This window comes from Cryptomeria japonica, chromosome 2 (genome assembly GCF_030272615.1).
Source record: "Cryptomeria japonica chromosome 2, Sugi_1.0, whole genome shotgun sequence".
NCBI lineage: Eukaryota > Viridiplantae > Streptophyta > Pinopsida > Cupressales > Cupressaceae > Cryptomeria > Cryptomeria japonica.
Genome location: NC_081406.1, coordinates 630,905,149 through 631,193,506, shown reverse-complemented (window position 1 = coordinate 631,193,506; position 288,358 = coordinate 630,905,149). Strand labels below are relative to the sequence as shown.

The 288,358-nt window shown below is 37.2% G+C and overlaps 1 protein-coding gene across 1 annotated transcript; it reads left to right on the top strand.

Annotated features, from left to right (window-relative positions):
* Positions 1-63,229: 63,229 nt before the first annotated feature.
* Positions 63,230-177,805, top strand: LOC131033959 (probable inactive shikimate kinase like 2, chloroplastic). Its single transcript, XM_057965284.2, has 8 exons — positions 63,230-63,680; positions 65,499-65,689; positions 65,866-66,060; positions 84,587-84,648; positions 119,626-119,692; positions 119,796-119,914; positions 177,144-177,320; positions 177,479-177,805. The coding sequence occupies exons 1-8, from the start codon at positions 63,408-63,410 to the stop codon at positions 177,595-177,597; spliced, it is 1,203 nt and encodes a 400-aa protein (XP_057821267.1). The 5' UTR covers positions 63,230-63,407; the 3' UTR covers positions 177,598-177,805.
* Positions 177,806-288,358: the final 110,553 nt, after the last annotated feature.

The following is a 288,358-nucleotide window of genomic DNA, read 5'->3' as shown; positions in this document are numbered from 1 at the left end:
ATGTATGAAATGCTAATATGTAGTAATGCAGGTAAAAACTACATAAAATGCAGATTTTTGGTGTGTCATTATACTCAGTCATGTGATAGCAGGTTACACGGACTCAAGAAAGATGATGGAGGTCAATCAAGAAAGGGGGGAGGAAGATAGAAGATATCGAAGTGAAAGAGATTCTTGTGCTATTATCATCATTGAGCTTTATTATGGCAAATAGGTTATGACAATCCAGATATATGTTCGACCCAGAAAGTCATTGTACCCGTTTGCATGGAGATCAGATAGTTTCAAACAAGGAATGCCCCAGTTCACACTAGAATCTCAGTGTTCTCATATCCTTGGACAAGTCATAGCATTACTAAGAGACAATCCACTGACAGCAAAGAAAAATAGGTGATGATACCCCATCCTCGCCTTTCTAGTCAAAGACATCCTGGAGATAGAATCTCTAGTCAGAGACATCCTAGAAAAGCTAAAAGACATGTCACCAAAAGATAAAATCAAAAGAAAACCAAGACTCGACACCAACATCCACTGTAGTCCTCAAGTTTAGTGTCTCTTGTCACTTGTATAACTCTATTTGATTGTGGTCACAAATGTTTTCATTCACAAAAGGATAGATAGCACTGAACCATAATGTTGTCTAATTCTGTTGAAATATTTGATTTGTTGAAGCCCATTGTTGTTGTGTCTCATCTGAAACTGACTAAATCCATGAAATTGATACTTTATTGCGGAGAAGATGGAACTTTATTGTGGATCCGTGATGGAAGTGTTGCTTTATTATGGATTGTGCATGGATAGAGTGAAGAAAACTAGAAGAAACTGTACTCCTCGGAACGTGTGATGCTCTTATTTCCACACTCATCACTAGACTTAGGATTTGTCTTAGCCACATATAGGAGCTGATTTATTATGGATGGAAAGGGGTGAAAAGGAAGGATTATTATGAATGGCTAACCAATCTTCGGAAGATCAATAACAAGCCATGATGGGAATCGGTAAGTTTATTATGGATGGATAGGTTGTGAGTGTGTGCAAAGTGAAGGGATGAGATCGAATCCTGAAGGAGGGAGGAGAAATGTCTCTACACATGGCGCCAGTGACCTGGTTTTCACCATGGTACTTGCCCAGGGCACCACCAAAGTGGTTTTCACCGTTGGATGAATTTATTTCTCTTTACTTTTTTTTTCTTTTTTTTATTTTTTTGTGTCACAAGGCGCCTGTTTGCCACGTTTTCACCAAGTAACGATTTTTGATTTTTTATGATTTTTTTGTATTTTTGATATTTTTTAATTGTTTTAATTTTTTTGTATTTTTGAATTAGGATATTCTAAAGAGCTATGTGTAAAACCTGTGAAGGTGCATGTTGTTGATTGGATCTTCCAAAGGCTCTCCATCTGATGTTGAGAGCTGATATGCACTTGACCCATAGATTGTTGTGATGACATAAGGACCAAGCTAATTTGGTTTGAATTTACCCTTCTTTTCTCGATCTTGCTAATTTTTAGGATTTTCCTTGAGAACTAAGTCACCTACCTCAAATGTATGAGGCTTAACCTTATGATTGTAATTGCATTATTCCTTGACTGAATGATGTGTAGCTCAAGTGACTGTCTTCCTTGATAAAGGAACTGAGATAGAATTACTAGTGTGTGGACTACACAGGCTTGTATGCGTGTCACCTCGTTAGTCTACTCCTTTAAATTTTCCGCATCCAAAGAAAGTTTTTGTTTTGTGGTCTTTCTTGAACTTGAACCTTTAAACCTTTCAAAAAGTGGTTCAAAGTTCAAAGTTCAAAGTCGATTTATAAGGCAATGGCTTTGTGTTCAATAGGGCGTCAATAGACTTTGTAATAGTTGTTGTTGAACTTGAATCTTTGAACCTTTTAAAAGGTGGTTCAAGGTTCAAGGTTCAGACATGTTGTATTAAGTCCTTTGTGAGTCATGTTCGTAAAGTGTGAGTCCTTGTTTGACCAAATGTTTTGTTCTCTAGTGCAATCTTGAACTTGAACCTCCAAACTACCTTTTATGGTTCAAGATTCAAGGTTCGAAGATAGATAATTTTGAAGACAAAGTAATGAAGTATCGACATATAAAAGAATATTCCAAATTTGAATGATGAACCTCAGTTAATATGAATGATAACGTCATTTGTACTAGAGATAATCATGTTGAGAAAAGATATGAAAGGAGAAGGTATGCGGGAATTAATAAGTTGTCAGGATCAAATCCTTTCAGCACGATTGGCATGGATAATCATACAGGCGAGAATCATAAAGAGTCATGCAGCCGACATTTCAGGTTATGTTATAAGTCTAATTCTTTGAAAATAAGTTATTGGCCTCTATTGTTTGTTCAAATCAGTCAGTAGGGTAGTAGCGGCGGCGGTAGTTTCTTTTCTCAACTTTGTGTGAATTTTCGGTTCTGCATGAAAGGTGAGCTCGAAGTTCTTCTTTCTTCCCTGTTAAATTGCATAAATTGAAAAGTGTTGTTTAGTATTTCAGTTAGTTCAGTCAATTCTTCTTGTTGTACACTTTTCCTGGTTATTGAGTAAAGATGACACCAAAACTACCTCAGCCAGACCTAAAATCTGGCTTAGTCTGTTCCCTGCCTGACATAGGAGACACCTTCTTGCTGTCAGTAAATTTAGAGGAATTTTGTGAAAGAACATGTAATTCTGCCAATACCCCTTTAATGCAGAAAATTCTAGACAGTGGGTTAATTGAAGCTACAGCATTTCCCCCCGCCGTATCATGTCCAGAATTAGTTTTAGAATGTATGAGCAGATATGACCCTGTCGAGAGGTGTATTAGGGATGTAAAGGGGGAAAGTTTTCTGGTAATTAGTTGGCAGACCATTGCCACAGTAATGAGAATTCCTGAGAAAGAACAATACAAGGACTGGACGGTTTGCAAGTCACAAGGGCTTTTCTCATAAAAGAAGGCCTATTACCGAAGTGTTATTGCCAGGAATTGGCTGTTGAAATTCCAAAAAGGGGGTTCTAGGTTGCCAAGCCCATTAACCCGTGATCAAATGATTCAAGAAGTAAGGGATATAATCATTCTCTTACATAGGATGCGAGGAAATGAAATTGCCTATTACTGGGAAGATTGGATGTATTTCTTTGTTCAGGTTATTTTTGGTGAGAAGATATATAGACTGGACCAAGTTAATTGCAGAGAGAATGCATGAGGGCTTAAGCTACTCTGGAAACAAGAATTTTTATATGTCTTCCTATCTTATGTATTGCTTATCTTGTATACGCCAATGGACAGGTTTATTCCATGAAGTTTGGCAGAATGATATGAGAATTTATGAGTACTATCCACATTTACAGCAACACAGGGTAGCAAAAAATTATTATAAAGTTCAAAAAAAATTTCTAGGCAGGATAGTATTTGAATTAAGAGGAGACATGAATAAAAGATTGACCGAGGAAGCTATGCAATTTATAAGTACCTATGGCAGTTTCTACATTCAGTTTTCTAGGTTCACTTATCTGAGGGTTGGTGGCTTTGAAGGAGAACCCTATAAATTATCGAGGTATGTCTTTGATAGACAGGTGCTAATGGAAGTAAGTAGGCAGCTTGCCTATATAGAAAAGAAATACAGAGAAAAGCATCAAACAAGGGTATCTTTCCCTATTGAACTAACATATTACACTTGCAATAGTGTTTCATATGCCTTGAACCTTGAACTAGAGTTCAAACAATTCAATTTCATACTATATGTTCCTCGCACTAACTTTGATATTAAAGGCTTTGCAATGGCTCATCTTATAATTAGGGAACATTTTCAGCATATGTCGAATCTAGACGACTTCTGGGTGGACTGTGAGGATGAGTATGAGGTCTGGAAAAGAGCCCACCTAAGATTCACTGTGCAACAAGTAAGACAGTATGGCCTGGAAATGGACACCGCTCATATTGTGGATAATGGAAAAGATTTAATTGATTCACAGTTTGTTGAAGATAGGCAGCCAGAGGTAATCCCAGAGATAAATTGGGAGAAAAATGAGGAGGAAGATATTCAGACTAGAACTCTCATGGTCATACGAAAAATGGAGAAATGGCTTAAACAACACAGGTTGAGGGAAAGTCGATAGAGGGGTTCAACGTCATCCTCTAAGAGCCTGGTTTCTAATACATTTATTCAATCTTGTGATGCAGGTCATTCTCACAAGAAGGAAAGAGGTGAGCAGAAAAGCAAGGCATTACAAAGCAAAGGGCAATTGATTCCTGTTAGAGTTACCCGCTCTAAAGCCAGGAATAAAAGAAAACCCTCGTCTCCAAACACAATAGTGGTTGATCTTGAAATGGATGCCATTCAAGATAATCCAGGCTCAGAGCAACAAAATCTAGAGGATGAGGATATCAGCCAACAAGAACCGGAAACCTTTCAGGTGGACTCTACCATAATAATAAGAAATGAAAAAGATGTAGGAACTGCTTTTGAAAAGATTCCAGCTTCCACAGGCCCAGTCTGGTTAGATAATATGCTTGGCAGCAAGAAGAGAAATATAGTCCCTACCTCCATTTCGATAGAGGATATGGTGAGTAAGTGCTTGGGAAAGACTCCCAAAGCCAACAAATCAAAGACTATGTCAAAAAGTGATTTTGACGTTGACAATGGAAATTGGGTGGCAGAAATTGCACATCCATTGACGGATGCTAAGATAGAAAATCCTACAATTCAGGATTTTGCCATTGAAAAGGTGAACATAGGGACTGCTACTCGTGCCACGGACGTCCTTCATCTCAAAGATTCAACTAAAAAGATTATCACAAGGACTTGGAAGGATGAAAGGGACAAACATCGAATGAAGGAGATGTTGCACAAAATGGCAGAGTACATTGAGGCAATAAATAGTCTGAATCCTCAACCCTTGTCACAACTGCCTACGTCATTTGATCCAAAGTCCCTAGTTAATCAAAAAACCTTGGAATAGATACAGAAATGTAGACTGATAACAGAGACCATAATGGAGTGGTTGGAGCAGATGCGGAAATATGGAGCTCAGTATTTTGTGAACCTGAGTAAAGTCCATAATGGGGCAATACAAGTAATGAAAGAATTGGAGGCAGAAATAATTAATTGGAAAAATGAAGAGGTGGAATGGGCAACAAGGGCTGCATAGATGCGAGAAGTACAGACTTATGGAGTTATGAAATTCCTGGTTGAGAAACCAGTGCCAGGACAAGATGATAGCATCTTGTATGTCTGCCAAAAGAACATTGAATGGAGGAATTCTCTGATAAAACAGGCATATGAAGAATTCACAAAATTGGCAGACCAACTTGCAGAGTTAACCACCTCCATGTGAAATGAGCTCCTATGCATTGGAATTAAGTGCTTAAGAAGAGACGGGACACTAGAAACGGTTGAAGCAATAACAAAATCCTTTGAGAAAAAGATTAACTATGTGAAGGAGGCTAAAGGCTTGGTCTCAGATGACCTAACTATTATCACTAAAATTGAGTCACTTCTCTTCCTATGCATTGGACATATGGATAGCCACTCCGATAGGGTTGTGCAAGTTCACAAGGAAAAGGAGGTGTGGAAACAACATATAGCACACGTGGGGCTTCCACATAACCCTGTTATCTAGCACTTCATTACGATGTATTCTGATTGGAAGAAAGAATCTATTTCTTAAAACTATTTCATGTTTTCTAGATAATAGGCTCTGTTTTCTGGTAATTTGAAAAGACAGTTTCATTTGGTAATTTTGTCGAACTTCACGGGGCGGAAAGTTAGTTTTTCTGTGTTTCCCACTTTTAGTGTAAGCCCTGCTATGGCTATATAAGGGATGAAAAAGACTCTGATAGGGTCCGAAAGATTTTTTTTGGGGGGGGGAAAGGAATGCAATAGATAAAATCTATTTTTCATGATATTTTGGGAAAGAAAAGAACAGTGTTTATGAATAAAATTGTTACAGATTCTGTAGTATTAAATCTGTGAGTTTAATAGATTTGGATGGTAATCTCTGTGTGGATTTAGTTTGAATCAAGAATTTTTTACTTTTCTTCTCATTATATGTGAATGCACATTGAATGCATTTTTCTCTGAAAAATAAATGATTGAAGTCTGTGAACTTCATAACAGAATTCATGCTATTAATTAAGAGTATATTCATTGTGTGCTGACAAATGAATATTGATCTACCTTTTAGTACTCTCGGGTAAAAAGTATGCAAACAAAATTGTTGTAAATTAAGAGTTGATTGAAAATCATTTTTCATTGGGGAGTTGTACCTGTATGCAGAGGATAATTATTCCTAGAACTATCCATCTGTTAGTTGCTTTATCTTTTAATTAATGCGCATACAGAGATTTAAAGAATACAATGTATAAAAGACAAATCTGTTAAATAACAGATTTTTGGCGACTCTGCTGGGGAGTCAAATAAGAGATCAAAAATAAAATCATTAGTTGTATAGGGTTATCTTGTGATTAGCTTTAGAATTAACTCTGATGAAACATTAGAGATATATTTTGTAAACAGGCTGGAGTCCAAAAGGTATACGAGGTCCCAGAGGTGTGAAGGAGTTATTGATTCAGTTTTTCAAGAATTGTAGAATTTGAGTTTTTCCTCTTCCTTTACGCAACAAAGAAGAGCGAGGAGTAGACCCCCTAGTGCTTTTTCTCATATACCCGTAACTTCTACTTGTCATGCCTTGATGTTGCATGGTGTTTCCCTTCGTATGGTTTTCAACCCTATGCTTTTAAACATTATCTTACTAATGGTTGTGAATAATCCCTGGGGACCAACTGTAGGACCACTCACTTTAGGAGCTAATTTAAATCCTCTACCAAAAGGCTCGCAAGATCACCTGCCTAAATTTAGTGGAGATGGAAAAGTCACAACTAGTGAGCATTTGAATGCTTTTCATGCGGCATGTGGTGTATTAGCAATTCAGCATGAGGATGTAGCTGTCAAACTTTTTGTTCAAACATTAACTGATGCAGCTACAGAATTGTTCTATCATTTACCGAATGGTGATATTACGAACTGGCAAGATATTAAGACAAAATTTGAAGCCAGGTTCAAGTTACCTGAGGATGAGCATTTTCTTTTGGCTCAATTAGCACATCTTAAAAAGAGAATCCTGAAACTATGAGAGATTTTGTGGCTAGATTTAACAAGATAGTCCATAAAATCCTTGTTAATCAAAGGCCCTCTGGTGATAATTTGAAGTGTTTCTTTATCAACTCAATGCCCTCAGAAATAAGTTTCTTGATCCATAGGCAGAGAGTACAAAACCTAGAAGCTGCTAAGACCTTAACAATTGAATTAGAGGATGATTTAATTATAGCAGGGAAATGGAAAAGAGAGGTTCAAACCTCTACTGCACAAGCCTCAACATCAACTACTACATTAGATCTTGTGATTCCAAGGTTGATGAATGATATCATAACACTTAAGAGACAATTGCCTAAGTCTAATATGACATATCCTCAGCCCTATCAAGATGTTCCTATAAGATTTCCAAATCAATCAACTGGAGTTGGGGTAAGAGCACCACAATTACCTCTTGTACAGCAGAGGTTAGCCATTTAGGAACCTCCACCAAAAGCTAATATGTGTATCTTTCATCTCACTGATGATCATGATGGAAACTCTTGTCCTGAAATGGTATGCTATACACAATTGATGGGTTCAAAAGAGACACTAAGGGAAGTAAGCGAAGAAGAATCTTTAGGGTATCTTGGCGACTATAAAATACACTTCATAGAGTATGAATCAGATTCAGAAAGAGGAGGCGACATTTTGGTTACCTTAGAAGATCCTTCATGTGCAGTATTAACTAGAAATCAGCACCATATTAAGTCTCAAGGGGCTTCTTCATCCCTAGCTGGAAGTTTCAAAGGTAAAGAAATCTTCTCTCGTTCTCACAACAATGATTTACAGGTACAAGAAATTCCATTGTTAAAGCCTGTAGACATAGTCGGTCCTTTTGATATAATAGAATTTTGTAAATCCTCTAAAATTCAAATCTCACCAGCAGAATATCTGAAATTGAATCCTAAAGAACTTGATAGGCTTGTTAAATTTGTTAAAGGGAACAATGTTTCTGCGCAAGTCACGACAACTCAGCAGTCAGTTAATCTTGCCTCAATGCCACAATATCAAGAGTCAACAAGTCTAGTCAGTCCTGAAACTTCGTCTGATATTGTTGGTAATCAAACTGATGAAATGATACCTGTTTTTGAACCTAGGCCTGATCCTTTTTATCTGTCTTTCTTCATAAATGAGCATAGATTGAATAACTGTATTATTGATTCTGGTGCCTCAGATAATATTATTCCATCCATTGTAGCTAAGGCCTTAGGGTTATCTTTAACAAAAACCTTTGGTAGATGCTATTCCATGGATTCCAAACAAATTCCTCTTGTAGGACAGATTAAAGATGCACAAGTGGCTCTTGTTGTACACCCTGATAAACGTGTTAAGTTGACTATTTTAGTAGTTGATATTCCAACAAGTTATGGCATGCTAATTAGTTGGACCTTTTGCAAAGACCTAAGTGGTGAAATTAAGATGGATTGGTTCCAAGCCACCATTCCTATTGGGAAAAGACAAGTTATTTTGCAACCAGCACCAAAGTCTAAATTTACTGTTTTCCCAACGGATGATCCTAAAGCACGAATTTTGTATCAAGAATGTGATTTTGGCAACTATATGATTTTGTCTGACAATGAGGTCATAGCTTCAGCTCATCGGTCACAAAGAACCAATGAACTTTGGGGTATGGAGTTTGATGGCAGTTGTTTAGCATTCGGTTCAGGGGTAGGGGTTGTTTTAATTCCTCCTACTGGAAAGCTCATTCCTTTTTCCTTTAAGTTACAATTTATGAATACAAATAATACAGCCAAGTATGAAGCTTTGTTGTTAGGACTGTCTGAAGCAAAGAAATTGGGAATAGGGTTGTTGCGAGTTAAAGAGGATGCAGAGTTGATTGTGAAGCAACTCAAGGGGTTATTTAGTGTCAAGAATGAGAGATTAAGGCATTACGGGAATAGAGTATGGGATGAAATTGAAGGGTTTGATGTATTCTTTATTGAAGCTATTCCTGGAGAGCAAAATTCTAAAGCTGATTCTTTAGCAGTATCGGCTTCCCTTCTGGTTCCACATCCAGAATTTACAGATGATACTTATCAAGTAGAACTAATTTATCGACCAAGTGTGCCTAATAACTCAGCATTTTGGCAGGTGTTTGAAAATGATCAGCAGATCAAGAATTTCTTGCAATGTGTAGAGATGTTTATAGCTACTTTCTTTGAAGGTTCAACCTCAGAATGCAAAGAGTTCTCTCCAGATTTAAAACAAGAGGCAAATGAAGGGATAGTGCAGTTAAAGGGAAATAGGATTCCTAAAGGTTTGGTTTCTTTGGAGCGTCTTTTTTATCATAATGATGCTTTAAGGCAGAGGAAGGATGAGCAAATTCCTATAGCTTAGGATACAGGAGAATATGAAAGAATCAACATTGGAACAGAGGAAGATCCTAAGTATGTTAACTTAGGAAGATGTTGTACGTCTAAGGAAAAGCAGAGATTCATAAGTCTCTTAATGGAGTTTTGTGATGTGTTTGCCTGGTGCTATGATGATATGAAAAACTTTAGGGATGGACATTTTCAACATCATATTCCTTTAAAGCTTGAAGCAAGTCCTTTTAGACAGAAGCTAAGGGGTTTCAACCCTAAAGTTGCGGAGGCTATTTTTAGAGAGGTAGATAAGATGCTGAAAGCAAGGATTATTTATCCTATTCATCATTCTACTTGGATTGCAAACATAGTTCCTGTTCGTAAGAAAAATGGGGAAATAAGGATATGTGTAGATTTCAAAAATTTGAATCAGGCCAGTTTGAAGGATAATTATCCTTTACCCTCAATGGACCATATTTTGCAGACAGTCTCAAGCTCAGAAATGATGTCCATGCTAGATGGATTTTCTAGTTATCATCAGATCAGTGTTCAAGAATAGGATCAGCATAAAACATCCTTTATTACTCCCTGGGGTACCTTTGCATACAACAGAATGCCTTTTGGTCTGATTAATGCTGGAGCGACCTTTCAGAGAGCCATGGACCTGTCTTTTGGTCATTTGAAGGATAAAATAATAGTTGTATATCTTGATGATTTAACGGTATTTTCAAAAAGGAGACAACAACACTTAAGAGACTTAAGACAGGTACTACAAAGGTGTCGGAAGCATGGAGTGTCTTTAAACCCTAAGAAATCAGTGTTTGGTGTCACCGAAGGTAAATTATTAGGTCATATTGTCTCAAAGGAAGGTGTCAAAGTGGATCCTGAAAGGGTAAGGGCAATTCAACAACCGAGCTTGCCATCTAACAGGAATGGAGTCAGATCTTTCTTCAGGTAGGTAAAATTTTTAAGGAGGTTTATTCCAGATTTTGTAGAAACCACCTGATATATTATGAACTTAATGAGTGAGAAATTAGTATTTAAGTGGAATGAAGAGGGAAAGAAAGCCTTTGAAACAATTAAGAAAGCTATAGCACATGCTCTTACCCTTGTTAATCCTGATTTTAAGAAAGATTTTATTATTTATTGTTATGCTTCAGAACATACTATGTCGGGAATGTTGCTCCAAAAAAATGAAGAAGCTGAAGAAGTCCCCATAGCATTCATGAGTGTGCCATTGAAAAGGCATGAATTAAAATATTCACTGAAGGAAAAGCAGGAATTTGCTGTTGTGAAATCTGTAAAGTAGTTTAGGTATTATATTCTCCATTCCCATGCAGTAGTATATGTGCCTCATTCTGCTGTTAAAAGCATTCTAACATAGCAGGATATTGGAATGAATAATAGAGCCTCATGGGTTTCTAAGATTCGGGAATTTAACTTAGATATAAAGCCGACCAAATTGGTGAGAGGACAAGGTCTATGTAAGTTACTTGCAGAAAATGAACTTGAGAATAATAAGGAATTGCCCTTGGTTCTATTTGTTGGACTTCAAGACACTTGGTTTGCAAATGTTGCCTATTATCTGACTTATGGAGATTGTCTGACGCATCTATCTCCGAGAGAAAGGCGAAACCTAAGATTGAAGGTTGTCAAGTATGTCATTTTTAATGATGTGCTATACAAAAAAGGGTTGGATGGAACTCTCTTATGTTGTGTAGATAAACCACTCCAAGAATCATTGTTGAGAACTTTTCATGATGAAGCCTGTGGTGGTCATTTTTCATCAGCAGTAACTGCTTATAAAATCTTGAGGAATTGTTATTATTGGCCAGGTATGTTCAAAGATGCTTATGCTTGGGTAGCCAACTGTGAAAAATGTAAAATGTTTACCGTAAAGCCTCAACTTGCAGCATTGCCTCTCAGACCTATAATTATTGATGAACCATTTAGACAGTGGGATTTAGATTTCATAGGGCCATTGTTGCCTACATCAAGTGTAGGACACACTCATATTCTGACTACTACCGACTACTTCACAAAATGGGTTGAAGCTATTCCAGTAAGAAAGACTACATCAGAGGTTGTCTGTAAATTTTCTAAAGGAAAATATTTTGGTTCATTTCGGAGTTCCTCACAAACTCGTGGTTGATAATGCAACTAATTTTTCCTCCACTAAAATTTCTCTGTTTTGCTATGATTATGGGATTTCGCTTGCTCATTCCTCATATTATTACCCACAGGGTAAGGGCCAAGTGGAGTCAAGATTATCACAAGGACTTGGAAGGATGAAAGGGACAAACATCGATTGAAGGAGATGTTGCGCAGAATGGCAGAGTATATTGAGGCAATAAATAGTTCGAATCCTCAACCCTTGTCACAACTGCCTATGTCATTTGATCCAAAGTCCTCGGTCAATCAGAAAACCTTGGAATAGATATAGAAATGTAGACTGATAACAGAGACCGTAATGGAGTGGTTGGAGCAGATGCAAAAATCTAGAGCTCAGTATTTTGTGAACCTGAGTAAATTCCATAATGGGGCAATACAGGTAATGAAAGAATTGGAGATAGAAATAAGTAATTGGAAAAATGAAGAGGTGGAATGGGCAACAAGGGCTACACAGATGCGAGAAGTACAGACTTATGGAGTTATGAAATTCCTAGTTGAGAAACCAGTGCCAGGACAAGATGATAGCATCTTGTATGTCTGCCAAAAGAACATTGAATGGAAGAATTCTCTAATAAAACAGGCATATGAAGAATTCACGAAATTGGCAGACCAACTTGCAGAGTTAACCACCTCCATGTGAAATGAGCTCCTATGCATTGGAATTAAGTGCCTAAGAAGTGATGGGACACTAGAAACGGTTGAAGCAATAACAAAATCCTTTGAGAAAAAGATTAACTATGTGAAGGAGGCTAAAGGCTTGGTCTCAGATGACCTAACTGTTATCGCTAAAATTGAGTCGCTTCTCTTCCTATGCATTGGACATCTGGATAGCCACTCCGATAGGGTTGCGCAATTTCAGAAGGAAAAGGAGGTGTGGAAATAGCGTATAGCACACATGGGGCTTCCACATAACCCTATTATCCAGCACTTCATTACGGTGTATTCTGATTGGAAGAAATAATCTATTTCTTAAAACTATTTCATGTTTTCTAGATAATAGGCTCTGTTTTCTGGTGATTTGAAAAGACAGTTTCATTTGGTAATTTTGTCAAACTTCACGGGGCAGAAAGTTAGTTTTTCCGTGTTTCCCGCTTTTATTGTAAGCCCTGTTGTGGCTATATAAGGGATGAAAAAGACTCTGATAGGGTCCGAAAGATTTTTTTTGGGGGGGGGAAAGGAATGCAATAGATAAAATCTATTTTCATGATATTTTGGGAAAGAAAAGAACAGTTTTTATGAATAAAATTGTTACAGATTCTGTAGTATTAAATCTGTGAGTTTAATAGATTTGGATGGTAATCTCTGTGTGGATTTAGTTTGAATCAGGAATTTGTTACTTTTCTTCTCATTATATGTGAATGCACATTGAATGCGTTTTTCTCTGAAAAATAAATGATTGAAGTCTATGAACTTCATAACAGAATTCATGCTATTAATTAAGAGTATATTCATTGTGTGTTGACAAATGAATATTGATTTGCCTTTTAGTACTTTCGGGTAAAAACTATGCAAACAAAATTGTTGTAAATTAAGAATTGATTGAAAATCATTCTTCATTGGGGAGTTGTACCCATATGCAAAGGATAATTATTCCTAGAATTATCTAATTGTTAGTTGCTTTGTCTTTTAATTAATGGGCATACAGAGATTTAAAGAATACAATGTATAAAAGACAAATCTATTAACTAACACACCTAAAGAAGTTTGGGCATCCCTGATAACAAAGTCCTTCGAGGAAGCTCCATTAAAGGTCCATTGATGTGATGTATCGCCAAAAGGGAATAGATGTGTGGAACAAATGGATGAGTGATGAAGGCTTATAATTGCAAAAAGAAGTGAGAGTAGGATAGCATGATGGAGACTTAGGATCAACAAGTATGCTTTTTGACTTAAAATATTAGAACTTTTTCCCCCAGTTATTTTGATATTAGGGGAGATCATCTTGTGCTCTTTTTTCTTCATAGGAGTTTTATCTTTGACATTGATTTTTGCAGAGTCCAATAGCTTTTGATTTTTATTTGAACTAAAGGACTTTTCTTTATTTTTTACTTTTAGATTTTTCTTTTCAAAACTTGATTTTGTATCCCCAATGAGTAAGGGCTTTTTTTATTCTTGGTTATCTAAGTCTAGGAGAGGAGTGAAAATGGAATGAGTAGGTGAAATGGTAAGGCTGTGTGAGTTCTCAAGAGGGTTGGCAATATATTCAACAAATTCTTTGTTGGAACCACTCTTAGGACTATTGATTATTAGAGGAGATTTGCACCACTAGAGGAGATTTGCATTCAGACTTAGTAGCCACAAAACTAGGTCGTTCACACCCAATTCCTTGCAAATTATTTATAGATTGTTCCTGTCGATTGAATACCTTAGGAGATAGTGGGAGTTGATCAACATGAAATATATACACACCACATCCCATATCTTTAATCTTGAAATTTTCTTTGATCTCTGCTTGTTTTGACGTAGAAGCTATCAAGGATTTTGGATCAACATATGCTGAAGATGGAACAACTTCTCGATTGACTGGGATTGTTATTTTTGATCTAGGTCGTAGATTGTTGTAATATATGAATGGATTTGGATTAGCTTTGATAGTCACTTCAACTCTATTGTGTGGGAACTTGATACATCAATGATATGTTGAGGGAACAACTCTCATTTCATGGATCCATGGACATCTTAGCAATATGTTGTATGTGAGATCTAGAACAAGGACTTGGCATACCACATGCTTCGTAACTGGCCCAACTCTAAGAGGTAAGGTGACTGTGCCTTTGGATGAACGCTCTTCATCATCATATGCTTTTATGGTGATTGCATGTGTAGAATTCACAACCTTTTCAGAATATCCCAATTGCTTAAGAGTATTCAATGTACAAATGTTTAGACCTGCTCCTCCATCTATCAGGACTTGTTTTATTCGGTGTTTGTGTAGGAAGGCTTCAATGTGTAAAGGTGCATTATGTGGTTGGCTTACAAAGGTGTTGTCAGCTTCGGTGAATGTAAGGGAAAATGGAATAAAAAGGTATCCCACCATGGCTTGAAACTGGTCCACGTTCAGATCAGTGGGGATAGAAGTGTCTCTCAAATTTTTGTCAAGAATGGCTTTATGTGCGGGGGATATGCGTAAAAGCTCAAGGATGGAGATAAGTGTGGGCGTCCTCCCCAACTATTCTACTAGGTTGTACTCAGGTTTGATTGTTGAGGAAGCAGTGGTTTTAGCTGGAGCACCTTGCAGGGTGACTTTACCTTGACGAGTTGTGATATTATATTCAGAGGTAGATTCAAAAGAAGGTCCAATTCCTTTTAGGACAACTTTGGGTCTTTGGGTAGAATTTTCAGGCATTTTGTCCTTTATGATAATGGTAGATACATAATTATCCATTGAAATGTGATTAATAGTTGAATCATAGTTATAGGATGCTCTGGTATAGTTGGTCTTCTCATTTGTGGCTTTGGATTTTCCCTTGTCATGTTTAGGGAATGGTTCCTTAAACATCTCATGTTCTTGATTGGATGAATGTCCTTCAATCTCAATGTCACCTCTATCAATAAGATCTTGTATGATGTTCTTCAGTCGATGACAATTTCTTGTTTTATGTCCCTTTCTCTTGTGATACTCACAATACTCATCATCATTCCACCAATTTGGTTCGACCTTTGGCTCATATGGAGGATTATCTGGAATTATTATTATCTTGTTTGCCACTAGCTTCTTAAAAGACGATTCAAGTGGTTCTCCCACTGGGGTGTATTTCCTTCATGGTTTTGAAGTTGTTTGAGTATTCACTTGGTTGTTTGTAGAACTTGATCCAGAAAGAATGATTTTGGGTCTCACTGTGTTAACATCGACAACACCATCATTTACTGTGTTCTTGTTCTTGTTCCAAAATCATGGCTTGTCTTTTCCTTTAAAGTCCTCTTTGTTTTCTTTGAATATCTTAATGACTCCTTGCTCAGTTAAGACCTTCTATGTCGCTAAGCCTTTCTCAATGATGTCCTTGAAAGTGGACAAACAAGCTTTTCTCAAGTCATAACCAATGTCTTTGTTGACATTCTGGGTGAACATCTCTACCATTTGTTTTTGTAGAATTTCACAAGAGCATATGTTGGCTACATTCCTCCATCTTTGTAAGAATGATTAAAATGACTCCCCATCCTTTTTCTTGGTGTTGCACAGAGTGGTGACTGATATGTCTGCCTCTATGTTTTACTAGAAATGTTGGATAAAATCTTCTACTAGATCACCCCAAGACTTAATTCTAGGTGGAATTTGGGAGAACCATTCCATAGCTTGATCACCTAAGCTTTGTGGGAACAATCTCATCAAGTATGTTTCTTCTACTGCTACCTCAATGAAAGCTATGAAAAATTGTCTTATATGTGCCTTAGGGGCTCCCTTGCCTCTATACTTATTAAACTTAGGGGTTACAGAGTGTGTAGGAAAATGAGGCATTGGAATGCTTTTGTCAAATGGATAGGGACATATATCTCTCATTGTGTAAGTTGGCTTTGGTGTATTTATGTCCTCCATTTTCTTTTGTAAGTCCAATATTTGCTGTTCCAAATCGTTCTTAGGTGGAGACTGACTTCTTAGACCATATCCCATGCCTGAGCCACTAGGTGGAGGAAGAGGATACTGTATATATGGATGTTATTGATCATAAACATGTTCATAAGGAGGGGGTCTATAATGATATTGCATATGATAACCACCTAGCAGAGAGTCATAATGAGGAATGGAATATCTACTTTGTCCATGTATATCGTATTCTACAAGCATGTCATGAGTTTGTTCTTGTGTAGTGCCCCTAAATTTGACATAGGGTTTTCTTGTGTCCAAATTTTGAGCATGCCTCTGGATATCCAATTATTTTGGAGGTTGGTCCTTAGCATTGGTATGCAATTGAGTGTATTTATCTGCATAAGACTTCCATAATGGTCTGCGTAAGCGGAGTTGTTCATGAGATGCTCTTTCATGAGTATCATAAGCTTGACCATGTGTATTTGGGATCTCAGGTTTTTGTAACAAAGAAGATGGTGACTCGGGCACGAAACGTGGTCCTCTAGTATCTCCACTATTAGGTCTCCTTTGATCCATGTTGAGTTGAGTTTCTTGCGTAGGTCGATTCTCCACTATTTGAGACATGTCAAAATCATGAGGTATCTTAGCTCCACTTTGTGCCATCACTTGTAGGAAATATTGTCTATCTCTTCTTATGATTTCTTCAACCGATCTATTAAAATGGGGATCCATAATAGAGTCTATGTACTGAAATGTTGTCCAAATTGTCATTGTATGTATTATTGTTGTTTGTGTTATCCATGTTCTCGACATTGTGAATGTTTATATAAGTGTCCATGTCAGGTAATGCGGTATGATCAGAATTGAAAAAGATATCGTTGTCATACTCATAGCCACTTATGTTTGCAGACTCTTGAGCCTCTTTAGCTTCTCTCCTAGATTTTTGGGAACGGGTTTCAATCATGAATGAGGTCTTGTCCAAGATGTGTGAGACTAGATGAAAATGGAAAGAGTATGGAAGACCAAGAGTTGGATGGAATGTAAATGAATTTGAGGTGTACTTGCAATGTCGAAAGTGTAAGACCAAGTATGTATGTAGTAGAGTAGGTGTGAATTCCAAAGAGATGATAGATCTCTTGATGAGGTAAGCTGACCTTGACTCTAAGTAAGACCAAATGAGACCCAAAGGTGATAGACCTTGATGAGGGACCACTTAGAAAAATGTTGTTGTATGTATTGTGTTGACAAAGCAAGATGAGGACAAGAAAGTGACCTTTTGACTCAAGTTTGGATAAATGTGAATGTAATGCAAGGTGTAAAGCAATGATGAACTTTGTGAGACCCAAAAATAGGTTGAATGCTAGATGAAAACTCGAAGAAATAACCTAGGAAGCTCAAGAATTTTGAAACTGATTGCTCTTGTTTGTTGGACTGTAAGCTTTTTTCAATACTGAACACAGATGTGCCTGTATACCTCACAGACGCAGTTAAATGACACAGACGTGTTTGAACACTACACAAACGCATTTTTTAGATTTTGTGAATGCAATTTTTCTTGTGATAACACAGACGCATTTATGTCCTACATAGATGCAATTAAATGACACGGACGTGTTTCTGTCAAACACAGACACGTTTCCAGAAACTGAGTACAATTTTTCTAATTTGTAAAGTTGTTGTGACCAAATTTGAATTTTTGACTATTTTTCCGTGACAAGAGGATACAATGTTGATGAGGACTCAATGTTTGCAAGTGTTTAGACTCAAAATGACTCAAAAGAAAGTGTGTTGTTTGATGTAAAAATATTTTGCATACACTTGAAGACACAAAAGACACAATGTTTTGATGTTTGATCTTGAATGTTTGAATGTTTAAAAGAATACAAGCACAATTTTTATGGTTGGACAGGACAATAGTTGTTGATCCCACATGGGGTTTCACCCGAGGCTATGCTATTCAAAGTGGATACTTAGATGCTTGACCCCACTGGCTCCACCCTCGGCACTCACTTCTCCAGGGCAGCCAAACACTAGTTCCCACGAAAACTCCTCGTGGCAAACTTTGCATCTCTACTAAGAACCGTATGTGTGTGGGCCGCTCCAGAGGTCCGACCTCCTGCCCCAACAACTAGAAGTATTTTGGCTTTCTAAAACAAAAAGGTGCTAGTAAGGGCATCTGCTCGTGTGGCCATACATGCAGCACTTTAAGCTATGTAAATATAGAAGGCTCCCATTCGATAGGGGTTAAGCCCTGCTATTGATCAAATAAATTTGATCAAACAAGTTTATGAGGAGACATAGTGGCGGTATGAACTAATCAACACACATTACCCATGGCTTTCACCATGGATACAACTATTTATAGTGGTTCGAAAGAGGTGGGTTTTCCTCGCTACCACTTGGGTTGTTCTCTCCTCACTAGTAGTCCTAATGACCACACGGGGAGATAGGCCCTCTAGAGATTAAACAAAAAGAGCTTATTGCTCAATAGACAAAAGACATTGGTTCAATTTTAGTGCACCAATTGAAGTGTTTGGTAATCTATGAAAACAAGGCACATAATAAAGATCAAAAACCCTTGCCAAAATTCTGCAACAAAGATTTGTTAGTAGTTTTGCAATAATACCCCTCCTGCAAGCACATAAGTTAGGTAAATTTTAGATCCAAAAGACTATGAAAATGAGGCCTTCGACAAGACGATTTTCTTCAAGGAAAAGCTGCACCAATTTGTTAGCTAGATCACAAGATGTTAGCTCGAATAAACCAGATCTGAAATCAAAATGATGAAATAAAGCCCTAAAAACTGGAGCAAAAACAAAAAATTGCAAAATAAAAAACACAGATGCAACTAAATCTCATGCAGACGCGGTTACAGGACACAGACACGCCTTCAACCCTCACAGACGCATTTCGGCAACACAAACGCAGATCTGCAACACAGAAAAGGTTAAAAGATGTAGAAACACGATTCGGGAACATAGATGTGGATCTGCAATTTGAAAAATGTAAAATGATGTCGAAGACGCAGACAAGATTCCAGAGGTCACAGATGCGACAGAAAAAAAAATGTGGTTCCAATATGCGCAGATGCGAAAATGTCAAAATGTTGTCGGAAATGTCAGATCTGCAACTTCAAAAGCATAATATTTGCAACCAAGGTGTTAAGTGCAAAAAAGGGCAAGAGTCCCACCGGACATGCCAAAATGTTTATGGTAAAAATAGAAATAACAATATTGAAAGACTTAATAGATTCAACCACAAAACCCTAGCCTAACAACAACAAAGATCCACCATAACATATGAAGATTGTCTAAGACAATGTAAATCAACAAAATCACAAAGATTATACCATCACATGTCCAATAGGGTTTGAATCTCCATTCTTCCTATCTCCATTGATCTTGCTTGATATATTTGCTCTCAGATTTTATGTGTGCACAAGAGCTCAACAAAGAATGGAAATATGGTTGTAAGTAGGCTTGATCGTATATGAAAGTTCGAATGCTAGTTGAGGAGTGATTAGGAGTTGATAATGAAGGAAGCATCTCCTTATATAGAATACACTATAAGAAATGGAGGGATAAGATTAAGAGGTGTAAAAGATAAATGGTCGGCTAGGATTAGAGGGTAGGTAGAGAAAATAAGAAAATAATAAGAGGGTAGGTAGTGTAGGAATTAAGAGATGAATGACATGTATCATGGGTAGAAAAGGCTAATGAATTAATTAAATAAATAAATATTTAATTAAATAATAGAAGAAGTGAGATCAATTAAATAAATAAAATATTTATTTAATTTAGGAAATGACAATTTAAATAAATAAATGTATTTATTTAAATGAGAAATAAGGTCAGAAGAGGGTAAATGAATTAATTAAATAAATAAAGATTTATTCAATTAATAGAAGAATTAGGCTTAAATAATTAAATAAATAAAACAAGACAATTTTAGGTGTTTGCACACACACACACACACACACATATATACATATAAATGTGTGTGTGTGTATATGCATATATGTATATACATGCATGCATGTATATGCATGCATGTATATACATGCATGCATGCATACATATATGTATATTGATGCTCTGCAAAAAGAGCAAGTGTTAGATCAAAACCTGTGGTAGTATAACACACAAACAACAAGAAACAAGTATTAAGGTTAGTGTTATTCAACCAAAGATCAACCTAAGCAGACATATCAAAAGAGGAACCAAGAACAAAGTAAAACATTTAACTACGAATGTAAATGCAAGAAGACATCTCCAAATGCCTTCTACCATACTCTTGGCTCCTTCTCCTTTGTTCCTCTCCTCTCCAAGTTCCAAACTAGTGTAGCTCTCAGCAACTTTTTGCGCTATGGATGCTTATGGAGGTTTGAGATTGAAGCATTTGCTCTAAATGTGAATAAAAAACTAATACTATGCTATTGATACTAAAATGATTTATTTTAACCAAAATGACAAGATATTAGTAGTTTATGCTAAATGCTCTCTAGAATTCACTATAGCTTAAATGCATACAAGTTTTCAAGATCTGGATTATGAAGAAATGGGCTTTATTTATAGGAAAAAATGGAGCAATGGATGGTTGAGATTGAGTAATCTCAACAAAGGTCGGGATTGAATGATTTGAGATCCATGTGAGGGCTTTCAACCCAATCCCAGGATGACAAGTGTCAATGTGAGATAGGTTGAGAGGAGAGGGATAAACATTAAATGTTTGACATGACCTTGGGAGTTAACTTGGGAGTTAAGGTCAAGGTCAATTGAATGAATAAATTCTTTACTCAAATAATAAAGCTTTTATCCAATGGATAAACTCTTGTGCAAAGGCAAAAGGAATAACCATGGTCAAAGCAATAAATGCTTGAGGAGACACATGAATGCAAGTTGAAATAACCATAAATGGTTATGTAAGAGCCATTAATGGTCATGTAAGAGCCATTAGTGGTTTTGGAAGACTTTGGAGGTTAAATTGTTGAACACACAAAGCATTAAATGTTTTTCAAAGACTTCATGACTCCATGTTGCTTAGGAATGTAACAATAATTAGGGGATGGATTAGGTTAATTAGGAAGGGGTTAGAAGAATCTAGAAGGGGATTAGATTTGCAAGTGGGTTTGATGGGTGAGGGAAAATAGGATTTTATTAAAATAAAAATTCATTTATTTCAATAAATGTGTGCAAGTTGCATTTGTAGGAAAATGCAAGTGGGGGGGATTTATGATTTAAATAAATATTTTATTTAATTTATTTAAAAGAGGAATAGGGGATTTAAATGAAATAAATATGATTTATTCATTTAATTGATTTGAATTTGGTTTGATGAATTAATTAAAATAAATTGAATAATTTATTTAATTAATAGAAGAATGTTTGGAGAAGAATTAATATAACTAATGGCTAGTGGATTTTTAATTAAATAAATAGCAAATATTCATTTAATTAGAATGGACAGATTTATGTAACTACATATATATATATATATATATATATATATATATATGTATGTATGTATGTATGTATGTATGCACACACACACACACACACACACACACACACACACACACACACACACACACACACATAATATACGTGTTAGCCCTATTTCTAAACTAGTCAAAATTTGAACTTTTGAATTAAATTTATCATTTGGCTAGTTAAATACCTATGTTTCTTAAGAATATTCAAGATTAGGTGGCTTAGGTGGTCGGGTCCAGCGGAGAGGGAGAGGCGGATTGCCACTGCGGATATCACAGGGGCCATTGGTGCCGGGAGGAGTCAGATTAGGTGGCCGCGGTATGGAGAGGGAGATCCCGATGGACAAAGGGGAGGGAGCGACTGGAGAGGCACCTATGGAGACAGGGGAGGGAGCGACAGGGGGTGGTGATCCTCGGGAGCATATGCTAGCACATTTGCATACTCGACTGACAGAAGCTGAGACACGAGTGGAGGATTTGGAGGCAGAATTTGCGGCAAGAGATGTGCAACTATTTGCACGAGAGTCGAAGCTAACTCTAGTGCTGCAGAAGAGAGATCAGGTTGTTGACAGGGTGGTCCAGTTGCAGGAGAGAGTGAGGGTTTTGGAGGGAGTACAGGGACAGGGGCCATCTGTAAAGTCATTGGCAAGGGAGGTACAGAGAGTAGGTGGAGAGGTTGATTATTGGCGGGGCCTATATGAGCAGGTGGTACTATCCAGTTAGCAAGCACTGAGCTATTCACAGATGCGACAGGCTAGATCAGAGCGACCCCAGAGGATGTAGAGCAATGGGGGTGTGATGGGTCCTCTACAGAGAGATAGGTCAGGGGGTGCAAGAGCTAGTGGGGGTTTGATGGGGCCTCCATGGAGAGATAGATTGGATGGTGCGAGGACTAGTGGGGGAGCAGGTGGTGATGGTGGTGCAGCATTTGGTCAGAGTGGCATCTAAGAGAGCATTTTGCATATATATATTTGTATTGTTATTTTGGACTATGTCTTGGATGGCTCTTGGTAGCCGATTTTGTAGACTTTATTGTACTCTGATACATGAGATGATATATATGAGGAGATCCCATATTTTGATTATATGCATATTGTGATGTATGGATGCTATGCAGGATGGTGTTTTTATGAGTTTATTGCTTAGATGGATACATGTATATGTATGCATTTATGAGATGATTCCTATATGCATGTTTTTATGATGATTTATGATGTTGGATACTGACATATGAATGCAACTTTATACATGTGTGCATGTTTTATTTGATGTAATGCTTTATGTATGTAATGTCATGATGATGATGTATGTTCATGATGATTTATGAATAGGATTTTGGTGTTTCCTGTTTGATATATTCGAAATGATGCATGCAATATTTTGAATGAATGGTTAGATAATGATATGTAATGATGTTAATGTAAAGTTTTGAATGAATGATTCTATGTATGTAGATGCATCTAGATGTTTTTAGATGAATGTAATATGGATAAACAAAATGTAAAGTACAAATGTTTATATGATGATGTCTAAATGAATGCATATGTATAATGGATATATAAAATGGTATGAACCAATGTTTGGAGACAAATGGTTTTATGATTTTAAATGCCTAAATGTGATTAAGTAAAAAATGATAATGTGATGATAATGCAACTTATGGTTTAATAACTGCGCCTTAATGTAATTAAAAAAGGATAATGAATGCAATGTAAATGAATCCTAAAATGAGCATAACAAGACACTTAATAATGGATGAATGAATGCACCTTTTAACTAATGAATAGATAAAGGAATGGATGCAACGATAAATTATAAAGGATAATAAAGGATGATAAAATGATAATTGATAACTGACACTAGATGAATGCATAGTAAATGGTTAATACAATCAAGGACAATTTGATCATATGAATGAATCTAATCATCATGATTATGCAATGATGCAAATGATATAAGAAGACTAATGTCAATAAATTAAATGAACTATATGCAATTTAATTAAAAATGACATGAATGTACTTGATGCAAAATGCAACTAAATGTAATGATGATATGACCATGATGAATGCAAGGTTTTTGAGACTTTGCATGATGCACTGATGATGTATCAGAGTACTCGGTCGTGATTGTATCCAAGACCAGCTCAATTCTTACATAACTGTTCATATTAACCTTGTTTATATTTGCATACAAATCATACGTATGAATGAGTGAATGGATGGGTGATATGCAACAAAATTCAATATATAAACAGATGAGATGAAATGACGATCCATCGTGCTCTATTTTCATCATTGATCTTTAAAATGTTGTAAGAAAATAGAAGCATCTTGACATAATGATTCAAGATGACCAGGGTAGTTGTTACGTGGATTTTGATATAGCAAGTTAATACAAACAACTTGATATAATGCGTCAAGTTGACTAGAGTATTGCTTGCAGAACAGACAAGGATCATCTATGTTTATGCATGACTTGGATCGTCCTCCTTGATCTTGGGTTGATCATATCCTGAGACAAGTTCATACCTTAATAAGAGACAAAAACCTTTATCCAAATTGGATGAGGAGGAACCAAAGAAGGAGCATTGTTCTTGTAAGCAAACAATATGTACATAAAGAAAAAAGAAATATGGATCCTTGGTAATGGTTCATGCTCATATGGTCGAGGTATACGTTGTAGTCAGCAAGTCATAGTGATCTATGACTGCATTTTGCATAAGATCATGTAGCTTAGTGAACTTCCCACGTAGACACCATTAGTACATGCCCCAGAACTTCATTGGAATAATGCGCAGACGATACATAAACAATGCGGTAGGAACCTGATACAGATAAATGAATGACTATACTCATAAATCAACCAAGTATTTGATAGCTTGACACAATTTTCTTGTCAAAGAAAATGTCATTTTTGTCTTTGTTTTGGTAAGGAAGGATGCATCCTTGTTGAAGACAGTTTTTGAGTGTTGATGTTGATTGTTTGGTCGATTGGAGAAGTGATCATCGTGTGAGAATTGTTCAATGTTTGTTTTGTATTTGCTCGGATGAGCATGCTCAATGTGTTGCCATGTTTTTGTTTGATTTTTGTTGTTTTTTGATGTTTTTGGATTTTGTGATGATTGTTTTGAATGAATAACCCAACGAATCATAAGTAATTCATAATCCACTTCCATCAAATAGGTTAAGGACATTGCCCCCAGTTTAGACATGGCTATGAAAAGGTGGGATGCAAGACGCATGAAGCACTATTTTGATTGCAGATTAATAACAAGTCATGGTGTGGATCGATGGATATGGATGCAGTGAATGTGATTACAACAAGTCTGAAAGACAATGGAGTGATAGCCTTTATGAGTGGTGCCTGTTTGCCAGGTTTTCACCATCGCACTTACCCAAGGTACCACTAGAGTGGTTGTTCACCGTTTGGATGCATGATTTTTCTTTACTCTTTTTGGTGTTTTTGTATTTTCTTCAGGTCATTTTATCTGGATGTTTTTGGTATTTTTGCCAGTATATATGGGAGCCTGATGCTCTGTACAACTTTTAGGTATAAAACCGTTTGAGATGCATGTTGTTGATCGGATCTGCTAGCGGTTCTCCTTCTGACGTAGCCAACTGATATGCCCTGGACCCAAATACAGTAGTGACAACATATGGACCCAGCCAATTTGATTCAAACTTTCCTTGATGTTCTCGGTTGGGTTGGTTACGAGGATTTTCTCGAAGAACAAGATCACCTACCTCGAATGTACGAGGTCTAACTCGATGATTATAGCTTCTACTCATGCGCTGTTGATAGGCTTTGAGGTGATTGTATGCAGCTTGTTGCTTCTCATCAAGTAGCTCTAAGTCCTGAAGACGGGATACTTTGTATGCTTCATCATCAATGAGATTGTGCAAGGAAACCCATAGTGATGGTATCTCAACTTCAATAGGTAAAATAGCTTCTGCACCATAGACCAATGAGTATGGAGTTGCGCCTGTAGGGGTTCGAATGCTAGTTTGATATGCCCATAGTGCTGGATTCAATTGAACATGCCAATCATGACCAACATCATTGACTGTCTTCTTTAGGGTCCTCAGTATGTTTTTATTCGATGCTTCGGCCTGACCATTGCCTTGTGGGTAACAGGGAGTGGAAAAGCGGTGTTGGATGTGAAATTTCTCACAAAGTTCATGGACATCTTGATTCTTGAAAGGAAGCCCGTTATCTGTGATGATGGACATGGGTACACCATATCGACAGATGATGTAATTAAGGATGAATGAGGCGATTTTCTTTCCGGTGACTTGGGTAAGTGGAACAGCTTCAATCCACTTTGTGAAGTATTCGGTGGTGATAATAATGAATTTGTGACCATTGGATGAAGATGGATGGATTTTACCCACAAGGTCAAGGCCCCATTGACAAAAAGGCCACGGTGTCGTGATTGGTTGCAATTCTTGTGTCGGTGCATATATTAGGTCTCCATGAATTTGGCATTTTTTGCACTTCCTAACAAAGTAGTAGGAGTCTTTTTCCATAGATGGCCAATAGTATCCATTTCGCAGGAGTTTCTTGGCTAGTGACGGACCGCTTGCATGAGTTCCACAAATTCCTTCATGTACCTCTTCCAAGGCCTTTGTTATCTCATCCTATTCCAGACATCAAAGGAGAGTACCATCAAGACTGCGTCGGTATAGGGTTTCGACAATAATGGTATATCGAGCAGTTTGGCGAATGAAGGTTTTACGTTGGTTATTTGATTGGTTAGGAGGAAGGGTGTGATCGCGGAGATAGGTGTAGAACTCACCGTACCATGGGGATTTGGAACCGACAAGGCGACATATTATCTTGGATTCGGGGATATCATAAGCAGGGATCCAAAGTTGTTCTACCAAGAACTCGTAGCATGTTGAATTCTGCGGAAGATCTAGGAGAGATGTGATGGTAGCCATAGCGTCAGTAGCTCGATTGTGATCTCTTGGTATCTACTCAAAGGTGATAGTAGTAAATGATGCCTTTAATTTGTCCACTATTTGCTTGTAAGGCATGAGTTTATCATCCTTGGTCTGATATTCATCTGTTGCTTGTCGAATGACAAGTTGGGAGTCGCCATAGACTTGTAGTTCTTGTAACTTCCATTGTATGGCTAGCCTGAGTCCTGTGATCAAGGCCTCATACTCTGCTATGTTATTTGTGCATGGAAATGTGAGCCTATAAGACTTCGGGATGCTGTCACCTTGAGGTGTGATAAACAAAATGCCTGCCCTCGAGCCATGCCTATTGTACGAACCATCAAAGTATAGTTTCCATGGTTGTGTTGTTGTGATCATGAATATCTCTTCATCTAAAAAATTGGAAATGAGGGGATGATCGCCTATGACGGGTGCATCGGCCAACTGATCTGCAATGACTTGTCCTTTGATAGCTTTACGGTCTACATACTCGATGACAAATTCACTTAGAATCATCACCCATTTGGCCAAGCGGCCTGTCAATGCTGCTTTACTAAGTATGTATTTGAGTGGATCAATCTTTGCAATGAGTTGTACCTTGTGTGTTAACAGATAATGCCTCAGTTTAGTTGTTGCCAAGATTACTGCTAGGCAAGCTCGCTCAATAGGTGTGTAATTGAGTTCATAGCCCACTAGTGTACGAGAGATGTAGTAAACAGCGCACTCTTTCCCTTCTACATTATGTTGTGCCAATAGTACACCCAATGATGTACTTGTTGCTGATATATAGAATAACAGAGGTCTACTTGGATCTGGTGGGATCAACAATGGCGTACTCATGAGATAATCTTTAAGCATCTGGAATGCTTGCTGACATCTTGCATCCCATTGAAAGCGGATGTTTTTGTGTAGCTGATGTGTAAAGGGGTGACACTTATCTGCTAGTTGTGCAATGAATCTGCGGATGGATTGTAGCCGTCCTTGTAATGCCCTTAGCTGACTGATGTTCTTTGGAGGTGGCATGTCCATGATTTCTTTTACCTTTGCTGGGTTGACGTCGATGCCTTTGCTTGAGACAATGTATCCTATAATCTTCCCGGAGGTTACTCCAAACACACATTTCTTTGGGTTGAGTCGAACGTGGTATTGTTCCAGTCTATTAAAGATTTTATCTAATATGTTGAGATGCCCTTCTCTGGTGAGTGATTTTTCTAGTAAGTCATCTACATAATCTTCCATCATAGTATGCATCATGTCATGGAAGATGGTGGTCATTGCTCATTGATAGGTTGCTCCTGCATTCTTTAGACCGAAAGGCATTACATTCTAGCAGTATGTGCCCCATGGACATGTGAAGGTTGTCTTATGTTGATCCTCTGGTGCGATTTTTATCTGATTGTATCCTGAAAAGCCATCCATGAGTGAAAGCATGGCATGCCCTGCTGTTAGGTCTACTATGATGTCGATGTTTGGTAGGGGGAATTCATCCTGAGGACATGCCTTATTCAGATCTCTGAAGTCAGTACAAATATGAATGCCCCCATTTGGTTTGTCGACCGACACAATATTGGATATCCAATATGCATAATCAATTGGTCTAATGAAACCAACATCCAGAAGTTTCTTGAGTTATGCTTTGACTAGTACTACAATCTAAGGATTCATCTTACGAAGCTTCTACTTGACAGGTTTGGCTCCTTCCGCTATGGTGAGGTGATGCATGACTAAATCAGGATCAAGTCCAGGCATGTCTGCATATGACCATGCGAATTTAATCTGGCACTTTTGAAAGAACCCTATGAATTTAGGTTGTTCCTCTAGAGTTAAAAGAGATGCCAGATGTATGAGGTGAGGAGTTTCAAGAGTCCCCACATTGTATTCTTTGGTTTCCTCGATGAGAATCGTTGATCGTTCCTGTTGTGTGCTGCAGGGAAGGATGTCAAACCTTTCATCCTCGGGCGCCTCATAGAGGTTTTCACTATTGGATACACTCTTTTTACTTTTTTTGAATCAAACAGTGCCACGGTGTGGTTTTCACTGGAAGATCCATGTTTTATTGTTATATTTTTGCAGTTGAAAGGTTTGGCATCCGCCCTGAAATATGTTGCGCTATTAATTTCAATGGCGAATCCAGATTTGTGATCCCCACTTGGTATGTTATCCCGTATTTCCAAAAATTCAATGATCGCCTCATCGTTTTGGAAAAGGTCAAGACATGGGGGATTTGGTTGGTTCCATTCGATGAGTTCAGGATGGATAATGGGTATTACTTCATCGATTAGGTTAAGTTCGTTAGATGTGTCAGTGAGGGTTAAGATGGTGTGGTGAAGGTCGTTGATGGTACTCTCCCTATCAGAATCAAGCGTAGGATGTGACGTAGGGTTTGTGGAAGAAGTTTCCAGCTCAGGAACCCAAGAGGTCTGTATCTATGCTTCTCCGTAAATAGGGATGTCTTTGTGAGGTGGAGGTATTGATGTGCCTTCCTCGTCTGAAGTATTAAGCTAAATGGAATCAAATTCCCATTCATGTGAGTCTGTCTCTAAATCACTTTCCAGGATCCGATTACTATACCATACTAGGATGTCCTTTGTGTTAAACACTGCAGGTGTGATCGGTTGATGTACCTTTGTAAATGAAATGATTGGTGCTGTAGGAAGGACGATGGGGATCAAAGAATCTGATATAGGGAGTATCAATAGTGTTGACTCAGTTGCTTCTGCTGGAACTGCTGGTGTTGTAGATGCTACTGCGGGTTTTGATATAGTTGTTGTTGCTAATGGTGCTATTGATGTTGTTGTTGTTGTTGATGGGATTACTGGTTTGATTGGTGAGATGATTGGCATTGTAGATGGTTGTGTTGGGATTTTGAGCCTCAATGGGGTAGTTGCGATGGTGTTTGATGCTGCTTTGATAATGAAAGGTGTCCTCTTTGCAATAGGTCGATATAGTGGTTTGCTGGGTTTTCCTTTGAATCTGAGCTTAGGAAAGATCTCCTTTTGAAAGCTTAGGCTTGCATTATTCTTGGGCTTTAATTCCAGCAGCAATGGTTCATGTATTCCTTGTTTGCAAGGTCCCAAAGCACTCTGACCATCATAACCCATTCTTTGCATAATGAGGAGGCCTTTGCCATACTGATCCATGGGAAGTGTAGCTTGCGGCATATTAGTGGTGATGGGATCTTTATAGATCCATTCCGCTAAGTCCTCATCTTTGGTTTCTTCTTCTTGACTCTTCCCAAGGATGAAAGGCATCAAAGCACATGCTGGCATGATCAGTGGTTGCGGAAGTAACTGTTGCGGTTTGCCATGTGTTCTAGGAGAAGTGGGCATTTGTCCCACACAAAAGAGTTGGCTCAAATTGTATTCCCTAGGACCTTCCTCTGCTACTTTCATCTTGAGATTTTCTTGCTTAGGTATAGTGGTGTTTGAACTGGCAAGAGAGGCTGGACTTATATATGATGTGGAGGAAATGGCTTCTCTATTGTTAGCAACAGTAATCTTTGGTTGATGATTGATATTATGACAATATGCAAAGGGATTTGCATCGCCCAGGATTGTGATCTCTACACCATTATGTGGGAATTTGATACATTGATGGTAGGTAGATGGAACGGCTTGCATGACATGTATCCAAGGTCTTCCTAACAATAGATTGTATGGTAGAGGAAGGTCCAGAACCTGATAGATGATGTGTTTCACCACAGGGCCCACTCGGATTGGTAGTACCACAGCTCCTTTGGATGAACGCTCTGCATCGTCATAGGCTTTGATTGTGATCTTCTTACGGGGATCCACTGATTCTACTGCATATCCCAAAGCAGTGACCAACTGCAGTGTACAAATATTTAAGCCTGCTCCATTGTCGATCAAGACTCACTTGATCCTATGTTGGTTGACAAAGCCTTCAATGTGTAGTGAAGCGTTATGAGGTTGCTGGAAGGAAGAGTTGTCACTTTCGGAAAAAGTGAGACAAGGTGATGACTTTAGACTTCCAACCATGGCTTGGAATTGATCTGTATTTAGGTTTGTAGGGATTGACGCCTCTTGGAGAGCTTGATCCAAGATTGTTTTATGAGATGGAGATAGGCGCAATAGCTCTAAAATGGATATAAGCACAGTCGTTTTGTCTAATTGTTCCATAAGATTGTACTGCTTTGGTATGGAGGTGGTGCCTTGTGGAGCTACCTTTATGGTAACCTTGTCGTGACGTGTAACAACATTGCAATTGGAGCTGGGATTTTTTATGGTTATAGTTGCAAATTGTTCATTGGCATCATATAGGTGATTTACAGTATAATTATACGTAGCCTACGTATAATCAGTGGTATCAGTGCCTCTCCTGGAAGTGGAAGGACCCCTTTGATCTTGTGATGGAAGTGGATTTTTGAACATCAGATGATCATTGTTTGTTGTTTTTGGGTCATGCCCTTCGATTTTGATTTCACCTTGGTCAATAAGATCCTGAATAAGATCTTTAAATCAGTGACAATTACTTGTCTTATGTCCTCTCCCTTGATGGAAATCACAATGTTCAGTATCCCTCCACCATGCAGGTTTGACTTGAGGTTCATAGTTTGATGTTTTAGGTAGAGTTACCAAATTTTAAGAAACCAGTTGTCACAACACTGTTTCGATGGGTTCCCCTAAGGGAGTGTATGTTCGCTTTTCTTTTTGTTGATGAGGTTTAGGTTCATCGTGAGATGTGATGCGGCCTTGATTTGAAGGAACAACTGTGTTAGTCTGAGGTGGGGGATTTTGTCCTACAAATCGAACTACAGGTTGTGCACTTTTGATAGTTCTGGCATCCACAACCCCATCGTTGACGATATATATTTTTTTGTTCCAGAAGCTTGGTTTGTCACTATTGAAGCGTGGGTGAGGACCATCCTTTGGTTCATTATAGATTTTGATAAGTCCTTTCTTGATGAGAGCTTGCTCACATTTTAAGCCCTTGGTGATCATGTCATTAAAAGAGTCTGTGTCTTTGACATCCAGGTGAAACTCCATTTCTTCGTTTAAGTTGGAAATAAATATTTCCACTAGTTCTTGTTCAGGTAACTGAAGAGAACGCCTGCTAGACATTTGACACCATCATTGGAGGAATACTGAGAATAGTTCACCTAGTTTTTGTTTAGTGTTACACAGATCAGCCATGGTGATATCACATTCAATGTTATGAGAGTAATGTGCCAAGAACTTCTGAACTAGCTCTTCAAAGGTCCTAATGCCACCTGGTAGTCGGGAAAACCATGATGTGGTTGTTCCTCCCAAGCTTTGGGGAAAAAGTCGCATTAGGTATATGTCCTCATATGCAACTTCGAGGCAAGCTGAATGAAATTCTCTGACATGATCGCGAGGATCTCCCTTTCCTCTATATTTTTCGAATTTGGGTGTTTCGAATCCTCGTGGAAAAGGTGGCATATAAAGATTCCTATCAAAGGGATAGGGACAGATGTCATTGAGTGAGAATTGATTAGTTTTCACACCACTATGAAGTTGTAGGGCAAGATTTTCAACTTGTTGCCGCAACATCTCTATTTCATTTGGAGGAGGAGGTGGTGGGTTACCTCGAGGAATGTTATATCTAATGGGATCTCTAACTATTTCTTCTTCATGGCGAATTTGTCATTCTGATGCTTGTCTTAATTGGGCAAGATCAAAGTCAGAGGGGAGCTTGGCTCCTTCTTGAGCGAGCTTTAAAAAGTGAGCATCTGCATTGCTCCTGAGTTTTTCGTCAAAAAGTCTGTTAAAGAGAGGGTTATGTTGGGCCCGTTCTATTGTTGTAGGAGTAGGAGTACTTGGGTTTTCGTCATTCGCATTTCCTCCAAGTGCTTCTTGAAATTCATTGATATTTTCCTCCTCTTCTTCTTCAATTTCCATTTCTCGTTGCCTTGACTGTAATCGGGTTTGAGCCATTTTGCTTATGAGTCTTTGTTGAAGTTGGGTGAAAATGATGATGAGTTGTTGACGAAATGAAAGATTGATGGTTGATGAATTGTGTTGCATGTGGATCTCTAGCACTTAAAGGTAGATGTGACCGAAATTCTTTCTTTGAATTGCTTGTTTGTTTTTTATAAGGTTTAGAGAAATCTGAGATGTGTTACAAACTTAACTACCTAGTAATGAGAGGATTCACTCATGAACTAGTTTTAACCTGCGTAGATATGTCTCTTAGGATGAGCTTATCCTAGATGTAGAAACAATCTAAAAAGTGATTTGATGTGTTTGATTCAAGCAATATCAAAAGAGAACTTTAGGACAAGAACCTCTTAATGCTTTGAGAGTTGAAACGAATTGATGACGAAGTGATGATGTATGAATGAGATAATGGATGAAATGTTTTAACTTCAATAAAAGCTTTGTGTCACAAATGGAACAAATTCTACCTCTTCCCTTTCGGGCATTGGTGGCATTTCTCGAGCTATGTTGTATGTGATATAAACGTTTGGGAAGAAGTTGGGATTAATCTTGCCTCCTTGGTTTTTGTGATAACTCAAAGCTCTATATTGCATAAAAGCTCTGCGGTTTAATGATTCTGAATCAAATTCGTTTGTTTTGCCTTGAAGGTAGAGACGCATGTGACGTAGAAAAACTCTTTGAGAGACAAAGATTTGTCTATTTAGATAGAAGAATTTCCTCCTTTTGATCAAAGCCTTTGAACTCAATGGTCTTCTTTTCAAGTTGATGTTTTGATGGAGATTCTTCTTTCTCAAGATGTGAAGAATGGTCATAAAGTTTGATACTTTTCTCTTTGTTTTTTATTTTTTGGTTGTTTTTTAAAGATGTTTGGTTGGATGAATACTTGTTTTGGAATTGATTTTTGATTCTTCTTTGACAAGAAAACAAAGCAAGCACACAAACACAAGAATGTTGCCTCAAAAGGCACAAATGAGTATGGGTCTAGATCAACCCAATCCTTGGACTTTTTATGACCCTTTCCTTTAAGTGTATTTTAGGTGCTTTTCTTTCCAAAGCCTGAAGTCAACTCAATTTGTACTTGGTTTTTGACTCAAAATGAAAACACTTCAAACACTTTGTATCCCTAAGGTCAAATGGCCAGTTGTGATAAATTCAGCCCACGTCTTGATATTTCTTCAACTATGGTACTACATACCTTATGAATCCCGTCGTGGTAGCTAAGGATGTGATATACTAAGTCTTGCACGAGTATAACAAATAGATGATCCCTATGATGGGGGAGTCACCACTTTTATCAAGCCATAAGTGACTTTTCAAAAAGCTATGTTTCTACTCAAAGAAATATGTATGGTGAGTATCTTGGGAGCAAAACCATCTATGCTCTTGCACTGAATTGTATCTCAAATATTCTCAATCAATAGAACGGGTGGGCTACTACTTAAAGGTGTTTAGTAATGTTTGATGTTTTTTGACATAAGTTCATTCTGCAATGACTCACTTAAGAGCCTTGTAACTTGTGGTGGGGCCCATTTATCCTTTCGACAAGTTACACTGTAGAAACAGCTATACCCAAGGCTACAACTTTCGCTCTCACCTGATTTCTATAGTGGCTCGAAGGATTTACCACGCGAGGTCATTCCCAAGAGTGATGTGTCTCTTGGCAGGGCTCTCTTAAAAATATAAACTTTGAGTGTTACTAACACTTTTCTCTTGCACCTAGGACCACGAAAGCCAAGGGAGAGGATAGTGTGTGTTAGAAGTAGGACCACTCGACCAACTCTTTTGCATAAGTGTGCCGAACACGAAATGCACTTGTTCTTTTTAACTTGCCATCGCAATATGTTTTAACTATTTGGAGATGTTGCTCCAACAATCATGGTGTTCTTTTTAACTTCAAATGCAAGGTTTTGAGTAAACTAGAACTTTGAAAATCCTGGTCAACTTAATTTGAAGCACGTATGCATGAAGGAAAATCACTTTACAAAAAAAATGAAACAAGTTGATTGTGAGTTTTATTTGCACCAAAAGGGAAGTGTGGATTGTGAATTCTTAGTTTGATGCAAGAAAGAAATTTTTTTTGTCTTGTTTTAAGCACCAAATAAAGTGACCCTAACTTGCAAGGAAATGAAAGTTGTTTTTGTTCAATTTTAGAGCACTAAAAATGCATGATCCTAACTTGCAAGGAAATGAAAGTTGTTTTTGTCCAATTTTAAAGCACCAAAAACAAAAAAATTTAGATTTTTAGGTAAGTTAGCTTTAGACCTGCACAAAAAGCGAACAATTAGTAAAAACCGAACTTATGGTGGGCTTCTACAAGCCTAAGAAATTTTACTTTTTTGATTACAGGGTCTTTTTTACAACGTTCTGTTACAATAGCGCTACTCTGTGTTTAAACAAAAGTGCTATTTAACACAAACGTGCTAATATAAATATAACAATGCTAAAAGGAAAAAAATGAAAGCAACTGCAAAAGCGCCAAAATAATTTCAAAAGCGTGAAAACAAGTTCAAAAGTGTTGAAACAATGTCAATAGCGCCAGACTTGGTACAATAGCGCTATTGTAAGAATAATAACGCAAGAATAACATGTTGCAATAGTGCTACAACGTGATCAAAAGCACTAAAGCGTGACCTGTGTGTCAATTTCAACATTCAAACATGTTAGTTGGTTTTTATTTAAAAAATTTGAGTGTTTGGATTCACGTCGGGTTCACCAAATGATGCTCTGCAAAAAGGGCAAGTGTTAGATCAAAACCTATGGTAGTATAACACACAAACAACAAGAAACAAGTATTAAGGTTAGTGTTATTCAACCAAAGATCAACCTAAGTAGGCATATCAAAAGAGACACCAAGAACAAAGTAAAACATTTAACTACGAATGTAAATGCAAGAAGACATCTCCAAATGCCTTCTACCATACTCTTGGCTCCTTCTCCTTTGTTCCTCTCCTCTCCAAGTTCCAAAATAGTGTAGCTCTCAACAACTTTTTGCACTATGGATGCTTATGGAGGTTTGAGATTGAAGTATTTGCTCTAAATGTGAATAAAAAACTAATACTATGCTATTGATACTAAAATGATTTATTTTAACCAAAATGACAAGATATTAATAGTTTATGTTAAATGCTCTCTAAAATTCACTATAGCTTAAATGCATACAAGTTTTCAGGATTTGAATTATGAAGAAATGGGCTCTATTTATAGGAAAAAATGGAGCAATGGATGGTTGAGATTGAGTAATCTCAACAAGGGTCAGGATTGAATGATTTGAGATCCATGTGAGGGCTTTCAACCCAATCCCAGGATGACAAGTGTCAATGTGAAATAGGTTGAGAGGAGAGAGAATAAGCATTAAATGCTTGACATGACCTTGGGAGTTAACTTGGGAGTTAAGGTCAAGGTTAGTTGAATGAATAAACTATTTATTCAAAGAATAAAACTTTTATCCTATGGATAAATTCTTGTGCAAAGGCAAAAGGGATAACCATGGTCAAAGCAATAAATGCTTGAGGAGACACGAGTGCAAGTTGAAATAACCATTAATGGTCATGTAAGAGCCATTAATGGTTTTGGAAGACTTTGGAGGTTAAATTGTTAAACACACAAAGCATTAAATGCTTTTCAAATATTTTGAAGTCTTTGAGAAGTGACTCCATGTTGCTTAGGAATGTGACAATAATTAGGGGATGGATTAGGTTAATTAGGAAGGGGTTAGAAGAATCTAGAAGGGGATTAGATTTGCAAGTGGGTTTGATGGGTGAGGGAAAATAGGATTTTATTAAAATAAAAATTCATTTATTTCAATAAATGTGTGCAAGTTGCATTTGTAGGAAAATGCAAGTGGGGGGATTTATGATTTAAATAAATATTTTATTTATTTTATTTAAAAGAGGAATAGGGGATTTAAATGAAATAAATATGATTTATTCATTTAATTGATTTGAATTTAGTTTGATGAATTAATTAAAATAAATTCAATAATTTATTTAATTAATAGGAGAATGTTTGGAGATTAATTAATTAAATATTAATTTAATTAACTGATGGCTAGTGGATTTTTAATTAAATAAATAACAAATATTCATTTAATTAGAATGGACAAATTTATGTGACTACACACACACACACACATTATATGTGTTAGCCCTTTTTCTAAACTAGTCAAAATTTGAACTTTTGAATTAAATTTATCATTTGGCTAGTCAAATACCTATGTTTCTTAAGCATATTCAAGATTGGTTGTCATAATGGTTTCATTCAAAAATAATTCATTCAGTCAAAGTTGACGGTCGTTACCTTTCCATAAGTTTGTATAAGTTCACAAGTTAAATCACCAAATGGAAGAGCCAACTATTATAATTTATATATTGACAAGTTGGCCAAGTTTTTAAAGAGGCCAATATATTCAATTTCCTAGCATTTTTGGTAAGCTGGGTCAGTTTACATAGAGATCGACAAGAATGTAGACCGGCCGAAAAGATTAAGTTAGAAACTTCTTACACTAACCCAAGTTGGTGGTGAATGAACACAAATGGTTACAAAATCAATGCCTTATTCTTCAAAGTTGCCATAACATGATCAATTGGTGAGTTATGTTAGTTTCCAAGGTGACCAAAATGATCAACTTATAACTCAATGCGAAGCTATTTTAGTTTATAAAGAGCTCTATGTATCAACTCATCATCAGTAAGTTATGAAAGGCGTCAAAGTTACCAAAATGCTACATCAATTAACATCATCAGCTAGTTGTGGCTTTTGGCCAAGCCACATAAGGAGTTTGAATGTTTATTTTCGGCAACTTGTGGCACTTTTACAAGTCACCAATGGGACGATAATGTAAAAGAAAAGTGGAGTTATAATGGGCCATTTTGGTGAGTTGTTCAACTGATACGAAAAGCCGAAAACTATATGGGCGAGGTAGTTATTATAACTACCTGTATATACAACATAAAAGTATAAAAAATGGCATGTTTTATTCAACATGATGATCTTCTCTCATGACACATAGTTGGCCTTCATGTTCATGTTTGTTATTAGCAGAACAAGGCACATGAACTTTTTGACAGAGTACCTTCAAAATGATGTAACTTTGTGTTGTGGTAAGGTCTTAGAATTTTCAAGAAGATGCAATCGGCGGGAACAAAGACAAAGTCCACAACCGTTGTCCGCATCCTACTTGCTTTTGCAAAACTAGGAGTTTTGGAACTTTGTATGGACGTGCATCCAAAGTAAAATGCAGGGAATGTGAAAGTCTTGACAACATGCCTCAAGAAGATGGCACCATAAAGAATACGATTACTGCAAGATATGCCCAAAATGAAAAACTTAAAACTAGAAATCAAATGCCACCAGCAAGCCAAAGCCAAATTCCACTAGCTTTCTCTGCAATTAGCAAGTCCAAAGCACAAAGGATAAAGGACTTTCCTTAGGTGTCAGAGTTGCTATTAAACCGTGGAGTCAAAGAGAAGACAAGAGAATTGTTTGTCAAAATGCATATAAGGGATTTGGTTCCAATGTAGAAGTTTTGAAATGTAGTATGGACGTTCATTAAAACATGATAAAAGTCGAGATTTGTGTCAGATATTATGTTTGGAATGCCCGTGGTAAACATGCATATTGAATTGTTGGAGCATAGACAAAGCCTGTGGCTTGCACAAAAAAGTGTCAAGAATTATGATCTCACAAATGTATGATTGCAGCTTACACATGACAGATTTGGTGAAATAGGTTTGGAAACCTTTTGTTTGCCAGTATTCTTCATGTGAGTGTCAAGTTCTTGAAGATACTATCAAAAGGTTTGTTTGGACTTGTGGCAGTTGTATGGACATAATCTTCTATTATTCCCAACAATAGTATAATTTCAAGATTATTTGCTCATAGAGTTGATGGTGAGACAGTTATAGAGACAAATGGATCAGATGGAGATAAAAAAACTTTTGCAACAATGTCAATGATTTGGTCCTTCTTCAAAGTCAAAAGTTGTTAGTTACACTTTTGAAAAAGTGAGCCTTTTGAATTTAGGTTTGTAAAAGTTAGGTAAATCCTAACTTATCTTCAAAAAGGTAGTTATTCTAAGCTTTGGTTTAGGTAGTTATCCCAAGTGATTAAGTTAGGTAGTTATTTTAAGTGATTTTCCTAGGTGGTTTTCCTAAGTGGCTATTTAGGAAGTTATTCTATGTAGTTACACAAAGTGGTTAGATTAAGTGGTTACCAAAATTGGTTATGAGTTGGCTATCAAGGTAGTTATTGCAGGATGCCTATAAATATAAGGCGAAATTCATTTGTAAAGGGACTCTTACAGAAGGGGAGATGCTGGAGAATTTTTGGATTTTATATTTTGTACTCAAAGCTTTTGAACTTGTATACTTTCACAAGAATAATCAAGGATGCATTTAATTCGTGTGTCTTGAATGTACTTCTCAATTATTGTTATCAATTTCTCATATGTTAAATTGATAATTTGTTTATGTAATTGTGCAATCTATTGATCTACATTTCAAATGATATATGTATATGATGAAACATAGTCATACCTTGGTATCTTGGTTTGAATGTGATAAGATAACATGTTTCCTTGTAGGTTGAGATTTGTTATCCTTCTTTTGTCTTTACATATCAAACATATTTTATGCTCAAACCCCCTTGTAATAGTTATCAATTGTGGAATCTCAGTGTGTATTCGTATGTCTGCCATTGGGGTTTATGTTATCTACTTTCATTGGTTTTGTGTTCTCCTTCCTTTATGTACTTTCAGGTAAAAAGTACACAAAAAATCCAAAAATACCCCCATCATAGGAGGGAGTTTCCCCTCTCAAATGCAGAGGAAGATTGTGGCCTCACCACAATCTCTCCAACTATTGGGATGATCGTCACTACTCTTCGGGAGAACAAGGTGAAGTTTGAAGGAGAATTGACAGTGACAAATCTATTTACCAACAAATTTTTGGCAAGTCTACTGGGGATGAAAATACCAGTGTGTTTTGTTCCTTAGAAATTTCAAGGTACCTTCTTCATAATGAAGGTTGGCGACTCTATCTGAAAGATCGAATTCAAAACAATGGTTTGGTATAAAAAAAAGTTGGAAAGTGACAGTGAAAGTGATGATGAAGACTATTTATATCAAAAGAAGCAAGTTCCCGAGGAGCCCATGCAAGTTGAACTCTTTAAGAGATTTTATGGTGGCATGTTGTTTACTCCTGATAAGATTCATCCCTCTTTATGTCAAGTGTTGCAAGATATTGAAGAAAAACATGGAAAAGAGATTGGTTTTCTTGCTTGTGATCATTTACCTAAATCAACAACAATCAAGAAAGATGAAGACAAAAGTGATCTTTCTGCTGTACCAGTTGCTCAGCAGAATCAAAGTCTTGATGATCCTGAACAAGTCAACTTCTTGAAGAGTTTCTACAGTGGAAAGAAACTTGATCCTCATAAAATTAATCCTTCTCTACTCCAGACTTTGTAAAAGACTGAGGAAAAAGAGGGAAGAGAGAACCAAATTCTTGCTCATGATTGTATTCTTGAATCAACAATGAATAATAATGATGATGTTCATTCTCCTCCACCTATTTCTCAACAAAATTATATTCTCAATGATTCACATATCAAGTTTTTGAAAAGCTTATATGGAAGCAGAGAAGTTGATCATGACAAAGTACATCCTTCTCTGCTTCAAACATTGCAAGAGATTGAACAAAAAGATGAGGGAAATAATTATTTTCTTGATGATGAACATATTCCAAATTAAATGTTTTGTGATCCAAGTTTTGAAAATGACCCACCACAATATGCATGTGTCAAGGAAGATGAAGCTATATTAGCTCATAAGGATACATGTTAAAAGAGAGTTCAAGATGAAGTGAGCGAGGAAGAAAAAGAAGATTGCGTCCATGGATGCCATGAGAATTATGAAGATTATCGTAACAAAGAAGAAGTCTTTCATCAATATGAAAACAAGGAGCTTGAAGAAAAGGTATCAAATGCTTTCCAGGCATCATGCAGCCCAAGAATGAAGAGAATGGTGAAGAAGATATGCATAAAGATGAGAATCAAGTAGTCTTTATTCCCAGTTGGTTTCTCAATGCTTCGGATGATGAATTTCTTTATGGAGAAGAAATTCCTATTATTTCATCACCAATTAATGGAGATGACATTAGTATTGATGACGTCAAAGTTTCAGTAAAATTTGAGCAACTTTGTACTACCTTAACCAGTGGAGAGATAACCATAAATGAAACTTTGCAGATATCTTCTTTTCCTTCAAAATTGGAGACCTTTCCTTTCGAAGATATTGATGATCTTTCAGATCAGCCCTAAGTGAAAGAAGATGAACCATCAAGCATTCACTCTTTATCATACGTGCCACCTGAGTATGAAGTTTTTTGAATTTCATGAAGGGTGTGATGAAGAGGAATCATTGGAACAAAATAAAATAAAAAGTTATGCAAATATCTATGAACAAATTGAAGATGAAAACTATGAGGATATTTCAACAAATGTCCCTATCTTGATGGAACAAAAATCTGGAAGTGCGGTGTCTTCTTCAATTTTGCATTCCATGGAAAAATAACTCTTTGAAGTCCTCCTGATAGAAGAAAAATAAAATGTTATCACACAAGACAATCCTATGCTCCTGGAAGTTGATTTTCAAAAGTCAAATTCAGTATTTGCATTGACAAAAGTTTCTTTGTGTCACAAACTATATGAAGGTTGTCCAATTTGTGGGTTAATGTCTTCCAATCCAAATCATCAAAAGGATTTTCAGATGGAGAAAGTTGATATGCTTAACATGATGCCATAACACATAATCAATATCGTAGAAAGTGGCACCCAAATCTTTCAAGAAAGCTCAATGATTTATGATGAGATATGATCACTCGACTTCTTGTTCAAAATTCTTATGCATCTCACATTTGTCAATGTTGCCAACCTACTGATCTTACAGGTGTTACATGGATGCACACCACTTTTCCACAAAAGTGCCTATTTCTCTCAGCATGTGAATGGTTTTGTAAGACCATCCTGGAGAAATTTGAGGTAGGCTTTGTCTACCATGTACATATTTAGTTAGAAGTTTTGTTTGTGTTTATCCCATTTTTAGTGTGATTTTGGTCTCTCCAGTTAGTCCCTTTTGTAGTCCCCTCTTTTCGTGACTCCATTGCCCAATGGATAAGGCATTAATCATCTACAAAACCTTTGGGTTCATCCTACTCTCTTACGTTCCTTATCCCCATTCAGAGCCAGTTGTTAGCCCTATTTCTAAACTAGTCGAATTTTGAACTTTTGAATTAAATTTATCATTTGGCTAGTCAAATACCTATATTTCTTAAGAATATTCAAGATTGGTTGTCATAATGGTTTCATTCAAAAAGACTTCATTGAGTCAAAGTTGACGGTCATTACCTGCCGATAATTTTGTATAAGTTCACAAGTTCAATCACCAAATGGAAGAGCCAACTATTATAATTTATATATTGACAAGTTGGCCAAGTTTTTAAAGAGGCCAATATATTCAATTTCCTAGCATTTTTGGTAAGCTGGGTCAGTTTACAAAGAGATCGACAAGAATGTAGACCGGCCGAAAAGATTAAGTTAGAAACTTCTTACACTAACCCAAGTTGGTGGTGAATGAACACAAATGGTTACAAAATCAATGCCTTATTCTTCAAAGTTGCCATAACATGATCGATTGGTGAGTTATGTTAGTTTCCAAGGTGACCAAAATGATCAACTTATAACTCAATGCAAAGCTATTTTAGTTTATAAAGAGCTCTATGCATCAACTCATCATCAGTAAATTATGAAAGGCATCAAAGTAACCGAAATGCTACATCAATTAACATCATCAGCTATTTGTGGCTTTTGGCCAAGCCACATAAGGAGTTTGAATGTTTATTTTTCAGCAACTTGTGGCACTTTTACAAGTCACTGATGGGATGATATTTGTAAAGCGGAAAATCGCGATCGAACCCTAGTTGCTCTCCCCTCTTCCAACTCCGAGGAGAGAGAAGGGAGATTCACTAGGGTTGATGGTTTTCACTTAGGGGAGAGACTTTACATTCAAAAGAGGGGTTGAAACCCACAAGATCCAATCCCACGCAATGCAAGATTGGATGCTAAATGAGTTTCAAGGGTTATGACAGCAAGGCTACCCTCTTTTGTAAAGAATGTGCATAGAAGAATTAAGCTAGGAATGAATAGAAAGTGACAAAGATTCGCTTATAAACTGAGATAGGAATACAATATGAAGCTGCAGACCTGGAATTAGCAGTAAAATGTCGATACGGCGCTGTCCTGCAAATTTGAGCAAAATTTGTCGGGACGATGGCGCCCGGCGCCACGGTCCTCCGAAAAATCCGCGAAACGAAGGGGGATCTGTTCGTCTTTGCACAAGGATTCCAGATCTTCAATTTCAGCCGCGTACCTGCAACCTACACACAGAAAAGCGAAGACAATTGGGGGGTTAGGGATTAGGGGTTTGCCTTTAGGTCAAACCCCGGTTTTGGAATTAACCAAGAAATGAGCAAGTGTTGTAAATGTAAATGACTGTAAAACAAGTACTAATACCTTGTTCTAAGGATGTTTGTATCCTTATGTGCGAAGGTTTAGATGTTGTATGTTTGTTGTAGTATGTTGTATGTGATCTCCTCTTCAATGGTTGAATCCTTGTCTTGAATGCAACACTTAGCCTTGAATGGAGACTTAGAAGGAATGCTTGAATGCTTGAATGCTTGAATGCTTGAATGCTTCGATGCTTGAATGCTTGAGTATAGTTTCCACGCTTTGTACACATATCCTCCTCATGCCAAATGAGAGAGAGAAATGTAGTTTATATACTTGTCATTTAGGGCTGATAGACTGATTTTCCCGACCTTAGGCCGACCAGGGAAAGTTAATTTCCAAATTGCAAACATAAAGACCCGAAGTCCAAAAGAGACCGGGCCCAAAATAGGACCCAGGGCGCTGGGCGCCATGGTCCTGGGGGACCAGGGCGCTGGGCGCTCTGGTCCCACCTCCCGGGACAGCAAGGTGCAAGGAGGTTCAGGCCAGGGTGCAAGAAAATGCAGTTTTCAGTGTCATAATCAGGTTTCGGGGTCTCCATTCAGGTTGCGTGTTGCGTCGCCATCGTGAAGACCGAAATGCAGTCGAAATTGCAAGTGTCGCAATTTTAGGACGCTACATTTAGCCCCCACTTTAGCGGGAGTATGTATGCTCATACTTCCGGTAAAGTACAAGGAAACAACATTGAAAGACTTTCACCACGTCAAGGAGGCAAGATACACCAAGCCCCCAGTGGACTAAGGATCTTACGACTTCGATTGACAACGTAAAAGGGAAGATCACGAGGGAGAACCATGACTGTTAGTAGTAAGGTTCCCTCACTATGAGTCATGCAAGAGAAATACTGAAAATTTTCAAGGCAAAGCTAAATTTGTCAAGAAATTTTCAAGTATCTTGAAAAGATATGAACGGGATGTATGCCCCCCTACGTTAAAGCGATCGCACACGCCTCACCGGGGGTGATTGCTTTAAGGTAGTGATACATATAAGAAACGAGAAAGGAGCACGTTATCACAAGGATTTAGCCCCCAAGTGTGAAATAAGCCCAAGGATAATAGACACAAAACACAAAGCACAAGGTGACTTCGCTTTCCTTGGGGTCAGTATGCTGTATGATAATTCATGTATATATATCATATGTATGTATGCATAATTGTTCTTCATTCCCCAATCAAGGAAGGTCACCTAGAAGAAGGGAACACATGTGTCTTTTGAGTCAACATGAGAGAGACCAAAAGAGATCTCAATGCTTTGCATCGTCCTCAAGTAGACAACACTAAGGACAACAAAATAGAAGAATGAGAATAACATATAGAAGAAGTAACACAAGAGAGGAGGAGAGAATCTGCTATGCTAATGTATCTAGTCTAGCACGTCATCTACCCCCCGATCTTGCTGATCAATGTTTCGGGAAGGTAGGGAACACGCTAGAGGAGGAACATCCAACACAGCAGATGGAGCTATCATGAGATCCAAACAAGGGCTATGTTCATGTTCCAAGCCACGTTGTTCTTGTCTAGGAGCTAGGATAAGTGCTTTAGAAAATTCGTTAGATAAATGGTTATCAATATCAACAAGTTCATATTCACTATCAGAAGCAAGAGAAGTAACATTTTCATCATGAATAACATTTTCATCTATATCATCATCAAGATTTATAAAAATAGGATCTTTAACTCGCACAGGATCAAGACCATCATGCATCTTATGTTTAGGAGATTTTGGCGAAAATGGAATAATGCTTGTTGAAGGTGTTTTTGGAGATTGCAAAGTTTGAGAAGCAGTTGCTTGAGTTCTAAGACGACGCTTTCGTCGGCGTTCACGTGCAGAACGATTTCGTCTAGTCTTAGTAGGAAGTGAAGAAGATTGAGGAGGAGGAATGTTCTCATCCTTATCACTTGGGTGTTTAGGTCGTGGTCTCTTAGGTTGAACAATAGGAGAAGAAGAAGGTCTCTTCTCTCTATAAAAAGAAGGAGGAGGGACTGCTCCATACAAGGGACAAATATTTGGTTTAGGAAGGAGACCGAGTCCATCATGACGAGGAGGTATAGGTCTACTTTTAGGAAGTTTATTAGATATAGACATAGTCACATCCATAGGGATGGGTTGGGAATCTTCTTGAGGAAAGACATTAGTTTTATCTTTCAAAGGAAGAACTTCCTTCTCAAGAATGATAGGAATGTCAAGTTTGGGTGTTCTAGGTTCACTTAGAGATAGGATCATATCTGTTTTCCACTTTTGATAAGATTTGAAAAGATGATCACTTCGCGGAGGAAGAGATTGGAATTGTTTAGGCCAAAAGTAATCAATAGGAACGCTAGAAGTTCTTTCAGCTGGTTTAAAGAGACTATGATTGACAGTAACAACTTCACCATTATGGGGAAATTTCAAACACTTATGAATAGGAGAAGCAATAGCTTTCATGGAAGATAGCCAAGGATAGCCAAGCTTCACACGAAATTGTTCGGAAGATGGAATAATAGCAAAGTTCACATCAAGGGATTTGTTATGGACCTCAATAGGCAATGTAATAGAACCAATTGCAGGAGAAGAAAATGCATCAAATAGTTTCACAATCACATCTGTTTTGTCATATATCACTTGATTCAATTGCAAAGTAAAAAGAAATTCTTCAGTAATAACATTAACCATGCACGAAGGATCAATAAGCACTCCACGGCAAGGTGTATTCTTGACTTTTGCAACTATGTATAGAGGACCATCAGGTGCCCTAATGGTTTCACTGGAATCAAATGTGATGGAAGGTTCTTTAGGGATTTCTTGCTGCTCTACAAAGTTAATCACATTCGGAGCCATAGACACAAGACCATCAGATGAAAAAGAGGAATCATTAGTCTCAATCGCATTAGAGGTATGAGAAGGTAATGGATCAGTGAAAATCTGAAGATTTTGGTTAGGAGGAGCTACAGATGTATTGCCTTTATCATTCACTCCAGAAACAGAAATAATATTATTATCAATCAAATCTTGAATTTTACCCTTTAAAGAAAAACATTTTTCAGTATCATGCCCAGGCTGACGATGAAATTGACAAAAGGCTTTGTTATCAAAATAAGGTGAAGTAATCTTTGCAGGATCAATTTGTCTTATAGGAGGAAGAGTAAGCACATTTTGTTCCAATAACTTATTCATAATACTATGCAATGATTCATCCAAAGGAGTATACTTTCTTTCTTTCTTGAAAAATTTAGAAATAGGAGGCACACCTGATGTTGCATTCACATTGTTGTTGATGATGTTTTCATTGAATTTGATGGAATCTCTGTTTGGTTTAAACTTCCCAAATGGTTGTTGACTGCTATCACCCTTATCACTCGGAGCCATAGGATGTGATTGTTCCATTTGACTCACAGTCAGTTGATAATTGCGAAGAGTTGCACGCAACTGTTGGAAAGAAGTAAACTCAGAAAATAGAAGTTTGTCTCGAATATATTTTTGTAAATTAGAAATAAAGATTCTTTGAATATCATTGTCAGGCACTGGAAAAGAAATTTGAGCATACAAATGCTTATATCTACCAATGAAATCAGTCACTTTTTCTTTAACACCTTGTTTACAATGCATTAAATCAATCAAAGTAACTTTAGGACTTATATTGTTTTGAAATTGTTGAATGAAAGCATTTGCAAGTTGTTTGAAAGAAGTAATAGAATAAGAAGGCAACGAGCAATACCATTGTAGGGCTTTGTCTCTTAATGTTCTAGTAAATAGTTTTGCAAGCAACCTTGGGTCATAAGCAAAATCAGTACAAATTGTTTGAAAAGTCTTAACATGTGTTAGAGGATCACCCTTACCATTATAAAGCTCCAAATGCGGAATTTCAACATGTTTAGGGGGAATAGCTCGAACAATGTCAAGAGAAAGTGGGCTCGCAACATCAAATGTGGGCACACTAAACTTAGATTGATTCATAGAGGCAATTTGTTGCTGTAAAGAAGAGACAGTTTGTGCAAGAATGTTAATGGTCGCTTCAGTCGAAGAATTCATATTAGATGTGTTAGATTGAGATGGAGGTGTTATGTTATTGAAAGAAGGCAAAGAGTAAGGTGGTGGGACTCTATGATAATTAGTCATAGGAGATGATTGGACAGGAGGAACACTACAAGGAGGAATGGAATGATTAAACGAGTTGCCCCCTTGCATCATGTTCATTTGTGGTGATATAATAGGAACACTCATTGAAGGAGTGAATGAAGAAATCAGATTGAATGAAGGAAGAGGGTTAATTGAAGAAGAGGGAGGATTGCCCCCATGACTGGTGATCATAGGAGGAATATCTTGTGTAGAAGTAGCCATTATGTTTGATGTAAAGGTAGGTATGCTAGCAATAGAAGTCATCAAAGGAATAGAATGATTGACTTGAGTAGGAGGTTGTGTATAACCCAAATTTTCAGCACAACTCTTCATAGGCATCGCATTCGAATCCACAATGTGTGCAATACCACGCAAAATATCAATTCCATTCTTATCACTTTGAAGCATACGTTTTAGACCCTCAATTAAAGGAAGAGATTGACTATCGGGGTATTCTTGAGACATCCATTGTCGAAAATCGTCAAATTGGTTATCCAATTTCGAAATTTGTTCTTCAGAAACCTCATGGAGAGCTTCTTCATCATTAGGAGGATTAGAGGAATTACCCATGTCCTCGTTAAAAAGGCTATTCAAATTAGGTTCCATCTCCTCGGTAATTAAACCTCGGAAAGACTTAATTCTACGGCTTCATCTAACGGGAATAGTGTAAGTAGGGCTTATTGTTGTAAAACTCATGCACTAGAGAGGGAGAGAAAATTTTGATTTTAGAGGTAGCAATTTTCAGTAAAATCAGCCAATCTTCTGGATTTAAGCTGTTAAATGCAATCACGACAGTCTCCCGAAATTTCGGAAAAAATGTCCAGGACCGTGGCGCTCGGAGTGCAACACGGTCCTTGCAACTTTTTTTGAAATTTGCAGGGATGAAACGTATGATGATTTTAAAGCTAATCTGAAAAAATTGAGTGATTTTACGATCTGTAGATAGGCCAAATTAAAGTTGCAATCTCAAAATTGAACCCTACCAAGATTGTCGAAAAATGCAAAATTTGAATTTTGAAAAAGAGAGGGAAACTGAATTTTTGAATTTTATGATTTTAGAGGGAATGTCAAGAGCAATGCAAATTTTGAAATTCAAAAATTGACTCAATTTCACGCAAAATTCAATTTTGAAAGCGGAAATTAAAGTTGTTGTAATTAAGCACTTAATTTCAAAAGTCACAAATTGTAAGAATCTGAATAAAGCACTAAAAATTTTAATGAATGCAAACACACTTTTCAGATTTAGGACAGTAAGAACACAATTTTGACATAAAATTTCAGTTTCAATGATTTTTGAATGTTTAAAAGCCTTAATCCAAGAAATCACAAGACCAACTTTGACTGTAATTTTGAAAGTGTTATAATTGATAAAATCAGCCAAAATTCTGGATTTTAGCAGGAAAATACAGTAAGATCTCGCTCCCGAAATTTCGGAAAAAATGTCGGGGACGATGGCGCTCGGAGTGCACACGGTCCTCACAACTTTTTTCCAAATTTTCAGGGATGAAAGATATTGTGATTTTATTGCGGAATCCAAAGTTACAGCTGATTTGGAGATGTTTTGATCGGTCAAATTGTCGGACAAAGGTTGAATCAAGAGGGTTTCAAAAATTAGGGTTTTGACACTTAACCACTTAATTTTCAAAATTAAAGCATAGATATGAATTGATAATTTGTAATAGAAGGGCAGATCTGAAACAAGCATTAACAATTAAACATTTCACAAGCTTAATTACTAAAAAGAAATTTTAGGGTTTTTATGCAATCACCTCTAAAATTTTGCAAAAGATCAAACATGGAAATGTAATCAATTTTTTCAGATCTAAGCATGAAAAATCAGAAAGGATGTTCACGTCGGGTTCACCAAAATGTAAAGCGGAAAATCGCGATCGAACCCTAGTTGCTCTCCCCTCTTCCAACTCCGAGGAGAGAGAAGGGAGATTCACTAGGGTTGATGGTTTTCACTTAGGGGAGAGACTTTACATTCAAAAGAGGGGTTGAAACCCATAAGATCCAATCCCACGCAATGTAAGATTGGATGCTAAATGAGTTTCAAGGGTTATGACAGCAAGGCTACCCTCTTTTGTAAAGAATGTGCATAGAAGAATTAAGCTAGGAATGCATAGAAAGTGACAAAGATTCGCTTATAAACTGAGATAGGAATACAGTATGAAGCTGCGGACCTGGACTTAGCAGTAAATTGTCGATACGGTGCTGTCCTACAAATTTGAGCAAAAGTTGTCAGGACGATGGCGCTCGGCGCCACGGTCCTCCGAAAAATCCGCGAAACGAAGGGGGATTTGTTCGTCTCTGCACAAGGATTCTAGATCTTCAATTTCAGCCGCGTACCTGCAACCTACACACAGAAAAGTGAAGACGATTGGGGGGTTAGGGATTAGGGTTTTGCCTTTAGGTCAAACCCCGGTTTTGGAATTAACCAAGAAATGAGCAAGTGCTATAAATGTAAATGACTGTAAAACAAGTACTAATACCTTGTTCTAAGGATGTTTGTATCCTTATGTGCGAAGGTTTAGATGTTGTATGTTTGTTGTAGTATGTTGTATGTGATCTCCTCTTCAATGGTTGAATCCTTGTCTTGAATGCAACACTTAGCCTTGAATGGAGACTTAGAAGGAATGCTTGAATGCTTGAATGCTTGAGTATAGTTTCCATGCTTTGTACACATATCCTCCTCATGCCAAATGAGAGAGAGAAATGTAGTTTATATACTTGTCATTTAGGGCTGATAGACTGATTTTCCCGACCTTAGGCCGACCAAGGAAAGTTAATTTCCAAATTGCAAACATAAAGACCCGAAGTCCAAAAGAGACCGGGCCCAAAATAGGACCCAGGGCGCTAGGCGCCATGGTCCTGTGGGACCAGGGCGCTGGGCACCCTGGTCCTGAAGGACCAGGGCGCTGGGCGCGCTGGTCCCACCTCCCGGGACAGCAGGGTGCAAGGAGGTTCAGGCCAGGGTGCAAGAAAATGCAGTTTTCAGTGTCATAATCAGGTTTCGGGGTCTCCATTCAGGTTGCATGTTGCGTCGCCATCGTGAAGATCGAAATGCAGTCGAAATTGCAAGTGTCGCAATTTTAGGACGCTACAATATTTTAAAATAAAGTGGAGTTATAATGGGCCATTTTGGTGAGTTGCCCGAGTGATACAAAAAGCCGAAAACTATATGGGTGAGGTAGTTATTATAACTACCTGTATATACAACACAAAAGCATAAAAAATGGCATGTTTTATTCAACATGATGATCTTCTCTCACGACACATAGTTGGCCTTCATTTTCATGTTTGTTATCAACATAACAAGGCACATGAACTTTTTGACAAAGTACCTTCAAAATGATGTAACTTTGTGTTGTGGTACGGTCTTAGAAATTTTCAAGAAGATGCAATCAATGGGAACAAAGCCAAAGTCCATAACCATTGCCCGCATCCTACTTGCCTATGAAAAACTAGGAGTTTTGGAACTCGGTATGGACGTGCATCCAAAGTAAAATGCAGGGTATGTGAAAGTCTTGACAACACGCCTCAAGAAGATGGCACCTCAAAGAATATGACGACTGCAAGATATGCAGAAAATGAAAACTTGAAACTAGAAATCAAATGCAATCGACAGGCCGAAGCCAAATTCCACCACCTTTCTCTACAATTAGCAAGTCCAAAGCACAAAGGATAAATGACTTTCCTCAAGTGTCCGAGTTGCAATTAAACTGTGGAGTCAAAGAGAAGACAAGCAAATTGTTTGTCAAAATGCCTACAAGAGATGTGGTTCCAATGAAGAAGCTTTGAAATGTAGTATGGACGCCCGCTAAAACATGATAAAAGTCCAGATTTGTGTCAGATATTATGTTTGGAATGCCCGCAGTAAACATGCATACTGAACTGTTGGAGCATAGACAAAGCCCGTGGCCTGCACAAAAAATGTCAAGAATTATGATCTCACAAATGTACGATTGCAACTTACACATGACAGATTTGGTGAAATAGGTTTGGAAACCTTTTGTTTGCTAGCATTCTTCATGCGAGTGTCAAGTTCTTGAAGATACTATCAGAACGTTTGTTTGGACTTGTGGCAGTTGTATGGACATAATCTTCTATTATTCCCAACAACAGTATAATTTCAAGATTATTTGCTCATGGAGTTGATGGTGAGATGGTACAAAGACAAATGGAGCAGATGGAGATCAAAAACTTCCTCGACAATGACAATGATTTGGTCCTTCTTCAAAGTCAAAAGTTGTTAGTTACATTTTTGAAAAAGTGACTTATGTCACTTATTGTAATCAAAGTTAGCCTTTTGAATTTAGCTTTGTAAAAGTTAGGTAAATCCTAAATCTTCTAAAAGGTAGTTATTCTAAGCATTGGCTTAGGTAGTTATACCAAGTGATTAAGTTAGGTAGTTATTTTAAGTGATTCTCCTAGGTGGTTTTCCTAAGTGGCTATTTAGGAAGTTATTCTAAGTAGTTACACAAAGTGGTTAGATTAAGTGGTTACCAAAAGTGGTTATGAGTTGGCTATCAAGGTAGTTATTGCAAGATGCCTATAAATATAAGGCCAATTCATTTGTAAAGGGACTCTTATAGAAGGGGAGATGCTGAAGGAACTTTTGGATTTTACATTTTGTACTCAAAGCTTTTGAACTTGTAGACTTTCAAAAGAATAATCAAGAACACATTTAATTTGTGTGTCTTGAATGTACATATTAATTATTGTTATCAATTTCTCATATGTTAAATTGATAATTCGTTTATGTACTTGTGCAATCTATTGATCTATAGTTCAAAAGATATATGTATATGATGAAACATAGTCATACCTTGGTATCTTGGTTTGAATGTGATAAGATAACCTGTTTCCTTGTAGGTTGAGATTTGTTATCCTTCTGTTGTCTTTAGATATCAAACATATTTTGTGCTCAAACCCCCTTGTAATAGTTATCAATTGTGGAATCTTAGTGTGTATTCGTATGTCTGCCATTTTGGTTTCTATTATCTATTTTCATTAGTTTTGTGTTTTCCATCCTTTATGTACTTTCAGGTAAAAAGTACACAAAAATCAAAAAAATCCCCCATCACATGAGGGAGTTGTCCCTCTCAAACGCAGAGGAAGATTGTGGGCTTACCATGATCTCTCCAATCGTTGGTACGATTGTCCTTGCTCTTCGGGCGAATAGGGTGAAGTTTGAAGGAGAATTCATAGTGACAAATCTGTTTACCAACAATATGTATATGTTGGCAAATGCACACTCTAATGAGACATTGTAGGTGATTGAAGGTTTTGTCATTGATGGCAACCTTACAATCCTATGACACCAGAAAGGCAACCCACCGGCACCATCAAAGTCGGATTCTACACCGGCACACAGACCACCGACACCGGCAATGAAAGGAAGCATACCTGACATAGAAGCCGATAGGAATTTTGTTTGTAATTTATTTTGTTTATTATTGTAAAATCATTGTAAGCCGACTTGGCAAATTGTAAAATGACTCATATATATAAGAGATCATTGTAGAACAAATATGTAAGTATGAAGGAATGTAATTAGGCGAAATAAGGTAGACCTATTATGCGAATTATAGGTTAAGGGTTTATGTATGAAGCAGAGCTATAAACCAGTACTGGATCTGGCATAGTAGATGCTATTTTGAAGCAGTACAAGACATTGGATTTATATAATCCATTTTGTAAGTTAGTGAGACTTCCCATTTTGTAATTGAGCAGTGAGCTCTAGGCACTTGGCCTTCCTGCATGTGTGGGCCCCTCTTGTAGCAGTAATATTCTTTGATTGGTCAGTAAGTGAATATTGTGGGTCACAAATCCCACTGAGGTTTTTCCCACATCGGGTTTCCTCGTTAAACTACTGTGTTATGGTGTGTTTCTCATGTGGTTGATGTTATCTTTGCTTACTACATTATTTCTTGTTTACTGGTATACAATATTAATATGCTTTACATATTTTAAGTCAAGAAAATATTATAACTGGTTAGATACTAATTCACTCCCCCTCTCAGTATCTGTGGAAATCCTAACAATTGGTATCAGAGCTTGGTCCTCTATTTTCATAAGTCTAATAGCTTGAGGAAGATCTTGACACCAGTAGAGATGGAAAACTTGATGAAGCAATTAGAAGGAGCTCTCTTAGACTATGATGCAGAAAATTTGAAAAATATAAAACTTGAAGATAATCTAAAAGCTGCACAGGATATTATTCAAGAACTTCAAGAAAATCTTACCATTTCAAGAAACAAGAGAAGAAAACTTTGTGAAAAGATGCAAAATGAGAATGATGAAAAGGAAACTCTTAGTGATCTGATGAATAAGTTGAAACAAGAAAACACGACAACAAAGAATGAGATGCAGGATATGACTATGAGATTTTGTAAAGAAATTGAAGATAGAAAGAATAATGAAGAAGACTTGACTAGAAGACTGAATGATGCTGCAAATGAAAACACGAGACTTAGTTATGAAAATGATATGTTGAAGATAGATCTGATGCATGCACATAATGACTCAAATGAACTCATGAGACAAAAAGGTATCTTGGAAGGAGAACTAGCTGCTGCAAATCAACATAAAGAAAAATTCAAGAAAAACTCAAAAGAACTTGGTGACTTGTTGAAAAATCAGAAACCTAATGGTGACACTAATGGTCTTGGCTTTGAAGTGGTGAAAGCTCTGGTACTGCAAACACACAGGATCATGGCAAACCGGTAAGACAACCTACTGCTTATAAATTTAATGGCAAATGCTTTAACTGTAACAAGTATGGTCATAGAGCAAATCAATGTAGATCTAGAAATTATTAGAATACCAATACACCCACCAGTCAATGTTCAAAATGCAACAAAATTGGTCATAATTCTGAAAATTGTAGAATGAATGTGAGATGTTATGTTTGTGGAAGATTTGGACACTTATCTAATCAATGCAGAACACAAACCAGCATAGGTTATGGGAAAGCTATTCAGAAAAATAACGTGACTTGTTATGCCTGTAACAAAATTGGACATATTGCTAAATTTTGTAGAAGCAAGTCCTCACCGGTAAACAACAATGGTGCTAGTTTGAAAGGTAAAGAAAAGGTTGAAAAACTAAAGTAGGAATTCTCAAAACAATGGATTAGGAAATCATAACTAAATGTTGATAGGAATACTCCTCCACCGGCAGGAGAGTCTTCATCTAACTGAAGAGAATTTCTTTGAGGATTTGGAAATCAAATGTGAAACATGCTATTATTCCCTCGGTTGATGGTGAGAAGTTGAAATTACTTCTATACCGACAGATAAGTTAAGTGGTTACTTAACTGATAAGCATTAAACGAGGTGGTTGGCAAAATTAACATTATAAATCAGTGTTTTGGCTCCATTCTACTTCATCGAGCATTCAAACATTCGAAGAGTGCAAAAAATCCGAGCAAAGACATTTCGAGCAAAGTAGCAAAGCAATTCAACAATCAATTATTCCTAAGGCAGAGAAAGGTATTTATAATCATGGCATCTTCTTCTGTACCTGAATTCATAGCAAATCCTACTGTAGTCGAAGTAATCAAACACCCTAGGCCCGTATTTTAGTTAGTTCCTGAAATAGCTAAGAAGGATGATAATGTTGGTGCATTTTCTCAAATTCCCAAAGGAGTAATTTTTGCAGAAGACCCTAGAATGTACATTCATTGTCACATAGAAGAATTAGGTGATGAGGAAATTAAGAACATGTATAAGACTGTAATTTGTGATGATTTTGGTAATGTGAAACCTGAACACAAAATAGTCGAAACCCTAGGATTCACTGAAATCCTCAGTATTCTGGAATTCCCTAAGGATGTTATAAGGATAGTTTTAAGCAGGGTTCATGGTGAATTTTTTTGGTTAGACTCAGTTCACAAAATAACTAAAGAGGCAGTAAAGGCTGTGACAGGGTTACCCTCCACCGGTAACAGACCTGATAAGACAAAGAAGGTCTCAAATGACCTAGTGACTAACCTAATAGGTGCAACATCTGACAAGAGATCTTTAAGAGTGAATGATGTAACCGACATCAATGTCAAATTCATTAGCATGATTTTAGGGTATAAAACAACACATGCAAACATGTTAAACTCAGTTTCTAGTTTATGCATAAAGAGTGCTCATGATATGATCAAGGATAATGCAAAAATAGATGTGTGTGAAGGGTTGAAGGATGAACTGATTGATAATCTTGGAAAAATCAAGAAAGACAAAAAGGGGACATTTAAATTTGGTAACCTACTTGTCTATTTAATACTGCACATAACAAAATAGGTTCCCAGTATTGGCAACAAAAATCTAGGTTTTGACATATCGGTAGGCAAACAACTGTTTGATTTACTACACAACATGGGTGAAAATAGAGAAAAGAATATAAATGAGTACTTTCAGGCATTAAAGGCCCGGATGAATACTAGAGTCAGACTTTCACAAGCAATTGTAGATAAGTATAAGGATGAACTATGCTTTGTTATAAAGAAGGATGAGATTTGGATGGAGGCAGTTGTCCCAAGAACCATTTGGGTTACTGAAATGGGTCATGAGACTGATAACAACATAATTGAAACATATGCAAAAGCCCTTCTGGAAGCACCTAAGGAACCAAAAGAAGAGGTATTTGGTAGTGTTGAGACTATTGAGAATCAAATTCAATCAAAGAAAAGAGTAAAGAAGGTAGAAGCAACAGTAAGAAGAGGATCTAGGCAAGCAAAGACTATCAAAGAAGATGTACTTAAACAAACCGATATCACTGAAGATGAGTTACAAGCACAACAGCCAGAAACTCACCTTTCACCGGTAGCAACTTCTTCGGAAAGTGACATGCCAGCTGCATTTAAAAGAGTTGTGAGGAAAAGAGAACCTTCACCGGTATCCACACCTTCGCCTAGAAGAACTAGACAAAAACAACAGGCAGTAAGGCCCCCGGCTAAGAAGTCAACTCCAAAGAAGAAAAAGTTAACACCAAAGAAAAAGGCTCAACAAAACATTGCTCCAATTGACAAACTACTAAATGAAATAACAGAGGATGGACAGCTGAAAAACATCAACAAATTATATGATACATTATCAGTTGATGACAGTGAGAAAGTTGAAAATAGTGTAATTCTACACTTGGATATCTATAAGAAATTTCTAATGCAAGTTGTAGATGAATTTCCGGTAGAACTATTTAAGAGACTTGAAGCTAGAAGGCAAGCTGTTGTAGAGCTTGACAAGAAAATAAAAATTGAGAAACTACTTGTTGTTTATCATGTTAACTCAACAAAGGAGATAGATGATATGATCTCAGAGGCTAACCAGATAGTATTCTCAACTGCACACCGGCATGTAGCACTTATGGTTGGTAGAGTAAATGAGGTTGCAGAGGAAACTGCTAATGCACGAGACATATTCCTTGTTGAGAAAGAAAAGCAGGAAGAGTATAAAAATCCTAAACCTATCAAAGTATATCAGAAAGATAAGGATAAGGGTAAAGGCAAGGTTGGTGGACCTTCGAGCATAAAAATAAAAGACAACTTATCCCCATCGCCTCTGAATACTCCACTGGTAGTTACAACTGAAAGTCAACCGGCTAATGAGAGTATGGAGATACCACGAGAGGACACTAATCCAAACTCCGAGGTGTTATACATAGTTGACATTGATACTCATAAAGTTAACATTGTGGTAGATAAGGACACAACTGGAAAGACAGATATGGCTAGTGAGGCACCGGTAACAGATGACACGGAAGGTAAATCGACAGATGGTAACACAGAACAACAAGTAGAGCAACATGCTCCATCACAACAATAGGTTCACACAGAGTCAGTACCACCAGCATCAGCTGAGCAAGACAAACCTTTGCTTAAGGAAATGGAAACACAAACTGACCTACCAGAGGTCACCATAAGCAAGGATATTGCTCCCACCGGCGGGATACAAAGTGTTGGCACTTCAACTGCAGGATTGAAATCAACTAATGTAACAGAAGTTATTTTGGACTCCTTAAAGAAAATAATAGATTGTAGCTCACAAGCATACAAGGTTATAGATGATACGATTCCAATTCTGAAGATGATAGCTCCAAAATGTAATGTAGATAATAAAGATTCTTTGAATCAACTTGACACTTTGTCTAAGTATATTATTGAAAACACTGTGACAGTTGAACAAATAAAAGAGGAAGCATTCAAGGAGAGATTAGAGAAGGAAAAACACAAATTCCTTGAGGAAGAAATAAAGAAGTGTACAAGGCAGTTTGACACACTTCTACCAGAATTATGTAGCACATTAAAGGAATTCAAAACTTTGTACAGAGATGCTTGTAAGACTAACTTTTTGACAGTTGATATAGACAAGAAGATCAACAAGATACAAGAGGAAATAAATCAACTAGCTGACAATTTCATTAACTCATCTGATTCATTATCAGTTTTTGAGCAGAAGATAACAGGTTTTGAGGAAGAACTAGTTAAGCTGGAAAGAGAAAAGGAAAGAATAAAAGGTAAGGCTAAGGATCTTAAATGGAGACTAAGTCCACAACTGGACTACCTCGCCACCTTAAGGAAAGAAATATCTAATGCCCTGGTTCAAGGACAAAAAACACCAGCAGAGCAAATGCAACACCTCACCGGTACAGTTCAGAGGACAGAGGCCGCAATAAAAGATAGCAAAAAGTTCATTGAGAGCTTGAATCTGGTTTTGATAGATCTTTTTTAGATTGTAACCAACTGGTTACAAGGATGAAGCTAGAAACCACACTCAATTGACACTTTGACAACCTTTGTCATTGATGCCAAAGGGGGAGTAGTGGTATGAGAAAACTCAAATAACTTAAGGATCATCTGCTCAAGGGGAGCACACATTTTTGGTAACAATTTTTGGACTTCAATTTTTAGATACACTTCTGATTTTTTCTCATGAGTGTTGCCATCAATGCGAAAGGGGGAGATTGTTGGCAAACACACACTCCAATGAGACATTGTAGGCGATTGAAGGTTTTGTCATTGATGGAAACCTTACAATCCTATGACACCAGCAAGGCAACCCACCAACACCATCAAAGTCAGATTCTACATCGACACACAGACCACCGACACCGGCAGTGAAAGGAAGCATACCGACACAAAAGCCGACATGAATTTTGTTTGTAATTTATTTTGTTTATTATTGTAAAATCATTGTAAGACGACTTGGCAAATTGTAAAATGACTCATACATATAAAAGATCATTGTAGAACAAATATGTAAGTATGAAGGAATGTAATTAGGCGAAATAAGGTAGACCTATTATGTGAATTATAGGTTAAGGGTTTATATATGAAGCAAAGCTATAAACCGGTACTGGATCTGGCATAGTAGATGCTATTTTGAAGCAGTACAAGACATTGGATTTATATAATCCATTAAGTAAGTCAGTGAGACTTCCCATTTTGTAATTGAGCAGTGAGCTCTAGGCACTTGGCCTTCCTGCATGTGCAGGCCCCTCTTGTAGCAGTAATATTCTCTTATTGGCCAGTAAGTGAATATTGTGGGTCACAAATCCCACCGAGGTTTTTCCCACACCGGGTTTCCTCGTTAAACTACTGTGTTATGGTGTGTTTCTCATGTGGTTGTTGTTATCTTTGCTTATTGCATTATTTCTTATTTACTGGTATACAATATTAATATGCTTTACATGTTTTAAGTCAAGAAAATATTATAACTGGTTAGATACTGATTCACCCCCCCCTCAGTATCTGTGGGAATCCTAACAGTATATATATATATATATATATATATATATATATATATATATATATACACACATATACATACATACATACATACATATACATGTATATATATGTATGTATATATACATACATATATATATATACACACACATGTGTATATACATGTATATATAATATACATATATATTATATATACATGTATATGTATACATATACATGTATATATATGTATATTATATATACATGTATATGTATATATAATATATAATAGACATATATATTATATATATATACATGTATATATAATAGACACACACACACACACACACACACACACACACACACACACACACACACACACATATATATATATATACATGTATATATATATACATGTATATGTATATGTATATATGTATATGTTGTACATATATGTGTCTATATATGTACATGTATGTATACATATATATGTGTATGTATACATGTATATATATATACATGTATATGTATATACATATATACATATATGTATATATACATATGTATAATATATATACATATACATATACGTATACATATACATATACATATATATGAATATATACATATACATGTATATATATATTAATATATACATATACATATATACATATGTATACATATATGTATGTATATATACATATGTATATACATGTATATGTATATACATATATGTATGTATATATGTATATATATGTATATATATGTATATATATACATACATATATACATATATACATATATAGACACACATATACATATATATGTGTACATGTACATGTGTATATATACACACACACACATATATATATCTATATATGTATGTACATATGTATATATATATTATATATATGTACATATACATATGTACATATATATATGTGTGTGTGTGTACATATGTATATGTAATTATATGTATATATGTACATATATATATATATATGTATCTATACATATACACAAATATATATGTGTATATATGTAGATATATATGTATATATATACACATATATGTGTGTCTGTGTGTATGTATACACATATGTGTGTCTGTGTGTGTATGTATACACACACACGCATATATATATATACATATACATATACATATGTGTGTATATATATGTATACATGTATGTATATATGTGTATATATATGTATACATATACATATGTGTGTACACACACACACACATATTCTTACCTAGATCTCCCTCTCACCACTTAAGATCAACCAAGGTAGTAAGATTCTTAGATATTGTGGTACATATTATAGCTAGGGCCACAATAGTAGCATCTCTTTCTCATCTCCCCATGTTCATGATGGATTGGTATCTCAAAATAAGAGATTGGCAATGGTGATAGATGTGCTTAGGTGTCAAGTCTTTGGAGTGGTATATCATCATCCTCTCTTTCCTATGCTCTCTTCCCTCTATCCTTCATGATTAATGGATCCTTGTCTTGAGTATAGTACTCATCATTCTTCTAGTTCTCATCTTGACCTAGATCATCACCTCCATCTCCATCTCTCTCTCCACCTTCCTTGTCCTCCTCCACATTATGCCCTAGATTGGCTTGTTGCCTCAAATCTCTAGTAGGGTGATCCTTAAGGAATATGGGGGCATGATAAGTAATAATCCATCTCATGTAGGATCATGATGCACCTGCCATATCATCATTAGAGATTGGACATGCATCTTGGTCCTCATCCTTTGGATCATTAAGGGCAACGTTGAGTGTTGTCGGCTAGGTTGAGCTTTGGGTCTCACAAAAGAGTCAACAACATGTAGATTGGTAGTGGGGTGGGAACTCCTTGTATCTATCCAAATTGGCATGTCACTGGATTGTAATAGAAAGGCATGATGATGTAGTCATGGTGACCCATAAAAATTTGGTCCCATTGCATCCTTGCTAGCTACTCTAGCCATCTTGCCAATGCCCTCAAAGTCCAATACAACCTCCATTTGATTTTTGTAGGATCTAATTTGTCAAATGCCACTCTATAGTACAACAAATCTCTTCTTTTCCATGGTTGCCAATGTGGATAGGTGTGTTCTTATGGGTAAGTAAATGGAACCTCAATGGGAAAACCCATTGGCCTTATGCATGTAAAGTGCTCGAAAGACCACACCAAGGGTAATGTGCATGTCATAAGGTTGTACATAGTGTACATAGCTATCTAGGTCATAATAGAGGTGTGCTAACATGCTCTTTCCCCATGCATAGATGGTTTTGTGTTCCTCCATCCCTCAAATAGTATAAATGAGGCCCCCAGCCAAGTGTGTGCCTCATCCACTAGGGTCTACAACCAAAGAGATCATAACAATATGTATCCTTCGTGGATAGGATGGGAACATCTATGATAGCCTAGAACATCGATTGTATGAGGATGTGTCCTCTCATGTCTCTAGATGTGGCCCATCCTATATAGTATATCTGATCATCCTTGATGACCATAGGAGTACATGGCTCCCCCTATCTCATGTAATGCCTTGTACTAGAACAAACAAAATCCGATACACATCCTCTAGTGTGACTAATATATCTCCAATTAGAAGATTAAAGGTAGATGTGTTTGTGTCCCATCGCTCCGTCATTGCCATGAGCATTACATTGTTGTACCTCATGGTAGGGATACAGTAGACCCACCATAGTCCCACGTCTCATAGATGTATATGTACATCAAATGGTACATGTCTTGGTTGATTATGCAAATATGTGTAAACGTGTCCGCCCGTACATGCTCTTGCATCTCTAGAGGGGCCTACAAACACACCAATGAGATTTCATCAATATATTTTTATTGTTTTCTACCATAAACACTTTCTTATATACATTTATTCTACTCACCTCTTCATACATACCACATTTACTACACCTATCTTGGTCATACATCCATTCTTTGCATAGAGTCCAATATTCCATCATCCTAAGTTATTTCTATGGGTGTAGGGTTGACCCTACATTTATAAATTCAACTCAAGAATTCTCAAAATTTAAATTCAAATTTGGTTGACTCGGCCATTTTACTAGTCATTATGAATTGACCAGACACACATTGATGTAATTTAATGCCATGTGCTTGTATTTAAACACATTCATTTGCATCCATTTCACATCATATCACATTCAATCAACTTCTCACATCCTAGAAGCATTTAAGGAGCAATCAATAATATAACACTTCAATTTGGTGCACAAAAATGAATTTGCATATTTGCTATAAGACATTGATTGGTGTCTATTAATCTCTTACACACTTTTCTAGGGTTTGATCTAAGAGTACATGACCCCTTATAATATACCAACAATCTTCTAAAGGTATTTTAAAATAGCTCTAATCTTTATAGTGGAGTAGACTGTAGAGTAGAAAATAGTAAACCAGGCAAGCCAAAGAGTAGAGCTACACACATGAGATGATGAATCCACAAACATGAAAAAGGCCAAGAGGTGTAAACTTGACTCAAGATACAACACATGTCTTGCATAAGATTCAAAATGTTACGTTGACCAAGATATATCATTTCTTAGACTAGGAACATTCAAATTCAAAATTTTCATCAAGGTCAAATAACTTCAATAATCAATTCGAGTACCCCTATTCACTTAACATTTACTTTTCTATAATTAAATTTTATTCATAATTACACATTCTATTGAATTAACCTAGATTAATAATTGGGGAAAATCTCCAATTGTTTGTTTGCATTTTATGGGCTAGCAAGTTTAGTAGACTTGATCATGGAGAAAACTCTCTAATTATGCATGTTTATAATACCGAGTCGGTGACTTTTCATAAAATCGTGATACTTCACTCCTATGAACATCACCTACGTATAATGAATGCTAAATATATTATTTATTCTCATAAAAGATTAATCCCTCTAAACATCATTATACAATAAATTTTCTAAAAACTAGACAAATAGTCAAATAGGGGAGAGGACCCAGTAGTTGAGTACCCTAGATTTGTGCTTCTCAAAATCTTATATGAAAATTTCAAATCACTCTCAATTTTTTACAACAACTTATTTGGCAAGTCCCCTACTTATCACTAAGATTTCAAGATTACATCATCAAATATGATGCCACATCAGCATGCTTTTTGCCAAGATGTCCAAAACAATCCCAAAAAAGGAGAGACCAATAGTTGTGCATAAAGGCCTCCCTCTTGTGTAGTCAATGTAGCATCACATGATTGGTTGCTTTTTACAACTAAGAGTACATTTCATTCAATTATGAACATTAAAGTCACAATTATTAGAACAATGTTATCAAAACAATCGAACATTAAATCAACAAATATAGATATTAAATCAACAACTCCTATCACAACAAATGTGCCTTAGAAAAATTACAGACGTCGAGGAGGAAAAACTAAAAGGATATTTTGGTTTGACATTATGAGAATAGTTTGCTCTCCATAAATTAGATATCAGCTGCAAATCTTTTAAAGGGCAAGAATGTGGAGATAAGATTTGACATATCGGAGGAGGAAAAAGAGCAGGCTATGTCTATGGCTTTCACAGCTCGCCTCAACAATTGCTTCAATCTCGCTTCGTTCGATTGCGCTCTCAAATATCGAAAGCAATGCTCTCTATCAACTTATTCTGCGCATATTTCATCAACACTCACTTCAATTCACAGACATACTTTAAGCAGAAAGCACAGAGTACCCTGGAATTCCACAAGCCTACAATGCAATACTCGCACACCCACTAAAATACAATGTACCGCCAGTCAAGACCCGTTGGTTTCTGGAACTGGCTTACATAATTACGAGGTACCCAACACAGCGCTTTGCCTAAAATTTTTCTTTTCCTTAGTTCCCTGCAATGTATTCAGTTGTAAATAAACTTTTGGAATTATGTATGCCCTGCTACCGAAACGAGATGATATTTGCTGGCATTTCTATTCTATGGAGATATTTATTCTCTAGAAAAGGACTCAAAACAATCTATTTATATTATTTTATTATCATTTTGTGCTGGCATTGCATTTGCTTTTGACTTCTGGAGCTAGCTTCAGGCTATGCTCTTTCTCCATGATGCCGGGCATAAGTTTTTGATATTTTGATAGTCATGGGAAATTTGCTAGAGTCAATGCAACAAAATGTTGATGCAAAACTTGTGTATTTATAGGTCTATGCTTCTAATTGTTTTTTGAAGAGGTGACAACGCGGTGGACTTCGAAATTTCTCACCAGAATCATGAGCAGAAGGTCGAACCCGAATAAACAAACGAGAATTCTCGCATTCTGATTCTTTTAACATTACAAATATTTTTGTATAATCCTGCTAGGAACCCTAGCTCTGGGGTCCCGTAGATATTATAGTCACGTAATTGAAACTATAATGAATTTAAATTTAAGCCATTACTAACCAAGAAAAGAGGCTCACAGAGTAGGATGCGACCAAGTTGCTAAAGTGACAATTACTCTTATAGTACATCCTAACAACTGATTTCCATACCCGAGACAGATAAGGATGATAAATACGTATATGGTACCTTGAATTCAAGCTTACTTAAGCACAATTGGTATGTCACCAAAGAAATGGATCACTGCTCTTAAAGAGACACTGTTCCAAGTCACATTCTTTCCACCAAGTTTTGCGAATTGTCGTTTTTCTGTGTCAGTATGAATCAAATCGATTTGGTGGACGCCTTTTTAGCATGTTTGGCCTTTATTTTCTGCTATGGTGATGGGTCGATCATGCAAGCCCAAAACACATTTGGCTCGAATCAAGCAAGTTATTTCTGTAATGACAATTTTTGTCTAAAGGAAGGCATTTGCTAAAGTGTTTCTGGATATCCTGCATAGAATGTTCCAGCTTTTCCTGTGAGTTAGGTAGGACAAAAACTTCTATGCGGGCTATCCATAAGGGCTTTGGCAAAAGTTATTTCTATTTTCAGGCATTTGGTTCAAATCCCAGTAAAATATTTCCAGTTGTGTTCTGGGGACAGCTTCAAACCTGAAGTAGATTTTACTCAAACATTGGCAGATGCACGTTAGAGATAGTGAAGTGCATAATTTGCATTGTCGTTTTGGCTTTGGAAATACTACATTTTAATTTTTATTGTGCTTTCAATATTTATTTTAGGTTATGTTTTGAAGCCTGCCACAGGGGATGGCGAGGTTTCCTTTTTGCAATTGTGAGACAGCCACACATCTTTGATTATAGGGCTTTCAAGGAAACCCGCTGTTACTGGATATTAACTTTTAACCAGTGCTATAGCCGAAGACAGGGCATATATTTGAAACCAATTTTGCCTAAAAAGCAGAGCTGCAACATTTATGGTGTGCACTACAAGTTTGCAACTAGCCCAACGATAGTTAATGTTACGGAGGTTTTTGTAGATTGACATATCAATCTTGAATAAATATTTGATTGAAATTTTATTATTTTGGCAATTATATGGCTACATCATTATTGCATTGGTCATGCAGCTTGCTTTCTGAAGCCTTAATGTGATACATCTTTTGGAGTAAAATTTGGTTTTGCAAGTGTATGGCTAATAATCTAATTATTTATTTTTCTATTATATTTTCATATGTTAAAGTGGTAAAATGACTCATATTTGTCACTTAAGCCACTGGACAGTTTACTGATGATGCTGCAGAGGTGGAATTGCGAATCCCGTTGCCAGGAGAAACTAATCTGGCCACTGAAGATGTGTTTGTGAATGTTCAAGACACTTCTCTTGTTATTACAGTTCAGGTCGTCAATGAAGTCAAAGTTTTGTTGTCAATTGACCGTCTATATAGCAGGATAAACCCTCCAGAAACTATCTGGTTTGTCCCATTCCTCTGAAAAATCATCAATGTGCTTTTCATGTTCATCTTGTCTATTTTGAGCCATAAAGTTTTGTGATCAAATCATTATTTGAGAATCCATAACACTTAATTTTTTGCATGGAGTGAAACTTTTAGAAGAGCATTTCATTGTATTAATTCTTGTGACTTCACAGGTATATTGATGAAAATGATCTTGTGGTAAGCCTGAAAAAGAGTGATGTAGATGTGAAATGGCCTGATATTATGGAGGCCTGGCATTCACTTGGTACTGGAGTTTCAGCACTTTTGAAAGGAACATCAGTGTACCTTGTTGGAGATTCTTCAGAAATCAATTGGGCAGTGGCTAGAGAACTAGCAGTCAGTTTAGAGTATTGTGTCTCTCTTTCTCTCGATTCATACTTTTTTTGGTTTACAATGAGCAAGAAGATTCACAATAATTAAAAATGAATATAGATGACAAACCATTTCATCAAAGACTAAAATATCTTGATGTCAAATCATTTTATCAAAGACTAAAATAGCTTGACAAGAAATGACTGAGGATTTCTTGATGTAAGTAAGAAGCATCCTTTACCTTATGTTTCAGTAGTTATACCGTTGAAGTGTTCTTTTTTAATCGTTCTCTTAATTTGTAGCTTATTCTCTATATTTGCTTTTTGAAAATATACAACTTATACTACAATTTAGAACTTGAGGACTCTACGTCCCTTTCTAAAAAAGTGAGAAAAGATAACTTGTGAGCCTGTACCTAAAGTAGCAATTGCTCAAAATCCTTGTTAAAAAATCTCAGACCTGATATTGAAAAGAAGAGCTACCTCTTGCTTGACTATATTAACTGCCATAATCTAAGCAGAAGACTGTTCTGCCTAAAAGCTTTCCTATATATTGTTCTCAATAAAAAACCATTCACACTACTTTACAGCTGTCTCCAATCATCCAATTGTCTACCAAGAGCGCCTTTTTCGAAGAAAATGAGTCAACAAATAAATAATTGCATTCAGCATGAAACCACTTACAAATGGACTTGGAAGTAGTATAACTCCGGATCGCATGGGTGATTGATTCCTCTCTCCCACAAACACTGCATAAAGAAACTGTGGCACTACCCTCACGAAGTCTTCATTAAATGGCCAAACCTTCTTCCAGCACTAGCCATCCCTAGATCTTATGTTCAAAGAAGGCTCTCGAATTTCAAATAAATTGACAGCATCTTATCCCCCTTGCTTCAAAAATCTGAAATTTCCACTGCCTTGCAACTGTGATGGGGTCTTCCTGTATTTGCAAATATACAAAAAGACTTTACTCCCCCTTGAAACCTAGAGGAGGTATGGTTTATTCTTGGTCAGCATATAGAAAAGTGGGTCAATAGCAACAGCTAATTGTATAATTTCTTGAATGGAATGCCATTGGGTTACAACATTTTGCTGTCTGTGCTAGGTGCTGTAGAAAATCTATCACATGATACTGTTATGCAAGTTTTGCACATCAAAACTATTGGATACACATGTGGTAATAAACTTTGATGTTAGCAAGGACGATAGGGTATTTGATGAAGGGCCCATATATTTCATTGTGCGTAGAATTAACAAATTTTGGATGGTAAAGTGGGCCAAAAACATATGATAAATATGGTGAACTAGAAGATTGTTTCCTGAAGAGAAAAAGCTATGCAAAATGGTAACAAGAATTCCTCCGTTGTACTATGATTGGGCATTTAATACAAGGTAAATTGTTGAAGTAGAGGGTTCCAGACTTTTCTCAGCCATGAGCCATTTGGATGGTCCAGTCAGTGCTTGTTGATCAGAATCATAGAAAGTTCATTAAAGAGAAACCTATTGTATGGTAAATTTTAGAAAGTTATAAGTACATTAGAAATAGTAATACCTCCTTGGATGCGTGGGTTTCTTGAATGATTCATGGAATCTTGCCATATCACATGTTCTGCAATTGAGATATGTATAAAAATAATTGTTAAACCCCTAATCAACTCATATGTAATGAATAATAACTTTCAAAGTTCAAAACAACAAATGAAATTGCTTAAAGACACTAGTGAAGTTTGATATAAGATTATAAGACCAAATTGATAAAATAGGGTGTCTATTGAGTAAAACACTGCTTAACTGGTTTGAATTCTATGCTTTTAGACAGTACAGGTAGAGAATCTTTTGTAGTATGTGATATATGGATATCTAGAGTTTGGGAAGGAGATTAGGGATAAAAAGTGAAGTAATGGCCCCTGAGGGATTATGAGTTTCTGTGATGTCAATAATCTGGACAATTTTAAAATGCTGCCTTGTACGGGTTACTTGGGAACCTTAATTGCAAAGTTTTAAAACAAGAAAAGGAAATCCTCAATGGCGTTGATGGATCCAATTGATGGAGTCACTTAAAGAAATATTATTCTGTCAACCTTAGAACTCACCAAGGCACAAAAAATGAAAAGCATTTTGCTCAGAACTAAGAGGAGACAGAAGCCAAGATCAAGTGCTAAAAATAGTTCTTACTAAAAATAGCCATATGCTAAAAATAGAAGCCCTGCTGGAACACATTGAAATCACTTGTTAGAGCTCTCTGTTGATTTCTGTAGCTCGAGAGGTGTTTGCATGCAAGGGGAAGTTCAAACTTCAGTTTACTAAATATAGAAGTTGTAGTTTTCTAGTAAGTTTAATTATAGAACTGCTGTCTAGATATAGAACTGTGTTGTCAGGAAATATGTATATCTTATGTTTTGGGAGTAATGTTATTTGTTAGTAGTTAGTTAGCCGACGGGTAGGTAGTTGGAGTCGCGACGGTTGTGTCGCACCCCTTCGGCTGTTATATATTGTACTACCTGTGGGTATTGAAGGGTGTGATGTTTTACGAGAGATAACACTATGAACATTGAGTGCATTCTAAGTCATTAATGGAAAGCTTATTCTCATATTCATCTTGTACTTGCATTGTTCATTTCTGCATTACTTCTGTACTCTTTCTGTTTACCCAGTGAGGCAAACAAACTGCTATCTATAGAACTGTTGTCCAAACATAGAACTGCTGTCTAAATATAGGAGTTGAATGCTAAGACACAATTGCAATGAGCACGAGTTGAAGATTCAGTGAGATCGATTATGAGTTAAGGCTAAGACACAATTGTGGTGAGCACGAGTTGAAGATTCAGTGAGATTGATTATCTGGGCAAAGAAAGAGGATTGTGAGGCTGAAATGATCTCTATGTAATTGCTGTGGCAATCTTGTAATCTGCTTTATGAATTCTTGCTCCTGAAGCTAAATAAACGTGTGTTTGCAGTTAATGTGTGTTACTTTGTTATTGGTTTTGTGTGAATTTGCTTCTGCTGTTTAGTGTTGTTAAATAACCCACAGTATTGACTGTTACAAATTAGATAGATTAAAATTGTTTTCTATCATGTGAATTTTGTTGAGCAGTTAATCTGTAACTGGGTTATAAAATTAACATGGTATCAGAGCTCTAAACTATGAATACGAATGCAAGGATATTTGACACAGGTTTTAGGATACAAAAAAAAAAACAAATTTCAGTTTCAATCTCTTCAAGGGTTTTATTCTACAATGGTAACCAATGTTCAATATGAGGATAGGCTAGAGGGTGCCTCCAACTACTTGCAGTGGAAGGTTCGAATTACATTAGATCTCAAGGAGAGTAGGTTGTGGGCCTATGCTAGTACAAAAGTGACTCCCCCCACGAATGATCCCATTTTCCTAGATGCACATGAACTCAAGGAGGCCAAGGCACAGATGATTATCCTTGATGGGGTAAAAGATCACTTGATTCCCCATCTGTTAGGGAAAGACATTACCAAGGAGATGTGGGATACAGTCACGAAACTATATTAGAGCGATTATCAGAGTTGTAAAATGATGCTAAAGGACAAATTGCACAATACCAAGATGTCCAAGGGCGAGAGTGTAACATCTCACCTGTCTAGGCTGACATAGGTTATGGATGAGTTAGCTGCTATTGGAGAGACGATTGATGATGATGAGCTGGTGCGTATAACCTTGAATGTTTTTTTGAAGCACTGGGTAGTGTTTGTCTAGTGTGTAGTCGGTCGAGATCACCTACCTGACGGGGCAAGGCTTTGGGATGATTTCGTCCAAGAGGAGATCCGAGAAAGTCCTCATCGAGGAAATCAATCAAAGAAGGTTGAAGATGAAGAAAACCTTGCTCTTGCAAGCAAGGGTAAGCAAAAAGCCAAGAAAGGGCCAAGTGATGAGTCTTCTTCCAAGAGTGGGAAGAAGAAAGATTTGAGTAAAGCGAAGTGTTTTTGATGCCATTAGTTGGGACACTATGCTAGTTAGTTCTCGAATAAGAAAAACAAGGGCAAGCAGAAGAAGCAGGTTGTGGCTACTACAGGGGTGGACAAGTTTGCAACATGGTTTGAGAATGAGTTTTCACCTCATTGCATGTCTTGAGTTTAGTTGCCAACAATGTGTAGTATATTGATAGTGGGGCTTCTCAACACATGACGGGAGTTAGAGAGTGTTTCACCAAGTTGGAGGAGAAGAAGCTGGACTTTAATATTGAGCTTGGCAACAATGCCAAGTATCATGCAGTTGGTGTTGGCACGATCAAGTTTCAAAGGGAGTCCTACAAACCTCTATTGGTGGAGGACGTGTTGTATGTCCTAGGCATGACAGAATTTGATATCCGTTTCTACTTTGGAGGACAAGGGTTACATTGTGACCTTTGAGGGGGGAAAAGTCTATACTCGTCCCAAGGATTCCTTGGTAGCAAAAGTGACTGGAGTCAGGAACGATAGCTTGTTTTGACTACAGTTTGAACCAACACATGCATTGGTGAGCGATAGTAGAGGGCTAGGAGAACTGTGGCATAGGAGATGGCCCATCTTCACCATGGAGAACTTAATGTGCTCAAGGAAATAGTTACGGGGCTGCCTAATATGAAGGTTGAGAAGCATGAGGTATGCAAGGGCTGCGCTTTGGGCAAATATGCCAAGACCAGTTTTCCGAGCAGTGACACTAGGTCAAAGGGGATATTGGATCTAGTACACTGAGATGTGTGTGGCCCATGTCAACAGTTTCCTTGAATGGGTATGAGTATTATGTTACCTTCATTGATGATGTCTTGAGGAAGACGTGGATATATTTTTTGAAAAGTAAAGATGAGGTCTTCAGTAGGTTCAAAGAGTTTAAGGCTCTCGTGGAGAATCAAACAGGGAGGAAGATCAAGACGCTAAGGTCGGATAATGGAGGCGAGTATACCTCGAATGCCTTTAAGGATTTTTGTGCTCAGGAAGGTATCAAGAAAGAGTTGATGGTTCCATACAACCCTCAACAGAATGGGTTTGCTGAATGGAAAAACATGGCTATAGTTGGAGCGGCCAAGGCCATGCTCCATGATCAGGATCTACCTTGGTTTTTATGGGTAGAGGCTTGCAATATGGCTACATGCTTGTAGAATAGGAGCCTACACAAGTTGTTGGGCAAGTTGACACTAAAGGAGACGTTCATCGGGAAGAAATTGGATTTGGAGCATATTCGCATCTTTGGATGCCTTCTGTATTGTCATATTCCTGTGGGGAAGAGAACTAAGTTGAAACCAATTGCAGAGAATAGTATCCTTGTTGGGTACAGTGAAACTTCCAAGGCCTATCGGGTTTACATTCTTGCCCTAAAAAAACAGTTTTTCACAAAGATGTGAAATTTGAGGAAGAGAGGGCTCTTCAGAAGTTTGGTAGCTTGATGAAGGTTCAGGAGGAGGAGTAGGCACCCAAAGTGGAGGCAGTGTAGATTCTGCAGAATTCAGTCACACAAGTTGGAGAGCAGAGAAAATAGGTTGAGTGGGTTGGTCAGATGGAGAAACAAATAATTCCTCAACCTTAGATTCCCATTACAGAGAAGAGGAGAAACAGGGCAGCTGAGTAGACACAGAGAGAGACCTAGGAGTATGTTGGTAATCCTCAAGATTCAGTCAGACAGAGAAAGGTTCCCAAACGTTATTCTGGGTATGTGGCACTTATGAGTGAATTGATTGAGGTGGATCCTTCTAGCTTTCAAGAGGTGTGCAAGCATCAGGTATGGAGGGATGCCATGGTGGAAGAGTATTCTTCCATCATGAAGAATAGTGTGTGGGAGTTAGTGCCACAACTAGAAGGTAAGTCTGTGGTGGGCTCGAGCTGGTTGTATAAGATCAAGCATGCTGCAGATGGTAGTGTGGAAAAGTTCAAAGCCCGATTTGTGGCTAAGGGTTTTTCTCAGAAGGAAGGGATTATGACGAGACCTTCGCTCCAGTAGCTAGGTACTCATTCATCAGGGCTATCATTTCTATAGCAACACAGATAGGTTGGAGGATCCATTAGATGGATGTGAAGATGACCTTCCTCAATGGAGTGCTTGAGGAAGAGATCTACATAGAGTAGCCAGAGGGTTTTGAAGTGCATGGGAGGGATTGCCATGTATGCAGGTTGAGGAGAGCATGTATTAACAGTTATTTGCAGAGCGTGGGCTTCACCAAGAGTGAGGCAGATTCAAACCTGTACTATGTTCAGGTGAAGGGTGAACCTCTCATATTGGCATTGTATGTTGATGACTTGTTTCTTATAGGGTTAGAAGAGCTCATAGTACATTGCAGGCGGGATCTTGTAGGAGAGTTTGAGATGAAGGACTTGAGGCTGATGCACTACTTTTTGGGATTGGAATTGTGGTAGAAAGAGGGAGAGATCTTTCTTGGACAAGGGAAGTACATAATTGAGATCTTAAAACGATTTAGAATGGAGGATTGTAAGCCCATGTCCACACCACTTGTGACCAATTGGAAAAAGATCGATGCTTCTAAATCAGAAGTAGTGGACCCAACTTTATACAGACAATTGATTGGCTCTCTTATGTATCCGGTCAACACTAGGCTAGATATTTGTTTCACAGTGAACTCACTTAGTTTATGGTAGAGCCTAAGCGAGTGCACTGGGTAGCTGCGAAGCATGTTTTGAGGTATCTTCATGGCACATTTGATTATGGGCTGAGGTATATTCAACAGGATGGAGTGAAGCTCAAAGAATTCATCAATGTGGATTGGGCAGGCAATACAGTTGATAGGAAAAGCACTTCAGGGTGCAGTTTCAGTTTGGGATCAGGAGCAGTCTCTTGGTACAATGAGAAACAAAAGGCAGTTGCACTGAGTTCTACAGAGGCCAAGTATATGGCAGCCCGTATGGCTGCATGTGATGCTATCTGGCTTTGAAAACTTCTAGTTGGGCTTTTTGATCAAGAGCTAGATCCGACAGTCATTTACTGTGATAATCAGAGTTGTATCAAACTTTGAGAATCTAGTGTTTCATGACAAGTCAAAGCACATTGAGATCAAGTACCACTTCATTAGAGATTGTGTACGTAAGGGGACAGTGAAGTTGTAGTACATTCCTATAGACGGGTAGGTAGTAGATATCTTGACCAAACCCTTGATGAAGGGCAAGTTTGTATACTTCAAGGATAAGTTGGGTGTTGTGTAAAACACCTTCCTCGCTAAGAGGGAGTGTTGATTTCTGTAGCTCGAGAGGTGTTTGCATTCATGAGGAAGTTCAAACTTCAGTTTACTAAATATAGAAGTTGTAGTTTTGTAGTAAGTTTAATTATAGAACTGCTGTCTAGATATAGAACTGCTATCTATAGAACTGTTGTCCAAACATAGAATTGGTGTCTAAATATAGCAGTTGAATGCTACGGTGTGTCTTGGATTAACATCTATAAATTGAGCCTATGAGTTGAGGCTAAGACACAAATGTGGTGAGCACGAGTTGAAGATTCAGTGAGAGCGATTATCTGGGCAGAGAAAGAGGATTGTGAGGCTGAAATTATCTTTGTGTAATTGCTGTGGCAATCTTGTAATCTGCTTTATGAATTCTTGCTCCTGAAGCTGAATAAATGTGTTTTACTTTGTTATTGATTTTGTCTGAATTTGCTTCTTTTGTTTAGTTGTTGTTAAATAACCCAGAGTATTGACTGTTACAAATCAGATAGATTAAAATTGTTTTCTATTCTGTGAATTTTGTTGAGCAGTTAATCTGTAACTGGGTTATAAAATTAACACTCTCACAGCCCATTGATTCCCCTAACCAAATCTACTTAGCCTATGGGAACTTGGGAATAGGCTAATGGAAACTCCAAACTATCTAGGTGCAAGAAGGGGACATTACAAACTTTTAATTAGAATGATAAAAAAATTCTGCTCCTTCCCAAGTAGCATCCTCAATCAATAAATTCTTCCATTTAACCAAATATTCTAAAATGACCTTATTTCTTAATTTCTTTTCTCTTATATCAATGATGGCCTTGGGTTCCAAAATTAATTTTCCCTTGTCATCTAGTGGGGGTAACTCTAGACATGGTGTAACATGTTGACCTAGAACCTTCTCAAGGTGAGATATGTGGAAGACATTATGAATCCGACTGTTGGCCAGTAACAACAATTCATAAGCAACCTCACCGATCCTTTTTATAATCTAATAAGGTCCATAGAATCATGGATTAAGTTTCTCAGCACCACTTCCCTTGATAGAAGATTGTTTATAAGGCTGCAATCTTAGAAAAAACTAAGTCACCAATTGCTAATTTTCTTTCAGATCTACGTTGATCAGCATACATCTTTTGTTGATTTTAAACATGTTGCAAGTTTTCCTTGAGGGTTTTTAAAATATCCATACTTTGTTGTACCAAGTCTCTTGCTCTAGGGGCTTTGCTATTTGTTAGAATCAAATCTTCAAATGATATGGCCTCATATCCATATGGTGCCTTAAAAGGACTCATTCCTATTTTTTTTTTTTTCGGTAAAGGTGGCGAACCACCATAATATATTAATATTGAAAGGACTCATTCCTATTGACATATGGATAATTAGAGTTGCAACAATTTTCTTCGAGATGTAGTTATTTAACCCATGCTCTTTGTTGCCTTGTGACATAATTTCGTAAATATCCTTCAAGCCACTTATTTACAAATTTGGTTCGCCATCTGTTTGTGGGTGGTAGCTAGTGCTTGAGGTAAGTTCTGTTTTAGGGAACTTAAAGAGTTCTTGCCAAAATAAACTAAGGAATTTACTATCTTTGTCACTAATGATGTTTTTGTTCCTAGCTTTCCATATTGGCATCAAATCACATGAAGAGGGGTAGCGTCACATTTGAGAATTGAAGGCGTTTATTTTGGGTGAAGAATTTGGAAGTTAGCCACAGTCCACAATTATTATCAGTCTATCTTCAATGCAACTGTAGGGGCGATTTAAGTGACAAGTCCGATTTGGCAGTTTGGAAGCTTATAATTTAAGATATTGCTTGCTTCTTCATTTATCCAGCTGGGCGATTCCAAATCAGGTTCATTTGTGTAATGTCCCCTAATTAGTTATACCTTTAAATTAAGCCAAATTTACCCAAATCTAAAATATGTAAATTAAGTTTATGGGAGTACCTTTGTATACTGTTTTCCTGCAATAAAAAATCAAAGAACTTATATGAAATAATATTTATAAACTGAAACATATACTAATGAAATTATATTAAATGATATATGAAATTATATTTATAAACTGAATACCATATCCCCCTTGGCTCCATATGGCAGGTGTTAGGCATCCATCATGGAGTGGTGTACCCAACGAGGTGTTCTATCGCCGTTCCCCCTCATCACAACCACCTTCTCTCTTAAGCTCAAGAGCAGATGCTTCACCCCTCTTGGCTCCATGTGGCAGGTGTCAGGCATCCACTATGGAGTGGCGTACTTAAGGAGAGAGTCCCTCATTTACAATGAATCATTTATTATATTTATTCAATTCATCACATTATGATAATCAATTATATTTGACATAATTATCACATTTCATTATATTACATTAGCGCCTTGTAATGTGTTATCATCAATGTTTTCTGTTACTATGTTTGTATCAGTATTAACCATTAATTGCCATTATTCCATTATAATCAATTTATTATTCCTTATATTATTCGCATCATATGAAGTTACAGCATTACAATAATTTGTACAACCTGAATTTAATTGTATTATGTATTCCTGAATTAATGTGCAGATATATATATTTATACGTCATGTCTAACACTATTATCAGTTTAATGTTGTGTATCTAATTTTGCCTCCCAAATTAATATCATATTAATACCCTCCATTTGATTGATATTATACACAACAGTTACAATTAGTGAAATTTAAATAAGATTTAATATAATTATAATTTGCTGACTGCTATATTTTAATATTCTAACAAAAATTAGTCTTCTACATACCTGTTGCTGCGGGCTCCTATTTATCTGTTCTGGCAGACCTGAAGATTCTTTCTGTGCTCCTTTCTTACCCTTACTGGCAGTCTGAGGCAGATACTCTCGTGCTTATTCCTTGTTTGTTTTCTATCCCTGCTGGCAGTCTCTATATTTTCCTATATTCAGCACATCCCCATGCATACCACCAAGAACAAAGATGCTACTGCCTGTAACTTAATAACAGTTCCGATCTGATCCAATCCATGGTGATGTTGCTGGATGCTTTGATTCCTTTCCTTTATATCTCTCAATGTGAGGGAGAGGTCACACCTCTTCATCATGCACGCCCTTTGGCAAGAGACACACCCTTTCACCATTAGCACCTTTTGAAAGAGTGCAACTCTTCATTATTTCTGCCCTTTGAAATGGACATAACCTTTCATAATCAGGTCTGCACTTCTTATTTAAATCAGATGTGCACTTCCCATTTCCAAATTATCCCCCTCTCAAATGAGGTTATCTTTACCCTTTTATATCTCATTGTTGAGGGAGTCACAACTTTTCCTTCCATGTCTTTTGACCATTCATTAACTTAATTAAATTTAATCAATTATATTTAATTATATTCTTTTATATTTTAATTTAATTTTTAATATTTACATTTTATTATTATTATTTATTATTAAATTCTATTTTAAAGTGGAGATATTACAAATTGTCCATCATTTTATGTCCTTCTTTCAGACAGTTGAATGTTCATGGCTGCCCTTTGTTCTCAGAAATTCTGAGTACTGAATGAGTCTTGGTTATTAATTGTATGAACCTATTGGATTACTATCTTTTGAAATAAAGAGGAAATAAGGGTGAAATCTCAGTTGAATGTTGTTTAAGGATTTATGACAATTGTTCGATGAAATGTCAATATGTATGCCTATGTATCCAAATGAATGCCATGACATCTTGCATTAATGCATAATCATCCTAGGTGATCTTTCTGTCAATTTGAAGTTATTAATAGACATTATTTGGTGCATATGTATGGTTTATATCTTTTGAATAAGTCTGTAAACTCTGAGACAGCAGAACAGCATAACACGCAAGTTATACTGCAGTTTAGAATCCGCATAACACGCAGGTTATACAGACTAAGATTCGGAACAGCATGTGGCCCGCTTAATGTTAGACGATATCCCTTGTATTTTTGGTCCTATAACTGCAGGGGATATTTCAGGAGGAGTTAGGCGGAAATTATAATCAGAACAACCCACGTCCAGATTGCATATCACGTAGTCTGTACACGTAGTGGCAGTAAAGAAACGAGAGGACACATTCACAACAGTCAGTCAAGGTCTGAATATATTATTGTTGTCTACATAGAGGGGGGGTATATGTATGTTAGCATAAACCAAACTGAAGTAAATACTGGAAGCATCCAAAAAGTAAGAAGTTTTCACAGAGATTAAATTGGATCATATAGAAAGACAACCAGTCCAGATCGGGGTACAGTCCCTATACTCAGCAAGGGAAATCTCCTAAAAATCTTCAAAGGTTCATACCTGCTAGGACGAAAGGGACCATTTAGACCATTCTTAGTGAATGGTTAATCAGAACAAGAGCATTCTCGGTGAACGCTGATATTGGATCAGAGCATTATTAGTGAGTGACGGATCTGCATTCGAATGTCCTTAGTGAATGTTGGATTGCTGCAGGAACATCCTTAGTGGGTGTTATAATCACATTCTTAGTGAATGTTGTAATCATTTCCAGAAACATTCTTAGTGGATGTTACATTACCTCTTAGTGAATAGCAATCTCAGTGAATGTTAATAATCACAGAATAAGTGTGTTAGAAATCTGATCTTTTCTCTTAGGATTGCCCATCCAAAGGGACAGTCCAGACAGTGGAACATTACACCATCTCAAGTAACTTCTTAATTGTTCTCTCAATTTCTTCCTTATATCTCTTTGGGTGGCGATAGGGTGTGGGAATGACAAGTTTCACTCCTAGTTTAATGGTATACTCAAAACTCCTCTTAGGAGGCAGTCCAAATTAAATATCAACATGTGTAGACTTTCCTCCTTTGGAGAAAGATCTATCAAGGATTATATATTGTGCTGTCCACTCTACTTGCCCATGTCTAAAATCTCTTTCCATCCTTTTTGATGAAACCACCTTGGAGATCCATTTGATATGCCTTGAAGATTTACTTCTTGGCCATTGTGTTGGAAACATAGTTCCATCTTGTTGACTGTCATGTCTCCTCCTTGATCATCTTATATATATATATATTATTGTTATTAATTAATATAATTATTACCAAATAATGACTATTTGAAATTTATTTATTTATTTAATTAATATTTATGAATGTTTATTACTAGTAATATCTTTGAAATATTCAAATAAAAATAAATTAATATTATATTATAAACATAATTTGATGGAAAAATTGACATTGATGACAAAGAAGATTGCATGCTCACTATGTTCCGAGGATGCCTTACACATACATCTGCAGTAATATATATGCGGTGATAAAATCAGTATACTGTATAGTGATAACAGCAAACAGTGGTCAAACTAAGTGATAAATATAGGTGACAAAAACAAATAATGATATATTTCATAATATTTAAAAGATATTCATATAAATAAGATTCCTCTTCACTTTCTACGGTGGATGCAAAGACTGTCAAAACTGGCATGGAAACAGTGGAAAGCCACGTCTTAAGAGTCTTAACATGGTCAAAGTTGGTTGAAGATCGGTGGTAACCAAAAACCAAAGTCTAAGATCTTTGATAAAAACAAAGGAAATATACTTATCGTGGTCAAAACATAAATCGCATAAGATTGAATTTGCTTTTCTCCTGTGCGCTGATAATTACAAATCATTCTATGAATCGTTTTTTTAACTAATAGTTATGAATAGCAGCGATGCATTTATAAAAAGAAAAGTTAGAAGGGACTTGTCTCTTCGTGAAAAGGTAAGGAAGAGTATATGTATATATTCAAATTTAAGTTAGAAGGGATTTGACTCTTCGTGAAAAGGTAAGGAAGAGTATATGTATATATTCAGATTTCGGTCCCAAGGGAGGGAGGATATAGAGAATAAAACAATTCTGAAAAAATATAATTTAGATGGGAATAAATAAATCGAACAGCAGAATAGAAAGACAAAAGAACTATACAGATCAGATCAGAACTATTATTAATTACAGACAGTAACATCCTTGTTCTTGGTGGTATGCATGGGGTGTGCTTAATATGTTTGCTTAATATATGAAGTCCGATAATATTCTTATGCAGAATTTAATAATAACATAAATGTAGATAGTAATACAATAGTTATATATATAGATATTACTATAATAATTATAATTATTATAATATTTTTTAGAAATTAATCTGCAGTAATGCATAATAATTTATACAATTAGTAATTAATAAATATATAAATGATTTATAATGAATCAAAATAAAATTAATTATTTAGTATGATAGAGTTAATTATCCTTTGGGGTAGATGAACAATTTACTTAGTAGCTAGTTGATCGATTGAACTATGGAATATCACCGATTTGAATCACGTTAAAATAGACATGTCTCCTAATCAACCTAGTTTAAGTCATAAGCATATTGAAATAGCTTAATTATGGTTAAAACAAGCCTAAACCTAGTAGGGGACATTACATTGATGTGTTTTTTTGACAGCGTCAAACACAGAATAAAGTCACCAACGGTCACCTTACCCTCTCTTGATCAAAATTAGTCCATATGCTAAGATTGCATAAAGTTCAAACGGCTAATTCCAAGGTTCCTTCAGTGCGTGGATGTGACTCAGTTGTTTGATGGGTTTACTGTTAACTCAAGGGGCCTTACGTGCGTTCAATTGAAGAAGATGATAAACTCATGCAAGCTCAAGGATTTCTATATGGATGATTTACAATGAAAGCCTTAGTTTTAGAATTTTTTTTTTTTTTGAATTATGCAGAAAGTAAATGAGAGTAGGGTAGAGAGAACTATGCTAAAGCTAATCTAATCCTAAGAACAGGAGATGGGATCACTCATGCAAAATCAAACCACGCTTCGCTTCGCTAGCAAAGCACAACTACGCGAAAGCGGTGCAATCTTCAAAGGGTGTGTAGAGGTTTTTCAGATCGCCAATATGGACCATCGGATCGAACAATCTTCATTGATGATCGAAGTTAAGCATACACACATAACAAAAGGCTCCGACTAACTTTGCACAATATACAACAATCAGCTGCACACCAAAAGTATGAGCTCGGATTCTGCAACAAGTACTCCTATCAAATCCGGTTCTCCTAACAACATGTAAGCAAATCTAATCTAATTGAAGAGAGCAAGACCATGCAGATTGCTAAAATAGAACAATAATACACCATCAAAATCAAACAATGTATTAAGTTGGCTACTTCAACAATCTTGATGCAACAATCTCAGATAATAATCTCTCCTCCCTTACAAATGAGGGTGGTCACCCCTTTATATAGGCCTTAGGCCATGCAAACCCTAATTAGGGTTTCACCCTAGAAGATTCTCCACTCAAGATGCAACAAGGTGGGAATCGGCAATAAATACCCCATAAAGCCTATATACAATTATTCCATGAGCCTAAAGTAGCACCCACTAGTGCATTAAATGCACCCCACTATACCGATCATGCCCAAAATATAATAAACATCTCCATGCAATGAATAAATGCCCATCATTCTTCATGCGACGGCGACATGCACGGAGAATCTGTCATAGAATCATAAATAAGGCCGCTGCATGCAAGAAGATTCCTCATGTGACGACGACATGCATTGATCGGACCAACACTTAGTCAAAATACCCCCAAGAGTAAATACGCCACCACTATTCAACTAAAAGATGGTCGTCCAAGAATGGACGACCATTATCCTGTTCATTTATGGCGTATGCAATGAATTTGTTGACGACTGCTTCTGAAGGAATTTTCATGCCCTTTTCAACATCCCCTATTTTTTAGGGATCCCCCTAAAATTTAGGAGTCAGGTTCATTGGATAGAGAAATTCACCATGATTCCGAATCTATAAAATTTTCCACATTCTGATAAGATTCGGTGTCTTAAAATAGAAAATTCAAAAATTTGCCCGAGGGGATTTTTACTTTTGATTCCTCCTTGACCCTTTGACTTTCATGCCTTAGACAAATTTTCAATTTTCAAGCTTAAGCATGGAATTCACCATGTCTTGGAATTTGATCATTCTCCATGTCTTAATCATTTAGAAGCTTATCTCTATGCATGGGCGTGGATTCCACTTGGAAAGGAGAATTCATGCTTTTCACATTTTCCATGACTACCTTGGCCTGGCACCTTCCTCATACCTTAGGCACAATTCTACCGAAGGCAAGGAATTCACAATTTCTTCAATTCTCCTTGCACACTTCATTTTGGCGCCCTCCTTCTCCTTTGGGCGCTATTTCACCCTTTGTTTGGAATTTTGGATTTTCAACACTCTTGTTGGTATGTTCATTTTAGCGCTCTTCCTAGGCTTGGGGTGGAATTTTGCACTGTAGGAGGAATTCATCAAATTGTGAATCCTCCATGAGACTTCTACTTTGGCGCCTAGTTGAGGGTTTGGGGGGAATTTCTTTGTGGAGGAGGAATTTTGTCAAATGCTGAATCCTCCATGACCCCCCCATTTTGGCGCCCAACTGAGTGTTTGGGCAGTATTTTGCACTGCAGGAGGAATTCATCAATTTGTGAATCCTCCATGAGACTTTTATTTTGGCGCCCAACTAAGTGTTTGGGCAGTATTTCTCATTGCAGGAGGAATTCATCAATTTGTGAATCCTCCATGAAACTTCTATTTTGGCGCCCAACCGAGTGTTTGGGGCGGAATTTTGCCTTAGAGGAGGAATTTCAACATTTCATGCCTCTTCTGAACTTGGATGGAGAGTTAATTTACTGAAGGATCTTCAATGTTGCTTTCCAGACTTGGATGATTTTTTGAGCATTCCACTTCAAGATTTGTTGCCAACACTTAGCCATTTTTGATTGATCTTGTTTGCTTTTGACTTTCCGGAATTGGAAATATTCGTGAATGCCTGATCTTCATAGTTTGCCTGAATGGTCATGTCAAAACCAACTTTCCAAAAATAGAAAGCTTTTCAAAATGTCAGCGTTAGACCCCTAGACAAGACCCAAGAATGACTTACTATAAATAGAAACTTACTAAAATAGAAATTACTAAAAATAGTAAGTTTGATTTTTGGCAAAATGACAACATTTCGGGACTCAGTAAAATCCCTAAAAAATAGGAACTTTTTAAAAATAGAAAGTTACTCCGTTTTGGCTCAAATTTTACAGGGAGGTTCCTTGAAGGGTCTTGATTCCAGTCGTATGTTTAGTTTCTTCAAAACTCTAACATAAACCCCTAGAATCTAGGACAAAAAGGCAGAAACCCTAGAAAAAGACAAAACATTCCCTAGACTTCACCAAACTCGCTCAAACGAAAAGCAGATTAAATCAAAATGACCCTCGAACACCTGCAAAGCGGAGAGACTGACGAGATTGCCACCAAAACCCACAAAAAACCAAGACCAAACGACCAAAAGGGCCTAAAAGCTAGGGGGTCCCTATCTAGGATGGGGTGATGTGTGATTAGGTCACAACACGTCTTTTGAAAATCTAGATAATATCTAGCCAAGGATATAACCATTGAATGCCCAAAATCACATCCGTATTGCCCATGTTTACTACATAGAAATCTTCACTTATTTGGCGTCTTCCCAAGGTAATGGTTCGTTGCTGAATTCGTTGTGTGCAAGCTTGTGAATCGATCCGCCATGACTACCATGAAACCTTCAAAAGTTTCAGCTTTTAATTTCACTCTCATTACTGATAGTCACTTTTTTTGTCCTTGTAAAGCACTATGAATTCTAAAAGGGTGATACTTGGGTGCTCTTGAAAGTGTGGCCAATGTACCACTTGCAAACTCATCATCATCTTGTTTCCTCTTCTTCTATTTAGGTTCAAATTCTCTCTCCTCAGAGTCAATAAAGCATAGCACAACACCCAAAGTTGATCAAATCCTGAATTCTCCGGAAATACGTTGCAAATTTGCTGAATTAGAGGGTTTTGTCCCTAGCACAACAGTGACAATACCAAGGATTCCGTCCCTAGCTTCTCAAGAACATGAAAGTATTTCCATCCTTCCAACCCCTAGCCGACCTTGGAGGGTTTTCATCCTCCTTGACCAAGATTTGGATCCAAACATAGGAAAAGAATGAAATGGTTTTCGTCTTTGCAATTCTAGTGAGCCTAGAAGGGATATTGTCCTTCCGATTTGCAAATACTACCTAGAATTCAAAACTGATAATTAGATGTATTCGCTAGACTATTGCTGATTAATATTTCTTGATGGATTGACAAGCCAATCTTTGAATAATACTTGAATGCCTAATAAATGATTGCTGCTTGAACTAATTTTCTGAATTATATATTTTGCTGAGTGTATTTCTGAATCGCTCTGAATTGACATTCTGAATTGATGTCCTTTACAAATGAATCGTACTCCCCTTTATATCTCCTAATGTGAGGGGGTCACACCTTTTCTTTTGCAAGGGATACATCCTTCCATAAATCAAGTACTACCTTGAAACCTTGCTTTATTGCTAATTATATGCTTTATGGAATTGCCGCCTGTGATATTCTTTTTGTCTAATATTAATTGACCTCTCTTGTTAACTTTAATTCCATTGCCTAGGATATAGATTATAGGCTGCGATCTAATTTTTTAAATCAAGACTGTGATCCTTAGTTTGACAGGGGCATATGACAGAGCTTCTGGTTTTCAATTGAGTTACAAGACTCTTTCTAATCAAGTTTTAAGTTGATAAGCCTATTACTAAACTAACAGATAAGCTTTTTTTTTGGGTGTAAAATAACTACTTGGAAGGATTACTAACTAGACGTTCTCATTTGTATTTGTCGGTTATGTCAAGTAGACTTTCTCTCCATATGGCAACGTATGAGATCTTTGTTTCTATTTTTTATGTTATTTTAGTTAAAATCATTTACATTTAATGGTTTTATGCGTTCAAAAATTTGGTACACTGCCTGCATCTTTACTTCTCATGTGGGGTAAACAAACTAAGAAGAATATGAAGATTTTTAATAATAAATATAGAAAAAAATAATTACAAGGATTGCACGTTTTTTGAGAAGGTGATCATAAGGCTGGCTTGTTAGTCTAGGAATTATGGCCACAATATGTAATGTCTTGTTTATTGGCTAAAAGAGAAATCAGCAAGCTTCCATATATGGGGGTGAACGTGGAAGTGTTCAATTTATCAATCATATTGGAGCCTATGTCATATGGATTCCTCCCCCATTAGGACATATCTTTAAGTCACTTAACAATGCACTATTATGAGTGGACAAAGTGAATTGCCATATTTATATTATTTAAATCGAAAGGTTAAACAAATTCCTTAAGGATATATTGTTAAGTATTGCACATCAAGAATGATAACATGCTTAAGCCATTGTACATGTATCAGATTTTCTAATTTGTTTTTGAGTATAAATACACACATGGAATATGCTTTTGGAAGTGATGTTTGATATTTCTTACCATACTTATCTTTTTCTTGTGTAGGTATACTCCACTTCAAACAGGCCTATTGTTAGAACAAGCGACTGAAAAATCTATTGATAATTGTAAGTACTATTTGGTCAAAATTTGTTGTCCTGCCTAATCTAGATGTCTGAAAAATTATTGGTGTGCTACTATGATGAGAGAGATTCTATAATGTTAATGCCAAGTAATGAATTGGAAACTGTACACTGATTTTTTTCTGCTCATGTATTTGGTTAATATTATAGAAAGTATTTCATGCATACAAGTAAAACAATTATTAAAGCCAAATAATATATTAGAAACTTGATATTATGATTTTGTTATATTCATATATATTGTCATTAACCTATATACATATAGAAGTTCAAAAATCATAGAATAGATGGTAAAATGGTAAAGAAAAGTGGTTAGATAATTGTCATAATACCCAAAATCACAATATCCATGGTCTTCTGATAGATTATAGCTGAAATCAATTGTGTTCTAACCACTTTTCTTTACCATTTTACCATCTATTCTATGATTTTTAAACTCTCCGTTTGTTACATTACATATATCGTAAAGAGCATGTGTTACAACTTGAATGAGGGAAGAAAATTGTAATGTCCCCATTTTTTCTTGTCTTTTATGAAGACTTAGCCTTTTGGCTAAGTGGAGGAATAAGGAGAAATTAATTAAATTAATTTCTTATAAAGTCATTAAAATAAATTAAAAAATTTAAAGTGACTTTATATTTAATTAATTTAATTAAATAGTGACTAAACTATAAAATTAAATTATAAAGTCACTTAAATAATAATAATAATAATAATAAATAATAAAGTGTACCTACCCTCTTCTAGAAGGAATCTCACGATGGGTTATGACAAGGATAAATAGAAGAGGGTGATGGATGATCAAGCAGATTGGAGATTTGGATATGATGAAATGACTGATGCGTGGCATTGGTGGAATCTCTGAGGATGTAAACCTTCAGCAGATTTGTTAGAAGGGCTGGACGAAACCCTAGTTCTTCATTTGGGAGTGGGAGATATTTAGTTTTCCACATTGTGCATAACAGGTTATGGTGATTGGGAAGGACAATTAGTCCTTTCACTTGAGCTTAAGGAGATTTTTCATAGTAGATTGTGGTAATTGCTTTAGACTTTCAGATTTGTGAGTTGGTTTTGTGTGTTGGTGAATGCATTCCTTGAGCATTACTAGATAGCGATTTCACTAGGGCATCTAGGCGATACCTATTGTTATTTGTGGAGGCCAATCGAAGATATATGGTACTGTCATTATCATAGTTGCAGAACTAGGTCCCCACGATTTTGTTATGCCATCTTCTATGTGCATCGATTTTGACTTGTAATGATTCTAAAATTCAAAGGAGGGAGAGGCGATGTCATTGGGACAGTTTGCAAGGCATTTTGGTGACCATTTGAATTATATTGAGAATCTAATTTGAGGCAGGTCGTGGGCTCTATGACCTTCGATTTGAGCCATTAGTGCATGTGATAGCTTGGTAATCCCTTGATGAGTAAGGCGCTTTCTTTTTGAGGAGGGTCCGATCAGTTTGGAGGAGTATTAAGATACTAGACTGCAGATTGCACTTGGTTCTCAGACCTTTGGCAGCAGCAGGGACGGCACATAGTTGGTTTCGATATTGCATATTTGGAGCCATCTTAATTGAGGATTTTGCTTGCATCTTCAACGCAACAACTGGGCGAAGTTATACCAGGTTCCTAGCATCTCATTTCTTGTTTTCAGTTGTAAATGTGTGGGTGTTTATCAGTCCTTAGTCCTCAGAAAATCTGAGACTTAGTCTTTGTAATTCAGTCCATACATTGGTTCTTGACAGCCTATTGTAATGGTCCTTATGAGGAGTGAATTAGTTTTAGGACTGCATCTTATTTGGACAGTAGTCTGAGGTTGTATGCCAACTATTTGATAAAATGACAGCAAGTAGATGTGTCTGATAATAAGTCCCATTTCCCCTAATACATTGTGGTTATTGTTCCAAATCATTCCTATGATATTGTACTTTGTTATGACTCATCTTACATGAAGAATTTGCCTTAGAATGTCCTTGAAGTAAACTGAAGCTAAGATCAGCAAGATTAAACTATGACAGCCAAGTGTTTGATGAAATGTCTAAGTGGAAAGTATTAGGATTTTATGTCAGAATTTAGCAGGGACATTACAAAAATTAATGTTGTTTTGTATATAGGATGACCTAAAACTTGTACTCTTTGTTTCTTGCTAGTGGTAATTGCACTCACACTAATTATAAAGTCCTCTTTGTTTCTTGCATTAAAATCAAGTTCTCTTTGTTTCTTGCTAGTGGCAATTGTACTCACTATAATCATAAAGTGCCAAATTATTTTTGTTGAGGGGTTCTTTGGTTGAGTTACGAAGGGGTTGTAATGTCCCAATTTGGAAGCTCAAACAAAACGCAATTCTGTAATATTGTTTTGATGAATAACTGAAAGTAAAATATATATATATTACTGAAGGAATTAAAAGAAACTAAATTTAAATACTAAACCTAGGCTAGCCATAAGAATCCTATGCGGAACTTGCAATCATTTAGGTCTAAAACTAGATGACAATGAACTTAGCACAGCAAGCCCAAAACTGATATGTTATCAAATAAAATCGTACTCATTATGTAGACAGGAAATTGACAGCATTATATCAAATCGAATTTATAAAATTGCAGAAATTTGATAATGAATAAGATCTGGATCAGATCGCCAAACAATTATTCCTGATATCCAACCTAGAGGTTGAATGCTGAAGCATATAAATATCTTTCAGAAATTAATGCAGTGATCAGGTGACAGCAACAACAAAATAGATCTCATATATTAATTCACTAGATCACAATGTCTAATGACAGTTAGCAATAGATAGAATGCAATGCAAAAGGAATAGGATTATTCTGCTCAATAAATTTTTTGAAAGTTTGCAACAATTAAAATGATCACAATTTGTCAATAATAAATTATAATCAGTACTAAACATGAGTGGTTAACAACAGTAACCAGTGATGTAACTTAGTAACCAGCAGTACATATATTGCAAACAGAAAAGCAGAAATAAAGTGCTAAATTATAAAGTGCAATGTAGATTTCTGATCATGCAGCTGCAGCTGGGAGGTAATTAACCCTCAATAAACTTAGTGCAGCCAACAATAAACTCAAGTTTACCCCATAATGTTGATTTTGTTTGGCATAGCAGCTAATGACAACACAAATTTGCCAAAATCACTCACACAATTTGCAACGAGCAGATCAAGAAGAATTGAGGGTTCTCATCCCCAATTCAAAAGATTCCAAGAGGATTTTTGTAATATTCTTAAATTTTTTTTTTGATTTTCCAGTAAGAATACAATGCAAACACAATAACCCGTTAAAGTTAGAGAAATAAGCTAAAACAACTGAAAGGGAACCCTTCCACCTTTTGTTCATCGAGAGCCCAGTCTAGGGGGGTTCCGTGGATCGTTAGCACCATAAACTGAACTGAAATTACACTGCACGGGCGGCAAGCCAACCCCTTTTGCTTATCCGGCAGAATAGAAACTAAACCACTTGGCGGTGAACCAGCCAAGGAAACAACAAGGAATTTCAACTTAATCACTCTACCGCATATTTCAGTGGGAGGACAATACGTAACAACTATCACTCTACCACACTTACTCAGTGGGAGGACAAGAATTACAAATATCAAAAGTAGGCGGCAAGCCAGCCTCTTCCACTTTTCAGCGGGTATGCTTTACAATCTAGAAGTGGCTGATAGTACTACTATTCAACCTTACAAAAAGAGAGGAAAGATAGAATTGAAGAGCAATGCTGATCACAAAAGATAACTACCACCAAAACCAGCTCAAACTACACTCACTCGCAAGAACTTAGCCAAACATCAACTTTCGAAAATCTGATATAAATAACAGCAGGCTGGAAATGCATAACCAACAACCCCAAACCACACCAAAATGCTCCCAACTCGCTCCAAACTCACCCAAAACACCCCACGACACACCCAAACTAACACTAGGCATAAAGCGACTAATAACAAACTGGAAATGAGCTCCAATATGCCCCCAAACACACAAAACACATCCCAATGCACCCACAAAAAATATGTCTATGCTGGAAAAGTACGATTTGCATTATAAAATTAAAGACTCCAAACTAGGGGCTAAAAACTTACAAATCTTATTGCCAAATGCACAAAAATATTTCGAGCCAATACCCAGAATGATAGGTCGCACAGGCAGGGAGGTAGGATCGAATCTTTGCTTCAGCTACACCAAAAACCAGCAACACTGAAATCACAGCAGCAAACTCGACACTCCAAAAACCACACTGAAACTGAAAATGCACACTGAAAACTTCACCACAATCCAACACTCAGCTAGGTACTATGTTTCAAGTACGAAACTGGCTAAACTAGGGAGCCACAACTATGAAGCTCAAGTTCACTCACCATTCTGACAGCATAACAATATGATTTCTTCAAGATATCCAAAATGAGAGCCCAAGGCTCTTATTTATAACTTTTGTCCAACCAAATTCAAATGCAAATGCTCACCAAATACGCCTAAATCACATGTCATTTCATTTCACCCCAAAGGCGCGCAAACCCATTTGAATTTCATTTCATTTGTCCCTTCAAAATGGTGTCCCCTTCCATCTAGGCAAGTTTGAACTTTGCCTTGGAAATAACTTGCAAATATAAATATAATAAGCTCATGAAATAAGCTTTATTTCTCTTATGCCACTGACTTAGGGAAAATTAATAAAATCATTTAAATAAAATAAGCTTCTATTTCCCAAAGTCGTCCAAATAATAATAATTAAATATTAACCTTAGAATGCAGTGTTAATATTTAATAAATCATTCTGCAAGCCAATTATTGCTCAATACCAAATGAATTGAGGACTGAAGTGCTGGACCAACAACTGGACTGAACTGGAGCTCTAAACTGCCCTGCTAAAAATAGAACTACTTGAACTGATACTTACTAAAAATAGTAAGTCATGCAATCATCTCCAAAAGACATGCTCATCGAACCCAGTGAGAGCTCAAAAAACCCAGAAAACCCTCAAAATCTGGTCACCTGCTACCAACTTAATAAAAATAGTAAGTCCAAAAATCCTCTTAGAACTGAATGCATGTCATATCACTGAGTAGCTCTCTGAAAACCTAGAAAAACTTCCCTAACAGAAGTTCCAAACTCCAACTGCTTCCCACTCAAAATCCACCTGGAAGTTGGAAACCCTAATTCTGCCAAAAATAGCCTACGGGCCTCTTGAATAGGCTATTCCCCACAAGGAATGATCACTGGCTAGAAGGGGACATTATAGTTTTTGCCCTTTAGAAAGCGCCAACAATCAAGAGTTTTTATCATTGAGAGATTGAATTTGAAATTTCTTAGAAAATAATGAAATAATGGATGCCAAAGGAGGGTGCTAGCTTTGGTCTTTATAGGTATTATAATTTGGGCCCTTAATTTGATTTTCCCTCCAAAAACAAAAAACAAATAAAATGTACTTTTTTTAATAGTTCAATACATAAGCCCAAAGGGATCTCAATAAGATAGCTTTATAAAATATCATTAAAATTGTGTGAAGCATGGGTCCCCAAAAGTGACCAAGGTCGTCATCCCTGATAAGGGGACGTGATAAGGGTGGTGTTCTTGTATTATATTCTTTTTTATACTTGCTTTCTGCATCATGGATGAAAGTTTGGTTCCTCTTCTTACACCATACAACTACAAGTGGAAATCCAAAATGTGACACATCTAGGAAAAATAGTATTGCATAAAATCAGGGACAATCGTTCTAGTCTCACCATTGGGAATATTTTCTTTACTTTACAAATTAAGGAGTAATGCAGTAGAAGAATGCATTGATTTTCACTATCACAGTGGCCAATAAAGAATGTTTATTATCTTCAAGTTCAGTGGTTGATCTTCATAAGGTCATTGTCATTACCATTCATGGTCAAATGATGCAAGCTGATGTTCTTGGACAAATACCTTCACTGATCTTGAATACTTCAAGTGCCAACATCTTGTAGCAACATGAAGACCTCTTAGATAGAGGATGATGCAAGTAGAGTTGTGTCTTGGACGCTTAGATTAGTTTCAATTATGCATTTGTAATTTCCCTTTGACAAATTACATGTAATGCCAAAAATTGTAATTGCAAGTAGTCACATTACTTGCATTCTTGTAACTTGTAATTACATGTAAACAAATTACAAGTTGAAAGACAATAGGACTTTAATTTGGAATTAGTCATAGTTAGTTGTGGAATAAGTCTTAGTTAGTTCGACTTCTCTTACTTTTTGCTCTTAGCCCCTCTCCTATATATACTGGAGGGTGCTCTTTGTAATTTTATCTTTTTAGCAAGCAAGAAAACTTTGCAGAAATATACAGTCATAAAGACTTTGTGTTTTATACTCGTAAATTGATTTCTCAAGCAATATCAAGAAGGCATTTTGAGTTTCAGACTTTGTGTTGAAACCTTGTTCTTATATCCATTGTATTCTTATGTCATAGTGGTATATTTTTCTGCATGTACTTGAGTTTCTGGTGCGATTGTTAAAAGGAGCTTTGATCTAACTTTTTGTAGACTTTGTGCTACAAATATTGAGGATTAAAATAGCTAAGTGTTCGTAATAGAGAGAAATTATAGGACTTTGTGCTTGTAATTACTCCTAATTATAGTAGTTTAGAGGTGCACCATATCAACAGACTTTGAGTTGTTGTAAGTTGCACATTGTTATCATATTAATCATTTTGGAAGATAGATAGGATAATTGGAAAGTAAAGACTTAGAGCTTTTGTTTCTACATTCCTGTCTTGGAGAAGTGACGGAAGACTTTGGGCTTTCACGAAAACTTCACTTCCTTTTTTGTATAAGTGTCTTTGTAATAGTTAAAGTTTCTTAGGTTGCCGTATTTGTTTTCTTAATTGCAATTTCTTTTCTGAAAAGAGAAAAAAAAAATCATCTTTTCCGAAGAAAGAGAAAAGGATGTCCCACCCAAGTTAGATTAGTGTTTATATATCATAGTTAATTTGTAATAGTATAAAAGGGGGAGCCTTCCCTTAAAATTATGAGAGTTTTTAACTCAAACGTGCCTGAAACCACAATTTTGCGTGCCTCCCTAGGTGTACAAAATTTTCAACCAACAGTTTTTTGGCGACTCTCCTGGGGATACGATACACATCCAAAGGCCTCATGTTTCTGGATGAAGTATACCCATATCCTATTCATTGTAATTTCTTTTCTTGTAATTTCTCAAGCTTTCACCAAGGACATGTAAAATGTGTAATGTCCCCTTCACATTAGTTCGCAGATATTCTCGGGATTGGCCTATCACTTGACCCTCGTAGGCCAAGAGGATTGATTAGGGGGTCGATTTGTAGTGATTTACGGCTTCACATTTCATGTCTACTTGATTTTATGGCGAAGTAAGGAGATTACACGTATTGTGAGACGTGTACACTTTAATTATATAATAATATTTTAAAAAGTGCAATTAAATTAATGTGTAATAAAATAATAGAGTAAAAACAGGATAAGAAGAGAATCTTCTAGAAGGAATCACATGATTGGATATGAAAAGAATAAATAGAGGAAGGTGGTTCATTGTTGATCATGAGTTATTGTGAATATCTCTTTTTGTGTAGACCCGTGGAGCCGAGGGTTTCTACAGACAATCATTTGGGAACGAAAACTCTCGATGGTGAGCATAACTGAGGAGGTGAGAGATCTTTCGAGGGGTTGCAGATTAGAGAGGGAGATAAATCAGTCTTCCTAAGTGTGCTTATCGAGTTGCTATATTTCCATGGTGGATGGGTTTCATGGTATTATTAGATTGGAGGCCCATTGTATATCGATTTTTGATTTGAAAAGGAAGCCAATCTTATTGGAGGAGCATCGGGGGTTTGCTGATCATATCTTAGGTTTGAGACAAAATCGTGCTCCTACCCTCAAACTCACGATTTTATTCATTCTTCATCATTGAAGCATCAAATCCCATATGTGAGGCCAACGATATTTTTGGAGGAGTAAGGCAATTCTTCTTGAGACAATTTGAGGGAGATATTGTGGAAGAATCAGTGATATATCAGTCTGAATCAAAATCATACCATTCAGCCTCCATCCTTCGATTTTGCTCATATCTCATCCATTTGGCATCCAAACTCATCAATAAAGACAGCGCTACACTTGTGAAGGAAGGGCGATCATTTTGGAAGAAGTTTGAAGGACTTGCAGCTGTCAATCACTAATGTATCAGACTTCCATTTAGCAGCAACAGGGGCGATTTGATAAGGAGGACGTATTGACTCATTGGAGGCTCCCTAGTCCGTGATATTGCTTGCTTCTTCAAGGCGCTATACTCTAGGTTCATTTGGACTGGTTAATTTGTTGTAATCTCAGTATGAATGTATAAGTCCATAGCTGTCACTAGTCTTCAAAAAACCTGGAAGTAGTAATTGTTTAAGGTCAATGTGTTTGATCATATTGCTACCAATGTAATGTCCAAATTGAGCATCATATGAAATAAGAAAGGAAGGAGTATTTGGTTGCATCTTCATTCATGATTTTCTGAGGTTGTATGTCAACTGTTTGTCATAATGTCAGCTAACTGTAACTTCATGTTTGTGGACCTAATCTGATATGATATATCATAAGATAGTAGTATATGCATCCCTAGTAAACATTCAATCAATAATAGTCATTAGTAGCTGTTAAATCATGAGAAATGCATGTGGGATAACCTTCATATCAGACTGAAAATTTCTGAGACACTTTGTCAGCATAGCATGCAAATCTCAAAACAGCATAACACGCAGTTTGGACAGTTAAATATTCCTTGTTTTCAATCATTTCAGTACAAGGGATATTTCAAAATGGCTGCTCAAGGTCCTTGGGGGAATGCTTTTGGTCCGTTGAATCTGACTCCGCCTTTACATGCTCTCCTGATGGTTCAAGGAAGAACTTTTCCAAGTTCGTTGGAGATGGAAGACAACATCCAAACGAGCACATTGCTGCCTTCTATATTGCATGTGGTGCGCTTGGTGTGGAACATGAGGATGTTTCAGTGAAACTTTTCATTGAAACTCTACAAGCTGTGGCTGCAGATTGGTTGTAATATCCCCTGCTGTTATATGGCTGAAATGTGTAGGGAATATTGACGAACAGTTGTCTTATAACCTTCAATCTACTGTTCTAGTTTCAGACTGAATAACTTGCGTGTTATGCAGTTTTGGACAGTTAGTATAATTCTGCGTGTTATGCAGTTTTCCTTTGGTTTGCTTGTAGGAATATATGAATGCAATGAACTGAAATAATTTACTGTTAAAGAAAGCATACCATCATCCTATTCAACTAATTGACATTTTGTCAAACAATTGTCATGCATCCTCAGATTGGTAACGAGACTTTATGACAGCATATATAAAGTTCAGAAATGCCTCCTTTATTAGAGGTAAAACACCAATACAATCAATCAAGCTTGAATGATGCACACACCTCTTAATTCAGACAATGATATATTGCTGCCTATGACAGTTATAACAGTAACTATATTGGCAATACAATCAGCTACAAATAATAAAGATGATCTTGTTTGGTGGTTCGCTCAATGCTGATAAGAAGCGAGCAATATCTAAAAAATGTAGTTCCTCTTGAACCCCCTTGTTTTCTGATTGCTTTAGACTGTAATGAATGATCAACCGCAGCTAAGACTCCTCCTTAGATCCAAAATCCATTGATATCACCTCAGGAAGTGAGTGCTCCAGTTAACATGAGGAATCGATGCTACAATAGGCCACAATGATCAAAATTGAGGTGTCTCTCCAGCTGCCGTCCCTGTGTTGATTGTTGCATATCATAAACAATTGTATATCAGTTTATACGCCCCCCTCCCATGTATCAAAAGCATTGTCGGTCTCTCCTAAAATGGGTGCTTCATTCTCATAGTGAAATCAATGCACCAAAAAGGAGTTATGAGCAAATCGTGGCAACACTCCAACTGGTAGGTAGTCTGAAAACTTACTGAGATAAGAACTCAGAAAAATGTAATCACAATCAGCATTCAAGATAGCAAAAATCGCTGTAAACACCAATGCCGAATGCTTCCAATGTTGTCCAATCAAACCCAAGCACAAATTTGGCCTTTGGCCACCAATGAAGCCCAAGTGAAAGGATTGATTTGTCCTTCCCAACCTGCAACCCTTCAGTGGGTCTTTCACCACCTCAGTTATGCTATCAATGGGAGTTTCCGTTCCCAAAGACAATAGATCAACCGCAGAAACTTTCGGCTCCACAAGTTAGTCACAAAGAAGAGATGTCAAATAACCGATGATTAAACCATGAGGCTCCTCCCCTATTTGTTCTTTTACATACATGAATCGGCCTCCCTTCTAGAAGATTCCTTTATAATAAAATAATATTTAATTGCTCCCCTTTTTAATAATTAATATTTGCACTTTAGGAAATATTAAAATATTATCATAATATAAAGTGCACACGTGACATCATACGTGAGAACACATTATCTCACCATAAAACCATGTAAAATAATATGTGAAGCCACAAGTAACTGCCAAACGACCCTCTCATCAACTCCTTGGCCTACGAGGGTCAAATAATAGGCCAAACTCTGCGGATGTCTGAATACTAGGGAGAAGGGAACATTACTTTGGTTCTACCACCTCGTGCCGCAGACCATCACAAACTGGGCTACTCTTAGAACAAAGTTTGAGGAAAGACTCAAGCCTGCATAAGATTCTCATGCATTGTTAGCTCAATTGACTCAAATGAAAGAGCCACACGAACCCATGCGAGAGTTTGTGGCTAAATTCAACAAGTTGTCTAACAGAATTCCAACGGTGGCTCAACCCACTGTTGAAAAGTTGAAGTGCTTCTTCATCAACGCTCAGTTGCTTGAGGCAATTTTCTTGTTATGAAGGGCAGTTTTGAGAGACCTTGCAGCTGCACAAACCTTAGCAATTGACATTGAAGATGATATTATCCTTGTGGGTAAGATAAAGATAGAGCCAAAGGGATCCGGAGAAAATTCTCCGTTGGAATCATTGTCTACCAAAAGAATAGATCCATTGGTGCAGAGGTTGGTTAATGAGATGCTTTCCCTAAAAAACCAAATAGCTCAAGGTGTATTCTCTTCCCCTTACGAAGACATTCCAAGGAGGTCATATACAAATATTGCTCCTAGTTACGTAGCTAGAAATCAGGTCGAGCTTCCTTCACCATCAAAAAAGCTTGAACTTGAGGCATCACCGACAAATGCAGCAGTGGGGAATTCTGCATCTAAACAAAGTGATCTTGCTAATCTCTTCCAAGAGGAGGAAGCAGACATAGCTGGCGACTCTCATATCTGGTCAGTGCGTTATCAAGGAGTTGTTGAGCAAGATACCATGGGGAATAAACAACAAGAGGTTGAAGGTCACTTTTCCAAGGTGCTGGTAAAGGAGGACAATCATATCATGAGATGTGAAAAGATGAATATGCATGAAGGTACCAGTCAAGTTTGAACAAAATAAAAAGACTGCATCTATATTTCAAGGTCATGAACTTGAACATATTATGCATGAAGATAACAAGGAACTTGATGAAGACCTTTTCGCAAACATAATAGAGGAATTTTGTTCAATTCTTGATGACAATTCAAATTTTCCTAAATCTGAAGTTTGTGAACACCATGTTGAGGTAAGCAATGCAAACATGTTTTCACTTGGATCACATGAGGAAACTCATTCTATTTAGCATGAGGTTATGGTTGAGGGAGCAGTTGATAAAGGTGTAATCAACAAAAGGAGTTCTGATTTTGTCCTTTCAAGGGGATGTCCTATAAGACATCTAGCTTAGTTGGAAGCCGACAAGATGTCAAAAGTCACTCTTGCTCCTAAGCATGAAGGGATAGAGGATGCATCTATTGTTGAGCACGGGCAGCCCACATTCATTGATCCACTTTGGAGCAGCAGTATGTGTGATTTATTTGAGGAGGCAGGTGAATTTGTTCATCTTTTTCAAGGAGCGGTGCATCAAGCTATGGTACAATTGTTCGTGCTTCAATTGGTTGCGGCTACTTATGATAATGCAAGGCATTGCAAGCTGCTGAGGAAAGGCAACTACTTTGGTGAGCGTGTGAATGGTTTCATTTAGGAGGGTTTCCATGGTCAGTTAGTTTAGGTTAGGTTAGTTTCCCTTTCCAATAAGTGTGGTTGCACAAGTCTGTGTCTTGTTTTCAGTTGGTTTGCTTTGCGTTAGTCATATCCTCCTCCTTGTCATCTGTGTCTTTGTTGCTAGACTCTATAGCCCAAGGGATGATAAAGGCACTTAGAGTTCTGGATTCTTCCCCCTTCAATCATTTCGGTGATCGAAGGAAGTCCCCAGTCAAAGTCAACTGTTGTCTCAATTTTTTAACTTTCATAGCTGGCGACTCTCATATCTGGTTAGTGCGTTATCAAGGAGCTGGTGCCATGGTTATTAGCAGCCAATGGAGTATTTGGAAGCAACTTGTAATGTCTCGTTTTAGACAATTTGCTATTAAGAGACAATTACTTAATTTCTCAAAATTATTATTTCTGATCTACTTGTAATAACAAGGAGTTTGTTGATCTTCATATCACTCAATGGTGATATGTTGCCTTTCCTAATGATGACTTTATGCACTTGCAACTTAAATGGTGTTGTCTCTGATTTGTGATTGTTTTCCTTAAGCACCTGATACTGTGCCTACAGCATTTGCTCACTGAGAGGGATCCAAACTGGATGATAAATAAAGATACAAAACTCCACGATGTCTAAGAATGAGTAGGGGTTCCATATTGAATACCTCCTAATCCTAATCGGTTGCATCTCTTCAAATTGATAAGACACATCTCTTTCTCTCATTTCTCCTCATAACATGGATATATTAGTTTATAATATTGATCATGTCTCTTCATGCGTTAATGTCGATTTGTCCTTATTTTCTAATTGCTGTCATTAAATCATACATGTTTAACACGATTGCTGATTAGTATTTGTCTCTAAATCATGATCTAATTAGTCTATCTTCATAACCAATTCGGTTTTGGCATACCAAATTCCTTGTTCAAATAATCATTTTCAATGGCATGACTAATCATTAGATTTCCTTTGATTATCACTTGATACTTTAACAAGATGCTTTCTTGACTCATTGATGTCATTACTCTCCTTCAATGCATATGCCCAAGTCAACTGATTACCAACCCCAACCTGTATTTCAGTTGATATTATATTGGCTTGATATCTTGAGTTTATTACATGCTGCCTTCCCTTGGGGATATCGAAGAGGACTCGCTCTCATCAGCAACAGACATATATTACTCCTTATTCAAGTGGCTATCTTCTCCCTTGATCAATGCTTAAGAGGATTGCTTAATTGTTTATTGGACAGTATAAAGATAATCGTTTTCACCTTCTCTTTAACGCTTTATAATTAATCGATAGTTAATATCAATATCTTCGATTTCCAGTCTTCAATTGGGATTGATCTTTTTATTCAGTGACAGTCTGTTGATACATTGATGCCATGTTATTCTTAATCGATGTCTACCCCTTTGACTAGAAACTGTCCCTACTAGGAGGCTGCCAATCCCTGTAACTTAATAACAGTTCTTATCTGATCTGATCAATGGTTCTGTCACTGGATGCTTTTGATTCCTTTCCTTTATATCTCCTAATTTGAGGGAGAGGTCACACCTCTTCATTATGGATGCCCTTTGGCAAGAGACACACCCTTTCACCATTAGCACCCTTTGAAAGAGTGCAACTCTTCATTACTTCTGCCCTTTGAGAGGGACACAACCTTTCACAATCAGATCTGCACTTTTTATTTTAAATCAGATCTTCACTTCTCATTCCCCAAATTATCTCCCTCCCAAATGAGGTTCTCTTCTCCCTTTTATATCTCATGTGTGAGGGAGTCACAACTTTTCATTCCATGCCTTTTGACCATTCATTAACTCAATTAAATTTTAATTATATTTAATTTATATTTTAATTTGAATGTTATTTTTAATCTTTTGTATTTTAATATTATTATTATATATTATTAAATCCCATTTCAAAGTGGGGACATTACACAACTAAATTCAAAGAGATCCCAAAAGGTCAAATAATTGATCCTGGATGATGATCGGTTAGCTTGTGTGGACTATGTCATGAGTTTCACCGAGCCTATCATGAGTATAATCAATTTTGTTGATAAAGATCGACCATGTTTTGGGGAAATCTATGATGGCATTGGCTCCATGATAGGAAAAATAAAGGTAATAATAGCACAAAAAGAGAATGACCCTGAAGAAACATTTTTTTGAAGTGTGGAAAAACTCATTCATCATTGTTGGAACAAGATTAACACACCTTTGCATCTCCTTGCATATGCATTATCTCCCAAATATTATAGCGCATAGATACTTGCTATGCCAGGGACAACTATACCATATAAAGATAGTGAAGTTGCTAATGGGAACACGTTGGAATCCTAACAACTCTTCTCAAATCTAGAAGTGATGGATTGTAATGTCCCTCTTTGAGATTTTCCCTAATTCAGTCCTGAGACAACAATTTCAACTTACAGTGAGAATTATAATATATTTATAAATTAAATATTATCAAATCTGAGGACATTTCACTATAATATTTAACTTAATTTCTATAAGTAATTCAGAAGGTAGAACTTAAAAGAGGGTAGAACTTATCTTGATAGCTTTCTCCATTTATATACTTGAGAGTGGTGCTCCTATATCATAAACTTATGCTCCACTAGAGAGATTCAAATCTGAAAACAAGAAATAAAAGTCTTCAAGTGTCTTTCTCCAATTTCCCCTACTTATCCTTTTATGTATTTTTCTCCCTCTTCTTAAATTAATGAATGTACTTGATATGTCTCCCTTATGTATACCATGCCATAATCTTCCTATAACTCTCTCTAAATCATGTGTTGACACTTCAATTGATCATGATTACTACAGCTTTTATTTGATTGGTATCTCACAAGTAGTGGAGAATGGGTAAAAAACACAAGTAATTTTCCCAAACAAACATGTTGTTGACTCCTCTTAGACATTCATTGACCCTTTGGTAATAACCTAGAAATTCCTTGTGAAAGCTTAAGTGGGGTTGAAGTAAAAACACAACCAATTTTTTCAAAGTATTACAAGTGGGTCCCATTCCATTTAGTGGAGCTGCTGGTAAAAACACAAAAAAATGTGAAACCTTCAAAACCTCTTCTAATTGCTGCAAATGCTGTTTGGAGATTCTTTTATTATAATTATTGTGTGGGGCCAACAAAGCACTTTGGCAAGTGTATTCAAATACTAATAAATCTGAATTTCTATTGAAGTCCCTTTTAATTCTGATATCTGTCAGATCAAAGACCCCCCTCCCACATGGAATTCCTTCCTTTGTAAATGATTTTGAATTAACATATGTTTCCGAGTGCTGCTTGAGTTAAATAGAATAATTAAATCTGATGATGTGTATGACTACTGATACGTATGGCTGGAAATATACGTCTAAGAGAAACACGGCTGTATCCTCAAAGGATGAAGTAAGAAAATAAGATATCCCATGATGTCCTTTGAGAATGGGATCGATCCACATGATATATCTTGCAAGATCAAAGGGTTGCATCTTTTGAGTGTTTGAGAGTTACGTCTTTTCAATGGAATGGCTTCCTCTAACAGCCACGTCCTCTATTTAATATTATTAATTTATTTACTTAACATCTTTAATATTGTCACTGCTATTTATCGATCATTGTTTACGATCAATAAACCACTTCAATGATACTCGATGCTTATCATAACCTTGTCGTTCTTTGTCATTATCATTGAATTAGCTTGCTGCACATAGATTTTAATTATTACCTTAATAGATTGAGCTTTATTTGATGACCTGTCTTATAACCGCTCGTTCTTCTTTGTTGATATCAATTTGGCATTATCTTTACTCGTATGCACTCACCGGGTATTTATTTATATTACTTATATTATTATTTAATATTAAGCAATATAAATTTTATATTAAATTTTATTTGTTATTAATAAATAATGATCATATATAACATAAATAATAATCATAACAAATAATAAACATTAATAATTATATATTAGAGGAAAATCGTGAAGTCTCATAAATGAGACGATTTTCCAATATTATTAAATGTTAATTAATAAATGTTTTAATTATCGTATTTATTTAATCGCAATAATCCAATGTCCAAAAGGGGTTATGACATGGATAATGTTAGGAAAGTGTTTTGGCAAGTTCATCTCAGGATGAGATCATAGTATTTTTGCTCTTCTAGACCAATACAAAGAAGATGCTCGTACATGGTGGTACCTCCATGGGCAAGATTATTTGTTCCTCTAGCCTCTTGCAATCAAGATTCTATCACAAGTTTTTTTATTTTTTAACATTTTTACTGTAGACTTTAGTACTTACCATTCTTTAATTTGTTGTACATTTTCTATTTTTAAGTTGTGTTGGTTTTCTCTCCAATTTCAATAGGTTGCGAGTTCTTCTTTGGCTGAACAGAATTGGAGTACATGCTCCTTTATCCACTTAGTGAAGTGTAAGCAGTTGGCTGAAAAAAAACAGAAGACCTGATTAATGTCCTTACCAACTTGCGTCTTCTATCACATAAGCAAGATCACTATAAGGAAGGGGCAAAGAAGCGTTGTGTCATAGCCCCTGATTGTACCAACTTGGATGCATCTATTGCAGAGCTTGCTAGAGTCAATATAGATGACGATGGTGAGACTCTTTCACATGATGCACCTTGTGGGAGTGGCACTCCATTTACCTGTGGTTCAAATGATGTTGAACCAAACGATGAGTTTGATCTAGATCCTTTTGATGATTAATGAAGATTGAAGACAGTTGTTCAAATTTTTAATTGTATTTTTTTCAGTTTTCAAATTTTGCAATTGTAATGATTTTGATTTGAATCATCCTAGACATATATGATATATGACATAATATTGAAATTTTGAACTATCAATTGGCATTTATCTTTATTGCTATCATTGATCAATGACGAAGTATCATGCTATCAAATGTATTTACAATTTTGTATAGTTTTATAAATTTTTTTAATGGTTGGTCTTTCAATCATGAAGGTTGAGTATATGACAGCTATTCACATTTGTAAAGAGGTGCTATGGCTTCAAAGGTTGTGTTTTGATGTTGGATTGAGATCAGATATAGTATAAATTGACTATGATTATCAAGGTGTCATTTGTTTGGTCAAAAACCCTATTTTTCATGCATGGACAAAACACATTGATGTGCACTATCATTTTATTTGTGGTATCATGTAGGATTAGAGGGCGATGATCGAAAAGATGGACTTTCGAGGTTGTTGTATGTTCATTGACTAAGCTTGTGACCATAGAGAAATATGTATGGTGCAAATTGGCTATGGGCCTTGCCCCTAGTTGTTAGATTCTTTTATTTGTTCTCTATACTTTTGAAATGTAAATAACACATGGGAAAATGTTAGAATATTAGGTTAGGTGTGTTGTACTGTAATGTCCCCTTATGTTACTCTTTATAAACTAGGGAACAATTCATTTTTAATCAGTTGTGAAAGACTTCTTTCCTTATGGAAACTTAAGGAATCACTTGCAAGAGTTCTCTTTCCTTCAAATCTCTATTGTTATCGCAAATAATGATTAACGATACCACCTACGAGTGTACAAACTCTTTTACTGTCGATAGCAATGCTGATATCAAGTGCCGCGTCTGACATCAATCCTTTAATTCATGCAATCAATTTCCCTTTATTGCTGGTAATAATATTTGTTGTAGCTGATATGTTGATATATTTAAGTAATGTTTAATACGCTAATATAACTGATGGTGATACGTTACTTCCTCTGATCTGAAGAATTATACTTGCAACGATGAGTAATGGGGCTGACTCAGATATGACTACGTATGCATACAATTTGACGTGTCAAAGGCAATGATCAATGAAGAGTAGTCCCGTCTGATATATTAACATAAATGTGTAATATGCTTTCTGTTATTCTTGCGATGCCTGGCAATGTCCTTTACACGTATGTCATACTGATTCCAAATATCGTGTGGAATGATATGATGGTTTATCGTTCCTTATATGTCTTTACACAAGGTATACACTAGTGTCACTTATAGTGACATATTATGTCCGTGCTCTGAAGATCTATGTTGGCGATAATGATTAACGATGTTGTCTCTAATATTGTCAATCTGCACTGGTCACATTGTTGTTGCCTCTAACTTTCACTAGATATATGTAAATATTGGCACAGGGTCAATTGCTCCACTTCTGTGCTCCAGTAAAGATCCCAATCAGATCAGTGAGACCTCCACGTGACTAATAGCGATTGTGCTTCCGGAATGGATGCTTCTCCGGCTTATCTGGTGTACCCTTGGTAATTCCCCAAGGGTCAATGCTTACGTCAAAGATCCAATAAGGAAATGTATATGTTGTAATTCCCTGCATGTAATCTTTTCGAAGTGAGACTGATTTCTTATTATTTCCATTGTTAAAGACATTAAAAACTTATATTCCAAAAATGAATTCCTCCTCCCCTTACGTTCCTTTCTATTAATGCAATTATATATTTGCTCCATCAGGTGGATGTGTCCCTTGGAATTATGAGACATGTTCCTTTGTTAACCTAATCGCATCTCTCTTAAATATCACCTGTTTATCATGTTTAATACCTTATTTTAGTCACTCCCTCAGTTACTTTCTATTAATGTGATCGCACCAAATTAGATTAGACGGTAATTGTAGTTCTGAGTCTCATCTTATCATCATTCCTTATCCATGGATATTCATTACCATTTTCACAAAGGTAATTGTTGATGTGTCACATAATCTAGTTCCCTTTCACTGACTTCCACTTGTGTAATCACTATAGTTAGCCATCGTAATTGGGGACATCGACCTCAAGCACTTTCGACAAAGAGTATATGATGTATAGTCATCTTTATGAAGTGTTTATCCCCTTGTGTGGCTATGGTATTTGACAACTTCAAAGGTTGGCAGTGCACTTATGATGTTAACACATAATATTTGTGATAAACTCCATATGTAGTCTTGTAATAGCTTATCCATGTAGTCTATCATTTATAAAGATAATACAAGGAGCTTTCTTAATGTTAACAATACTGGATGGAGTCTCTTTGAGGACATGACATTTACACCTTGCAAACCTTGTAAATATTTTTATGTTCTAAAATGTTGTAATTTTCGTCCCTTATAAAATGGGATGCCACGCTTTGGAATCTATGAGATTCCTTTTATGATGTAACTTACTACTTGTAATGTTAGGTATGGCATTGTAAGTTACTTATGTGAGAGAATCTATGAAAAAGGAGTTACATGTAAAGTTGGAATAATTCTTGGAAGCAAAGAATCATGACTTGAACCCCTCATTGGGTGTTGACAAGTAGATATTCCATCTTGAAGCTCTTTACTCTATATATTGAGTGTTGGCATTGGGAAAATAGAGAAGAATATTTTGTGTAGGGGGATGTTGCTAGATTGCAGTTGGAACTCCTTGAAGATTTGGGTGTAGAGCACATGAGGTGCACGAGAAAGTCTCAACACGTTTGTAATCTCTTTATTTAGTTAATATAATGAGAGGTATGGATTTGAAGCTAGGTTTCTAGGAGATTGGTACTAGTACTAGTACAAGAGACTAGTACCAACATTGGTATGTCTTTTTTGTTAAAATAGGAGACGGGGGTACTTGGGGATGACATTTTTTTCATATAATTTAATAATTTATAGAAAGTATCATGACGTTGAACTTTCAACATTGCAATTTTTTTGGCAAGATTATGCCCAAATACTAAATAGGCAATGGAAAACATTAAGGAGAGAAAGTATCAAACACCCAACAACAATCCATATCTATCTATAAGATAAAAGAAGCAAAGAGTTCATCTAGAACCAAAATATCCATCAAAAGCAAAGGAAATTTCATAGGAATCAATAAAATTTGATAGTGTATAAAAAAATTGAAGGCAAGGGCTCAAACCAACAAGTTAAACCTTTCAACTTTTGCTATTTTGTGTGATTATATATATGAGAATGTGAATATAGACATACTCACAAGAATGAAGTAAGAAAATGTATTATCACAACCAAATTCTCAATTTCAAAGGATCTAGTAGAATTCATCCCCATTGTTTATACTGCAAAGTTTGCATAAAGGAATTAAAAGAACAACAACAAGAATATAGAAAATATGAAAATCTTTTGAGTTTTGCATCGAACTACAAATAGACAAATGGCAAATGCTTCTGGTCTTGTCAGCTCGCATTGGCTCTTGCCCTACATCAGCTTTTATTTTCCCTTCTATGGCGTGTTTATTTTCCAACTTCCCAACTCATTTAAGTTTTAAGTTTTAGGTTTTTTTTTTTTAATTTGTGTGGGAGATAGTGGGAGACTTTGGGAGCCACGACTGAGAGTCTCTTGTGAGTAGAGATGTCTTCGACAGGTTTCTAGTATTGGAGACACATCTCGGTCTTCGAGATGCATCCCAAGGGGTTGGAGACGCATCTCTTGGAAACACATATTTGAAGGTTGGGGTTTTTTACCTAAAAGGGTTTTCCTAGGATAAAAATCTGAGTTGTGTTTTCATGCTATTATTTTTTGTTTATTGTTAATCTTCATTGAGTTTTGTTGTCATTTGCATTCTTTGATATAAATTTCCATTGATTATGAATTTTATTTTGGCCAAGGGTTTTTGCATTGGAATATTGAATGCCCAAAATTCCCATACGTTTTTATTTTTTAAATTTGCCATATAAATTGTGCATGAATTCAGAGATCATTATTAGTGCTTATTATTTTCATTTAACTAGTGTTGTGCGTAGCACACATCCCCATCTTCTTTGACAGGGACCCACTTTGCTATAGCCTGCTCGCATGAGAAAGAGGAATGAGGAGTTATGTGTTCTAACCGAAAATTATACTGAGAGAGAACATTCAAAAGATCAAACAAAAATGAGATCATGCTTTTCGAAATGTCCAAGGCAGATAAATTCGATTCTCCCAACCCTTATTATCGTCGAAATTAATCCTGAGAGCAAACGTTGAGTATGGTACTTTGCGTTTTGAAAGAGCCAAACCAAAACATAGCGAAGTTCGGCAAATCGTTCTTTTTATTTCCCTCATCATTCATGGTAAGAGCACCGAAAATAATCTCATGGAAACCACCAAGAACATCTCTTAAGGTCAAAAAAATAAATATATTCGAACTTTTTCGTGGAAAGAGCGAAATTGTTTTGTCCCTATTACGAACAGTAATTGGGTGAAAAACTTAATGAATTATTTACAAAGATCAAAAAGATCTTATAGAGTTACAAAGACGATGTTTCTAAATAAGAAACAATCATAAAATTTAAAGAATCTAATATTACAATATATTTACATAATTGACCATTAATTAATAATAAACAATATTATTCTAACACCCTCCCATAATGGTCAATTTGTCAACAACACCAAGCTGCCCCCTGATTTTAGCAAACTTATTTGGGCTGAGAGACTCGGTGAGAATGTCTACAGTGAGAATGTCTACAGTTGGAACATACTGCAACTGAACTGAGCCATCTTCAACAAGCTTCCGAATACAATGACAATGAGTTTCCACATGCTTGGTTCTTTCATGGAAGACGAGATTCTTGGCAAGTTTGAGAACTCCCTAATTATCACAGAACAAGGGAGTCGGACCTGCTTGAGATATTTGCATATCTGCAAGCATTCGACAAAGCCAAACTGCCTCACAAGCTATCTTAACTGCTCCTCGATACTCTACTTCTGTCGAGGAGAGAGCCACTGCCTGCTGCTTTTTACTAGTCCATGTGACTGCACCAGATCCCAAACTGAACACGTACCTAGATGTTGATTTCCTGTCATCAATCAAACCTGCCCAATCTAAATCTGTGAAACCACTGAGTCTAGGATCGTGAGTCCTAGTGTAAAGAAGTCCATAATCAAAAGTGCCCTTCACATAACGCAGCACACGCTTCACTACTACCCAATTATCAGGCTTGGGGGCTGTCATGAAGCATGAAATGTAGCTCATTGCAAAACTGAGATGAGGTCTAGTGGTAGTGAGATAGATGAGACTGCCCACTAGTTGCCTAAATGTTGTTTCATCTACAGGAGGAGAATCAAACTTGGCTGACAACTTCAGTCTTGTCTCCATAGGCATGGAAGCAGGTTTACAGTCCTGCATTCAAAACCTGTCAAGCAAGTTCTTGGCATACTTAGATTGAGAAATAAAAATGCTACCATTAGTTTGCCAAACCTCAACACCTAAACAATAATGGAGAAGCTCCAAATCTGTCATGTCAAAAGCCTTGCACAAGTCTTGTTTGATTTCTGCAATCAAATGTGTTGAACTGCGAGTAATGATCAAATCATCAACATAGACAACAAGAAAGAGAACATCATCACCAGAGTGTTTGATATACAAATTACTGTCAGAAGGACTCCTCTAGAAACCTTGATCTGTGAGGTACTTATCAATTTTCATGTACCAGGCCATAGAGTGCTTTAACCAGTTTGAGTACCTAGTGTTCTTTTCTGACAACCTTGAATCTAGGAAGTTGCGTCATGTAGACCTCTTCTTGTAACTCACCATTCAGGAAGGCACTCTTGACGTCCATTTGATGGACCTTCCAACCACACTGAGCTGCCATGGCTAGGACTAATCTGATGGTGCTCATCTTTGCTGTCAGAGCAAAGGTCTCCTCATAATCAATTCCTTTACGTTGAGTGAAGCCTTTGGCAACAAGACGAGCCTTGTACTTATCCAAAGTACCATCAATGTTGTATTTGACCTTATAAACCCATTTGCATCGAATGGGTTCTTCCCTAGAAGAAGATCTGACAGAACCCAAGTGTTATTTTTTAGCAAGCTTTGGTGCTTAGTTGCCATAGCTTGTTCCCACTCAGGTATCCCTTTCGCCTCTGTGTATGATTGAGGTTCATACACATTGTGAATGTTGGCCATGAGAGCAAAATTGACATAGTCAGGATGTTTGCTTGTCTTCCGAGCAATTCTACCCTTAATGAGCGCATCATCATGAAGATCTGCAATTGTCCTAGCCCACCATTTAGGTCGGAGAGTAGAAGTGCCAACATCAGATGCAGGAGGTGCAACAGGATCAGGTTCATCAAATAGAAGATTGGAGGAATCCTGAGGAAAGTTAGGTGGTGCAGTTGCGTGTCGAGGTGATCCTACAGGAGAAGGAACCGATGTAGGTGCAAGAACTGGAACAGCTGGAGCCCTCCCATCAGGTGGACCTAATGGAAGACGGACACCCAAGCCTGAAGCCTTCAAAGGTTGATCCTTTGAATCCACAATTGGAGGAGAGAGTTGAAATGGTCCTTGTTCCTCATCAAAAACCACATCACGACTGAAAATGATACGATCTGTCTCGATGTCAACCAGTCAGTAGGCCTTGTGAGTATCATTGTAGCCGGTGAGCATGAGTTTTTGGCTCTTGGCATCTAACTTGGTGCGTTTCGCATCAGGGATCCAAACAAAAGCAGTGGAGCCAAAAACTTTTAGGTGACTGTAGTGTTAACTGCTTCAGCCCCAAATTTCTTCGAAACACTCTTGTGTTCAAGCATAGACTGGACCAATTTCGGTAATCGTGCGGTTTCTTTGCTCAACTACACAGTTTTGTTGAGGAGTGTAAGGTGTAGTGAGTTGACGCTTGATGCCATGTTGCTCACAGAAATGGGATAAGGCTTGTGGCCTGACCAGGCCTCTTCTGGAGTCTTTTTCTTCATAGCCACAGTAGGAGACTGATTCAGATTATAGACTGTAGTGTTAACTGTTCAGCCCAAAACTTCTTCGGAACACTCTTGTGTTCAAGCATAGATTGGGCCATTTCGGTAATCGTGCGGTTTCTTTACTCAACGACACCATTTTGCTGAGGAGTGTAAGGTGTAGCGAGTTGGCGCTTGATGCCATGTTGTTCACAGAAATGGGAGAAGGCAGAAGAACAAAATTCGCCCCTATTATCAAACTGAAGAGTAACAATATGTTGACCAGACTCATTTTCTACTAATGCTTTGGACTTTTGAAAGCAAACAATTACCTTTGATTTCTAATGAAGAAAATCCACCCACATTTTTCTACTAAAATCAACAACAAAAAGTAGAAAATACCTGGACCTAGTAATAGAAGGAGTAGCCATAGGTCCACAGATATCAACATGAACTAGTTGTAGTACCTTAGAATCTCTCCAAGAGTCGCCATCCGAAAATGGAGTCTGATGCTGCTTGCCAGCCTGACATGCTCCGCAAACTCCGAGGTTCTGGGTCTGTATCTCAGGTAGTATGATGACAAGATCTTCCCGAACAAGCTGAGAAAGATAGTGCATGTTCAAGTGCCCATACTGCTGATGCCAGAGTGTACTAACAGAGGAACGCTTGGCTGCCATGGCAAGCTCCTGAGAACCACCAGAATCAACTAGTCTGAATAGACCATGATCCTCAAGACCCACAACAACAGTTGTCTGAGTCTCCCGATCAATGATACTGCATTGATGTGAATTGAAGGTCACGTCAAGCCGAGGAGAATGTCTCAGAATTTGACTGATTGAGAGAAGGTTGAGTTCCATTCCTGGAACATAGTACACGTTGAGGAAAATCAATTTCCTCCCTCTAGACTATATTTTGCTTTTTGCTCTTGTTTCTAGACGATCAGTGTCTACATCAATCAAAAACTTGTGTGCACACATAAAAAATCCTGGTGCCGTTTTTTTTTGATAGAGCCGCTGACGCGAAATAAAAAAATGTTGGGAATGAAAAACGCAACACTGAAATCGCGAAACAGGCGCACAAAAGTGTCGCGCGAGGGTTAGTTGCAAAAAGATGCGCAAAATTAAGCATGTAGATGAAGATCCGACACAGTGAAATGAAGTTCTGTCGCCAAAAACAAAACTATTGCAGCCGGAAGAGACCCACGAGATGCGATTTTAAAAAATCGTGAGTAAAACACAACCCTGCAAGCAACTCTATTTTCAGAAATAAAAATCTGCCACGAAGCAACGAACAATTGTTTTTCAAATTTCAGAAAAATCCCTTTCGAAATTTTTATTGAAAAACAAAATAACCCGCTCTGATACCATATTACGAACAGTAATTGGGTAAAAAACTTAATGAATTATTTACAAAGATCAAAAGGATCTTATAGAGTTACAAAGATGATGTTTCTAAATAAGAAAGAATCGTAAAATAGAAAGAATCTAATATTACAATATATTTACATAATTGACCATTAATTAATAATAAACAATATTATTCTAACAGTCCCCGCTCTCTTGTTTGACCGAACAAAACATTGAAACGGCTAAAGGTTAAAATCAAAACGAAAAATAACAAAGTTTGGGCATTATTTTAAAAGGAATTGTATTTATTATTTTGACCTCCTTAGCCCTGTGAAAACACCGAACAAAGAGAAATATCGGGCTTAAATTAAAATGATAACAAAATGAAGATGGGTTGCTCTTATTATTGCACCTTAAAAGGCCGAATTAAACACCGCAAAATCCCAACACAATCATAAGGAATTGAAACAAGTAAAACATTGGGCTCATTTCTTTTAATGGTTTCTTCCAAGGCGAGCTAAATACTGAAAAAAGTGTTAAAAAAGTCGAGGCCAAGGAAAAGAAGTTCACACATTTGCCTATAAAAAAACTGCAGACACCTTCTTGCTATCAAGCCTTTTGAACCTAATGAAAATACCAAAAAGAGGCATTCTGAAGACTCAAAACTGTTTAAAAGGCAGCCAAAGTCGTTTTTTTAACAATGGCAAAGCAAAGTTCAGCTCTAATAATAGTAAGGTGGGAATCAATTAAGCATGCCGATAAATTGAAAAGCGTGATCATGGCAAGAGATGTGGTTTGTTTTATTTTATTCTTGATCTGTTGCATTTTCTTCTTAGATTTAGATTCAAGCATAAGAGGGAGATGTTAATGCAAAGAGGAAGTCACACATCAAGATGCGATTGTGTGGCGTTGGATTCAAAGGGTAGTCTGAGGCACCAATCGGAGATGCGACTGTGACAAGTCCTAAGGGTGTTGGCAAGAAAGGACCCTTACTACTGTTGGTGTTGGAAATAAGCCACACCTAGACCAACGATGGACTGGTCCAAGATTTTAATGCATGGTAGCTTATGCAAGATAAGATCTTCCTAAACCTTCCTTGTTCTGTTATTTACATGCTTCATGTCAGATTTATATTGCATATGATTATCGGATTGTACAAACATCACTTATCATTATGCTATCGGGGTATTAACCCGATAGCATATTAAATGCTATAAGTCATCGGGTTATTAGCCGATACATACTTGCTATCGGGTGCATAACCATTGGCACCGGTTCACATCTGTTATCAGGCGTAATTATATAGGGCATATTTGTTATCGGGTTTAATGAATACACCGCTTCATTTGGAATTAACATTAGTTAACAACTGCACCGGTTGGATTACATACATCGTGCACTTTGAATCATCGGTGTTTATATGAACCGATTCATTACCTTGATCAGTCATTATATTATGATATTACAATATGCTATCGGGTGTTTTGAATCGATAATCAGCATTGTGTTAATGGTATAATTAAAAAGGCACCGATCAATGGGTGCATTGATCGGTCATGCCTAAAAGGCATGACCGGTCAATACACCAATTGACCGGTTGCCTAAATGATATATATGCCAATTGAATTCATTTGGAGTAGACATAGAAAATATTAAATGATCTCTCTCCTTCAGACCTGCAGATAAAATCAGAATTATCAGATATTGACATAATTCCTCATATCCATTTATAGCATACATAGTTCATAACTTGTTCTTTAATTAAAAATTGAAATAACTTTACATGGTATCAGAGCCAAGGTAATCGAACCTTAGGCTATTCAATTTTAATAAAATTCAAGGACTAAGTTACAAACTACATCACATTTCCATAATGGCCAATGCTATCAGATTCGAAGATAGACTCGGAGGTAGCGAAGATTTTTCAGCTTGGAAGTTTAGAATCAAAATGATTTTAAGAGAAAACAAAGTTGATTCATATGTCCAAACTGAAAGTGCACAACCAAAAGATGAAACCGAGAAATCCACATGGATCGAGGGAAATGATAAGGCCATTAAAATAATAGTGGATGGGGTAAGAAATAATATAATGCCCATCATTAGAAAGCAGGAGACGGCTTATAAAATGTTCAAGGCACTTGAAAAGACATTTGAGATATCAAATGCAAGTCGTACTCTAGCACTAAAACGAGAAATAAATCATATCACCATGAACAAAGGGGAGACAATCAACGCCTACTTCATGCGGATATCGGTTCTAAAAGATGAACTTGCAACTCTGGACTACGAGATCCGAGGCAAAGAACTAACACTCATTGCTTTAGATGGGTTGCCTAGTGGATGGAGCACATTCGTCCAAGGCATCAGTGCAAGGTCTAAATATCCTAAGTTTGAGAGACTAAGAGATGACTGTCTACAAGAAGAATCCCGATTGAACAAGGTAGGAATAAAACAGAAGAATATAGATGAAGACTTGCAAGTCCTAAATACAAACATCAATAAAAAATACAAAAAGAAGCAATTCAGGAAAAGAAAAGCTAAACAAGGGAAGAACACTTCTAAGAAAGACCTATCACATGTTCAATGTTATAGGTGTGACAAATTCGGACACTATGTTGCAAACTGTCCGGAGAAAGGGAAGCAAGCCACATTTGCAAAAGTGAAGAAATCTAGAAAAGAAAATGACTCCGAGAACTATGTCCTCTACTCAGCACTTACAAGCCATACTTCAAACAAATCTAACTCATGGGTGATCGACAGTGGTTCATCCAGACACATCACCGGCTTTAGAGAAATACTAGACTCCATGATAGAGAAAGATGATGAGGAAGTAACCATCGGAGACGATTCTTCACATCTAGTCAGAGGAATTGGAACCTGCACCATCAAACTGAAGTCAGGCATGTCACTACAACTTGAAGAAGTACTATATGTTCTAGGCATCAAAAGAAATCTAATCTCCATATCAGCACTAGAAGATCAAGGATACAAAGTGACCTTCATGGAAAACAAGGTGTTGGCTTGGCCAAAGAGATCCTCCATCAAAGACGCTAAGGTCATTGGTCGAAGACAAGGTTATTTGTATGAGCTATGTATAGAGCCCAATCTAGCATTGATCCATGAAGCAACTAATGCAAATGAAGTATGGCACAGGAGATTAGGTCATCTGAATTATAGAGCTTTGTCAACCATGGAAAACCTTGTCACAGGTCTACCTAAGTTGAAGCAATATCATTCAGAGGCATGCAAAGGGTGTGCCTTAGGTAAAAATACCAAAAATGCATTTCAGAATAGTATTAGGAAAACTAGCAAAGTTTTGGAGTTAATTCATTCTGATGTATGTGGACCTATGTCCGTACCCTCGCTAGGGGGATTTTTGTACTATGTAATTTTTGTTGACGACTACTCTAGGAAGACGTGGATCTACTTTCTGAAATGTAAAGAATCAGAAGAGATCCTAAGTAGGTTCAAAGAGTTTAAAACATTAACAGAAAATCTCTCTGAAAACAAAATTAGAACCTTAAGAACTGACAATGGGGGGGAATACACATCAGAACTATTTAAAGACTTTTGTAAAAATTCTGGGATTAAGACGGAGTTGACAATACCTTATAATCCACAACAAAATGGAGTAGCTGAAAGGAAAAATAGGACCATAGTAGAAGCTGCCAAAGCCATGATACTAGATCAAAATCTAAACTTGAACCTTTGGGCAGAAGCAACTAACACTGCTGTGTACATACAAAATAGATGTCCTCATTCACACCTTGAAGATAAAACTCCTGAGGAAGTCTTTACCAAGACAAAACCAGATATCAGCCATCTTAGGATATTTGGGTGTCCGGTCTATATTCATGTACCTAAAGAGAAAAGACTAAAACTAGAAGCCTCTGGAAAAAGGGGAATACTTGTAGGATACAGTGAAACTTCTAAAGCCTACAAAATCTATGGACAAGGACAGAGAAATATTGAACTCAGTAGGGATGTAATCTTCGAAGAAGATTTAGCCTTCAAAAGGGCCCAAAATACAATAGAACCTGAAATTCATAATCCTACCCCTAACCTAGAAGAAGAACTTACTCCTGAGCTGCAGAGGGAGTATCTTGAGGAAACTATAAGTGAAACACAAGACTCACCTAATAGATCAATGCAAGAAAGATCTATCCACAAAATTTGATATGAAAGACTTGGGGCTTCTTCATTACTTCCTAGGATTGGAAGTATGGCAGAATTCTGATAATATTGTACTGAACCAAGGGAAGTACACCTTGGACATATTGACAAGAATTAGAATGCTAAACTGCAGACCCATGACCTCTCCTATGGAAACCAACTTCCATAAACTTAAAGATGCAGCAGCAGAATCAAGACCTACTGACCCCACTCAATACAGGCAGATGATCGGGTCCCTGATGTATCTAGTAAATACAAGGCCAGATATCTGCTATGCTGTTAATGCCTTAAGTCAGTTCATGTGTGAACCTAAGGAGATACACCTGGTTGCAGTAAAGCATATAATGAGATATCTACAAGGTACCCTAAAGCTTGGTCTTAAATATGAAAAGGTTGACATAGATCTACATGGATTTACAGATTCAGATTGGGCTGGCAGTGTGACTGACAGAAAGAGCACTTCAGGGTGCTGCTTCAGTTTAGGGTTAGCCATGATATCCTGGATCAGCAGAAAACAATCTTCAGTAGCTCAGAGTTCCACAGAGGCTGAATATATTGCAGCTTCAATGGCTGCCTGAGAAGCAGTATGGCTAAGGAAATTGCTCGTGGGATTATTTGGAGAACCTATGAAACCTACAGTCATTCAGTGTGATAATCAAAGCTGTATAAAACTTTCTATAAATCCAGTATTTCATGACAGGTCCAAACATATTGAGATCCCATATCACTATGTACGAGATATGGTTGATAGGAATGTGATAAAGTTAGAATATGTGTGTACAGGAGATCAGACTGCAGATATTCTAACCAAACCACTTTCCAGAGTGAAGGTTGATCACTTCAGAAAGGGTTTAGGTATGATAGAAAGGTAATCTGCTTTGTAATCTATACTTACATATATTTAAGATGTTTAATGTGTAAACTTCTTTGTCATGTCTGGACTATCTCTTGGCTTCTTGGCACCTGTGTTCATATCTAAGAGGTGACGATCTCTTAGACACTGAACACTTGTATATAGACATCATAAGGTGACGATCTTATGATAGTCAAACCAGTAATCATGTTGGATCACTGGTAAGTCATGGATGTGTCATGACTATGTTGTGATACAAGATTTGTACAAATGTTATTGCATTATCACAATTTGGATATAATGAGAACTTAAACACTTCTCATATGGTTATCCTTGTATTGCGTGTTAAGCAATACTGATATCACGTGTAGGTGATATCTCAACCATTGATCATGATTGGATCTCTGGTAAGTCATGGATGTGCCATGACTATGTTGTGATAAACATTTATAAATGTTATTGCACTTATCACAACTTGGATATGATGAGAAACTAACCTTTCTCATAGACTTATCCTTAAGTATTGCGTGTTAGGCAGTACTAATGTCACATGTTAGGTGATATCTTGATGAATCTTACAGATCACATGTTTTGATGATTTCTCACATGATCAGGTGATGATTCTCTTACTTTTATCACATGTTAAAATAATACTTTATGTCACATGCTCAGGTGATGTTCTTCTATTTTGTATCATATGTCTTGATGGTACTTCTCATGTATAAATGATTTTTTGCTGACTGACATTATCTTAGTTATGAAAAGGAAATGTGATACAGGTTGCCTTATCTAAATTCCAAAGCTAAGAGGGAGTGTTAATGCATGGTAGCTTATGCAAGATAAGATCTTCCTAAACCTTCCTTGTTCTGTTATTTACATGCTTCATGTCAGATTTATATTGCATATGATTATCGGATTGTACAAACATCACTTATCATTATGCTATCGGGGTATTAACCCAATAGCATATTAAATGCTATAAGTCATCGGGTTATTAGCCGATACATACTTGCTATCGGGTGCATAACCATTGGCACCGGTTCACATCTGTTATCAGGCGTAATTATATCGGGCATATTTGTTATAGGGTTTAATGAATACACCGCTTCATTTGGAATTAACATTAGTTAACAACTGCACCGGTTGGATTACATACATCGTGCACTTTGAATCATCGGTGTTTATATGAACCGATTCATTACATTGATCAGTCATTATATTATGATATTACAATATGCTATCGGGTGTTTTGAATCGATAATCAGCATTGTGTTAATGGTATAATTACAAAGGCACCGATCAATGGGTGCATTGATCGGTCATGCCTAAAAGGCATGACCGGTCAATACACCAATTGACCGGTTGCCTAAATGATATATATGCCAATTGAATTCATTTGGAGTAGACATAGAAAATATTAAATGATCTCTCTCCTTCAGACCTGCAGATAAAATCAGAATTATCAGATATTGACATAATTCCTCATATCCATTTATAGCATACATAGTTCATAACTTGTTCTTTAATTAAAAATTGAAATAACTTTACACAAGAGGGGCCAGTAGCTCAGTGGTAGAGCACTCCAGCAGCGTATGGAAGGTCCTAGGTTCGAGTCCTAGCTGGTCCATGTCTCAACAACTACCACCACCGGCAACTAGTCGAAAGCTAGTGTAAGGGATTGAAGGAAGAGTCACAATGCAGAGTGGCCAAAGTGATGCTGTTTCAAGTCTTTGGAAGGCAGTGGCAAACACAAAATGCTACAGGAAAGGCTGAATCAGAAATACACATGGAAATAACAAAAAAAATCATTTTGTTTGTAAAACAAAATTGCCTTATTGTAAAATGATTACTTGTGGGCCCCATTAATGTAATTCAAAACAAAAGGGGGACATAGGTTAGTTATTTCTCAGCTACTTGATTCACCTCGAGCCTAGTGAAGTCTTGTCTTCTAGCAAAATTGATTGAGAACAGTTGCAGGCAGCTGAAGAAGTGGTTGAAAAAGGGCAGTTGGGAAGTTATGAAAATTACTAGGTATGGATTAAAGCTGGTAGAGCTTCTAGAAGACAGATCACAGCCATTGGATGGATTAAATCCTAGCCTTTGATTCAAAATGTAAAATCTATAAAAGGCCAGTGCTTCTCTCTTTGTAAAGGGTTAGATAGTTAGATTTTTTTAGAAGTTAGAAGGTTAGAAGTAGTTGTAATCTAAGTCACAAGGTTCGAAGTCGAATTCGAATTCGACTGCCATGAAATTCGGATGAAATTCGACAAGGGAAAAATTGGGAAAAAAAAATCGGATAAAATTCACCGTATATAATTTTGTTTATTTTTAAATATATGTATACTTCTTATAAACCATCAAAATAGCTTAGCATTGCTAAATAGATTTGAAGTCATTAGAAAAAGATGGCACATTTATAAAATATAAACCATAAGAAACATGTGAAATCATTAAACAAAACATTATATTGTCATTATATAATTGCTTAACACTACAAATACATTAAACAAAACATTATATTGTCATTATGTAATTGCTTAACATTGCTTAACATTATATAATTTCTTAACATTGCTTAACATTATAGATTTGAAGTCATTATATTGTCGGGCAATACTGAATACAGATTATATGAATACTGAATATGGATTATATGAATACCAAAACATTAAACATTAAAAATTGGGGCAAACCAAAACATTATATGAATATTGAATACAGATTATATGAATACCGTCGGGCAAACCAAAACATTAATAATTGAAGAAGCTTTCCTGAACACGGTTGTTGGCAACGATGGAGGAGGTATGCACGGCAACAATGGAGGAGGTATGCATGACAGTGACAATAAACAAAAAGATAACTTGCCACAAACACAAAGAACCCATCGTAGACACAGAGAACCCACCGCACACACAGAGAACCCGTCGTAGACTCATAAATCATTGCCGCAGACCCGCTGTAGACTCAGAAACCCTAAAAAAATGCTTTTCAGATTTTTCCTTAAGTAAAAAAAATAATGTCCTTGTCTGTACGAATTAACGGTCGAATTTAAATGATTTTTTTATAGATGTTTGAAATTCGATGAAATTCGAACCTCATCCATGAAAATCGCCGTATTCTGTGACTTAGGTTGTAATTAGGAGTAGAAGTAGAATAGGATTGCTGGAAAGAAATTGTTGTAATGGTAGTTAGAACAAATGAATGGAACATTGAAGCATGGTGTTTTGTTGTTTGTCTTGATTTGTTTGCATGGTTTCTCTTCATTTGGTTAATTAGAGTTTAGTGATTTTAATGGTGAAGTGTGAGGGTATCTGATTTGATTTCAAGTTCGTACCATTGGGGGCTTGCTGATTGTAGGTTTCCATGTATGGTTAGCCTGAACCTAATGATTGTTCTTAGTTCAATTGTGGGTATATGTCTCAGGCTGCGCTAGAATTGAGTGCCTAAAGGAATATCCATAGTCTGAAAATCTAAGTTACCGATTCGGGTACGGTTACTGGTATAGACACGGGTAGGGATTCGGCAATATTTTTTTTCTTGGGTACAGGTATGGGTACATCCATACACACACATATATATATACATATATTATATATATGTGCAAACATCAAAATTATATATATGTTTTGATGCATTTCATGCATCATAAATTAGGGTTTAGATGTTAAAAATATTAAAAAGGTGTTTTTTTATTGTTTTTCTTTTTTTATGACCAGTAGGCCTCGTTTTTGGGAACCCACAGGCCTTGTTCTCCCAGGTCCGCCTGGGATCTCCTTGGGTTCCACCCGGGTCTAGCCCAGGTGGCTGGGTTCTTTGTGGGTCGTGCTAGTCACCTGGGTAGGACCTGGGTGGAACTCGCAGGACCCATAGAGAACCTAGCCACCTGGGCAGGACCTAGGTGGAACCCAGGGAGAACCCGGGGAGAACCAGGACCGGGCAAGAACCAGGACCTGGACCCAACCCATTTTGCCAAGAATCGGTATCTTAGCTGAAAATCTTTTATTTCCTAGGAGCTTGCACTATTCCTATGGAGTTGTGAGTGTATCTCTAGCTAAGAAGGAATTAGTTTATGTGAAATCTATCTACCCGCAACACCAATTGTTACCATCATTGTCCTTATGATTCCTAAACCATATCCTTTTGCTTTTTATTTCCCCAGTTTGAGAATCAAAGCATCGTCATACACAAACTAGCTAGTTGCAATATTCATCAGTTCCCTCGTGTTTCCCAGCAAAACACATTACCGCTGAGTTATCTTGAGCAGTCAAGACCTGACAGCTGGAACCTTGAGGTTGTTCCCTTTGATCGTTCAGAACAGCATTAGGGATTTCCTTATCCAAGAGAGAATAGGATACTTAGCATTCTATTTTGCGTTGATCAAAAGAGAAGTGTATTTTTCCTATGTTAACAACTAGCAAGGGAGTTGCGTTAACCTTTAATACTGTTACTAAATTTTTGAGTATGATGAGCCCTTGTGCTGCCATTGACTCGGGCTACTTGGCAGTGAATGAATAGATTTAATCAGCCACTCTCAAATGTCCGATCTCCCTTCTCCCTGTTTTATTTCCTGCCACTCAAACTATGTGTGTTTGTATTATGGAAGAGCATTGTGTATTTTCATGGCCCACGACTCAAATCATTCTGCCAGCTATGCTCATCAAATAGGAATGCAGTGACTAGTTAAGATCTTCCTTATAGCTTCAATGGACTGATTAAATGTTTAAACTAACAACTTTATCTGGATCGTCTACTAGTTGAATGAGTGAATATCAAATCTGGGTGCATTTTATGGATCATCAACTAGCAAACTGACTTGTTTCTTTTTATAGTATTGATTGATGAGGGAGAAGATTCTGTGGCTGAAGCTGAGGCTGCAATATTAGAAAGCATTAACATGTATGGAACACCTATCTTTAAGTTTGATTTTCATAGTTTTTTTGGATTTTGTGGTTATATAATTCATAATTATCAATTTTTTTCTATACCCTGTTATTTTCAGACATGTACGATTGGCTGTGGCGACGTTAGGAGGAATTCAGGGAGCAACCTCAAGACCTGAGAAATGGAAAAAACTTCATGCTGGATTCACGATTTGGCTATCTCAAAGTGAAGCTAAAGGTAAGGCTATAATTTATCATGTGCCCCACCTGTGCTAAAATTCTTATATTAGCAAATTTTATGCAGATAATTCTCTGTGGTCAATTTGAATCTCCTAAAGTACAACTATGTATTTTTATTTTTATCTTATCCTTGTGCCACTTCAAAAAACACCACAACAGTAAACTTCATATTTCACATTGTGTTTAGACAATGGTATACCTGTCAACAGTAGGTTTAGATCACAAACTAGAGGTACAAGTTTAGCCTGATACAACAGAAGGATCTTTCGACCATGCACATGATCAATGCAATGTGCACTTTAACTTTATGTTCCTATATGTTCTCTTTCATCAGTCTTAAATGGACTACCAAGGAGCTCTACATTATGGAACTATGCCGTTTCTTGGAATTGAGACACTGCACTTTTCATGATCACATTTCATTGATTACCAAAGCAGTTGTTCCATTGTAGCTTTTAGATACCTGTATTGTTTTGGATGTCTCTTGTTGTGCTAAGGATAGATTATGAGCACAAAGGTATATCATATTTGGCATTCACATAGTATGTCCTATGTGTTTTTTAATTGTAAAATCCATAGATGTATGATCTCGCTTTCTCATTTTGTAATAAACAGTTTAACAGTGTCTCGTAAGCAAGTAAACTTGGAGTTTCATTATTTTGGAATAGTTCTTTAATCTATACCAGTTTATAATAAAGCAGATCAGTGCAGTACACTGTGTGCAATTGTTAAAGCATAATGTAATATGGCTATAGTTTGTAGGACTCAGTTGTCTGCATACAATTCAGTGACAATGTTCAGAAAATAAAATACCTTTGCTAAGGTACAAAGCCATCAGCATGGATAACTTATGTGGTGTCTTTTACAATTACATGTATTTAGGCAAACTATGTAACATGGATTGGTGAATTTCCCCAAAGTTTTGGTTTTTAACAAGTTTTTGTTTGGCCAACAAATACACACTAAACTTGATGCTTTTCTCTTCACAGATCCAGCATTATCCTGATTAAAAAAACCCTAACAATCAAGCTCTCAATAAAGATATAAGATATTTTCTTCTAGTTAGAGAGATTTAAAATCTTCTACAGAGACCGAAGGGCATAGCTATCACATCAAGAGATTTCATAATGCTTTATTTTGCTCATGAATGTGGCGTTGCCATGAGCATGAAGATCATCTGATATTTGTATCTGTCTGACACTATTCAAAGGGATTACTTAACAGTGCTATGACCTATTATGCTGGGTTTTTCCACCTATTGGAGATTGTCATTGTTTACTTGGCTTTCTAAAATTTTAGTTTATGCTGAAGCATATATAGATTTATGTCATTTATTTAATTAAAAATATAATTCAACCTGTTTTTCCTTTGAAACTAAAAGTGTGCATCATATGCTTATAATGCTATAGTTTAAAAGTTGGTGATTTGATATATCTAAGGGTTATCTTTAAATTTTGAATCTACTATTAAACTTAACATATAAGCCTACTTGTATGTTTATTATATTTCACTTTTTCATTTAATTAATATTGATTATCAGCTATATATAATTTTTGATGTGTAAACATGGGATTAATGGCTTCACAACCATTGGGGCACAAGTGGAGGCCCAATTGTTGGGCACACATCACATGTGCTCTCTCCACCATTTTTGCAGAACATGCAGGAGATACTCCAGTGGTTCCCAAGGGATTTGAACTTGGGTCATTTTTGTGGTAACTACAATTCAGAAACTTGCAACTCAATAAAACTCAACATACCTAATTTTGACTCAAACTTGATGACTAGGGAAAATTGAACAACAAAAAGTACTTAAATTCCTTGAAAATATAAATTTCATGCAAGATATGGTTACAGAAACATATGAAATAACTTGACTTACTAAAAATAGTAAGTTTGTTTAAACGCAAAATTAGACCAATCCGGGCTGCAGTGAAACTTACTAAAAATAGTAAGTCCTCAACTATTGCTCAAATTTCACTGGTAGCTTCCTTGAAGGGTTCTCATTTCAATGCTTCGTTCAGATTTTACAAAACCCTAGGCCATTGACTCCATTTCTAAGTTTAAAGGATAAAAACCCTAAAATGGGCAATACAAGCTTCCAGACTTAGCCAAATTTGGCTGTTTCTCTTTCATTTCTTCATATCAATTTTGAGGGTTATCCTAACACTTAAACAAGTATCCATTATTCCATTCCTCTACACGTGCATTCTTTGTTCTATCATTGCAATCTTTTCCTTGGATGATGATATCATCCACTCAATGATGTCCTCCTCTCAGCATCCAAAGTTTAGCTCCCTGCAATGTACCTGAAAAAGACAAGGAAATGTTGTGAAGTACAAGTATCAATCAAGTTCATAGTTAGCAAAATGCAAAGTTTGAAGGATAAAGCAATAAGCACAATGCATTTCCCAATACATCAAAATCCTAATTCTCGACTTGATAACAATATTGAGATTGTATCCTATCTAGGTTGTATATTCCTTAAGAATCCATTCCCTTCTTAGTCATTTTATTACTTTCAAAGATCAAAATCCAGACCGACAATACCTTACAACTCATTCCTTAGGGTCGGGAGACGACACAGACTGCAAAAGACTTGGTTTATTTAGCAAAAAGAGGGGGTCCCCATTTGCAATGGGTCGATGTGTGAAAATGTCACAAACATCTAACGCCAATTCAAATAAGTGTTCCTAAACACTTCAAAGATAAAACCCAATCCATACCTAGAATCTTTGGAAAATTCCATCCAACCTATCAAATAATTAGAAAACACACTAAAAAAGGAAGCAAAATCTCAAATTGGATCAAGTCACTCAATCTTGGATTACCCAATTGTGTGCAATTGAATTCCTTCCAGCTCATAAGACCATTAATGCTCATAGAATCCACCATGGCGAGCTGTGTAATTATCTTAACTCCAAAAGCATCTTGGACATTGCCTCATTGCTGGTTAGGTGTCCATAGCCTTGACTAGGTTATCACTATAATTCCCACGGACATTGCTCCACTACCAGTCGAGCATCCATAGCCCGATGGAGATATTCGTAAATTCTTAAAGCCAATGACTTTGATTTTTTTTTTCATTTCATTTTCTTTTCTTTTGATATTGCTTTTCTTTTTTCTTCATCAATTCCACAATTGGTTTGTAAGCAATGAAGCTCACAATGGGTTTGAGAATTATAGGGGCGCTAAAGTAAGATTTAGTATTTTTAACTAGCCATGACTTATCCTGAGGAAACCTCAATGACTTAGAGCAATTGATTAAGCATGTAAAAATATAGTAGTCACAAGATAGGTGTCAAGACATAATAAGTGATTCCCCTTGAAGTCAAGTACAAGTCCTAACCAAATGATAAAATTAGAAAAGAGCAATCTTTGATTTCAAAGCACTTCATAAACAGTTATCCAAGAAATGGACTGAATATGACTAAGTACAGACGCTTGAGCAGGTTTAAGATAACAACACCTTTCTCACAAATGGGATCCCTCAAAGGACACCTAAACTAAACGAGAACAAAAATTTCGAACAAACAATATTCACAAGACCTAAATATATACAACTCCTAACACGATTTCTCAGGATGTGTAGGAGCAACGTGGCATTAGTCATGGTTCGAAGCCTTGCAAATTCATCTTTAAACTCAGAAAAGTAATTTGTCATATTACAAATCTCAAACTCAGCTAAAACTTCAGGAAATATTAGTGACCGGGGCAACTCATCGGGACCATGATTAATTCATAAACAAGTTCTTCCTAAATTTCCATAATCAAACTAATAGCTTTCAATTTTAGGAGCAAGGAAAGAGACAACCTAGTGGTTCTCGTGCGTGGGTGGGAGTTCTTGTGTGTCATCCATTACTTCATCATGAGGTTGAAGCTGGTGATGTATCATCCCACCTGCATATGACACATGCATTTCAGAATTCCAATCTTTAGTAGGCACACGACAGCGAAATCCAGATTCAAATGGAAACTTGGAAGTATGAAGCATTTCAACGCTAGCTCCTTTTGAATCTTTAGTACGACAGCGAAATCCAGATTCAAATGGAAACTTGGAAGTATGAAGCATTTCAACGCTAGCTCCTTTTGAATCTTTAGTAACGGGTTTTGCCCCAACTCAAATTGCTCATCATATTCTTATTCCATTTTGGTAACTTGCTTATCAATCAACATTTCGCCCTCTTCAATTTCCCTTAGCAGTTCTCCCTGGATTTTGCATAGTGGGTCGAGCACCAACCCGAATTGCTCTTTGTACTCTACTTCCATCTTGGTGACCCATTGATCATCAAATATTCCTTCTTGTCTTAGGTTGCTTATCATTTCTTCCATCTTGAGCATGCATGAATGAACTTCTTCATCAAGGACTATTCCTTCTTGAAGTGCATTGGAACCACTTCCCTCTTCATGTTTTCCTCCTTGGATGAATGAACTTTTGAAATCTCCCACATCATCTCTACTTTGAGCTAAGTCCTCCTTTTCTAATTCTTGATGATCTTCAATAACTTGCAATTCTATATATTCATTCACTTCTATATGTTGACAATCGCCTTGAGTGGTTCTCCTTGCTTGGATGTATTCTATTGCTTCCTTAAGTTTTACTCTAACTGCATCTTGTTCTAGTGTGATATAGGAACAATTTTCATCCACTTGAATGCTCGATTCAATTATACTATCTTCTTCCAATTTTCTTCCTTCACAACCTGATGATATTGCAATGCTTTGTTCTTTTGATGGAGGACTAAGATGCTCATTCCAGATGCATTTCCTTGGTAATTCTGACAATCCAAACTGACATCTAGCTTGGTTAATGGCTTCTTCACATATTGGACAAGTGAATTATGAGTGAGGTGCATTGTGGATTTGACACCAGTGGGGAAGCAACACACTTTCAAGTCATTCATTGCCCAATTTTATCTGACTTTGAATTCTCAACTTGAATCTTGAGAAAGGATCACTTCCATTAACATCATCGTTGGGCCTTATGCACAACTCTGGCTTTGGAACTGTGAGATTTTGCTAGGATATAGAGGCAATGGAAAGCACAAATAAGAGAGAACAAAATATATGATAGGAATAAACTGTATTCTATCAAGATGCAAAATATGATCAATTGGATCATTACAAGATGTTCAATGATTGCCCGTACAAACAATGTAGATGAACCTGCTTATATAGGCAAGGCTATATGGATATGTGAGCACACAAGCATGACATGTGGCTCAATAAGAAACAAGGGTAGGTAGGAAATAGGTGTGGGTAGGTAGGAGAAACAATAAAATATTCCACATGAGGTGGATCACCCACCGAAGGTGAAATTATCACTCCACAATAAGTGGATATGATAGAGTAGTAACAAGATCAACACCATAAAAGGTGGAAATTCTCCTACACACACTATCCCAATGTGGCACAAACACCCAAGTGTCTCATACCCAAACTACTATGAAATGCATTATCCTAAGTAAACTTAAGTAAGGTGTAATAATATCCATGATGAATAATTATTTACACCAACACCCCCCCTTAAGTGTAACTTAGGGGAATGCACTAAAGTCTACAATGCAACTAAGCAATGCAAGATGGGTCTCGGCTACGAGGTCATGATAGGTACCCATGTACAAATGCAAATGCAATCTCCCATAAACGAGGAAAGAGAGAAAAACCCAATGGGAAAAAACCCTCCCCCAAAAGAGAGATGATGAAAGCACACAATGCTCTCAATGATGAATGAGAAGAACAAAATATGTCCCCCCCCATAAGAGAGAAGAAGAGACCATGAAGCCCCCCCTCAATGTCGAATCTCCTGCAAAGATGGTCCAATGATGTTGACCAAAATACCTCCCCATAAGGAAGAAAGAGAGCCAATGCTACACCAATAATGTCAAAGTGTGACAAAACCAAGTACCAATGTCAATGACGATGAATCACTCAGTGCAACAAAATGAAGATCAGGCATGGAGACAACCTGCTTTGAGCATCATCTGGATACTCGTAAATGGCAGAAATACTGGTGCAATCCAAGTCTCACGGGAGCCATGCACAAATGTGTACAATCTAAGTCTCAACTGGAGTCATGCACCAAGTCTCAAAAGATATTCTTAATCTATGTGTACAAGAGGATTACATCAAATAGTCAACAATAACAAGATACAAAGAGGTGTGGCACTTTATGATAGTGCGAGTACAACATTGCTCAAGCAAGAGCATACATCATGATAAAATATTCAAATGTGGAAACATGAAAATGATGCCACCAACAAAGAAGCCCTGTAGAATATTGCAGATGAAGATGCCTCCGAATGGAATTTCACCAAGAGATATAAATGATCAACTGACTCCCCATAAAAAGATCATGTTGGCACTTGCAAATAATGGCAAAGTGGACTTCTAATTTCAATGATTACAACTTCTCAAAATGAGATATAAGAGACTTCAACAAATACTGCTAGTGATCTAAACTGAGATCCAAGCAAAATACAAGTACCAAATAGGCCAAAAAAGACCAAATACGGAAAGTACAATTTCTACTCAAAATCACTGCAAACAAATGACAGATTATGAAAGTAGACAAAAAATTATGCACTTTAAAAAAAAGGGCACCTGAAAAGGAGTCCATATGAGCCCAAACGAAGCCTCCAAAGTTGTAAAAATCGGGATTTCACGATTTCAGAAAAACTTGCATCCGAAAATCAGAAAACTCAGGCACCACTGTACAAAACACGAAATTCTACCCCAAAACAAAAACAATTTCTCAAAAAAAGGAGTCCGGATGAGTGAGATATCGCTATTTGAAAATTGCCTGCAAAATTATAATTTCTAGAAAATTTCCGCCGCAGCTTTAAACTTCAAATGCCTCTAGATTTGGCCTTCGAAGTTCGATTTGGATGAAACAAAAGACAAAACTGACTTTCTTGGACCTCCTTAATCCAATAGTAACCTCGGATTTGACCCATCAAGCTTCAATAATAACCTGCAATAGAAAGCTCCAAAATACACAAACCCAAATAGCATCAAATTTCTCTCAATTGGCAAACCAATGACACTCTAATGGCTTTGATAGCATGTGAGATTTTGCCAGGATATAGAGGCAATGGAAAACACAAATAAGAGAGAACAAAATATATGATAGGAATAAACTGTATTCTATCAAGATGCAAAATATGATCAACTAGATCATTACAAGATGTTCAATGATTGCCCGTACAAACAATGTAGATGAGCCTGCTTATATAAGCAAAGCTATATGGATATGTGAGCAATGACATGTGGCTCAATAAGAAACAAGGGTAGGTAGGAAATATGTGTGGGTAGGTAGGAGAAACAATAAAATATTCCACATGAGGTGGATCACCCACCGAAGGTGGAACTATCACTCCACAACAAGTGGATATGATAGAGTAGTAACAAGATCAACACTATGAAAGGTGGAAATTCTCCTACACACACTATTCCAATGTGGCACAAACACCCAAGTGTCTCATACCCAAACTACTATGAAATGCATTATCCTTAGTAAACTTAAGTAAGGTGTAATAATATCCATGATGAATAATTATTTACACCAACAGGAACATCCCAAAAGAATATTTTTCCTTGTAGAACCAATTCTATTCTTGACAAGAATGTCAAGCAATTCATCTCATGTAAGGCAAATTGAGACAAATTCTTGGGATGCAGTTGTGCATTCAAATCATCCTGAATCTGAGCGATGTACACAAGGAGACTGTCCTCATAACAAGAAACATGAAACGGTCACCCATCCATTGAGAAATCTTCTTTTTGATATTTTGTTTTCTATTTTTTTTGGATTTTGGATTTTTCACATTTTTTTTTGATTTTCTGACATATAAGAGATCTAACATATCTCTGATTTGGCACTTGAAATCTCATACTAGTTCTGTCCAGCTTGAATTTCTTTACTTGTGAAAATGAACAATTTAATGCTCATGCCCTCCTTCTAGTGCCAATTCCGTTGATGGGTGTTTTTTGACCACACCAACACAAAATAAAGTTTCCAAAGGACACTCTATCCTCTCTTGAGAAGAATTTCGTGTATGCTAAGATTGTGAAAGATCTTACAGTGATTCCAAGGTTCCTACTGCAAACATGCAACTTTATGATGGATATGAGCTCGTTTGGCTTGATGTGATATGCTGGTAACACAAAAGGACTTATGTTTGAATTATTCTTCACTTCTTCTGCAATGCTGGCTGGAATTTCTTCATCATATATTGCAATCTCATGATGCTTCTTCTTCGAACGGACACAACCGCAATTAACTAATATTAAAAGGAAAAGGATTAGAAGGTTCTAAATCTAATCCCAAGGACAATGATATCAATGGATAGTGCTCCAATGGACGAATTCCAAATAAACCAAGTTCTACTTCGCCAAGATCAACTACAACTCCACAAGAATTGGTGCAATCTTCCAAGGATGTTAAGGATTTTCATATCAAGAAAGTGCATTTGAATACCTAAAATGGTGCAACCCAAATGACTATCCACAATCAAACTTAGCACAAATTTAGTGGCTCAGGCTAACTTTACACTGCAACATATAATCAACAAGATGCAAAAAGTATGAACAATGGAAATTCATCAAAGACCATTAAATTCTTCATTGAAATCAAAGCACTTTATCTAACAATTGAGAAATTGGAAGAACACAATGCAACAAGTTGAAATAAACATGAATCCACCATATCTTCAATAAAATCAAATTTTATTTCTTTGAGTCTTACAACAATGTTTTCTCCTTCTCCTATTCTACTTCTACTCTAAGGAGCAAGAGCTCTTTGCTTCTAATGAGCTAACTATCTAATGAATTACAAATGAGAAGGTAGGGCCTTTTATAGAGCTCCTCCCCCAAATGAACGACCAAGACTGATTTGAAATCAAAGGCGAAGATTACACCATGAAAAACCTAATTAGGGTTTGACCAAAAAATGACCTATGTGGCGCCAAATAGTGGGCCTATTAATTAATAAGGCATTACACCCATGATGTATTTAATGGCCCATCACTTCAAATGAGGTGCCTACTATGCATTAAATAGCCCACCACTCCATTGTGCATTTAATAACTCATTGCCCAAAATAGGGCCGCCCACTATCCCTTTCCTTGGCGGCAAATGCAATGAATGTGGTCATGACGGTTGGGAGACATTTGATTGGTTGGAGAAGGTGATGGGGTGCCACCTCAGCATGTTGGACGCTATGTGGATCCGATGACTCATCATGAGGAATATTCCATTTTGCATCATTTTGTGATCAAGGTTCTAACTTTGATTTTTCTGAAATTATTGCTTGGGAATTCACCTTCTTGGAATATCTTTCCTTGTCAACGATTCTGTCATTCTTGAAGTCCCTCATACTTGAGATGGATCTCAGGAACTTTGAATGTCTTCCTTGAACGTCCAGAACTAGAATTCTTCTTCCTTGCTCTTTCCTGACTTGGATCTTGGACTTCCGGAGGAAATTCAAGATAGTTGTAAATTCTTCTCATCTGTACTTGCTTGAATCTTGAGGTCTTTCAATTGGTATTCTCTGGAACTGGAATTCCTCCTTGAACATCCTGAGACTGAATTTCTTCATGAACTGGATCTGCTCATCTTGGACCTCTGTGCCTCTTGACATCCTGATGTTGTCTTTGGATTGGATAGATGAATTCTTGATGTTTAATCATTTTCTTGTTGAATATCCGGGCAACTGAGAGGGTTGGTGGGGGGGGGGGGAATCAGTTGACTATTAAAATCTTCTTTCAAACTTTATTCATAGATCCAGAACAACTAGCAAAATTTATCAAGACAGATAAAACATGAAAGCATAAATCAGACACAAAAAGAACACTGAAATTTACGTGGAAAACCCAAGAAGGGAAAAACCACGGAGAATGCTAATTCTTAATGTAAAAACACCGGTTAAGGTGATTTTTACAAAGGATGGCTCACTACCAACAAGGCTCACTGCCTAGGAGGGCTCATTGCCCAGAAAGGCTCACTGCCGAAGGGCTCATTCCTCAGAAAGGCTCACTGCCGAAGAAAGAAAGATAGAAAAAAAAATCCACCATTGAAACACAGTTTGCATTGTTGGAACTTCTTCCGGTAACTATCCGCAACACACTTCACAACAACAACTGGATTCATTCAATCTCGCATATCTTCAACACAATTAGCCATTCACAAAAATGCCACACTAACTCATCCAGATCATACACATGCATATACTGTCTTAGGAAAAACATAATCTTCCAAGTCGACCAAGATAGAGATCTAAAATAGGTCAGTACTAAACATTTCGGTGGTGGGAAGGAATGAGAATTAGATCACATCACAACATTCCTCATCGAACATATCAACACGTTACATATATTACCAATGCCGGACCCAAAACAAAAAACACCGTTACACACCCTCGACTTACAGATCCAAGCCGGACCCAAAAATAGCACTGAGTAACATCAGCAACACATCTTCCGAGAAGCCAAGTCTTCGGGGAAATTACCAAACAACCAACGACATCTCATACATACCAATCTTCCACTGATGCTCAATATACCACATCCGGACCTAACCGGACCACAAGATTTGACATCAATGACAACATATAACATAATGCTAACATTTCTGACATTTTGCAGACGGGTGCATTTGGAACTTGGAGAAGGAATTTCTCCATACTTAGTCAAATCTTATCCTTCCTTGTCACAATGAAGTTGGGCACATTTTGGAGGACCTGAAGGATGATCTTGCCTTAGAAGAAAAATTTCATGATTCTTTCCATTCCTAAGGAATTCTTGAGTGCATATCAATACTAAAGTAGGAAAATTCCTTTCCTTGTGAAATTTTGCCATTTCATTTTTTGCGAATGCTTTGGGTGTGTTCTTTCTTGAAGGGAGGAATTTCTGACACTTAACCACTTTTTCACTTTCCAAGGAATATTATCCAGTGTGGTGTCCGGAGGAGGATGATTTTCAATACTTAGTCAATTTTTCACTTTCTTGGAATTCTGCATACTTGGGCACATTTTGGCATGGAAGGAGGAATTTTGGCATTTTTGAAAAATCCTTCATTGCCAGAGAAATGCACTCTCTGCCTTGTCTTAGGCGTAGATTTGAGGTGGAGGAATTTTGATTGTAAAATCCTCCTTGACCAAGGAAATGCGCTCTCCTCTTGTCCTTGAGTGCAATTTTGAGATAGTGGAGGAATTTTCAGTGAAGGATGAATTCCTTCATGCTTAAGAATAGAATTTTTGTGCCTTCACCATTTCGGGAAAGAATTCCAAACTTAACCAAAATTTTGATTGTCTACCTACTTTTCAACTTTTCTGGATTTAGAACTGGATATTTAGGAATGCTCTATTGTTAGTGTCCTACCAGCTGCCAGAGATGGACTTTTCAAAAATAGACTTACTAAAAATAGTAAGTTCTTCCAAACATTAAATTTGGGCAAACTAGGACACAGTGACACTAAAAATAGACTTACTAAAAATAGGCATTGCTAAAAATAGTAAGTTTGTTCAAACGCAAAATTAGACAATTCTGGGCTGCAGTGAAACTAAAAATAGTAAGTCCTCAAAATTCGCTCAAATTTCACTGGTAGCTTCCTTGAAGGGTTCTCATTTCAATGCTTCCTTTAGATTTCACAAAACCCTAGGCTACTAACTCATTTTCTAAGTCTAAAGGATAAAAACCCTAAAATAGGCAATACAAGCTTCTAGACTTAGCCTAACTTCTCCAAAACACTTGTAGACTTGGCCAAAACTTTTTTGTTTCTCTTTCATTTCTTCATATCAATTCCCAGGATTATCTTGACACTTAGCCAAATATCCATCATTCCATTCCTCTGCATGTGCATTCTTTGTTCTATCACTGCAATCTCTTCCTTGGGTGATGACGTCATCCGCTCAATGATGTCCTCCTTTCAGCATCCAATACCCTGCTCCCTACAATGTACCTGAAAAAGACAAGGAAACGTTGTGAAGTACAAGTATCAATCAAGTTCATAGTTAGCAAAATACAAATTTCAAAGGATAAAGCAATGAGCACAATGCATTTCTCAATACATCAAAATCCTAATTCTCGACTTGATGACAATATTGAGACTGCATCCTGTCTAGGTTGTGTTAATGCATGGTAGCTTATGCAAGATAAGATCTTCCTAACCTTCCTGTTCTATTATTCATCTACATGCTTCATGTCTGATTTATATTACATATGATTATCGGATTGTACTAACATTGCTTATCATTAAGTTATCGGGTTAAATTAGCCGATACATACTTGCTATCGGATGCATAAACATTGGCACTGATTCACATCTGCTATCGGGCTTAATTATATTGAGCATATTTGTTATCGGGTTTAATGAATACACCGCTTCATTTGGCATTAAACATTGGTTAACAAATGCACCGGTTGGATTATATTCATCGTGCACTTTGAATCATCGATGTTTATCTGAACCGATTCATTAAATAGATCAGTCATTATATTATGATATTACAATATGCTATCGGGGGTTTTTGAACCGATAATCAGCATTGTGTTAATGGTATAAATGTAAAGGCACCGATCAATGGGTGCATTGATCGGTCATGCCTAAAAGGCATGACCGGTCAATACACCAATTGACCGGTTGCCTAAATGATATATATGCCAATTGAATTCATTTGGAGAAGACATAGAAAATATTAAATGATCTCTCTCCTTCAGACCTGCAGATAAAAATCAGAATCATTAGACATTGACATAATTCCTCATATCCATATATAGCATACATAGTTCATAACTTGTTCTTTAATTGAAATTGAAATAACTTTACATGGTATCAGAGCCAAGGTAATCGAACCTTAGGCTATTCAATTTTGATAAAATTCAAGGACTAAGTTACAAACTACATCACATTTCCATAATGGCCAACGCTATCAGATTCGAAGATAGACTCGGAGGTAGCGAAGATTTTTCAGCTTGGAAGTTTAGAATCAAAATGATTTTAAGAGAAAACAAAGTTGATTCATATGTCCAAACTGAAAGTGCACAACCAGAAGATGAAACCGAGAAATCCACATGGATTGAGGGAAATGATAAGGCTATTAAAATAATAGTGGATGGGGTAAGAAATAATATAATGTCCATCATTAGAAAGCAGGAGACAGCTTATAAAATGTTCAAGGCACTTGAAAAGACATTTGAGATATCAAATGCAAGTCGTACTCTAGCACTAAAACGAGAAATAAATCATATCACCATGAACAAAGGGGAGACAATCAACGCCTACTTCATGCGGATATCAGTTCTAAAAGATGAACTTGCAACTCTGGACTACGAGATCCGAGGCAAAGAACTAACACTCATTGCTTTAGATGGGTTGCCTAGTGGATGGAGCACATTCGTCCAAGGCATCAGTGCAAGGTCCAAATATCCTAAGTTTGAAAGACTAAGAGCGACTGTCTACAAGAAGAATCCCGATTGAACAAGGTAGGAATAAAACAGAAGAATATAGATGAAGACTTGCAAGTCCTAAATACAAACATCAATAAAAAGTACAAAAAGAAGCAATTCAGGAAAAGAAAAGGTAAACAAGGCAAGAACACTTCTAAGAAAGACCTATCACATGTTCAATGTTATAGGTGTGACAAATTCAGACACTATGTTGCAAACTGTCCGGAGAAAGGGAAGCAAACCACATTTGCAAAAGTGAAGAAATCTAGAAAAGAAAATGACTCCGAGAACTATGTCCTCTACTCAGCACTTACAAGCCATACTTCAAACAAATCTAACTCATGGGTGATCGACAGTGGTTCATCCAGACACATCACCGGCTTTAGAGAAATACTAGACTCCATGATAGAGAAAGATGATGAGGAAGTAACCATCGGAGACGATTCTTCACATCTAGTCAGAGGAATTGGAACCTGCACCATCAAACTGAAGTCAGGCATGTCACTACAACTTGAAGAAGTACTATATGTTCGAGGCATCAAAAGAAATCTAATCTCCATATCAGCACTAGAAGATCAAGGATACAAAGTGACCTTCATGGAAAACAAGGTGTTGGCTTGGCCAAAGAGATCCTCCATCAAAGACGCTAAGGTCATTGGTCGAAGACAAGGTTATTTGTATGAGCTATGTATAGAGCCCAATCTAGCATTGATCCATGAAGCAACTAATGCAAATGAAGTATGGCACAGGAGATTAGGTCATCTGAATTATAGAGCTTTGTCAACCATGGAAAACCTTGTCACAGGTCTACCTAAGTTGAAGCAATATCATTCAGAGGCATGCAAAGGGTGTGCCTTAGGTAAAAATACCAAAAATGCATTTCAGAATAGTATTAGGAAAACTAGCAAAGTTTTGGAGTTAATTCATTCTGATGTATGTGGACCTATGTCCGTACCCTCGCTAGGGGGATTTTTGTACTATGTAATTTTTGTTGACGACTACTCTAGGAAGACGTGGATCTACTTTCTGAAATGTAAAGAATCAGAAGAGATCCTAAGTAGGTTCAAAGAGTTTAAAACATTAACAGAAAATCTCTCTGAAAACAAAATTAAAACCTTAAGAACTGACAATGGGGGGGAATACACATCAGAACTATTTAAAGACTTTTGTAGAAATTCTGGGATTAAGAGGGAGTTGACAATACCTTATAATCCACAACAAAATGGAGTAGCTGAAAGGAAAAATAGGACCATAGTAGAAGCTGCCAAAGCCATGATACTAGATCAAAATCTAAACTTGAACCTTTGGGCAGAAGCAACTAACATTGCTGTGTACATACAAAATAGATGTCCTCATTCACACCTTGAAGATAAAACTCCTGAGGAAGTCTTTACCAAGACAAAACCAGATATCAACCATCTTAGGATATTTGGGTGTCCGGTCTATATTCATGTAGCTAAAGAGAAAAGACTAAAACTAGAACCCTCTGGAAAAAGGGGAATACTTGTAGGATACAGTGAAACTTCTAAAGCCTACAAAATCTATGTACAAGGGCAGAGAAATATTGAACTCAGTAGGGATGTAATCTTCGAAGAAGACTTAGCCTTCAAAAGGGCCCAAAATACAATAGAACCTGAAATTCATAATCCTACTCCTAACCTAGAAGAAGAACCTACTCCTGAGCTTTAGAGGGAGTATCTTGAGGAAACTATAAGTGAAACACAAGACCCACCTATAGATAATCGCAAGAAAAGACCACTATGGGCCACCAAAACTATAGCAGAAGCTCAGAAGTTCGCTGCTCCTTCAGGAACCTTCAGGGAAAGCAAGAGGCCTAATAAATTCATCAACTATGTTGCACTTATGAATGATCTCTCTAAAGCTGAACCTAACAATGTTTCAGATGCACTCAAACATCAAGTATGGATAGATGCCATGACTGAAGAATATCAGTCCATTATGAAGAATGATGTTTGGGAGATTGTTCCTAGGCCAACCAAGAAGTCTGTCGTGTCTTCTAAATGGTTGTTTAAAATCAAGCATGCTGCAGATGGCAGTATTGAAAAACACAAGGCCAAATTTGTAGCTAGAGGGTTCTCACAGAAGGAAGGAATAGATTACGAAGAAACATTTGCTCCTGTTGCCAGGTACACATCAGTAAGAGCTGTCCTAGCCATTGCAGTAGCAAAGGGGTGGAAGGTACATCAGATGGATGTTAAGATAGCATTCCTAAATGGTGAGATCGTGGAAGAAGTCTACTTAGAGCAACCTGAAGGGTTTGAAATTCATGATGCAAAGTCTCATGTGTGTAGACTCAAGAAAGCTCTTTATGGGCTCAAACAGGCTCCCAGAGTTTGGTATGAAAAAATTGACACCTATCTCTCAAAGCTGGGTTTCTCTAAGAATGATGCAGATCCTAATCTCTACCTCAAAAGAAATAAAGGTGATATGTTAATATTAATTTTATATGTTGATGGCTTAGTAATTACAGGAGATGATCACCTAATAGATCAATGCAAGAAAGATCTATCCACAGAATTTGATATGAAAGACTTGGGGCTTCTTCATTACTTCCTAGGATTGGAAGTATGGCAGAATTCTGATAATATTGTACTGAACCAAGGGAAGTACACCTTGGACATATTGACAAGATTTGGAATGCTAAACTGCAGACCCATGACCTCTCCTATGGAAACCAACTTCCATAAACTTAAAGAAGCAGCAGCAGAATCAAGACCTACTGACCCCACTCAATACAGGCAGATGATTGGATCTCTGATGTATCTAGTAAATACAAGGCCAGATATCTGCTATGCTGTTAATGCCTTAAGTCAGTTCATGTGTGAACCTAAGGAGATACACCTGGTTGCAGTAAAGCATATAATGAGATATCTACAAGGTACCCTAAAGCTTGGTCTCAAATATGAAAAGGTTGACATAGATCTACATGGATTTACAGATTCAGATTGGGCTGGCAGTGTGACTGACAAAAAGAGCACTTCAGGGTGCTGCTTCAGTTTAGGGTCAGCCATGATATCCTGGATCAGCAGAAAACAATCTTTAGTAGCTCAGAGTTCCACAGAGGCTGAATATATTGCAGCTTCAATGGCTGCCCGAGAAGCAGTATGGCTAAGGAAATTGGTCGTGGGATTATTTGGAGAACCTATGAAACCTACAGTCATTCAGTGTGATAATCAAAGCTGTATAAAACTTTCTGTAAATCCAGTATTTCATGACAGGTCCAAACATATTGAGATTCCATATCACTATGTACGAGATATGGTTGACAGGAATGTGATAAAGTTAGAATATGTGTGTACAGGAGATCAGACTGCAGATATTTTGACCAAACCACTTTCCAGAGTGAAGGTTGATCACTTCAGAAAGGGTTTAGGTATGATAGAAAGATAATCTGCTTTGTAATCTATACTTACATATATTTAAGATGTTTAAGGTGTAAACTTCTTTGTCATGTTTGGACTATCTCTTGGCTTCTTGCCACCTGTGTTCATATCTAAGAGGTGACGATCTCTCAGATACTGAACACTTGTATGTAGACATCATAAGGTGATGATCTTATGATAGTCAAACCAGTAATCATGTTGGATCACTGGTAAGTCATGGATGTGCCATGACTATGTTGTGATACAACATTTGTACAAATGTTATTGCATTATCACAACTTGGATATGATGAGAACTTAGCACTTCTCATATGGTTATCCTTGTGTTGCATGTTAGGCAATACTGATATCACGTGTAGGTGATATCTCAACCATTGATCATGTTGGATCTCTGGTAAGTCATGGATGTGCCATGACTATGTTGTGATAAACATTTATAAATGTTATTGCACTTATCACAACTTGGATATGATGAGAAACTAACCTTTCTCATAGACTTATCCTTAAGTATTGCGTGTTAGGCAATACTGATATCATGTGTTAGGTGATATCTTGATGAATCTTACAGATCACATGTTTTGGTGATTTCTCACATGATCAGGTGATGATTCTCTTACTTTTATCACATGTTAAAATAATACTTTATGTCACATGCTCAAGTGATGTTCTTCTATTTTGTATCATATGTCTTGATGGTACTTCTCATGTATAAATGATTTTTGCTGACTGACATTATCTTAGTTATGAAAAGGAAATGTGATGCAGGTTGCCTTATCTATCTTCCAAAGCTAAGAGGGAGTGTTAATGCATGGTAGCTTATGCAAGATAAGATCTTCCTAACCTTCCTGTTCTGTTATTCATCTACATGCTTCATGTCTGATTTATATTACATATGATTATCGGATAGTACTAACATTGCTTATCATTAAGTTATCGGGTTAAATTAGCCGATACATACTTGCTATCGGATGCATAAACATTGGCACCGATTCACATTTGGTATCGGGCTTAATTATATCGAGCATATTTGTTATCGGGTTTAATGAATACACCGCTTCATTTGGCATTAAACATTGGTTAACAAATGCACCGGTTGGATTATATTCATCGTGCACTTTGAATCATCGATGTTTATCTGAACCGATTCATTAAATAGATCAGTCATTATATTATGATATTACAATATGCTATCGGGGGTTTTTGAACCGATAATCAGCATTGTGTTAATGGTATAAATGTAAAGGCACCGATCAATGGGTGCATTGATCGGTCATGCCTAAAAGGCATGACCGGTCAATACACCAATTGACCGGTTGCCTAAATGATATATATGCCAATTGAATTCATTTGGAGAAGACATAGAAAATATTAAATGATCTCTCTCCTTCAGACCTGCAGATAAAAATCAGAATTATTAGACATTGACATAATTCCTCATATCCATATATAGCATACATAGTTCATAACTTGTTCTTTAATTGAAATTGAAATAACTTTACAGGTTGTATATTCCTTAAGAATCCATTCCCTGCTTAGTCATTTTATTACTTTCAAAGATCAAAATCCAGACCGACAAGACCTTACAACTCATTCCTTAGGGTCAGGAGATGACACAGACTGCAAAAGACTTGGTTTCTTCAACAAAAACAGGGGGTCCCCATTTGTGATGGGGCGATGTGTGAAAACGTCACAACAGGCACCAACCCTAAGGAGTCACCAAATTCCTTTCTTGAGAGCACCAATGCTGACAAAAGCCCCAACTCAACATCCTAGAGGCACCAATCATAAAGATGTTAAAGATTTTCTTTATTAGACTGCTACTGACTTACTTTTGTTTCAATTCAAAAGTATTATACTCATAATATCTGATGTTTAACCTTAATACTTTTGCAAGCAAACTTTACAATATAAACATAATCAACTCCCACATATACTTTTCAGACACTCATACAATCTCAACAAAATATTCTATAACATATCACTGCTTTCATATATCTCGGTCTTTACATCATCAATCTTATTCAATTCTCTTAGACTTTTGTCATTTGCAGAGATATTCCATTGCATAATGAAATCTCTCAAAACATTTAACTCTAATTGTGATATTATTCTACTGTTCTACGCCCCAACATTCTCCTTATAAATAATCTCACTCACACCTTTCATTGGGCTTTCAATCGTTTTAAGTAGACACCGCTATCGAGTGATCAGTTGGAAAGAAGTTTAAACCACTGATAACTACTTACACAATTGTAACTAAATCCACCGAACATACAATTATAATTGCCTTATCAACATTCAAGATATATAAATTGATTTCTACTTATGACGATATGTACAAGTGGCAACTATCAATAGTAACTGAACCAACAAATACTCTAACTAGTCTAATGAAAGACCCAATATATACAGATCTGTTTGGACGTAATACATGATCATAAAAAATATACCAACGCCACGATGAACCCACAGACAAATGCAACATAACTCTAATCAAAGATATTGCAGAATCAAATACATTTGCAGGACAAAGTCTTCAATTTTTCCTATAGCGAATGTTGTCCTTAGAAACAACACTTTGCTCGACATACTGCATTACCATCGTTCCAACGTTAGTACCATCTCAGTTTTACCCAATATTCTACATCCAGATCATTCCATCTTCTATATTTGACAAATACAAGATGTACTTAAACAATAGACATCTCTGTTTCCACGTTTGATAGAACAATTTATCAGTGCAAAAGAAAACAAGATGGTCAATCTATTTAGTCATTGTGTGATCGATTCATTTCACAGAATGAATAAGGATATATCAATCAAATATAACATTTCACTGTCTGAAGATTCATGTCATCTAGTGATAAGACTTACACGAAGTACATTAAAGGTTGTGTTTGGTCTGCAACTCAGCATCAACCCTAACTGTTTGTTTTTGCAACACAACATCAATGAATCTGTTTGGTAATATTTGTTTGATTTTGACATCAATGACAAATTTTCTAACAATCTCCCCCTTTGTCATTGATGGCAAAACTTCAATCAGAAAACCACCTCATTCTACAAGACAACACTCAATCTGCATTAACCATCAACAATCTCATAAATCTACATCAACATCATTCAATCTGCAATTCTGCATTGGCAGCAATATCACTTTTCTCTCCCTTTGACATCAATGATAAAGGGCATGTTGGAATCAAGGAACACTGAGAGGAGGGGGGGTGAATCAGTGTTCTTCAATTTTTAACATTCTTAATCTGTCTTTTAAACCACTTAATGCAAATGAATGAAAGTAGAATGCAAAAACACAAAGCAAATAACCACAACACCATAACACCAGGATTTTTATGTGGAAACCCAGTTAAGGGAAAAACCACGGTGGGAACCTACCCACAATGAGATAATACCTTGTTAGGAGTAAGTGTAAATATTACAATGGGGAATGCACATACATTGAAGCACACTGCCTAGAGCTCACTGCTCAAATCACAAAACAAGAAGGGATACAAACCTGAGGAAGGCTCACTGCCTTACAGGATGATTACAAATAATAATTGGAATGTTTGAACTGATAAACAACATCTACAAATGCCAAAAATAGTTCCGGTTAAGCACAAAATACTCTGCTTTGTTTTGATATTCTTCTGTATTCCGAAGCTCAAATCTTTCACTTGCGCACGTGAAACTGTGCACAATCGCCCATACACACATCACACATAAGTATCAATTTCCAAAATGATCAAATCAACCGCTCTTATATATCCGCAACATCAATTTAGGTTTATTTCAAGTCGGCTCAAAAACGCGTAACATGCAAATGAAACGTGTTACCCAAATCGGCTCAATCTGATCCAAAACAATCATGCGGACCAAAACAAATTGTCCACACGCTTCCCACATGTCGGCTTAACATCCTCGAACACACAAACAATCACCAAAATTACTCTGCACGATCCGCACAATGAATATCCACACGTTACTGCTGATGAACACTGTTCTAACAAAAAACCTGTATACCGGACCTTCCAACTCACTCAACACTCAACACCAGAGGCCATAAACCTGGAATAAGGCATATTACACATCCACAATGCTTCTCCAAGATTTGCAACTCCAAGATCCGCAACACAAATGATCCACCAACCAAAACATTGTACACTCTGTCGGATGACCTGTTCTATCTCATTGGACCTCACCAGACCTCAATCAATTTTCCGGTATGAATGAATTATGAATTGCGGATTGGATATGTGACTCAAGTTGCCATCAATGACAACATCTGAACATCAATATAGTGTCTGTTGCCAACAAGGCGAAAACTAAAAACTCCACTAGCCAGGGATAAAAAAAATAAAACAATGACATACTCCCCCTGAGTAGATGCTTATCCTTGAAATGAATCAGAGAGAAGGGAAAGCCAAAACCCCAAGCTTCTGACAAAGAGTCTCAAAGATCTCCATGGGAAGGAGTTTGGTAAAGATATCTACCAACTGATCCTTGGTTGCAACATATTCAAGTTTCACTTCATGATCAACAACTTTTTCTCTCAAAAAATGATACCTTATAGATATATGTTTAGTGTGATAATGCAAAAGTAGATTTTTAGAGATGTTAATGGCACTAGTATTGTCACAAAGATCTGAAATAGGTTTTGTTGTGACATTTTCACACATCTTCCCATTGCAAATGGGGACCCCCACTTTTTGCTTGGTAGCGTAGTTGTCTTAGCTTAGTTGTCTAGCTTGGCCATAATTTCGAGCCATTAACCTTTTGCTTGTGAGAGATGCAATGCCTTTGATTGTCAGGAAGTGATAAAGTCAGGTAGTCTAGCAACAATTAGGTCCCCCTCTGGTCTACTTTGGAGTCTTCTCAGCTCTAGGTAATCAGGTGATAGGTGCGAGCCAAGTGATAGGTGAGAGTCAAGGTGGTCTTTGAGTGATGCTTCATAGTGCGACTTCCCAGTTAGGTCAAGGGTGAGTCTTATGCGTGATGAGTAGTCAAGCAAGCAAGTGGATATCTTCAGTTTAGAACATAGAAGCGAGGATTAATCAGGGAGAGATGAGCAATCAAATGAATAAGATGAAGTACTTAATGAAGATCAACCAAGTTCTAAGAGAGGAAGAAAAAACCAAGTTAACCTTGTGAACGAGTCATTTTACACTTGGTGAAAACAGTAAAGTGGTCAACTCAAAGCGGAAGTAAGGAAGTCTTCACTCACTCCCTTAAATCCACAGCCTAGGAGTTCTTCCTTGACTTCCTCAAATCCATGGCCTAGGATGCATTTCTCCTTGGATTAAGGAAATCCACGCCTTGAGCATGAAGGGAGCAAGATTGATTAATGAGAAAAGAAGAAACATTGCTCATTCACATCTTTAACTTTGAAAATGAAGATCAAGCAAATGGCTAAGTAATGAGGAATGAAAGTGATTGATGCAATCAACAACTTGAGAAAGGCAAGCAATTTCTCCCCTCACTGCCCCAAATCCACGACATAACTCTAGAACTTCCTTCACCCTCCAAGATCTCCGACCATCCTTGCAGCATTCCCTTCTCCTCAAATCCCCGGCCGTATTCAAGAACTTCCCTTACCTCCTCAAATCCCCGGCCAAGGTGGAAGTTTTTCCTTTACCTCCTCCAATGCATTGCCTAAGGGTGCATTTCTCCTTGAATTCTAGGATCCAGGTCTTGTGGAGGTTGAACAATTGAAGAATTTGAAAGCAATATTAAGTAATCTAAATACCTTGTTGAGTGATGATGGAAATGCCTTGATGAATGATGATAAAATGCCTTTAAGTAAATTGAAAGAGGAGTTCTTCCCTCACTGTCTGAAATCCATGGCCATCATGATCATCTTCCCTTGCATGCTGAAATCCACAACCATCCTTGACATTCTTCCCTTGCTCCCTCAAAACCCCAGCCATAATGAAATCCTTTGCCCCTGAAAATCCACGGCAATCCAAAGCAAACTTCCCTTACCCCTCCAAATCCACGGCAGTCCTAAGCAAACTTCTCTCACCCCTCCAAATCCATGAGAGTCTTGGTGAAGGGAAGCAATTTGTTTATCACTTGGTAGAAACCCCAATCAGACCTGAAACCAGTAAAATCAGACGTGAGATCAAAACTAAGAATATCATTTCCCAAGTGAAAATTAGTCATTTCCAGATCTAAGTGAAGGTTTGAAGGCAAGATTTAGGACATCATGCAGCACTTTATTTACATAGTTCTTGATTTATATTCATTCTCTTTTCAGGTTGAAGCCAGAAGTAAAGCATATGAAAGGGAGCAAGTGAGGATGCTACAGCAATGAAGGGGTCGAGGAGATTCAATCACATTGAAAGTTCACACTTGCAACACCAAAGAAGACAACAATGCAAGAGAGAGGACTTCACAAGGGAAGATATTGAGCTAAGCAAGGAAGCTGATTGCTCTATAATGAAGAACACTCCCAAGATTCATCAGCATGGAAAGGGAAGAATAAGAGGGATGCATTCAAGGTAAAGAAGGGAAAACACAAGTGAAGGAATCATGTTTCAAGGATGAATGATCAACACCTTCAAGGATGCCGTTGAATAGAAGATCAAGTTACACAAAGCGGCAAAATCAAGAGCTAAGATATGAAAAGATGCTAAAGCAATCTTGAATTTCGTTCAGAAATCCAAGAATTGTTGCTAGTACAACAGAAGAGTAATCTAGGATGGAGGCTTCAAGTGAAGGGATTCAAGATCTAGGTCAAGAGAAGTCATGATGAAGGATTCTAATATTGAAAGGTGAGATGCATCATGATGAAGGGTAGGTGAAGGTGATCAAATTAAATCAAATGATGCAATTTGGGAATATCTCCCACCATCATCACCTCAGGCGCTTGGAAATGTTGAGTATCAATAGATATTGCCCCATCACAAACACTTTGTGTTGATCTACAAAATAAGCAAGTAGCTGAGGTGGCGTTGAAGTGATTGGCAACACAATCGCATCATTCCAGGTCAAGGCATCCAGATTCAATGCACTTGACTCATCCAACGAGGAGGATAACTACCACATGTGGAGGCACAAAGTTCGATTTACTTAACTTCATCCTTCATTGGTCAACATTCAAAGGACATGTGTCCTATTTATTGTAATTTTATCATTGGTCAAGCATTAAATGTTATGTAATGGGTGTAACAAACCCTAATTAGGGTTTCTATCTTTCAATCTTGGCCATTGATATGGATTTGATCTTGGCTGTTTATATGTAAAATCAAGGTCTATATAAGGCTTACTCTCCTCATTTGTAAGGGTTAAGGGTTTGATAATAGACATTAGATAGCAAGAAGTTAGGAAGTGGAGTAGAGTAGTGTTGACGTGTATTTTATACACAATCATACACAGAATAAAATACCAATAGGCATCTTATCCTCTCTTGAGAAAATAGTCTCTAACTGCCGAAGATCTGCAAAAGGATCAGTTAGGTGGACTCCAAGGTTCTTTTAGTGGGGTCTCCACGTGTGGACAAGCTTTTTTAGTGGTATGATGTGATTTGCTGTTTCCTCCAAGGGGTCTTACGCTTTCGAAGCTCGAAGATTTTACTAAACTAAAGGAACTTTCAAAAAAAAAAAGAAAGCAAAAGATAGGGTTTAAAGAGGTCTAATCTAGCCTAACCCTATGAATGACTTAGCATGGACGAGATTTGGTAAGACTCAACCAACTTCAATTTTGCCATAAGATAACAACTCAATTGAAATTAGTGCGATCTTCTAAGGTAATATAATGATGTTCAATGCATCAAAGACCAAGGACACTACTACGAAGGTACATATCCAAGACACAATGATAATTGAAGGTTAAGGACTCAAAGTGTTCTCCAGTCGACCACGCAAGGCGTTCCTACAATCAGCAAGAAGCTAGTGGTTTGGATTGCGAATCCTACCAAATATCAAATCTCACACTTAGTCTTTCAAATTAATAATCTACTTCGATTGAGCATGATTCAAGTACGCCAAACAACCATGAAGATAACTCAAGAAATTTGCAACAAAACACCATAACTTCAATATTTTATTGATTTCCAAGTCATCATGTACAACAATTGCTTGAATTTCTCTCTTCAAGACTCAATCTTGCTACAAAATAAAATTGCTTCTAACTCTAATCTCTCTTCTCTATTACATCAACTATTTCACTATTACTCTCTTGACTATTCGACTATTATTAAATGAAATGAAAAATGGGGGTATAAATAGCATCCCCAGTTACAATGAAAGGTCCAGATTGAAAACAAATCAATGGACAAGATCATGACACCTAAACCCTAATTAGGGTTTGTTACAAATGACCTCCTTTTTACTGAACAATATTAAATACATAGCCAAATATTAAATTCGGCACAAAAACCTAGGAGGTATCAACCAATGAGAAATAAGATGTCATGTCATCTGTAACAACCTTTCATCTAGAATCTTATTCCCTTTCCAATTCTCTTTCTTAGCATATGCAATGAATTTTGTCACAATTCCTTCGATTTCTGTGATTGGAATCTCGGGAAGATTCTTGATACTCTCTTCGAAGTGGATGACCTGATCGAATGCATCTAGAAGAGCTGCGTCCCAAGTAGGTTCAAGTTCCTTCGTTCTATCAATCAGGAGCATGGTGGCAAACATCTGATCATACTGCTCATCTGTAACATCTGCGTCCTTGCGAAAGATGATCTTGATTCTATCCTCAAATTCCTGCATATCCACATCTGTCTCGACCTCGATCCTTCTGCCAAGAATGGTACGAAGTACCTCAAATACTCTGTCCTGGATCGGATTGATCACCTCCTCAACTTGACCACATCTAACACTGATGTCCTCGAAGAGAACACTCTTTATATGGAGTAAGGTTGACCACTGAAACAAACTGTGAGAATCACCTTCCAAGATCCTCTCCTGCGCTAAAATTCTTCTGGATGTGTGTCTTATTACCTTCAAGACAGGGATGACAACGTCCTTGGTATGGGCAAATGCAGCTACTGTTGCCATCAATCTGTGGATAATCTCAAGAACTTGGATAGCCTGATGAATGATCTTCGTCATCCTTGTAACAAACTCTATGGCCACTGTATGAGATCTATCCATCCAATTACATGTACGCTGGACCAGGTTCCTGAATCTTTCTGCTTCATTGATTGATTGAAGGGGCAATGCTTGCACTGGTGATCTAACTGGATCCTGACGTCCCAAAGGTTCATTGATGTGACTGAAATATGACCTCCATGCACCGACCTCTCTCTCAAGCTTTCTATTCTTTTCCACTTCTTCTCTAAGCTTGTCCTTTAATGCTTCAAATGTGTCGGTAGCATCATCTAAAGTCCGCTCTGCTGTGGATGGTCCTAACTCAATAGTCTGTATATCATAATCCTCTGCTAGGATCTCACCCTCATATTTATCTGCTGCCGGTGTAGCTATCTGCAGTTTCCTAGATCCAGTCTCATCTCGAATCATCTTGGACATCCTTGTAGCCTTCTTCTTCTCTGTTATCACATGTGAACGTCCAACAAGGCTCTCTAAATCAATTGCACTGTCTTCGTCCTCTACGACGATCACCTTAGTCAATCTTTCCTTCAACCAATCTGGAATATTCGATCTTGTTTCTTGAACTTGAATCTCTTTATGTACTATTTCTTCTTCTCTGGGAGGAGAGGTCATTTCATTATCTTCATCTAAAGCATAGTCTTGGAGAGATCCATCGGATGAAACATGCTGTGCCTGTCCTTCCTCCTGCCTGTCATTCTGTACCATAGACTCCATGGACTCTTCCACTCGAATTGTTCTATTCTCTGGTCTAGAAGAAGTACCTGGTGCTTGATCTTTGTTGGCACCTTGCTTTTTCTTGGAAGGCTCTTTCTTTTCTGATCTTTCCTTTCTCTTCGAACCTCTCGGATGGAGATTGCCCTCACTGGCACATCGAAGGTTACCTTCACCTGAATTCCTAGGATTAGGATTGCCTTCACTCACATTGGCTCCACCTTCGGCTGGTTTCTCTTCCAAAGTAAAAGACATAGCTATGCCTTGTTCTCTCAACTTCTGATGCTGAACGTCTACCCATCTGCGAGTACAAGACAAAACTGGTGCCATCAAATCATCTAAATCCACGGCCTCGGGCTCATTCCAATCCAACCTTATTGTTTTGCTTTCTCTATCATAGGAAGACTGAATGTGCCTGCCATTGTCCTGAGCTTGGTCGGCCACTCTGTAAATCCTGCATTTCCTGATGAAATCCAAAGGCAATCTAGAATGTATCTTTCGCTTCACTTCAAGATCATCTAGGAGGTTCATCATAAAATCTTCAATTTGGTGCTCATGTTTAAATCTTCTACCGACCGTCTCCTCTAAATGTCCATGTGGATCAAAACTATTTCTCCAAGCAAAAGATGAAAAAGAATACAAGGCTAACTCCTTCTCTGCGTCATCCATGGCTAAGACATTAGGACATACCTCAACCGAATTACCCAAAATAATAGGTACCTGAACTCCATTCTGATGTCTGTGTCTGAATGCCTTCACATACGCTGCCAACTGCCTTGTTACCTCAAGTAACACAATTCTGTCTGTCGGATACCTTGGCAACATGTATGGAGGTAAAGGACATCCATGCACTCTAATGTAAGTGAATTTGGGAAACTGAATGAACCAAGCACCGTACCTCTTGATGAATTCCTGGGCATCCTGAGATAATCTGTTGTGAATCCCTCCTTGCAACGTCCTTGTGATGTTCATCGTGAAAGTATCATTAACTAACTTGTAGTTTTTCCCTGGCGGATGATGCAAGTAGGTATAGGATTCACAAGCTCTGACCTCGCCGGGTCCTCTTCCAATCACTCCTCTGTGAGGTAGTCCTGCGTACTCAACACTCCTGATTAAAGCATAGATAACGTACGAACTCATGTGGAAGGACTTAGTAGCCCTGAGTCTCCTCAACTGTACGTCTAAGCAATGGCTAATTATCCTAGCCCAATGTATTGTACCCTTTCCTTGAACAATCACCTGGATGAAGTAAAACATCCACTTCTCAAAATAGAAGGCATGAGGTGCTCTTGTAACTCTGTTGAGCATGGTAATCAAATCTCTGTACTCCTCCTGGAAATCAATCCGGTGTGGTGTGTTCGGTACCTTGCTTAGACGGGGACGACTCTTGAGTAGCCAGTTCTTATTGATTATGCTTAGGCAAGCATCTGGATCATCATCGTACACTGATCTGGCTCCTTCAATGCTCTTATATATCATGTCCCTGTGCTCTGGAAGATGGAAAGCTTCACTTATAGCTTCCTCTGAAAGGTATGCCAAAGTGTTTCCCTCATTGGACACAATTGTCCTGGACTGTGGATTGTAGTGACGGGCACACTCGATCATCAACTCGTGGCACTGAATAGCTGGAGGAAAACCGGCCGCCTTAATGATGCCACTCTCTATTATTCTCCGGGCGACAGGTGATGGCTTGCCAATGTAAGGGACCTCCCGAAACTTCTTTGTGCTAAAGTTCCCTAAATTTGTATCTCCAATGTTGCTCCACTTAGACACGATCTTGGTCTCCACTTCTTCGGTCTTCTGATCTTCTTTCATGAGAGCCGAGCGACTGGTGGATGCTCCCGCCTTTGGGGTCGCCATACCTACACAACATTTCATTATAAGAATTCGATTTCGCAATAAATAACATAGATTAGAGAGAGAAGTTTTTAGGAAACGTCATGATAAGTCTCTAGAGTTATCATTTCCTAAAAATAGCAACGATTGAGCTGAGAAATTCCAAAATTCAAAAGTTCAAAATTTAAAATATGACGATGAATAAATAAAGCAATAAAAATCAAATCGCCATACCTCAAAAGAGAGCTAACTCTAGAATGCAAAAAGGAAAAGATCGCCTAGGCAAAATTGATGGTAAAAAATAGATCTTCAATGTGGTCTCCTCAAAAAAATCAACTTCGCCACCCTTTGGATTTCAACGTGATCTTCAATTGCACCTTTGACGTGGTCCTAAATGGATCTCGAAGTTCACCCTTGACAAATCGCTCAAATGGATCTTCAAGTTCGCTCAAACAAATCTTCCAAGTCTCGCACCTTTGACGTGGTCTTCAATCCTTGGCAAATTCGCTCCACTGAAGTCTTCAAAATATCGCACCACTCTAGATAATATTAGCGCCACCTTTGGTTTAAAATTCGCACTCCACACTTGAAATACTTCGCACTTCCTTCCTTCTCCTCAAGATCGCATGTAGAAAGCAAGAAATGATTATGTGAAAATGATAATTCCACTCCCCTTATATAGCGCTTGCAATCGATTTATCCCTTAGGCCGACTTGGAGATAAAAAACACTTTTTAAAAATGATTTTAAAATTAAATAACAAGGCCGACCTCCCTTTGTAGCGCTTCAAATTCGATTTTATTAATTAATTAATTAATTAATTATTAATGCCTTGCGTTTTTATTTTTGCAAATTTCGATTTTAAAAAATAAAGGCAAAATAATTAATAAAGGCAACGCCATATTAAATGCAAGTTAAAATGGATTTTCAATTTTTTATCGAACTTGGCATTTAAGAAAATTTGAATTTGTTTATTTGGCGCCAAAAATATGAAAATGGAAGGGATGTACCTCATCGCCCTGGTCCCTTGGAGAGGGACAGGAGCGATCCATGATTTTGTCTTGGTTTTTTGCATTTTTTACATTTAACTCCTTCATCTCCACGTTCAACATTGATCATTTTGATGGTCCTTCGAATTTGATTGCCTTGTGTGCGTTCATGGGTCCCTTTTGGATGTTCATCGCCCTGGTCCTTGTCCAAAGGACAGGAGCGATCTTCATTTTTTCACATTCAATTTGCATCTTTTATCTTCGATCTTTCATTGTGATATCTTTCGAACACCATCCTTCACCTTATTCATCCTCGCCTAGCTTTGATCTTGAAGGAATATACATGCTTTTGATAGGATCGCCCTGGTCCTTGTCCAAAGGACAGGAGCGATGTGAGCTTTTTACCTTGATTAGCAATGTTTGGACGTTCAAAACTCTTGCATGTTATCTTCAAACGATGTCTCGAACCTTGTATGACCTTACGAAGTCTTGACCTTACGTAAATCGTGCACAAAATGACCAATGCATCTAACATCGCCCTGGTCCCTTCCTGAGGGACAAGAGCAATCTAGGTCTTAGGGTGCGAATTTCTTCATTATAACGTCCCTTTGAGTGTCTGTGCTTGCTAAAGACGCCTTGAAATGTCCTTCGCCACCTTGTCTTGACTTGGATCGGTCTTGAACCTTGGAGGAACGACCTTGAACTTGCATAAGAAGCAACATCACCACTGTATCACCCTGGTCCCTTGGAGAGGGACAGGAGCGGTCCTCCCTTTATGGCCTTTATTTTACTTTGTCAGGTTCCAAATTTATATTCAACGGACCCGTCATGCCTTACTCCATTCGTCCATGCTTTGACATTGCTTGTAACTTGGCCAGAAAATCATTTATATCAAAAATCGCTCTGGTCCCTTCCTGAGGGACAGGAGCGAACTAGGCCATTTGGGACCTTGTGGACGTCTAAAAAATCTTCAATTTGTATTCAATGAGTTCTTCTCATGTTTTTCCTTGCTTTTGAACGTACACTTGTCTTGATTTTAGCTCGGATCTTGCCTAATGAAGGAAATCGCTCTGGTCCCTGGGAGAGGGACGAGAGCTACAAGGTACCTCGCCCTGGTCCCTTGGAGAGGGACAGGAGCGATTTAGGCATTCTAGGTCATTCTCCTTCATTTTTGCATCTCAAATTATATTCATTTGGCAAAGCATCTTCCTTTGAACCCTTTTAAATTATCAAGTCATCGAAATCTCGCAAGGACAAGGCAAAATTGAATTTATAGCTCCGGTCCTTCACTGAGGGACAGGAGCGATTTTCCTCCTGGAGGCATTTCTGTGCTCATGAAAATCTTCAATTTATATTCAATGGAAAGATACCGTCGTTCTCCATCACTTCCAACTCGAAATTTGTCTGGACTCTGCAGGAGTAGTGAGATATTTGAAAATGAGCTCCCGTCCTTCACTGAGGAACAGGAGCGATTTTGCTCCTACAGGCCAAAATAACATGATTTTTCACATTTTAACACTTCACGAGGCGAAAACAAATCAATTCCAATGCCCAGGATCAAAATCAAAAAAGGTCAAAATTTGGTCAAAATATTCAATCGGACAAAAATTCATATTTCACTTTCAACACTTAGACAAATTTAAGCTCTACATCAACATTCCAATTGAAAATTAGACCATTTTGGCGAATTCATTGCATTCAAAATTTGCATCCTAGAAAGGAAGCTCAAAAGGCTCTCAAAAACGACTGGATTTTGGCCTGAAAAGACAAAATTTAAAACCCTAAGGTTTGACCCTAAATCCAGACGACTAACCAACTAACAAAATCCTAAAAACGAAGGCGAAAAACGAGGGAAAAACAAGCAAAAAGAGGGGGTCCCCATTTGCGATGGGGCGATGTGTGAAATGATCACAACAAGTAGGAGAAGGCAGAAATTGTTGCCAAGCATGCAAATAAACATGCTCTTCATAGAATTTATGGTGAATGGTGGTGTTTCTTTTGCATATTGTATGGTTTCTTGTTATATCCTCATGTTAGATGAAGTTCATTGATTCTGATGGAGTAGTGTGTGGATGATGATAATTCCTTGGTTCATACTATTTGTGGTTGGATGATTTTCAATTGCAATGCATAGTTAGCGTAAACATTAAAATGTGCTAAGTTCAATTGTGGATATGTTTATTCAAGTTGTGCCAGTGCATTGGGTATTTGGATGAACGTTTATGATATGAAAACCTTTCATTCCATTGGAAGATCGCATCGGTTTTGTGGAATTGTTGGCAACATGGCGAAGCAAAGCTTGGTTAAGGAATGTGTCCATCCAAACATGATCTAGTGCTATCATTGATCTTGGGAGTATATTAGACTTCTCTAAACCCTCAATCCTTTTTATCTTTTTTTTTCAAATCAAGTGCATTTCCATGTTCCAATTGCATTCAAACAAGAGTTCATGTACAACATAAGTCCCCTTTGTGATTCCAACAATATCACATCAAATCATTGAGCTTATCCACATGTCAAGACTTGACATTTGGAACCTTGGAGTCACCTCGTATGATCACATAGATTAGCATTCGAGAGCATTTTGTTCAAGAGAGGATAAGATACCCTGGTATTTTATTATGTGTATGAAGTGCATTAAAAACACATCAACAGGTTTGCCATAGGTCACCTTGATATCTTTGAGTGTCTGCTTTGTGCATAAGACCTATGTACAACATGAAACAGCAGCAACATATTCGGCTTCGGTGGTGGATAAAGATATAGATTCCCGCTTCTTGCTTTACCAAGAAACCAATTTATCTCCTAGAAAAAATGCTCCACCACTAGTGCTGCACCTGTTGTCTATACATCCTGCCCAATCTGCATTTGTATAGGCTGTCAAAGTGAAGTCATTAGTCCTTGAATACCACAAACCATAATTCACAATGCCTTTTAGATATCAAAAGATTCTTTTTATGACATTAACATGAGAAACTTAAGGAGCAGATTGAAATATAGCAAACTGCTTGCATGATATTTGGTCTTGATGCAGTGAGATACAAAAGATTGCCTATCATGGACCTATACATTGTTTGATTTGCATCAGGGGATTCATCATATTTACTCAATTTGTAACCAGTTACCATTGGTGTGCTCACAAACTTACAATCTTCCATTTGAAACTTCTTGAGCATTTTTTTTGCATACTTTGTCTGAGATAAAAATATGTCTTTATCTAACTGTGAAACTTGTAATCCAAGAAAGAAAGAAAGTTCTCCAATCATAGACATTTCAAACTCTATTTGCATTTGAGTAGCAAAATCTTTGCATATGTTGTCATTATTACCACGAAAAACAATATCATCAACATAAATAACTACTACAAACACATACTCACCTGTTGATTTGAAATATAAATTACTACCAGTACTACCTCTGCTGAACCCTTGCTGTTTAAGATACCAATCTAGCCTGGAATACTAAGCCCTTCGTGCCTGTTTCAGTCCATATAAAGATTTCTTCAATCTGAAAACATATCCTTCTTTATCTGGTGATTGAAAACCTTTTGGTTGTTCTATGAATACTTCCTCTTCCAGATTTCCATTTAGAAATGATGATTTTACATCCATTTGCCAAACTTTGAAGTTCTTATAAATAGAGAATGCTAAGAACATTCTAATGGCTTCCAATTTGGCTACAAGGGCTAATGTCTCTTTGAAATCAATGATCTCAACTTGTGCATACCCTTTGCAAACAAGCCTTGCCTTATTTTTATGATTTTGCCATCCTCGTTGAAATTGTTCCTAAACACCCATTTAGGGCCAATGACATTCTTATATATAGGTCTAAGAACTAACTCCCATGCTTTATTTTTCTCAATTTGCTCAACCATTCTTCCATTGCCTTTATCCAACTATCACTTTTGCTAGCTTCATTGTAGGTCTTAGGTTCAATGTTGGACAAAGATGAAAGATTAAGTCTTTCATCATTTGTCTTTGCAACACGTCTTCTTGTTTGAACCCCATCATCTTTGTGCCCTATAATCTGCTGTTTATGATGATTCTTTTGCACAAACTTAGAAGGCGTCTTTTCAACAATGTTTTCAAGTCTTTTCATCACCATTTTCACAATATTTTCACTAACATTCTCAGTTTCTTCTTCATCAATGGTTCTGATTCAGGTTCTTCTGTGTTATCTTTTTGCACAATTTCGCCAACCTTTACACGAACACTATCTACAATCTTTTTCAGCCTTTTGTTATAGCATTTATAGGTTTTGTTATGAGTGGAATATCCAAGGAATATTCTTTCATCACATCTAGAATCAAAACTGCCCAAACCATCTTCATCTCTTTTAATAAAACATCTACTACCAAATATCCTGAAGTATTTAACAAAAGTTGGTCTACCATACCATAATTCATAGGGAGTTTTATTGTTGTTTGGCCTTAATTATATTCTATTAAGAGTATACACTGCTGTATGTATTGCTTCAACCCAAAAAATATCATATATTTCGGCTTCATTAAGTAAAGTTCTTGCCATCTCTTTGACTGTCCTATTTTTCCTTTCTACTACACCATTTTGCTGTGGTGTTCTTGCTGCAAAATAATGCCTTTTGATACCACGCTTCTCACAATATTCATCAAACTCAATAGAGGTAAACTCAACATCTCTATCCAATCTAAGACACTTAAGTTTTAAACTACTCTCCTTCTCAACCATAGCTCTGAAAACCTTGAATCTTTCAAATGCTTAAGATTATTATTTTTTAAATGTTACCCATTTCATTCTTGAAAATTTAAACATCATCCACAAATAACATAAACTACCTTTCATTTTTCAAACCCTTAGTTTATAGTGGGACCACAAAGGTCAATATGAACTAATTCTAAAGGTTTTGAACTTGAATATTCTTTAGATTTGAAACCGACTCTTGTTTGCTTTCCTTGTTGACATTCTTTACAAATAGTGTTTATAGGCTTTGTAATTTTAGGCATATGTCTTACAAATTTTATAGAACTTACCTTGACAATATTATCAAAGTTAACATATCCTAATCATCTATGCCAAAGCCAACTTTCATCAACTTGCCCTAACAAACAACTTTTACCTTTTATCTCTCTGAGATCATGGACATTGCTTTCTATTCTTTTCCCTTCAACAATTAATTTTTCTGATTTGACACCCTTGAGCATTAAAAATTACAATGTAGCCATTTTCACACATTTGACTAACACTTAGCATATTATATTTTTATCCTTCAACATACCAACATTATGTGTTTCTAATGTGCCATTTAAGCTCAATGTACCTTTACCTCGAATCTTGATGATGACCTATCTCCAAATTTCACCAAACCACCATTTCAATTAGTAAGCTTGATGAACTTACTCTTATCACCAGTCATGTGATTAGAGCATCCGTTGTCGATTATCCATAGATTCTGCGTTTTAGCATGAAAAGCAGTCTGAACAATCATAGATTTTTCAAACTTCTTTCCTTCTTTCTTCTTCCACACTTTCTTTGTTTCTCTAGTGAACTTTTCAACATCACTTAAGAGCTTGTTTCCATTCCTTCTCTACTCTGCCTAACTTATTTTACATTGTCTTGCAATGTGACCAATATTTTTACAATTACAATTGATTACATTGAAATCTCTTAAAGAATCAAAAGAATTTCTACTAACAAAGTTAGTTCTCCTTCTTGATATAACTCTACAATCAATTGCCCTACAACCAAAATAATTGTAGAAGTTACTATTATCACAAAAGCTCGCACCCTTGTTGAGCTATCAACTTAGCAACCTTGTGAAACATAGAAACAACCCTGAAGTGTGGGACCTTGCGCAAGGGGTTGAATCTCTGGAGAAAGTCGACTTCCTTTTCAATCCAGGTGCAGGTGTTGAACCAACTCAACACTTCAAAAGTTACTCCTAAGCTTATCCTAACAACTTGCAGAGGTAAAGGGAAGAGAGAATTGCTTGAAATAAAAGGAGGTGATGCACCAAAAAGAGATTGTTTCTCTCCCTACTCGTAATGACACAAAGAATCAATTGAAATACCCAGGAGATGCACAACTTCAGTTGTATGAGTGATCCCAACGCATGTATGCAGGTTAGAATTTTCTGAATGTCAAAGGGGAGAAGATTTCCTAGAAGTCACACTCAGAAACAAGTAAACACAACATATATGAGAGAAGAGCCACAAAACATACACCTATGATGAAGGTAAGAAAACATACACATCATACATAAGTTGAAGGAAGGCAAGAATGGCGATTTCAATTCATTATAAGGCCAATGGCCAAACTTACAGTTGCATAAATGCAAGATAAATACAAGAGAAGTGGGAGAGTATAGAATAGCTCAAGCCAGCAGGGAGAGAACCCTTTACAATGAGGCTTAACAACCTTTATATAGAAAAATGGGTACAAGAGTGATCATGACCCCTGTATGTCAGTTTGGGAGTGCAGGGAAGTGCATGCACTTGACTAGTACATGCAAGCAACCTAGCCATACCCACAAAAGACAATTCTGAGAAGGGTGGATTGACTGACCTTCCAAAGTCATAGTATGCAGACATGACATAAGTCACCACAACAAGCATGGCCCCATACCTCCCTTGATGGAAATCCTGCCAAAAACATTAAATGCACCCCTGTGGCTCCACAAAAGAAGGTGCATAAGTCACCAAAGCTGTCGGAGCATTAGAAGCTTTGAGTGTCGATGACGCCATCCGGAAGTGTTGCAAGCCAAAAGTAGTTTGGAAGACTTTGGAGACCTAGGTCGTTGAAGTTGGGGGAACTTCAAAGACCTGGGTTGCTGAAGTTGGGGGAACTTCGGAGACCTGGGTCATCAAAGTTGGGGGAACTTTGGTGACTTGGGTCACCGAAGTTGGGAAGACTTAGCAACTTGGGAACCTGGGGGTTCCGGAGTTCCGATGTTTAAGAACTAGGAACTTGGGAACTTGGGGGTTTCGGAGTTCTGAGGTTGAAGACCTAGGAACTTGGGAACCTGGGGGTTCCGGAGTTCCGGGGTTGAAGAACTAGGAACTTGGGAACCTGGGGGTTCCGAAGTTCCGGGGTTGAAGACTAGGAATTTGGGAACCTAGGGGTTCTGGAGTTCCGGGGTTGAAGACTTAGGAACTTGGGAACTTGGTGGTTCCGAGGGAACTTCGGAGACCTGGGTCACTGAAGTTGGGAAGACTTGGGAACTTCCTTTTGACAAGACAACACTTCACACTTCATAATTCCATTGCTTTTCTCCTTGATCAACTGGGGCAGCGCTGGTCCATGGAACATATCTCTGATCGGTTCTCACTGATGGACCAAGGCTGTCATAAAATGACAACATTTTTGGAGATTTCTTTGGGATGCTTGCATGCTAAGCATGAAGTCTAGAAGCCTTAAGCATCCATTGGGCACTAAGTCTTTGAAAAGACCCAAAACATGTGCGTCATCACTTGGAGGAAAACTGAAAACTAGATCGCACACCCTCTTAAGGAGATTGCGGCATGTGCATAAGCACTTATGAAAGCAAAAAACCTCTAGTCTAATATTTACATAGTCATCAACACCCTCTTTAGAAGTAGGGCTTGAGATGAATCCTATTCACTGGGATTGGAAGAGCTTCGCCATCAAGCTTGGAGAGATGAAATGCATTGGCCTCCTTGCAACTAGTGATGACATATGGACCACTCTGGATAGCATCAAATTTGGAGTGTCGCCCAGCTTTGGCTCTGTCTGCATCCCACTTGAGAACTAGATCTCCCTCTTTTAAGACCCTATTAGTAGCCCTTTTGTCAAAAACCTTCTTGACCTTCTCTTGATGAGTCTTAAGTGTATGCATATCCTGATTTCTAACCTCCTCCAGATCTATCAGCTCAGCTAGTCTTACTGTCATGGCATCATTCTTTGTCTATTCCAACTGATGTGCTAGTTCAAGAGAGGATAACTCTAGGGAAGTTGGGAGTCTTGCTTCCTTCCCATATACTAGCATGAAAGGGGAGTTACCAATCACACTCTTGGGTGTGATCCTGTTAGCCCATAAGGCTGTCCTCAACTTAGTGTGCCATGTCCTCTGACTGTCTTCAATTGTTCTTTTAATTATCCTGATAAGGTTCTTGTTGGAAGATTTAGCTAAGCCGTTACCCTGAGGGTAATAGTTGGATGATGTCTTCAAGTATACACCATGCTTAATTGCCCAAGAACTTGTTTGGGTTCCAACAAATGCCCTGGTATTGTCTGATATAATGGTGGAGGGGACACCGAATCTTGTCACAATTCCCTCAAGGAATTCTAACACTGAGGCCTCGGTGGCATCCCTCAATGCAACTGCCTCTGTCCACCTAGTGAAGTAATCTGTTGCAGCCAAGATCCACTTATGGCCAACACTAGAAGGTGGGTTTATCATGCCAATGAAGTCTAAACCCCATCGAGCGAATGGTTGATCTGCTTGGATGGGATGAAGAGGTAGGGAAGCTAGTCTTTGCTTCCCAGAGAAGAGAGCACATTCTTGCAATTCTTCACCCATCTATGTGAGTCATTGAATAAGGATGGCCAATAATAACCAGCCCTCATTATTTTGATAGCCGCAGTCCTTGCAGAGAAGTGGCCCCCTGAAGAGCCACCATGAAATTCCTCTAACAATCTGCTGACTTGGTTTTGCTCGATACATCTTAGTAAGACTCCATTGGAGTCTTTTCGAAAAAGAGTGCCATTGACTAAGACATAGGGAATGGACTGCAACCTGAAATGCTTTCTTTTGGTCCGGTCGAGACCTTGGGGGTATCTACCTTCCATTAAGAAGGTGGTCATGTCACTTACCCAACAGAATTGAGTGTTGTTACCAGTTGGTTGATCCTCTTGTAACACAAGAGTGACCTCTGAAGTAGTCTTAGAAGATGAGACAAGCTGTTCACATAGGCCCCTGCCTCTTACAAGCTTGGTGATCTTGATGTTGATGTCATACTCCATTACCATGGTTATCCACCCAGCCCTCTTCTCAGTGATGTCCTTGTTTAGAAGGAAATCTTTGACTCTTGCATGCATAATTAAGAGTTGGATCCTACTATTGGACAACATGTCTAAATTTTTTTAATGCCCTTACAACAATGAGGACTTGCTTTTCTACATAACTATACTTAAGCTCATAGTCCTTTAGCCCCTTACTAAAGAAAGCAATAGCTTGCTCCAAATTATCATCGTTCAGCTGTGTTAGGACAGCTGAGATGCTAGATTCTCCTCCGAAGGTATAGAGGATAAAATCCCTTTCATAATTAGGATTGACAAGGGTAGGGGCCTGAGCAATTGCTCGTTTGATCTCTTTGAAACCGGCCTTTCCCTCCTTGGCCCAACTGAAAGCCAAGTTTTTCTTCAACATGGAAGTGAGGGGTTTTACCATGGTGGCAAGGTTGGGAATGAACCTCCTCACAAAGTTGATCCTACCAAGGAAACTTTGCAATCCTTTCTTGTGACAGGGGAGTGGAAGAGAAAGAATAGCCTCGACTCACTCTAGATCAATGGTCAAACCCTCCTTGGATACGATGTGCCCTAGCAATCTTCCTTGATCAGTAGCAAATACACACTTGCTAGGGTTCAAGGACACACCATACTCCCTGCATTTCATGAAAACCTGCTCAAGATGACCAAGATGGTTAGCTACATGCTTCGAATAAACAGTTATGTCATCAAGGTATACAAGCACAAACTTTGCTAATACACCCTTGAAAGCCATGTCCATTCCATTGCTCTTTGGAACGTGGCACTTGCATTGTTTAGCCCAAAGGGCATTTTACAATAAGCATAGGTACCCCACTTAGTAGTAAATGTAGTCTTGTATTGGTCTGATTCTTGGACCAAGATTTGATTGTAGCCTGAATACCCATCCAAGAATGAAAATCTTTCCGAGCCACTGACCTTTTGGAGTATCTGCTCCATAGAGGGAAGGGGATAGTGATCCTTGAGGGAGGCTCTATTGAGATCCCTAGAGTCTACACATAGCCTGATTTCCCCATTCTTCTTCCTTACAGGGACAAGGTTGGCCACCCAGGAGTAGTGCTTGATAGGGAAGATGATATTGGCTTCTATCAGCTTGGTCAACTCCTTCCTCATTAGTGGCTCAATGTTGGGATTTATTGGCCTTTTCTTTTGTCTATTTGGCTTTGCATCCGAGTTTAGCTCTATAGTATGCTGGGCTAAGCTAGGGTCAAAACCTTTCAAGTCTTTATAGGTCCAAGCAACTATGTCATCATTTTTTTGGCAAAGCTCAACAAAGGCCTCTTGCTCGGTGGAGGAACACACCTTGCCCAAGTTTAAGAACATACCTTCAGCGACAACAACTGGCTTGTAATCACCCCTCTTTGCAGCCAAGTTCATCTTCTTGTTCAACCGATCATCCGAGCTGAAAATGCCTTCCAAGGTAACTAGACCTTTAGGCAACTTGTTGGAGTTGAGCTGCATGATTTGATCTCCATACTGGTCTTGCAGCTTAGGCTGATTTTTAGCAGAAAACTTTGCTTCATTTTGCAAGAAGTTGACGATCTGCGGATTGCTTTTGAACACTTGCCAATTTACCTGATTGTCCGGGACAACAGGCCTCACAACAAGCCTGACGTGTTGCTCCTTCTCACTTATTTGGGCATAAATAATGAAGAGTTGCACTATTTCAAAGAGTGCTAATGGTGAAAGGGTGTGTCTCTTTCCTAACGCCATACATGATGAAGAGGTGTGACCTCTCCCTCACATTGAGAGATATAAAGGAAAGGAATCAAAGCATTCAGTAACAGCACCATCAATCAGACCAGGGAACAACCTTGGAAGAGAAGAGAACAAAGAGATCGAATCTGCAACTACTGTTAGGATAAGACAAGATTCTGGTATGGGGTTTTGTGCATAACCTTGTTAATATTCTCTACATATTATTATGAATAACAGATAGTCTTTAAGACTGATCATTGCGTGTTATCTTCTAAACTACTATGACTAGTATGATGAAGTATGATGTTATCACCTATGCTTATTAAATCTGATTTCTAGAGGCAACCATGGTTATTAAGACTATAAATCAGGGAGAACTGCTGATAAGGGCACCTTGTAAATATAATATAAATTAGGGAGAACTGCTGATAAGGGCACCTTGTAAATATAATATAAATCAGGGAGAACTGTTGATAAGGGCACCCTGCAAATATAATATAAATCAGAGAGAGCTACTGATAAGGGCACCCTGTAAATATAATAAGAATCGGGGAGAATAGCTGATAGGGCATCTTGTAAATATAAATTAGGGAGGACTGCTATAAGGCACCCTACATGATAATTTGGGTAGGGGGAACTGCTATAAGTCACCCTACATGATAATATTGAGTAGGGGGAACTGTTGAATAAGACACCCTACATGATTATATTTTCCGCTATCATAATTTTTGTTTTTGTTTCTGATATTGCTACATGAATCTCTCTTTATGTTATACTGCTTATATGACCATTCCATAGTGTAACGATTCCCTAGTGTAATTTGTAGTATTTTCCGACTTTATTTTGCAAGTTTGACTATAGCAGAGGTTGAGGTACTTTCTCTTAACCCCTACTCTAAGAACCGAGATTCATAACTAGGATATTTTAAGGTATTTTATTAAGGGACATTACAATCTTCTAGTTCTAGAGTGGAGCGACAATTGACTATGAGTAGGACCCCAACAATCACTAGGATGTATGTAGGGAAGACAATTATAAATTGTTATAACTTGCATAGAATTGTAATTTTTGATGATGAATTTCAATTATAATGCGATTCATACCATATTATTATTTGTTGTATTTGCATGTTAATGTAATATTATATTCTTATTTGATCTAAATCTAATAGAAAACAATCTCTCTCTCTCTCTCTCTCTATATATATATATATATATATGTATGGAAATCTGAAATTTTAAATATATTCATGAATTATATATTTATATAACATTGTAACATAGTAACATTCATCATAGCAACATAATAACATTTATATAAAAAATGAGTAACATTGTAAAGAAAGAAACCCTGATAAGGTAGAAAGTACTACAAAAGCTTTAACTATTTATGTCAGACAGGCTCTAACATTTTATTTCAGATAAAATGTCTTTGGAGTAGATACATAATAGTCCAATGCACTGAGACTTCCATTAGTCTAAGCACAACAAATAAATAGTGCTTGCATAGCCTATTCAAAGCTCCAACCTCTTAAGCATTAATTCCAATCATTGACTTGCTAACCTGCTTCCTTGCAAATAACTAACTAACTGCATGCTACACTGTAGACTCTACACGTTAATTAGACAAAATTAGTCTTCACAACATGCAACATGCAGGCCCATTCATTTATTAGACAGAACTAGTCGTCACAACATTCTCACTTCTTTTCAAATTAAGCTAATCTTTCTCATTTGCTTCCTATTTCTCTTTTTAATTTTGTCAAGTATTTTTATTCAGATAAGCTAAACAAATTTTGACCTAACTTTTCACTTTGTTTTGTTTTTTCTGACCTGTTTTTTTAAGCTGAGAATTTTAGGTAATTTGATCTATCTGAAAAGATTTTACATATATTGTTCTGGCTGAAGTGTTTTCTACCCAAAAAGAGTTTGTTCTAATTGGTATGTAACAACTCTCCAAATTCAAGTTACAAAGATAATACTAATTCAAATGCAAGTAAGTTTTATCCCTAGTGTTGTCTAAGTTTGAAGTCCATGTCATCACGTTACAAAGTAACCAGAAAATGAAACGTGGTGAAGAGGCTTTAATGTTGTAGCATATGGAAGAACAATTATAGAATGAGTAACATGGTAAAGAATGAAACCGTGATAAGGTATAAAAAATAGATTTTATAAAAAGTTTGTTCTTTTAATCCCTCTTGCCAACAGAAATGGCCGTTCATCCTTGAGACGGTTGGGGGATGGTTTGGTCGTCCTTAGCCGTCCGGGGGACGATCAATGGTCTCCAACCACATCGTTGACTGTTTCCGACTTTCTGGGACGGTTTCCGGAAATTTTGTTTGATCGGGGATGGCTTGGAAATGTTTCCAGCCGTCCCCTCGTACTCTAAACTGTTTTTGTTTCCGAAATGTGTGCCTTTAGTGTGGAAACACATTTCCGGGTAACACTGGTAAGTCTATTTTTACTATCACTGTGGCTCAGTTTGCCCTAATTTGATGTTTGGAAGAACTTACTATTTTTACTAAGTCTATTTTTGGAAAGTATATCTCTGGCAACTAGCAGGACACTAATGGAAAAGAATTCTTGAATATCTAGTTCTAAATTCAGAAAAGTTGAAAAGTAGGGAAATGATCAAAATTTAGGCTGTCTGGAATTCTTTCCTGAAATGGCAAAGGCATGAAAAGTCTATTCTTGGGCATGAAGGAATTCATCCTTCACTTAAAATTCCTCCACTACCTCAAAATTGCACTCAAGGACAAGAGGAGAGTGCATTTCCTTGGTCAAGGAGGATTTTTCCTCCCTATCAAAATTCCTCCTCCACCTCAAATTTGCGCCCAAGGAAGGGAGCACATTTCTCTAGTAGTGAAGGATTTTTCAAAAATGCCAAAATTTCTCCTTATGTGCCAAAATGCGGCCAAGTATGTAGAATTCCAAGAAAGTGAAAAATTGACTAAGTATAAAAAATCCTCTTCATGCGGACTCCAAACTGGACAAAATTCCTTGGAAAGTGAAAAAGTGGTCAAGTGTCAAAAATTCCTCCCTTCAAGACAGAATACGCCCAAGCATCCATAGAACATGAAATGGTAGAGTTTCACAAGGAAAGGAATTTTCCTCCTCTAGGATTGATATGCGCTCAAGAAATCCTTTAGGTCCTCCCAAATGCGTCCAACTTCATGATGGCAAGGATGGATAAAATTTGATTAAGTATGGAGAAATTCCTTCTCCAAGCTCCAAATGCACCCATCTGCAAAATGTTAGAAAATTATAAAACATCAAGAATTCATCTATCCAATCCAAAGACAACATCAGGATGTCAAGAGGCACAAAGGTCCAAGATGACCAAATCCAATTTATGACATCCAAGTTCAAGAAGAAATCCAATCTCAGGAATTTCATGGAGGAGGAATTCCTGTTCCAGAGAATGCCAGTTGAAAGAGCTCAAGATTCAAGCAAGTACATATGAGAAGAATTTACAACTATCTTGAATTTCCTTTGGAAGTGCAAGATCCTAGTTAGGAAAGAGCAAGGAGGAAGAATTCCAGTTCCAGACGTTCAAGGAAGACATTCAAAGTTCTTGAGATCTAGCTCAAGTATTAAGGACTTCAAGAATGACAGAATCATCGACAAGGAAAGATATTCCAAGAAGGTGAATTCCCAAGCAAGTACATGGAAGGAAGAAAATGATCAAGGAAAGATAATTTTAGCTAATCAAAGTTAGAACCTTGATCACAAAATGATGCAAAATGGAATATTCCTTGTGATGAGTCACCGGGTCCACATGGCGTCTAACATGCTGAGGTGGCACCCTGTCACCTTATTCGGTCAATCAAATGGCTCCCAACTACCATGACTAGATTCATTGCATTTGCTGCCAAGGAAAGGGATAGAGGGCACCCTATTTTGGGCAATGGGCTATTAAATGCACAATGGAGTGGTGGGCTATTTAAGGCATAGTAGGCGCCTCATTTGAAGTGATGGCCCATTAAATACATAATGGGCATAATGCCTTATTAATTGACAAGCCCACTAGTTGGCGCCACATAGGTCATTTTTTGGTCAAACCCTAATTATGGTTTGCATGGTGTAATCTTGGCCCTTGATTTCAAATCAATCTTGGTTGTTCATTTGTGGGAGGAGCTCTGTGAAAGGCCTTGCCTTCTCATTTGCAATACATTAGATAGTTAGCTCATTAGAAGCAAAGAGCTCTTGCTTCTTAGAGAGAATTGGAATAGGAGAAGGAGAAGACATTATTGTAAGACTTGGAGAAATAAAATTTGATTTTATTGAAGATATGGTGGATTCATGTTTATTTCAATCTGTTGCATGGTGTTCTTCCAATTTCTCAATTGTTAGATAAAGTGCTTTGGTTTCAATGGAGAATGTAATGGTGTTTGATGAATTTCCATGGTTCATACTTTTTGCTTCTTGTTGATTATAAGTTGCAGTGTAAAGTTAGCTCGAGCCACTAAATTTGTGCTAAGTTTGATTGTGGATAGTCATTTGGGTTGCGCCATTTTAGGTATTCAAATGCACTTTCTCTATGTGAAAATCCTTCAGCATCCCTGGAAGATTGCACTAGTTCTTGTGGAGTTGTAGTTGATCTTGGTTAAGCAGAACTTGCTTTATTTGGAATTTGTCCATTGGAGCACTATCCATTGGTATCATTGTCCTTAGGAGTAGATTTAGATCCTTTTAACCCATTCCCCTTTAATTTCAGTTGTGTCCGTTCGAAGAAGAAGCATCACGAGATTTCAATATCTGATGAAGAAGTTCTAGCCAAAATCGCAGAAGAAGTGAAGAACGATTCAAACCTAAGTCCCTTTGCGTTACCAGCATATCACATCAAGCTAAACGAGCTCATATCCAACATAAACTGGCATGTTCGTGGTAGGAACCTTGGAATCACTATATGATCTTTTGTAATCTTAGCATACACGGGATTATTCTCAAGAGAGGATAGAGTGTCCTTTGGAAACTTTATTCTATGTTGGTGTGGTCACAAAACACCCATCAACAGTACCCTTAAAACTTTGTAAACATTATTTCTTCGTGAGGCTGGATTAGGATAGTAGATCCTAGCATCATTTCTCACTGTGTTTTTCAGACATTCTGGGTTTTCCACATATTTCATGTGTTGAGTTTTCTATGCGTGATTGCTTTCTTATCAATTCTGTTTTAATGCTTATCGGTTTATCAAAGTTATTTTAATTGATTAAGGATAAAAAATTTAGATCTGCTACTAATTCACTCCCCTCCTCTTAGTAGAAGAAATGTGTTCTACAGAAGAGTCCTTTAATATAATGCCTTATCTGGTTTACACATTGGTTCAAGCAAGAGTTTTCACGGGGCTAAATATGGGAATGTGCTAATTTTATATGTAGTATCCATAGTTGGAATATATGAAAGGTATGGAGTACTTGAAAAGGGTCAATGATGTTTTCTTGATGTTGATGGTTAGAGACTTGGAAAAAATGAGAAGCATGTTTGCATCTTGGAGCAATAGTCATTTTAGAATGGGCTGATTGGTTTATCCAACTTCTTTAGGGAGGTCTTCTATTTGCTTCAGCACTATTTGGTCTCCCATTGCTAGCTCGTGGATCATGTGGGTCATTCAGTTTGTTTTTCTCAAAAGTTACGTTAAGTAGTAAATGAGCAAAACAAAAGATTTTGAGAATAGTTAGCTCAACAATCCCACATCATAGAGCTTGAAAAGGCCAAGGTCATGGAGAAAGAAAAGGAATTGATTGTGAAGGATCAGCAACTAATGGAAAAGGACAAGGATAAGAAGGTTGTTGAGTTGCAGCTTGAAAATGAGAAGACCAAGTGTCAATTGTTATAGCCAATACAGTTGGTGAAAACTAATGAGAATGGGAACTTCTGGCAGCCCATTACTTGAAACTTCACATAGAAGTATATTGCTTGTGGTAGAACATCTCCTCACGGTCCACTCCATGTTCATCAATTTACACATGTCTAGGGATGTCTTTTCAACCGTCCCCTCAATGATGTATAGTTTTGTTCTTTTTAGTCTTCCAGTTTTGTTCTCTAATTGTCTAGAAGATGACTCCTTTTTTTGGGGGGGCTGATTTAATTAGAGAAATATTCCTATTAGTTTTATTTTACTTCTTTGGTAGTTGGCATGATTAGTTTCTCATATGTAAGCAGTTGCTCTTGGCAGTTGCCAATGATTGGAAGTTCTCAGCAACTGTCAACTACTTTATAGACTCCTATTGTACTTGAGAAAGGGGACCGCATGTTATGAGCATTCTCTGAACTGATATTATAAGTGCATATGAATAAAAATACTCTGTGATATCATTATGCAATTACAGGTACGAGTTTTTTATATTTATTGGTATTCATATATCTTGTTTACTTAGTTACATTGAAATAAATTTGAATTAGGCAGTAAACAACTTTCACTTATATCAAGGTCTGCAATTTTGACTCATACCCAAACAAGTTTCCCTCATATCCTAGTGATTAGGTGATATCAATGGAGTATTCTTAGAAATTAATAGTGTTTCGTTGTATATGCGGGAACAAACATAAGATAGGGGTAAGTTTTACCATACAAAGTGGCCATACAAGTGTGCTAGTGTTGAGGATGGTAAAAGTATGTCAGCAATCCTTCTAATTTTAATCTTAAGTTTCACCATTAAAGTAGATGTTATGTTTAAAAGGGAATTATGGGAAAGAATCTTGGATTGAAATATGCTTATGTGATTGACATTGAGAACTTTTTGGTGTATTTTGTTGATGGTTTTCAAGGCTTAGAGAAGGGAATATAGTTGCATGACCTTGGAGCAACTGAGATCCTTTACTTCAGAGTCCATACCTTGAGATGTAGTAGATTGAAGAGAAGACATCTCTTATCTCCTTTTTTTCCAAGCAAAGTTAATTGGTTTTTTAGACAGTATTTTTAGGGTTTGGATGAACAAGATAGTGATGGATAGAATGAAGGGATTTTTGAAAAGGAAGTTGTTAGAGCCTATTGCAGCAACACTGAAAGGGAAAGGTCGTAGCCTTCAAAACAAAATCAGAGTGTTCTTGAGAGAGGGTAGCCACTAGTGCCCAAGTGTCAACCATTGTTGATGGATGTGCTATAGGGGGTGATGTCGATGATGAAGAAGAAAGAAGGAAGAAGTTAAAGGCTTCTCATGAAGGTAATGAGACTTTGAAGATCAACAAGCTAAAACTAATCTTAAAGTGAGCGAAGTCACCTCCACATATTCAGCTTGGTTTTGCTTTCCTCATCCATCTTCTCATTATTCTATTCCATCATTTGTATCTGTTCAACTAGAAGCTATTCTTCACCTTTTGTATCTCTCTACCATGACATTCTTGTATTTCTAGATCTTCATCTCTTCCACTTTTTTAGCTTGTGGAAGAGATATCTCCCATGGACAATCTTTTTGAGAGATTGGTTGAAGGTGGTTTGAAGTAGGTACAAGCATTTTGGTGAGAAAAAAGGAGAGTCGTTATTGCAAAACCTCTCAATTTAGGCATTGTTTTTGCCATGATATAGAAAGAAGAAATCAAGAAGTAAAAAAATGCCCAAGGTTTAGAAAGGGCAAAGAGACAAATTGTTCCACTAGATGACAAGGGTATTCAATAAATGTTGGTTTAGATTTCTAGATCACTTGGACTGATTTAGTGTTAATAAATAGTTAAGGCAATATGGATATGTTGTGATTTGCAACAAATAGTGCTAAGGTAGTGAGAGAAAAAGATCGAAAAAGAAAGCAGCCTTGAAGGCTGAGAATAGGCAATCGAGAGTGTATATTTGCACATTTGATTATTCCTTTGGACAAGTCTAGCATAGCGTACCTCAAAGAATTGAGGAAGGAATCAAAGGAGATAGTTGGATGAACTAGTTTCATGTGGAAGAGAATTTTAACTAGATTGCATAGTTTTGTGATAGAGGTCTAAGGTAATGAGTTGTTTGATTTTTTTTTTAAGGAAATTAGAGGAGCAATGTGTAAGGTGGTGGACATGGAATGTGTGATGACAGTAGAAATTTCTTCTTCTAGAATTATCATTACTCATTAGAGCCCATTGAATTCTTGGGCATGGATGAATTAATTAGATTGAGATTCATTTATGATCATGACGATTATCATGATTTCGAATGGTTGTCAGCTTTTTAGTATATTTTGGAGATTGAGGCACTTTCTTTAAAGTCAAAGAAAATATTGGGAATTCGTAGGTCGTGAAACATTGGATCATTTCTTTTAGTGCATTTGTTTATGGTGCATTCATGGATGAAAATTTGGAGTAAGTTAGAGCTGGTTTTGATCAGCTAGTGTGAGTATGCTTGAGAGGTTCTTTTGGTGCAAACAGTAAGAGTTGATGAAGATTGCAGTGAAGTTGTTGGCATAGGAGAATGAAATGACAAAAATTAGGTTGTTGGTTGAGAAGAGAAAGAATTTTGCTTGTCGTCACATTAGCAAGGAGAAAATAATTTCGAAACCTCGAGTTGCCATTCCCAGGGAATTTGTTGAGGAAGTCTGCTTGGCTATTGAGAAAGACAACAATACACTTGCACTGATTTACCCAAGTTCTTTACATTCTTTGGATGCTAAGAATATTTGGTGTTGGAGTAATTTTAGGACAATTGTCTAATTATTTATTAATTAGGTCCTTTAATTGCTTTTTTTGCTTAAGCTAAACTTAGGTACTTTAATTAGATCTAGGTGTTATGCTTTTTTAGTTTGAGCTCACTTAGATGCACTTCTAGTTAGCTATTTTAGTTTGTAATTGAGCTTAATTTATCTCCTACTTTGCATTGCTTTAGTTCTTCTAATTTTAGGATCAGGGCATCCCTTGCTTTCTATAAAGAAAGTCATTCATTCATTGTAATTGTACCTCCAATATTGCACCTTCAATATTGAATCTTTTGTTCTTTTGTGCATTATATAGAATTCTTTGGTTGTTATAGAGCATACAATCTTTGTTTGATCTCTTTTGTGTGATACGTATTTTTCTTGCAAATGATTCTTGGCTCCTGTGGTTGATGATCAACTTCTACAAGGTATCAGAGCTTCAGATCTGTCAAGTTCCTATCTGCATGCGTGAGGGATCCAACCTCAGGTGAATTTTATGTGCATGCTGGGTTCAAACGGAGGTCACCATTGCATCCACAACATCAAAAAACCCCAAGATTGTTTGTTGTTTCATCAAAATCTAAGCAGTTGAAAAATTGGGTCAATTTAGCTGAGAGCACACAAATTGAGGCAAAATATGAGGGTATCTGAAAAATCTGGGCACTTTGGCACAAAACAAAGGTCACCATCGTGCTTAGAAGGCCCAAAAACCCCTAAATTGCCTATCAAATTGTTAAAATCAGAGGTCGAAATTTTTTTTAATGATTTTTTATCGGCATGTTTTACGAGGCACGAAAATCCGTACGTCTGTAACATTTGCATGTGCTTCAGTACCGGCGTCAGAAATTTTTTCCAAAAAAAAAATCATGATCTGGTAAAAAAAATTTCCATGCATAAATATTTTTGTTAAAAATTTTTGGGGGTGCAATTTTGTTTTTGATAGGTAATTCTAGGGGTACAATTTTTAAAAGGGAGGTTAAAAAGTTTTCCAATCTTTTAAAAAAAATCAAAAGAGAAGGATACGTACTTTCTGCAGAAAAAGTACTGTTTGCTGATGTCATTAGACAGTACTTATTTCGGCGGTCCCACTAAATTTGGGCTCCTCTAAATTTACTGAATTTTCTCTATTTTTAACTCTCCAAGCTTATAAAAGTAGTAGTTGGTATTTTGCCCATAACTTTGTCATGCGGAGTCAAAATTGAGCAAACGAGATATCCTCGAAAAGCTGGTTCCATCACCGATCATAATTTATAGGTGGTTTGATTAGATTCTGCACCAATTTTCTGTACCAGACCTCCAAAATCAAGCTTTAATTTTGCGCTTCCGGGGCCATATCTTGCACATCTAGACTCTGTTTTTCGACTAACATATATCGTCAGAAAGCTCTTAAGAGTCCTCCATCCATGTATTAGGTCTATTTTTCCATATTGTGCTCCAGGTACATTTTATTGAGATTTTTGTGTTTTCACTATATGCTCAATTACTTGGATATTTTGGCACTTTGGATGGATTTGTTTGTTGGAAAGGGTTGTATTTGATGTGCTTTCCACGTGTTGAGATTATTGGGGTCTGATAATTTCATTTGAGGAGGTATTATGGGTTTTTCTATTCATCCTTCCGTTGTCTGCCTGGCTAAGGGCAATTATGAGTCTTGGCAACATGGCATCCTGACACATCTCAAGTGGCTAGATATGTTGCCTCATTTGTATGGACTCATACCTGAACTAGCAACTTCAGGAGATAAATCAGCTTGGGGTAATCTCATAGACCGTGTTGTAGGTGTGATTTGTTCTAGTGTTGATTATGACACTATGTGTGCTGTATCGGACCTTGAGTGTTCTCGCGCACTTTGGACTCACCTTTGGGAGATCTTTGGAGACCCTTATATCTCTCCATTTCCAAGGGATCCTGCAGTAGATTGTCTTCTTCCCCTTGCACATGCAATTATCATGCCCTATGATGATGATACTATAGAGGATGTAATGTCCCCATTTTTAGCGCTACGCTTTCCAGTGACACTATTAGCCTATCCTTGGATGCCCGTAGGCCAGTCAAATGCAAGAATAGGGTTTCCAACATTTGTGGAGGTCTGCGTGAGCTGTTTGATGATTGACTAGTTGGAATTCTACAATTCAAGCTGTGGATTCCTTCTGGGTTTTCCGAGAGCTTCGCAAAGGTATGACATGCATTCACTTCCGGGAAGTTTTCATAACTTAGTATTTTTAGTAAGTTGGTGACAATAGTCAAGGTTTCTGGGTTTTTCTAGGTTTTCTGAGCTCATGCTCAAGGTTCGAAGAACAATCTTTTTGGAGTTGTTTTCAGAACTTACTATTTTTAGTAAGTGTCATTTTAGGCAGTGCTATTTTTAGCAGTTCAGTGCAGAGCTCCAACCCAGTGCAGCTTGACAGTTTCGACACTTCAGTTTCCGACTCATTTGGTTCTGATCAGTCTTTGATTTTAAGATGATTTATTTAAATATTAATACTCCATTCTAAGGTTAATATTTAAATTATTTGATGGTCGACTTAGGAAAGGGGAAAGCATATTTTATTCAGAAGATTTTATTAATTCTCCTAAGTCAGGCGCCAAGGTTGGACGATTTATTTAAAGGGGAGTGCTTAAGTTATATTGATATCTAAGTCATTTCCTTAATTATATGTGGGCGATTTTTGGTTGAGGAAAATATTTTATAAGTGAATTATTGTTAAGACAAGATGGACGCATTAGGAGGAAAAATAAGACAATTTTATGATATAATTCACTTTATTCTTTAAATGCCATAATGCATTTTATCAATGTATTTTTTATAAAGTGTATTTGCCACCAAGTAATGGGCGATTTTGGAGAAATGAAATGAAATGCAAATTAAGGAAATTGGAATGTGGTTGTTTAATCCCATATTGGAGGGAAAAGAAGCTCGACTTGAGGAAAAAGTCATAAATAAGAACATTGGGCTCTCATTTTGGTATCCATTATTGTTATGATAACAAAGTGCTATTGAAGTGCTGTCAGGGTTTGACTTCGAGGGATGCATACCTCATAGTTCCTCAGTTTCGTACTTGAGAGATAGTGCCTAGCTGAACCTGTGACTGTTCCTCATCCAAAGGAGCAGATTGAGCTCAACAAAGATGAAGATTTGTGGTGTTATGATTTCTAGAGTGCTTTAGTGAGTTTTCAGATTGCTGATTTAGTGTGACTGAAGTGTATTTTCGCTCGTAGCTCCCTGTGAGTGTCTATTCATTCTGGGTATTTGCTTATTCATCTTCTCTGCCTTGGTCGATTCTTCCTGTAAGTTTGCATTGGTTTTCGTGGTGTATTGAATTTTATTCTGCAAATCGAACTTATGCTTTGGTACGCCCTATGCTGGAGGTGCTTTGGGTTGTGTGTCTTGGGTTTGGGGCATTGTTAGTTGCTGTTTATCCATTCTATCCTTATTGCCTTCTTTGTATCTTTCATTTGCATCTAGTTTGGGGGTTTTCTGTTGAGTATAGAGAAAGATATGAGTGATTTGATGGTTTTTTAGCTTGCTGGTCTGCGACTTGCCCTGTGTGTGGATGGTTTTTTCAGAATTCTAAGTTGTTAGTTTGGAGTGTAATTTGGGTGAGTGTGATTGGCTGGGTTGCTAGAGTTGTTTGGAGTGTTTGATGCAGCTGTAAGTCCTTAATCAGCACTTGGTTTCCACTTCTCTATTCAATGTAATGCTGGTTAGCAGTACTAACAACAATTTCTTGGTTTTTAGCTATCCCACTATCCAAGTGGAAGAGGTTGGCTTGGTCACCTACTTAGATTAACATCATTACTTAAATTCTGAATTTTGTGATGAACATTGTAGTGCTGATTAGTAGTACTATCAGCTCTTTATTATTGTAATTGCTCATCTTGTTCCCACTGCATAAGTGGAAGAGGGTGGCTTGCCGCCTATATTTTGGATATTGTAATACTGTCCTCCCGCTGCATAAGCGGTCGAGTTGATTTGAATTTCATTTCTAGTCCTCTCGTTGAACAAGTGGTTGAGTGATTGCATTCTTCAGTTCTTTAGCTTGTCCTTGGCTGGTTTACCGCCAAGTGATTGCATTGTTTTCATTATCACGTTGTATAGGCAGAAGGGGCTGGCTTGCCACCCGAAGATTGTAATCATTTTCAGTTATTGTCATCTAACGATCCCCTCGACACTGTATGCTCTCACCCTCCCAAATTGGGCTCTCGGTGATCAGAAAGTGGAGGGTTACTTTCAGCAGCATTTGGTTTTCATTTCCTAACCATAACAAGTGTTGTGTTGAATGTAATTTTGTGACAAAATAAAAATAAAATTGTGGGGATATTACAGAGGAGCTTTAGTATATCAGAGGTCTTGCATGTTCCAATGGATCAAAGGCCTATCTTCATGTCCTACTCCTCACATTGAGATCTCATCTCAATCATCTTCATCTTCTGTTGTTCTTGATCAGATTGGCATTGGCTCATGCATAGCCCCCATTGATTCAGTACAACAAGATATTGTTCTTCCAAACACAGCTAGTTGGGATTCATATCTAGCAGACATATCATCCTTGTTTGTGGAGTCTCATATTGCAGATCTAGAGAACTATTTTGAGGACATTCATCTCCTCTTTGTTGATAGCCACATTAGTGTTGTCAACTCTTCTTTGTCGCCCATGGAGCTTGTTCTTCATTAGTTTTTGCAAAGTCCTGATTTGTCACCTCCTATATTTATTAGGCATGTACTTGATTTGGTTGTGGCATCCTCATCATTCAAGGACATAGCAACGTTTGAGCAGTTTCCAAAGGCACATACAGTTTGGATATTGATTCCTACGTCTTCCAATTTATGGGAGTGGCTTCACTTATCTCCAATAGATTGGTTTCTTCCGAAGGGGAGACATGTTGTTTGTAGGCAGTGGATCATGTTCTTTCTTCAGGCATTCATCACTACCACAGGAGCTACTTCTACATTGGGAGAATTCTTATCCTCATTTTCACTCTTATGGGGGGATATTTATTGTACTTTTGTGATCGATTTTGTACTTGGGGGCCACTTGGAGTCCTTCATCTTATTCACATGTAGTACTCTTTTTATTACATATCTCGCTTTTGGAGGGGTTTATTCCCATGTGCTTTTTCTCATTTTCTCTGTTTAGAGAGATCTCATTGGTGTGAGTTGCATTGCTTTGCATTGATTTGTAAATGAGTACCTAATCAGGCCTTAGTTGTTGGGACTCATTCATGCATGCATTTTGCATTCATAATTAGCTCTTTAGCTTCTCCCTAAGGTTATCTTAAGGGGGGGTGTTGGAGTAATTTTAGGACAATTATCTAATTATGTATTAATTAGGTACTTTAATTGCTTTTTCATTTAAGCTTAAACTTAGGTGCTTTATTTAGATCTAGGTGTTATGCTTTTTTAGTTTGAGCTCACTTAGAGGCACTTCCAGTTAGCTTTTTTAGTTTGTAGTTGAGCTTAATTTAGCTCCTACTTTGCATTGCTGTAGTTCTTCTAATTTTAAAATTAGGGCATCTCTTGCTTTCTACAAAGCAATTCATTCTTTTATTGTAATTGTACCTCCAATATTGAATCTTTTGTTCTTTTGTGCATTATACAGAATTCTTTGGTTGTTATAGAGCATACAATCTTTGCTTGATCTCTTTTGTGTGATAGGTATTTTTCTTGCAGATGATTCTTGGCTCCTGTGATTGATTATCAACTTCTACATTTGGGATTAGCCTTTTCTTGTTGATTTTATTTTTGGGTGAATGAGAAGAGCCTATTTTAGGCTGCTTTATTTTATTCTTTGTTTAGATTAGTTTTGTTTTAAATTATCTTTTTCCTACTTTTAAAAGCTTTTAGGGATTGTTTTTTAAAACATTGATTCTTGAGGATAAATAATAATTATTTTCAAATCCCTAAAATCTCTATGCTTTGTAACCTATAAATAAGTGCCTTGGGCGCATGATAGTCTTAATGATAGCTAAATTGATGCTTATGTTGTAAACATTGTCATTCAAGCATTCATTTTAAGTTTTACGTGTGTAGCATGTTAGATTTTATTAAGTGAATTAAAAGCAAAGAATAGTTTTGAGTTTTGTATCAACATTGCAATTTGTCTTAATGGTCATTTAGTGTGCTTTGGAGCAATTCATTTTCCTAAAATCTTTCGTTGTGGATGTGTGTGAGAAGTCACCTATTTACTATTTCTTGTATATGTAGATCTTCTGGTTTCTATTTTCAGCTGGTAAGAAAGCATTCATTGTTTTGGATTGTCTTCTTGTTTCATCTAGCTGCAAGTGTTTTAAATATTAAAAACCTTGTTTGTGGAATAGGAACTTTTCAAGTCTTGTGCACACTTCCCGAGATACAAAAGACAGTATAGAATTTTATTTCAGTTATTTATTTCATGCAAGCCCCCTTTGGAAAATTGTAGTGTTGATAATTTCACGTGTTGTTCATAACTTAGTTTTAGAGTTATTTTATTTTTCTAGGGAGGGGAATAATCACATGTTCAAAACTTAGTTTTAGAGTTATTTTAATTTTCTAGGGAGCTTTCCCTCCAGATCTGAGAGAGGTTTATCCTCATAGACTATTCCTTTTTTGTTGTCTCGTGGGAGACAAATTAAAATGCTAAGATCAAAGGTGTTAGCAAACCATAAATAATTAGGAAGGTGATGAATTTAGTCAAAAACCCTGTGGTACTTGCTTGCACAAGTTTCGTTCCCTTCATGTGATCTCTCATTAAGATAAGTATCCAAGGGTGATGGTAGATGTACTTGGTGATGTTACTTGCATCTTCCACCATGGATTTCACACAATAAAGTTTGCCTATGCCCTCCAATAGAAGATCAAGGCAATTAGCAGCACAAGAGCACCAAAAATATGCTGGTTGCCTCTACTCAAGCAGTCTTCTTGCCACCACATATGCTATTGCAGTATCCATCACAACTTGGACCACTTTTTTTACCAACCTCTAAGACAACCTTCTCCAACATTCAACTCAGATTCTTAGCATTCTTTACTTTGTTAGAGGCATTGATGGACTTCTAGTTGACCATTTGAAGCCACTGGAAAGTTGATGAGTGTGCAATTCCTTATATATGTCTACCCATTTGATAATATTGTGCATCTATTCTTGTGCCAATATTTTGTTTGGTCTTCCACAATTGTATTTGTATTTGGCATTTATTTCTATATAAATGACCCACTTAAGTCATGTGGACTAGGAGACTTGAAACCTTTCCTTGCAATGGTCAAGGCTGTGACCAAATACTCCCAATATGGGCTTCTTGCCATGTTGAATGGAAGGTGATTGTAGTACCAAAATTAGCAAAAACCTTGCTTGCTTTGTTATGTTTCTATTTGTTCTAACTTGTACCTTGGAATAAAAAATCTTTGTGACTGCATTCACTAGAGCTTGATGAAGTGGATGCGCTGCAAATTTTGTGGACCATGAGAGGCAATTTCTATATTTGTTTCTACCTTTGATTCCTACATCATGTTGGGGATTCATCATTGATGCAATTGCAGCAACTGCCACTATCTTCTCCATTTATTTTTTCACTTTGTCAAAGCAAGGGCCATATTCATCTCACATACCTCTAGCAGAGCATTTGTACATAATTTGACATTGCAGCTAACAATCCATGCAATGTGGTATTTAAGGGAATTGATGCCTTAATTCATTTTCAATCAACAATAATTGCAAATGACTGATTCCATGGTTGGTATTGGCACGCCATGCTTCCATGTGGCATCCTTCTTCCAATGCTTCGACTTCCACTTCCTAATGCCATTGGATACACGTTGCAAACTTTAACATTAAAAAAAGAAAAACAGCAAATTTAATTGCTGCAAACCCTTGGAATTTTTATTTTTCCAGAAATGTAGAACCTTAGCTATCCTAGATTGTTTCAAATGCATGTAAAACATAAATGTACATTGGAAAATTTTAGAAATGTAAAACAAAATTAAGAAAACTTAAAAAAAAAGGATAAGTAAAATCTATCAAAAATCTCACTTCCACAATCGCCAAAAATCACCACAAAAAATTTCAAAGGCAAATCATTGCTGTGTAATTGAGAACTGAGTATGCAGAGAGCTTAAAAAAGGAGCAAAACCCACTATTTACCAGAGGGTTAGGTGAGTTTTTCATCCACTATGGTAATGCTCCATTTTTACCACTCAGTGACACCTGCTGAACTCGTTATCAGCTCTATTTTATGTAACTAGACATGGTGATTTATTTAGGTTTATCATTCTAGTGTTCAAATCTATGTTAATGTTATTGAAAAATTTCTTTTAGAGTTCATTTTTATGATGAATTATTAATGTCCATAGAGATCACCGGCAGTGTTGATTTTTGAATATGTTGAGTAAGCATGATTGTTTTTGATATTTCTGAAGACGTTCTGGGTAATACTGCTTTGTAATATCTTGTTTATTCCTGTATACCTTTTTCTTTCTTGCTAAGTCCTCTAAGTGGAGAATATATTTTTCCATCATTTTCTACCAGATGAAGCTTCAGCTGAGGAGGAAGCTAGGAGGGCAAAAGAGAATCAAAGTCAAGCTTATGCAGGGGCAGATGTTGTGGTTAAGCTTGGTGGGTGGGATACAGATGCAGCTAGGCCTGCAGCCGAAGGTTGCTTGAGAGCATTGAAATATCTTATTGAATCTGACAAGGAACTCCCAGGTAAAGAAAAAATTGTCATTCCTTGAAGTTCTGTGTCAGTTGTCAATTAAAAAGTTGTCTTATTTTTGATGTTGCCTTTGTCAAATAAAATTACACAAAGCATTGCATGACACATTATGCCTGTAAATGAATTCCTATTTTTTTTGACTTTGTGGTAGGAAAGAAGAGTCTTTATGTTCGAATGGGATGCCGTGGTGACTGGCCTAACATCATGCCTCCAGGCCAAAATGTTTTGCATGAAAAGGATGTTCAAGCAGCTATGTCTACAACATCTTAGTAGTACAAGTGAAGATGCTTTTAATATCTGTAATCACTTACATACAAATTTTTCTTTGCTTTGATTATAGAATGCTTTGGATACAGAATTAAATGTCTTGTACACAACATTTTTTTCTTATCTGCTTTTCATCAACTTAAAAGCTTTTGACACAATTGTTAAGGTTTATTATAGCTCTATAAAATTGTAGAAAATATAGTTGTCTTTATTGGTTTGTGTCGACTTTCGAGGCTCAAAATTGGTTTTGTACTCCAATCAATGATCAATAATTAATTATGTATACAAGATGCCATGTAAGGCACTAATAACAATCAGACCAAATAAATGTTTATTTTAACTGTATACTTTAAAGAGCCAGACTAACTTATGTTGGTAAGTTGGCATTGTAAATTGTAGTGCTTAAAATTATTCAAAGCATGTTATGTATGGTAATGATCTGCTTTGTTTTAGTCCTAAATGTGGTGACAGATATAGTCAGAAGAATCGAAGACTTACTTTAGACTGCCTATGTTTTGCTTTCATAAGCAATTTAACAGGACAAGAAAAATCTGTCTCAGGCAGGGATGTCCATCATAAACAAGTTTGCTGCATCACATACTTTGACATGACGGAACTCCTATGCATGTGTATTCCACAACCTCCATTCAGTATCAATCCAGAGTTCCATCAATTCTTTAACTGAAATGCTTCCACTCTTGATAACCTAAATACTTCTGCATATAGAACATAACACTAAACTAGACATTGCCTTGGCAATATAGGATCTGTCTCATACAGTCAAAATGTAGACTTCAGATAGCCTATATCTGACCAGAAGAATGGCTATACCTTGGTGCCAAAATAGGTGACTCGTAGCAGTCACTATCATGTGAGTTGTTTTGAAGGATAATTAAAGAGTTCAATATTTTATCTTTTAGATTTACTGTACTTTTGACATCTGTCATACCTTTGTCAAGCTCTGAATTGATGATTTAAGGCTCCGTCAAGGGTGCTGTGAGCTTTAAACTTGGTCCCTTGCTGTAGGATTTTTGGTTATGGAGTGTATGAAGTTGAGCATTAGTTTTCTCTCGTTGTTCTTAACCAAATCATGCAATTATTACCAATGTAAGATTTAATAGGTCCAAACCCCAAAATACAGGTAGAAAGCACATGTCATCATTGCAGGCACAGATTTAGAAAAAGGTTTTTTTAGTGCTTTTACACATGTATTTTACATGCTGTACAGACCTATCACCTGCATTTATTCAATAAGGATGCACGCTCATCACTGAAGGAACATGTCCAACAAGCCTTTTGACAATTAGAAGGTGCAGTAGGTTTCTTGATTTGGGGCAGGGATAAAAACAATATTTATATGGCCTCCAAGGAGGACAGCATGTAATGTCCCCTTCTCAGTAGGAAGTAATCAGTGGTCCATTAGCCTATTTTGGAAACCCGTAGGCTGATTGGAATGAGGAATTAGGGTTTCCTATTTTCTAAGAGGATTCTTCGTAGTTTTCAGGGTTCATCTGATTGGAGTTTGGCAGAAATAATTGAGGATTCCTTTTGGGTTTTTCGAGAGCTTCATGGTGGTATAACATGCATTCTGTTTTGGAGTGATTTCTAAACTTATTATTTTTAGTAAGTTGGTGGTAGTTGACTGGATTTTGAGGTTTTTCGAGCTCTCTCACAGGGTTCGATGAGCATGTCTTTCGGAGATGTTTTCATGACCTACTATTTTTAGTAAGTGTCAGTTTAGGCAGTGCTATTTTTGGTAGTCTTGAGCAGAGCTCCAATCCAGTTCAGATTAGTGTTTTCTACACTTCAGTTCACATGGTTGATTTATAATTGCTAATTAAATATTAGTACTTTATTCTAAAGTTTGATATTTAATTATTTCACTGATTATTTTGGAGGAATGACTTAAGAAGGATAATATTATATTATTTATCCCAAGTCACATTGCTATTTCCCTAAGTTGATGGCGTAAAAAATTGTGTTATATGCCTTGTAATGTTAACATTATAACATGGGGATTTATTTTGGAAAAATACGCCTAAGGGAGATTGGAAGGGGACACCATACTTGGAGGGGGACATGAAATGAAATGAAGTGGATTTCAAATGAGTTTGGGTGCCATTTGTATTTGAATTTTAGATGGAGAAATCTATAAATACAAGGGATGGGCTCCTCATTTGATTATCTTGAAGAAATTATATCATTATGCTGCCGTAATGGTAAGTGAACTTGAGCTTTAGAGTTGTGGCTCCCTAGTTTTGTTAGTTTCGTACTTGAAATATAGTACCTAGCTAATTTCAATGTGTTGTTGGAGTTATTTATGAGTCTGCTTCTATTTTTTAGTGTGTGTTTCAGTATTGTTTCAGAGTGGAGTGTTTTTCAGTATTGCTAGTTTGGTGTGGTTGAAGCGAAGATTTGATCATATCTCCCTGCCTGTGCAATCGATCATTCAAGGTATTAGCTCGTTGGAAGCGTATTTGGAGGGCGATCATTCTTCTACTTCGACATTTCTGTTGGTGTGCTTTCTATTTTTGGTAGCAAATCATATTTCCCAACTAGGCCGTACCATTTCTTGTCTGCCTTGGGTTGCATGTTGGCTGTTGGTGGTATTCACAATGCAGGTTTGAGGTTCTGGTTGCATCGCCTTTGTCTTAGCTTTCATTTCTTCAATTTTTGTGTCATTCCAAGTTGTTTTGGGTGAGTTATGAGCATAATAGTGAATTTGGTAGTGGTTGTTTTCTGGGTGTTATGCAGACATCAAATTGTATTTTTAGTTTAGTGATCAGTGGTGTGTTATTTCTTTATGGGTGGGTTTGAGTTTGCTAGTTGTGTTAAGCTTGGAGGTATTCATCAGTATTGGACAGTATAATCTCTCTTTTCTATGCATTGCATCTCTTTATTGTAAGGCTGGATAGTAGTACTAACAACCATTTTTGAATTGTAAAGCAAATCCTTGCTGAAAAGTGGAAGAGGTTGGCTTGCCACCTACATTTGATCTTTATAATTATGTCCTCTCGCTGAATAAGCGGTCGAGTGATATTTTGTTTTTAATGGTCCTCCCGTTGCATAAGCGGTTGAGTTGAGCTTTGTTGTAAGTGTTCAGTCCTCTCGCTGAAATATTGCGGTAGAGTGATTTGTGCTTGAGTGTTCTTTGTTTACTTGTCTGGTTTACCGCCAAGTTTCTTTGTTTTACCCGCTGGAAAGTGGAAGGGGTTGGCTTGCTGCCCATTATTGTAATAAGTATTTTCAGAAGTTTGCATCTAACGATCCCCTGCCACCGTATGCTCTCACCTTCCCAGCTTGGGCTCTGGGTGATCAAAAAGTGTAGGGTTCCTTTCAGCTGGTTTAGTTTTCATATTCTAATCTCTAACCGATGTTGGTGTGATTGTAATCTTGTTAAAAATAAAAAAAATATTGTTGGGGATATTACAGTGGTATCAAAGCCACTCTTCCTGCTAGCCTGTGTGATAAGGGTTCTCCATGAGTGACAAAGATACTTGATACTACAACAAAGAGCAGAGAAGGCAGCAGTTTCAGCTACTATCAGTGCCAGTGGAAGAGATCTTTTCAGAGGTCTTGAGAAATAGAGAGAAAGAGGTTGATTCAGTTGATTCAATGACAGAGAAAACATCATATCAGAATGGTGCCAATGGGGCTGCGGAGAGAGTTGAGAAAAAGTTTAATACTATGATGGACATGATGTCCCAATTGTTGGCCACATTAAATTAGAATGTTGGTGGGGGTCGAAGTCAAAATCAAGACACCAATGGACACCATGCCAGTACATCTAACAATTTAGGAGGTAATGGGAATGGTAGCAACCATAGTAGTAACAATGGAGTATCAGTTGGTTCAGTGTCAAGACCCTTGCAACATGTTTTCCTTCCAAAGGAAGCTGTGAGATTTTGCCAAGATCAAGAGCTCAATGAAATGTACAAAATAGAGACACAATATAGGACAAGAATAAATTGTACTCTCATCAATAGAAAATGATCAATAATCAATTACATACAATATAGATGAGCTTGCTTATATAGGCAAGGTTAGGGATATGTGAACACACAAACATGACATGTGGCTCAATAAGAAACAAGGGTAGGTAGGAAATAGGTGTGGGTAGGTAGGAGAAATAATATAATAGTCCACATGAGGTGGATCACCCACCGAAGGTGGAATTATCACTCCATAATAAGTGGATATGATAAAATAGTAACAAGATCAACACCATAAAAGGTGGAATTTCTCCTACACACACTATCCCAATGTGGCACAAACACCCAAGTGTCTCATACCCAAATTACTATGAAATGCATTTCCTAAGTAAACTTAAGTAAGTGTAATAATATCCAAGATGAATAATTATTTACACCAACACCCCCCCTTAAGTGCAACTTAGGGGAATGCACTTAAGTCTACAATGCAGCTAAGCAATGCAAGATGGGTCCCGGCTACTAGGCCATGTTAGGTACCCATGTACAAATGCAAATGCATGCAAACCAATGCAATGAAAACTCTCACAAAGTGGAGAAAGAGAGAAAAACCCAATGGGAAAAAACCCTCCCCCAAAAGAGAGATGAAAAACTAGATACAAAGAACTCTCATAGAAGTATGTAAAGGACAAAACCCCATGTGAGGAAATAGTCCCCCCCATATGAGAGAAGAAGAGAAGCTAGGAAGCCCCCCTTCAATGTGGAATCTGCACCAATGATAGAAGCTCGATGTATGAAGAAACTGCTCCACGAACGTCGAACAACATTCCTTCCCTTAGGAAGAAACAAAACCAAAGGTGTATCCATGAAGTCTCCCCAATCATGAAGGGAAGATGTATGAAGAAAACTCATGATGAAAGGAATCTCTGAAAACTGCTCAAGTGTCCCCATGTCGATGCTGAAAGATACCCCCTCCAAAGGTGGTAAACTGTGCCACACTGCTGAAAAAGGTACTCCAAGATCTAGTGGAGATGGATGTAGAACATGTCCCAAAGACTCACATGTCTCCTCAAAACATAAAGAGACCTCCTCCAACTGCTGTACATAAGTATCCACAATCATGTCAACTTCGAAAGAATGATCATGTAGAGAATGAACAAGAGGGTGAGAGTGTGCCCTTGCAACAATCGAAGAAGGATCACCTTCATCAAAGAGAAGATGAATGTCATCAATGATGTCTCCCAAATCTGCAATGTAGGATTCCACAAATAAACCTGCAATATCTGTCAAGTAATCATCCCATGAATCTGAAGCTGGAAGACAATGAATATCCTGCTGCACTGAATCATATGAAGGCAAAACTGTCGCACTATCCGCATCATCAGGTGCAATAGGTGATGTGATATCAATATGAGGAGATGAAATACAAGGCTCAAGAATGGGGTCACATGTGAGAATCCCCATGTTCAAGTGCCCAAAGTTCTCAAAATCTGAACCATCACAAGAAGTGTGATCATAATGTGTAGAATCATCAAATGTGAAATCATCATCATCAACAAAATCTGAAAAGGAGTATAACCGAGATGCATGATCAACCACCCCAGTCGCAATGATAGCTCTAGTCTCCAAATCTCTAATGAAAACTGAGTCAGGTGTGAACTCCACAACTCTCTTAGTTGCGCCATGTGTGATTTGATAGATAGAAAGGAGATTGTTTGTCAAGTGGGGTACACACAACACATCATTGAAGGAGTTATCCCCAATGTCAATAGATCCTTTCCCAATCACATCCATGTATGTATGATTGCCCATCAAAATCTGTGGCATGGTGCAAGGCTCAAATGTAGAGAACATAGACTGTGAAGATGCCATATGATGAGAAGCCCCTGAATTTAGAAGCCATCTCTCTGAATTATGACTAATAGTAGCACATAGAGCTTTTCCTTTTCTTGTTCCAAAAGAGTGAGTCTTCCCACTTGTAGAAGCCATGAATGCTTGCCCTTTTCCTTTTGAATGTGAGGGAGTGGAAGTTGATGAATCATCCTTCTTGTAGACTCTAGGCAAATCAATGTTATGCTTTTTGATGATATGTGTGAGCTCATCAATCTTCTTAGAATGGCAACGATGCTCCTCATGACCAATCTTTTTACAATAAGCACAAGTAGGTCTCTCCCTCTTTGGTGAATTATCTCTCTTGGAAGAGGATGAATCTCCTTGTTGTGGAGAAGGAGAAGATGGTGCTTTTTCTTTAGGCTTTGATTGCCATTTCTTCTTGTTTGAGTTGTCCTTTCCTTGATTTCCTTTGTTCCCTTGATTTGCCACTAATGCTTGAGACTTAGAAGCCTTAAGAATGCCCATGCTTATCAACTTAGTTTGTTCCATCATCAACATTTCATTGAAAGCATCAAATGTAGGCATTTTGTAGCCTGAACCCATTGTCATCCTATGGGTTTGGAAACTAGAAACAAATGCTGCATATTCTTGTGGAAGCTTGCCTATCAAGTTGAATATCAATTGAGTATCCTTCTTATCAATGCCACAATCTTTGTGTTGTGCCCTTAACTCATTTGCCTTAGTGACATAATCTTGTATAGTATCAAAGTTCTTGGGATCCAACATGGTGAGATCACTATCAATTTGATATCCCCTAATCTCATCAACTTGACTATACAAGTCTTGAAACTTTTGCCAAGCATCCTTGATTAGAGTACACTTCTCAATATGAAAAATGAGATCCTTTGATACATACTTTCTTAAGGTACCAATTGCCATGATATTTTTAGTGAGCCAATCCAAGTGACCAACTGGATCAACCTTAGGATCAACGGGAGCAACAATAGTTCCATCAATGTAATGAGTGAGTCCTTTTTCCATAAGTTTATTTCATGCATCAATTTTCCAATTAGCATAATTATGTGGAGTTAAGAGAGGAAACTTAGAAGAACCCATAGCAGCAAAAAGGAAGGAACACGAGCACAAAAGCATAAGAGGCACCCTCCCAAATTCAATCAATCAAAGAACCCCCCCCCCCCTCCCAAAGTGATGATTTTGGAACTTTATACTTAGTGCGATTACAATGAGCCACTTGCAAAACAAGGCAAAGTGGACTTAAGATGCAAATTTTACAACTTCTCAAATGAGATACAAGAGATTTCAATCAATAGTGCAATGAATCTAACTGAGATTCAAGCATATATACAAGTACCAAGAGAGCAAAAAATGGCCAAAATCTGAAAGTACAATTTCTACTTACAATGGCATCAATCTGATAGCATCATGTGAAAGTAGACGAAAAAATACGTACTTTCAAAAAAAATGGCACCTGAAAAAGAGGTCGTATGACCCTGAACAAAGCCTCTGAAGTTGCAAAAATTGGGATTATTCAGGTACAGTCATCAAAAACTGCATTTTCTGGAAAAATAGTGCATCAAAATCAAAAAATTTCTTCACCACTACGGAGAGTATGAAATTTTAGCCCATTTAAAAAAAAATTGCACCCAAAAAGGAGCAAAAATGAGCAAGTTATGGCCATTTGAAGTTGAACTGCAAAATAAAAAATGCAAATGAGAGGGGCCTGCAAATTTTTTGAAAAATGATGACGTGGTGTTGACGTCATCAAGTCATTGTGTTAAATTTGATGGCCGTATGATTGTCGCAAAAACTTCGCTCCCTGCTGACTGGGCGTCCGTACTGTACGGACTGCTGACCGAGTAGGTGACTTTGCAGGCCGTACGGATGACGTGGCAGTCTGACAGTGTGTACAGAGGTTTGCGTGGCGCAGGGGACTGTGTACGGGGGTGACGTGTCACTGTGTACGGATTTGCCCTGTGTGAGTCACGTGGTGTCTGTGTGGTGGCCGGAGGTGTTTTGGCGGTCGCCGGAGGTCTCTGTTAGCGGCGCTAGGGAGAAGGTCGCCGAAGAGGAGGCGGTTGCCGGCACGGAGGGCAAAGATCGGCGGTGGCTGAGGGCGTCGTCTGGAGCGGTCGGCGAAAGGCGGAGACCAGAGGGCGAGCGGAGGTTGCGGCGGCGTCGGGGTCTCGGCCGACGGGAGGTACACTGCAGCGACGGCGGGAGGACAGAACGACGTCGGCGTCGGGTACATGTACGTGACCTGCACACACAGACTGCGGGTACGGGGGGTCTGCAGACCCCCAAAAATTGCTTTTTTTGATATTTTTTTTTATTTTTATTTTTTTTAATTCGAAATTTTTCTTTTTTTTTGATTTTTGATTTTTCGAAATTTTTTTTCAGAAAATAAAATCTTTTTTTTTTTTTTGAAAAATTAATAAAATTTTTTGGAAATCCGTACAATAATAGCAAAATTGGCGAAATTTTTTTTCTCACCAAAATAGGCCGACTTTATAACCAAAATTCATGGAAACGGCCTTCTGGACGCAATGGCGGGGTCGGATATGGTCTAGGACGCCTCCAAAAGATGCTGCTTCTCAGGTTTGCCTCTTGACATCGCAATAATGCCTCTTGAAGACGAATCAATGAAGCCCCAATGACTCTGATACCATGTGAGATTTTGCCAAGATCAAGAGCTCAATGAAATGTACAAAATAGAGACACAATATAGGACAAGAATAAACTGTATTCTCATCAATAGAAAATGATCAATAATCAATTACATACAATATAGATGAGCTTGCTTATATAAGCAAGGTTAGGGATATGTGAGCACACAAACATGACATGTGGCTCAATAAGAAACAAGGGTAGGTAGGAAATAGGTGTGGGTAGGTAGGAGAAATAATATAATAGTCCACACGAGGTGGATCACCCACCGAAGGTGGAATTATCACTCCACAATAAGTGGATATGATAAAATAGTAACAAGATCAACACCATAAAAGGTGGAATTTCTCCTACACACACTATCCCAATGTGGCACAAACACCCAAGTGTCTCATACCCAAATTACTATGAAATGCATTTCCTAAGTAAACTTAAGTAAGTGTAATAATATCCAAGATGAATAATTATTTACACCAACAGAAGCACCGCCATATGTGGTGGAAGTCGCAGTAGCTGATGAGATACGAGCATGTTACATGGAGTATGCATCACTTTCCACAGAGATTCGTGACATTCTGTCCCTTGATCAATTCATTAATTAGAAGAAGAGAACAGAAGGGAGGTTTGATAATAGAGTCCACTCTAAGAGACTATCATCAAGGTCTTGGGAAGGCCACTCTAGCACATTTTGATGGAAGCAATAAGTGCACAACTAGAGCTTGGGTCCAAAAATTGGACAATTATTTGTCCTTAAGGCCAATGCCCAAAGAAGATGCCATTAAGTTTGCTACCCTGCACTTGGATGGTGTTACTCACGAATGGTGGTACCATGGGTTGGTCACCCTTGGACACAATTTGATAACTACATATGCTGAGTTCACAAACAAGGTGATTGAAAGGTTTGATTCTAAGGACCTAGAGGTTGAATTTAGAGAGCTTGCACAACTCAAACAACAAGGCTCCTTGGACAACTACATAACTGAATTCCAGAATCTCTTAGTTATGGTTAGTAGCATTTTCAAAAAAAGGTTGGTGGTCTTATTCACTGAAGGACTGGAGGAACCATTGAAAGGTTGGGTTAAAGCCTTTGATCCACCCACCTTGGCTGAAGCTATCAAAAAATCTAAGAGCACGGAATTGGCTGCCCCTAAATCCAAATTTCAGTCCAAGCCTTCTTCATTTCGTAAGGACAAGAAGAAATTTTCCAATCAGCATAAGAAGTTTCCTTCCCAAATGGATGATGAGCTCTGTCAAGAGCTCCAGAGGAAGAATTTTTTGCTATTCTTGCAGAGAACCTTGGGCCTCGGGACATCAGTGTCATGGGAAAGGCAATTTACATCAAATGGAGACCTATTCAGCTGATGGATCTGATTATGAAATCTTTGAACAATGGATTGAAATTAAGGACAAGTATGAAGAGGCTCCTGAAGGACTTGAAAGTGAACAAGATGATAGAGGTGTGGTTGCTCAACTCTCGAGCCTTCAGAAGAATGAGTCCTTTAGAGTTAGGGGAGTGTTGGGAGAACACTGTGTCATAACTCTCATTGATACGAGAGCAACTCATGACTTCATTGATGAAATAATTGTAGCTAAGAGAGGGTTAGTGACTGAAGAAGTTGAAGGATTCAAAGTCATGGTAGCCGATGGCTCCACCATATCATGCAATTGGATGATTTCCAACATATCCTTGAACTCGGGAAATCATGAGATTCGAGGTGACTTCTTTGTGGTGACCATAGGAGGGATTGATTATGCAATCCGTGGCATTCAGTGGCCGAGATCTCTTGGTGAGATCACTCTAAATCTGCAAACCATGGAGTTGAAATTCATGTCCGATGGGAAGAAGGTAGTGTTGCAAGGAATGTCCAATGGTGGTCTTAAAATTGTATCATTGAAGAGGATGGAGAGGCTGATCCACCATGACCAAGTGGAGTGGGCAGCGAAATGTATGATAATGCCATCAAGTCCACTTGAAGAAAAGATGAGCTACCCTGCAGATATCCAAGCTTTAATCACAAAAAGGAGCAAGGTTTTTGAGAATCCACCTCTTGGGAGGCCTCCTACGCGAGGTATTGAACACATTATTGAGTTAGAAGAAGGAGCTAAGCCTGTCATGACTACTCCTTATCGATACCCCAAGAAGCAGAAGGATGAAATTGAGAAAGCCATTAAGGAGCTTCTTGACATGGGTTACATTCGGTCGAGCAAAAACTCTTTTGCTTCGTTTGTAGTTTTGGTGAAGAAGAAGGATGGGATCATGCGCATGTGCGTGGATTATTGAGCACTCAATCAAAAAACTATAAAAAATCGGTACCCTATTCCCAGGATTGATGAGCTCATTGATGAGCTACATGGCTCATGTTATTCTCAAAGATATATCTCAGATCGAGCTACCATCAAATCAGAATGAGGGCATCAAATGTAGAATAGATTGCATTCAGGTGCCACTTTGAGCATTTTGAATTCTTGTCATGCCCTTTGGTTTAACTAATGCTCCTGCCACATTCTAGTCTTGCATAAATAAGATCTTCTAGAAGTAGTTAAGGAAGTTTGTGCTCATATTTTTTGATAACATCCTCATCTTCAACAAGTTTTGGAAGGAGCACTTGCAACACTTGGATGAAGTGCTCAGTATACTGGAGTTCGAATCCCTGTTTGCTAAAGAGTCCAAATGTGAATTTGGAATGGAAGAACTGCTCTATCTTGGTCACATCATTAGTGCAAAGGGTGTATAGGTGGATCTTGAAAAGATCAGGGCTATTATTGATTGGCCTCCACTCGAGAACATAACACATTTGAAGGGATTCTTGGGTCTATGTGGTTTCTACAAAAGGTTTGTGAAGGGATACTCTCAGTTGGCTGCCCCCCTCACAGATGTCACTAGGAAATGAGCTTTGGAATGGCCAGAAAAGGCACAAGTAGTGTTTGATCGATTTAAGAAAATAATGAGCTCATGTCCTGTTTTGGCTTTACCAGACTTCACCAAGCCTTTCGAGTTATAGTGTGATGCATCAGGAGAAGGTGTTGGTGCAGTTCTCATGCAATACAAGCATCCTATTGTCTTTGAAAGTAGGAAATTGAGAGTAGCTGAAAGGTTATTTTCCATATATGATAAAAAAATGCTTGCCATAATGCATGCTCTTGCAAAGTTTAGACATTATCTTGTGGGGAGTAAGTTTGTTGTTAACATAGTTTAAAAACTCGTGGACTCGCCATGGACTTGTGAGTCCAGTGGTGCCATGAGTCGACTCGCCATGGATTTGCGAGGAGAGTCCTGACAAGTCTTTTTGAAAGACTCGCGAGTCTTTCTGACTGACTCGCATGAGTCTTTCACTTGGACTCGCTAGTCTTTTGACTAGACTCGTGCAACCTAGAAAATACATCAAAAAATTATCTAAATCTTTTTATTTCAAGTCAGTCTCATTCTCGCCATCAGAATAAATACATGAAATATAACATTTAAGTATAAGTGGCATTTCAATGTCTTTTTCCTTTCTTATACTTTAAGTTATATTTCATGTATATATTGGCAGGATGTTTGAGAGTGGTTTCAGATCTCTAGGAATTATAATGCAAATTCTAGGTTTTAGAAGATCTTTTAAATTTTCAGACGGTCAAATTTCAGTAATCAGTAGGCTCCTATTAACATTCTCTTGCCCTCAAATTTCAGTAATCAGTAGGCTCCTATTAACATTCTCTCACCCTCTCTATCTCATTCACTTTATTTGCCTCGAATTTTAGACCTATCTATCTCCCTATCACTCTTCCTCTATCCCCTCTCTCGACTACTCTCTATCTCAGTCTCTCCTCTCTCTCCCAAGATCTATACCTATCATTATATGTAATTTTGTAAACATTTATAAACTTATGCTGCTATTATACATTTTAAAGTTTGAAACTCTAGACACTTAAAAATAATTACTTTTATTATTTTTAATTCCCAACATAATTAATTTATGCAAACTCTAATTCTTCTCAATATTAATTAATTATAATTAATATTATCACTATAGTATGTGATTGATTTATTTAATAAATCAACCCCTTTTTTTATTCTTCTTAAAATTAAATCTTCTCAAATCCTTCCCTTAGCTAATTAATTTCAATTAATTAGTTAACCTACATGATTCCTACAAATCATCTTCCTAATCCATCATTAACCTAATAAATTCTTCTAGAAACTCCCTAAACTCACTTAACCTTATTCTTCTAATTTTTAATTCCCTCGACTCATTCTCTCTCCTAGTCAAATCCTCCTACAAATCTTATCCCACCTAACCTTTCCTCTAATCCCCCTCCTAATGAGTTGCTAGTGGCTAATCATCATGATTAGCCACAAAGTCAACTCCTTGTCCATTCCATCCAACCACTATCCTTAAATGCTCATTTCCTAGAAATCTCACATTCCTCTAGGGATCTCATCTCCCAAAGAATTTTTAATTCCTTCTTATTCCTCAAATCCCCATGATCATCCATTTTTGAAGAATCTCAAATTTCTCCTCCCCATTCTTCAAGGAATGTCCCATCCCTTGCTCTTCTCAAGGCACATTGGGAAGTCTTCCCAATGCATCTTGAGGAGTGTGGAGACAAGAAATGCCTTTAAGACACATCTCTTGATCTCCACACCCTCTCTTGGGCCTTGTGTGAGCTCACAAGAAATCCTAGCTCTTCATCTTGGGTTCATCCTAGCCATTCATTTTTCCTCTCCTCTTCCTATAAATTGAGGATTCCATGCCGTCATTCATCATCTCCAAGTTTAGTAAGCTTATGCTGTTAATTTGAGCCTAGAAAATCATCATAGCATCCTTACCATGCCAAAATCATCTCTCATCCACACTTAATCATCTTATTCATATCATTCCTCAAGATCTATTTTTATCCATTTGTGCACAATATTTGGAGAGCCATCCACATCAAGCAAGCAAGGAGCAAATCAACATCAAGTTGGAGGAACATTGGGCACACTTCAAGTCCATCTAAGCTCCATTCGAAGGAGAAGGTAAAAAGGTTGTGAGGTATATGCATATCATTCATGTTTTCATGTGATTTAAGTTATGTCTTTTGATTTCATATGCTTTCATGTTTGATTTGCATGTTTACTAACTAATCCATCTCATCCTCCTTTTCACCATTTTTAGAAACTACGAGTATGAATGATGAAATTTCAAATATTCAGTGTTTGGAGGTCATATGACATGTGTAATGTTTCAATTATGGCTCTTATGTTCTCTAAATGCATTAATTTCTTTATGTTTTTTTGTAAAATTGCAGTTTTCTTTTTTGCCGAGTCCTTGCTGAGTCTTTCATGAGTCTTTCACGAGTCCAAGTCCGAGTCCGAGTCCAACTGTTTGGTTTGTCAAGTCCGTGGCAAGTCCGAGTGTTAAAACTTTGGTTGTTAAGACTGGCCATAATAGTCTTAAGCATTTCATGCACCAGAAGGACTTGAATGAGAGACAACATAAATGGGTGAGTAAGCTACAAGCTTATGACTTTGACATTGAGTATGTCAAAGGCAAAACTAACATTGTGGTTGATGCTTTGTCTAGAAGACCCCACCCAAGCTCTTTATGTGAGCTTACTGTAGATTGGAGGGACTTGTTGCTTGCTGATCCGGTGAGTTGATTTTATATAAGGGAAGGATCTTCATTGTGCTTGAATCTAAGTTCAAGGAGAAGATTTTGCAGACCTTCCATGACATTCCTCTTGTTGGTCACCAAGGTTACTTGAAGACATACAGGCAGATCCGAGAAAGATTTTCTTGGAAAGGATTGAAAAATGATGTCTTGAGCTACATCAAGGAGTGTCATACATGCCAAATGAACAAGGATGAGAATAATTTACCGACTTGTTTGTTACAACCTTTGCCCATTCCCAATCAGAAATGGGAAAGTATATCCATGGATTTCATCATAGGGTTGCCACAGGCCATGGGGAAGGATTGTATATATGTTGTGGTGGACAGATTGACCAAGTTTGCTCACTTTTTCGCCATCACCAGCGCATTTACAACAACTCAAGTTGTTGATGTGTTCTTTCGAGAGGTGTTCAGGTTGCATGGATTGCTGAAGAACATTGTAAGTGATAGGGACAACAAGTTCCTAAGTACCTTTTGGCAGTAGATCTTCAAATTATGTGGTATTGTGCTCACTCCAAGCACAAGTTATCACCCACAGATTGATGGGCAGATCGAGATTGTGAATAAGTGGTAGGAATGCTATCTCAGAAACTATGTATCGGAGCAACAGAACACATTGGTGAGATGGCTGCACCTAGGGGAGTATTGTTACAACTCCTCCTATCACATATCCATCAGAATGTCACCATTCATGGCACTATATGGTTATGAAGCTCCTAGCTTCGTTGATTTAAAATTTGGTGATAGCAGAACCCCTCAGGCGAAGGATATGATGCAACAGAGTCAGGATATTTTGAGTTCTTTGGGGGACAATCTCTAGCATGCACATAATCAACAAAAGTTGTATGTTGATCAACAATGGACTGAGCACACCTTTTAGGTGGGCGACATGGTTTACTTGAGGCTACAACCTTACAAACAATCTACTCTCAAGAAGAGTGGAGTTCAGAAATTGAAGCCACGTTTCTACGGGCCTTCCAAAGTCAACAAGAGAGGTTGGGAAGTGGCATATGAGTTGGAACTTTTGCCGAGCAACATGATTCACAATGTATTTCATTTGTCTCGCCTTAAGAAGGCTATTGGACATAATGTTGTAGCTTCAACTGAGTTGCCTCCACTTGATGAGGAGGGAGAGTTGGTTTTGATTCCTGAAGCTATCATTGGCTTCAGAGAGAGTTCTTTGAAAAAAAGGGTGATCAAGGAGTATTTGATCAAATGGAAGAACTTACCAGTTGAGGATGCCACTTGAGAGAATGAGGAGATTCTGCAACATCCAGGCTTGCGATTGCTTGAGGGCAAGCAATCTTGGGGAGGGTGGATTGTAATGTCCTCTTCTTAGTAGGAAGTAATCAATGGTCCATTAGCTTATTTTGGAAACCCGTAGGTTGACTGGAATGAGGAATTAGGGTTTCCTATTTTCTAGGAGGATTCTTCGTAGTTTTCAAGGATGTTCTGATTGGAGTTTGACAGAAAGAATTGAGGATTTCTTTTGGGTTTTTCGAGAGCTTCACGGTGGTATAACATGCATCCTGTTTCAGAGTGATTTCTGAACTTACTATTTTTAGTAAGTTGGTGGCAGTTGATTGAAATTTGAGGTTTTTTTGGGTTTTCCGAGCTCTCACAGGGTTCGACGAGCATGTCTTTCGGAGATGTTTTCATGACTTACTATTTTTAGTAAGTGTCAGTTTAGGTAGTGCTATTTTTGGTAGTCTTGAGCAGAGCTCCTATCCAGTCCAGATTAGTGTTTTCTACACTTCAGTTCACATGGTTGATTTGACAACAATCAGTGGTTGATTTATAGTTGCTAATTAAATATTACTACTTTATTCTAAAGTTTGATATTTAATTATTTCACTGATTGTTTTGGAGGAATGACTTAGGAAGGAGAATATTATATTATTTATCCTAAGTCACATTTCTATTTCCCTAAGTTGATGGCGTCAAAAATTGTGTTTTAGGCCTTGTAATGTTAACATTATAACATGGTGATTTCTTTTAGAAAAATACGCTTAAGGGAGGTTGGAAGGGGACACCATACGTGGAGGGGGACATGAAATGAAATGAAGTGGATTTCAAATGAGTTTGAGCGCCATTTGCATTTGAATTTCAGACGGAGAAATCTATAAATACAAGGGATGGGCTCCTCATTTGATTATCTTGAAAAAATCATATCGTTATGCTGTTGGAATGGTGAGTGAAATCATATCGTTATTCTGTTTTTGTCAATTTACTTCAATTCATCAGATACTTGCCCTAGATTCAACTATACAATTTGAATTGCATTTTCAACTCAAACAAAAGGGGAATAAGACTTCAATCAACATTCAACCCTCTTCCTAATAGAATTGAGGTTGAATCTATTGTGTTCATCCTCCCTTTAATGTGATGCATGTGAAAGTTTAGGTCATTTCCTAGTTTACATAGCTAATCTTGTGAATGGATCTATTGTGTTCATCCTCCTTTTAATGTGATGCATGTGAAAGTTTAGGTCATTTCCTAGTTTACAAAGCTAATCTTGAGAAACCCTAATTTTCCATCTGTTACAATAGTTATAATAAAAGGATGAAAACCCATCAATTTGACATTGGTGGCTTTGTACTCAAGAAAAATCAAAGGAAAATGTAGGATAGAGAAAAGAAAAGAATGTTTGAACCTAATTGGTCAAGACCTTTCATTATTACAACCAAGTATGGATTTGAAGCCTATCAACTTACCACACTAGAAGGACAACCACTGGAAGAACTTATGAACATCATACACCTCAAAAGATTCAATTCTTAATCCTAAAAATATCTTAATAATTTTTTTAAAAAAATCCAAAAATACTAAAGAGAAATAATCTTCGAATGCTGAAAATGAGTTCGATGGCACGTTGGGCAACTACTAAGGTAAACACCTATTTACAAGTGTCATTGGTAAAATCATATCCACCATCTAATAGGATTCACCACACTCCACCACCTTATCATCCACTTTACCACAAGTAAAATGTATAGTTCTCCACACCATACTCTTGCCTATCTCATCTTGGTCTTGATTCACAAACTTGATCCAATAATTCACTTTCTAGTTCAATACTACACACATTCACCCCATCTCATATTTAAACCTCTAAAACATGATCTTTTTAGGAACCTTTTATACCATGCATGTTATAAACTCACCATACCTCCTCATCCCACACACCTATCATGGATTGTCCTACATCACTGATTTTATAGGGACCATCATTCACCTCATCCAATCTCCCTTGCCTCAAAATTTTATTTATAAGATTTATTTCTACATTTTTATCAATGAGGCCCCTCACACAAATGAATGTTACACAACTTATTTATGCCCATCTCATTTACTTTCATCACCTCCACTACTCCCATGCCATTTACATATCCACTTAACATTTCAAATCCCTTGTTGGACATTGGGGGAAATGCTAAATTCATCTTTAGGGTTCAATTGTGTATGCATTGGATACACACTTGTGCATGAATCTCAACATCCCAAAAATATTAAGCTTTCTCCCATTACATTGAGCTAAATAGGCTTGAGTTTATATAAAAAACCACACATAGCACACTATATGATATCTCAAAATCTTACTTAGGACCACCTAGAAAATAATAACTAGTCAACATACATAGTGCCTACCATCCTTATCTACATAATCACATATTTCCTTACCTATATGCATCCTTCCTATGACAAACATTATCTAAAACATCATCCATCGTAATTAGGTAAGAGATATGATGGTTGCATGAATTGTTAGTTATTGGTATTTTTTTATTTCATCTTTTGACCCTTGAATATAACTACTTGAGACCACCTAGACCTTCCTCTACCTTGGTGTGTTTTGACTAGTGTAAAATTAACTATAATATTTGTTTCTATATGTTGTGTTTTGCGGTTGTCTTTTACATGGCCCACCAAGATTGAATCTAATCTTGAATATGTAGGTATGAATATGCTAGTTATTCTTTGCATATACCCATGGACTTGTGTGCATAAGTATATCCTCATACTCTATTAATCCTTATTACCTTTAAATTTTACATCATTACTTGCATGTATTAAGACAACCTTTTATTTGAAATTCAAGTCCATTCAAATGTTACCTTGTCATCTTGGATCTTATACCAACAGTGGACAATCTTTTTTGCTATATCAAAACTAAGATTTCTCTCAACACATTAGAATAACATACATCCTCCCATTCTCCCTATCATATTATCCCTCCACCTATAATCCATGCAAATTATTTTGATACCTATTTACACCAACCCATTATTGCATCAAAAAGCTCCAATTTATTAACTATCCTCCATTCCCACCCCCATTCTTCTCACTTTATACCATGAATATAGCAAAAAAATCACTATCATTCACTCATCACTATATCATAGAGAAATAATTATGGTATTAAGCATGTGATGCCCAACCTCACATATGCCATGTAAAATACACTCATCTTCTTTTCACACTTGCATCCAAAATACATGGGGGCTTCACTTAGTGATCCTGGGTTATAACACGTGTGCTCATGGAATACTAAAGAATCCCTCTATTTTCAAAAAATATTGCTCTAAACTCCTTTTTTGTCACCACCTCCCTATACATAGCCTAAATTAAAAGCCCCCTATTTTCACCAAATATTGTATTTTTTCATAGCCGTAATTTTACCCCTCTATTTTCACCGATAGGCAATATACTGCACCCTCATTTTTGGGATATTAAACCCCCCAATATGAATGCAAGTGATATAATATTGCCTAGCCAGTAAAGTCCTCGTGCCAAAATAATACATAATAAACATTAACATCACATATACATCAGATAATCACTTACATCCATAATAATAATCATCTCATATTTTTTAAAGAACCAACAATATCATAATCAACTCTATGTGCATCATAACTGTAATGGTGAAAATTAGGGTTTCCACCATTAAATGTAGTAGAACCACTAATTTTTCTTGATTAACATTACATTAAGGAGGAGAGGAATTTAATAGATCTAACCTCCCTGGGATTAAGATTTTGATTAAATTTCAAGCCTCTTAAATGGGGCTCTTTCCTTAGATTGAATTGTATTGAATTATTGAAGATGCTGAAATTAGGATACATGTGTGGTTATTGAAGAGATTGGGCATAAACAATGAGCTACAGTCATCACATGGAGCCACAACGCTGGATTGGGTCATAAGAATATGATTTGGATTTGCTCCCCAAAATTTGACCTAAATTATCGAGACCGTGGTGGTGGTCGACATGGTCCTCCTAACTTTTCGTCGTCCAAAAGGGAACATGTTCGTCTCTGTGAATCCTGTCGTTCCTCCAAAACACAACTCTATACCCATTCCTACACATAATGAAAAGGAAAAAATGGTTCGGAATAGGGGTTTGCCTAAGTCAAACCCTGGTTCATGAATTAACCTTGAATGAATAAAAGAAAAAATTGAAATAAATACTAGAAAGATAATATAACTCAGATCTGTAATTGTTGATGATGATGCTTTGTTTTTTGAATGTAATCACATATGTCGTATGAAATGACATGAACATGACAAAAACATAATCGAACACACATTCTTGCATATGAATGTTGTAATTTTGCTCCACAATGAATGAAGAATATGCAACCTTGAAGATCTTTGAAAATACTTGATAGTGAATGCTTTAGGGATGCAATGAATTGATTGCTTGATTGGATTACTTGGATGAAATTAGGTTGATCAAATGTCTTTATATAGGGGTATCTAGGTAATTTACCGATCAGGGTGACCTCCAATACAAATCCATGAAGATGAATTCCCACTGAAGAGACATGACCACATGTGGCTTCACTTAGTGAACCTAGGTTATAGCATGTGCGTTCATGGCATACTAAATAATCCTTCTATTTTAAAAAATGTTTCCTTAAACTTCTTTTTTGTTACCCCCTCCCAATACACATCCTGAATTAAAAGCCCCCTAATTTCACTAAATATTATATTTTTTCATAGCCGGAATTAAAAACCCCCCTATTTTCACCGATAGGCAATATATTGCACTCTCATTTTTGGGATATTAAACCCCCCAATATGAATGCACGTGATATAGTATTGCCTAGCCAATGAAGCCCCCGTGGATAGGACCCCTACCTCAATTCAAAATTGGACCACACATTGAGAGGGACCGTGGCGCTAGGCGCCATGGTACTAAAAAAGGACCAAAATGAAGCCTTAGGGAGAAGGGTACCCCACGAAGAAATCCATCAATGGGTGTTCATGGCATCAGAACTAGATAATGGACACAAAACAGACCTATATAGGTGACGAGGATAGGACATGCTAAAGTAGGGAAACAAACATGAGGTGTAAATTGGCCCAGTGATAATTTATGATGCGACAATAACATAAACATTCTCATCCATATAAATCCATATTCATATCATGCATTTTCTAAAAACCAACATCACATAGAATCATACCCATACATACATAAAATCACATCCATAAGTACCCATATATAAAATCATAAATACATGATTCATAACATAAAAACCATAACCTCTATACATAACATACTACCATCACATCACCATCATAAATTTATAATAATTTGCATAAAAATAAAATCATAATTCATCAGTAAATATATGCATCCATAAAAACCACCACAAAATCATCTCATATAACTCAAAAATAATAGTCATGATCCAATGTGTCATCAAAATTCCTATATAACAAGGCTCAAATATCATATAAATCGACCATAGACATATCAAATAAAACTAACTCATACCCCCTCCTTTTAAGGAGCACGAGACCCTATTACTCCTCCTACTCTACCTATTTTCCCTCCTCTCAGTGGTGGTGGTGGTGGTGGTGGTTTCATGGCCACAAATGTCCCTAACTACACTAATCTTGATCATCTAGACTTGATACCCTCCTCTTAGTGGTGGTGGTGGTTCCATGCCTACAAATATCCCTAATTGCACTAATCTTGATCATACATACTTGATACTTAGTGAGGCTAGTTGCTTCCTATCTTTCTAACATTGAAAACTCATAAGGGCCCATGTAGTAATATAGATCTAGATTGACAATATACCTATATTACACTAATTCTATAGCATGTTTGTGTACCCCTAAGTCAACCCCTATGTTATCAAAAACCTTCTCATTATATCTTGATCCTATCTCAAGAAAGTCACCTCTGCATCACTCCTTTGATAGAGTGACCTAGATGCACCCCTCTCTATTTTTGGTTGTGTAGCGTCGTAAATTGTATGCACTTGCTAGGGTGGTACAATTTCACACCTAGTTTAGCACCCACCTTGGCGCATTTTGCATTTTGCATTGCATTTCCCCTTTAGCACTTAATTAATTAAATTAATTAGGTCTAAGGTCCTATTTTATCATTTCCTACATCATAAAGTTGGGCCCTTTCATTAAAGTGTGCCCTTTTCATTTTATTCCTCCTATACATCATTTAATCAAAAACCCTAATTAGGTCCTATTTTGAACTTGGGGGCTTGATTTCGGAGGTCAAAACATCTCGAAATCACCTGTAACTTCGGAATTCTCTCTAAAATCATCATATCCGACGACCTTGAAAATTTGGTGAAAAGTTGTCGGGACCATGGCGCCCGTGCACATGGTCCCGGACATTTTTCCCGAAATTTTGGGAGCATGATCCAATCATAAAATAAAGCTTAACCCCAAGAAATTGGCGGGATATTCAATCTCTAGGTCGGCCAAAATATGAATTTGCGACCTAGGGTTTCATACATAAAAGCTCTCTTTCCTCATTTGAAGGGATCCGATTTTGGTTTTGAGAGGACCTTCTATGCAGCGAAAGAGCAGATCTTTGAAGACTTCAACAACATTCAACATCCATCCATCAAGCATTCATCAATTTCATTCATTTAGGGCTTGGAAGACATTGAAGAACAATAGGAGATTACCGACTGAAGATTGGCTTGTACTCCTCCCTTGAGGGTTGGGTATGATTTCATGTTGTTTTCATGTCTTTGCATAAGCTTCAAATATCCTTTATTCATGCTTTAGATCACTTTGCATCTTGATTTAGAGCATTTACATTATCATTTACAAGCAATTAGGGTTTACTTTCTAGGTTGCTCTAGTTTGCTTTCTTGCATTTAAGGACCTTGCACACACACTAGGTCTGCACACACAATACATTTTACAATACAACTTGGCTATTCGTGGAGGTGGAAATCACCGAAGCGGGGGTTTGACTAAGGCAAAACCCTATATAGCCGCCCACAACACATTTTTAGATATAAGTGCAGGTTTCAAGACTCGGACGACGCCGCAAGTTACAGATCCGGAAGAAGCAGACTGAGACCGACCTTCCCACCAAATTTCAGAGCAAAAGACTAGGACAGGGGCGTGGGGCGCCCTGGTCCTGCCAGGACAGGGGCGTTGGGCGCCCTGGTCCGTGGGACAGGGGCGCTGGGCGCCCTGGTCCTCCTGACAGACAGCATTTTCAGCATTTTTGACAGCTTTTTCTAGAGTACAAAACAGTAGTTTCCGGAGCAGTTTCAGGGGCAGAATCAGGACAGTGGCGCCCGCGCCCCCGTCCCGAACATTTTCAGTCAGATTTTAACTCCGGGTACGCATTTACATTCTTGTCTTATCCTTGTGTTTACAGCTTTCCATTGTTTAAGTTCAATTCTGCAATCTTGTTATTAGTTCATACTTGCACTTTGGGGTTAGGGATTGAACTTGCATCATTTCATCTTTCAATTACAACAAAGGAATAGAAATCCTAATAGGTATCCCGTGGCTCTCTCTTCCACAAAAAGAAGTAGCCAATTGTGTGATACCTCTAGGCTCTTTCGTATTCCACAAGTGTGTTGTTGAAAGTGAGATTAGGGCATGTTTGCTTAGTGTCACTTTTTCTACCACACATTTTGGTGAACCCGACGTGAACTCCAATCTTCTCTAATTTATGTTTTCAAATTTGGGTGTTTATTCAAATTCAAATTTGTATTTACAAGTTTCAATTTCTTGCAAGATTCAAAAATTTAGAGGAAATTTTTGCTAAAACCCTAATTTTTCAATTCAAAGTTGAACTTGTGGATAGCTTAATTGGGATCAATAATTTCAAATCTGATTTAGGAACTCATTTGAATCATAAATTTCATTTTCTAAATCTACATTCTAAGTGCTTGCATTGGTTAAGATTGAACATTTCCTTCTATTTTGCATGTGTTATCATTTGAAAGAGGAAAATTGTTGTCATGATGCATTCATTTCATAGATGTGATAATGGGTTAGCTTTCCTTGTTTCAATTTATCCTAAAGAACCTCTCCCCATCTATAACAACATTTTAGTGCCTAAAAGAGTTTTTACCAATCCCTTTGAGACTCTCCCATGCTCTAAGGATGAAGTCTTTAAGAGTGATCTTGATAATTCTCCTAAAATGTGCCCTTCCTATTTAGCTATCCTAGAGGAAGAGAATGATATCATAAACACCTTTCTTAATGTTACTTCACCTTCCCTCCATGATGCCTCTCTAAGTGAAAAGGTATTTATGGACATTGAATTATTTTCTCCTAAAGTTGGTCCTTCCAATGGGGGCATGTTAGTGCAACAAGAGGTTATGAACACTTCTTTCAAAGATCTCCTTCCTAAGCATGAATCTTTGGAGAAATATGTTCATGTTCCTCCTAAAAAACACTCCCTTCATGAGGATCCTTTTGTGCAAGAAGATGACATTATCCCTACATTTCCTAGTGATGGCATTTCCTTTTCCAACAAAATTCCCACTAGAGATGATGAATTAATGATAAATGCTTACCCTTCTCCTAAAGTTTGTCTTACCCATAAGCATCCCTTAGAGAAAGAAGATGAAATAATAAGCAATTTCCTTAATTCTCTCTCCCCTAAAGATCATATTGAAAATATTTTGAGGAAAGAGGATGAGTTTAACACATCTATTGATTCTCTCCCTCCTAAGGATGAGGAATTAATAAACAATGTTATCTCCTCTCCCGAAATTGACAATACTTCAAACATTCCTTTCAACAACTTCACCATTTGGGATGAACCATTAGAAGAAGGTGTAGATTATTCTCTCTCCCTTGATAATTTCTCACCTTCCTTGAATCTCAATTATTCTCCCTCTAAAAATAAAGCATCTCCCTCTCCTCAACTTGGTTCTACTCATAAGGATACCCTAGTTCAAAGCAAGATGATTAATATCTCTTTCAAAGATCTCCCTCTCCAAAGTGAGACTTTAGAGAGTAATGTTGATCCTTCTCCTAGAGAGTTTATTCCCTATGTAGATCCTTTGATGATAGAGGATGATATGACCTTTCCTAGTATTACTTTTCCTACTAGAACATCAATGCCTATCCCTTGTCTCTCTCCTAAAATTGATTTGATCCGTGATAAGATTTTAGTGCAAGAGAAGACTATCAATAATTCTTTCAACACTTTTGTTCATTCTCCTAAACCATCCTCAATCAATTTGATACATGTGAATGAAACACCTAACAAACCTCTCTTCACTATCCAAGGTGCTTGTCCTTCTCAAAATTCTCAACCGTTAAATAAGCCTATCTTAGTGGTTCAAGGTGGTTATGGTAATGATTCTTTTTGCACTCCTAAGAAACCTATTATTACTGTGCAAGGAGGTTATTCTTCTAAGAGCCCTTATGAGTATGCTAAGCAACTGACTAGAGAGAGTTATCATGCAGTTGCTCATACCTATAACACAAGAAACAATACGCAACCTAATCCTCCTCCAGTTATCCCAACTTCACTTCCTCCTTCTCAACCTATTCTTCCTCAAGCTCCTCGTATTTCACAAGTTCTTGGTAAGGAATATGATCTCATAGAACAACTTAAAGCTACCCCTGCTAAGATATCCCTTTGGGATTTGATCCAAACTTCTTCCGCTCATCATGGAATGTTACAAGATGCCTTGAAAGATTTGAATGTTCCTCCACCGAATACATCTAGTAATATAGCATCTTTAGTTAACTCTGTGATGAATCCTAAAGCTCAAATTGTGTTTACCCAAGATGAGTTGCCTACTAGTGAAATTCAACAACAATATGATCCCTTGATGATTGTGGTTATCATAAATGACACGGCTATAAGACGAACACTAGTAGATACTGGCTCTGGCCTTAATGTATGTAGCATTAATCTATTGCATAAGATGAATGTGGATACATCCCTTATTGAGCTTGACTCTCGTCCCATTCGAGGCTTTGATAATGTGGCTAAGTCTTCATTAGGTATTATCACCTTACCCATCACAGTGGGACCTGTTACTTTGCCTACTCCTATCCATGTTATGTCGGGGAATCTAACATACAACTTGTTATTAGGGAGACCTTGGATTCACGATATGCAAGCTGTCCCCTCTACATTGCATAGACAAGTTAAATTCATTTATAACAATAAGACATATACCTTGATAGGTGATACTAATCTTCAGTCTTGTTTACAAACATCTACTTCCAAAGGGAGTTCTTCTAAGCCTTCCTCTTCTATTGATGACTCGTTAAACAAGATACCTATGGATGAATCATCACCCTCTAATAATCAAAATTCTTTGGATGAGTCTAAAGCTCCTGAAGAAGATCCTTCTCGACTTGAGTTTACACATGAAAAGGCTTTTGATCCTGAGAAGGTTCTCACAGAAGACGATTGGGGATCCCTTGACTTTAATCCCACCTTTGTAGGTGAGTATAGGGTTCCTCCTAGAGATCTTAAAGGTAAAAAGAAGGAAGAAACTAGAGATCAATCAGTCTTACTTGAACCTATGAGCAATAATTTTGTGACCGCTTCTCAAACTTCTTCTCCTCACACCTCTAATTATGAAAAGTTTGATTCTTTGTCTTATGAAAAACCACCCTCTCTTCCTAAAATGGCTGATCGTTATGGTCGTGGTTTTCGCATTTTTGCTAAGCATGGGTATCATGGAAATGGTTGTGGTGCTCATGAACAAGGGATAAAAGTTCCTCTAGAGACTAATTTTCACAATTATGCCTTTGGACTTGGCTACAATCCCTGCAAACGTACCAAAGCATCTAAAAGACCATCTCTCAATGTGAATGCTATATTTAGTAGTGATGATGATCTCACTTCAACTAAATCATCTTCTACTTCTATCAACTCTCATTCCCCTCATAAGGAAATCTTGGCAATGAACAAATCTCTTTATGAATCCCCTCAAATTTCTAAATCCACTTATGAATCTTTATCTCCTATTCATCATAAAGTCCTTTCCTCTAGGGATAAGGCTCTAATAAATTACACTCATCCCTCTTCTAAAATTTCTTATGACTTTTCTTCTTCAATTTTTATCACTTTATACATGTTTTTGATCTCACTTATAGTTGAGCATTTAGCATGTCATATTCAAATACCTCATTCAATCTATCATGTCTTTAAATAACATTAATGGCTATTATGTTGCTCATCATTATGTGACATTGGTAGCTCATTTACTGGGGGCTCATTGTCATTCATGATGGTACAATTTCAAGTGCAATCATATTTTTTTTTGAAGCAACATAATAGCCTAATTTTCTTGTTCCTATGGGGACAAGAGTGATTTCATACATCTCTTCTTTTTCTTATGTCCAAATCTCTCCCTAGAAGATTGTGTAAGTCCTTCTCATTGAGGCAATGATCTTTCCTTATTTTTATCTAAGGATCCACTTTTTCCTATTTTGTGGATGGTGTGAACTTTATTACTTGATGTTATTCCTTGTATGCATTTGTTGTTGTTTGTTCAAGGATTCTCTCTTAAAAGAGGTGTAAGTCCTTGACTACAACCTCTTTTGCACTTGGTAAAATACATCAATAATGAATTCACTCTCCCAATTGGGTTAAAAAGAGTGTCATCCTTCATTAAGAATCACTTTCACCTCGCAAAAGAAGGAAGTATTGCATTCTTATTCTCTTCTTTGTCTTATTCTAGAAGATGTTATATTTGTCTAAGACAATTCCTCTCAGGGATAGGTGTCTTTTGTACAAATATCTCTTCTCCTCTAAGGATCTCCTTTACACATACTACAAGATATCCCTTTCCAACTATCTTATCCTTGCTTAAAGAGTGCGAAACCCTCTTGCTTGGATCTATGACATTGTTGCATTTTTGGGGTATCTTCTTTTATGATGAAGGTAGGTATCCTTGTTCTACTTTTCTTATGACATAAACATTACACTTTTTGAGCAATGGGTCATTCTCGGAACCAGAGCACAGACTCTTAGAGCGAGATGTCTCCATTTTTCTTTTATGCAAGGTGATTATTCTCGGAACCAGAGCACAGACTCTTAGAGCGAGATGTCACGCTTTTGTACTATACATATATAGGTTGTAGCATACTCGGGCATAGACTCCTATGAGGTGCTTCTAACCTCCCTTACACACACATGCACGAGGTTGAGTGGAACTAGCGGCATAAGGCTAGACTTTCTCACTCTCCTCCCTTACATTGATCACCTAGACAGACTCTAGGGGCTAGTTTTCCATGTCCTTTGTCCCATGGATCACCTAGACAAGATCTAGGGGCGAGAAGTCCATGTTTTCTCTCTCACTATTCTTCTCATGGATCACCAATGTGTGTATTCATGCTTTTTTCCTTTCTTTTCTTCTCCTTGCATTTTGTTTCCATTTACATCCTTCATCTTGTGTTAGAGAACTCTCAAAACCTCACACTCTTTGTTGTGTTGGAATTGAGATTTAGTCCTCTTTCTTACCAAATGATTCTCCATTAGTTTTTGATCTCATATCAAATCTTCTTGTGAGCATTTGTCATCAATATTCTTTAACAATTCGAAGTGGTAAACATGATACCCTGTTTCAACTCACTAAAATTAGCAAGCCGAAACAGGGGGGGGCATATAGCTACCCTCGAATTTTCATCACCTTCCTTAGTAAGCATTAGGTGATTTTGTGATCTAACGTGTGTTTTGTAGGGTGTGGTTCCTAACTGTGTACTGCAGATACCGCTAGGGGCTTCGTTCGACAGACTTATGGATATATCCTTTTTCAAATAATGTTTACTTTTCTGTACTTTAGCTTGCATATGCACGCAGTGTTCATATGAGTGCTAAAGTGGGGGCTAAATGTAGCGTCGTAAATTGTACGCACTTGCTAGGGTGGTACAATTTCACACCTAGTTTAGCACCCACCTTGGCGCATTTTGCATTTTGCATTGCATTTCCCTTTTAGCACTTAATTAATTAAATTAATTAGGTCTAAGGTCCTATTTTATCATTTCCTACATCATAAAGTTGGGCCCTTTCATTAAAGTGTGCCCTTTTCATTTTATTCCTCCTATACATCATTTAATCAAAAACCCTAATTAGGTCCTATTTTGAACTTGGGGGCTTGATTTTGGGGGTCAAAACATCTCGAAATCACCTGTAACTTCGGGATTCTCTCTAAAATCATCATATCCGACGGCCCTGAAAATTTGGTGAAAAGTTGTTGGGACCATGGCGCCCGTGCACATGGTCCCGGACATTTTTCCCGAAATTTTGGGAGCACGATCCAATCATAAAATAAAGCTTAACCCCAAGAAATTGGCGGGATATTCAATCTCTAGGTTGGCCAAAATATGAATTTGCGACCTAGGGTTTCATACATAAAAGCTCTCTTTCCTCATTTGAAGGGATCCGATTTTGGTTTTGAGAGGACCTTCTATGCAGCGAAAGAGCAGATCTTTGAAGACTTCAACAACATTCAACATCCATCCATCAAGCATTCATCAATTTCATTCATTTAGGGCTTGGAAGACATTGAAGAACAATAGGAGATTACCGACTGAAGATTGGCTTGTACTCCTCCCTTGAGGGTTGGGTATGATTTCATGTTGTTTTCATGTCTTTGCATAAGCTTCAAATATCCTTTATTCATGCTTTAGATCACTTTGCATCTTGATTTAGAGCATTTACATTATCATTTACAAGCAATTAGGGTTTACTTTCTAGGTTGCTCTAGTTTGCTTTCTTGCATTTAAGGACCTTGCACACACACTAGGTCTGCACACACAATACATTTTACAATACAACTTGGCTATTCGTGGAGGTGGAAATCACCGAAGCGGGGGTTTGACTAAGGCAAAACCCTATATAGCCGCCCACAACACCTTTTCAGATATAAGTGCAGGTTTCAGGACTCGGATGACGCCGCAAGTTATAGATCCGGAAGAAGCAGACTGAGACCGACCTTCCCACCAAATTTCAGAGCAAAAGACCAGGACAGGGGCGCTGGGCGCCCTAGTCCTCCTGACAAACAACATTTTCAGCATTTTTGACAGCTTTTTCCAGAGTGCAAAACAGTAGTTTCCGGAGCAGTTTCAGGGGCAGAATCAGGACAGTGGCGCCCGCGCCCCTGTCCCGAACATTTTCAGTCAGATTTTAACTCCGGGTACGCATTTACATTCTTGTCTTATCCTTGTGTTTACAACTTTCCATTGTTTAAGTTCAATTCTGCAATCTTGTTATTAGTTCATACTTGCACTTTGGGGTTAGGGATTGAACTTGCATCATTTCATCTTTCAATTACAACAAAGGAATAGAAATCCTAATAGGTATCCCGTGGCTCTCTCTTCCACAAAAAGAAGTAGCCAATTGTGTGATACCTTTAGGCTCTTTCGTATTCCACAAGTGTGTTGTTGAAAGTGAGATTAGGGCATGTTTGCTTAGTGTCACTTTTTCTACCACACAGGTTGCATCTCATTTTTCTCATAATCCACCCCTCTTGGCCATATAGGCATCTCTCTCAAACCTTTTTGGATTTCTATTTATGATAGCTTAATCCCACTCAATTGTGACCAATTCCAATTGACCATCATCCATGACCTATCCCTCCTTTATGTTTACTGTCATAATATTATCTAGAAGGTTGTCTCACTCTGTTATCCTAGATGCTAGCTCCCCTTGCAACTTATCCCTCTATCGTTGACACTTCTATTACTCAAACATAACCAAGCCCATGTAAACTTGAACATCCTCCTCCTCCTCCCCATCCTTATCACCCTAATCATTTGTAGCCTATTCCTCTCCCTATCATTCATCACTCTCATCCTTTCCATCAACATCCATATCCCCCCTCCTCCTCTCTTTCCTCTTTCCTCTATTCCTACAAAGGTGTTATTCATAGTAATCAATGATGATCCCACCATGTTATGTAGTTGTAGGTCACATTGACATCCTCAACATCAAGTGAAACCCAAGGAGTCACCCTCATTTAAAACCATGAAGACCTTGCGAGTGTTGGATCCACTAGAGCTCCCCACTTTTGAATATCCCATGTAACTCACACAAATGCAATCTCATCAACATGCCTAGTTTGTTGAAACCCAAATTATCTCAATATTCTAAAAGACATGTTGCTCAGTAATATACATTGTCATACTAATCAAGTAGCATGATAGGAACACATATGATATATTCTCACCATCATCAAGCCACCCCTCATATAACCACCATGTTCACCATGTCACCTCTATATCTCATCAATATTCCTCCTCTTTTATAGCAAATCATGTATGTGAGTCTAATGAATCATGTTGGTATACATGTGTAAATATGGCTAGCCTATTTCCCATCACCTTGTTGCTAAAGATTTCAAAACTATGTACAATATGCTCCCATGCCTAGACATATAAGAGAGTCATGTCAAATCCTAGGTTCCACCCATCCCCATACACAATATGTTGTGTCTCTCGATAAAGTGTGCTAGTACACAATAAATTTATGTATATACCATACCACATGATATAGTATGCATCCTCACCCAATGGGAAAACCTCATGAGAATCAATCTAGAATCAATATACCATAGATCAAACAAGATAGGTAAAGAGGCGGGATCAAAAGTCTATCCATATCTATCAAAAAATCTATCTCTGCTCCTTGAATTGGTAGATCCTTAATCATAAAAACCTACTCTAAGAAGCCTCATACAGTCCCCATGTCATACTCTACTAGCTGACCTTGAATTGAGATGTGTAAGAACCTCCACACATCCTACAAGTTGATCATCATTTCCCCCATTAATAGTCCAAAAGTGTTGATCTCTGAATCCTAATGCTTAATCAAGGCTATCATCATTACCTGATGTGCATGAATCTTGGGCCGTCATTTAACACCATCCAAGTCCACAATAGCTAGAACCATGTTGACAACCTTTTATAGTCAAACACCTAACCTCATGATGAGAGGATTTCTCTCTTATGACTATAGCATTGGTGTTGGCAATTGACACTCATATGGGCTTATGGTGTTGTCATTGATGGCAACACACATCATTTTGGGTTGGATACTTATTTGGTATCCTCCGGCATTCAAGGTTTAACATCCAACATTCAAGGGAACCGACAAGCAAGGGAAACCAACAAACTTGGAATCGGTATTTGGAAGCCGACATAGAAGATTGATCCGGCAAAGGTTTTAGCCGAAATGGTCACGATGATTAATGTTTATATTTTTGTCTAAGCCGACATTTATTTATCTTTTGTAATATGATTGTAAGATGACATAAGGCATTCATGTTTATGCATGTAAAGAATATATAAGTCAGTCCGGCTAGGTCATTTTGAGATATAGATGCGATAGGTCGTGTGATATTATGCGAGCAAGATCTTGATCAATAGAATTGATCTATTGTCGGTCTTGGTTATTTATGGAAAGGATTGGGAAGCGAACAAGGTTACTGGTAAGGAAGGAGACAGTGATAACTGGTACAGTCTGTACTTAAACCGAAACTCATCCAACATATCTAATGCACACTCAGAGTTCATAATTTTGTTTGTAATTTAGTACTTTATATTTGTTGTCAATGAGGCTCCTTTGTGATGAGCAGTGCATTCTAGGAAGTGTGCCTTCCTGCATGTGCATACCCCCATCTTATGTAATATTTATTCAACTAGCCAGTGGATAGATATTGTGGGTCACAAATCCCACTGTGGTTTTTCCTCTTTGAGGTTTTCCATATATAAATATGTGGTGTTATGGTGTTGATTTTTGTGGTTGCTTTGTTCTTTATCATATCTTGTTTATATGCATACCAGTTGCTAATTATAAAAGTATCTAAAGGAATTAAATTTTACTTAACCTGTAGAACACTGATTCAAACCCCCCCTCTCAGTGTTCTTGGATTTCAACAATTGGTATTAGAGTCTGGTGCCTCGGAATAAGTCTAACAACTTGAGGAAGATCCTGTATTCAGAATCCATGGAGATGAGTTTGGAGAAAGAACTTGAAGTAGCACTTGAAGACTATGATTCTGAAAGGTTGAAGAACTTGAAGCTGCAAGATAAGTTGAACTTTGTAAAAGAATTCATCCTTACCCTGCAGGAGAGGTTATCATCTGCTCAAGCTAAAAGGAAGGAACTCTTACAAAATCAGGATGATGAAGAAAAGAATGCCCTTAAGGAACTATGACAGAAGCTGAGTTAGGAGAATAATGTCATGAAGAATGAGATGCAAGCCATGACCATGAGGATGTCCAAGGAGATTGAAGACCAGAAGAAGAATGAAGAAAATATTGCCATATCTTTGAAAGACAGATCTGAGGAATGCATTAGGTTGGCGCATGAGAATGATATGTTGAGAACTAAATTGGTGCAATCCACAACAATGAGCAAGAGTTGGAAAGAATGGTGTCAGTCCTAAGAAGTGATCTGGATGCTGCAAATGAATACAAAGAAAAGTTCAAGGTCAGTTCTACAAAGCTTGATGAATTATTGAAGGATCAAAGAGACTCTGGAGACACTAGAGGTCTTGGATTTGAGCATGGAGAAAACTCAGGTCCTGCAAATTAGGAGAATCCACCAGACAATCGGAATCAAAAATCATCGGTAAGGCAACCCAATGCACATAAATTTAATGGTAGATGCTTTGTTTGCAATAAGTTTGATCATAGAACAAGTCAATGTAGAAATAGAGGAAATCAAAACAATAATTCAGTTCTTGGTCAGTGCTCAGATTGCAAAAAGTATGGTCATAGGACAACAAATTGTAGAATGAATGTGAGATGTCATGCATGTGGAAAGTTTGAGCATATGGCTAATCAATGTAGGTCAACAAATGAACAAGGTTAAAACAAGGCAATTCAAAAGAATAATGTCACTTGTTATGCATGCAACAAAATATGACATATTGCTAAATTTTGCAGAAGCAAGAACCCACCGACAGGAAATGATGAATAGGGAAAACAAAAGGTTGATGATATCTAGAAGGATCATGAGAATAAGTGGATTAGAAAATCCGAGGATCAACAGGTTGAGACAAATACCCCGATTACTCAACTGATAGAATAAAATGTTCCTGCACCAGCAGGAAACTTATCCAGTAACTAAGACATTAGCCTTAGGGGGAGGCAAATTGATGACAGATCTTGCATTACCCATGGTATTGGTCTGAAAGTTTGTTTCAGACATTGGAGAAGTTAGTCTGGAGATTCACTAGCGCAAATTTGATGGATCCAGGATCCGGTATGATATACCGACATGCATTTATGTCAATAAGGAATTAGGGTTCCATAGGTTAACAGGCTAAAGTGATTCATTTTTCCATTACCAAGCACTCAAAGTGAAGTAGAGCGAGTTTAAGGTGATCTAAGGCAATTAAGAGCATTTTCAAGCAAATTCCAGTACATTTAGAGTGGATTTTTAAAGGTTTTCACCGGTGAAGTCTGTGAGGTATTTTCTTGGTTTTTAAGCTATCTTTTCAAATTGCAATGGCTTCTGGATCTGCTCCCGCTCTAGTAGACGTGGCAACCCCTATTGTGGTTGACATTAAGGATCGTCCACACCCAATTTTCAAGAAGTATCCCTAGATTGCTAAGGTTGATGACTCGGTAGGTGCATTTTCAAGGGTTCTCGATGATGTACTGTATGTTGAGGATGTCAGGGCATATATTCACTACACCTTGGAGGAACTAGGTACATCAGAGATCAGGGCCATGTATATGACAACATTATTGGACAAGAATGACATGATCAAACCGAAATTCAGAAATTTGAAGGATCAGGGTTTCACTAATATTTTGGAGATGCTTGAGTTTGAAGATGAAATTATCTAGTATGTATTGAGCCGTGTCCATGGCGAATTCATATGGCTAGACTGGCCCTACAAGATCACTAAGGAGGCTATTCGTGCAATCACCAGTTTGCCCCAGGCTGGACAGATAGTGGGAAAGAAGAAAAATTCGAACAATGAAGTCATTAAGTTAACCGGTGCTACTTTCGACAACCGATCAACGAGGATAAGCACTATCAGGGACAAGGCCGTGCAATTTGCCAGTATGATCATTGGATATAAGTTAATTCAATCTAATCGATTGAACTCTGTCTCTAGTTCTTGTATCTACAGTGCACATAAGATGGTTAAGGAGAATGAGAAATATGATCTATGTTAGTGGATGTGTGATGAGTTAATCTTGAATCTAGGGAAGATTAAGGGAGAAAAGAAAGGTGTATTCTGATTTGGTAATCTTGTTGTATGTTTGATGATTTTCTTTCTTAATGAGATCCCGAGACCCAGTAAAAGGCAATGGGCCTTTGACATTATGGTAGGGAAGCAAATCAAGGATTCTTTAAGAAGCATAGGTCAAGATAGAGAAAACATTTTATGGGGTTATTTTAAGGCTTTTAGAAGACAATGAAACAAAGGGAAAGAGTGCCTAAGCACATTGTTGATAAGTACTCTACTGAGATCTACTTTATGGTCAAGAAAGATGAAACTTTAATGGAAGCAATGCACCCAAGAAAGGTATGGATAACTGAGACAGGCTACGAAGTTGATGCAAAGATATTGGATCTATATGCTAAGATTCTTATAGATGCTCCGATAGATGAATCTGAGAAGACTTTTGGGATAGCTAAACAAAAGGAATTGGAGGTGCAAATAGGATCCAGTAAGAAGAAGAGGGAAGGTCAGATAAAGAAGGTAGGACAGGCTATTGAGAAGATATCTACTGAGATCAAATAGAGTATTGGTCTAGCGAAGTCATCCTCTTCGACAACAGTTCAGGCCTCACTAGTAGCAGCAACTGGCAAAGGTGTGATGCAGAGGAAGAAACCATAAACTTTTATTGCCCATGTTGCTTCTGTATCTAAGACTGAAGATGAACCTCCTAAGATACCCAAGATTTACATGAGAATTCAGAGGAAGAAGCCCGAGGAAGGAAAACAACAGAAAACCAAGGTCACCCCTTTGGAAGCTCACAAGCAATCATTGAAGGAGAGGAAGCCTACAGAGAAGAGAAAACCAGTGAAAGAGACAAATCCCACTCCTAGTAAGAAGAATAAATCTGAATTGGATTAGACTCTTGAATCTAGTAAAAGTGTTAAAGTTATCCCTCCTTTATATGTAGATGAATTGGTAGAACAAATTACTAAGGATGAAATTTTGAGTAATTTACAATATTACTATGAAAATATGGATTATGTTGAGCAAAAGGAAACTGAGATAGAGAAGGCCTTACTTGAGATAGAGAAGCAAATTCTGGTGGAGTTGTATAATAGATTAGATGCTAGGAGACTATCTGCACTTGAGGAAGATAAACATATAAAGATTTAGTAATTGTTAACTATTTGTGGTGCAATAATTGGAGATGAGATGCAACAGTGTCTTGAATTTGCAAATAAAACAATTTTCTAGAGTAAGCACAAGCATATCAGCTTAATGGTAGGAAGAGTGAATGAAATAGTTAAAGAGACTCATGAGGCATGGGTACAATTCTTTGTTGATAATCCATGATTCTTTACATCATCGAATATTCCTCCTAAGTCTGACATTCTAGTCAATGCTATAGGGAAAGGTATATTAGGTGAAGATTCATCAATTTTGGATAAGAAAATAACTGAGGATATTCCTCTAGTAGTCACAGGTGTACAAGATATAGAGGAAAATAAACCGACATACAATATTGAGGATAATTTTCCTCCGGTTATTGATGTAATGGCATAAGATATATCTACACCAAGTGGTGAAGCCACCAGTGCTAAGGAGAAGGTAGAGGAGAAGTAGAAAGGACCGGAACAGATTGAAGTCAGGGTACCGGTACCCTCACCAGTTTTTGGTCCCTTATTGTTGGCACTTGACTCATCCAGTCAAGTAGATTTTAGGCGTTTTGGAGAGAAGAACATAGAGCAGTTGAGCAGTTTTGAGTTAATGTTTGTTGCAGCTCAGAAGTTAATGAAGGAAGGATCTGAGGACAAGCAGGTGATTGAGCAGGTTATTCCAGTCCCGTAGCGACTTGCACCCGAACACAAGGTCAATTAGGTAGATAGTCCCTCTGGTAAGCTTAAAGGTTTGATTGAGCACATTGCAAAAGAGTACAAAACTCTTCAACAAGTGTCGAACCGGCAACCGGTGGAAATATACAATGCAGCTAGGAAGGTCACTTGTAATAATATGATCACATCATACAAAGCTAAGATGACAAAAGAAGTAACAAGGATTGATGAAGCACTTCACCAATGTAGTCGCATATGCCGGTCTTGCACTAACACAACAAAACTAACAACAGACCTGGACAATAAAATTAAGGAGGATAAGGACAAAATAAAACAACTTGTAGTCAGTTTTGATGGTACCGAGTCATTGACTAGCATTGTTGATGGTCAAATTTTTCTTTTTGAGTCTGAAATTTCAGCCTTGGAGAAGGACAAGGACAAGTTAATTCGGCGGGCCAGAGAATTGAGAGGATTAGTAACTCCACGCCTTAATACTTTGTTACTTCATAAGTGGGAAAGTATGAAATAGATGAATATGCCCACACCGACAATATTAACAAAAGAAGAAGTGCACGCTTACATTCTGAATGCGTTTGTATCAATTTTGGGAACTTTAAAATTTGGTTGGGACACTTATTTGGCATTTTTGAAGGGTGCTTATCCGGATATATTCAAGTACATCTAGATCTGGTAAACACAATTTTGATTCTTTCATTTATTTGCCCTGACTTTGGCATTGCTGTCAAAGGGGGAGAGGTTGGATGTGAAAATGTTAAGGGACATAAGAAGTAATGTATAACTCAAGAGGAGCAACTTTCTTAGATTAGTTTTGGGAAGTTTGTGGATATGAACCAGAGCAACACTTCATTGATCCATTTTTCACATGAGTGTTGCCATCAATGCCAAAGGGGGAGATTATTGGCAATTGATGTTGAACACAATGTTGTTAGTCCTATGAGGATCTAGTTACTACTGAGAGGGGGGTGAATCAATATTAACACAATTTCTAACTTCAAATCAAAATACCATTTAAAACAGATATGAAATCATTTAATACATGAATCTATCCCATTAGCAGATCTCATACACTTGTTACCCACTTATGCAATCTTATTAATCATAATATTTCATCTATCAATTCATTAACATTACCAGTAACCACTTACAGATCTCTGATAAACAATAGTAAACTTATCATAACTAGTAATCAGAAATAATGCATGAAAACATAAACATTATGAAAAGACATTCCACACATGAACACCAAGATTTTGACATGGAAACCCAAATGGGAGAAATCATGGTGGGGATTGGTACCCACAATAATTTGTACTCTTTCTAAGTACACCCCGTTAGGAGCTTACAATACACTCGGTTAGGAGAAGACCCTATTAGGAGTCACTCGGTTAAGGGATTTACCTATCACTCCAGCTAGGAGCTTAATGATCTATTAGGATCAACCTGGTTAGAGGATTTAAAGACTCTTTTGTGAGCTGCCCTGTTAGGGGACTTAGATGGAAAAGGCCTGTTAGGACCTACCTAGTTAAGGGATTTATGTTGTTGTAACTGTTAGGGAACAACAATGAAAAATGATCTGTTACTTTGCACTTTCAACTTGCTAAATCAGATCAGTTATGCTTCACAGTCTGCAACACTCAAGTAGATCTCTATCTTCTCTAAGATGGCTTAACTCATTCTCCTAATGCCATTGACACATGAAACATCAATTTTGTCTCCCTAAATAGCCATAACAACTAAGTCGGCCATAAAACCTAATTACATCTTGAATTTACAATACATATCATATCAGATCAATATCCAGATCATTAAAACAATTTACAATGCAATATCAACCGTTGATTATTCATAACCCATCACAAAAATACGATCTGTACAGAAGTCAAACCCTTAGAACATTCCGCTAAGCACTTTGCACATTCTTGAGAAATTCTACCATCTTTCACACCAAAACACAAATCAAATTATTCACGCGGGTTGTGTCGTGTTATCTCCTTCATGTAGATTCACCACCAATCACCGTCATATCAAAAAACATTACCAATTGAGTGAATTCATCACCGGTCCTAAAACCCTACTAAAACCCTAGTACAACTCCATTAGAAATTCAAAACAGGGCTTCCGGTAATCAACATAGGATGTGGTTCCGATCACATACACAAATCCATCATAAAAGCTTATGTCTCAAACCACAAGTCTCCAACAATCACTGATTTACCGATTCCATCAAAATATTTTCTTTTACTGGTTGAAGTCCTAATTCTCAGTCCTGCCGGTAAACTCTATCATACTTACAAATTCTAAATCCAGTAGACCAAATTACTATACCAAAGTTCATCTGTAACCATCATCAAACATTAATTGACATAGGTTGCCATCAATGACAACACAAATAACTGATCATGTCATCATCATTCTTCTACTAATACAATGATCATCAACTCATCTGCATCAGTTATGCCAATCATGCCAACAAAATCCCCCTTTGGAATTGATTGCAACACCAATCAGTTATATAATCAGTATACAATCATATATGCCAATCATCTGCATCTTAGCACATTAACTGTCGGTCTCTGCATCTGTCGGTCTTCACTGTCTTTTCTTCTCCTCAAGCCTGATCATCAAATTTATTTTTCTTCTCCCATAACTGATTAGCTGATTTCTTTTTCTTCTCCCCCTTTGACAACAATGCCAATGTTAGAAAATGCATCACTTGACTTCAATCTGACCAGAATTGTAAATCATATCATACTGTATTAGAGTCACTTCCCCTACGAAGTAGCTCACATCTTCATCAATCCTTAGTGAAGAATACATGCGAAATCCACAGGATTGATGCAACTCCAACATCTTAGTTCTTCCGGTGTAGGGGTCTAACCCCTAATTTACTTCTGAGAAACTCAAAAGTAGTCTTTGGTAATGTTTTAGTAAAGATATCAGTTAACTGATCTTTACTCTTCACATACTTCATCTTTACCTGCTTCTCCTAAACTCTTTCCCTTAAGAAATGATACTTCAACTCTATATGCTTGGTTCTTGCATGAAGTACAAGATTCTTGGAAATATTTATTGCACTCGTATTGTCACAATAGATAGTCATTGGTTCAGACATATCTATCTTGAATCCTTCTTGCACATGTCTCATCCATATGGCCTGCATGCAATTCATGGATGCAACAAGATACTCAGCTTCAGCTCTAGATTGAGAAACACAAGTTTGTTTCTTGCTTGTCCATGCTACAAGTCTTCCTCCAAGTAGAAAAGCTCCACCGGTTGTTCTTTTCCTATCATCCACATTGCCTGCCCAATCTGCATCAGTAAAAACATCTAAAGTGAAATTTTCTTTGTAGGAATACCATAATCCATAGTCTAATGTTCCTTTAAGATATCAAAAAATCCTCTTAACAACCACCATGTGACTTTCTTTGGGCTCTTTTTGGAATCTTGCTACTAACCTAACAACATGAGCAATGTCCTCGTTTGCTATGTACAACATAATGTAGTTTACCAATCATAGACCTGTATTCTTTTTCACTAACATCAGGTGAATCATCTTTCTTTGTCAACTTGTAGCCTTTTACCATTGGTGTACCTACCAGTTTACAATCTTCCATGCCAAAAGTCTTCAACACCTCTTTAATATACATGCTTTGACAAATAAAAATACCACCATCCAGTTGTTGGATCTGTAATCCAATAAAAAACTTTATTTCACCAATTAGAGACGTCTCGAATTCCTTTTTCATCTCATCAGCAAATTCCATACTCATATTATCATCTCCACAAAAAAATATGTCATCTATAAATACTTCAGCTATTAGCATCTTGTCTCCATCAGTTTTTAGATAAATATTATTGTCCTCACTGGTACGCTGAAATCCAATCTTGATCAAATGTGCATGTAATCTCTCATACCATTCTCGCGGTGCCTGCTTTAGACCTTACAAAGCTTTATGCAACTTACAGACCGTGTCCTTATCATCGGTCAAGGAAAAACCATCTGGTTGTTCAATGTATACTTCCTCTTCAAGAATTCCATTCAAAAAGGCTGACTTGACATTCATTTGATAGACTTTGAATCCCTTATATGCAGCAAATGCTAGCAACATCCTTTCTCCTTTCAATCTTGCAACTGGTGCAAAAGTTTCACCATAGTCTTCACCTTCTTCCTATGCATATCCTTTGCAAACTAACCTTGCCTTATTTCTTACCACTTTTCCATCTTCATTTTACTTATTCCTGAAGACCCATTTAGTTCCAATCACATTCTTGTCGTCCGGTCTAGGAACAAGTGACCATGTTTGATTTTTCTCTATTTGATCTAATTCCTCATTCATTGCTTTCACCCAGTCATCATCTTTGAGTGCTTCCTTAACTGTCTTGGGTTCCATTGTAGAGATCAAACAAGAATTTTCTCTAATCTTCCTCCTGGTCTGCACACCTGCATTCTTATCACCAATTATTTGGTCTTGAGAGTGATTTAATCTCACATATCTAGGTATAGTCTATGTTAGTTATGCATCTTCCTCATCTGATTCACCAGTCGATTCATTACTTTCTTCTTCATTGTCCTCGCTTACCGATTGATCACCTAAAATTGCATTTGTCGGTTGATCATTATTATGTGTTTCCATTTCAAAGATCACCCATCTTTCTTCATTATCATCTTTTTCAGGTTCAGGCCTGCTTGATCCTTCAGATTTATTTGACAAATCATTAACCTTCACATTAACACTTTCAACTATTTTCTTAGTTCTCTTATTATAACATTTATATGCTTTGCTTTTAGAAGAATAACCAAGAAATATTTCTTCATCAGATTTTGCATCAAACTTTCCAGTGTAGTTATCCTTTTTAATAAAACATTGACTTCCAAAGATTTTGAAATAACTAACACAATGAGTTTTATCATGCCATAGCTCATAAGGTGTCTTATTGTTGTCTTTCTTTACAAGTATCCAGTTTAATGTGTAGACTGCAATACTTATCGCCTCTCTCCAAAACATCTTAGGAATATTACCTTGTAATAACATTGTTCTAACAACATCAACAATTGTTCTGTTAATCCTTTATGCTACACCATTTTGTTGTGGTGTCCTTGGAGCAGACATCTATCTTTTGATACCCTGTTCATCACAATACTTGAAAAACTCATCAGATGTGAATTCTCCTCCTCGATTAGATCTTAAGCATTTCAAGTTTTTACTGGTCTCATTCTCAACTAGAGCTTTAAATGCTTTAAATTTACTAAAGGCTTCAGATTTGTCCTTTAGGAATGTAACCCACATCATCTTAGAATATTCATCAGCAAAAAGCATGAAATATCTATCACCAAAATATCATTTTGTTCTCATTGGATCACATAGATCAGTATGAACCAAATCCAAAATATTTTCAGATGTACACTTCTTTCTCTTAAATGAAATCGAGGTCATCTTACTGTAGCTAGGAAATCAGAAATCATCACATGCAAATCAAAATACTAATCTAGCTCAATCACGAAAGCTCAAATGCAATGATAACAATCCTAACACACTCAATAAAGACATGAAAACAAAACATTCAATATTTGAAAATTAAGCAAAACCAAGTGCAGATTTGAATGTCTCCTTCATGTGGCTCCATTGTCCTTTCTCCTTCAAATAGCTTTGTTGTGGATCTCACCTACTAGTGCATGATCATGATATGAAAGCAAGTAGACAAGATGATTGCTCAAGAATACTCGAAGTGTGATTGATTCGGGAATCGATTTGAAAAGTGATTCGTTCGATAATGTGATTAGTCTTGATTGAATGGAAAGAAGAAGGTTATGACACCTTCTATGTCATGAATTATGACATATTGCCAATGCCAAGGTTAGAGGACTAGAGGCTTATGACATCTTGCTATGCCAAAAGTATGACGCATAGGAAATTCATGCTTCCACCAAAGCACAAAAATAGGGAGAACTAGAGAGAAATTAATTAGGTGGAAATTGATTTTGACAAATTAGAAAATAGGTGGAAATTAGGAATTTAAGAAAATTAGGAAATTAGAAATGAAGAAATTAGGAATTTAGTGAATTAATTAATTATTTCTCATTTATTAATTAATTCACAAAGAGGGAATTTAGAAATTGATGAAAAATTAGGAAATTAGGTAAATCAATTAATAATTTGTCATTTATTAATTAATTCACAAAAAGAGGAATAATTAGTTAACCAATTAAATTAAACATTTAATTGTGACACGAAGACCTAGGATAAATTATTTAACCTAGAGGGAGAAAATGGAGACAAAATGACAAACAAGGTTAAATGAATAAATCATAAAACCCCAGAAGATAAATTAGGAATGCAAGGACGACAATTAGGTCTTGATATAAAATTGATTTGATGTTGATTCGATCATGATTTTGAATTGACAAAGGACCAATGCTGACAAACAATTTTGATTGATAAATGCACCAATTTACGAGGAATAATAACAAATTGATCCAAATTAACACGATTGAGAAGGACGACGATCGATGACAAATTGATTGCAAAATGACAAGATTGAAAATGATAACACAAATTGACAAGATTGAAAATGATAACGATCGATGACAAATCGATCGCAAACGACAAGATTGACAAGAGGACAAAACCCTAATTAGGATTGACAATGTCCAAAATGATGACAAATTAGCACGCACATTGATGCGACAAGATAAGATTGACCAAAATCATGACTGAAGATTGTTGTCCACAAGACCAATTTCGAAAGCGAGACAACTGAAGAATGCAGAAGAAAGACTCGATGCTCGCAAATGATAAATACCAAGTACATGACATAGGAGAAATGTTAATGCGACGCAAAAACCCTAAAATAAGGCAATGCGTAAATGTTAAAGTACGATTCCGTAAGCATTGACCATTTTTAGGTGTCTACACTTACCAATTTGATAGTCTTTACATATCACATTATCTAGTTTAACAATTTGTGGTAATCCTCTCACAACACTAGACTTGCTTACCTTCACCAAGTTATCAAAATTCATATAACATCTCTTGTGCCATAACCAACTGTCTTCCATCTTTGCAACTAGACAACTATTGATATTAGCATTTAAATGAAATAAGTTACCTCTTGTTTGCTTTCCGGTAGCAATTAGTTCACCATTTCCTCCAAGAATTTTGTAAATTCCACCATTAAACTCAAGCAAATAACCTTTATCATTGAGTTGTCCAACACTTAATAGATTATGTTTCAGACCATCAACCCAAAATACATCATCAGTATTATTCTTCCCATTCAAAGAAATAGAACCTTTACCTTTCACCATGCAGGGAGAGTCATTTCCAAATCTAACAACACCTCCATGAAATTCATTAAGAGTTAAGAACTTACTCTTATCTCTGGTCATATGGTGTGAACAACCACTATCTATAATCCATTTGTTACTATTTTCTACACGAGAAACCAGTGCCTTCTCATCAGACAATTCCTCCTTTACAACTACAAATGCAATCTCTTCATTGTCATCTTCATCTTCAGATTCTTCATTGGTCACACCTTCATCCACTACAACATAACAATGTTTTCTGCCTTTTTCTTTGAATTTATGGAACTTATCTTTCTTTTCGGTGTTAGGGTAGTTAGCAGCAATATGACCAATCTTACTACAAGAGAAACACTTTAAAGGTACCTTTCTTTTATACTTACCAGTGCCTCTTGGAAATCTCTTGGCTAGTAGTGCTTCAAGTTCCATTACTTGATCTTCATTGCCTTCACTTTCCCGATTACCTCCATGACTAGATTTGCACTCATGACTTTGACATACATTATTTCCTTTTCTAGCAGATGAACCGATAATAGAAGCTTTGAAAGAAGATTCAGTAGATTTTGCCACACTATTGTCAAAACTATTTAACTCAAAGGCTGTAAGCTTACCAATCAAAGAGTCAACATTTACCTTATCCTTTGAAATGGATCTCAATTCTTGGATTGCCGATACTCTAATAGCATGCCGAGGTTGAAGAGTTCTGAGCATTTTACTTACCACCACATCATCATCAATTTTACCACCAACACCTTTTATACTGCCAACAACTTCTTTAATTCTTTGACCATACTGTGCAATGTTTTCTCCTTGCATTTTCTTATTATCAAATTTTCCTCTCAAGCATTCCTCTTTTTCTCTTTGTACATGCTCATCTCCTCCATGAATTGTTTCTAATTTTTCCCAAACCTCGTGCAATTTTCAATCCTTGAACATCAATATATTCATAATCAGATAAAGTACTTACAATAGCTTCAAGGGATTGCATGTTCTCCCGCTGATCTTTAAGTTCATTCGGTGTCAAGGGAGCAGTATTAGGAGCCACATATGCTATTTCAACATGTTTCCAGTATTGAGCACCAAGACCTTTGAGATATATCTTCATTTTGTCTTTCCAGATCTTATAGTTATCCTTATTGAATTTCAAACCCTCTTTCTTCATCATCTTGTCTTCCTCAGAATCTTTTCCTCAAGTGGTTAAGCTTTTCTATACACAAAGGACCACAACTTTGATACCAATTGTTAATCCTATGAGGATCCGGTTAATACTGAGAGGGGGGGGTATCAATATTAACACAATTTCTAACTTCTAATCAAAATACCATTTAAAATAGATTTGAAATCATTTAATATATGAATCTATCCCTTTAGCAGATCTCATACACTTGTTACCCACTTATGCAATCTTATTAACTAGAATATTTCATTTATCAATTCATTAACATTACTGGTAACCACTTACAGATATCTGATAAACAATAGTAAACTTATCATAGTCGTTAATTAGAAATAATGCATGAAAACATAAATACTATGAAAAGACATTCAACACATGAACACCAAGATTTTGACGTGGAAACCCAAATGGGAAAAACCATGGTGGGGATTGGTACCCACAATAATTTGTACTTTTTTGAAGTATGCCCCGTTAGGAGCTTAACCCGTTTAGGAGCTTACAATACGCCCAGTTAGGAGCAGACCTTGTTAGGAGTCACCCGGTTAAGGGATTTACCTATCACTCTAGCTAGGAGATTGATGATCTATTAGGATCAACTTGGTTAGAGGATTTAAGCACTCTTTTGTGAGTTGCTTTGTTACGGGCCTTAGATGGAAAAGGCTTGTTAGGACCTACCTGGTTATGGGATTTATGTTGTTGTAACTATTAGGGGTCAAATAGTGAAAAATGATCTGTTACTTTGCACTTTTAGCTTGCTAAATCAAATCCAGTTATGCTTCATAGTGTGCAACACTCAGGCAGATCTCTATCTTCTCTGGGACAACTTAACTCATTCTTCTAATGCCACCGACACATGAAACATCAGTTGTGTCGCCCTAAATAGCCATAACAACTAAGTCGGCCATAAAACTTAATTACATCTTGAATTTACAATACAGATCATATTGGATCAATATCCAGATCATTACAATGCAATATCAACCATTGATTATTCATAACCCATCACAAAAATCCGATTTGTACAGAAGTCAAACCCTTAGAACATTCCACTAAGCACTTTGCACATTCCTGAGAAATTCTACCATCTTCCACACCAAAGCAGAATTCAAATTATTCACGTGGGTTGTGTTGTGTTATCTCCTTCATGTAGATTCGCCACCAAACACCGTCATATAAAAAATCATTACCAGTTGAGTGAATTCATCACCGGTCCTAAAACACTACTAAAACCCTAACACAACTCCATCAAAAATTCAAAACATGCTTTCTGGTAATCAACATAGGATGTAGTTCCGGTCACATACACAAATCCATCATAAAATCTTATGTCTGAAACCACAAGTCTCCAACAATCACTGATTTACCGATTCTATCAAAATCTTTTCTTTTATCGGTTGAAGTCCTAATTCTGAGTCCTGCCGGTAAACCCTATCATACTTAAAAATTCTAAATCTGGTAGACCAAATTACTTATCCAACAAGTCAGACACCAAAGTTAATCTTTAACCATCATCAAACATTAATTGACATAGGTTGCCATCAATGACAACACATATAGTTGATCATGTCATCATCATTCTTCTATTGATACAGTCATCAACTCATCGACATCAGTTATGCCAATCATGCCAATAAATGTACCACTGAGAGGGGGGTGAATCAGTGGTTCCCAATATTCTACGCCTTTTAAACCAAACTCTTGGTACCGGTTAGCAAATCAGACACAAGGAGGATATACCGGTGAGCTAAGGAAAGAGATCAAATGTAAACACACAAAGATACTCAACACATAACACTAGATATACGAGGAAAACCCAATGTGGGAAAAACCTCAGTGAGAAATGTTCTTGGAGACTACTGTTCTAGTCTAGCCTCACAAAAAACACTGATTACAAATTTTAGGGCACCAACCCAAAGAGAACCAACCCCTGCACCGAGCTCCAACTCAGTGATATACTATAGATCAGAGTAATACAATAGTTGTAATCTTGTTACAATTGAGGTTTGTAACTCTTGTAATCAAAACTTGACCGATTTAACTCTTCTCAACAGGTTCTCCCTTGGTCAGTTCTCTACCAGTTCTCTGTTCTCTATTTATACCTTTTCTGCATAGATTTTGTCTTGCATACCCTTCACCGGTACACTCTCTTATCTCCTTCACCTTTTGCAGCTTTCTTCTTGAATCCCCCTTGCCGGTTTACACAATTGTAGTTCTATTTGGCAGCTTGCTGGTTGCTCTAACCTTACTGGTAAAACCTCTGATAAACCTTCTACCGGTTCTACATTTTTGTCAAACAGATCCAACACTTAGATGCTTTTGATCTTCTCTCTGATCACTCTCTACTCTCCTAGTTACTCTATTTTTGTTGACATCAAGCATCATCAACTTAAGTCTTTAGTCTGCATATTTATACTTGATTGTTCCCGTCAAAACCTACATTCAAAATGGGCACGTTAGGGTTTTTTATTCTCCATCGAGTAAATTTGTATCAAACATAGTTGGATCTTCTCTCCTCGATTGATGATCTACAGTAGATCAAACACCACTGCCATTCTAATGACATCTATCCGCACTTTCTATATTTAGCGACCTGTAACTTGTTTTTCGGCCTTGCTCTGTCATTCACTATTATTGCCTCAGTTGTTTCCTTTGACCATCAAGCACAAAGATCAGATTGTCCGGCTTTATTTATCTCACCAAAAAGCCTCTACATCTCGATCTGTCTCAAGCCGCACTTCTTCTGTCATTGACTCGAGAATCACAGGTTCCTTATTTAAAGACGACCTGGTCATCACCTATCACACCAATGGACGGTTTGCCTGCCACTGCATGCCTGCCACATAGAATCTACGTGTCATCCTCAGACACCAGCCAACTCAACCCAGTCTTCTATGCTGGTTTGAGTTCATTCACCGACCACGACACACGACCGATGTTTTACCGGTTCATATACCCTACCAGTAGATTATATTGACTTGGAATGCTTATGGTTCTGTGTCCATACTTTATGAGATCCAACAACCATTCACTCTGTTGGTTTGTCTTCTTCATGTTCATACATGCTCACTGGTGGATCTCCTTATTGCATCTGCATATTGGGAACATACCTACCAATTGACATTTCATACTGGTTTCCAATACTTACTTGCCGGTTATCATCCCATACCGGTTGACATCATTGACAACACAATGGCAACAATTGACACTCATCTAGGCTTGTGATGTTGTCATTGATGACAACACACATAATTTTGGGTTGGATACTTATCCGGTATCCTTTGATATTCAAGGTTTAACATCCGACATTCAAGGGAACCAACAAGCAAGGGAAACCGACAAACTTGGAACCGGTATTTGGAGGCCGACATAGAAGATTGATCTGACAAAGGTTTTAGCGGCAACGGTCACGAAGATTAATTTTTATATTTTTGTCTAAGCCGACATGTATTTATCTTTTGTAATATGATTGTAAGATGACATAAGGCATTCATGTTTATGTATGTAAAGGATATATAAGTCAATCCGACTAGGTCATTTTGAGATATAGATGCGATAGGTTGTGTGATATTATGCGAGCAAGATCTTGATCGATAGAATCGATCTATTGTCGGTCTTGGTTATTTATGGAAAGGATTGGGAAGTGAACAAGGTTATCGGTAAGGAAGGAGACAGTGATAACTGGTACAGTTTGTACTTAAACTGGAACTCATCCAGCATATCTGATGCATACTCAGAGTTCAGAATTTTGTTTGTAATTCGGTACTTTATATTTGTTGTCAATGAGGCTCCTTTGTGATGAGCAATGCGCTCTAAGAAGTGTGCCTTCCTGCATGTGCAGACCCCCATCTTATGTAATATTTATTCAACTAGCCAGTTGATAGATATTGTGGGTCACAAATCCCACCATGGTTTTTCCTCTTTGAGGTTTTCCACGTATAAATATGTGGTGTTACGGTGTCGATCTTTGTGGTTGCTTTGTTCTTTATCATATCTTGTTTATATACATATCAGTTGTTAATTGGCAAAGTATCTAAAAGAATTAAATTTTACTTAACTGGTAGAGCACTGATTCACCCCCCCTCCCTCCCTCCCCCCTCTCAGTGTTCTTGGATTCCAACAATTGGTAGATCCTCTTACAATAAATTCACATTCAACCATTAGCCTTCACTAAAAATACCGTTCACCTAGCCTTACCTTGCAAAAAAGTATTAATCCTTGGTTTCAAAAGTTCTAATAGAATGATAGAACTAATCCTTGATTTCAAAAGTACTAAAATACCAATAGTGCTACTTTGTACCTACAAATGCACTACTGCAAGTAATATTGCTAGCCTATGATAACAAATGCACTAAACTTGACCCAAATGTGTTAAGCCCATAAATTAGTTATTTTTATTTTCTTGCATTTTTCCTAGCATATAATAATATTTAAGTTATCCTAAAGACATGGGTTTTTGACAAATACCAATGATCCTACCTCTTGTGGCCACTAAGTTCCCCTAGATCCCGCCTCTTGAAAACAATGTCATCTCAATCAAATATCCTCTAGCTCAAAGCTCCAAACTATTGGCATTGTATTGTCATTGATGTCTACCGGTATGGGAGATTGATGAGCAGTGTTGTCATTGATGAAACTGAAAATGGTGTCATTGATGTCATCTAGCATAGCAGGTCACTGGTAAGGAAGAGAAGGTCATCAAAGTTAATGGTCATGGGAGTCACCAGTACACAAGTTAGTGCTGACTTGTGTTGAAGACATAAGGACTGCAGACAGGTAAGTGACATGTTGGCAGTGATGGTATGATGAAATAATAAGTATCCAATAGATTACTGAGAAGGGGGGGTGAATTAGTAAATAGAAAAACATACAAATTTTTGCAATCTCAATCTCAATCACACAAAGTAAACTTATCAATAAAATACCACTGTCAAGATGAAAACTCATAAGAAAACCGATAGACTGTTACAACAACTTAACAGTAAACATCATTAAACTTGTAAACATCTACATGCTTTATCATATGTCATCATACTTCATTTCTCAATTGTTAGAAAATAACAGGAGTTTGTTGATCTATCTGAATAACACTACACTTGCTTGAATAGATCCTTTTAATCTCCTATCCACCTTTACTCAAACTCCAAACTTATCATCCGGTTCAACAACCACACACTCAACTGATCTCTGCCAACACCTTCAACTAGACAACTTCATCGACCTTACAAACAAATCAATCAGGTCGGTAACACAACAAAAACCTAATTTCTCTCATAGAGATTACAAACAAGTCAGTTCAAGTATGTGTCGACTTGAATTTAATCATCAGAATACTACCTGCAACATGTTAGTTTCACAAAATACAAAATAAATGCTATAGAAAATCCAAATTCAACCAATGAAACTACATGAAATTAATATTAAAATATAAATACTATTATTACCTTCATGATTTATGTCTCATTGTGTCCTAACTCCACTGTTCCTGGTTGTAGATGGTGTGCTCTCAGACAAGCACTGATAGCTTCCAAGATGACATATGAAGAATGGACTAATAACTGATAGTTAACTGATACTATGATATGCAATGCTAAATGACTATGCTAAATGATTATGCTATTTGCTTCAAGATTAAAATTCACGGATGCATAAGTTTTCACAAATGATTATCTTGAAAACTCATTTGAAGACCAACTCTTTCTCAACTCAAACTCCTGATTTTATAGACTTTGAGAGGATAAGATGATGTGGCCTGGATCAACGGTCATGAGCATATCTGCAGATTTGGATGGTTGTGAGCAAAGGTGAAGGTTGAGAGAAAGGGGGAAGGTGAAGACAAGTGTCACTCATCTCACCTTGACCGGGTTGCTGACTAAGGGAATCTAGGGATGGTTGGAGAAGATTTAGGCATGAGAGGACAAGTGGACTCAAATCCTTCCTAAGATGTAGGGATGTTGGAGGGAATATAGAAGAAGGTTAGGAAATATGTGTACATACACAATATTTCATTAAATTTGGAAGTTGGAGATAAATGATGAATTAATATTAAGATATTTTTTAATCTTTAGCCACATGATTGATGAGTTGGCAAAGAGAAGATGAAGTGGAGATGGAAAATGAATTAAATAATTTAGAAATTATTTAATATTTGAGACTCTAAGATAGAAGAATAATCATTAAATATTAGATATTCGAATGATTGGAGGAAATAATTAAATATTTAGATATTCAATTAATTGATCATAATAATAGGATAAATGAATTAATTAATAAAATGTTTCAATTAAATTAACTAATAGAAAGATATAAAATAAATTAATATTTTCAAATTAACTATTTAATAGAAGAATAAATATTAAATAAATATAAAATATTTATTTAATCGCTCATAGCCATTTTTATGTGTATACATTTTGCCCCTCTTTGAAATGATGTCGAGACAACATTGTTTCAAAGATTAAATCAAGTCTCGATAGTGTGCCTGATGGAGATTGAAAATCCTGATTATGTGCCCCCTCAAGAGATTGATCGTGAATTTGTTGAAAATTTTGGATAAAAGATTGATCTCACGATAATTGAAAAGGTCCATCAATTAAATTTATGAAAAATAAATATAATTGCCCCATTGAAAAACATTAATTACCCTTCGGAATAGTAAATATAAAATTAACCAAAGTTAATTTTAATCTCATTTGCATCCTTGTCAGCTTTGTGAAGAAATTGTCTTGGTGAGGTGGCAAAATGGATCCCGTTGAAGAACTATCGATTTGAGCACGTTCGACGATATCATCGACCTCCTGAGTATGGGTATCCGGTATGTATCTTATCTTGAGCTTTTGATAACTTGTACAATTTTTCATGTTTGTTTAGCGCGTTTTTGGTTATTTTGAATTTTTTAAATTTTTGGCAGTTATGTTTAGCATTTTTGTTTTATATGGTAGCGCTTTTGCATTGGATGTTAACGCTTTTGATTGATTTAGCGCATTTGTTTGTTTTGTTCACGCCTTTGTGATTTATGCTAGCACTTTTTAAAAGTCAACGCTTATGCTTTGAGTGTTTGCGCGTTTGATGTTTAGGACAACACTTTTGATTGTTTCACGCATATGCTCGAAGGTTTAGTGCTTTTGTGAAAAAGGTTCACACATATGTGTGTTTCAATGCCTGTGTTCAATAGAATATCACTTTTGTTAAAAAGATTAGCGCTTTTGTTTCAGATGAATGTGTTTGATGTTGTTCATAGTAAAATTCACGTTGATGATTAGATTTAGGCATTTTGATGTGCATTTGTGATGGATAGGATAAACGATTGATTGATTTGATTTGATTGGATAGATTAGCTCTAAGAAATCGTTTTAGTTTCTGATGAAGAGCATAGCAGAGTTTGATTGAACTCAGTGATTGATAGAAAACCATGATTGATAGGTTTTAAATTGATTTGATAGCCTGATTTGTTTCAATTGAAAAAGGTTTACCAATTGTTGATGTGATAGACTAGCAATCTCTTTTATTTGGTAGATAGATGATTGATGATCGAATTCTCTTGGTAAATAGGAGAAACTTGATGTTCTCCAGTGTCGGGAGAAATTCCCGGTGATGTGACACTTAGTGTCAGAGCTTACACAGGCAGAGGGGAGACATATAGATGCCTATAGATTACGCCACTTGTTATACATGCCTGATATTACCCATAATAGGGGATTGTTGACAACGTTAGCTGAGAGATGGCATAGCGAGCATACCACTTTCCACCTGCCCATGGGTGAGATTAGTGTGACACTTGAGGATGTCTACAGGATTATCCACATCCTAGTGACCAGTGAGTTAGTTCAATATGATTTTCAGGATTGTGGAGGGACAGAGGTGTGCATAGCTGTATTTGGTGATGAGAGCATTTCGAGAGGAGAGATTCGATGAGAGGATATGATTATGTATTTTGAGACTTTCCTTGTGATTCTTGCAGGTTTGATTGGGGGATTCATCTATCCAAACAAGAGATCTTGAGGTTTTGCTATTGGGTGGGGTGAGATTCTTCAGAGCATGATGCAACATCAGACTCAATATGTGTGGGGTGTTTGTATGATTGCTCATTTGTATCATGATCTTCATCAGGTTATTTTCGATGAGAGTGCTAGTTTGTCGACAAGATGCACACTTTTGCAAATCTGGTGTTGGGAGAACTTTGCTATTACGCGACCTTTTCATCATAGAATTCGTGGTGAGAGGCATCCATATGTTTATCTGTATGTAGGTATCCTTACTTGGCATAAGCTAGGTAAGATGGAGTAATGGCGTTGGGTTCTTGATTCACTGGATAGGGTTATTTGGAGACCTTATATTGATTGTGAGCAATGGATGGATGATGCACAAATATTACCATTTATTATGCAGAGTAGATATCTCATTGGTCGGACTCCATACATTGTTGAGAGACAGTTGATTAGTTGCATTCTAAGACAGTTTGGTATCATTTAGCCTATGCCTACTGTTGTCACGATATATGCATGACGATACAGGGATAGGTGAGATTGGGGACCTTCTTTGTCATTTGAGATAGCACGTGCAGAGTTTATAACTACTCCTAGGGTGGCTTCTGATATGAGATTGCACATTCTAGATCCCAGGGTTATTGCAGATTATGTTCAGTATATCCTTGCACACCCGTTTCCTCGTATTACTGATCCAACAAATCCTTCTCCCAACTCAGGAGATGAGGATGATGATTCAAATAATCTGATTATCAGGAGACGTAGACGAAGATGAGATCTTAGAGCTTCGTAGGAGACCAGAGGGGATGGAGATGAGGGTGGAGATGGAGGTGGTGGTGCTAGGAGACCCAGATGGAGAGGAGGTCAATTGAGAGTCCGTGCAGGACCGTTTGGACTAGTTGGCAGGATTGGGAGACTGTTTCTTATGGGTGGGAGAGAGGTTGGACGGATTGGGAGGGATATTGGCAGGGCAGGGATGAGATCACCGAGAAGGTTTTTCTCTATAGGAGGAAGCAGGATGACTAGACTGGATGGGGGTTGTAGGAGATGCATTGATTTTGGTCAGATTCAGCCAGACCCTAGTGTTATTGCAACTCATGGTGGAGAGGATGAGGATCCAGAGGATCATGTTCCACTTATTAGACGATGATTTTTGAGAGCTACTCAGACTGAGATTCTAGTAGGTGGACAAGGAGGTGGAGATGAGGGGATTGGTGGTCATGTGCCTTAGCAGGATGTGCCAAAGTAGGAGACCGTGGATTGTCTCAGAGCACAGATAGATCAGCTTAGAGCACAAGTACAAACATTCATGATAGAGAGAGACAGGGTTGTTAGGAGGCAATGGGATACTCAGGGCCTCCTTGATCACATTCAACAAGTTGGATCGAGCACACTCTCAGCTGTTACTATTAGAGCACTAGTTCGGGCTAGGAAGGAGACTTCCTATTGGCGACGACTATATGAGGATTTAGTTGCAGAGAGCCAGAGAGAAGGTAGCTATCATACCACTATGAGGATGGATACTAGCAATGGTGGAGTCATGGGACCTCCTCAGAGGAGTGGTGATCGTGGGAGACAGGCATCTGGAGGATCTTCTCACCCATAGCCACGGAGACACACAAAGTCAGGTGGTAGTGGTACAGGACAACCTTGACTTGACTTTGTATTGATGAGGCACTTGTACTTTTGATCCGATATCATTGTATACTTGGACTTTTATTGTTTTATGATGATCTTTTTATTATGCATGTTACTTTATATGATGATGAACTATATGCATGTTACTCTATATGATGATGATCTATATGCATTGATTTATATGGATGATGTTATGATCTTTTCTTTTCATTATGATGATGCTTTATATGATGATGCAATGATAAATGCTTTTGATTTTTGATTTTGATGACCTTGGATGCAAATGAAAATGATAATTAATTTAAATGATATGTTGCAATGATCTAAATGCAATGATCTATATGGGAATGCAGATGAATGAGTGATTTTATTTCTCTTTTTAATGTATAGGATGATGTAAATGCAAATGATCTATATGATATGCTTTTGATTTTTATATGTAACACTTATAATGATTATGAATCTAAGTGCAAAGATGCAACTAAATGATCTTTAATGAACTTTAATGATAATGCAAATAATAATGATGATACACTACATGATTAATGAAATGCACTTAATTGAATGCAAACTTATGCAACTAAATGAAATGGATGATGATTAAAAAAAATGATTGAACCTACAATGATCAAATGCAAATTGTTTTTTTATTTGTCCAAGTATACTCAATCTTTATTCGTGATCGTTGATCTGTGAATGAAATGAGATGCGTATAATGCAGATGAATAATAAGCTAATCTAAAATGATCTAACTAAGAATGATACTACCATTCTTCATATGTTATCTTGTAACAGTGCTTGATTTCATCATTGAGCTTTAAAATGTTGTAAGAAAATACAAGCAACTTGACATAATGATCCAAGATGACTTGAGTATTTCTTACATGGTTTTTGATATAGCAAGTTAATACAAGCAACTTAATATAATTAATCAAGTTGACCTAAGTATTTCTTGCAGAACAGACAAGGATTATCCCCTTTCATGCATGACTTGGAATGTCCTCCTTGATCTTTTGACGATCATATCCTGAGACAAGTACATACCTTAATAAGAGATAAACCATAGACAACAATCAAATAAAATAATAATGCCCCATCATAGCTTCTCTATTCATGGACATCCTTGAGTTGCATACAGTACATGATTAGCAATAAAATCAAGAAATAAACACTGAATCTTCTAGGTCATTCACATGTTCTCATGGTCATTAACTAATATAATCATCTTGATGAATGATCATTGATAATATTTTATTACTTGCTGGTTGATTCTTCGTTTTCTAAGTTTTATGATTCAGTTGTTATAAGATGCCTTGATCTTTGTTGCTTTGTTGCTGGTTATCTGTTTCAAAACCCTAGGTGTTTTTGTTTTATCTAAGTTTTCCGAATGTTTTTGGATTTTCAAAGATTTAAAAGATCACCTTAGCAAAAGGAATTAGGATTTTTTCCCCAATGAAAACAAAACTTTATTATGGATGTATGAATTGAGCAAGATCCAAACCATGCCGGGATACAAATGCAGATTGATAATTTCTGATAAAATCTAAGACAATGACTACGACAAGTATGTCAAAGATTGATAATTGTTGGTAAGCTATATATTTTCTGCTAAATGGTTTTGAGCAATAGATGCAAAAGATGAAATTGATGAGCTCGGAAGTGATAGATATGATATGATGGAGTGGATAAGTGCACAAAGCGATCTCATAGATGGAGGAACTCAGTTTTTAGATAGTGCTTGTTTACCAGGTTTTCACTATCTAAATTTATTGCATTTTTTGATTTGTTTTTGATGATGATTTTTTTTTTTTTCTTTTTTCAAGACTTTATATGCTTTTTGGGGATTTGTTCCTTTTTTGATTTTCACTGATTTCTTCAGGACTTTATATCTCAAGCATATAACTTCTTGAGATGAATAGAATTGATAGGTTCATCAAACCAATCACCTTCAGGGGTAGATAACTTGTATGCTCCTGAGCCATATGCTACTACTATGACAAAAGGTCCTAGCCAATTAGGTTCAAATTTACCCTTCTTTTCTTGGTCTTGCTGATTTCTTGGATTCTCCCTTAGAACTATATCTCCAATTTGAAAAATGTGTGGCTTGACTATGTGATTATAACTTCATGCCTTTTTTTGTTGATATACTTTCAAATGATTTGTTCCATTTTGGTGACGTTTTTGGATCAACTCAAGTTCTTGGAGTCTAGAGACTCATTGTTCTTCCTCTGGTATAAGACCTTTTAAGGAAACCCCTAGAGAAGGTATCTCTACTTCTATGGGTAATATGGCTTCTGATCCATAGACTAAGCAATATGGAGTTTCCCTCATTGGTGTGCGGATGCTAGTTCAGTATGCCCAAAGAGTAGGATTTAGCTGAATGTGTCAGTCTTTTCCAGCTTCATTGACTATTTTCTTCAATATTTTCAAGATGGTTTTGTTTGATGCCTCAACTTGACCATTTCCTTGTGGATGATATGGAGTTGAAAACCTATGTTGGATATGAAACTGCTCACATAGTTCCTTCACATCTTGATTCTTAAATGGTCACCCATTGTCAGTGATAATGGTCATAGGAACTCCATAGCAACATATTATATAATTTAAGATGAATGATGATATTTGTTTTTCTGTCACTTTTGTTAGGGGTACTTCTTCAATCCATTTAGTGAAATATTCAGTACCAGTCAGAATGAACATATGTCCATTAGAGGATGAAGGATTTATCTTTCCTACCAAATCAAGGCCCCATTGAGAAAATAGCCATGATCCGGCCATAGGATACAATTCTTGTGTTGGTGCATGAATGAGATTCCTATGGATCTGACATTGTTTGCATTTCTTGGCATATGTGAATGAATCTCTCTCTATAGTAGGCCAATAGTAACCCATACGTAAAATTTTCTTAGCCAGTGTTAATCCACTTGAGTGTGTGCCACAAATACCTGCATGAACTTCGTTAAGAACTTTCTCAGATTCTTCTTGTTCAAGACATCTCAATAAAGTACTATCTAGACCTCTCCTATATAAGGTAGCGACAATAATAGTATAGTGGGATGACTGACGGATAAAATTTCTTCTTTGATTGCGGGATAGGTTAGGAGGAAGGATATTCTCTTTTAAGTACTGAAAGGTTTGGCTGTATAAGGATTGACTAGTTCCCGATATATGGAAAATCATGTAGGTATGTTGGGATTGAATGGTAGGGCTTAAGATATCTTCCACGAGGAATTCGTAACACTGTTGATTCTCCTGATTCTGCAAGAGAGATGCTATTGTAGCCATTGCGTCTGCTACTTTGTTCTCATTTCTTGGGATTTGAGTGAACGATACTTCTTCAAAGTGTTCTTTAAACTCTTCTACCAGTTGTTTTTAAGGCATGAGCTTTTCATCCTTAGTTTGATAATCATCATTTATTTGGTTGATGATAAGCTATGAATCACCATAGACATGTAATTCCTTGATATTCCATTCAATAGCCATTTTGAGCCCAATAGTCAATGCTTTATATTCTGCAGTATTGTTTGTGCATGGAAACCATAGTCTATATGATTTTGGAATTGTACTTCCCTGAGGTGTGATGAATAAAATTCCTGCGCCTGATCCATATTGTGTATAAGAACCAACAAAGTACAATTCCCAAAATTTTATACTTACTGTTAGAATGTCTACATCAGGAAATTCAATGTGCAATGGTATGCTATTTTGTAAAGGTGCTTCATCTAATTGATTAGCAATGACCTATCATTTGATAGCTTTTCGATCAACATATTCTATATCGAATTCACTTAGTATCATAACTCATTTGGCTAGTCTACTTGTCAAAATTGACTTGTTCAACAAATACTTTAGTGGATCTATCTTTGATATTAGTTTCACAGAATGAGTCAGCATATAATGTCGTAGCTTCTAAGTTGCAAATACAACTACTAGACATGTCTTCTCTATTGATGTATAATTTAGTTCATAGCCGACAAGTGTTTTACTGATGTAAAACACTGCTCTTTCTTTTCCTTCTTCATCATGTTGTGCTAGGAGAGTGCCTAATGATACATTTGTCGCTGAGATATAGAGAAACAATGGTTTCCCTTTGATTGGTGATACCAATACTGGAGGATTCATGTGATATTATTTGATTTGCATAAAAGCCTCTTCACATTTCTGATCTCATTTGAATGGAACATTGTTATGTAAAAGATGAGTGAATGGATGACATCTATCTCCTAATTGAGAGACAAATCTTTTGATTGATTGCAATCTTGCTTGTAAAGATCGTAATTGACTTATGTTCCTAGGTGACTCCATTTTCATGATGTCTTTGACCTTTTTAGGATCTACTTCAATTCCACGAGTTGATATAATGTACCCAAGAAGTTTTCCAGAGTTTACTCCAAATGCACATTTCTTTGGATTTAATCTCAACTGATATCTTTCCAGCCTATCAAAAATCTTTCTTAAGATGTTCAAATTCTCTTGTCTTGTATGAGATTTTGCAAGTATATCATCTACATAATCTTCCATAAATGTATGCATCATATCATGGAAAATTGTTGTCATAGCTCTTTAATAAGTTGCTCTTGCATTCTTAAGCCCAAATGGCATAACAGTCCAACAATAAGTACCCCATGCACAGGTGAATGTTGTCGTTTCTTGATCTTTAGGGGCAATTCTTATTTGATTGTATCCTCAGAAGCCATCTATTAATGAAACCATCTCATGCCCTACTGATAAGTCCACAATTATATCAATGTTGGGTAGTGGGAAATCATCTTTGGGACATGCTTTGTTTAAATCTCTGGAATCGGTGCAAACTCTTATGCTTTTATCTGGCTTTGACACTGGCACAATGCTTGAAATCCATTCTGGATAGACAACAGGTCTTATGAAACAATAGTTTCTTTAGCTTTGTTTTTACAAGTCTATTAGAATAGCAGATCTCTCCTGAAAATATGCAGGGAGGATGTCAAAATTTCCATCTTCTGGCGCCTCAAAGAGGTTTTCACTGTTGGATACGTCCTTTATTTTCCCTTTTGATTGATCTAGTGTTGCCATGAAATGGTTTTCAATAGTAGGTCTCTTTCCTTGTTTTATTTCAATTTTGTGATTGGAAAGTTTGGCATTCTCTTGACTGTAAGAAATGTTACTTGATTCTGCAATGGAAGATATCTTAGGTGTTATAGGTTCGACAACATTAAGATACACAGATAATTCATGATCATTGGAAAATACATCTAATTCAGGGTTTTCTAAATTATCCCAATCAATTTGTTCAGGATGAAGAAGGGGTAAGTCATAATCATTGTCATCGTTAGGTACTTCAAAGTTCATGACATAATGGTCATAATTTGGCGTAGAGTAGGTAATGTCATAGATAGAATGATCTTGAGGATAGTCTCTCCCAAGTGTTCTCCAATCCATTTTAACAAAATCAATATTAGTATTTTGCAGTTCACACTGAAATGGTTCTTCATCTGACATTTGTCTCTTAAACGAATGGATTATATCAACACATACATTTTTAGTACTGCAAGTTCCTTCTTGATTATTTTCAATAAATTCATTTGCATTTTGAAGTTGACATACTTGTGTACATGATATAGAGATTTATTTTGCTAGCTTTTTTCTTCTTTCAAACTCAGCTTCTTCTAAACTAATAGTCAATCCTACTTAACTATCTCTTAGTTCTTCTATGGTTCTGCCATACCTTGGTACCTCTTGCTCTTTATTTGATAGAAATATGATATTTCCAGATGCTTGATCCATATCTGTTTTCACTTCTTGTGGCGTTACTTCTTTGTCTTTTTCATCCTCTTTCCTTTGTTGTCTTATATATGCCTCTTTTCTCTGGATTCTAAGTTCTTCTTGTCTTCTTTCTAACTCCATATTTTGTTTTGTAATAGACAAGTCTTATTTTGTGATAGCTGCTTGCACTTCATTTTTTTCTTCACTTGATATACTAGATGAGACATATGGACCCCATTCATATTCATTTGAATCTATCTCTGAACCATTGTCTAGGACTACACCACTATACCACACAAGAATGTTGTATGGTGCAAAAAGTTCCCTGATTTCTGCCATCTCTATTTTCACTATTTCTGGAATATCTTGTTCAAATTTTGCATTTGCTCGTATTTCTTGAACTTGTTGACAAGATTCTTCTTTTCTTTTGATTGCAATCTTCTCTTCTTGTTTCTCATGTTCTTCTTGTCTTTGCTTATTGTTTACTATTTCTACTGCTTGATGTACCTTTTCTTGCCATTTTTTTTCTTTAGAGACTGATTTCTTCTCCACTTTGGCTGTTGATAATTATGGTGCCTTTGATTTGATTTTAGATATCCAAGTCCTCATTTATCCTCTTTAGATTGCGAGTGATGACAAATAGATTCTGAAATACCTTGATGTCGCTTACCAATTGGTCCTTTTCCTTCATATCCCATTTTTTGCATGATCTTATAGCCATTGCCATAATGTTCTATGGGAATATTGATTTTAGTAGCTGTTGCTATATTTTTATTTTCATCTTTGTACAACCAACCAAAAATGTCCTTGTCCTCAGTTTCTTCTTCAAGTGTTCCAGCTCTAACAAATGCTCCATTAAACATGTCTTTTGATTTCTTTGAGGTCTGTGATTGGATATTTGTAGGCTTTCCATATGAATTAGGTGAAAGTGGAAAATTATGCAAAGAATATTTTCCCATTCCTTCATCATTTAATTTGAGCTCTTTCTCAAAGGTTTTCCATAACTTTTCTTGAATCTCTTTGGTAGGATATACTAACTCTCTGTTATGTGGAATTCTTGTATCTTGTGTTGGCTTTAGATTATTGCAATATTGACTAGAGTCTGCAATTATAGTGACCTCTTGTCCTTCATGAGGAAATTTTACACATTGATGATATGTAGAAGGAACTGCTTGCATGTTGTGAATCCACGACCTTCCCAGAAGAATGTTATAAGAGAGGTTCAAATCTAAAACTTGACATAATTTATTTCTTTCCATAGGTCCTATTTTGATTGGTAACACCACAATTCCTTTAGAAGAACGCTCTGCTTCATCATAATCCTTAATAGTTATTTTCTTCTTTGGATCTACTACATTTTTTGAATATCCCAAAGCTTTTATTAAACTTAAGGCACAAATATTTAAGCCTGCTCCACCATCTATGAGTATGAGTTTGACATGAGTTTTATTAATGGTGACTTCAACATTTAAGGGAGCATTGTGAGGGTGTTGCAAGGATGCGTCATCATTTTCAAAAAATGATAAGCAATGAGGGGCTATAAGGTGTCACACCATGTTTTGGAACTGATCCACATCCAAGTCTTTTGAAACTGTTGTTTCTACTAAAGCTTTTTCCAAAATTTCCTTATGCATAGGTAAAAATTTGAGAAGTTCCAAAATTGATATTTGAGCGGGTATTCTCTATAATTTCTCTACTAAATTGTATTGTTGTGAAGTGGATGTTGAGTCTTTTGTTATACCCGGAAAGGTGACCTTCACTTTCCTTCTCGTAATGACATTGATTGGCTCTGAAGGTGTGTTATCCTTAACAATGATGACATTTACCACATCATCATATGTATAAGTGTAGTTAACTTTGGTTTTTCCTTTTTCATCTTTTAATTGGGATTGTTCACCTTTGTCATAATTCAGAAGTAGAGTTTTGAAATCTAGGTGTGATTCGTTTGTCTTATGGCTATCCACTATGATAGTTCCATTATTGATTAGATCTTGGATAAGGTGTTTCAATCTCTAATAATCATTTGTTTTGTGTCTTATTCCAATAGTAATTACAAAAATGATTGTCATTCCACCAATTAGGCCTGACTTGTGGTTCATAACTTTTTGCTTCTGGTAAAACAATCAGTTTGTTTGCAAGAAGAGTTTTTAAAGCTAATTCCAATGATTCTCCAATGTTTGTGAATTTCCTGTGAGGATTGGAGAAGAAAGACTTGGATTTATTGCTTTCTTGATTGTTATTTTTTGGGATTTGACTTGATAGATTAAAGATTGGTTGTTGTTTCATAGCACTATTGTCGCCATTTCCTCCATTGATGACATTCCTATTCTTTGACCAGAACTTAGGTTTGTCATTGTTGCCATCGTTGTTGTTATTGTTGTTGTAAGAATTATTGTAAATTTTTAGCTCTCCTTTCTTTACCATCGCGTTTTCTATTTAAGACCATTCTCAATCATCTTGGCGAAGGAGGGAGGACATTGCATTTTTAGTCGATAACTCATTTCACCGATAAGATTATCAATGAATATGCCCATCTTTTCTTGATCAGGTACATCTCTTGGATACCTATTAAACATCCATTTCCATCGCTGCAAGAAGATCATAAAAGATTCACCATTCTTTTGTTTAACATTGCATAAATCCAACATTGTTATCTCATTCCTTACATTGTAGGAGTATTGTGAAATAAATCTATTCACGAGTTCTTCAAAAGATTTGATTCTAGATGGTAATCTTGAAAACCATTCCATTGATTGTCCATTTAAACTCCTAGGGAAAAGACACATCAAGTAAGTTTTGTTGTGTGCAAATTCCATACTCATAGTACAAAACTCCCTAATGTGATCTTGAGGATCAGATTTTCCATCGTATTTGCCATATTTAGGGATCTCACAATGCTGTGGAAATGGTACCATATTCAAATTTTTATCGAAAGGATATGGGAAGATATCTTCCAATGAATACTTCTTGGAGCTTGTTCCATTTTGCATATTTTGTATCTATTGTTGTAGAGTTTGCATTTGTTGACTGAGGTTTAACAACGGATTATCCATATGGTTTCTCCTTATTTCTTCGTAAGTTATTTTTATCACTATGCTCTCTTCTTGTGTCATCACGTTCTTTTCTTGTCTCTTCATGACTTTCTTTGTTTATATCTTCGTTATTTGGATCATCTGTGTTTTGGGTGTTAATTGCCTCCACATCTTGTTTCAAGCTTTCCATGTTAAAGTCTTGTGGCAATTTAGCTCCTAATTTTGCCAACATCAAAATATATTTCTCTTTTTGCTTTGCCAATAATTTTTCATTTAGTCTATCAAATTTGAAATCTTGCTTAAGGTCTCTAATGGTGTTGTTGACTGCTTCTTCGTCAGCAACGATATACCCAAAAAGTTTGTAACATTGGATTATCTTCTTCCTCCATTTGTTTTTGTTGTTTTCTAAGTTGTTCGTATTGAGCTCTAGTCCAAATTGGTATGTGATTGTTTCAAAAAAATTAAAGTTTCCAAAGGACAAGTCAATAGGTGATATTTGGTTTAGGAAGATATGCTTTGTTGATTTTACTGCTATTGTTTGTTCATTGTGATAAAGCATCTTTTTGTTGAAAAACACGTCCTTGCAAAATTTCTCCGTCAAACTTTGTCCTGTAGTCATGTAAATAGTGACAAAAATAGTGTAGGAATGTCCTATGTTTTAATAAGATCTTGCAATTTATATACAAGAATCTTATTTTTTTCTGAGTAGCTTTATAACTAGGTTTTCTTTTCTTAAGGCAATACTTAAAAGCTATATAAGCATCTGATAGTTTACAAGCTTGTTTGATTCCAAAGTTGGTACAATTCTGATTTTGATATGACCTGGGTTCAAAATAGGAAAGATATATCCAAGATAATGAACACAAGATGAATTGATCAAGCTTCATGATAAAGGATTTGATATATCCCGATGAGAAGCTTGACAATGATGCTGATTTTTGCACTTAAAATGTTTGAATCAATAGCTTGTTGAATGTTTATGCTTATGGAAACCTTTTGAAAATAGCCTATCGGATTAGTGACCTCGTTATTGAACTAGTTTGAAAATGTGTGATAGTTTAGAGACAAATCTACTAAAGAAGTGTTTTCATACTGATGTTGAAATTTTGGTTTGATATGCTTTTTAGATGTGAAAAAGCCTTTTTGCTAACTCTTGTGGTAAAGAGTGTTAACTTATGGGATAAAAGCACTATTTTGTTGCTTGAAAATGCTATTCTGATTATGTTTCAAGGATTTTTCTCAAATCTTTCAGTAAGTTGTTGGATTTTTGTTCATTTTTAGATGATGTTTTTCTTCAATTTTTGACCATTTTGAACATGTCATAGACATAGAAGACACAATATTTTTTGAAAAACAAAATGCATAAGCAAGTAAAAATCCTATGGCAGGCTGAGACAATAATTGTTGAATCTCACATGGGGTTTCCCCCAAGGCTACACTATTTGATGCTCTACAAAAGATGGTTAGAATATCTGTTCAAAGACAACACACACACAAGAGCAAAAACGTTAGTGTTAGCAACAAAAGATTATTCTAAACAGGCATATCAAAAGAGATACTAAAAACATGAGAGAATATTTAAGTAGGAAATTAAATATGATGAGGCATCTCCAAATACCTCCTAACATGCTCTTAGCTCCTTCTCCTTTGTTCCTCTCCTCTCCAAGTTCCAAACTAGTGTAGCTCTCAACAACTTTTTGCACTATGGATGCTTATGGAGGTTTGAGATTGAAGTATTTTGCTCTAAATGTGAATAAAAAGCTAATACTAGATGCTATGATGCTAAAATGATTTGTTTTAAACCAAAGTGATAAGATATTAGTGATTTATGCTAAATGCTCTCTAAAATTCTCTATTACTTAGATGCATACAAGTTTTCAAGATTATGACTATGAATGCAAAATGCTTCAGGATTTGAAAATGAGGAATGTGAGCTCTATTTATAGGTAAAATGGAGCAATGGATGGTTGAGATTGAGTAATCTCAACAAGGGTCAGGATTGAATGGTTTGAGATCCATGTGAGGGATTTCAACCCAATCCCAGGAAGACAAGTGTCAATGTGAGATAGGTTGAGAGGAGAGGGAATAAGCATTAAATGCTTGACATGACTTGAGAGTTAACTTGGGAGTTAAGGTCAAAGTTAGGTTGAATGAACAAATTCTTTATTCAAAGAATAAAGCTTTTATCCAATGGATAAACTCTTGTGCAAAGGCAAAAGGGATAACCATGGTCAAAGCAATAAATGCTTGAGGAGACACATGAGTGCAAGTTGAAATAACCATAAATGGTTATTTAAGAGCCATAAATGGTCATGCAAGAGCCATTAGTGCTCTTGGAAGACTTTGGAGGTTAAATTGTTGAACACACAAAGCATTAAATGCTTTTCAAAGACTTTGAAGTCTTTGAGAAGTGACTCCAAGTTGCTTAGGAATGTGACAATATTTAGGGGATGGATTAGGCTAATTAGGAAGGGGTTAGAAGAATCTAGAAGGGGGTTTAGGAATGCAAGTGGATTTGGTGGGTGAGGGAAAATATGATTTTTATTTAAAATAAATTAATTTATTTCAATAAATGTGTGCAAGTTGCATTTGTAAGAAAATGCAAGTGGGGGGGATAAATGATTTAAATAAATGTTTGATTTAATTTATTTAAAAGAGGAATAGGGGATTAAATGAAATAAATATGATTTATTCATTTAATTGATTTGTGAATTTGGTATAATGAATGAATTAAAATAAATTGAATAATTTATTAAATTAATAGGAGAATGTTTGAAGATGAATTAATTAAATGTTAATTTAATTAACTGATGGCTAGTGGATTTTTAATCAAATAAATACAAAATATTCATTTAATTAAAATGGACATATTTATGTGACTACATTTGCCCCTCTTTGAGACGGTGCGGTTTATCGTGTCGTTTCAAAGAAAGAGAAATAGGTGTGAAGAAATGCCCCATAATAGGGTCATTTGAATCCTCGACCATAGTGAATTCAGAGCTCTGATAGTGACATTTTGGAGGAGCGAGCAACAGTCAGAATGCTAGTACCAGTAGCAGAGCACCGATTGGAGCGAGTCTGTCGATTCTGGCGGCCAGAGGACTACGGACCAGCAGTAGGCAAATTTGAAATTTTGAATTTTATGCATTTTTTACATGTTTTCGTTGAGTCCAAGTTGAGTCAGGACAATAGCACTGAAACTATGTTTTGGTGCTGTTGTCCAATTAATTAGCACTTTTGTACTGCAATGGCGCTATTGTGCTATTGTTTGAGCGCTTTTGAAAGGATGAGCACTATTGCTTGTGTAGCGCTATTGAGGGGTCAATTGATTGCTTGTGATGTTAAGTGAGTGCTTTTGTAGGGTCGATTAAGCGCTTTTGTTAGGGGATTAGCGCTATTGTTTAGAAAGTAGCGCTATTGTTTGCAAGATAACGCTTTTGTTTAGGAAAATAGATGCCCCAGTTTGTGTGAACAAAACAATCTTTCGATGCCAATGATGGATGGATAGGGATGTTAAGTGAGAGTTGTTTTGAACCATAGCAACCTTGATGAGACTTAGGTCATTAGGATATATGCCTGTTGAAGTCTAGGTGTGCCATGATTGCTTACCTGTTGAGACCCGAAGATACTTGATCAAAGTATCAGTTGATAGTCTAAGTTTAAATTTAAGAAAGTTTGAAAACAAAACAACTGATGATGATGGTTGATTTGCACTTGTGTAGGAGGATCTACGCGTCTTACAGTTGCATGAGAGATATCCAGCTACATAGGGGCTATGAGATCTACTGACAGAGGCCGAGATTGATTGCATTGCAGCGACTGGGCTATATGATGTGATGCATATGCCTGTGATTCAAATGAATCACGGTTTGATGACAGCCTTGGCAAAGCGCTGGCACAGTGAGACCTGCATGTTTCACTTAGCGCAGGGGGAGATGATGGTGACACTGGAGGTTGTGTGGCGCATCCTACATATTCCCATTCGGGGTGAGCTAGTTACTTATGATAGATCATGGGGGACTCTAGTGGTGCAGAGATTCTTCGATGAGGATGTGTACATTGGTGACGGTTCGATAGCCTGGGAGGATATCGCGGTTTTGTACGAGCCATTACTAGTAGTTTTGTCTGCGATCGTGAGAGAGTTACTGTGTCCAGATAGACAATCACATGGTTTGGTCATTGGGTGGGGACAGGTTATAAATTAGATGATGACAGAGGGGACTTGATTTTCTTGGGGATCGTGCATGTTAGCACACATGTATCAGGAGCTGCATGAGGTAGTGTACCGCGAGAGAGGCTCCTTGGCAGTGGGAGTGATGCTACTGCACATTTGGGTGTGGGAGCACTTATCGTTGACTCGACCAGTGAGTTTGAGATTTTGGGCAGTTGACAAACCCTATATGTTCATGTACAGTGGTATGATGAGTCAACCCCACCTGGGGAAGTTAAAGTGGTGGCGGCGGGCGTTAGATGACATGGATGTAGTGATTTGGAGACCCTACATTGAGTGCGGGCCTTGGGAGGATGATGCAGAGGCATTGCCATATGTATTCATGACTTGATTCCTCATTGGGCAGAAATGCTATGATGTAGAGAGATAGGTGCCGGACAGGGTGATGAGACAGTTTGGGTGACAACAAGGATTGCCGAGGGGATCAGGAGAGTGCGCTAGAGTGGTCCGAGAGAGATATGCATGGGGGCCAGTACTTTCTTATGTTCAGGCATTGGCAGAGTTTTGGATGCTTCAGGTGAGGCCATGGGATATATGATCGAGGGTGGTAGATGCAGGGGTATCGGTGGAGTATACACAGTATATGGTGACTCATCCGATTCTGCGGATATCAGATCGAATAGAGCCGATTCCTGATTTTGAGGAGGAGAGGGGATGAAGATGGAGGAGGGGAGGAGGTCGAGGACCGATGATAGGTGGACGAGGGAGGGGGGATGGTGGTGACAGAGGAGGAGGAGGAGGAGATGGCTTAGGTGGTGGAGGTGGCGAAGGAGGTGGCTTAGGTGGTTGGGTCCAGCGGAGAGGGAGAGGTGGATTGCCACTATGGATATCACAGGGATTGTTGGTGTCGAGAGGAGTCAGATTAGGTGGCCGAGATATGGAGGGGGAGATACTGATGGATAGAGGGGAGGGAGCCACTAGAGATGTACCTATGGATACAGGGGAGGGAGCGACAGGGGGTGGTGATCTTCAGGATCATATGCTAGCACATTTGCAGAATCGACCGACAACAGCTGAGACACGGGTGGAGGATCTAGAGGCGGAGGTTGCAGTGAGAGATGTGCAGCTATTTGCATGAGAGTCGGAGTTGACTGTAGTGTTGTGGGAGAGGGATAGTGTGGTGGAGAGATTAGCGGAGCTATAGGAGAGAGTCTGGGTTGGAGTAGGAGCACAGGGTTCTACTGGGGAGGTGATGAGATAGTTTGGATGGGCATAGGCTGAAATAGAGTATTGGTGGGAATTATATGAGCAGGTGGTGCTAGCTAGTTAGCGAGCATTGAGCTATTCCCAGATGTGGCAAACCAGGTCAGAGCAGTCTCAGAGGATGTAGAGTAGTGGGGGTGTGATGGGTCCACAACAGAGAGAGGTATCAGGTGGTTCAGGAGCTAGTGGGGGTTTGATGGGGCCTCCACGGAGAGATAGATCAGATGGTGCAGGGACTAGTGGGGGAGCAGGTGGTGATGGTGGTGTAGCATCTGGTCAAAGTGGCATCTGAGAGAGAATTTTGCATGCATGTATTTATATTGTCATTTTGGACTATGTCTTGGATGGCTTTGGGTAGCCGATTTTGTAGACTTCATTGTACTCTGATACATGAGATGATATATATGAGGAGATCCCATATTTTGATGATATGCATTTTGATATGTATGGATGTTATGCAAGATGATGAGTTTATGCTTTAGATGGATACGTGTATATGTATGCATTTATGAGATGATTCCTATATGCATGTTTTATGATGGTTTATGATGTTGGATACTAACACATGAATGCAGGTTTATATATGTGTGTATGATTTGTTTGATGTAATGCTTTATGTATGTAATGCCATGATGATGATGTATTCTTATGATTATATAGACAAGATCTTGTGCTTCATGTCAATATAATGATGGGATAATGATATGCAATGATGTTAATGTAATGACTGAATGATTTATTTATGTAAATGCATCTGGATGGTTTTTAGATGAATGTAATATGGATAAACAAATGTAAAGTACAAATGTTTATATGATGATGTCTAAATGAATGCATATGCTTATGATGTATATATAAAATGGTATGAACCAATGTTTGAGACAAATGGTTTTATGATTCTAAATGCCTAAATATGATGAAGTAAAATGATAATGTGATGATAATGCAACTTATGGTTAATAATTACACCTTAATGCAATTAAAAAGGAGGTAATGAATGCAATTTAAATGAATCCTAAGATGAGTATAATAAGATACTAATAATGGATAAATGAATGCACTTTTTTACTAAATGAATAGATAAATGAATGTATGCAACGGTAAATGATAAAGGATAATAAAGGATGATAAAATGATAATTGATAACTGACACTAAATGAATGCATAGTAAATGGCTAATACAATCAAAGACAATTGGTTTATATGAATGAATCTAAACATCCTGATTATGCAATGATGAGATGATATAAGAAGACTAATGTTAAGAAATGATAATGAACTATATGCATTTTAAAATGATATGAAATGTACTTGATGCAAATGTAACTAAATGTAATGATGATGATATGACCATGATAGATGACTGCAAGGTTGTTTATACTTTGCATGATGCACTGATGATGTATCAGAGTACTCGGTCGTGATTGTGTCCAAAAACCAGCTCAATTATTTGTATAACTGCTCATATTTAACTTTGTTCACACCTGCATGCAAAATTATGTAAATAAAATGAGTAAATGGATGGACAGTATGCAATGAAAATGCAATATAAATAGATGAGATGAAATGACGATCCACAGTGCTTTATTTTTCATCATCGAGCTTTAAAATGTTTTAAGAAAATACAAGCAACTTGACATAATGATTCAAGATGACCTGAGTATTCCTTACATGGATTTTGATATAACAAGTCAATACAAACAAGTTGATATAATGGGTCAAGTTGACTAGAGTATTGCTTGCGGAACAGACAAGGATCATCTCCATTCATGCATGACTTGGAACGTCCTCCTTGATCTTGGGCTGATCATATCTTGAGACAAGTTCATACCTTAATAAGAGACAAAAACCTTTATCCAAATTGGATGAGGAGGAACCAAAGAAGGAGCATTGCTCTTGTAAGAAAATAGTATGTACATAAAGAATAAAGAATATGGATCCTTGGTAATGGTTCATGCTCATATGGTCGAGGTATATGCTGTAGTCAACAAGCCATTATGATCCATGGCTGTATGTTGCATATGATCATGTAGCTTAGTGAACTTCCCATGTAGACACCATTAGTACATGCCTCAAAACTTTATCGGAATAATGTGCCGAAGATACACAAACAATGTTGTAGGAACTTGATATGAATAAATAACCCACAAAATAACCAAGTATTTGATAGCTTAAATAGAATTTTCTTGACAAAGAAAACGGTATCATGTCTTTGTTTTGGTAAGGAAGGATGAATCCTTATTGAAGATAGTTTTGTGTATTTGATGTTGATTGTTTGGTTGATTTGATAAGTGATCATCATTTGGATTTGTGCACAATGGTTGTTCTGGTATTTGCTCGGATGAGTATGTACAATGTGTTGCTATGTTTTTCTGTTTGTTTGATATTTTCTGATGTTTTTGGATTTTGTGAGACATTTTGAATGTTTTTGGTATTTTTCAAGATAGTTGTGAATGAAGAACTCAATGAATCACAATATAAGGTAGATTCCACTTCCATCAATAAGTTAAGGGCATTGCCCCCAGTTTAGACATGACTATGAAAAAGCGGGATGCAAGACGCATGAAGTACTTTATTGATTACAGATTAATAACAAGCCATGGTTTGGACGAATGGATGTGTGTATGTAGTGGATGTGATTGCAACAAATCTGAAAGACAATGGAACCATAGCCTTTACAGGTGGCGCCTGTTTTCTAGGTTTTCACCATCGCACTTACCCAAGGTGCCACCAGAGTGGTTGTTCACCGTTTGGATGCATGATTTTTCTTTAGTATTTTGATGTTTGTATATGTTTCCTCAGGTCATTTATCTAGATGTCTTTGGTATTTTTGCCAGTATGCATGGGAGCCTGGTGTTCTGTGTAGCTCATGTATAAAACTATTTGAGGTGCATGTTGTTGATCGGATCTGCTAGCACTTCTCCTTCTGAAGTAGCCAACTGATATGCCCCAGACCCAAATACAATAGTGATAATGTATGGACCCAGCCAATTTGATTCAAACTTTCCCTAATGTTCTCGGTTGGGTTGGTTACAAGGATTTTCTCAAAGAACAAGACCACCTACCTTGAATGTACGAGGTCTAACTTGATGATTATAGCTTCTGCTCATGCGTTGCTGATAGGCCTTAAGGTGATTGTATGCCGCTTGTCGCTTCTCATCAAGTAGCTCTAAGTCCTGAAGATGTGATACTCTGTATGCTTCATCATTGATGAGATTGTGCAAGGAAACCTGTAGTAATGGTATTTCAACCGCAATAGGTAAAATAGCTTCTGCACCATAGACCAATGAGTAGGGAGTTGTGCTTGTAGGGGTTCGAATGCTAGTTCAATATTCCCATAGTGCTAGATTCAATTGAACGTACCAATCATGACCGACATCATTGACCGTCTTCTTTAGGATCCTCAATATGTTCTTGTTTGATGCTTCGGCCTGGCCATTGCCTTGTGGGTAATAAGGAGTGGAAAAGCAGTGTTGGATGTGAAATTTCTCACAGAGTTCACAAACATCCTAATTTTTGAAAGGAAGACTGTTATCTATGATGATGGATGTGGGTACACCATACCGGTAGATGATGTAATTGAGGATGAATGAAGCGATCTGCTTGCCAGTAAGTTGGGTAAGTGAAATATCTTCGATCCACTTGGTGAAGTACTTGGTGGTGGTAATAATGAATTTGTGGCCATTGGATGAAGATGGATGGATTTTACTCACAAGGTCAAGGCCCCATTGACAAAAAGGCCATGGTGTTGTGATTGGTTGCAATTCTTGTGCTAGTGCATGTATCAGGTCTCCATGAACTTGGCATTTCTTGCACTTTCTGACAAAGTAGTAGGAGTCATTTTCCATAGATGACCAATAGTATCTAGTGCGCAGGAGTTTCTTGGCTAGTGACGAACTGCTTGCATGCATTCCAAAAATTCTTTCATGTACCTCTTCCAAGGCCTTTGTTATCTCATCTTGTTCCAGACATTGAAGGAGAGTACCATCAAGACTGTGTCAGTATAGGGTTTCAACAATAATGGTATATCGAGCAATTTGGCAAATGAAGGTTTTACATTGGTTATTCAATTGGTTAGGAGGAAGGGTGTGATCATGGAGATAAGTATAGAATGCACCGTACCATGGGGATTCAAAACCGATAAGGTGACATATCATCTCGGATTCAAAGATATCATAAGCGAGGATCCAAAGCTGTTCTACCAAGAACTTGTAGCGTGTTGAATTTTGTGGAAGATCTAGGAGAGATGCAATGGTAGCCATAGCGTCAGCAACTCGATTTTGATCTCTAGGTATCTGTTCAAAGGTGATAGTAGTAAATGATGTCTTTAGACTATCCACCATTTGTTTGTATGGCATGAGCTTGACATCCTTTGTCTGATATTCATCAGTTGCTTGTCGAATGACCAATTGGGAGTTGCTATATACTTGTAGTTCTTGTAATTTCCATTGTATGACTAGCCTGAGTCCTGTGATCAAGGCCTCATACTCTGCTATGTTGTTGGTGCATGGAAATGCGAGTCTGTAAGACTTTAGGATGCTGTTACCTTGAGGTGTGATAAACAGAATGCCTACCCCTGAGCCATGCCTAGTGTATGAACCATCAAAGTATAGTTTCCATGGTTGTGCTACTGTGATCATGAATATCTCTTCATCTGGAAAATTGGAAATGAGGGGATGATCGCCTATGAGTGGTGCATCGGCCAATTGATCTACAATAACTTGTCCTTTGATAGCCTTATGGTCCACATACTCGATGTCAAATTCACTAAGAATCATCACCCATTTGGCCAAGCGGCCTGTCAATGCTGCTTTACTGAGTAAGTACTTGAGTAGATCAATCTTTGCAATGAGCTATACCTTGTGTGTTAATAGATAGTGCCTCAATTTAGTGGCTGCCAAGATTACTGCTAGGAAAGCTCACTCAATAGGTGTGTAGTTGAGTTCATAGCCAACCAATGTGCGAGAGATGTAGTAAACAACACACTCTTTCCCTTCTGCATTGTGTTGTGCCAATAGTACACCCAATGCTGTACTTGTTGCTGATATATAGAGTAATAGAGGTCTGCTTGGATCTGGTGGGATCAACAATGATGTATTCATGAGATAGTCTTTAAGCATCTGGAATGCTTGCTGGCATTTGGTATCCCACTGAAAGTGGATGTTTTTGTGTAGCAGATGTGTAAAGGGGTGACACTTATCCGCCAGTTGTGCAATGAATCTTCGGATGGATTGTAGCCATCCTTGTAATGTCCTTAGCTGACTAATGTTCTTTGGAGGTGGCATGTCCATGACTGCTATGACCTTTGCTGGATCGACCTCCATGCCTTTACTTGAGACAATGTATCCTAGAAGCTTCCTTGAGGTTACTCCAAAGACACATTTCTTTGGGTTGAGTCGAACATGATATTGTTCTAGTCTATCAAAGAATTTATCTAATATGTCTAGATGACCTTCTCTGGTGAGTGATTTTGCTAGTAAGTCATCAACATAATCTTCCATTATAGTATGCATCATGTCATGGAAGATGGTGGTCATTGGTTGTTGATAGGTTGCTCCTGCATTCTTGAGATCAAAAGGTATTACATTCCAATAGTATGTGCCCCATGGACATGTGAAGGTTGTCTTATGTTGATCCTCTGGTGCAATCTTTATCTGATTGTATCCTGAAAAGCCATCCATGAGAGAAAGCATGGCATGTCCTACTGTTAGGTCCACTATGATGTCGATGTTTGGTAGGGGGAAGTCATCCTTAGGACATGCCTTATTCAGATCTCTAAAGTTAGTACAAATACAGATGCCTCCATTTGGTTTGCGACAGGCACAATATTGTATATCCAATCTGCATAATCAATTGGTCTAATGAAACCAACATCTAGGAGTTTCTTGAGTTTTGCTTTGACTAGTACTGCAATCTGAGGATGGATAGGGATGTGAAGTGAGAGTTGTTTTGAACCATAGCAGCCCTAATGAGACTTAGGTCATTAGGATAAATGCCTATTGAAGTCTAGGTGTGCCATGATTGCTTACCCGTTGAGACCCAAAGATACTTGATCAAAGTATCTATTGATAGTCTAGGTTTAAACTTAAGAAAGTTTGAAAACAAAACAACTGATGATGATGGTTGATTTGCACTTGTGTAGGAGGATCTATGCATCTTACAGTTGCGCGAGAGACATCCGGCTACACAGGGGCTATGGGATCAGCTGATAGAGGTCGAGATTGATTGCATTGCAATGACTGGGATGTATGATGTGATGCATATATGCTTGTGATTCAGATGAATCACGATTTGATGATAGCCTTGGTAGAGCGCTGGCACAGTGAGACCTGCATGTTTCACTTAGCACAGGGGGAGATGATGGTGAGACTAGAGGATGTGTGGCGCATCCTACATATTCCCATTTGAGGTGAGCTGGTTACTTATGATAGATCATGGGGGACTCTAGCGGTGCAGAGATTCTTCGATGAGGATGTGTACATTGATGATGGTTCGATAGCCCGGGAGGATATCACGGCTTTGTACGAGCCTTTACCAGCAATTTTATTTGTGATCATGAGAGGGCTACTGTGTCCAGATAGACAATCACATAGTCTGGTCGTTGGGTGGGGACAGGTTATAGATTAGATGATGACAGAGGGGACCCGATTTTCCTAGGGACCATGCATGTTAGCGCACATGTATCAGGAGCTGCATGAGGTAGTTTACCACAGAAGAGGCTCCTTGGTAGTGGGAGTGATGCTGCTACACATTTGGGCATGGGAGCACTTACCGGTGACTCGACCAGTGAGTTTGAGATTTCGGGCAGTTGACCAGCCCTATATGTTCATGTATAGTGGTATGATGAGTCAGCCCCACCTGGGGAAGTTAAAGTGGTGGTGGTGGGCGTTATATGACATGGATGTAGTGATTTGGAGACCCTACATTGAGTGTGAGCCCTGGGAGGATGATGTAGAGGCATTGCCATATGTATTCATGACCCAATTCCTCATTGGGCGGAGATGCTATGATGTAGAGAGACAGGTGCCAGGCAGGGTGATGAGACAGTTTGGGCGACAACAAGGATTGCCAAAATGTGTCGACTTGAATTTCATCATCAGAATACTACCTACAACATGTTAGTTTCACAAAATACAAAGGAAATGCTACAGGAAATCCAAACTCAACCAATGAAACTATATGAAATTAATATTAAAATAAAAATACTATTATTACCTTCATGATTTATATCTCATTGTGTCCTAACTCCACTATTCCTAGTTGCAGATGGTGTTCTCTCAGACAAGCATTGATAGCTCCCAAGATGGCATATGAAGAATGAACTGATAAATAATAGTTAACTGATACTCTGATATGCAATGCTAAATGATTATTATATTTGCTTCAAGATTAAAACTCACAGATGCATAAGTTTTCACAAATGATTAGCTTGAAAACTCATTTGAAGACTAACTTGAAGACTAACTCTTTCTCAACTCAAACTCCTGATTTTATAAACTTTGAGAGGATAAGATGATGTGGCCTGGATCAACGATCATGATCAGATCTACAGATTTGGGTGGTTGTGAGAAAAGGTGAAGGTCAAGAGAAAGGGGGAAGGAGAAGACAAGTGTCACTCATCTCACCTTGACTGGGTTGCTGGCTGAGGGAATCTAGGGATGGTTGGAGAAGATTTAGGCATGAGAGGACAAGTGGACTCAAGTCCTTCCTAAGATGTAGGGATGTTGGAGGGAATATAGACGAAGGTTAGGAAATATGTGTACGTACATAATATTTCATTAAATTTGGAAGTTGGAGATAAATGATGAATTAATATTTAAGAAATATTAATATCTTTAGCCACATGATTGATGAGTTGGCAAAGGGAAGATGAAGTGGAGATGGAAAAAGAATTAAATAATTTAGAAATTATTTAATATTTGAGACTATAGGATAGAAGAATAATCATTAAATATTAGATATTTGAATGATTGGAGGAAATAATTAAATATTTAGATATTCAATTAATTGATTAGAAGAATAGGATAAATGAATTAATTAATAAAATGTTTCAATTAAATTAATTAATAGAAAGACATGAAATGAATTAAATAAATTAATCTTTTCAAATTAACTATTTAATATAAGAATAAATATTAAATAAATATAAAATATTTATTTAATCGCTCATAGCCATTTTTATGTGTATATAGATTACATAGCAATCTCTACACATGAATCAAGAAAACCTTAACCACTCCTTGATTACTGCTTCATCGAGCTCAGTAACCCGTCACGTGCTTTGCATTAGATGCAATACATTTGTTGATTCCTTAGACAAACAACGCGCCAAAACATTTTGAACTTATCTTCATACAATGACCATACGTGTCACTATCATTACCGCTCAACATCAGATCATAAACCAACATAACCAATTCAACAACCTTAATCGGTTAGGATTTAACAAAAACAATTGGTAGGGTTTACTGATTACAACAATAGATAAGGTTTACACCATTACACCAGTTACCGGTTCTCTTCACAAATTCTTCCTACCGATTACATTAACAATATTACAACAATATCATTACCGGTTCAATTGACATCAATGACAACATAACATATCATTAATGCAATCTTCATGCAAATGCTAGCAATCTCCCCCTTTGGCATTGATGGCAATACAAATATCAACACCATTGATTGTTGCGTGATTGTGAATAGGAATCTTGGTTTACATTATCAAGTATTCACCGTGCGCTCCATGTCATCAGCTTGTCACTAGTTTTCCTCCCCATAATCACATAATTCTTCTTCCCCTTTGACAATGATGCCAAATTGAAAGTAAAACATGTAATGTCAAATTTTCACTGTGCATCAACAACATACTACAACTTGATGCTCCCCCTATGGAATATATCCACTTATACACCAATCCTTGTAAAATTCTGCAAGTGGTTCAGGGACTGATGTAATCATCATCAATCTCAACTAACCTCATGAAGGGGTACAACCCCTAGTTGACTTCTAAGATATTCAAATGTAGTCTTAGGTAATGGTTTGGTAAAAATATCTGCAAGCTGCTCCTTGGTAGAAACATGCTCTAAGATAACATCTTTGCTTTGCACTTTTTCCCTCAAGAAATGATACTTCAATTCAATGTGCTTGGTTCGTGCGTGCAAAAATGGATTCTTGGAAATATTTATGGCACTTGTATTATCACATCAAATATTTATAGGTTCTGAAATCTTCATCTTAAAACCTTCCAAATTGTGCCTCATCCAAATAGCATGTGTACAATTCATGTAAGCTGCAACATACTCAGCTTCAGCAATAGATTGTGAAGTACAACTCTTCTTTTTACTAGTCCATGAAACAAGCCTTCCTCCAAGAAAAAATGCTCCACCGGTTGTGCTTTTCTGGTCATCAACATTTCCTACCTAATCAACATCTGTGTACACCTTCAAATCAAAGTTTCCTCCATATGGATACCATAATCCATAGTCAACAATACCTTTTAGGTATCTAAAAATTCTCTTGGTTTCTATTAGACGTGTTTCCTTAGGATTCTTCTAAAATCTAGCAACTATGCCAACTGCATGAGCTATGTCCAGTCTGCTGTGAACAACATAGTGCAACTTGCCAATCATTGACTCGTATTCATTCTCATCAACAAACTTAGATTCATCTTCCTTAGACAACTTGCAACCTATAACCATTGGTGTCCCAACTGGTTTACAGTCACTCATGCCAAATGTCTTCAAAACCTCTTTCACATACTTAGACTGTGTAATGAAAATACCATTCTTCATTTGTTGTATTTGCAAGCCTATGAAATTTTTTATTTCCCCTACTAAAGACATTTCAAACTCATTTTTTATTTCATCTGCAAAACTATTTCTCATAACATCATTACCTCCAAATATGATATCGTCAACAAATACTTCACTGACTAATATTTCATGTCTTTTAGACTTGAGATATATGTTACTATCATCACTAGTTTTCATAAATCCTATCTTCATCATATGTGTATGAAGCCTTTCATACCATGCATTCGGTGCCTTCTTTAATCCATATAAATCTTTATGCAATCTACATACCATGTCTTTCTCATCACTCAAAGCATAACCATCTGGTTGCTCTATGTACACTTCTTCCAATATCCCATTAAAAAATGCAGACTTAACATCCATCTAGTATACCTTGAATCTATTATGGGCTGTAAATGCAAGTAAAGTTTTGACACCTACTAGTCTTGCTACTAGTGCAGAAGTTTCACCATAGTCTTCTCCTTCTTCTTGCACATAACCCTTGCAAACCAACCTTGCCTTTTTGCGAACTACAACACCATTTTTATTCAACTTATTCCTGTATATCCATTTAGTACCTATAACATTCTTATTTTCTAGTCAGGGTACTAGGGTCCAAGTGTTGTTCTTCTCAATTTGATCCAATTCCTCCTCCATAGATTTAACCCAATGGTCATCACCAAATGCCTCCTTAGCAGTTCTTGGTTCAATAGTGGAGATCATGCAATAATTCTCTTTGATTCTTCTTCTAGTTAGTACTCTAGCATCCTTATCCCCAATAATCCGTTCAGGGTTGTGATTCAGTCTCACATATCTAGGAATAACATGATCATTATCTTCAGGTTCAACTTCATTATCATCATCTTCTTCTGAATTTATCTATTCCGGTTGAACAAGTGCATCATAATTTGCTTTGCCGGTTTCAGATTTCACAGTTTCTGGTTCCAAAATCAAAATGCAAGGATATTCATCCTTTTTTTCTGAATTGGTTCTTTCTGATACTTCCATAAATTAATCCACTTGAACATTAGTATTCTCAACAATTCTCTATGTCCGGTTGTTAAAACACTTGTATTCCTTACTCTTGGTGGAATAGCCAAGAAATATACCTTCATCACTCTGAGCCTCAAATTTGCTAATGTAATCACCTCTCTTAATAAAACATTTTCTTCCAAATATCTTAAAATAGCTAACATAAGGCGATCTTTCATATCAATATTCATAAGGAGTCTTGTCCTTACCTCTCTTCACCAGAACTTGGTTCATAGTGTAGACAACTGTGCTGACAACTTTTCTCCAAAAGGTTTTCGCTACACCTCCTTGTATCAACATTGTCCTAGCAGCTTCAACAAGTAACCAGTTGTTCCTCTCTACGATACCATTATGTTGTGGTGTCCTTGGTGCAGAAAGTTGTCGTTTGATATCGTTCTCTTCATAGTACCTAGTGAATTCCTCAGAAGTAAATTCACCACCTTGATCAGTCCTCAGACACTTTATTTTCTTGCTGCTCTTTCTTAGCTAAGGCCTTGAATGCCTTAAACTTACCAAAAGATTCCGTCTTATCCTTCAATAATGTGACCCACATCATCCTTGAGCAATCATCAATGAAGATCATAAAATATCTATCACCCTAAATACTTTTTGTTCTTATTGTTCCACAAAGATCTGTATGAACCAAATCTAACAAATGTTCTGCTGAAAAAGATTTGCTCTTGAAAGTTGAAGAAGTCATCTTCCCTAACTGACATTGTTTGCAAAGAGCATTAACTGGTTTGTCTAACTGAGGAAAACCTCTCACTGTCTTGGGCTTACTCACTTTAATAATGTTATCAAAGTTTATAAGACAAAATCTCCTATGCCAAAGCCAACTATCATCTATCTTTGCAATTAAACAGTTGTTGACTTTAGGATTAAGATGAAATAAGTTAACCTTTAGTTTGTTTCCCAGTTGCAATTAGTTCACCTTTATTGTCATAGATCTTGCACATACCATTTTAAAATTCCAGTGGGTATCCTCTGTCATTGAGTTGTAACACACTCAAAAGATTGTGCTTTAGACCTTCAACTCAGAAGACATCATCTGCACTACTCTTCCCATTAAGAGAAATAACTCCCTTACCTTTAACCATGTAGGGTTAGTCATTGCCAAATCTAACAAAACCACCATCAAATTCCTTTAGAGAAAGAAATTTGCTCCGATCACCCGTCATATGATGTGAACAACCACTATCAATGATCCAATAATCAGAGTTATCTATCCTAGATACTAATGCCTTCTGGTCAGACATCTGTTCCTTAATTGCTACAAACATAATATCTTCACTAGCATCACCATCAAATTCTTCATTAGTGATACCACTATCAATAACAATAAGACAATCTCTCTTGCCTTTACCTTTATACTTCCTAAATTTATCTCTCTTGTGTTCATTATCACCATTAGGACAATTAGCAGCAATGTGTCTAAACTTGTTGCATGCAAAACATTTCAAAGGAAATTTACCTCTATATTTACCAGTGCCTCTAGGCAACCGCCTTTCCAACAATGCTTCAAGATCCACTAAACTGTCTTCATCATCAACTTCTCTGCTGGATCTGGATTCATAACTGTGACTAGTATCTCTACTTTTCTCACAGATGGGTTAGAAACAAAAGCTCTAAATGTAGACTCCGATTTTTGTACACTACCATCATAACCATTTAATTCAAAATCAGTAAGCTTGCCAATGATGGAGTCAAGAGTTACCTTAGTTTTGTCAATGGACTTCAGCACCTGAATAACTACAACTCGAATAACATAGACTGGTAGTAGGGTTCTCAGTAACTTGGTGATCATTGTGGCATCTTCTACTTTCCCTCTTGGACTCTTAATTTCACCGACTATCTCTTTTATCCTTTAACCATATTGCTGGATGTTCTCACCTTCAGTCATCCTCATGTCATCAAACTTTCCTCTTAGACTCTCCTCTTTAGCAATCTTAACTTGTTCATCACCGCTATAAATCTCTTCAAGTTTTTTCCATACCTCATATGCAGTTTCAAGACCATGAACATCTACATAGTCAACATCAGATAGGGAACTGATAATAGCTTCTAATGCTTGATGATTTTCTTGTTGGTCTTTCTTCTGATCATCAGTCAGAATCATAGTGGGTGCAATATACTTAGTATTTACATGATCCCAATATTGGCTCCCCGGACTCTTGATGTAAATTTTCATTCTGTCGCTCAATATCCTATAGTTTTCTCTATAAAACTTCAGACCTTCCTTCTTCATCATGATCTAGCGTATCTTTACCTCAAGCTGTTAGGCTTAGACCTTAGAGGACCTGAGATGCTCTAATACCAATTGATGGTATGATGAAAGAATAAGTATTCGTTAGATTATTGAGAGGGGGGGGGATGAATCAGTAAATAGAAAAAGTGATACAAACTTTCTCAATCTCAATCTCAATCACACAAAGTAAACTTATCAATGAAATACCACTCTCAAGATGAAAACTCATAAGAAAACTGATTGACTGTTACAACAACTTAACAGTAAACATCATTAAACTTGTAAACATCTAAATGCTTTATTATATGTCATCATACTTCATTTCTCAATGCTTATGGTTATCATGCCTTATAAAAAATAGTTAAGTAGTTAATCAAATCAACCATAAGATCATAACCATGAAAAACATTCACCACATGACACAAGTATTTTTGATGTGGAAACCCAAATAGGTAAAAAACCACGGTGAGATGAGACTCACAAGATAATATCAGAACTCTTCTAAAGTTCGCCCTATTTGGAGCCAAGCATGTTAAAGCTTTACAAAAGTCCTGCTAAGAACTGATCCTATTAGGAATCACCCAATTAAGGGATTGACTACAAATGCCTTGTTAGAAGCAATACCCTGTAAGGAGTAACCTCAGTAGAGGATTTGAGAATCCAAGCTAATGGACTACCTTGTTAGAGGATTTGAATAGCACCAAGCTTGTTAGAGCTTACCCAGTTAGGGGATTTCAATTATGTTGTAATTGTTAGAAAACAACAAAAGTTTTATGATCTGTCTGAATAGCACCACACTTGCTTGATTAGATCCTTTTAAGCTCGAGGAAGTATGGGAGAGGATTATAGCTTGAGATCAATGAAACACCAAAGATCTAGAAGAGACTGATCTTGCAGATCAAAGAGGATGAAGGAAACTGCATCACACATATGATTGATTAGATAAAAGGCCAAAAATCATGCTACAGATGACAAAAGAGAGATGACGCGGTTCACAAGGTAAACAAATGGGCAATGCTCATTGATTAAATGCTAAACATTGATCAAGGGCATTATATTAGATTAGATATGATATGTCATGACGATCAGAGATTAGATCGGATGCAAATTCATTGCATGGTGAAAACACTAGCGTGCCAATGTTCAAACTCACGTTTAGGCAAGAAAATCTGGTTATAAGAGTGCGAGCCAAAGATATTGTTCGCACTGCTGGATGTGAGAGCAAATCAATCAAGTGATCAACGATAATCAAAGAAGAGACTGAGTGTGTGAGTGAGAATTGGGTTGAAGAGTTCAGCTGACAAGAGTGAGGCAACTGGTAGCTTGCCATTGAGTCTGATAGAGGAGTATACTGGTGGTGACTGAATCAATAGATAAGAATCACAAAAGATTGTAGAGAAGGCATGATGAGAAATCATAGGAATCAGATGGTAGACATCTGATTGAGTTTTCAAGACCGATGGTGGATAGCAGCAGTGTGACAGAGAGAAAAGAGAACCGACAGAGAGCAAAACTGACAAAGATGAAGAAGAGACTGAACCAGTGAAGGTGCAACAAAGAGTAAGTTGCATCAAGAGACATGGTTGCAGCTGAGAGGTGAGCAAAGAACCGATGGAGATATTTGCATAAGAGTTACAAAGCTCCTTTTATAACAAGGCTATTACTCTTGTAATTCAATATATTCATTGTAGATCACTAAGTTGGAGCTTGGTGCCCTAAATCAAGGGTTGGTGCCCTAAATGTTGTAACCAAATTTTTCATCGTGAGGCTGGATTGGAGCAGTAGTCTCCAACAACATTTCTCACCAAGGTTTTTCCCATCTTGGGTTTTCCTCGTACATATGGTATTATGTGGTATCCCTTTTATGTGTGGTTGCATTTGTGTCATTCTCCCTTCTAACTGGTATGTCTACTTTATGTTAAATCTGTTAACTAGTTTACACACCTAGGTTAGAAAAGGGCTAAGATTGGAAATCACTGATTCACCCCCCCTCTCAGTGACAACTTGTGTTCAATAATTGGTATCAAAGCCTAGGTTCCCGATTGATAAGCTTTCTCTACCTTGGGTATATTCTAGTATTTGAACACAATGGTTTATTTAGTATCAATCCCTACTCCTGTTCTTGATGGCTCAAATTATTCTATTTGGAATTATAGGATGGAAGTCTACCTATCCTCCTTAGGTTTTGATGTGTGGATGCCGGTTGTAAATGACTGCCCTAGTAAAGTGAGTCCTCCCATCGATTCAGATGCAGAAAGAAGAAACCGATGCAATGATATAGCAATGAAGGATATAATCCATGGGTTACTAGATGATGTTACCTCACAAGTGGACAAATGCAAATCGGAAAAGAGTTTGTGGGACATATTGAAGAAGCTTTGTGTAAGTGAGCCTACCACTGCATAACCAATTTGTGAAGACAAGATGAGAAATGCAACTCATGTGTCTGCAGGTGATGAATGTAAATTTGTTAGCAACCGCAACAATGATGAAGAAGGAACCCACCTCTTTCTTGGCTCAAGAATCAAAAGATGAAAGGCACACATCAGAGAATGATCATGCAGATCATTCCTGTCGGCAAGATGTGTTCAGCAATGATAGTAAAGATGAAGAAGAAGATGAAGCAAAAGTAAATCTTGAAGGAGAACTTGTAAGTGCACTCGAAGAACTTAGTAGAGTGAGGAATGAATTCAAGTTATTCAAGAATGTTGTAGTTGTGGAACATAACTGGTTGATCAGATGTCTTGATGAATCTGAGAAATGTATCTCATAATTAAAGACTCAACAAGAAGACACCAAGGAGTGCCGGTGTAATGATCTAACATCCGAGCTAGAGGCCAAGGACAAAAAAATATCAACATCTACTAGGAGATATGGAGAGTCTCTGAAACGACATGGAGAAATTTTAGGATGTGCTCAAGGTGAGAATCTGGTTTGATGATAGCAGTGATGCCTTGGACAAGATGTTAAAGAAGCAAAAGCACTCCAAGGATACTAGAGGATTAGAAAGTGGTGTCGGTGAATGCTCCACTAACAAGAATGTCCCTCACAATGACATTATGTTTGTCTCCTCTAATAGAGATAACAAGGGACAAACCTAAACTGTTCAGAATATTCCCCAAAAGAAGGTTGATCTAACCACAATCGGTGAAGACATGAAGACAAGGATGAAGACTGATGCTACAAGAAGGAGAAACATTGCTTATCCCAAAGGAAAATAGAAGATGGGAGAAGGCATCTTTATTGGAAGCAAGAACATGAGAAGACAACAAAGAAGACCTCCTACTGGTAGAAGACAAGGAAATGCTACCACCCTCAAGACAAGGAAAGTGTGGGAAAAGAAGAGATCGGATGGAAGAGCTGCAGAGCATGGACAATCCAAGAGCCATCCCCAGAGAAGTAGAAATGGAGATACTAAATTGGTAAGATCTCCTCATGCATGGTAGAATAAATTTGTAAGTCATATGCCATCCTTTGCTGGTTACTTCTTCTCATGCAATGATTATGGCCATGGGGTTGTTGAATGAAAAAAGAGGTGCAAGAATAGACATAATGTTCTTCCTACAAATAACAATGTTATCTGCCAAAGATATAATGGTTTTGGTCATAGAAGCCTTGATTGTAGAAAGATGGGATTGCAATCTTGTGACAACCGGTATAGCAGCTATGCTCAAAATGGAAATGGATATAGAGCATATGGAAGTCAAAGACCTGGATGGAACCAAAGAAGAAATGTCCTTGCAAGATCAAGAGGTCCACCAATTCCAGTAATCAGTTACAATTTCATGACCAAAAGAAGATGGTCAAACCTGTTTGACAACAAGTTCCCCAATCATGTGTATAGCATGAATATTGTTTGCTTCTATAGCAATGCTTCCGGTCATGATGTTGAATCCAGTAAAGCAAGGACATATCAATAGAAGAAGGTAAAACCTACTCGCAAGACTGAAAATGGGAAGAAGAATGAAGATACAACCATGAACCGATATTGTGCATTCAATGCATAGGTGATATCTCCTAAGACTTAAAGGAGATGCAGGACTTTAGGGGGAGTAGTACACTGACCTTATCAGTCACCCCCTTAGTGGAAGAGGACACATGGAAGAACAGGTTGCTGTTGGTATGAAGGAAGGAAATAAGATGGTAAGTGTGTGTAGTGGTTACCTTGGCTACACACCTACAGATTAGAGATGGATCACTACTGCATGTGTCAATGGATGGAAAAATTGCAATTGGGATCATATGCAAATTGACACAAGAAGACAGGAGTTAGAGGAAGGTGCTTCGGTAGTCATGATGGACCGGTGTAGGAAACCAGTATGTGCAGTATGATATCGGTATGTATATTAACCAATAGTGTAGGTTATGTAAGACAATGAGGTCCAGGATCAGTGCATTAGCTCTGGTAGCATCAAATGAGGAGTTTTTGTCTTAGGTGGTGTTGATAAAGACCTGAATGACATATGATGGCTCGGTAGTTGATCATGTATACATGCATCTTTTTGGGCTAACTATTTTGTTTTATGGCATGATAGTGATATTGTATGGCATTGTGTATATCTGAGATCATGTGATATGCTATGATGGTTATAATGGAGCTGAAAGTGTTGAACACATAGTACCACTGAGAGGGACGGTGAATCAGTGGTTCCTAAACTATTTGACTTTCAAAGCAACTTCAGAATACTAGTTAATCGCTTAAGCACTAAACAATCAAATCAGTAAAGCAAGAAGGAAATTCAAAGAGATCAATCATACAAATGCAACTCACAACACCAGATGTATGAGGAAAAACCAATGTGGGAAAAACTTCGGTGAGAAAAGTTGCTGGAGAATACTACTCCAATCCAGCCTCACAGGTAAAACACTGAATTACAAATATTTAGGGCACCAACCCAAGGAGAACCAACCCCTACACCATGCTCCTACTTGGTGATGTATATTGAAATACAATTTAGATATAGTTAAGGCTTCTTGTTGCAAATGAATTGTACAAATCTTGATTAAATATTCTACTATCAGTTGACAATCTTTTCTCCTCCACTAAATCTCACACTACCAGTTGTGAGATTACTCTCTCTGATTCTTGGCCTTTGTTCTCTCTCTCTCTCTCTCTCTCTCTCTCTCTCTCTTACAGTCTCACAACACACTGTGTCACACTTGGATGCTAGCTGCTCTGCCACACCTTGCCGGTTTAGCTTAACTATGGGATTACAGTTATACTGGTACTCAATCACTGCCAATTGAACCCTCTCACCGGTATGCTTTCTCACTTACTCTGCAACTTTCTTAGAATACGTTCTAAGGCTAACAATTCTTCTTTTCACTTAATCTCTCTTTTCTCTTCTTCTTCTTTGCAACATCATATTGCTTTGTCTTGAGCTCTTCTCTTTATCCATGGTTTCCCACCCATAATGCATTCAAACACTGAGCGGTTAGGGTTTCCTTTACCCGACACAATCTTCATGAGATCTGATCTAGCCTGTCTTGGATCAATCACCTGTACTCCAAATATGCATCTATACACAGTTTCCATCATCCAATACATACTTGCTAAAGATAGCAATCACGTACAAGATTTCCTGCCTTGAAATCTATTGACTCATAAAATGCTTCAATGGTTTCCTTTTTGAGGAATTCTTGTGATTGGATTTCCTTTGCATTGATCTAGGTGCCAACTACTCCCTGATCATCCTCTGTCATTCTTTCTTCCTCGATCCGCATCAATCAGTTACAATCCCATGATTTTTGGTTGTTTCATATATGTCGACTAGCTATTTCACCAACCATGTCGATGAAGGCTTTACCAACCTCTACATATTTGCCACCTTGGCTCCACATGGCATCACCATGGTCAATCACTTAGCTCACCGACACATAGTTAGTTCATACTTGAACAATCAACAAAATCATACCGGTACATGCCTTTACTGGTGAAATCTTCTTCTTCTGCGAATCTGAGAGTGCATACTTATACCGGTAACACATCTTCACCTCTAGTGGTTTGTGATATCTTTAACATTCTGCCTCTTCATCATAAACATGTAGCCAATCACCCGACTGGTTTATTTCTTGACTGGTTGTTGCTCAACATGTTAACACACACACAACGTCCATCCCAGTTTATGCCTTACCGGTAAGCCTTCATTCTCTCTGCTCACTCTCATGTGAATTGCCATTATGCTGGTCACTCCTTTCTTGCCGGTGACCTTGCCAAGCTTGTTGACATCAATCACAACTTAATGCCAAAATGCCAACAATCTCCCCCTTTGGCATTGATGTCAACTTGTTGCAAGACATTTTATACCGATACATTTCTCCCCCTTTGACATAATGACAAAGGGTATTGTAAACTCCCCCTTTGAGCCATACCAAGCTCCCCCTGAGCCACATAAATCCTTCCTAAATAGATGACACAACTCCCAACTTGTGTCAGAGATACTAAAAAGTGCTTACCGATAATGGTTTGGTGAAAATGTCTGCTACTTGTTCTCATGTAGGGACATAATCCATCCTCACCTCCTTTCCTTCAACCTTCTCTATGAGAAAATGACACTTGATGGCAATGTGCTTTGTTTTGGAATGCATCACTGGATTCTTTGTTATGTTGATTGCACTCGAATTGTCACACCGGATGAGAATAAGATCAATGATGTCCACCTAGATGTCATTAAGGGTCTGCTTCATCCAAAGCACCTAAGAACGGCATGTAGCAGCAACAATGTATTCAACTTTAGCACTAGATAGAGAGACTGAGTCCTGCTTCTTGTTATTCCATGAGACCAACCAGTCACCTAGAAAGAATGCACCACCACTTGTGCTCTTTTGATCATCAATGAAACTTGCCCAATCAGCATCAGTGTATGCTTCCAAGATAAAATCTCCTTGTTTAAGATACCACAATCCATAGTTGAGTGTCCCTTGTAGGTACCTAATGATTCTGCTTACAACATTCATGTGTGACTGCTTAGGTGCACCTTGGAATCTGGCCACTAAGCATATTGCCTGAACTATATCCACTCTTGAAGTAGATAGATACAATAGGATGCCTATCATGGATATGTACAGAGTTTGATCTACCACCGGTGATTCATCATTCTTGCTCAATTTATTATCGGTCACCATTGGGGTACTTATTAGTTTACAATCTTTTAGTCTGAATTTCTTAAACATCTCCTTTGCATACTTGATTTGTGAGATAAAGATTCCTTTATCTTGCTGTAATATTTGTAAACCAAGGAAGCAAGTCAATTCACCAAGCATTGACATCTCAAATTCTGACTGCATCTGATTAGCAAATTATTTGCAGAGGGTGTCCTTGTTACCTCCAAAGATAATGTCATCTACATACACAACCACAATGATCATGTGGTTCCCATATTTCTTTATGTAAAAATTGTTATTAGCACTTCCCTTTTTGAATCCATGCTCCTTCAGGTACTAATCTAATCTTCAATACCATGCTCTAGGAGCTTTATTTAGACCATACAAGGCCTTCTTCAACAGACATACAAATGTCTCATCATCATGTAGCAGAAACCTTTCCGGTTGCTCCATGTACACTTCTTCTTCCAAATTTCCATTTAAGAAGGCAGATTTTACATCCATTCGGTATACTTTATAACCCTTGTATGAAGAGTAGGCTAGAAACATTCTAATTGCTTCTAATCTATCTACTAGTGCAAATGTTTCTTCAAAGTCAATCACCTCTACATGAGAGTATCCTTTGCACACTAGTCTATCTTTGTTAGGATTCCCACAGATACTGAGAGGGGGGGGGGGTGAATCAGTATCTAACCAATGAATTGAATTTCTTAACTTAAAACATGTAAAACATATTATAACAGTGTACCGGTATGCAAGAAATAATGCAATAAACAAAATTAAAAGCATCCACATGAAAAGCACACCATGACACAAGGATTTAATGAGGAAACCCAGTGTGGGAAAAACCCCGGTAGGATTTGTGACCCACAATATTCACTTACTGGCCAATAAGAGAATATTACTGCTACAAGAGGGGCCTGCACATGTAGGAAGGCCAACTACCTAGAGCTCACTGCTCAAATACAAAATGGGAAGTCTCACTAACTTACAATGATGGATTATATAAATCTAGTATCTTGTACTGCTTCAGAATAACATCTATAATGCCAGATCCAGTACCAGTTTTTGCTTTGCTTCTTACATAAACCCTTAACCTATATTTCGCATAATAGGTCTGCCTTAATTCACCTAAATACAATCTTCTATAATCCTTACAAATGTTCTACAATGATCTCTCTTATATAAGAGTCATTTTACAATGATGCCAAGTCGGCTTACAAAGTTTTTACAATAATAAACAAAATACAATATAACAAAAATCCTGTCGGCCTCTGTGTCGGTATGCCTCCTTTCTCTCTCGGTGCCGGTGGTCTGAGTGTCGATGTAGAGTCTGATCTTGCTAGTGTAATGCCTTGCCAGTGCCATAAGATTGTAAGGTTGCCATCAATGACAAAACCTTCAATCACCTACAATGTCTCATTGGAGTGTGCATATGCCAACAATCTCCCCCTTTGGTATTGATGGCAACACTCATGAGAAAATTCAAAAGTGCATCAAAAATTTGTAATCCAAAAATGTTTCCAAAAATATGTTACCAAAAATATAAGAACTCCCCCTGAGTAGATAAGTCTTTTGCCAGTTATTTTGTCATACTACTACTACTCCCCCTTTGGCATCAATGACAAAGGTTGTCAAGATGTCAGTAGAGTTGTAGTCTCAACCTTGTAACGGGGTTGTTACAATTTGAAAAAGATCTTCCAAAATCAAGTTTATACTTTCCATAAACTTCTTGTTGTCCTTTATTTCTGTCTTTGTTCTTTTAACTGTATCGGTGAGGTGCTGCATATGCTCTGCTGGTGTTTTCTGTCCCTGTACCAGTGCCTCAGATATTTCCTTCCATAATGAAGCTAGATAGTCCAATCTTGGACTCAGTTTTAGTCTCAAATTCTTTGCCTTATTTACTATTCTCTCCTTTTCTCTTTCTAACTTAAGTAACTCTTCCTCAAAACTTGTTATCCTTTGTTCAAAAATTGATAATGAATCATGTGAGTTAACAAAATTATCAGCAAGTTTATTGATTTCATCTTGTACCTTGCTCATTTTCTTATCTATGTCTACTGTCAAAAAGTTTGTCTTGCAAGTATCTTTGTACAGAGTTTTATATTCCTTCAATAAGTTACATAGTTCTGGTAGAAGTGTGTCAAATTCCTTAGTACACTTCTTTATCTGATCTTCAAAGAATTTTTTCTTTTCAATTTCTAACTTATCCTTCAATGCCTCTTCCTTTATTTACTCGACAGTCACTGTGTTCTCAGTGATGTATTTACAAAAAGTGTCAAGTTGTTTAAAGAATCCTTATTGTCCATGTTACAGTTAGGAGCTATCATCTTCAAAATTGGGATTGTATCATCTATAGCTTTATAAGCCTGTGAACTACAATCTGTTATCCTTTTGATGGAGTCCAAAAGTACTTCAATTATATTTGTTGATTTGTAGCCTGCTGAGGAGAAACCAACATTCTGAATTTCGCCGGTGGAGGAAGTAACCAAGCTTGTGGTGACCTCTGGTAGGTCAGTCTGTGTTTCCATTTCTTTAAGCAATGGCTTTTGATCTTCTCCTGTTGCCGGTGGCACTGTTTCCACATGAATATGTTCCTATTTCGAAGCCTGTTGCTCTGCCTATCTCTATGTTTGTTGCTCTATGTTATCAATTTCAACTTTTCTTGCAGTAATGTCAATGATGTCAGTTGTCGATGTCTCATTAGCCATATCTGTCTTGTCAGTTGTATCTTTGTCTATCATAATGTTGACTTTTTGTGTATCAACATCAACTGTGTATAGTACCTCAGGATTAGGATTTGTATCCTTTATTTCCATACTCTCATCTACCGGTTGATCTTCAGTATTTGTTACTGGTGATGTAATTGGATGCGGTGGGAGTAAGTTGTCTTTTACTTTGATACTCGGAGGTCAACCAACCTTTCCTTTTCCTTTGTCCCTTTCCTTCTAGTATACCTTTATTGGTTTGGGGTTCCTATACTCTTCCTGTTTTTCCTTCTCAACAAGGAATATGTCCCATGCATTTTCTGTTTCCTCTGTTACTTCATTCACTCTTCTAACCATTAATGCAATATGCTGGTGTGCAGTAGAGAATACTGACCGGTTGGCTTGTGCAATTAAGTCACCTATCTCCTTAGGTGAATTTACTGGATAAACAACAAGTAACTTTTCAATTTTGATTTTCTTATCAAGCTCTACAACAACTTGTCTTCTTGCTTCCAGTCTTTTGAACAATTCATCTGGTAGTTCATCTACCACTTCCATCAGAAACTTCTTATAGATATCTAGGTGTAAAATGACACTATTTTCAACTTGTTCTTTTTCATCTGCTGATAGTGTATCATAGACCTTTCCTATATTCTTGAGTTTCCCTTCCTCTGTGATTTCATTTAGCAATTTGTCAAGAGGGGCCAAGTTTTGTCTAGTCTTCTTCGTCTTTGGTGTCAACTTTTTCTTTGGGTTGTCTTTCTAACTAGAGACCCCACTGCTTGTGGTTTTTGTCTAGTCCTTCTAGGCAAGGGTGTGGATGTCGGTGAAGGATCCCTTTTCCTTACAACTCTTTTGAAAGTTGTAGACATGTCACTCTCCGAAGAAGTAGCTATCGGTGATAGGTGAGTCTCAGGCTGTAGAGTTCCTAACTCATCCTTAGTGATACCGGTTTGTTTCAGTATATCTTCTTTAATAGCCTTAGCCTGTCTAGAACCTCTTCTCACAAGTGCTTCAACCTTTTTTACTCTCTTCTTAGATTGAATTTGATTTTCTAAGGTCTCAACACTACCAAATACTTCTTCCTTTGGTTCATTTGGTGCTTCCAGAAGTGCTTTAGCATAAGTATCAATAATATGATCATCGATTTCATAACCAATCTTTGTTAGCCAAATTGTTCTAGGGACGACTGCTTCCATCCAGATCTCATCCTTTTATTTGTTAACAATTTCCTATGATAGTCTGATCCTTTTGTTCATCCTAACCTTTAGAGCTTGAAAATGGTCATGAATATTCTTTTCTTTGTTTTCACCCATATTGTTGAATAGGTCTGTTAACTGTTTTCCTACCGGTATATCAAATCCAAGGTTCTTATGGCCAATACCGGGAACCTGTTTAGTTATGTGTAGCATCAAGCATACAAGTAGATTTCCAAATCTAAAAGTTCCTTTCTTATCCTTCTTGATTTTTCCTAAGTTATCAATCAACTCATCTTTTAACCATTCACATACATCAATTTTTACATTGTACTCAACCATATCATAAGCACTCTTAATGCATAAACTGGAAACTGAGTTAAGTCTGTTTGCATGAATTGCTTTGTACCCGAAAATCATGTTAACAAATTTCACATTTATATTAGTCACATCATTAACCCTCAGAGACCTTCTGTCTGATGTTGCACTAGTTAAGTTCATTACTAGGTCATTGGAGACCTTCTGGTCTGTTACTGGTGGAGGGTAACCCTGTTACTGCTTTCACAGCTTCCTTTGTAATTTTGTGAACTGAATCAAGCCAAAAGAATGAACCATGTACCTTGCTTAAAACTATCCTAATCACTTCCTTGGGAAATTCAAGAATGCAGAGGATTTCAGTGAATCCTAGGGTTTCAACAACTTTATGTTCAGGTTTTATATTTCTGGAATTGTCACATATAACAGTCTTATACATGCTTTTAATTTCTTCATCTCCTAATTCCTCTATGTTGCAATGGATGTATATTCTGGGATCTTCTGCAAAAACAACTCCTTTTGGAATTTGGGAAAAAACGCCTCCATTGTCATCTTTCTTAGCTACCTCGAGAACTAGTTGAAATACGGGCCTAGGGCATTTTATAACCTCGACTACTATAGGGTTTGCTATGAATTTAGGTGCAGAGGATGATGCCATGATAAATACCTTTTTCTACCTGTAGACACCTAAAAATGGTCAACGCTTGCGAAGTCATACTTTAACATTTGCGCATTGCCTCATTTTAGGTTTTTGCGTCGCATTAACATTTCTCCTATGATTCGCACTTGGTCTTTATCATTTGTGAACATCGAGTCATTCTTCTACATTCTTCAATCATCTCGTCCTCAAATTTGGTCTTGTTGACAACATTATCCAATCATGATTTTGATCGAACTTATCTTGTTGCATCAATGTGCATGCTAATTTGTCATCATTTTGACATCGTCAATCCTAATTAGGGTTTTGTCCTCCTGTCAATCTTGCGATCGATTTGTCATCAATCGTTGCTCTCTTATTAATCTTATCATCAATCTTATCATTTTGGACATCGTCAATCCTAATTAGGGTTTTGTCCTCTTTTCAATCTTATCATCTGGCGATCGGTTTATCAATCTTGTCGTTTTACAATCGATTTGTCATCGATCGTTGTCATGTTCGATCGATTTATCATCGATCGTGGTCATTTTCAATCCTATCATTTTGCAATCTATTTTGTCATCGATTCTTGTCCTCTTGTCAATCTTGTCATTTGGCGATCGATTTGTCTATCGATCATTGTCCTTCTCAATCGTGTCAATTTGGATCAATTTGTCATTGTTCCTCGTCAATTGGTGCATTTTCTCAATCAAATCATTTATCACATTGGTCATTTATTAGTCCAAAATCAAATCAAATCGAGTCAATTATCTTTCAAGACCTAATTCGTCTTCCAAGGTTTCGTGATTTCATCATATAACCTTGTGTGTCATTTTCTTCCTTTAGGATTAAATAATTTATTTATTTATCCTAAGTCTTCTTGTCACAATTAAATATTCATTTAATTGGCTAATTATTCCTCTTTGTGAATTGATTATTAAATGAAAAATTATTAATTAATTCACTAATTCCTAATTTCTAATTTCCTAATTTCTAATTTCTTAATTCCTCTTTTTCTAAATTTTCTAATTTCTTAATTCTTAATTTCAATTTCCTCCTATTTCTCTCCTAAATTTATGGAAATGACATAGAAATTTGTCATAAATTGTCATAAATTCTTGACATAGAAATTTGTCATAGAATTTGTCATAAATTGTCATAAATTCTTGACATAGAAATTTGTCATAAATTGTCATAAATTCTTGACATAGAAATTTGTCATGAATTGTCATAAGCCTTGCATAGCAATTTGTCATAGATATGTCATAATTTTGCTATTCTTGATTTGAATTTCCATTTGAATTGCATCATGCTAATCTTGTCATTTATCCAATTCTTTTATAAATTGGATGATTTTCAATCAAAGCTAATCCGAATCCTTAATCAAACTACCGAACTTACGCTTCTAGTACTCTTAAGCTTTTCATCAATCTTGCTTTCAATTGTATGTGCACTTGTAGGTGAGATCCACAAATCCATTGAAGAGGAAAGAACAACAATGGAGCCGCATGGAAGGAGCATTCAATTCTGCATTTGGTTTGCATAATCTTTCATTTTGAATGCTTTGTTTTCATATCTCTATTGAGTGTGCTTAGGATTAGGTTCATTTGCAATGAGTGCTCTCATGATTGAGTTATCATGTCTTGTGTTTTGATTGATCTACTTATCTTGTGATGATTCCTAATTTCTACGCTACATTAATTGGTGAACCCGACGTGAATACTAACCTTCTAACCCTTTTACTGTGTTTTGGAGTGCTTCTAAGTTGATTTGCAGGTCAAAAACCCAAAAACAGGGCCGTGCAGTGCATTCTGGACACTTCTGCGCTTGTGTGAAGCATTCTGTGCCTGTGTTGAGCATCTTGTGCCTGTGTATGCAACATTCTATGCTTGTGTCAGACATCTTGCGCCTATGTCATGAGTTCTGTGCTTGTGTAAAGTCCAGAACAGAGGTGAAAAATGCAGTGTTTACTTGAAATTTTTGATGTTTTTGCATTCTGTTTTCTGTGTTTTGGATTTTGGTACTAATTATTTGTGCAGAATCTTGGCATATGCATGGCAAAGACTAAAAATCAAACTACTAACATGTTTTGTGCAGATTCGATGGTCAAAGACAACAAATCAAACCTCTAACTTGGGTTTTGCAGGTTGCCTTGGAAAAACAACCAAATTGTGTGCTTGAGATTTTTAATTAGGCACTTAGTGATTTATAAATAGGTGGGAATGAACATTTTATTGCTTTGATTGTTAAGTGTGACATTGGAGAAGGAGAGTATGCTCTCATCCTTCTTAGGGTGATCAGAAATCCAGATCTTCGATACCATGCTTATGTTGTTGATTGAGTGTCTCCATTAGAGGGCCTGCCTTCCCGACCACTTTGCTTTTGCAAGCAAGTGATAATCGTGAGAAGGGAATGACCCAAAGTGAGTACAACTAGAATTCCTTGGCATTCTAACTCACTATAAAAAAATACCCAATGAGCGAAAGCTTTGAAGGAAGTGTTACGTGGGAATTGCAGTTACTTGGGAAGTGATGACCCTTGAACTCTTTCTCATATCAACATCTAAGTAGGGCCTCTTGGTCTAAATTGCGCTTGCGCGACTACATTTGTTTGGTATCTTGATGGGCTTAATGTCTCAATCATGCTTGCATGACATCAAGGAGTAATGCTTAACATAAATCCTTACTAAACACCTTGTTTTTAGAGGCCAAAAACCCTTCTAGTTGCTTGAGAAGGACAAATTCGGATACTTGGAAGAGATACTAAGTTTGCCATGGGGAGATTCCATGGGGACTGATGCTTGGCTACCCTAAGAAGTGAGTGTCGTGGAGGGGAGCCCGTGGGGTCAAGCATCTATGTATTCTCCTTGAATCCCATAATGAGTCTACCTCTCAAGTACCTAATGTCTTTGCCTACCATAAGAAATGTGGAAATGAGCATGATTGTCTTGAGTCTAAGTTGCAATATCTTGTATTCTTTGTTTGTCAAAAGTTGAATTGTGTATCATTCCAAAAAGCAAAACACATTGATCTAGCATAAGATTTAAACACAAGAGACATTCATCCAACAAAGTTCAAAACACCTTCAAACATGGTTGTCAAACATTGTTCAAAATCTTGTCTCAACATTCATGTCACTTACATTTAGGTTCATCCTAAGTTGCATTTTGCAAAGTTCATTGTCAAGTACCAAGGTTAGGTTTCACCTAAGTCATACTCTTTTCAATAAAAGTCATCCATTTGCATATGTCCTCTTGCATTAAAGTCATACCATTGTCATAGATTGCTTACCCCGGGTCTCTTCATTAAGCTTAGGTCATTGTCATATCATAATAGGGTCATTTGCATATTAATTGTCCCTTTGCATATAGTCTCAAAAACTAGGTTTTGTCATCCTTGAGTAATCCAAATCTTTGATACAAACCCTAAGTCATTGTTAAGAAGTCTAGACCTCATCAAACCTTTTGTCCTTTTGTCATCAATATCATTTCGTCAAACCTAGCTTAGTATCCAAGCATATAGGGGCGACATTGTCATCTTGTCCTTTTGTCACTTGGTCCTTTTGTCCTTTGAGGTCTAGACATTATTTCAATTTCCTAAGGGTCTCTTTTTAGATTTGCATTTCAAAAGTTTGTCAAAATCTTGAAAAACAACCAAAAACATAGGTTGCATTCTTGCCATAGATTGCATTTTCATTTATTTAGTTTGCATTTAGTTGCATATCATACATTATCCTTGAAAAATCCCAAAAACATTGCATAGTGACATGTCTATTGAAACAAGGTTCCAAGCACCAATGATGCAACAAAGTTTGACATATCAACCGACAATGCAATCACAATTCTATCCAACCCAACAACAAGGCAATATTGATCAAACTTTTTATGATGAAACAAGTCTCCAAATACAAAAACTAGAGGAGAAACTAGCGCAAGAAAATGAGATTTTGGAACAAAGAGTGAAAAACATTGTGAAGAATAGATCACAAATGTCCAAAATGCTTCGAAAATTTCGAGGTCGAAATCCAAATATCGAGCCAATTGATGTAAGATCTCTTCTTGAGCAATCAGACATACCAGCTCTCCTCTCACAAATAGAGATGATGAAACAATTTCAAGAAAAGAGACAACAACATTATGTGCCTCCACAACAAGAACAAGAAGGTGTTTACTATCAATCAGATTTTCAACCATCACAACCAATGGTTCAACAGTTCGAACATTTCCAACAGACACAACCAATTGTTCAACATATACAACCAATACAACCAACAGTCCAATTTCAACAATATGTCCAACCAATTATACAATGCCAACAAATGGTTCAACCAATGGTGGAATATCAATGTCAACAACCCCAACCAAACATTCAAAAACAAAGGTTGCAGCCCACACCAAGCCAAGTTTCAAACATGTCAGAACAATTGAACCAAGTTCGAAATCAAAACATGACATCAAACCAAATTCTTTCCAAACAAGTTCAAATTCCAGATACAACCATGTCAAAACCTTGAAAGAAAGGTGGCTTTATTGCAATGCTCTTAAGGAAATTACCAAGTGAGTTCTTTGAGGAAGATCAAGATAATACAACCATGTCTAGCAATGCCTCATCCCCTCACAAACAAATTGACTCTCCAGTGGCATCTATCCCTACACCTCTAGAAGTTTCACAAAAACCTTCCATATTGTCCTCATCAAACAATACACCCAAGGAGGCAATTGTCCAAGGGCTATCCATAATTGATTGCCATGATAATCCAATTCATGATGCACATCCTTGTCATGTTTTAGAAATACAAGACCCAATGCCACCATGCACTTTATTGCCATTACCTGTTTTAGAGGACCCCATTCGAAGTCCCTCTTCCTCATGTTCAAGCATTGATTCCTTGTCAGAATCCATCACAAATGTTCAAAGTGCATCCCCTCCGTGCCAAAGAATTTATACCTCGCCAAAATCCCCCATGCATGTCCAAAGTCTAACCCCATGTCAAGAGGATAATTTAGAGCATGCAGAAACATGTCTTGAAATAGTTCAAGATCAAGATCTTGAAACCTTATCATCCCATCCAATTGTTGACCAGGATCTCATCTTCCTAGACACTCACGATGATTCCCCTTTTCTTGTCCATCCTATCCAAAGTCCTATTGACACTCCATTCCCCAAGCAAGATCAAGATATCCCAGTCCATCCAATCCCAAATGATCCCCTTCCATTTCATGAACACAATGTCCTTTCAAATCCCATTGATATTCCACTTCCTGAGAAAGATCAAGATATCCTTTCCATTCTTTCTGACGATCCCATTGAAAGTCCAGAGCAAAGCACCTTTAAAGAAGATTCCAATGATCTTCCTCCTTGTCAAGATCAAATCATTCCTTCAGATCCTCCACAAGAACCACTTGTTCCTCCATCTCCACATCCTAATCCAGCATATCCACTCCAAGATCGCATTTCTTTTGATGATCCCATTATTTCTCCCATTCCATCTCTTGAAGAGCCTATCATTGAACCATGTCCACTACACAATCCTCGTCCCCCTCATGATCCTAATCTCCCTCATGATTCTAATGTGTCAGTGCAAGATGTTCATGAACCCTTGACATGCATAATGGGTTCTTCCACTTTGGTGCAATCCAATCCACTTCAAGATCTCATTATTTCTCTCATATCACATCCACTTCATAATGGACTCGCGTCTTCTTCCCAAAGCAAAGAGTATCCTATTAGTCAAAATATTGATAAAGGCAAAGGGGTAGACCTTCATAAGAAAGAATCCCTTCATGTTAAAGAATATACTAATGGTCATGGCTACAAAGCTCACACTCAAGGTGTTGGTATCCCTTCAAAGTCAAAATCCAAATGTCCACCTTCCCCATCATCGCTTCCATCCATTCTAGGTCCCTATATCCCTCCATCTCCTATGCAACATCAGCAAAGGCACAGATCTTGGAGAACCTTCCATCCATCCCATAGGCCTCCATATCATTCCCATCCACACCAACATTCATTCCCCCCTCCAAGCAATTTGGATGCTAAGCATAAAAGTCATAAGTCTAGAAATCCACATGTATTCAAGGATCAACATGTCCAATATAATCGACATGTCAAAACAAAGAACAATATGATCTATAAAGAAAAAGAAAAATCCAAAAGGCCACAAAGGTCCATTGAGCAAAATAAAGTAAAGTCAAAATATATATGGGTTCCTAAATCCCTTGTGCAAGCAATGCACTCCAAGGAACCACAAAAGCATGAAAAATCAAAAACCATGTGGATCCCTAAGAAGCTCCTTGAAGCACAAAAAGAAATAGCCAACTTGGCATCCAAAATTGTTATTCCTCCATCCAAATCTTCCAAGTCTATTTCTCCATCACCTTCTTCATCCGTTTTGGGCCCTTATGTCCCAAAATCCATAGACTTTCCTTCATCAAAATCTCAATATCCAAAATGCATCTTTCCTCCATCAGTCCATCACCCCTCAAGGTGTGTGCCAATGTTGATCTTGCCTTCATTTCCATCCACTGAAACCCAATTCTTCTGATACCCTATCCATTATCCAATGCATATTTTCCATCCTTCGATCCCTTTGGTCCAATCCTTTGCATAAATCCTTGCCTTAGTTTCATCTCATTTTCCATGTCTTCATCCTACCAATGTCTTTGAGCATACTTTTAAAGGTCATGGTCCATTTTTTTTCAAGGCTACTATCCAAACAAAAAGATGCTTGAGTCCTTCTTCCATCCCCTGTCATGTGTCCATCTTCTATTGAAAAAGTGAAAAGAAAAAAAAAAAGAAAAAAAAAAAAGTAAAGAAAAATAATTCGTTCACTGGTGAAAACCTGGCAAACAGGCGCCTTGGGCAAGTACCGTGATGAAAACCTAGCAAATAGGCATCATGCGTAATCTATGAACCTCTTGCACACCACACTTCGGGGCAGGTTTCCTCCTTCATATCTTATTGCCCTTCACTATCTTATCGAACCCCTGTCATTACCCTCCGTTATCCTATTATCCCTCATGTCCAGTTTCCCTTTCCACCTCCTTTGATCTTGACAAGGCTGAGGATCTTCATGAGCATCACACATCTTGTTTGCAGCTTTTAGTCTATCATAGCTTTTGGTCATTTATCCATTTGCTTATTATAACCTTTCATCCATATTCCCTAGCTTATTGCAACTTTCTGCCACTATCCCTTAGCCAAATCCCGACCTTCAGTCCATGTCCCTTATCCATTCTTGGTCTTGCTTATCCTATCCATATCTTATCACTATCCATACACTCTTTTTCCTTCTTTGATCTTGATCTGACATAAGGACGCAAAAATTTAAACATGGTTTCAAAAACCTCTTGACATGTCCCTCATGCCATGTCACTACTTTACATTGTCATATCCAGTCTTTTGTCCCATCACGTAATAGCCCTTGAAAATTGCATCCGCATTGTCTCCATAATAAAAGGCCTTTGTCTTCCCTCTATCCACCATTATTTCAGCAAGCCTATTTATTCACCTGTTATATTCCTTGCCTTGCTAGACACTAGGGGCAAAGTCATTAAAAACTCCCTAAAAAAATTGAAAAAAAGTCCTGAAATAAACCAAAAAAAAAATCAAATAATGTCTTGAAAAAAAGTCATAAACATCCCAAAATGTCCTGAAAAAAAGTCATAAAAATCACATAATGTCCTTAAAAAAATCATAAAAAAATCATAAAATGTCCTAAAAAAATCTCAAAAACATTTTAAAAAGTCCTGAAAAAATCTTCAAGCAAAAAAAAAAATCAAATAAATGTTAAATTCTGTGAGAAGCAAGAATTGAGCCAGGATCTGATGTCGGTCATAGATCACATGCAACTCCAAGCAACGGATGATCGAAGATCAAAATAGCTGAATGAAGATAAATCTGATATGAGAGAAAAATAGAGATAAAGAAGAGAATTTAGAGAAGACTCTCACCGAGCTATCACTTCCTTGTGAAGGTGAGAGTATATTGCTTATTATATAGAAAAATAATAGCATATACAACCAAGAGGTGCATTAACTCCCACCTCCATAAAAAGTGGGAGGTTTTACCTACTACCCCATAAAAGGTGGGAGGTTTTTACCTACTTGGTAAATGCCAAAACATGTGGCATAACCTCCTTACATGAAAACAAAAAAGGAGTTATAAGAGGTGGCACATAAGGCCAAAAGAGGGTGAGAAACCCAACTACCCCATAACCCACTTAGGAAATGACAAAATAGTGGTTATGAGAGGTGGCACAACAAGCCAAAAGAGGGTGTGTAACTCAACTACCCATGTGAGATGGAGAGTTACACATGTAGCTAATGTATTCCGCCACATGTCCTCATATTAACCACACCTAATAACCTAAGCAAGCTTAATAATATATGTGTAGGAAAAATAAATACCCCCTAACATAAGGAAAATAAAAAAACCTACACTAACACCCCCCCTTAAGCGTAGCTTAGGTGGGTGAAAAGATGGGTCCCGGCAAATGAGGCCATGTTAGGTACCCATGTACATAAATATTCCCCCCAAAAGAAGAAGCCCCCCATAAGAGGAATAGACCCCCCCTAAATAGAGAGAGAAAGAATGAAGGACTAAGAAGCCCCTCCTGAAGTAGACACCTTTTGCATCCCAAGCAAAGATCGCAAATGAAGGAACTTGCTTTCGGTGAAAGGTTTGGTGAAGATGTCCGCAGTTTGCTCCGATGTAGAACAATACTTAAGATCAATGATGCCTTCCTGAATGAGCTCCCGAATATAGTGCATATGTATCTCAATGTGTTTCATCCTCTGATGATGAACTGGATTTCTTGAGATCTGTATAGCACTCTGATTATCACAAAAGATGATGGTAGGCTTTCTGACTGGAATACCAAACTCAGTAAGAATATTTTGAAGCCAAATAGCCTCAGTGGTGGCATTGACTGCCCCTCGATACTCGACCTCTGTCGATGAAAGAGCAATTGCAGACTGCTTCTTGCTCGACCAACAAACTGGACCAGAACCAAGTGAGAAGCAATACCCAGAAGTAGACTTGCGATCCTGAGAATCACCTACCCAATCTGAATCCGTATATCCTACCAAGTCAATATCCGCACCTGCTACATACTGAATTCCATAATTGTGAGTACCTTGAATGTAGTGGAGAATTCGCTTAGCTGCTTTCCAATGCAACTCATGTGGCTCCTGCATGAATCTAGAGACCATGCCCACAGCATAAGAAATGTCGGGTCTCGTATGAGTCAAATAAATGAGGCTTCCAACAAGCTGTCGATATAAAGTGCCATCAACCAAGGGTGAAGAGCACTTAGCCTCAAGTTTGACCCCTGACAAAAATGGAGTAGGTGCAGGCTTACAATCAGCCATGTGAAATCTAGAGAGCATATCAAGTGCATACTTGGGTTGTCCAAGGAAGATTCCTGAAGATGATTGAGTGATCTCAATTCCCAAGAAGTAATGTAGAAGACCCAAGTCTGACATCAAAAATCTATCATGTAGAGCAATTTTCACTGCTTTGATGGTGGATGAGTGACTCCCTGTGAGTAACAAGTCATCAACATAGAGAACCAAAAATGTGAGAGTTTCATCTTGTTGCAGAATGTATACGTTCGGATCAGAATGGCACCGAGTGAAACCAACTGTCAAAAGGAATGAGTCCATCTTGGCATACCAAGCTCGAGGAGCCTGTTTGAGGCCATAGAGAGACTTTCGAAGTAGACACACAAGTGAGGGATCCTGAACAAACCCCTGTGGTTGCTCCATGTAGATTTCCTCCTGAAGGTCACCATGAAGAAATGCACTCTTCACATCCATCTGATGAACTTCCCAACGATGGGCTGCAACTATAGCAAGAACAAGTCGGATGGAATTCATCTTAGCAACTGGAGCAAAAGTCTCAGAGTAATCAACCCCTGGAACTTGGGAAAAACCTTTTGCTACCAAGCGAGCCTTATACTTATCAACCAACCCATCCGCTGCAAATTTGTTCGATAGATCCACTTGCATCGAACAAGTTTCCTTCCCTTAGGAAGAGGAACTAAATCCCATGTGTGATTCCTTTCCAAGGAATTGAACTCTTCTTGCATTGCAGCATCCCACTCAGGAACACTTGAAGCTTCTCGAAAGGACTGTGGATCAGAAGCTGAAGCAATGAAGAGATGTGGAGCTTGCTGAAATTGTGACCTTGTTCTTCTAGTATCTAATGTATCACCAAGCCAATCTCCTGCTGACTCAAATGTTTGTCGAGCCCAAAGAGGCACTGAGGCTGGAGAGTCTGGGGAAGAATCATCAGCCTCTGAATGATGACTATGAGAGGAATGTGAATCCTCATCATCACTGTCACCATCTAAAGTAGAGGAAGAAGACTCCTCATCAAGATTAGGAGGTCTAAGATCCATTGAAGAACTGTCATCATAATGCAATTTCTCCAATGTGATAGTGGATGGAGAAGTGGTATGAGAAGAACTAGAAGAACTCTCCTCAAAACAAACACTCCTCTCAATGAACAACTCATGAGTAGTGGGATGGAGAAGCTTATACCCTTTGACATCATCTGGATATCCAACAAATATGCAAGGCTTACTCTGCGGATCCATAGCCTTGCATTTTTCAGCTGGAATGTGGGCCCATGCAAGAGAACCAAACACTCTAAAGTGTTTAACTGTGGGTTTTCGACCAGTCCAAGCTTGAAAGGGAGTTGCCCCCTTCACAACTTTATGAGGAACTTGGTTCTGGATGTAACACGCACAGTTGATGGCCTCTGCCCAATACTGAAGTGCCAAAGACTTGGACTGAATCATACAATTAGCCATCTCCTTCAAGGACCTATTCTTTCGTTCTGCTACACCATTTTGTTGAGGACTGTATGGAACTGTGTGCTGCATGTTGATACCTTCTGAAGCACAAAACTGTTCAAACTGATTATTAACATATTCACCCCCATTATCTGTACGCAGAATCTTGATGAACTTCCTAGATTGTTTCTCTGTAAAAGCTTTGAAATCTAGAAATTTTTCAAAGACTTCAGACTTTTGTTTGAGAAAGTAAACACATGTATATCTGGAAAAGTCGTCAATAAATGTCAAGACATATCTAGCCTTGCTGAAAGATGGTTGTGGAAATGGTCCTGCCAAGTCACTATGTACCAACTCCAATAGTTGTGTAGCTCTCCAAGCTTTACCTTTATCATACTTCTCCTCTGGATGCTTACCAAGAATGCACCCCTGGCAAACTCCATTAGAAAATTGAATAGAAGGCAACCCTAAAACCATTTCTTGTTGACTGAGTTGTTGCAAGTAACGGTAGTTCAAGTGGCCAAACCATTGATGCCACAAACAACTCACCTCATCTGCATGAGTGAGTAAAACTGTCGAAGGAGAGTCAGGAACAAAGTGAGAAAACTGATATAATCTAGAATGATGATCTACTTTTCCCACAGCAACAATAGACCCATTATGCATTTCGCTGATTACCACTGCATTTGGTGTGAACTCAACTCGCTTGCCAGAACCAGTGTGAGTGATCTGATAAACGGATAGGAGATTAGTTGATAAAGATGGAACACAAAGGACATCTTGAAATGTTCCTTCACCCACATCAACAGACCCTCTCCCATGCACTTCAACAGGAGTGTCATCACCCATTAGGATGGAAGGCATAGAACATGGCTCTAAAGATGTGAAATCATCTTCTGAAGAAGCCATGTGGTGTGAAGCACCTGAGTCAATTATCCAAGAATTTGGTTGTGAAGCAATAGCAACTAGGGCCTTACCCTTTCCTTTCCCCTTACTCTTATCTATGTCCTTAGAAGATCCTTCTGATGAACTCTGTTTGATTGAATCAGGAACCTTGATATTATTCTTTTCAAGAAGATTTGAAAGGTGATCAATTTGTTTCTTTAAACACTTATGTTCATCATGACCAGGCCTCTTACAATAAGAACACTTGACCTTCTCCTTCTTAGGTTGTTCACCTTTTGATAAAGAGGTCTCATTGTCTGCTTTTGAAGTAGCAGATTTCTGATCTTTCTTCTTCTCTCCTTGGTTCTTTTGTTTCTTATCTTGCTTACTAGACCCTTTATGTTCTTTTGTGCCTTGATTTACAACTAAGGCATGTGACTTAGAGGGCTTTATTGTACCCATTTGAACCAATTTGTCCTGCTCCCTAGTGAGTTCTGCAGCAAAATCATCTAAAGAAGGCATTTTGAATGTGGTACCTAGGGCACATTTGGTAGCATAGAATGTAGAAACAAACACTGAATAGTTAGGACCAAGCTTAGAAAGAATACTCAAGATCAGTTGCTTATCATCTTTCTTAGTTCCACACTGTTCCAACTGCAATCTTATAGACTTAAGTTTAGTGAAGAAGTCTTGTATAGTATCAAAATTGGGTGGATTCAACCCTATGAGTTCATTCTCCAATTGATGACCTCTTAGTTCATCCTGCTTACCAAAGAGGTTTCCCAAAGTAGTCCATACTGCATTTGGTGTAGTAGCAGATTCAATGTGAAAAAGAAGGTCAGGAGAGACTGACATGCACAATGTACCAAAAGCTTCATCACATTTATTAAACCATTTAATCTTTTCTGCAACATCTTGAGGTTCAGTTTCAAGTCCCATAGTAACACGATGATATCCATGTCTTTTCAGATATATTATCATCTTAGATTTCCATTCAAAGTAATTATATGGTGTTAAAAGTGGAACTGTAGATGCATCCATGATAGCAGAAAAGAAGATTGCAAAGAGTCAAGAAGAGTGCAAGAAAGAAGACACAAGAGACACCCCCCCCTTTTCACTAGTCTTTGAAATCACCCCCCCCAAATATTACAAGGTTGGCACTTTATAATTAGTGCATTTACAAGGCTTTTATCAGATTACAATGCTTTCTAAGGCTTTAATGGCCAAAATAGAAAGTTTAAATACATATAAATTTAACACAAAATCTGAAAAAATTAGCCTTATAGCTGCTCAATGTATCTTAATACCTTTCCAACAACTATTCGTTTTTGTAAAATAGAGTTGTGAGAAGAAAGATATGATCTATAGAAGAAAAAAAAAACATGCAGCTGATTCAACCTGCAATATCTAACAAAGAAGGGTAGAATATTTCAATAAGACCTGCAATTATGAAGAGTGCTCATTTCCAGCTTTCCGTCAAGTACTCTCATTTTTTTTTACTGTGTTCTCCAAACTTTGAATTTGGTGAAATAAAAGTCACTTATGATTTTCACAAGCCTTCTGGACACTCTGGAAATGCTAAAGAAGCCTCCAATATTACCAAAAATGCTGCAATCACCCAGATCTCAAAGAACACATATATAAAACCAGATTTAACTAGAAGCTTATTTTCCTTTAAACTGTTCTGATTCTCCAGATCACACAAAAATGCAGGAGAAGAGCATACTTGGTTTTTAAGAAAAATATTAGCTCTCTAACAATCTCAAATCTCTCAAATAAATCAGAAAAGCAATGAGCTATACCAGACAACACGGCTCTGATACCATGTTAAATTCTGTGAGAAGCAAGAATTGAGCCAGGATCTGATGTCGGTCATAGATCACATGCAACTCCAAGCAACGAATGATCGAAGATCAAAATAGCTGAATGAAGATAAATCTGATATGAGAGAAAAATAGAGATAAAGAAGAGAATTTAGAGAAGACTCTCACCGAGCTATCACTTCCTTGTGAAGGTGAGAGTATATTGCTTATTATATAGAAAAATAATAGCATATACAACCAAGAGGTGCATTAATTCCCACCTCCATAAAAAGTGGGAGGTTTTACCTACTACCCCATAAAAGGTGGGAGGTTTTTACCTACTTGGTAAATGCCAAAACATGTGGCATAACCTCCTTACATGAAAACAAAAAAGGAGTTATAAGAGGTGGCACATAAGGCCAAAAGAGGGTGAGAAACCCAAATACCCCATAACCCACTTAGGAAATGACAAAATAGTGGTTATGAGAGGTGGCACAACAAGCCAAAAGAGGGTGTGTAACTCAACTACCCATGTGAGGTGGAGAGTTACACATGTAGCTAATGTATTCCACCACGTGTCCTCATATTAACCACACCTAATAACCTAAGCAAGCTTAATAATATATGTGTAGGAAAAATAAATACCCCCTAACATAAGGAAAATAAAAAAACCTACACTAACAATAAAGTCCTGAAAAAAGTATCTAAAAACTGAAAAAATGAAAATCCCTAAAAATCATAAAAAGTCCTGAAAAAATGAACACAAAAAATTTCAAAACATTAAAATCCAAAAACACGCATTTTGTCAATAATTATTCCTTTTGTGCATTAGACAACTCACTGAGTATACATCCAACAACTTGCAATCAAACACTGCGCTTTAATAAAATCATGCATAAACAGATGAACTTTTTCAATCAGAACCAGACATTCAAACTGATCAAAATTGTCTTATCAATCGAACGTCAGCATCAATATCATTTGTCCTTGTCTCTACTATCATGGGTCTTATACAAGGTGTGGTATACTTGAAACCAGACTGTGTCCTGTCTTAGACGGGGTACCGCATGTCCTGAAACCAGACAGCATGATTGTCCTATCAATGCTTTCAACTTTTGACAATGAAGATCAAGATGTTTGTTTGATTTGTTGGAATTTGTGCATCTTATCTTTCTATTGATTTATCTTCGATCATGCTCCTATGTTGCTCGATGATGTCACTAAGTGATTTAGAGTGACCGGGATGGTTCATGGTCCCTTTCTTTTTTTTTGTGATTGTTGTTTGTCTGTGATGTGTCTGTCTTTTGCAAAGAGGGTTGCATTTCAGCTCTGGCCTTCAATGCCATGATGCTACGCATCCATTTTGCTATATCAAATAAAGGTTCTCACCTACTTATGTGCATTTGTGAAAGCAAGTTTTCCTTCATCTCTAATAGTCCTCTGTCTAATTTCTTCTTACTAACATTTCTTCCGTCAGTCTTGGCAGTCTGTTTGCTCCTATCATTTTCTATCATTTTTATCGATCAATTGGCCTCTTTTCTCGACATTTCCGGCCAATTCCTCGAGGGGGCATGCATATGTCATTATCATTGTCTGGGGCATTTTCATTATTGTTCTTTGAAACAACGCTTAAAATCGCATTGTCTCAAAGAGGGGCAAAATGTAGACACCTAAAAATGGTCAACGCTTGCGAAGTCATACTTTAACATTTGCGCATTGCCTCATTTTAGGTTTTTGTGTCGCATTAACATTTCTCCTATGATTCGCACTTGGTCTTTATCATTTGCGAACATCGAGTCATTCTTCTACATTCTTAAATCATCTTGTCCTCAAATTTGGTCTTGTCGACAACATTATCCAATCATGATTTTGATCAAACTTATCTTGTTGCATCAATGTGCGTGCTAATTTGTCATCATTTTGGACATCGTCAATCCTAATTAGGGTTTTGTCCTCCTGTCAATCTTGTGATCGATTTGTCATCAATCGTTGCTCTCTTATCAATCTTATCATCAATCTTATCATTTTGGACATCGTCAATCCTAATTAGGGTTTTGTCCTCTTTTCAATCTTATCATCTGGCGATCGGTTTATCAATCTTGTCGTTTTACGATCGATTTGTCATCGATCGTTGTCATGTTCGATCTTGTCATTTGCGATCGATTTATCATCGATCGTGGTCATTTTCAATCCTATCGTTTTGCAATCTATTTTGTCATCGATTCTTGTCCTCTTGTCAATCTTGTCATTTGGTGATCGATTTGTCTATCAATCATTGTCCTTCTCAATCGTGTCAATTTGGATCAATTTGTCATTGTTCCTCATCAATTGGCGCATTTTCTCAATCAAATCATTTATCACATTGGTCATTTATCAGTCCAAAATCAAATCAAATCGAGTCAATTATCTTTCAAGACCTAATTCGTCTTCCAAGGTTTCGTGATTTCATCATTTAACCTTGTGTGTCATTTTCTTCCTTTAGGATTAAATAATTTATTTATTTATCCTAAGTCTTCTTGTCACAATTAAATCTTCATTTAATTGGCTAATTATTCCTCTTTGTGAATTGATTAATAAATGAAAAATTATTAATTAATTCACTAATTCCTAATTTCTAATTTCTTAATTCCTCTTTTTCTAAATTTTCTAATTTCTTAATTCTTAATTTCAATTTCCTCCTATTTCTCTCCTAAATTTATGGAAATGACATAGAAATTTGTCATAGAATTTGTCATAAATTGTCATAAATTCTTGACATAGAAATTTGTCATAAATTGTCATAAATTCTTGACATAGAAATTTGTCATGAATTGTCATAAGCCTTGCATAGCAATTTGTCATAGATATGTCATAATTTTGCTATTCTTGATTTGAATTTCCATTTGAATTGCATCATGCTAATCTTGTCATTTATCCAATTCTTTTATAAATTGGATGATTTTCAATCAAAGCTAATCCGAATCCTTAATCAAACTACCGAACTTACGCTTCTAGTACTCTTGAGCTTTTCATCAATCTTGCTTTCAATTGTATGTGCACTTGTAGGTGAGATCCACAAATCCATTGAAGAGGAAAGAACAACAATGGAGCCGCATGGAAGGAGCATTCAATTCTGCATTTGGTTTGCATAATCTTTCATTTTGAATGCTTTGTTTTCATATCTCTATTGAGTGTGCTTAGGATTAGGTTCATTTGCAATGAGTGCTCTCATGATTGAGTTATCATGTCTTGTGTTTTGATTGATCTACTTATCTTGTGATGATTCCTAATTTCTATGCTACACTACCTTTGGATGGATTGATTTCTAAAGTGCTTTGCCTCTTTGCTCGAAATGCCTTTGCTCTGGAGATTTCACGCTCTTCAAATGTTTGAATGCTCGGTGAAGTGAAATGGAGCCAAAAACATTAATTTATAGTGTCAAACCACCAACTACCACATTTAATGTATGTCGGTTAAGTAGTCACTTAACATTGTCTACCGGTATAGAAGTAATTTCCAACTTCTCACCATCAACCGAGGGAATTATAGCATATATCTCATTGATTGCCAAACCCTCAAGAAAATTTTCTTCAATTTGATGAAGAGCTTCCTATCGGTGGAATATTAC

Bases quoted from the DNA above. Each gene is read 5' to 3' on its own strand.
- LOC131033959 (XM_057965284.2), top strand. From the start codon at position 63,408: ATGTCTATGGCTTTCACAGCTCGCCTCAACAATTGCTTCAATCTCGCT. The intron at 63,681-65,498 runs GTACCCAACACA...GCCACTGGACAG, and splicing joins CTGGCTTACATAATTACGAG to TTTACTGATGATGCTGCAGA. The intron at 119,915-177,143 runs GTAAGGCTATAA...ATTTTCTACCAG, and splicing joins ATCTCAAAGTGAAGCTAAAG to ATGAAGCTTCAGCTGAGGAG.